General features: G+C 36.1%; 9 protein-coding genes across 14 annotated transcripts in view; 5 read left to right on the top strand and 4 right to left on the bottom strand.

Moving 5' to 3' along the window:
- Nucleotides 1–1,464, top strand: part of LOC113237478 (DNA primase small subunit) — a 7,870-nt gene extending 6,406 nt beyond the window's left edge. The window contains exons 4-7 of the mRNA XM_026473972.1: nucleotides 71–269; nucleotides 610–820; nucleotides 961–1,300; nucleotides 1,420–1,464. Of these exons, the coding sequence (XP_026329757.1) occupies nucleotides 71–269; nucleotides 610–820; nucleotides 961–1,300; nucleotides 1,420–1,439 (770 nt within the window). The 3' untranslated portion in view covers nucleotides 1,440–1,464. The remainder of the gene's footprint in view (nucleotides 1–70; nucleotides 270–609; nucleotides 821–960; nucleotides 1,301–1,419) is intronic.
- A 100-nt stretch (nucleotides 1,465–1,564) lies between these two features.
- On the bottom strand, nucleotides 1,565–25,263 carry LOC113237191 (peflin). Its single transcript, XM_026473523.1, has 4 exons — nucleotides 25,238–25,263; nucleotides 13,239–13,497; nucleotides 2,786–2,929; nucleotides 1,565–2,046 (listed from the first exon to the last, which is right to left on the bottom strand). The coding sequence occupies exons 1-4, from the start codon at nucleotides 25,247–25,249 to the stop codon at nucleotides 1,829–1,831; spliced, it is 633 nt and encodes a 210-aa protein (XP_026329308.1). The 5' UTR covers nucleotides 25,250–25,263; the 3' UTR covers nucleotides 1,565–1,828.
- LOC113237190 (leucine-rich repeats and immunoglobulin-like domains protein 3) lies at nucleotides 17,911–20,875 on the bottom strand. The gene has a single exon (XM_026473522.1). It carries the CDS (start codon nucleotides 20,740–20,742, stop codon nucleotides 18,034–18,036), a length of 2,709 nt encoding a protein of 902 aa, XP_026329307.1. The 5' UTR covers nucleotides 20,743–20,875; the 3' UTR covers nucleotides 17,911–18,033.
- A 1,735-nt stretch (nucleotides 25,264–26,998) lies between the features above and the next one.
- LOC113237456 (NECAP-like protein CG9132) lies at nucleotides 26,999–30,665 on the top strand. The gene is made up of 5 exons (XM_026473940.1): nucleotides 26,999–27,181; nucleotides 27,260–27,465; nucleotides 27,893–28,074; nucleotides 28,351–28,541; nucleotides 30,154–30,665. Exons 1-5 carry the CDS (start codon nucleotides 27,096–27,098, stop codon nucleotides 30,209–30,211), a joined length of 723 nt encoding a protein of 240 aa, XP_026329725.1. The 5' UTR covers nucleotides 26,999–27,095; the 3' UTR covers nucleotides 30,212–30,665.
- Nucleotides 30,666–43,859: 13,194 nt separating this feature from the next.
- On the top strand, nucleotides 43,860–52,477 carry LOC113237047. The gene is made up of 3 exons (XM_026473292.1): nucleotides 43,860–44,442; nucleotides 44,620–44,800; nucleotides 52,366–52,477. The coding sequence occupies exons 1-3, from the start codon at nucleotides 43,860–43,862 to the stop codon at nucleotides 52,475–52,477; spliced, it is 876 nt and encodes a 291-aa protein (XP_026329077.1).
- A 24,341-nt stretch (nucleotides 52,478–76,818) lies between these two features.
- LOC113237312 (potassium voltage-gated channel subfamily H member 8-like) lies at nucleotides 76,819–183,478 on the bottom strand. Of its 4 annotated transcripts, none has more exons than XM_026473711.1 (16): nucleotides 183,411–183,478; nucleotides 120,816–120,929; nucleotides 90,636–90,866; nucleotides 89,773–89,910; nucleotides 86,623–86,879; nucleotides 85,878–86,106; nucleotides 85,040–85,203; nucleotides 82,020–82,230; nucleotides 81,724–81,903; nucleotides 81,209–81,408; nucleotides 80,134–80,383; nucleotides 79,753–79,862; nucleotides 78,489–78,778; nucleotides 78,207–78,408; nucleotides 77,658–77,810; nucleotides 76,819–77,573 (listed from the first exon to the last, which is right to left on the bottom strand). In XM_026473711.1, exons 2-16 carry the CDS (start codon nucleotides 120,889–120,891, stop codon nucleotides 77,106–77,108), a joined length of 3,159 nt encoding a protein of 1,052 aa, XP_026329496.1. In that variant the 5' UTR covers nucleotides 120,892–120,929; nucleotides 183,411–183,478; the 3' UTR covers nucleotides 76,819–77,105. The 4 variants fall into 4 exon arrangements, with proteins under 4 accessions (XP_026329496.1, XP_026329497.1, XP_026329498.1 ...); XM_026473712.1 differs by having other exon boundaries at nucleotides 86,632–86,879; XM_026473713.1 differs by having other exon boundaries at nucleotides 86,623–86,765.
- An 18,408-nt stretch (nucleotides 183,479–201,886) lies between these two features.
- On the bottom strand, nucleotides 201,887–206,190 carry LOC113237393 (protein kintoun). 2 transcript variants are annotated; one of them, XM_026473830.1, is made up of 4 exons: nucleotides 205,909–206,190; nucleotides 204,005–205,791; nucleotides 203,649–203,769; nucleotides 201,887–203,391 (listed from the first exon to the last, which is right to left on the bottom strand). In XM_026473830.1, the coding sequence occupies exons 1-4, from the start codon at nucleotides 206,092–206,094 to the stop codon at nucleotides 202,822–202,824; spliced, it is 2,664 nt and encodes an 887-aa protein (XP_026329615.1). In that variant the 5' UTR covers nucleotides 206,095–206,190; the 3' UTR covers nucleotides 201,887–202,821. The 2 variants fall into 2 exon arrangements, with proteins under 2 accessions (XP_026329615.1, XP_026329614.1); XM_026473829.1 differs by having other exon boundaries at nucleotides 204,005–206,190.
- An 8,028-nt stretch (nucleotides 206,191–214,218) lies between these two features.
- On the top strand, nucleotides 214,219–218,188 carry LOC113237395 (rRNA methyltransferase 3, mitochondrial). Of its 2 annotated transcripts, none has more exons than XM_026473831.1 (5): nucleotides 214,219–214,620; nucleotides 214,701–214,948; nucleotides 215,397–215,552; nucleotides 216,103–216,397; nucleotides 217,981–218,188. In XM_026473831.1, the coding sequence occupies exons 1-5, from the start codon at nucleotides 214,229–214,231 to the stop codon at nucleotides 218,153–218,155; spliced, it is 1,266 nt and encodes a 421-aa protein (XP_026329616.1). In that variant the 5' UTR covers nucleotides 214,219–214,228; the 3' UTR covers nucleotides 218,156–218,188. The 2 variants fall into 2 exon arrangements, with proteins under 2 accessions (XP_026329616.1, XP_026329617.1); XM_026473832.1 differs by lacking the exon at nucleotides 217,981–218,188 and adding an exon at nucleotides 217,362–217,533.
- Nucleotides 218,189–221,310: 3,122 nt separating this feature from the next.
- LOC113237675 (transmembrane protein 132B) overlaps nucleotides 221,311–232,393 on the top strand; it is a 96,495-nt gene continuing 85,412 nt past the window's right edge. Inside the window, exon 1 of the mRNA XM_026474284.1 lies at nucleotides 221,311–221,775. Within this exon, the coding sequence (XP_026330069.1) occupies nucleotides 221,745–221,775 (31 nt within the window). The 5' untranslated portion in view covers nucleotides 221,311–221,744. The remainder of the gene's footprint in view (nucleotides 221,776–232,393) is intronic.

Here is a 232,393-nt window from a genome sequence, read left to right as displayed (position 1 = left end):
TACTCTTAAACGTACTTGATCCCTAGACACTTTTGATGTGTGTATTAAAATAACACATTTATACTTACAGAAGACTTTGGATTTCAAAGCATACTATGGGTATTCTCCGGCAGGAGAGGTATACATTGCTGGGTGTCAGACTATGAAGCAAGAACCCTGGACAGTCCTGGTCGAGCTGCTGTTGCTGACTACCTCTGCTTGATCATGGGTGGTGATAATCAGAACAAGAAGGTCAACTTGGGAAGTGAGAACTTACATTCAAGTATCAAGTAAGATTTTTAGCATAGTAGTTACTTAGCTCAGAAAATAAACCTCTGCATAATATTCAACAAACACTTTCTAATAAACATACCCACTCAGCCACAAAGACACGCTGCTAAGTACAGGCTTTGTTAACAACACAACAATGCTTAAACAATGACATTTAAAACCATTTCAACTTGACTTCTTTTTAAAGTACGATATATTTATTTAATATAAATATATTTATTAAAGTACTGTATAAGATAGACAGCGCCGTTCGGCTAAACTATGAAATTTAAGTTAGTCAAATATTAGATGATTCAAACAATATTGTCAAGGTAGTAGAATGTGTTTTCTATTTTACAGGAGAGCCTTAAAAGTAATTGACAAATATTTCAAAGAACTACTACAAGATCAAGAGTTTATTTCAACTCCAGAAAGACTCAAGAACTTTTTAAAGTTAATACCTGATGAACAATTAAGGTCTCAAGTGGAGAAAGCCTTACAAAAAATGCCTGAAGCTTCTACAGAGAGATGGGTGACATTTGTCAATCTTTATGAAACTTATTGTAGAGAAGTAAGCAAATAACCATTTAAACATTTGCATAGACTGCTTGTTATACATGTTACAAATGTGTTTGAGGTTGTGTGTTCTTTAGCTTTGGTATTTTACTTTTGTGTGTTATTTTACATATAGCTATTTTATAATTCTTACAGAATAGCAACACTACTCGCAAAATAAAATTCCTGGTTGAAGAAATTAAAATTCAGTACTCTTATCCCAGATTGGATGTAAATGTCACCAAAGGATTCAATCATTTGCTAAAATCACCCTTCAGTATTCACCCAAAAACTGGCAAAGTTTCAGTTGTATTTAAGCCAAATAATGCAAAGAATATAAAGCTTGATGAAATACCTAATCTTTATACATTACTTGATGACAGTTCTCCAGATAATATCCAGCATCAAAATAATATGAGAGCAGCTGTGAAAAGTTTCCAAGAAGTTGTGTTTTCTTTGGAAAAGGCTGAAGCTATTAGAAGAAAAAATGATGCAAGTAAGTTGTAAATAAATATGTATGGATTGGAATTTTCTCCTTTTTTTTTATGAAACTGAAACACAATATGAAAATATATAAAATACTTACACAAAAATATTTTTCCTTTTTTTTTTCAGATGTCTCATTGGAATTCTAATCAGTAATCAGAATCACTCATGGATAATTATGTGTAATCAATAGAAGTTATTGAATTCATAAAAATCTTTTTATTTTATTGTGTATTTACTATCCATACACATACGGCCCTAATCCTTTAACAATAGTAAAAAAATCAAAGAAATGCATTTCACTTCAGATAACATGGCAGGTAGTAAAAGATAAAGATAACACTTACGGAAGGCTAAGTCGAATCTTTTTTCCGTTATAAATAAGCATAGAAAAAATAGACATTATCACTCTCACAATATGGATTCACCACTTTACATACGGAACCTTAAAAATTATTATTGGTGCACTGTGTTAAAGCTTGACATTCGTCTTAAAAATAATACAGTAAACTCTAGCAACCCCGCTTTTTTCAAGTTATTAAATAGTACAACTTAGAGCAATGTTGAGGAAATCTTCGAATCCAATTGTCACAGTTCCATTCTGTTCTTTGTCACGAACTCTGAACGCTTCTGTGAATCGTTGGATTTGAACGCACAGGACGATGAAATTGTCAACTGAGATTTTTCCATTGTCACATCGTTTTGATAGAAAAGTGACAAACTCCGGTGAAAATCGGAAGCCCATCTGCGTTAGCGCTGTAAAATAAATCACAGTTAAATAAGTATAAGATTAACGAACTTTCCAGAATAAAACAATGTCCGAGTTACGTTAACTCTGAAGTTACTTTTGTCTTTTCAGGCAAGTTCGGCGGAGATTCAGTCTAGTATACATTTGTTGGTTGTCTGGGTTCAAGTTACTTAAGTAAACTCGGCCACAGGTTAAGTTTTGGTAACAAATCACTTTTTAAAACTGCATCCTTGACAGCAGTCATATTTTTGTTTTAGATGTGGCCCATTATATCTTAACATTTTCTCAGGTCAGTCTTTCTGACGTCTGGGTTTAAGTTACTTAAGTAAACTCAGGCATTAAGTTTTAGGAACAAATCACTTTTTAAAATGACATATTTGAAAGCTTTGTAAATTACGTAAGTTAAAATTTTCAACGAACAATCTTGACAGTCATGTTTTTGTTATAGATGTGGCCGATAATGTTGACTTTCTCAGGCTTTAGACTGTGACGTAGTATTTGAATTTAAATTAAAAGTGCAAAGAGAAATAATGTGCTTTAGAGGAAAAAATAAAATTGTGCTACTGTCCGTAAATGTTATTTGCTAATCCAGCATTTAGTTAGAAAGTCATCTAGGAGCAAAGAAACAGCACCTCCTTGTTTAAAAAAAACCCAGCTTTACAGATATTCCAACTCGCTTACCAAATATTTTTATAAGTACCTTTTTCTTGTCTCCTAACTCTACACAAAAAAAATAATGTAGCGTACCAGTTCCAAGTTCACTTTCGTCGATGCTTCCCGACTGGTCCGAATCGTATGTCTTGAACACGGCAAGCCACTGGTTAACGTAAGTGTACAACTTATCAAACTCTTCCAAGTTCATATGGCCTGAACGATCTTTGTCGAACATTCCTGTAATACATAATTACCATTTTTTACAGGTTTCTTATAGTTTATTATTTATCCCACATTTTAATATTTAGATAATATCTATAATTATTTTCCTAATAATAAAATCCAACATGTGTAAAAGCTTAATACACTCAGACTACAACAGTTTGCCGGTACTTTTTAACCGACTTCAAAAAAGAGGAGGTTCTCAATTAGATTGTATTTTTTTTTGTAACCGACTTCAAAAAAGGAGGATGTTCTCAATTCGACTGTATGTTCTTTTTTTTTGTATGTATGTTACGCGATAACTGCGGTATTTGTGAACCGATTTTCATGATTCTTTTTTTGTTGGAAAGGGGGTACTTCCATAGTGGTCCCATTTCATTTTCAAGAAAATCATGCACCTCGAAGGGTGGCTGTTCACGCATGAAGATTCACTTTTGTAAATAGCGCCTAACTTTAATTTAGGAGCAATTACTTTAATGGTTGATTTTGCTATTTCTTCAATTCAAAGCGTTTTTCTCTCAATATACTATGAGTAGTGTCGTAATGAGAACCTATTTTTATTATCTCCAGCGTCAAGTCTTACATAGTGGCGAACTAGGGAATATTTCAATAAAACTTAGCAAATAGACGTAATTCCGCGTACTTTTGAGGTCGGGTTTTTTTAGTACTCTGTACTGAGATTATTGTATGTATGTTACGCGATAACTCCGGTATTTGTGAACCGATTTTCATGATTCTTTTTTGTTGGAAAGGGGGTACTTCCATAGTGGTCCCATTTCGTTTTCAAGAAAATCATCCACCTCTAAGGGGGCTGTTGACGCATGAATATTCATTTTTATAAATAGCGCCTAAATTTTACTTAAGGAGCAATTATTTTAATAGTTGATTTTGCTATTTCTCCAATCCAAGGCGTTTTTCTCTCAATATGCTTTGAGTAGTGAGAACCGAATTTTATTATCTCCTGTGTCAAGTCCTGTATAGGGGCGAACTAATGAATATTTCAATAAAACTTGGCAAATAGATGTAATTCCACGCACTTTTGAGGTCGGTATTTTTTAGTACTCTGTACTGAGATTATTGAAATTTGATGTGAACATTAAATAAATTACTAAGCCACAATTTTCAATAAACAATTTCGACACGATTTATAGGTAGGTATATGACTCCCGTATGCACAATAAGGTAGTTTGCGCACTGCGTCGTACGTGCTCGATCCGAATCTGAGTCGTATTTCAGAACTCTACTCAATGCTCAAGTCAGGGTTTGAGCAGACTTGAGTATGATTTCGCGCACGCACTAATGGCAAGGATTTGAGTATGATTTCTAGTGCTTTGAATCATACTCAAGTAATAGATCCAGAAAAGTCGGACAGACTTCGGCAGTCGCTTGAGCATTGCGTACTATTCGAATCCCAGAAAATATAAATATCGCTTATGCACCTAGAGTTTAACAATTCTGGTCATTCCGGTGCTGTGTTGCATGCAGAGTTCAAGTTGTTCGACAACTATGTCTCCTTCAATCGCCATCAACTTTGGCATTATTATTGTACTACGAAGACGCAGCAGGAGAAATAATTCTGGGTACCCACACTTTTTCCTGATGAATATTACCGAATTACGTTTACTTTTGAGTTGACTCTTCGCTGCCGCCACCTGCTTAGGTCCTGTACTCTCGTTCTCAGTCCGACATCCGTCCGAAACAGTTAGTGCCAAATAAGTATCTAATACTCAATCGAATTTATACAAATTATATATTTGGGTCGCGTCCAGCCTTCATGGATGACCAGCGTCCAGCTTCCATGGATGATAACCAGATTGACAGGCCACAAAGACAGACTTACTAGACTGACAGGAATTCGAAATTAGGCCGACCTTCCTTCCTTTGACAAAGGACGACTCTCTGCCAGTGTGGGCGGCGTCAAAGTGGTATTGGAGGATCAGAAGTTGGGTGAACCTGTCCTTTCTGTGAAGCAGCATAGAGTGCTTCGCGTTGTGATTCACGTCAGCACGCTCGATTCTTCCTCCAATAAGGAGGATGTTGGCGTCGTCCAGGTACGGGGTCAGATGGCGTAATGGGGTATCTTTACTGACGTAGTTAAACCTTTGGATAGCAGCGATGTCGTCTCCGAAACTCCTCTCTTGGCTACGCCTCACCCAGGTCATCTACGCTGCCCTCCCCTTGTCTGCTGTCAGCTCACCTTGCAGCGGAAAGCCATTCTTACGGGTCATTATATGTATGGCTCTGAAGACCAATGCAGTGCTCCTTATAAGTCGCCAGTATTTGTAGAATCTGGTGTCGTCGGGAAGTTGCACCGTAGCCTCAACTGTGACGTGCACAGCTATGCTCTCTACGTCATCATCACCTGGATCTAGAGGTTCTTCGTCTGCTCGCGTCGGAGGTTTAGTCAGAACTGCTCTCGTCGTCTTCTGTCAAAGAAAGGCACCTGCCAAGGTCGTCGTCTTTAGTCCAAAAGAAAGTCGGTCTAATTTCGAATTCCTGTCAGTCTTTATGGCCTGTCAATCTGGTCATCCACGGAGGCTGGACGTTGGTCATCCATGGAGGCTGGACGCAACAATAATTGTTTCGGACGGAGAACGAGAGTAGACTCCCAGACTCGAATCGGACACAGTGTATAAAGGTTAATACAATAATATTGTAGTTACTTCGGTCCATGAAGGTAATAGGTAATCCGAATTGAAGGTAGGTATTCTCGACTTCGGAAGACGAAATTCGGATTTAGTGCGCATACCCATATAAATAAGTACTATGACTACTTCGAACCGCCATTTCTCGGATTTGGAGTACTACTACTACACTACTTCTTCCCAAAATTTTAAAATACTTAAAGAGTGTTTGCGCACTACGTCCTGTTCGTATCAGTTCCAAATCCGGGAAATGACGGTCCGAAGCGTCATTTTATCTCTATGTGTACAAGCGATGTTCATATTTTCTCGGCAACATCCGAAGTGGTGTCGAGTTTTCTAGATTTATATAGTCTCGGATTAGGAACGAATACGAATCGGATGCAAAGTCAAAGATTATTTATTCCATAGGTGAAATAAATTTACACTTGAAATCGTCACATTTAAGCTACTGCTCGTTCACTACGCTGACCTCCCTGAGAAGAACGAGCAAGAAACTCTAGGGATTGCTCTTTTCAAATAAACTTAAATGCTATGGAATACACTTTGAATCAAATTTGTGTGGATTCTGGAGCCATGTCGTCTTTCCATACATCTTTATCTAACACGTAGTCTTCAATTTTGTAATATGATTTTTCGATCAAAATATTTTTAATGTAGTTTTTAAACTTAGGAAATGATAAACTTAATATATGCTCCGGAATCTTATTGTAAAAACGTTAACAGTTCCCCGTAAAAGAGTTGTTTATCTATAGTTGGATATCTTCTTTCTTATTGAAATTATGTATATTTTTACGAGCATATAAAATATTTGAGTAAATGTGATGCCACAGTCATGATACCAGTCTCCTTAAACTTTTCTCTGAGAGAAACCCGAGACCCTAGACGGTACACAGAACGAATCGCTCGTTTTTGCAATACAAATATGGTTTGAATATCTGCCGCTTTACCCCACATGAGAATCCCGTAGGACATTATACTATGGAGGAAACTAAAGTAAACTAGTCTGACAGTACTAACATCGGTAAGCTCACGTATTCTGCGGACTGCGTATGCAGCGGAGCTTAACCTGCTGGCCAGGGAAGATATATGTGGAAACCATTGAAGTTTACTATCTAAGGTCACTCCCAAGAAGACTGCTTTATTAACAAAGTCTAACTTTTCTCCGTTTATTTCTATGCTTGGACAAGTCGATTTTACGTTAGGTAATTCAAATTTAACACATTTTGTCTTCTTGGCATTAAGCAATAAATTGTTAGCATTAAACCAGTAAACTATCTTAGAGAGGGTATCATTAATATGGTCATAGTTAATGTCATGTCAGTCTGTTTTAAAAATCAAGGATGTGTCATCAGCAAATAACACTATTTCGCAATGGTCCTTAACAAAGAATGGCAGATCATTAATATAAATCAGAAATAAGAAAGGCCCAAGTATTGAGCCCTGTGGAATGCCCATTTTTACCGGAGAACCCAAAGAAGTCACACCATTTATGTCTACTTTCTGAATTCTACCGTTGAGATATGACGAGACAAGTTTCGACGCCTTGCCATTTACACCGTAATGTTCCAGCTTCCTAATAAGAGTAATATGATCAACGCAATCAAATGCCTTTGAGAGGTCACAGAAAATACCAATAGCGTTCTGGGACCTTTCCCAGGCATCAAAGATGTGTTTTAGTAACGCTACCCCGCATCGCTAGTCGATCTACCACTAGTAAACCCGTATTGTTCACTATGAAAAATATGATTCCTACCGAAATAGGACAGTAATTGAGTCAGCATAACCTTTTCGAATATTTTACTTAAAGCTGGTAAAATTGAAATGGGCCTATAGTTGCTAGGATCAACTTTCCTACCGCTTTTGAATAAGGGAATAACCTTGCTGTATTTCATTAAATCGGGAAAAACACCTTCGTCAACGCACCTATTGAAAGCTACAGCTAAATGTGGGGAAATAAGATCAATACCTAACTGAGTCTATAACTTTAGTTGATATGCCCCAGAGATCTTCAGTTTTTTTAACATGTATTGATTTAAACTCTTTTATGATGTCTTGTGGATTAACATGACGGAAATTAAATAAACTGCCACAAACGTTAACATTTTCCTTTAGGAGATCAATAGAAAGTGAAGGGGATGAATTTAATGATTCTGTAGTGTTCACAGCAATTTCCGAAAAGAACGATTCAAAAGCTTGGGCTACTTTATCTTTAGATTTTATAAGTTTACTGTCTAATTCTAAAACTATATCTCTATCGTGTTGTTTAACCCTGCCTGACTCTTTGTTTATTATGCTCCAAGTAGTTTTAGATTTATTTATCGATTGTCTAATTTTGTCGCTGTGAAACTTAACCTTAGCAGCTACACATACTTTTTTAAATATTTTTGAATAAATTCTAACATATTCTATGAAATTGTAATTAGTATTATAAGGTTTCATAGCATACATATAGCTCATACAAACGAGACCTACTCTTTTGAATACCTACTGTTGCCCAGTCGTTGAATTTAGTCTCTCTATGGAAAGTTAATATTTTCGATTTAAATATATTATCAAATTCATTTTTAATTAAACCAAATATCGTGCTATATAAAGTATTTGGAACCTCCGGTATATAGGGTAGGGAATTTAAACTATTGCCGATATTATTTTGAAATCTAATGATTCGTTCTGTGGTAATCGGTCTGCAGAGAAATTGGTCTACCTTCTTGCTCATTTTACAATTAAAAGAAGCCTATTGGCCACTATGGTATGATCTTAAGCAATTTATTATTGATTTAGACACTGCGTCTGTGTTACAAAAGATGTTATCAATACAAGTAGAAGAGGAGGCAGTGATGCGAGTTGGTTCTAAGAAAAGATTAATCAAGTTAAAACTTTTAAATAAATTAATGAGTTTTTACAGAAGTAGAACAGTTTTCCAACAGGTTTACATTGAAATCTCCACATATTACTACGTTTTTTTTGGTTGGAAAAATCCGCTTTAAACTGTCTTATTCATAATTAATTCAAACTCGTTAAAATTAGCAGAGGGGGGCCTGTATACACACAAGACGACAAACTGATCCAATTCCACACATGAAATCTCAATAGTTCGTTCAGTAGAAAGATCTGTGATATCCTTACGCTCTTTAAATTTTAAGTTACGTTTAATAATAATCATGGATCAATAATCAAACTCTTTCTTATGAACGAACTGACTATTACATAATTTTCTATGTTGTTAATTGCTTCGTAGTCTTTCAGCCAGTGCTCTGTAACACCAAACACGTCAACGGAAATATCGTGCAAAAAAGACTTATTTCTAATGTTTTGGCAGAAAAGCCTTGAATATTTTGATGTACTACATAGGAACGATTAGACTTTTCTGTTGTCGTGTTTTTTAGTTTAAATTATGGTTAGTAAAAAGTATACTGTTGCTACTTAAAGTAGGAGCATTGTCGTGGGACTGTGTTATATTTTCTATAACAGCGTCCTTAATATTAAAAGATAGCAAAGTAGCTACATGTCTCAGATACCTTATGGGTAAAAGTAAATTATCCTCAAAAAGTTTGAAGTTCCTTACGAACTTATTAATGTCAAAACAAAATATAACGTCACTATGTCGGCAAGTCAAATTATGAATGTGCGAATTTATGTTATGTACCCATTGACTTACAATTATATATGTACCTATATACTTATTATTACGAGCGATGCCTAGGTTAGAGCAGTAAAAAAAAAAAAAAAAAAAAGGTTAGAGCAGTAAGGGAATGCACTTAGTATGAATTTACACCCACACTTCTCATGAATTCTCAAGAACACGTCAATGCTACTATTTACTTCTTTTTTACTAATGATATTACTATCACCTATTATAAGAATCACGATGCAGAGCGCAAACGCGCTGACGCCCACATAGGGCTATGATAGCAAACTTTTAAATTCTGAAACTGTTACATTAGCCTACACAACAAGTTAGTGAACGTAAAATAAACGTGGATGCTGATATCATTTGGTGCACCTGATTCCAGGGTCGCCATATCAAATACTTATTTAAAATTTAGCTAGTAAGTTAAAAAATTAGTCGGTTCCCAAAAATGCCCGTATTGAAATCATAAGGGTGTCCACGAACGGGTAAACCTAATTCCATATCGTCATTACCACAGACATATTATTTAAATAGACGCCGCAAGTGCACGTACCAAAAGTAAGTGAAATTCACTTACTAGCCGCTGCTACACTTCAGAACGCGCTCGACTGTTATCGTAGATAAACACCAGTCGAAAACGCGAAAAATGCGTAATTGTGCCATTATAAACTGCAAAAGCACCATAACTGTGGGTAAACGGGTAAACAGAGACGTTTCCTTCCACGGGCAAGTGATTTTGTAATCAGAAGATGCATAATTTATTTTAAAAACAATTATTTTGGTTTTGTATGAATTTCGAGGAAACAAATATGCAACCCAGTGATGTCTCATGATTTGTATTTTTGAGCATTGCAGCTTTTACTTGGTGCGATATACTTGTGATCCTTTGTATACGCCATGAATATCGAACGAACGCATTTTTGCATTCAGTATCTGTGGTACGCCCGTTTGTACATTTTTTTGGCCAAATTCAACATTTAGTGATATATACGTTAGGCAACACTGTTCTCGATTCTGATTAATTTTGAAAACAAAGGGACGAAAATTATTATGACCTTAGCAATATTATAAAAATATTCTATAACTCTTTTGTTATAACGTTTAGTAATGTTTCGGTTTTATTTTCAGTTTTGTAGTATCTATTAACAGTAGTATCTGTAATTTCGATAATTTTTGCAGCACGTTGCCTCGAATATCCGAATATAGTGAGTATATAATTACATATTAATTATTACGAATAATATAAAAAATATACAATGCAAAGAATTAACAGTGCGCTTTACAAAAACCTAAAGTTGGTCATATGTACGAAATCGTTGCTTTCGAGAACGAAAGTGGTCTAGTTTATCCCACCTAAGATTATATCCAAATATGCACAGTAGCAGTGTTAGAAATCGGAGAAATAATAAACAAATAACAAAAATTTCACACGAGGCGATCATTAAGTAAACCTCTTCTAATTAATAACATTTTACCATATTTTGTCATCAGTAACATTTTCATTTGTCTTGCCATTCATCAATTTGATCAATTACCAACAGAAAACCATCTAGTAAAATTAATTAAGACAGTCGCAAGTTTATATATTGAAGTGCGTTTTCATTATTTAAGTTAATCGATAAGATCTTGTATTACAAAATGATGTTATATAGTAAGCTCATTTTACTGGAAGGACAATCATTTTAATATTTGAAGTCGATTAAAAAGTAGTCTGAACTTTAAAAAAAGTAAAATAAAGGACTAAACTGTCTTATTCTAGTATTTTTCTACCATGTTAATATTACGACATTGTAATCAACAAATACTTGATAAAAAAATATTATATTTAGAACCGATTAATTGAATGGAATACGCGTGTTTACGCGTATTCCGTTCAATCAATCGATCTAAAAACACTTAATTGCCGTTTCTACGCTTCAGAACACGGACGAAGGTGGTCTAGTTTATCCCACCAAAGATCAGTGTTGGGCAAAATTTAATTGTTCTGGCAATTAAAGATTGACAATTAATTAATTGTCAATTGCGAAACAGCAATAAACGATTGATCAATTGTTAGTTGAACCTCCGGTTTCGTACGCGGCCGAAGGGGTTGCGAGAACCGCAATTAACAATTAATCAATTGTTAATTGCGGTTCTCGCAACTAACAATTGATCAATCGTTAATCGCAAATATCTACAATTAACAATTAATCAATTTTCAATCTTTTCAATGTTTTTGATTAACAATTAAAACTGACAATTATGATAAATTTATAGGGCATATTGGGGTGAGTTAGGGCGTTGGTTATGGGGGCCCGGTTGGGGGGCCGGTTGGAGGGCCGGTTGGAGGGCCGGTTGGGGGCCCGGTTGGGGGGCCGGTTGGGGAACCGGTTTGGGGCCCGGTTATGGGGCCGGTTGGGGGCCCGGTTGGAGTCCCCGGTTATGGGGGCGGTTGGGGGCCCCGGTTGGGAGCCCGTTAAGGGCCCCGGTTGGGGGCCCGGTTATAGGGGGCCAGTTGGGCTCCGGTTGGGGTCCCCGGTTGGGTTGCCCGGTTAGGGGCGTTAAGGGGCCTGTTGGCCCCCAACCGAGCAACCCAGCCGGGGACCCCAACTGGGCCCCCCGACTGTGGCCCCCAACCAGGCCCCCCATCACAAAAACCGTAACAGAACAAGATGTCAGCGTATTCTTCGTTCGTATAGTCAGACATTTTATCACCGACGTAAACAGGAAATGTTAGAACAGTAGAATGCAACGATACGCCCGCACTCGCGAATAGTTGCAGCTAACCGAAGTAAACTAACTAATTGGAGTCAATGAGTTCTACAAAATAAACTTTTAAATGCACAAAGGCCCCTATTGATGCCGAAGCTAAACAAAAAAAAATTTGATATAATAGCTCCCGGCAAGCCCGGTTAGCACCTACTCGTACTACCAGGTAGGTTCGTATTTCTAAGAAACGCTCCCCCGACCCACAATTTTATTATTGCAATAACTTGAAACTTATCTCTTATTTTTGTACAACATCTGCCCTTTTTGAATAGGTAATAGGTAATACAAGGAAGTATTTAAGCACTTGGTACACATCGTTCCATACATTTTTTTACAAGGCACTTCTTTTAGTGAGTAAAAAGTTTGTTCTTTTAAGTATTTTTTATTATTTTTTAACCACCATAGCAAATTTAACAGTTATTTCGTGCCCTCTTGGTATTAAAAAATAATTTTGATTCAATAAGTACCAGATAAAAAATCAAACAAGAAATAGAAACTTTTAAGAAAAAATAAAAATGAAGCTGAAAATAGGGATTTTTAACAAAAAACCTAAAATCTTCAATATCTCCGAAAGTACTCATTTTTGGACAGGGTATCACGTGACTAAATTTGTTTCAAATTAAGTCTACTTTAACCCCTTAGAAGGAATGTATCGAGTTTCAGGTCACCCTGTATTATCACATGAAAACTAAATAATTTGTTGTCACATTACGCCGTCATTGAGGTGAACTTGAGCACCTTTTATACACAATGATGGGCGCCTTACTCCAGTATAATTTTATTAAAATTTTGTTTCATAAAGGTAATTGACGCTTTGAGGAATATACACATCAACTACACCATAGTTTCCCAAAGCGGTTCCTACCCCCAGTGAGCGCTGAAGAGTTCTAGGGTCGTGGTAAGGGCCTTGGAAGCCATTGGGGGGTTAATGCTGTCCAAGGGGTGCTATCGTATTTGAAAAAAAATCTGTTATCTATCTATATAACGACACTACAAATATATATTTTTTTCCTTGCCTAAGTGGGCGGTGAGCCGAAAAGTTTGGTAAGCTATGAACTACACACTCGTATAATTCTTTGTTGGGGATAATAACATGCATAAATAAATGCGTAGTAGAACATAAATAAATGCGTAGTAGAACATAAGTAGTTGTTAGCCTAGATCATAGATCATACACTCTATATTTGAGATATTCAGAATAAGCCTCTTTAAGTTGTGACGCCGGATTCACAGAACCCTAATACGAAATAGATTTTGTAGAAGCGGACAAGGATTTCAAAATTGTATACAAAATTCTTACCAATCATTAAGTTGCAAGCATTTTCCGAGAATGTCTGCCCTTGAGCATTAACTAAAGCTGCTTTTAATTCAGAGGCTGTGATGAAACCTGATCTGTCTTTGTCAACTGCTTGGAACCATTGCTGGACTTGGGGCGAGATACCGCCGCCCGGTCCCACAGACGGATACGGTCCATGCCCCATTTCCAGGCCACCCGGTGGAGCGTAACCTGGTTGACCACCTGGAGCTCCGTAACCTTGCTGTGGTTGTCCATAACCGGGCTGAAATAGGATTATAAACCATTTATATTATACTACCTACCTATTAAGCACAACATAGTTTCACGTACGTACCTTATTCCAGCGTGGCTATGGCCGAATTTTTGAAATTTGACTAGCCAGATAAAATGTCGCTATTTTATCGGCTCTAGTCGCAAAAAACTAGATTTAGTCGGTCCACGGTTTAAAAGTTATAAGGGCGTTATACTGTCCACCCTGGAATAAGATAATTCCAGCGGCACCATTTCTCTATCTCGAGAACCACAACACCTACCTTAGAGCTGATTACACTAAAAAAGTCATGATTTAGTCGGTACAGTCGCGAAATTTTAGAATTAGCCGCTCCTTCGTTTAGAAGATATTGGACATTCAATTATTTTCATTGATAGACATTTACGTAGAAAAATCGTTTCTTACTGTCCGCGCTGGAATAAGCTTATTCCAGCGTGGACAGTAGGTAAAACACCCTTATAACTTATGGACGGCCGACAAGAACCGACTAAATAGCAACTTCTTATTTGGCTAGTCAAATTTCAAAAACTCGACCATAGTCACGTTGGAATAAGGCACGCCATACTTTCTAGACAGTTTCGTTAAGTTTTGAATTGAATAGAATGGCGTCATCGAGTATATAACCAGAAATAGAGACGAAATAAGGGCTCTTATAAATATCAATTCCCGATTGCACTGAAATATAGACAGGCCAACTACTGACCTGTGCATAAGTCTCCATGTATTCCAAAAAATATTCTGTATTTATTGTAACAAAGATAATATCTCTAACAATGCTGTGCTGTTCTATTCGGTGGTGTGGGAAAAACAGCAAAACATCTAATTACAAAACAAATGGAATCACATTTCATTGGGAATTAAATATGTAATTTTGCAATTTACGTCCATTATAGCAAAGTTCAAGTTAACTGGTCGATTTGAAGTGAAACAGTTGACGACGCCCATTGACGACACCCGTCAATTGTTTCGAACTCGGGCTAGCCAATCGGTGCGCAGTTGTCACAGTAATGATATGGCAGAATAGTTTCCAAACAAATTAAATGAAATTTCGTCTCTATTTCTGGTTATATACTTGATGAATGGCGTTGACTACACAGAATTCATGATTGTGTTGAATTGTGTGCTTATTTTACAGAATTGTTATTTGAAATGACTTAATTGAGTAGGTTATATTCCTTGTGAATAATAGAATATAATAGGAAGTTCTTTACAGGAAATATAACTCTTTTTCAGATCTAAATAGCATTTTTTTTTCAAACAAACCAGCGTTTACAGGTTCTCTTAGACCTAGGTTAGCGTTGGTTTGTTTGGAAAAAAAACTAATATACGCGATTTAGATCCGAATAATTTCATTTCCTATGTGTAACTATCGCGAAAAGCTAAGAACTCTATAGAAAGTTCTTTAATGATTTCAATATATGTGTTACAGATATGCCCGCAAATGGGAGTGTATTTAATGCATTAAACCTGTAAGTCAATGGTTAAACCTATCAATAAATAACGAAATTTGTCGTAAAGATTTATACATTTATTTTATATCGTGTAGCTTAGGGATAGCAATAAAAAAATTAGATATAGTTTTTATTTTATTCTAAACAGTAGGTATAAATAGTTACAGAACTAAATCTTACTACGAATGTAGGAGGTATTTACAATGTTCTGTATACAAACAATATAAAACTGCAAAACTACGTAATTTTTTTTTTTCTAAAAATGCTTCAGGCCTAATACATAGTATCTATGCAAAGGGCACATTTGTTCCTTAGTAACTACTATAGCTGCCATAAAAATTCATTAAATGAAAAATACTGGCTTAAACATAAGACACGACATACACGTATTTAATAATCGTTACAACAGTCTACTTTCTTAATTTAGGAGTGATGTTTATTTTGTATGCACGTGAACATAAATAAATATTTCAAAACTATTCACAAATACAAAAACAAATTTGTTACGTAAATACATTTTAAGACGTCATGAACCAAACCGAAATAATCATGTTTAAAAAATTTAATAATTTAAAATTACCGATTGTATAAATGACCTAAATCAATTTGTTCATGGCATTAACTTTGTCCTGTTTTTATTTTCACATTGCCCTATTTACAATTTTACGAAATGGGTATACATTGTCCAATTTGTATGACGGTATTCACGCATCGTAAGAAGTCTTAATGTTAATTTTGGGTTACATAAAGGTAAAAATGTTTTTGAACAGAAGTCACATATACAAAAACAAAACTTTTACTATTTGTGAAACTATAAATATACAAAAAATGGAATCGTTTAAATTAAAACTATTATTTTTGTACAACAGACACAAAGTTGTTTGTTCACGACCGCGATATTCTAAGATTGTTGTCAAAGGTTATCACGAGCAACAATGCAATTTTGTTTTTTAATGAGTCCATTTTCACTTTTACAATGATTTTGTTGTTACTTTACTGCATGAAGCTTCTTTATGACACTGTATGTATACCTATCAGGGATACCGCAGGTGTGAGTTATGACATCTGTAGATGCGGACGCGGATGCCAATTTTGCATCGTTGAAATCTGCAGATATCGCTGTGGTTTTTCCTTTTTCAAAATAAATGTGGATCATTGTGGATTTGATCATGATCATTGAATTATCATTAATTTCAGCAAAAGATAATAAACAAACATAATTTTAGTACAAACGGGATTAAAGATATTACGACATTTAATTAATAATTAAAGTTTTTGGAGATGTCGTAGGCAGTTCTTTATGTGGATACTACGAGCTGAGCTGCATGAATGAAAAAATGCTTATGTCAAAGTAAACTAAATAGTTTTTGTTTAGAAGACAAAGAGGTCCCGGTCAGGATTCCTGATTGTATAATTAGGACTATACACAACACGATATATGACACTCGCTTTGAGTAGGGCCCGCTCCTGCGAACCTTGTCGTAACCTGCAAAACATCCGTATAAGGTATCAAAAACTCCGTTTTAATTGATGCAGATGTACTATCCGTATTTCATTACGGTACGTAGGTATTGCATTTTTTGAAGAGGCGATGTTTAAAATCAGTTTTATGTAACAATGTGGTATGTAAGAATTCTATTAAACTTGGTTAGCAGTCCAACTGCTCTGTGAGAATACAAATTTTAGGATGTCTTAAGTTTTCGATACTACATGAAAATATCTTGCAAAACATTTCACATCAAATAGAAAGTGTATGATTGATATGATAACGTTGAAATAATAAATACTTCATGCAAGGTTTGCTAGTATAATCATAATAATTTATTTTTGAGAAACATGAATTGTTGCATTGTAAATATAAAAATCTATGTTTCATTCACACAATAGACCGTAACTTTTTTTTTAAAGCAAGTGAATTAATCAAAACAATTCTCATATTTTATATATATAGGGTTTCCCTAGTGCGGGGCTATGTTGAGTGTGAGCGTTATTATTATTATTATTATTATTTTTGCCTATAAACTAAACTTTGTTTGAACTCTGTCAAAATTCTGAAATTGGAAGCTCTTAATTCTTTCTAAAGACAATATTAACACAGATGCACCTGCATACATGTCTTTTGCAATATAACTTATAAAACGTACATTCCTAAACATCACCTCCCACCAATCAAGTGTAGATGCTTTGCTTTATTTCTTTCATGTGTGCCAATACTGTTTGAATCTCACTCTAACCATCCAATGTTATCTTATATAGCCATAATTTATGCTTAAAGTTAACTACATCTATCTATTATTTATTACATTACAATTAGGAAGTCTATTATTTATTGTTACTAGTTTTTACTCTTATATTTAATTTTATTTTGTTCAAAACTTAGCAGATTTTAAGTTGTTCAAGTTTAGGTATGTTAATAATAATTTTATATAAAAAATTATCTACAAATTTGTATTTTATTCTAATAAATCTCATTGCTTGTTACAGCAAAGGCAGTATCGGTATTGCCTTATTCATAATTTCCTTAAATGTATCAATTTACACATAAACTGAAATATAAAAAATGAATCGCTTGGTTGCAACATGAAATCGAGAAATAAATAGAATTACCGCACTACAGGCAACATTTATGTAGATTTTCAATAGATAATTATATAATAGTAGGCTGTCAATTCCTTTTCTTACACAAACTCAGCTAGAGGTTAAGATTCATAAAAAAGATCTTTGAATTTTGATTTCAATTATTATTGTGATGAATTTTATATATTACACTAAATGAAGTATGTATATTATAATTTTAATGTATCTATATTTTTGTTGCCTATATTAACAATACAAAATAACAATCATCATACACATAAATGACATTCAGTCTTTTATATCAAAACCAATACTGGCAAGGTCGTTGCATTACTTTGTACTAAACAAAAGCTTAATATTTTAATGTAAATGCTTTTCCACTAACTACAAATAGACGATTTGTCAATAATTTTTTTTAGAACATACCTATAGTTTATAGTAGTTAGTGAAAATACATTACCACTATAAAAAAGCAAAATATTAAGAATTTTTCTCAAGCTTAAACATTATCATTGTGACTAGAAAAACTGTAAGTAGCTGGTGTTACTGATGTATTTACACACACTTGAATTGATGGTTTAAAAGAAGAAGGAAGAAGTTTGTGTGCTTCTGGCACTGGGGAATAACTACGACATACAGCAGATTCAAAATGCACTTGGTCATTTCTATCTGTAGGCACTCCATCAAAGCTCGTTTGTTTAGCCGAATCACCTGTTCCACTATCTTTACACGATGAATGCTCCGATATATTGTCTGGAAACATTTGTGGTGAATCACTGTGACTACGCACTACTTGCGTCATATTAATATTTTCTGCGGGAAAACTATGTACGGTTCCGGCCATGCGTCTACGCGTGTGGTAAATAATTACCACCCATATTATTGAGGTTCCTACAGCACAACACACAACAGTTATTATTATTATACCAGTCATATCCTCCTCTTTTACTAAAATTGCAACTGGAGGAAGCACTCTCAATTCAGTCATGTCCTTTTTTGTTCCAAGATCATTAGTAATCTCACACTCATATCGCCCAGCATCGCTTGACTCTACCTCAATGATGACTAACAACTGATCATCAGCAGCAAAGTAGTGACGTCCAGTAGGAACTATTGGTATGCCATCTTTTAACCACTTAAGGGCTGGCTTGGGAGATCCAGAACTCATACACTGTAACACTACGGACTCTCCTTTAGTGACTTCTTTATTTTCCATGACTCTGACAAATGAAGGTTCTTGTAATACTGTTAAAGTAGCATTTGCTATAATAGTGCCTGCAGGATTTTTAGCTGCACAACTATATATCCCCATATCTGTTGTTTTTGCATTTACAATAAAGAAAAGATGATCTGTGGGCATGACATTCATTCTTCTTTCTCTGGCTGCAGGAAAATCATTCCCACCATCTTTCTTCCAGGATATTTCTGGAGTTGGATCTCCTGTAGCAGCACAATTTAAAGTTACAGTCTCCCCAGTCTGGACAGTCACATTGACTGGCGATTTTATGAATCTAGGAAATGTGACAATATTTACTCTAGCTTTTGTTGAATATGTTGTACCAAAACTGTTACTGACTACACATTGGTATTTGCCAGCGTCTGCATGGGTAACATTGGGTATTATTAAAACAGATGTAGCGCGAGGTTGCCCACTATGTGTTATTGTAGTATTTTCAAATACTGAGGGATTGCTAATGTTTCCATTATTTTTTCTCCATAAAAATGTCATATTGCTGAAAGGGTTTGATGTTGCTGAACAGACCAAATTTGCAGATCTTCCTTTAATAGCAAGGTGCGATTTTTTAGGATGTTCCACTACTTTAGGCTTTGGTGAATCACCACAGTTCTCTTCTTTCAATTTAGAGATTGGCATACCTCGCACCTCTGAAGGATAAGCACAAGTGGCTGTTACATATTTTTGTTCACTTTTTTCTTTAATCCATTTGACTATCCACAATGTGTTACAATCACAAAGGAGAGAAGAAGAATTCAAGTGCAGTCTTTTTAGCTTCATCATTGATTCAAAAGCATGTTGTTGAATAGAAGTTATATTGTTCCCTCTCAAATCTAAATCAGTTAAGCTAGACAATCCTTCAAAGGCTCTAGAATTTATTGACTTTATATGATTAGATGCCAGGTTGAAATTGATCAGGCTTTGTAGTTTAGAGAATGGGCCTGACATATCCTCGACTGTCCATGATATCTTATTATTGTTCAATAATAACGCCTCCAAATGCGACATTTGGCTAAATGCTTCTTGAGATATGGAGGAAATGTTGTTGTTACTAAGATTAAGAATTTGGAGATTGAGCAAGTGCTGAAATGACCATCCATCTATTTCAATTAAATGATTGTGAGATAAATCCAATACTCTTAAATTAGTACAGCGTTCCCAACTATCAATATCTATTTTAGATATTAAATTATTTGACAAGGACAGGGTGGTTAGTGATTCAAGGCCGTACATCCAACCTTTGGATATATTACGTAACTTATTATGATCTAATTGAAGAACATTCACTGATTGGAACCCAAAGAAAGCTCCATCTTCCATATTGCCAATATTGTTAAATTTCATTCTGAGGGTAGTTAAGTTAGATAGACCTTGAAAAAGCAGTCCATTTATAACATTGAATTTGTTGTAATTCAGTTCCAAGGTTCGTAATCTCGACTGATACTGAAACAAGTGGTTAGGCAGAGATTGAAGTTCATTTCTGTTCAGTTTCAACACTTCTAAATTTGTCAAGTTGTTTAGTGCTCCCTCTTCAATGACTTGAATATGATTGTGATTTAAGTTCAATACGGTGATGGAACTCTTCGCTTGGAATCGGCCCTTGTTTATTGACGTTATGTTGTTTTTGTTCAGGCTTATTTCTTGTATTTGATTAATGTTTAAGAAGCTTGGAATGTAATGCAAAGAATTCTTATCAAGCTTCAAAACTTTCAGGTTCAATAATTTGTCCAAAACCTCCAAATCCTTTCCGGTCAATCTATTATGACTGAGATCTAAATGTTCCACCCACTTGGGAATTTTTGGCACAGATACGAAATTCTTCTTTGAACAATCCACATATTGTTCGAGACAATCGCAGTTTTGTGGACATTCGATTTCAGCTTGTAAAGTCGATCGTACCAATATTATTGCCGTTAACAATAACAATAGCCGCCGCGAGTCTCCCATTTTTATGCATTTGGGTAGCTGCCCCATTCATTGAGTAGGAAGAAAACGTCTTTTCTTACATAATTGCAGTTTCGTGTAAAGCGCACTTAATGTTTGTGTAAAGCATCACTTCACTTATTTTCCCACTGAACTTATGGCGCATTTTGATAGCACAAAAAGGTTGAAAACTTGAAAAACACACAATTTATTTACAAGAATAGATGCAGCCGCCATCTTCTTTCTTCTTGAGACGAAATTTTAGTGTGACCATTTAATAAATTCAGTTCCCACCAGAATATTACACTACCACACATCGCATGCAAATGGGTGAATTGCACTTTCCGAATTTCAATGGTACTTTTTGAGTGATTTTTGTAAAACCCTTTTTTTCTGTTGGTTTTAAGATCTTAAACGTACAAATAAGTTCAAGCAATGTCAATAATTATAATAAGTTAAATACAACAAGAACCATATTTTAGGTCACACGAATGAGATTGCAGTAACACGAATGCTTTTCTCATAAACATAAATGAGAAAGACGAGACAGTAATGAAAAAATATTATTACAACACACATTTTATCGTTCACAAAAGAATATTTAACAACATTTAATATGTAAGAAATATTTTAATGTAACTTCCTGTATCAAAATCCTTCTCATCCGTGTAAGACCATCTATATATTTCATCTATATTTCCACACGCAAAATAGGCGCTTTGTCGTCGAGTTGCGGAAACCAGCCCGTTGCACCAAGTACCAAAGACCATCTATCTATCTATATGTAATTAATAAATAAATCTAAATAAGTATTTTGTTAATGTCATATAAACTTTGTTGTACATCAATATATCATTATCACCACCATGAACATTATCATCATGATCACCATTATGATCAGCATCACTACCATTCACATCATCATCACAATCATCGTCATCATCACTACAATCAACATCGTCATCATCACCACCATCATCATCGTCATCCCCATCTTCACCACCACTATCACCATCTAATTGTTACATTTCAAGTAATGTTTGGCTTAAAGTAACTATTTGACTTAAAAGTGGACAAGAATGAGAGCGACAATAATGATATTTGGATACATTTTGAGTTGTCAAGTGTATAAAATATGCTGGACCGTTATAAAAGCGCATGGATATTAAAGTTCCCTTTGTCTAATTGATGAACAATAAAGTTTATAAAACTATTACTTAATACTCATTTAGATAGACTGCTTTACATGAATGGGAACGATTTAGTCACTAGCGTTGAAATTGGTATTTAACACTCTCAGCGCCATAGAACAAACAATTTTTCTGAAGCAGCAGGTCACGTGGGCGGCGCGCAGGAGACGTATTTTTTTTTCACTGCACGCCATGCCTGACCTTAAGAAACTTTTGTAGCAGGCCATGTGGGCTACCGGCGGGACACGAGATCGATACTTGATTATGGTCTGGATCAGTTGTTAGCAGAAGAGCTAAACAATTGGCTGTATTCGCCGAACGCACAACTTATATTGTCGGCCTGCTGATGCAACTTTTGGCTGGTCTGTGGACAGGACTAGAAAAATCAAAAATAAATTTAATTTCCTAATTGTGGTACGTGGTGGCCCACATGGCCTGCCAGATAAAATTCGAAAATACGTTGTGGCCTGCTGCATTTGGGATTTTGTGGGCGGCCGGCGGCCCACATGGCTTGCTGGTTAACATTCGAAGACACAAAGTGGCCTGCTGCAGTCGAATTTTTGAGGGCGGCCGGCGGCCCACATGGCGCTAAGTGTGTTAAGTCGATTTTTTGCTAAAACGGAGGTGCACAGGTTACTTAACTGTGTACACTCCAATCCGACAGGAGCCCCTTCACACGTGTGCGAAAGGTGAAGGTGATGCGGTATGAACTTTTATTATTAGGAGGCTTTTAGTTGAACTGACACTAATGCTAAGAAAAATTCAAACACATTTTGTATCCCCAAGAAAACATGTTTGTTTATAATAAATTGGAAAGTTACGGTATGTATTCGACTTGTAAATTATTAGAGTTTATCCTCGATGAGAAATATTGCGATTTCCACGAGTGTTTAATTTTTTTTCTTCTTTTCTTAAAATTAGGGCGGCGTGGAACCGGCTCCCATGAATGAGAAATTGCCCACTTTTTCTATTTTTATTTATTACTGTGACGTAGTAAAGTAGTCTTTTTATGTGTAACACAGACTACGCAAGCAAGCAATCATATTAAATAAATAATGTTTAGTATTCATGTAATAACATAAAAGTTGTTGAAAGGGGCACATTTTTGGAGGTTATCTGAAAACGACCCACATCGACTCTGTGACATCGACAAAATAAAATTTAATTTAATACCTTTATGTTGTGTATGATGGAATTTGATATAGCCATGCTTATGGCAACTGTTCGAACGTTTTCAAATAATATTTATCCACAACATTATGTTCTATGTAATCGATAAATTGAATCAACGTTATCATCGTGACAAAAAACCTAAACATACTTTTTTTCACTATTATATGAAGCCACTATAAAAAGTCGTTTTAAAAATATAATAATACGTCTTTGCAAGTTTTTTTTTTAACTAGGCACTTTATCTTCTCCGGTAATTGCTAATAATACTTATTCAGGCGCTTAGAATATGGCAACAATGGTTTCTGGATCATCTTTGCAAGCAATATTTTATAACAAGTATTAGGTATATTAATTACAAGTTGAATTCACTATTACAAATGTAAATTAAGAATTGCAATCAGTTAATTAATAATCGTTTAATTGTTTAGATGTATATTCTAAGAGCCTGAATAAGTATTATGAGCAATTACATGGAGAAGATAAACTGTCTTTTTAAAAGATAATTGTTGCAAAGGCGTTTAATTATTTAAAAAAAAAGAACTTTTCATAGAATCTTCTTAAAATAGTGAAAAAATGTATGTTTAGGTAGAAATTAGGTAATAAATAGTTATATTTAAAAAAAGTAAATTATATACTACTAGAATCATGAAAAACGTAAAGTGGTCAGCCAACCTGACATTAGAATGGCTGGCCACTTAATTTCTTTAATATTTCCGTTAGTGCTAAGGTAGAAAATATGTCAATAAAGGACTAAATACTCTAAAATAGGTAGTCACAGTTTGATTTGTATATTTAGTTTGGTCCAGCCATCCTGACGGACAGGATTTCTATGAATGCAACATATCTTTTGAATTTAACATTAATTTTTTGGTCCAGATATCCTGACGGACACGTAGAGATCGACGTTTGAAATCTGTTCCACAACATAAACAAACTTTTTTTTAAAAATTGTGTTTCATTTGAACTTGAAAATGACAGGCTATAGATACCTACAATTTTGATGAACAGAATGAACATACTGAATGCCCCGATAGATTCATATATATTCACACACCTGAATATATTCATAGCCCGTGTGGCTTAGCAGGCCAAACCCGTGTACTATATTTTGTTTACTTCAATTTTATGATTTTCTAAAGTTTTGGAGAAATGTGTAGTGAGTAGCTACCTACATAAATAAAAATAAAATAAAATTTGCTTTATTTGACATGCAAAATACATACATTTCAAACATTAAAGAAGAAAAATAAAAAACCATGTTACAAGGTTCATGACTCAGCATTTACGAAACTACGCTAGTTACATAGCCCTCACTATTATTCTGCCATAACACGATGTAAAGACCTGATAGAGCATGAAATACTCATCAAATATTCAAACTGCAATTAAAATATAACATAAAAGCGTAAACAATTACGTTATTAGCTGTAGTTTTTTTTTTTTTTTTTTTTTGGTAAAGCCACCCATTGTAAAGATAAAACATGATTGATTTGTATTTTATGATGATCATATAATTTGCTCATTGAAATATGACTAAAATATAATTTAAAAAATGGAATGACAATATGAATAATGAAAAACAGTTTCAACATGCGGTAATTGTCATTACAATCAATAGTACAGTCTAAGACCATATTAAGCTTGAATTTTTATATGTTAAGCCGCCCTTATCTCAAACAGCATAGAGATTAATTTCAATCTTAAGTGTCAAGCTTGACATGCTCTTTATTAGAGCTGCTGGGCTGATGTGCAGTCCCTAAAGTAAGCAATCTAATCAAATTTAATCAGTAAACTGCACTACTTTGGTCTTTCAGTTCCCTTAAAGGGGACATTCACTTTCCTGCATTGCTTTGATTGAAGTAAACAAAATAAAATGATCGGTACATTTATGGCTTCTCAAAGCAGACAGTTCTTACTGAACTTTGCTAGAAGGTAGGTGAATGATTGAGATCATGCAAAAGGTTTCATCATCAGTTTCCTTTAGTGTCGGGAATTTGTTCCACTTCCTAACACGTAAATTACTCCTTCCTACTCTTGACCTTGTACAAGATTCATGATGAATTAAATGCTATGAGTAGATAACCCACCAATCCATGAATGTTGTGATGAATGTCTATCCCAATATGTTTTTAATATCCTGGGTATTAAAATAGATAAAACATATTTATTAAAGGTATACATACATTGTACGACATCGTGTAAGCAGCGCCTGGAAAAATAAAAGTTATATACCAAATTAAGTTTCAACTATTTAGTGCTAAATTACACTCATATGCACTATAGTGCTTACCTGTAGAAAAAAAATATATACCAGAAGAGTTCTACTTCTCTTTTTGTTGTTAAGCAGTACCAATATAGTTTATTTACTTTGAAATGTTTACTTCTTTGCTAAAATAAATGGTTTTCGTGTAGCAATCTTTCTAATTTGTGGAAGTAATTAACGCAAATGCGTTTATTTCATATTCTTGTAATAGTATTGCTACATTGTTATCCTACAGAGAAACAGAATCATTCATATTTATTGAGGTATATCGCTCTATGTAGTGTAAAATTTATAGGAAAAAAAAGTGCGATGACATTTATTTTTTCGCAAGAGCCAAGAGCCAAGAGAAATAAGAAAAAAAAAGTTTTTTTTTCTAATTTCTCTTGGCTCTTCGGGGTAAGCGTTTTAACTACTTTCAAGGTGTTTTGACTAATTTGCTTTTAAAACGGGGAAACTCTTGTAATATCATGGAATGTAATTTGGAAACGGAATTCGAAAGTTGGAGAAAAAGTGAAAAAGGAATCAGGCGAGAAATTATGAGATGTAAATAAACATGGTATGAATAAAGAATAAATAAGCAGTTAAATTTTTATATTATTTTCTAAAATAAATTTAGATAAATAAGTATGTATATAGAAGAGTTACTGGACAACAACATCTACCGTATAAACGTCTACGGTATAAACTTAGATTATAGTACTAAGGGTATAAACGATCATTTTTTTTAATGTTCATATGACTTTTTAGGTAGGCAAAGGTTTCTCAATACAGCCTCTTAGAAATTGTATCTTTCCTTGTTCCAGGGTCAATCCGCGTTTTTGAAATGTACTTCTGTTCACATTTTTGAAAACTGAGTTTAATGCGTGCTAACTAACGCAAATGAAAAGATAAATTAATTATCATTGTAAACATATAAGAGGCACTTTAATTTACCAAGTAGATCCAAAGTTATTAAATTTTAAATTTATGTCATGAAATGGTAATGACCATAGTGATACGGTAATGATTTTTTTCTGCACGGTAATGATGCTACATTACCGGCTATGACGAATGGGATTTTGAATAAAAAATTTTAAGCTTGAAATCTTAAAAAAATATAATAACACATCATAGAATATAGGCATTTATCTTTTTAGGAGTTAAGAAGGACGTTTTCAAGAAACAAATTTGTTTTCAAGAAATAAAAAGTAAGTCTGTTTCAAACCACTCTTTAATCACCATATTTAAAATTTTTTAGAAGAAAATTAAGTCACACTTTGGTTTTGTATGCGTAAATAACAAATAAACTGCTTCACCATTTAAACAATAAAAAAAGGACATATAATTTAAGTTTCATTTCTTATGACTCGGGAACCACAAATTGCTGCGTTTCGCAAATTGACCCTCCAACGTTTCATTTTTGACAGTTCGTTATCACTCGTAGAGATTTCAGTAAACATTCCAGTATTAGTTGATTTGATGTGAATCGATTAACTTTGTAACAAGGAAAAGCGTTTTGATCAACTTCCATGAGGCTAACTTTTTTTCTTTGTTGAATGTAAAATAATTTAGTAGACATAGCAAACATGTACGTATATTATATATAATAACAGAAAGATATATCGTTGAGCGAGCGACAATAGATAATAAAATCGATTTATTTTTGGAGGCTCTATTGAGCGAAACACGTCAATCGTTTACTAATTTTCTCATAGTCTCCTCGAACAAAAATTTATGAAAATCTGCTAAATATTAGCCACGACTCGGTACACCGTTGGAAGTGAAAATATTAATGAGAAATGGAGACATATGAAAGTGTTTTGTTGGTGAAAAATGAGGTGTTTGTGTTTAAAATACCACCTAAAACCTCAAACAGAGGGTACAGGTAAGTGTTAACAATTTCAGAATTCTTTTTTTTTATGTTAAGATGAGCAAGGCGATTAAAAGATTAATTTTTATTCAGGGCAGCTGATTGGAATTTACAAGAACCTCAATGGACTGGGCGAATGAGACTTGTGTCGAAAGGTGAAGAGCTGGTGATGAAACTCGAAGACAAGACTTCTGGGGAGCTATTTGCGAAGTGTCCCATTGACAAATATCCAGGAGTAGCTCTAGAATCCGTCACTGATAGTTCACGGTACTTTGTTGTAAAGATCCAAGATGATAATGGTAAATTGCACTGATTATGAAAACTACTATTGTTATCACTCTTTATAAATATAGTTATTAATTACACGCAGAATACGCCCCCTTATTTGCCATCTATTTGTCAGCAATTACTCATGTTCAGACCAAATTATATAAATCTGTATTGATTAAAAAAAAATTTGATACTATAGAAACTCTGATGTTCATACTTGGTTCTAATGTAATTATTTCCACAAAAGTAAATAAATAATAAAGCAAATAGTTTAAGGCATAATCTTGTGTAAACTGATTATGTCTATGCAAATCCCAGTTACATTTGTTTTTATGTTTCTAATATTATTAGTTAGAATTTAATTTTCAACCTCATAGTAACTAAAGTATCAATAGTAATTATCTATTGCTACCTTTAAAAATACAAACTCTGAAATAAAAACATAACTTATTGCAGGTCGAAGTGCATATATCGGTCTAGGCTTTGGCGACAGATCAGATTCATTTGATCTCAATGTGGCTTTACAAGATCACTTTAAATGGCTGCGAAAAGAACAAGAGGATCAATCAGCACCCCAGCAGCAGCTGGATCTTGGATTTAAGGAAGGAGAGACAATTAAGATTAATATGAAAATTACTGTAAGTTTTGTCATAAATAATAACAAACAGAAACTTCTAACTTTATTTGTCTCATTACTATTATATATATAATTATTGTTGTAATAAAAAGGGTGTAACTAACTGACTATGCTCCAAATTAGGAATTGGAGTATTTGCCTTAGGGGATCTGAAAAATAATTTCAACCTGTATTTGTTATGCATTTATTTATTATCTTTGAAACTCCCATATTTGAGAAGTATTCACACAATTATTTAATGTATTTTTTGATAAAACAATGCGTATAATGTTTCCAGAAAAAAGATGGCAGTGAAGGTAGCCGACCGCGACGAGGTGTAGGTGGCGCCGGTGGTGGAGGTCTGTTGCCGCCTCCTCCAGGCGGCTCCCGGTTACCACCTCCACCCTCACCTCAACACACCCCTTCGCCCTCAGCCCCTGCTGCACCACCTGGTGCTAACTCAGAGTGGGGTGAATTTAACTCTGCAAGGTTATTACCACTTTGACATAATATTCAGAAAGCAATTCTCTAGAGCAGACTACTGTAGACTCTTTCCTACATTTCCGTTTTCCGTTAAGACCAGAACCCTCTTCTTAAATTCCCCCTAAGATTATCAGCATCCTGCAAACACAAAACATACTAATTTTATTTACTACAACACATTACATAAATGTGGGTGGTTTTAGTAGCAGTAGAACTCCTTGCAAAAGCATTCATCCAGGGAAGTACTGCCATCATACCTATTTCTGGCGCCAAGCAGTAATGTCAGCATTACCGCGTTCCAGTTTGAAAGGGTATAAGGGTGCTGGTGGAATTACAGGCACATGGGACTTGTCAACTGTTATCAATAGGCGTGTAGCTTACCATCAGGTGCACAATTTGTTCATCCCGTCACTTGATATTATAAAATAAAAAATAAAATAGTCTAACAACTAATAATCAGCCACATTATGTTCTGCATTTAATTTGCCAATTTCAACGCCATCGCCATAAGGATGTTTATAATACCTGTGTAATTTTTAGTACTTTGATTATCATTTATAAAATGTATTGAAAATTTTGTATGCCCTTCAATAATCATATAAAAGTGTCAGAAAACACAGTACCGTATAACTACACGACCTTGACACAATGTTAGTTAAACACTGTGTTTTATGAATAGTGTACAGGCAATCAGCATACAATGCTAATTATGTCATTATATTGGAAGTCACATAGTACACACGCCAGCACACCAAGCTACACATTGACGTATCTTGTTCCGTCGCACTCGTGGCGATTTTCGAACAAAAATGTGTAGTCTGATGTGTCGTTGTCTGTACATTGGTGTAAATAATCTTTTTTTGTGGTAAATTATACTCTTCATTCCAATTTATGAAAATAGGTTTTAAGTTTTTCATTTACTTATTATAAGAGTGTTTTATAAAATCTCTTTTAATAGGTGGCTAGTTTGCTTATTTTGGACTAGTTAGATAAGTACAGTAGGCTATGTGATACACAAGACTGAATTATTATGTTAAACAGTTATAGTAGTAAAATATTTCGTCCTACAGGACAGGCTAAAGCTTTTAAACCATAATGCAACATGTTAGTTTTTTTTAAATTTTTACCTCATTGAAAAAAGTCAAATAAAATTTTGGACAAATGAGAGCAATCGGCTACCATGATTACTAACAACACTTCTTAGATGCTAGAGCTTGCGGGCTTAGTAGATGAATGGCCAATTCGCAATATGGCCAATAGCTCAACATATGGGCCAAATCTCTCAGTGACTAGTTATGAAAATAGCGAACTAAATAACTAATTATATTAAGTGACTTTCCGCCAAGCAAACCACATTAAACATTATTATTAAGTTGGTTGTTCTATGTATAATAATTATGTACACATTATCCGCTGTTCATGAATGGATGTCGAATAATAAATATATCTTTTCGCACCCCTCATGGCAGAATGGCATAGGTGGAGTTAAGTAAAAAACGTTTATTGCTGAATTAGATACCCACATCTTCTCCAATTTTTGTAAACGTTTTTGACGTAACTTCACTTATGCCATTCTTCCATAAGTGGTGCGATTTTATTTGTTCGTTTGTTGTTACAGTGAGCCAAGCCAGCCTCCGATCACACCCGCCAGCCAACAAAACTGGGTGCAATTCTGAAGTAACACCCGAAGTATCTTATTGTGATTTGGTGTCCGCATTTTGGGTGGCAGTACATTAATGCACAATACTTAAAGAAATACTTAATAACTTAGCGCTAGATCATATCACATGCTTTTCACAAGTATGAAATTTTAATGTGTTCGTGAGATCGTAGATACTATCTATATTATAATTAATATACGTATACTATTATAACGTAGTGTATTAGAACAGCAAGAGATGCCAGATCACAATATTCATAAGAAAAAAAGTATGCAATAATATGTGTTTATAAAATTAATCATGGAATTATCGTTTATTTTGTCTGTATATGTTGTAATACTTATGTATATTTAGATAGATATAGTTACAGTAGGTGTTTTCGGCTCTACATATTGTTGTTATCGTATGTTCTATATTGTTACAAATTGCATGGTCATAGACAATTTCTATGTAAATAGATGAAGTTACCAAGTCTCGCTTGGTAAAATAGATCTGTATTTTGGAACTATTATATGAGAGATGTACAAAAACATATAATAAATGGAAACTTAACTACTATTCACAAAATGGTTTTAGTTCGGGAAAACCAATGCAAGCAGATTTAACAGTTTAATTTTATAACAGGTAAGTTTGAGTCGTTATGTATTTACAAGTCTTACGCCTTACGTCCAGCCAGGTGAGTGCCCATTTGGGAAAGGCCGTGTTGGAGGCCGTCGTGAGCGGCGTATGTGAGACCCTCATCCAATAAGCGACATGCCTACCTATAGTAGTATTGCCCTCCTTGTTATAACTAACGCATTTGCGTTTCGGTAACTTTTTTTTTATAATATCAAGTGACGGACCGAACAAGTGTTATTGTCACCTAAAATGCCAATAACGCTGTTTGTGCTTAACAATAAAACTGACACTAAATAAGATATTTAAAAACCGATTAGAGTGGGTCGTAGATCTCGTTTCGCTTATTCCAGATATGTCAACAACTGAATTTCGCTACAAATGCCGATTACGTTAGTTATGACGGAGGACGGAGGATTTGTTCCAGTGCAACTCAGAACTTTAAGAGCTTGTTCACATAACGAGCGGTCAACGGGCGTTTAGCTAACGTGCGCTTACAACTTACCGAATGTTGTACGTAAATCGCTCTAGGTGTGCACATGCGAACGACCAACGCCGCGCTAACGCCGGGCACTTTAAGGCCTTATTCGCACGAGACTTTAAAAAGCGTTGCGTTAAAACTCGGCGTTGGCGCTTTTATAACGTTCTCGATGTGATTGTTCATACGAACGCTTTAAAATCACTCTTGTTTCGTTTCTCGCTTCAGTAAGACGTGGAAATGGTTTCTGCTAAATTACTAGCTATAGCGATTTGTGTTGCTAGAAGACGTAAAAGAAAACAAAAGGCATTCTGGGTTCATCCTCTGAATGAACTGAGATACTTAAAAGCGCAGTTTGTGACACTGTACGAAGAATTGAGGCAATACCCCCATTGACTTACAATTATATGGACGTCGGGTCCGCGCTAAAAAGTATCCGCACTTGTAAGGCGCTAAAATCGTATACAGAGCGCGACACTCCGCTTTAGTCTTCATTTGTTCTACTGACAGCGGGATACTGCGATGACATTACAATTTAAATTTCGAATAGGTTGACTTGGGACATTTTTTTCGTGGTTTTTGTATTAGACCCGTCGTCCATTTATTTGTAAGTCAATGAATACCCCGATAATTTTTTTAGTTATTTTCGAATGTCTACAACATTTGACGAACTTTTGACAATAGTGGGTCCTCGAATAACACTTCAAGATACCAACATGCGTTTGGCGATACCACCTGTACAACGACCAGCTGTTACACTTAGTAAGTAAAACAATAATTACAAAACAATTTTTATTTATTAAAAACATAGGTATTAAATTTAACAATCATCTGGAGACAAGTAGAACTCTTCTGGTGAACTTATATTCGTCAAGAGGCTCTGAACAGTTGTTGAACTTAATTGGTCAGTGTTGGACGGAGATGGGCAAATATTTGGGTTGAAAGTGGTAAAAAAGCTTTGTGCGGAGTGTGGCCTAGAACTTGGTGCAGTTGAATAAGCGGGGCGGTATTGACGATTCTTTAAAATCCTAATTACTTTCGATGGATGTACAGGATTAACGGATGAGGGTTGATGCAAGGACAGTGTCGAGTGTGACTTTGAGTGCTGCTGAAACATATTATGTGCTTGAGTGAATGTTGGCTTTGAGAGCTGTTGTGGAGTCTGAGTATAGCTGAAGCTGGTCTCCGATTGTGGCTGCTGCTGATACACGTAACGACTTTGAGTGGATGTTGGTTGTGAATGCTGCTCTTGTGTGATCTGATTACAGATAGGTGTTGATTCAAGCGAAGGGATTGAATTTGGGTGACTGAAATATGGTTCAATGTTTGGTGCTTGGTTGGGCTGACTAAAATATGGTTCAATGTTTGGTGCTTGGTTGGGCTGACTGATGTTTGTATTAAGCGACCTATTTGAGAAAGTGCGAATTACTCTTAATATTTCGATTTTGGCTAACATTTTATTGTCATCGTACATCTTTTTAAGTGATTGAACCTAAAACATTGAAAGTGATAAACATAATGTTTTATCCTCGTCCGCTTCTGACATTTCATTTTTGATGGCCTTCAGAACGTCATCCTCAAAGGATGATTTTGTGTTCTTTTTCTTCTTTGGAGTCTCTGGAACATTATGAGTGGCAGTCGAAGGTCCAGCTGGAGAATTTTCGTCGTTCGGCTGTGACGGGCTTTCAATATTTTGCTCTGTTACATTTGTTGGAGTGCTGTAGTTTCCACAAGTTTTGGCATCTTTAACGTGTGGAATAATAATTCATCGTAATATCTGTATTTCTTTCTCTTTTTTGCACCTTGGCTTGATGTGACATCTTTTTGGGCTTGATATTCACGTCGAAAGTTGTCCCTTAAATGTTTCCATTTTGCTTGTACGTCTTTGTCTAAAAAAAATATATGTAATTAATCTCCAGCCATTCATTTATTACAGATTTTTAGCAAACAGGCAACAATTTTCATGATTTACATTACCAGTTTTTACTTGGAGTATCTACTATACATTACATTATTAAACAAGTCTGTGACGAAATATGGGATTGTTTAAAGCCTGTTTATGCCAGAAAAAACAAAGGATGACTTTAAGAAAATATCCGAAGAATTTTACCGCTGCACTAATTTCCCCAATGTAATCGGGGCTGTAGATGGCAAACACATTGAAATAACAAAGCCCAATCAAAACTGTACTATAATTATAAAAATTATTTTTCTATAATTTTAATGACAATTTGTGATGCAAATTATTTTTTTACTTGCATTGAAGTAGGTGCTTACGGCGGTTCTACTGACTCAAAATACATCATTTAACAAGCAATTAGAATCAGGCCAAATCGATTTACCAGAACCGAAAACTTTACCGAATAGTCCGAATGGGAAAAACATGCCATTTGTATTAATTGGTGATGAAGCATTTGCTCTATCTGGACATGTTTTACGACCATATCCGAACCGCAACTTGACTGTGCAACAACGTATTTATAATTATCGACTAACACGAGCACGAGTAACGATTGAATGCAGTTTTGGTATTCTATCAAACAAGTGGAGGATTTTAACGAGAGCTATAGAACTTCAACCCGATCGCACGATACCGGTAGTTAAAGCATGTTGTATTCTACATAATTTTGTAAGAAGCAAAGATGGATTCCAATTTGATGATACTTTGTTTGACAGTCCAATACAAGGTCTCCAACCGACAGGTCTAAGAAGTAACCATACTGGTCTGGAAATACGTGATTATTTCGCTAGATGTTTTACATCGCCAGAAGGTTCTATCCCGTGGCAATATCAAGTTATCAATAGACAAAATGGTGAATAAGTAAAAAAAACTATGTACCTACATATTTGATTAAAATAAATAAAATGCATTATTTACTTACATCGATTATTTTTTTCCTCATTGGTGAGGGTTTCCCAGTCCTCTGAGAGATTTTTGGTTACGTCCTACCAGGCATTATTTTTCATAATCTTATTTGAGTAACCTGGCAATGCTTTTGCATATAAAAGTGGACGAGACTAGGACTTCGGGATCCACAGCCCACGACATCGTATCGCCGGTCTGCTAACATAAACACAAAACCAACACGTCTGACTGCCGAGATGCTGCCGAGCGAGCGCGCGGCGAACTGAGTGAGGCGCCGCACAGTGTACGATTTGACTAATCTAGGCGGACAAAAGGTATTTAAATGAAATGTTTACAACTGCGTTTTTCTAATCTTTTTATACTCCTACATACATACTTTCAATGATAACACAAAGCAAATAACCCTCTGATGCCTGCAACTTGTTTTAAACAATGGGCAAAGTTCCCGGAACCAAGCCAGGTAGGCGGCCGACCTCTCAGTGTGACCGTTAACGCTAACGTGTGTACATGTTTTTCGGAGTTTTGAGTAATTTCACGTGGTATTTTGTTATGGAGTCATCAAGTAAAGGTAATTATCCATTTAATTTAGTAATAAAATAAATCGAATTGTATGTTGATGAATATGTAATACTCATTTAAAAAGATCCATAATTTAAAAGATTTGTTTACTCCGAATTAATTTTCGTTCAGAGATCTACCATGTAGTCAAATGTAGTCAAGCTATAATAGTAGTTTTAAAAGATTGCTTGTTTGATATACTTTGATCGTATAATAATAGTTTTTTGCGATTTTTTGCGATTATAAATTTATTTGTATTTTTCTTTACAGGTGCCCAAATGAAGCGAAAATTAATATTTGATTTTTGGCGTTCCACTTCGCCCAAAGGCCGAATAAATCGAGTAATCAACTTCGTGAAGACGAGTTTCGGTGATTTGAGTGTTACCGAAGAACAGGACACGCAGTTAAAAGTGTTCTTAAAAAAGGAGTGCGAGAAAATTCGTGTAAAATGGGATCGCAAGCAAAGACGATTGGACCTATTTATTTAAATAATTTCACAGTCCAGAATTATAAAAATGTTCAACAAGAAGCAAAAGAAAGGGGGTTCAATTTATACCCATGCTATGACCATTTAGTATAAGTGAAGAAGCAGTGCTATCCTGCTGTTGAAAATATAACAGTTACAGATGTATCAGCGGAAGTAAATTTGAATGCTATATTGAACCATACTGCATTGAGAATATGCAAATATATTCTTGGAGAGAGGTTAGATACAAGTGTGTTGGATTATAATTTAATATATAAGTGGGGATGTGATGGATCTTCGGGTCACAGCTTGTACAAGCAACCATTTGAAAATCCCGATAGCACTGACGAATATATGTTCGTCATATCTTTAGTACCAATAAGACTTGAAGACAATGCACAGAAGGTGATTTGGGAAAATCCTCGACCATCATCACCAAGATTTTGCAGAGTTATTAAATTCATGTATAAGAAAGAGTGCGAAGCATTAATCAAAGAAGAATGCACAGGCATTGAAAACCAAATACGCGAGTTGGAGCCATTTTATCGTTGAAATCAGAGGCGTAACCGTCACTATAACGCACCACATGATCCTGTCAATGATCGACGGTAAAGTTTGTAATGTCTTGGCTGAAAATAAGTCAACTCAAAGATGTTTTATCTGCAAGGCGACATCAAAGGAGATGAATACGACATTAATGGCTAGAGAACCTGACGATGACGAGAGTATGTACCAATTTGGTATTTCCAGCTTGTATGCGTACATACGTACAATGGAGTGTCTTTTAAACATAAGTTATCGCAGTGGCATTTGTGAGTGGCAAGTCAGAGGAGATGAGAATAAAAAAAACCTTCAAAAAAAATAAAGAACATATCAAAAAAAGGTTTAAAGAAGTTGGTCTCATCATAGACAAAGTTAAGCCAGGCTTCGGTACAAGCAATGACGGAAATACTGCACGAGCATTTTTTTATAATTATGCCACAACGGCGCAGATTACTGGTATCAATGAAAAACTGATACAACGTTTTGGGACAATTTTAGCTGCCATAGCTTCAGGTTACGAAATTGATGTTAGAAAATTTCATGATTACTGTTGCGAGACAAGAGAAATTTACATAAGTTTATACGCTTGGTATAACATGCCAGTCACCGTACATAAAATTTTAGTACATGTACATGTACATGTATAATAAAAAACTCTGTAATACCAATAGGACAAATGTCTGAGGAAGCTTCAGAGGCTAAAAATAAAGAAATCCGAAAAGCTAGATTGGGACATACGTTAAAAATATCAAGACACAGAACAAATTATGATCTAATAAAACATTTGTTGACAAGTTCAGATCCGTATATAACATTATTAAGAAAACTCCCTCGGAAGCAAATATATAAACGTGACATAGATATACGCATATTGTTAAAAGATTAAAAGTATGTTGTTATTACACTTAATTTTATGTTTTATTTATTAAAATATTCTTATTTATTATATAAAGGTAAGTTATAATCTAATATTTAGATATCCGAATTTTGTCTCCCTAGTTTAACCAAATCGTACACTGTGCGCCGGCGATGTGTTACCGCTCGTGTGAATAATAATACGAAGTTTTATATGATCTACTCCCTTTAACGCCCAACGCCCAACGCTCAGAATGCAACACTGCTGATAAAAAAGCGTCGCATTTTAAAAGCGCTGACGTATGAACATATACATGCAAATGCATTTGTTCTATTTGAACGCTTTTTTAACGGACGTTAAAAAAGCTCCCGTGCGAATGAGGCGTTACACGCGGTGAAGCGCGCTTTGAGAGCATAGGTTTGCCGTACTGCCGTTCACATAAGAGCGCGTTTTCGACGCGTTGAGATGTTTCGCAATGGAAACGAAATTTTTTTCTAGAAATGGGCACAGAAGATTTTAATACGAATTTATGAGTTCATCAATTATGAGAGCTAGTAAAGCATCAAAAGACTTGATTGACATCCTCAAGTAATTAAAAAATTTTGGGTTAATATAGTTTAGTTTAGGATACGAACTTATGAAGTGATTTTCACTGAGCCTGAATGATAAAATAGGATGGATCCAATATTTCCGTCTCCTCTTGCCTTGCTGTCTCCGTCTTCGATATAAAACCCACAAACACATAGCTGATTCCACGTCCACCTTCGACTAATGCTGAACTTGCACTGAAACAGTGGCAACGCGCGCTCAACGCCCGAAAAGCGCCCGCTATGTGTATAGGTACACTATTCAAAAACCTAACGCGCGTTGAACGCTTGTCATGTGATCATACCCTAAATCGCAAAGATCACAAAGAAATAGCAAAGAGCACTGCCATTGCACTCGTCTCACTGAGACACATAGTTGACAAGTTTCACGTGTCTATTTCAAGTTTCACAAGCACTCTTCCCGTTCAAAACAAGAACGCAGTAATTGATCACATTACTGCTTGGCGCAGAAACATAGGTATGATACCTATATGGTAAAGGGATAGTTTAGAGGAATTTGGAATCTCGAAGAAATAGAAGCTGAATCGATCTTCACAAGTATTTTTTAACATTCAAATATTTTATGGAAATAAACGCTTCCGTTATTAATGAGTATCAGCGTTTTGGCAGCCATAAAACGTCTCGAGTTGCCCATCTTAAGTAGACAGCGTTTTTCATTGATCTACGAAATGCGTAATACACCAACCGTGAAATTGAAGTTGTCGCTCGGTACAATATCGATCAGGAAATACACCGTATTTTCCGTCGTTTTGCACACAAACCATTGACTTACAATTATAATAAGTCAATGACACAAACCTATTATTTCGATTCCAATTCCATTAGAAAGTTAGACAAAACAGTAATTTAGCATTATTCAATGGTGTTAAAGGCAATAATATTTTCCTACGGCATAGGTAGAACTAAACCTACATACTTACCATTTTAAATCGCTTTACTCTTTTTGCTATCCTTCATAATGTAGGTAGGTACTTTTGTGTTTATTTTTTTTATGAGGTGTTAACTTTTACCATAATTTAGGTACCTGGAAATGAAAATGTGGATATCTGTTGTTGTTCCGAATAAAAATAAAATTTAACGAGAAATACTTTCGAGTTCTTAGGTTTTCACGATTGTAAATGAAACATTTGGTGAGGGTTTGTTATACGTGTCGCGTCTTCATTACTCCACCAAGTCTGCAGATATTGTGGAGTACATGCGAGTGAAGGCCAATGCAAACCTGAGGGTCGAGCGGTTGGAGTCGCGCCACAACGTGAATTTTAATTCATTTGTGGTGCGAGTACCAACTCAACACCAGTCGACCTTCATGAGAGAAGACTTTTGGCCGAAGGGTGTCATATACCGGCGTTTCCGAGGACGGCTACCGGACACTCACGTTGCGTCACACGTCGAAGTACATACGTGTAAATAAATAGTGTTATATGTATATTATCATGTTATATTGTATTTATGATTAGTCCGTAAGGTATTTATTTAATATTTCTGTTATTGTTTTATTATATTATTGTTATATTATATGTATGTTAGTCTGTAAGGTATGTATCTATGGGTCCTAGTTGCCTGAAATAAATAAATAAATTAAAAAAAATTAAAAATTAAAATTTCTTTGGAAGAAGAAGGGAATTATAACCTTGACTGCGAGTGCGGCCTCTTACATTGGACAGAGCGAGCGAAACATTTCTACTCGCGTTAAAGAATAGCTGATGTCAAGCGCTGTCGCTTGAAACAGTCTGCAGTCTGTGAACATGTCTTTGATAAACCAAGACAAAAGAAGTCCGTTTTCTACAGGACACTGCTAGAGGCCATTGACATGAAAAAACATCCGAATTTGAACAGGAAAGATGAGAAATATTTAATTGACATTGTTGAGATTTTTTTTGTTTTGTGGTAGAAATAGGGCTTCTTGTGAAAGAGTTCGCCCATGGAACTACTGCCACCTTACTGATTTCTAACGACAAGCAGTAATATGAGCATTTCCGCGTTCTGGTTTTGAACGGTAAGGGTGCTGGTGAAATTACAGGCACACGGGACTTGTCAACTTGTCTCAGGATGATAGACGCAGTGTTGGCAGTGCCCCTCAAATCTTTGCGATTTAAAGCTCTGTGTGGCACTGCCACTGTCATCGATAGGCGTGTCGCTTACCACTAGGCGCACGACTTGTTCGTCCCTTCGTTTGATGTTATAAAAAAATTGATGTTGACTGCGTCTTAAAATTTCTTAATTAATTACAACCGCGTCTTGGACTTTTTAAATTCAATAAGCATTAGTCACATCGTTTCTAATATTGATTGATAAACGTTAACCCGACCTAGAAAATTGAGATGGGCGACACGGAATTTCCATTAAGTAAGATTAACGCGCGGAAAGGCGACACAAGTACGCGGCGCATTTTAATAAGTAGCGGATTTCGTTGTGGCACGTACTACATAGTCATAGTCTGTAGGTGCGAAGGGATTATAGCGAATAGACCCCCACCCGTTACCATGCCATATTGGCAAAAAATATTAAAGTACGACCTTATCGGCAGCTCACAGATATTATGCATGAATATGTGACAAATTAGAATATTACCTACTGCTATGATGAAACTTATACATAGGGCATAGGGCACACTATTAGTTTCCGGAATTGACCACTTACATAAACAATATTTAAAAAGTAATTACAACATTTGAAAATGGAACGCTTTGGCTGTAGAATACAGTTTGTTTCATCTGACTGTCGCTTGTTTTTACATTGTGGCATCGGTTCAGAAATTGGTTGTCTACATAACCATGGATTTAACTCGTGAAAATTTTCGTAGTATGATTTTCTACGACTGTAAGTGTAATCTAACAGCTCAGCGGAGCTTCGCTCAGCTTCAAACTGCTTTTGGCGATGAAGCACCATGCAAGACGACTATTTATAGTTGGTTTGCAGAATTCAAACGCGGTCGTGTGAATCTCAGTGACGAATTTCGTGATGATCGCCCGTCCACTGCTGTGAATAACAAAAACATCGATGCTGTGAGCCGTATGAATTAACAGACAGGCATGTGACATACCATGAGATTCAGGCATCTTTAGGCATAGGCATGTGTCAAATACAATCAATACTACACAAACATTTGGGTGTGAAAAAGTTGTGCTCTCGGTGGATCCCACACAATTTGACTGATGCTCAGAAAACGTATCGCGTCACTTGGTGCAATGCCATGCTTACCAGATTCAACGAAGAGGCGTCAAATTTGGTGTGGGACATAGTAACAGGTGACGAAACATGGATTTATAGTTACGATCCCAAAACAAAGCAGCAATCGAGCGTATGGGATTTTCGAGATGACCCGAAACCAACCAAAGTGGCGCGCGTGCACAGTGCCTCTAAGCGGATGATTGCTTCTTTTTTTAATAAAACTGGACACGTGGCTACTGTTGCTTTGGAGAATCGTGGTACCATGAATAGTGATTGGTACACGACCATTTGTTTGCCGAAAGTTATTGATAAACTCCGTAAAAATAACCGTAAACGCCGTATTACTTGCACCATGATAATGCCAGTTCTCACACGGTCAGACAGACAAATGAATTTTTGAAGGTGAACAACGTTGACCTTATGAGCCATCCCGCGTACAGTCCCGACCTGGCACCTTGTGACTTTTATTTATTTCCAAAAATTAACAGCCAGTTACGCGGGCAACGATTTTCATCACCTGAAGAGCCTGTCGAAGAGTATGAAAAATATGTTTCAGAGATTGTCAAGGAGGAGTGGCATAAATGTTTTCAAAATTGGTTCATTTCGTATGAAAAAGTGCATTAACGCTAACGGAGAATATTTTGAGAAACAATAAATTCATTTTTGACCATTTATAGTATTTTTTTCATATTCATTCCGGAAACTTATAGTGCGCCTCACGTATAGGTAACTATTTTTGCTTTGATACACATCAAAAATATCGAACAAAATACAATACAATGATTCTAGAATTTCAGAGGCTCTCCTTGAAATGCTTGAATTATTTTCCACTCTTACAGTGTATTATTTCCTTGAAGTACTTATATATTATTCTGCCTATATCTCCGATCTCTGAATAAAGGCCAGCTGAATCCGGTGGACAGAAAGACAGAGGACATTAAATTTGTCAATGTATAATTTTATGCTAATTCAATATAAGTAAGGTATAAATTTCAATGATCTGAGATAGAGTTGCCCCATTGCAAGACCAAGACGAGACTAACCCAGTCTTGATCTTAGTCTTGGGTCAGGTATCCAGGTCTTGATCTTGCGGTAGTACACTTGGTTTTGGTAGGTGCAGATTCAGTTTAGGTCGGGGTCTTGATCTTGTTGCAAGTCTCGCAATTCTTGCCATTACCTGTTGCTACTTAATAGATATGCAAAAATACCTTTCCCGACTATTGTAAACCGCAGGTTATCATTCTGTTTGACAATGACCGGTATTCGTAAAAAGTATTACGATCAATAACGATTCTTTTAAACTTTATTTTAAAAATGTATTTGCATGAAGCGGAGAACAAGACAGCGTCAAAATGTGCACGGCAACACTAACGACAGCCATCTTGCATTTTTTCCCTACTCATCGAGTACTCATAGAGTTTAATATCAACTGAATGAATTAGACAATTTTCGACAGACCAGCCGATGAGTGTACATACATATAAAAAAAACAACAAAAATTTCAAAAAAACTGCCAGACGCAAGACTCTTGCAGACTCAGTCTTGTTCTTGCCCAAATCTTGTAGATCGGCTTGGTCTTGTTACAATTAGGTACTTTTATTTTTAAGACCAAGACTGATTTCGGGTAACACTACTCTGAGATCGACCTCGGAGTTGTTGCAAACTAGCGGACTCTGCTGTACGCCGGCAGACGCTCGCGGTACCGTAAGGGATTACACCTCAACAGTGTGCGCTTGCGGGCACTAAATTCTCTTCGATGCTCTCCCCGTCGTCCGCCGCCTGGTTTGCGCTGGCCCTAAGGGACTATCTAATAGAATAAAGAGACTACGTGTTTTCGTAGTTTCTCAATATGTACGTGACGTCTAATTAGCTGTGTGCTAAGGAGATATGAATGGATTTGGGTCATCTGCTTATTGTTTTACTCACAAAATTTATCGACATATACTTATTTCAAAAGGTGATGTATCGTTAATGCTCTAAAGGTGCCTACAGATACGATCGCCATTTGTCAGTTGTCAAGAATTTTCAAAAATTTATTTTTGGTAATCCTTATGGAAATGGCATTATTACGCACATTTATATCTGAAAACATTACGACCGTCGTGTCCGCCATAATGTTTTCAGATATAAATGTGCGCCTTGTGTTGGATACAAGCAACCGGCGTCAACCAAACAATTGTGGTTGCAGTAACCGGCGACTTCATATTAACCCGTCACCCGTCCTCGAAATACGCGGTACCCTTAACGATTAAAAAAAAATATGATAAAGTTATAAATACAAAAAATGTCATTTTGGTTAATTGTATGTATGAAAATGGAATATTCGCTGCTATAGTCGTCACAAAATAATAGATCATATTTGACAGCTAAACCAGTCGATAGTATGTAACTTTGAATGCAATCAACGAAACAGTAAATAAGCAATTAATAACTTATTGGGTTTTAAAAAAATACATAAATTTTATTGAAGGTCTATACGTTATGAAAGAAACATATTTCAAGTATTATTTTCGCAGGAATTCCAAAATAAAATCCAATTTTGAGTTACTCCGAAACGTCTTATAAACAGTTACATCTTCAGTCTACTTAGTTATAATTCTTTTTAATAATAATGTTGTAACCAATACGCGCCGACTATCATCGAGTCAAATCGGTTTCACTTAAAAAAATGACTTATTTAATTACAAAAACAAAAATTTTAAAGTGCTTACAAAATTAGACTGAGTATACTAGTATTTATAGTAGACAGAACCGTAAAGTCAGATTTGTATTTCCTTTTCTTTATCGCAAATTCTGAAACGGCAACACTGATGTCGATTTAGCGTCACTCTGCATCGGCGCCCGCGCAGTCTTTCGCCGTCTTGGAAGTTGACTGTACGCTTGGTTATTCGTGGTGTTTTTTCTTGTGACTCGGCTGTGCTTTTGGACTACTTCTATTTTCAATCTCGTTGACCTTGGCTTGGATATTTTGGACTTGATTCTGTGTGAACTCTTTTTCAACATGTCGAAAAGAGGACGTGCTTTAAATAGCCAGACTCGCGAACTGGTTGTGAAATTACACGACTATTTCGAAAGGGAGTCACTTAATGGTGGACCTCTATTACCAGTGACACAAGTGCAAAATCGCGTCGCAAGTGCACTTGGAATCGGCAAAAGAACGGTACACACCATCATACAAGAAAAATATGGGCCTTCCGGCTCTCAAGAAAACGTATTACATACGCCTAGAAAGAGGAAGAAAAGCAAGCCTGTAACAGGTATCGACACGTTCGATGCAGACGCTATTCGTAACCATGTTTATACATATTATACTAGACACGAGTACCCTACTGTGAGTAAATTGTTGGTATCACTTCGAGAGCTTGGCTTATTTACTGGGAGTGCTACCTCACTGATTACAATTTTGAAAAAAATTGGTTTTAAATACAAGAAGTCTGACAAAAGAAATATTATGATGGAAAGACATGATTTAATATTACAAAGAGTTTCATTTTTGAGAGAAATGAATAAAATTACAAATTGGGATAATGTTGTGTTTATCGATGAGACTTGGTTGAACTCAAACCACACAGTACCACAATCATGGACCGACGACACTAAAGCATCCAGCTCGAAAGTGCCAATGGGAAAAGGTGGTCGCCTCATAATTTGCCATGCTGGATCAGCCGGGGGAGGTTTCGTTAATAATGCTTTACTAGCATTTGAATCAAAAAGTACAAAAGAATATCACGAAGAAATGGACGCAAACAAATTTAAAGAGTGGTTTAAAACTTTACTTCAGAACCTCCCCGAACAATGTACAATAATTATGGACAATGCATCGTATCATTCGGTTCAAATAGATCGAGCGCCGACTCAGGCAAATAAAAAGGCTGATTTGGTGGCATGGCTACAGAGGAATGGTGTCGAAGCTGACATGGAGCTATTGAAAGTGGAATTGTTAAGATTAGTGCGAGAGCATAGACCTACAAAACTTAGGTATGAAATTGATGAATTGGCACTTGAGCATGGACATAAAATTATAAGGACACCGCCGTACCACTGTCAATACAATGCTATTGAGTTGATTTGGGCTCAAATTAAAGGTTAATATTTTTGCATTTAATACTGTTATTTTAAATTCGTATATATTAAGACTTATTTTGTATTAGTAGCATATTTTAATAAAGTACAAATGTAAAGAGGTAACATATAAACTTTCGAATTTGTAATATCACTGTGAAGGAACATTACTATTTTACAACAGTGTTTTTTTTTTACAGGCTACGCAGGACGTAATAATACTAAGCCACCGTTCTCCACAAAAAAAATGATGACTTTATTAAAGGAAGCATGTACTAAAGTAACAAAGGAAGACTGGAGAAAGGTGGTGGAAAAAACTAGAAAACTAATAAAAGAAGATTTTGACAGAGATGTTAATATTGATAATTTAATTGAAAACGAGTTAATTATATGGACTGGTGAAACTAGCTCAACAGATGGTTTTGGTTCATCTTCCGATGACGTTGATAAATAAAAAATTCCAATAAGGAGGTCTTTTGTTTTACTTCAGAATTTTGTTATTTACGTACAGGTTATCCTCGTGAACTATGCTAATGTATAACTACAATACAACAACAAGTACAGGTTGCCGTTGTGCTCACTTAAAATACTTACTTATTATTTCTATTAAACTGTATAACGTTTAAATAAATGTTGATTGATATATCTAGAACTGAAAAGCAATGAACAGAAAAATAACCTAAACGATTACAAACTCCTAAAATTTTTAATCGATTTCTCGTGAGAATCGTTTAAACTGGTTACCGATATTGCAGTTCACATCACTATTTACGTTGCGATGACATGTGTCAAATATGATCTATTATTTTGTGACGACTATAGTTGCTTGTATCCGGACACGCGTCTGCGCGGCGCCTTAGTGGCAATTTCAAAATACATATTTATGAAATAAAGAAATAGGTAGGGAATCATATGAAGAAGCTGTATTTATTGTATTCGTTTTTATTTTTATTTTACATTTAGAACTGTGCCCATAAATGTGATGGATTGTTATAGAAGTCAATTATAAAGTTCAGTTCCGAAAATAGAGACAATATTTTTTACGCAGAAAATATATAGTAGGTATTGCAGTTGCTGTCGCGGCAACTGCACCCAAACTGCTTGCCGATTATATTCCGATTACTATTCTTCTGTTGTGTTGCTAGTACATCTTGCTTTAGTTATTCGATATCTACTTTTCATCGAGACTACCTCCATGATCTAAACGGGTTACTACCACGGGTTTTTGTCACCCAAGTACGCAGAACTTGTATAATAACCTTTAGTATAAAGTTTTTGTTTTACTATAGTTTTAAACCTCGTGAAAGGCAAATTTTGTATATCAACCGGAATCTTGTTATAGAAGCGTATACATTGCCCCTTAAATGATTTTTTGACTTTGTGAAGACGACTATGAAGAAAAGCTAGTTTATTTCCATTCCTCGTATTAATGTTATGTCTGTCACTATTTTTCATAAATAAATTACTATTCCTTTTAACATAAATTATATTTTCATAAATGTACTGTGAGGCTAGTGTAAGAATGTTAATTTCCTTAAACTTATCTCTCAAAGATACTTTGGGGCCCAGATTGTAAATTGCCCTAACTGCACGTTTCTGCAGGACAAAGATTCTATTGATATCGGCGGCATTACCCCAAAGCAAAATGCCGTATGTCATTAGACTGTGAAGTAGCTGAAGTAAACCAATCTATCGGTTTGGACGTCTGAAAGTTTCCTTATTTTGTTGATCGCGTACACTGCAGAGCCGAGCCGTTTTGATAACTTACTTATATGGGGACCCCATTGCAATTTAGCATCTAACGTTATACCTAGAAATACAACTGTATCCACAAGATTCAATTTTTCGTTTCTAACTACAAAGTTTGTAACCGTCTCTCTAACATTGGGTAATATAAATTTCACACAATTTGTTTTTTTCTTATTAAGAAGTAGGTTATTAACAGCAAACCAATCAACTACTTTAGATACAGCATTGTTCACATCGTTGTAGGAACATTGGTGCCTTTTAACTTTAAATAATAAGGAAGTATCATCAGCAAACAATACTATCTCATGTTTTATACCCTCCATAAGGCTAGGTAAGTCATTAATATCATATAATATCACCAAAAACAAAAATGGGCCTAGAATTGAACCTTGAGGGACACCCATGCCAATTGCAGACCCTGATGATCTCGTACCGTTAACATCGACCCTCTGTGCCCTACCACGCAAATACGATTTAAGAAGGTCGAGATCACGTCCCGCCACACCATAATGGCGAAGTTTCCTGACCAGTGTATCATGGTGCACATATCAAAAGCCTTGGAAAAGTCACAGAATACACCAATAGCATCATGTGAGACTTCCCATGCATCAAATATATGATTAATCAACTCGACACCAGGGTCGGTTGTAGAGCGACCCCGAGTGAAACCAAATTGTTTAGGAGACATTAAGTTATTACTATAAAAATGTGCACACATCTGATTTAGAATAATTTTTTCAAATATTTTACTGAGAGTTGGTAGTATTGATATAGGTCTGAAATTGGTGGGGTCAGAAATACTACCAGATTTGAAAAGTGGAATAACTTTACTTTGCTTCATGAGGTCAGGAAAGACACCATCATCAACACATGTATTAAAGACACATTTATTACAGGCTAAATAAGGCGCAATACAATCAACTATAGAACTAATTACTCTGACTGAAAGACCATCAAGATCAGAAGTATTTTTTATGTTTATAGACTTAAAGGCTTTAACAATATCGTTTGGAAATACATGACGGAACCTTAAATTAGTGATACTAACAGCATTATTTTCTTTTAGTAAGGATTCAGCGGCGGACGGAGATGAATTTAACGATTTAGTAGTCAAAATTGGAATGTCAGTAAAAAAAAAATTCAAATATTTTAGCAACTTCTGCGTCTGTGTTTACAATTTTGTCATTAAATCTTAGTTAAAAATCTAAGTTACGAGGTTTGACCCTTCCAGTTTCGCTGTTTATAATATTCCAAGTCATTTTTACTACATTCGCGCTGCTTTTTATTTTATTATTTATAAACATTGCTTTGGCTGCAACACAAACACGTTTAAACATTTTCGAATATTTCCTAACAAAATCATTGAAACTGTTACTAGTGTTATAAGTCCTTTCATCGTAAAGATCATATAGTCTTTGTCTACTTTTGTGAATTCCCACAGTCGCCCAATCACTAAATTTATATTATAGTTTAACTTAAATTTAAATTATAATTTAACTGCATTCGAGATAACACTATAATTATGTTTAAACATACTAAATTAATATTTGGTATTCAGGAATAATATTTGATCTTCTGTTTTTATTATTGGTCTTTTCTTTTAACCATTGATTTATGTTCTCACACGGCCAGACAGACAAATGAATTTTTGAAGGTGAACTACGTTGACCTTATGAGCCATCCCCCGTACAGTCCCGACCTGCTTTGTATTATATTTGTTACTGCAATATAATGAAATTCGCTTAATAAGCTCCTGGCCCTTCTTAGTCCCCTGCCAATCAATGCCTATTGTTTTTGTTTGGTTTATTGGAAACCATTGAGGGGGAAAATAGATTTTTTATCATTCCTCGTATTTTTGACAAGTCTAGGTACTTATTCCCGCAAATTTATGTTAGAAACGATGAAATGTTTCACACCCGGCTGAAGCTTTTTATTGGATAGTTAATTAAAGATAGGGAATTAAGAGTAAATTGTTATAGAAAAAATTTAAACTTTATCACTATTGGACATCGTTGTATTTTGAAACCTATAATATTTTGTTTTATATCAATTTATTATAGTTTTCATTAGGTACATTATAAATAATGATCATTTTAAATTTGCAAAAGAAGCAGACAAAAAAATCTAACTGGTCCTCTTTTTTAATGATTGATCCTCTTTCTCTGAGACATAAATTAAATCAATGAATATTTTAATATGTTCTGAGCTACGCAAAAAAAACCGTTTGATTTGTATAAAATAATGAACTTTTTGTTGTGCCTCAAAACTAATACAAATTAACGAGCGACTAATACGAATAAACGAGCATTTAGGTACTTATTTTTAAAACTGAATAAATATTTACTATATTTGTATACTAATATTATATTAATTGCAATATAATTTGACCTGTTAACATGTTCGGAAACTAAGTAGTTCGGAAAATAAGTAAATTGGCTTCCGGCACTCGCCGCCGCTGTCGCGACACGCTCGTTTCGCTCTCTCCGGTCGCGCTGCTTTTCCAAATATTACCCAGTGCGCGCTGAAGAGTCCTAGGTAGGTAGTCCTCGGAAGCAATTGGGGGCGTCGATACTTTCCAGGGGGTGCTACCGCATTTGCCAAAAAAACCCCTGAATTAATTATGTAGACTACACAACGCTACTACGTGAGGCGCACTATAAGTTTCCGGAATGAATAAGAAAAAATACTATAATCAGAAATGAATTTATTGTTTCTCAAAATATTCTTCGTTAGCGTTAATGCACTTTTTCATACGAATGAACCAATTTTGAAAACATTTATGCCGCTCCTCCGTGACAATCTCTGAAACATATTTTTCGTACTCTTCGACAGCCTCTTCAGGTGATGAAAATCGTTGACTCGTTGAATCGTTTCTCAAAATATTCTTCGAATGCACTTTTTCATACGAATGAACCAATTTTGAAAACATTTATGCTCTTCAGGTGATGAAAATCGTTGACCGCGTAACTTCTTTTTTCTTAATTCTTCTTTCTTCTTCTTACTTTTCTTTCTTCTTAATTTTTGGAAATAAATAAAAGTCACAAGGTGCCATGTCGGGACTGTACGGGGGATGGCTCATAAGGTCAACGTTGTTCACCTTCAAAAATTCATTTGTTTGTCTGGCCTTGTGAGAACATAAATCAATCGTTAAAAGAAAAGACCAATAATAAAAACAGAAGATCAAATACTATTTTTGAATACCAAATATTAATTTAGTATGTTTAAACATAATTATAGTGTTATCTTGAATGCAGTTAAATTATAAATTTATCCGTAGAGCAACTAACATAGACGCAACTTATATCTTTAAAATGTATATATAAAAACGTTTATTTAAAAAGTGCGCATTTCAATTTCATTCAATAATCAATTATTACTATTACTTTGAGGATCAATAATATTATCCCATGTCAATTGTAACATTGTGTCATCGATGCAATAATCTTATTGCATCGATGCGATGATATGAAATAAATGATTCTTTTGTATTCTATTGATAAAAAGTAGATATCGAATAACTAAAGTAATATATACTAGCAATACAACAGAAGAATAGTAATTGGAATACAATCGGCAAGCAGTTTGGGTGCAGTTGCCGCGACACAGCAACTGCAATACCTACTATATATTTTCTGCCTAAAAATATTGTCTCTATTTTCGGAATTGAACTTTATAATCGACGTCTGTAGCAATCCATTACATTTATGGGCACAGTTCTAAATGTAACATAAAAATAAAAACTAATATAATAGATACAGCTTCTTCATATGATTCCCTACCTATTTCTTAATTTCATAAATATGTATTTTGAAATTGCCACTAAGGCGCCACGCAGACGCGTGTCCGGATACAAGCAACTAGCAACGAATATTCCATTTTCATACAATTAACCAATATGACATTTTTTTGTATTTATAACTTTTTCATATTTTTTAAAATGGTGGATAACAACAGCTACGCAGCTACCGTGTGCCTATAGAACACCACGATACCAAAATCGTTAAAGGTACCGCGTATTTCTAGGACGGGTGACGGGTTAATATGAAGTCGCCGGTTGCGGTAACCGGACACGGTTATCGGTTACGGTCGCCGGTTACTGCAACCACAATTGTATGAAGTTGTTTGATTGCCGCCCGTTGCTTGTATCCAACACAAGACGCACGTTTGCGCGGCGCCTTGGCTCTGCCTGCCGCGTTTCTTCGAGTAGTAGGTAAGTTAAACAAATTGAATTGATTTATGTTCTGGTACTTGGTCCTTAAAGTTCTTGTAAGTACTTACTTTGATTATTAAATTTTTCAAGATTTTTTATTTTGGGGAGAAATCTTGACAGCTTTCAAGTAGGTAATAAATTTTGCCTTATTCTGCAGAGGTAATGGATATTTATGAGAAAAAGAGTCGGGAGAAATTCAATCCAATTAGAAGTGAAAATGTCTTGAGAAAAAAGGCTGCGTAGGTGAATATTTTTCGGTGTTCACGTAATACCTCAGTGACTCATAATCTTCTTGAATCCTATTAAAAAGGTGGAAAATTGGGAGTCTATATCATTCAATCGAATCGCGAAATGCTTAGAAAATTTATTGATATTTATTTCAGTTGCAAAGCAAATGGTATCTTTAAAATGTGTAAGATTGTTACGTTGAAAAGAATATAATAGAAAAGAATAGAATAGATAGAGTGAAATGGAAAAGAACGTAACGGTGAACGGAATAGCGTAGGACCCAGAATTGAGTAATCATTTATTTTATAATTGTCACAATATTTTAATTAAAAATTACTTGACTACATAAAGGATATTGTGATCGTCAATAATATAATACGCACAGAACAGTAACGCAATAAGGGCTTCGTGGGCGTGGTACGTGTGCCAACAGTAAGCAGACTTCTGCAAACTTGAGCTCGGTCCGTTATTTGGACGAGACGTGGATAAGTGCACTATTTTGCTACTTTAGAGTGGAAAAATGATAGTCACACTATTGTTATGCATGGCGAGGTTTCAGTGATATGACGATGATTCATCAAGATTTATTTTATTTAATTTTAATAAATTTTCCATTTTCAGTTTATATACCTAAGAATCGAAAGTCAACCTTTTACTGCAGTAATATGGGCGACTTTTTTTTGGAGAACGTTAATAGTCATTAAATCGTTTGTCATCTTTCAGCTATTTCCGCTAGATGGCAGCACATTGGATGAAATTTCAATATATAATCTCAGTACAGACTACTAAAAAACCAACCTCAAAGTACGTGGAATTACATATAATTACTAAGTTTTATTGAAATCGGTTACCGGAAAACGCGCAAACCCGGATTCATCCCCTAGTTCGCCACTATACGGAACTTGACACAGGAGATAATAAAAATTATTGAGAAAGAAAAACGCCTTGAATTGGAGAATAGAAAACCAACCATTAAAATAATTGCTCTTTATAATAAAATTTGGGCGCTATTTATAAAAATGTGTCTTGATGCGTGAACAGCCACCCTTAGAGGTGGATTATTTTCTTCAAAATTAAATGGAACCACTATGGAGGTAAGAGGGTACCTCCATAGTGGTCATCAAAAAAAGAATCATGAAAATCGGTTCACAAATACCGAAGTCATCGCGTAACATACATACAAAAAAACATACGGTCGACTTGAGAACCTCCTCCTTTTTTGAAGTCGGTTAAAAATAGCAAACGTCGTAACTTCTAATAATATTTATTGAATTTTTAATGGTATGTCAACAGGTTAAAGTTTAAATTATATTAACAGTCCAGAATTTGTTACATCTTTTTAAATTAGAAAGTACGACCAATCACTATTAAGATTTCACATTATGATAGTGTGAGTTTTGGCGACAGCAGTTTTTGTGAAAAATATATGAAATTTGTAAGAAATAAAATTACAAACTGCCTATAAAACTACTTCCGTGGCCGAACGCTTACCATGCCGGACTGCCACGCAGAGGTACCAGGTTCGATTCCCGGGCCGGGAGAAATATTTACATGGCGTACATTTATTTATCTCGTGAGTTTGGGTGTAATTTGTAGTTGTCTATGTGTGTCCATGGCACCCGCGACACAGGGTTTCCCTAGTGCGGGGCCATGTTGAGTGTGTGCGTTATTTATTAATCTCTTCGAAAGAAATTCCTCTACGAAAGAAGTTCCATAACGGTTTTTTAAAAACAAACACCGTTATACAAATTCGTTTCAGGTTCACGCTCGCGCCGCCGAAACGCCGCCGCCGCCACCGACACTTCTTCGTCGGCGCGCCGCCGCCAGTTGGTCTATTCTCGGCGCTCATATATAAGATGGGCGTACGATAGGCAACGAGTTTAAATATTCCCGCATTTCGCATTACTCGTACTCAACTTGTTCATCGCCCGTAAGTGTTCAAGTTTTGCCCAAGTAACCAAATAATGTTTACGCTACTTTGTACAGGGATAGCTCAATGAAACAACATGTGTTTATTTCACGTACACGTGCGATACGTCCGCTCACACCACTATCTAGTGTCGTAAAGGCAGAGAACAAAAAAGTAACGAGAATGGACACTCTCCGCCCCTCCCTAAATTTAGATACCGCACCACGCCCCGCACATTGACTGAACGACAACAAAGCTGTCGACGAGCCGTTTTCGCGCTAAGACGGCTTTGACATTTGAATATTTTTCATTTATTCATTACGAATCTTGTATGTTAATATGTATATAACATCATTGTTCGTTACTATTTATAATGGTGCATAACATAACTTTGTGAGCTAGTAGACAAAGGTTCTCGAGTTTTTAATTTGTATTGCCAATTAATATTACGTAGTGAACATACCTAATTATTAACTAGGTAATGATAAACTTGGACACGCAATTTCAATACCTTGGTTACCTTATTAAAAGTACTTGTCCGAAATATAACATTTTAAGTGCTTTTAACATATTTTTAAAATAAATCTTCAATATTATTCTAGTTAGTGGATTAATGAAAAATATAATATTATATCGATATAAATACCTAATGAAAAAGTGGTATTATTATTATTAGGATTCTATTAAGAGAATTAAAGATAACAGGTTCGCTTAAGAATTTTCGCTATGTTGCCGCTCTGACCACGAAACGTAATAAAAAGTGATGGGTAACCCTTTTTTTTTTAAAAAAAAAAAAAAAAGAAAAGGCTTACCCATCACTCACTGCCACTTTACAGAATAAAACAAACAAACAGTGCAAACAGAGCCTTGCTGTATGTAGTAGTAGTAAGTAAATAACTTTTGACCGTTGTACGGAGTGTCCGGGGTGTGGTAATGGTGGGAAACTGCGGGCCGCAGTATAACTTACATTGTCTAATGTCTATGGTATACACGCCAGTACATCAAGCGACACATTGACGTATCTTGTTCCATTAGAATGGCGATTTTCGAACAAAAATGTGTAGTTTGATGTGCCGTTGTCCGTACATTTTGTGCATACACTACAGTCCGTACACGACTCACGGAGAGCGCGCACACATACAAGCCGGGCTGCGACGTTTAATATGGAGTTACGTTATCTGTTCTTATTCTACTATAACCACTCCTGATTTTATCGCACAGAAACTGCTTTCTAACTTAGGAATTTGCGTGTGTGTATTGTGGAATGATAGTTACCTATATTGTAAAATTTTTTCATGAGTAGAACATGAACGTTGTCTATTGCAATTGTTATAAGGTATAATTTGCAATGCTCTGAGACCGCACTCGGAGTGTCGCGGCGCATTTCTCTATGCGCCTCTGAGACGCGTATAGAGAAATTAAAAATGATGAAATTAAAAGCATTGATAATATTATATTTTATTTATTCAATTGTAATAGCATAAAAATATGCATTGATAAATTTAATGTTCTCCGGCTGCCTTGCCGTCTGCCGATTTCCGCTGGTCCTAAGTTTCATGTTTTATGGATAAGCCCATTCGCAAAGAACCACTTCTGTAGCTGCTGATACGTAATACTACGTTACTTTTGCGTCCAACTCTTTATAGTTTTTTACACCACAACAGTTAGTTCTCTGATGATGTGATGAAGTGCCAAATCATTGATGAACGCTAGGAATAGCGTATTCCCTAAATCTTATCCTTGAGAGGTCCCATGATGATATCACAATTCGGTGTCTTAATTCTTTTGCCGTCTGTACCGATCTCCACCGTTTGCTTTCGGTTCGTCAAGAAAGACTAATAAATTATGGGCGACTCCTCTGGTGACGGCATACGTAGCTAATTTATGTATCGATATACGTCTAACGCCTTTACGAATTTTGTACCTATCAGGTTTGTACCTCTTCGTAGCATCGTCGATATTTGTAATAAAAAAAAGGATCCTCTATATTTTTAGCAGCATGTGTGTTGGACTTAACCTTTCTATAAGCATATTAATTGTGTGTCAAATAACAAGTCGTTCGTTTCAAAGTGTTTCACTTCAGTGTTTTCTACAACACTTCTTGATAATAATAGGTTCTACTAATATTTGACATACCTCGATGGCCCAATGCTTTGCACTGTGGACACTGGACGAGGAGGTCCCGAGTTCGATTCCCGGTAGGATCAATTTGGAAACTAACTTTTCTGAATTGGTTTTAGGCAGTGCCCCGTACCGAATTCCGTTGCTCTGGTACTTATAGTACAGAGAATTCCCTAGTTTGTGTGGTGTGGTTATCTGGCACATTATTATTATTATAACATATTCGAAATTAGCCCTCGGTAAACTTTTTATTTGTTAGAGTAACAAGTCGGTATACCTACTCCTGGCCTGGCATATACAATAAGCTTAAAGTGATATCGTATATCAACATCCGATAAAAGTGTATCGAGGTCAATTCTGTACATACATTCATGTATATGGGGAAAAATTATTTTCGGTGGACTAATACAACTAAACCCAAAAATATGTAGGTAGTTTACTGATTGGCAGGATGTTTCACCACCATATTTTTTTTTTCCACTAGTTTGTTATAATTATTAATACAAAGATCGCACACTTAGAAAAAATTCCTTCGATCCGGCTGGATTCGAACTAACATATTTTTTGTATAATACCGATCTCGTCTTTGTCTAATTCTTCTAATAACTTACTGAAACTTGCCTGGATTGAATAGTTTATGCCCCTTCACAACATATTTGGTACAATTGTTTTCCTATGGTAATAATGATTTTCGGAAAATTCTTATACCTATACTAGCGTTACCCTGTATAGAGCTTCTTGGGTAGGCAGGTAATTTTGGTTAACCCGGAAAGTCGAATATAAAAAAACACAAATGCGCCATCGTCTGTCATGTTGTCATTTAATAAGGTTTGCTTGTATTCAGTATTCATAAAAAAATAGTTATGTTAATGATTTCTAAAAGTTTGTTCCATAAACGACATCCGCAAGAAATCAAAAAATAAGGAAGAAGAAAATTCGTCATCTACACAAGTAAAATAGGATGATGATGTTCTTAAATAGGATGATGATGCCGCCTGAGATAAAAAAATGTACAAAGTGCTAAGTGTCAAGCTTGATGTAGGTGCTCTTGACTATCGGGGATCTTTCGCTGTCGACCATCGTGGGCGCAATGCTCGACAGTCAAAGGTGCTGGGATGCTATGGTCTCCTTCTGTGAAAGCGTAGTTTCGCACAGGAGGCCTCGGAGCAGCTTAGAGAGGATGGAGGCTCCCCCTGACTGACCTGCTCCGAAGACGGCAGCCGGGGAGACGAAGGAGGCAATACGCCCACTTACTTCCCCCTCTGTAGTGAGCCTTGAGGACAGGGGTCGATGGATCCTATCTCCAAGTCTGCGCTCACAGGTATGAGGTTGCCCTTAAGTTAACCCGGGGCACCCTCTGAAGGCCGGGGTCCGCCCACGCGAACCATCCGCCGAGGCGTTCCTGTAGTAAGCGGGTCCAGGGGCGCCTCCTTATGGCGGTGGGGTTTTAATGTGATACCGTGCTATGGCCAGGGAGTTACACATAACGCCCGTAGCTCCCCGCGAGCTTAGCGTTATGCGTCACGCATTTCCCAGTGATAAAAAAAGATACTCTTGACTATACGTGATACAAACTGTTTTAAAAATAACAGCAAAGAAGGAAAAAGTCTACCTTTTTATTTGTCCAATTATAAGGCTATAGAAATACATGTAATAGTGCTTGTGAGCTAGAATGTACTTAGTAATGTAGTTAATAAATTGGCAAGAATGACTTGGGAATCTAGTTACTGTAAATACTACCCTAAAACGCTTCGTTAGTCGAACCGAGATAACCAAACACTTTATAACGAATCCTTCCATTGGTTAAACTTTGTAATTAGTGTTAACGTTAGTACTTAACTTTAAACTTGTGAGCAGATGGAGAACGTAATTCTAACTTCCGTCAAGGGTGGACGTTTTACATGAAATAACTTTGGAAATGAAAATTAGTTATTTTCAGAATACCTACATAAACGCCTTGATAGTTTAACCGACCACCGTGGTTGCCTAACGGTTTGACCTAAAGCCTCCCAAGCAGAGGGTTGAGGGTTTGAATTCGAGCTTGCACCTCTGAGTTTCGGAATTATATGCGCAATTTAATTTGACATTTACCATGCATTTTCCAGTAAAGGAAAATGTCTTGACACATTTGCCAATTTAATGATGTGTGTGAAATTGCAAACCGCATTGGGCCCGCGTTGAAACTAAACTCCATTATCTCAAATCACAGATCCAAATTCAAAATTTGGGCTCCGTCACGACCTGTACGATTTTGTTTTTATATTCGTTAAAATATTCGTAGCATTTTCGTTCGTAGGTTGTGTGCTTTGAGTAAATGCCAAGAAAGCTTCGCTCGTTTCGGACTCTGCACTGCCAGCACTTTCATTGATTATTGAGTATTGTAATGAATTAAACTCCTGTCTAATGAGTTCTTAAAGTTGTCCAAGTACTACCAACGTGTGTGGTGAATGTATTCTTTATTTATATAATGTATTCGTTATTCTTACATTTTAGTCGCATTCAAGCTTTTTTTCGTGCTATGTAAGCAGCAAACAAACATTACGACCCGCCTGATGGAAAGCGGTCACCGTCGCCTATGAACGCCTGCAACATCAGGGGCGTTACGAGCGTGTTGCCAACCCTTTAGGACCCTTTTCAAACCCCTTTTGTCCCCTGTGGGAAAACCCCGACAGGGAGTTCATTCCACAACCTAATTTTACGTAGAAGGAAGCTCCTCTAAAATCGTACAATACGAAATTGACTCGATTCAGTCAGTGGCGAGCGGTGCGATGATAAAATGTTGCTGTTGGCATCATGTCAAACAGTTCTTCTGAACATTGGCCATTGTACAGGCGATAGAACAGGCATAGGGAGGCAAAGTCTCTCCCCGGAGATAGTGGTTCAATATTGTTTGTAAGTACAGGATCGTTAACAATTTTCATAGGACGTCGTTGAACCGCGTCACAGAGCCGAAGTTGGCATCCGAGAGCTCCCGCCCAAAGATGGTAGCAGTTTTCTATCTGGGGACGGACATATAACTTGTAAAGTAGGAGTCTTGTACCTATTTCTGCCGCCAATCAGTAATGCTCTTAAGGTATTAGTGAAATTACAGGCACATGGGACTTCTCAACTTATGTCTCACGGGGCCAGGCGCAGTGGTAGTGCCCCTCAGATTGTTATTGTTTGAAGATCCCAACGAAGGGCTGAACCCCAGAGAGGTCCGCGTCTTCACTGATGGATCAAAAACAAACACAGGAACAGGTACTGGGGTATTCTCTTAAGACCTCAATATCAGGATATCAACACCATTTGGTGACCAAAACACAGTATTCCAGGCTGAATGCATGGTCATAGCTGTTCAGTGTAGTACTTCAAGCACTGAACAGCTATGACATAAACTCAGGGCTCATTTATGAATACCATCAAGCACTCATGGAGGTATGTATACACAACCACGTAACTCTATTAACTAACGTGGACTAAAGGACACAGCGGCTCACGTGGCAATGACGCCGCAGATGAACTAGCCAGAAAAGGGTCGGAGACGGATGCTGTAGGACCAGAACCCATAGTGTCCCTCCCCTACCTATCGTCCAGAACAACTATACCCAAAGGTACAAAATTTTCACATAATAACACATGGACAACCCTTACAGTTAGTAGACAGGCGAGGGAAGCACTCTCAACACTCTACGCCAGTCTATCTCGAATATTAATCAAACTCAAAAGGCAAGAGCTTCGCACTCTAACTGCCGCCCTAACGGGTCATGGTCCATACAATAAACATCTTTTCAATTTAGGTATCACAGAATTCACAGACAGCCCTCTATGCAGAGCGTGCATGGAGGGGGAGGAAACGGCTGCGCACATCCTACTACAGTGCTCCGGTGTGGCCAACAACTAGGAGTGCCGAGGTCGCTCTCCGAAATCTTCAGCAAACCGAGAAAGCTACTGACTTTTCTCGAGGAGCTTGGGTGGCACAAGTAGGACCCTGCACTCACCACACGCAAAATAGGCGCCTTGACGTCGAGTTGCGGACACCAGCCCGTTATACCAAGTAAGTGTCCCTCACATATTTGAGATTCAAAGCTCTGAGTGGCATTGAAACTTCTATGGATAGGCATGTCGCTTACCATCTGTTATCATAAAAAAACAACTTATTTTGATTGCCTACAAGAAATCGATTGAAGTAGTTGGCGCATTAAATGTCAACTAAACTGTGCATACCGATTTCACTATATATTAGGGGTTAAAGTATGAAATTGCCGTTTTATTGCAATAGGTTCTTTGAATTTTCATAGAATCTTCATGGTTTGAGGTTTTCGAATGAAACTTTTTTCAAATGGTTTCTGTGATTTTTTTTTTTAATTTGAAACATTTGAATATCGACTTTCAATTGTTTTTGTTATTCAATTTAGACAAGAAAGATGGATACTGCGAAAATTCGAGTGATTTTTGAATACGAGTTCCGACGCGGAACTAACGCGGCAGAAACAGCCCGCAATATCAATGCTGCGTTTGGAGAGGGGTCTACTAATGAACGCACCGTGCGATTTTGGTTTAAACGCTTTCGTGATGGAAATTTCGACTTAAAGAACGAGGCACGAGGAAGACCGCCCACACAGGTGAATAACGATGAATTAAGAGAGATAGTGGAAGCCGATCCTAGTCAAACTACCCAGGAATTAGCGGCATGGTTTAACGTTACCTTACCCACAATATTGACTCACTTGCGTCAAATCAATAAAATAAAAAAATACGAAAAATGGGTGCCTCATGATTTGACTGATCTGCAGAAAGAAACGCGTGTTGAAACTTGTGTTGCCTTGTTGAACCGGTACAGAAATGAAGGAATATTGGATCGAATTGTAACATGTGATGAAAAGTGGATTCTTTATGATAACCGGAAAAGAAAAATGCAATGGCTGACCCCAGGTCAAATGCCACAACAGTGTCCTAAAGCAAAACTTACCAATAAAAAGGTAATGGTAACTGTTTGGTGGTCTCAGCATGGTGTTATTCACTATAGTTTTCTCCGATCTGGTCAAGCAATAACGGCAGATGTCTATTGTGCCGAACTCCGAACCATGTTGACAAAACTAGCAGTAAAACAGCCCCGACTCATGAATCGATCTTCACCATTATTGCTCCACGACAACGCGAGACCTCACACAGCACGAGAAACCATTTTGACCCTTCAGGAACTGCAGTTAGAAACCATTCGTCATCCTCCGTATTCACCAGACCTTGCTCCAACGGACTACCATTTTTTTCGTGATTTGGACAATTATCTACGTGACAAGAAGTTTTCTTCCCAGGAGGCAGTACAAAATGCTTTCACACAGTTTGTGCAGTCTAGATCGTCGGAGTTCTATCGCAAAGGCATTAATAACCTTCCCATTAGATGGCAGCAATGTATAGATAATAATGGCAACTATTTTGATTAAATAAATTTGTTAAAAATTTAAAAAATAAACAATTTAGATTTTCAGTACAAATCGGCAATTTCATACTTTAACCCCTATTACCTAGTCAGGTCATAAATTGTGTCACATGTTTAATATAAAATAATTGAAACAAGTTTATTCATTATGTAACCATTTATATACCAAAATGAACTTAACAAAACATAGATTCTTATGACACTAAAGTTTATTCAAATGACCTCCGTGATTTTGAATACAGGCTTTCAATCTGCGCGGCCAGTTGTCTATCGCAGCACGAACGAGGTCCATGTCAATATCGGCGGCTGCCTTAATCAAGGATGTCTTGAGTGACTCCAAATTGAGATGAGGCTTTGAGCACGCCTTTTCCTCCAAGTGTTGCCATATCTTGTAATCTAACGGATTCAAATCTGGACTGGAGGAGGGCCAGTCTTCGTGCCGGATGAAGTCGATTTCACGCGCCGCCAGCCAGTCTTGTGTGCTCTTCGCTCTATGAGCTGGCGCCGAATATTGTTGAAATACCCAGTGCCTGTTATTGAACATGGTATGAGAAACAGGTTCCACAAGGTTCGTCAGGACTGTATTTTGATACACAACTGCATTCGTTTTTACACCTTTCTCACAAAAATGTACCTTTGTTAAGCCCCAATAAGAAACTCCCAACCATACCATGAGCGAGGATGGAAAATGACCTCGTTGGACACGCGGAATACGGTTGCTCGCTTCTTCACTATTGTGTGCGTACACCTTATCATTTTGTTTGTTGTAGCTCTCTTCTACGGTAAAAATTTTTTCATCTGAAAAAAGAATTTCCCGATATTTTTTTCCCGCGTACCGCTTCAACAAAGCGCGGCATCTCTTCAGTCTCAGGTCCATTAGACGAGCATTCAAACGATGTCCTGTTTTTCTTCGATGTGCCCGAAGCCCTAAGTCTTCATTTAACACCCTTTTCACCGTGGTTCTGCTTAACCCCATCTGAAGGGCCAACAGTTTCTGCTTACGTTTGGGATTTCTTTGAATTCGCGCCTTCACAGCTTTTATCACTGCTGGAGTCCTAACAGACCGAGGGCGACCACTTCTTGACCTGTCATCTACACTAGAGTCTTCATTGTATCGTTTGATGGTACGATAAATGAATCTTTTGGTTATATTCAAATTTTTCAGTATGTCAAAAATTTGAATTGGCGCGTAACCGCAACGATGCAACGCAATAACTGCAACACGGTCTTCTTTAAGCGTCCACTCCATATTTAAAAATGAGTAAAATTCTAAAAAGTTTACATTTTTATTTTCATGAACAATTCGAAATTCGAATTCAATAAACTTTTTTTGTGGCCAGCATTCTAAAAGAAAAGTTTTTACTGTGTGACAATACTTATGACCTGACTGTGTACATAAGATCTGTTTCATTCTCCCAATATGTTAACAAGTTTCGTTCATAGTAGCCTCGAGTATGCGGTTTCATGGAAACCCATAAAAAATAAATTAGCAATAAAGTGAGGAAATGTTGATATATGCAAGTCGGCGCAAAGCGGGTGTAGGCGTTAATAGCGTTTTCCACTGTCGGGTAGATTAATGGGCAAATATAATTTCATGTCCGGCTGTCTACTGGAATAAACGCTGTGCCCGCTGCAGTCCTTTGTGTTCAACAGCATTTTAAAACTTATATTAAGGTCGGGTGTGTGTTGGCAAATGCAAAGTCAAAACACGACCTTCTCACACGAAACTCTCTCCCCTCTGTAACCTCGTTTTACTTACTTTGGTATAAAATAAATACTTTCTTATTTCACAAAGCTATTAAATATTATTCGTATTCATCTTTCTTTGACAACTTTTGAACTTCTTACGCGAACGTTTGAAGAAGCTTATTAGCCTGCAATCAACGTTCACGAGCTCACCGAATCCTTGACTGGTTATCCGCTTTTTTTAAAGGTGCGTTACTCGTATAACACTAAATGATTTACAACTATAAGTATGAAAAGTATATACAAATATTGAGGGAGATCGTAGACAGTGAGTAATGGTGGGAGGGAGGAAGTATCGTCTAGACGGGATTTGATGGTGCAACGACGACGCTAGATCTACACTTAACAAAGTTTGAAAATAAAATGCTCATGTTATTCGTTTCGATTCACTCTCATTCGCATCGACCACCCTCATTCAAGAGTCTGGATAACTTCTTCAGTGACTTGAACTATCTACATTTCACTGTACAGCTTTGTCAAAACATTTTAGTAATTGGTGATTTGAACATTGATATATCTTCATCCAGAAATGATATTAACAAGGATAAGTACCTAAACTTGCCTATGAGTCATGACTTACTTACCAACATAATATATGATCCCAACTAGAATTATCATACGTCTAGACCACTCCGTAATGCAACAACAAAGGCATTATTTAATAACTAGAATGTCATTTAACTGTCCTTGAGTTGTGATGTTAAGCAATTATCAGAATCGATATATTCCGTAACAATTTATTCTGCAGGTGTATTTCATACAATTTCATTATCGAAGCAAGTAAACACGGTTCGTTTCATCAATTCGCTGGATTCACGTCACAATACCGTTGTTAATGTTATTATCAATCGGGAACGTGAAGCGATTATACTTACAGATTCTTTTAATAAGTAAACGGGTACAGCGTCATTATGTAATTATCAATCAATCATTAAGTACAATGTCGATACTTTCCAAAAAGAGTGGTACAAACCAAAATGGCTCATATTTCTCTTTATAACACAGCTGCATTCAGCATGTGTTTTATAGCTAAATTTTATTGAAAAATAAAACCGAGCTTTTTATTGACTGAAAGGAATAAATGACAATATCGACGGGTGTATAATTCGTTGGCTGTGCACGTTAGTGCTCCATTTTCCTGCTAAATTAATTGGTTTTGAGACAGGCCACTATTCTAGAAAACCATTGGTATAGTCCTACGAGCTACGCAAGATATTGTTGAAGCAGTACCAAGTTGCCTCTGATCCAATTAAAATGTAAATATGTACTCGGCGCGCCCGCCATTGAACTGATTGAAAAGCACTTGGTAACTTCAATTAAGAACTAAATATATTTTCAGAACACAGTAATTTGTTTTCAAAGTCAAAAAGCTTATATTGTTATCTTATTTTGTTTGTTTTATCGTTTTAGTCTTGATTATCCTTTGGAAATGGACGAATGTAATTTATTACACTGTAGTTAGAGGGCGCATTTCACAAACATTCGTCACTCAATCAATGTTTAGACATTCGGAAAGTAGAAACGGACGTTCCATATATATAACATAAGGATCACTTGTCTTGTTTTTCCATTTTAGTCGTAAATAATTTTCTACAGCGCTGATTAACAATATGAGCTGACAATAATATTTTAAATAGGCATACTTACACATCAAATACGTTCTTTTATAAGCATCAGTACAGAGTAATAAAAAACCGACCTCAAAAGTACATGGAATTACATCTATTTGCCAAGTTTTATTGAAATATCCCCTAGTTCGCCACTACACAGGACTTGACACAGGATAAAACAAAAATCAGTTCTCACTACTCAAAGTATATTGAGAGAGAAAAACGCCTTGAATTGGAGAATAGTAAAACCAACCATATAATAATTGCTCCTTAAGTAAAATTTAGGAGCGATTTATAAAAATGAATGTTCATGCGTGATCAGCCGGGTGGCTGATTTGGAGTGAGCGGGTGGTTTAGAGGTGGATGAGTTTCTTCAAAATGAAATAGGACTACTATGGAGGTACCCTCTTTCCAACAAAAAAAGAATTATGAAAATCGGTTCACAAATACCGGAGTTATCGCGTAACATACATACAAAAAAAATACAGCCGAATTGAAAACCTACTCCTTTTTTTGAAGTCGGTTAAAAAATACTAAACTGAGCTTGGACAGTATTATGACGACGATGACGCATTTGTACAAATGTCAGACAAACCTGAAACGAAATTTATTAAACAAGATTATTACTTCCCTGCCTCAAAGCGTAATACTTAAGGATAAAAAAGAAAAACAATTCGTGCAAACAACTCGACTCTATTATGTTCAATTCTCAAAACTTTTCCTAAAACCACAGACCTTAAGACGAGACGAGTGTGAACTGAGTTGCAAACAGGATTATTTTTAAGGAAAATTAAATATATCACGAGAGTAGCTTCGTTCGCTGTAGGAAAATTGCATTTCACGCCTGGCGTAGCGCGTTGCGCACGCTACGGCTGAACTCGGCTTGGCGTAACGCTTGCATCTACTGATGCAGATCTAGCTTGACTTGTACTTATATTTCAAGTACCAATTTATTATTAATATGTAATGAATAACTTTTTGTTTTTAACAATAGTAAATAATATTGTAACTATTAATTATTTTTAACACTGGTATAAAATAAAATAGTTTACTTTTAACGCGCACACACTCATAGCCCCGGACTAGGGAAATCCATGGGAAATCTTGTATCGCGAGTGCCAGGAACCCACACATTCACAAATTACACCGAAACTCACGAGAGAAATAAATGTACGCCATACAAATATTTTTCTCGGCCCGGAAATCGAACCCGGGAACTCTGCGTGGCAATCCAGTATGGTAACCGTTCGGCCACAGAGGCAGTTAAATTAAAAACAAATTAAATTTAAAGTTTTACAAATCTGCTAAATCTTTCAAACGTGTCGTCCATAATCCCAACAAACAAAGGTATCTCATATACGCTAAAGGCGCGTGTGTTGGGTTTCTACGCAATACAAAGTATATCTGTTACGAATACGAAATATCGGTTACTCCTTTTATTAACAGATGCTACTTATCAGACTGTACTTATCAGTGGTGAAGAGCGGATTCTTGAAAAAAGCAATCCGTCACTGCAAATGCTGCAGATGCTGCACATTTTCCGTTAAATAATTTTACTACTAGTAGAAGAATAAATAAAGACGAAAATGCATAAAGAATATATGTCTGTGATTTCGAGTAATGAAAGCGCAGTATTTGTATTAATAATTATAACAAACTAGTGGAATAATTTCACAAAAAATAATTGAGTATCAATTCAATAAAAAATTAGAAAACGAAGTAGTTAAGAACTTACGCCACTAAATTCTATTTGTTGGCGTTTAAGTTAAAATAAGTGTACTTGTTTATGGTGGAAATGACGTGGTGGTTATTCGTTGGATGAATAGAATAATACAAAATTTTTTGGTGATAAATATATTAAATGATACTAGTCCTTTTATACCGTGATTAACCGATTTGTTAGGCAAGACTATGGGACGCGTTTTTGGACCGATCGCCTATAAAGACTAAAAAGGATGAAACATCAACAAAAGCCATGAGTAGTGCTCTCTGGGTATTCTATCTGCGTCACACTAAAAAGAAAACACAGTGACGGTCAGTCGGCAGTTCTATTGTTCACTCGAAAAAATATTCTATCCAATATTCAGGCTTCTGTCCACATTTTTGGTTTCTTTTTTAATATGTATGGATAAAAAAGAAAAATATTATAACCAAAATTGAAATAAAAATATTTTAAAAGATCATCGCTAACGATATACGGTTTACGTCATATATCTAAATCGTACGTGATTTCGTGAAATCACGAAAATGATAAATATGTTCATGTATTCGACAAAAATGAAATATCTGATAATGTAGATGTGTATTAACGTTATCTGAGTTTATGAAAAATAGCTCATTTGGTGCTATACTGAAGCATTTGTACTTTTTGTAATGTTATAGGAGTTGAATTTGAATTGATTTTTTAATATTATTTGAAATTTATGACGTGTTGATAAAACTATGTGTATTTTTACAATACGTATAAATTTAACATTTCCGCCGATTTTTCTCCAAATTTTATTAAACACTTGTTACAGATATTTTGAAATACTTAAATCTATTCTGCTACAATTTATAATTACGTTACTGTATGTATGTTCTTTACAGGTTTATATTGCGAAAGGTCGTGAAGTGAGAAATTGGAAACAAATCCTCGTAAAATAAAATAAATAACTGAAGCGTTACACATAAATTACGTCTGTAGTCACAGGTGCGTGGATGACTTTACATACCAACGTAGGATATTACGTGAGTCGTTATTGATATTATTTTTGGCAAAATCCCCGTCAATATAAATCACCTTGATATCGTAAAAACGCGATTATTCTTAATCCATTATAGAGGTAGATAAGTCTATTCCAAATGACACAGGACAAAGAAATTCGCTCACAATCAGAAAATACTGCCCTGAGGTCAATTTAGCGAACGTTTATCGGAATAAAAAGTATTTGTTCTTCATCTCTTTGAACCGTATGAGGAGGGATAATTAATTAACCGAAAAGGAAGTTCAACCTATCAGTCACGGGTTTCCATTCATTATTCGTAAACATATCTGAACAGATAAGTAATATTGTAGCAAATTATCAATTAACACGAAGTATCGGTAGGTAACTGGTTTTATAAGTACTTCATTTGAAATAAAATCATATACGGTTTGTTTTTTGACTTGGACTGTATGCAAAAATCACATATACGGAAATTGTCATAAAAACTATTAGAGATCACAGAAATTATTTTTACGCGCGGATGTCGCGCCGCAGAGGATCTATATGAACGTAATCTAAAGTTTACTGGCTGCGACTGAATTTAATTGGTTATTGTCCAGGCAAACCTTGGAGGTAGGCATAGTAGTGTAGTTGTGTGTGAATACTGCTCTGTGTGTAATAGTAACGGAAAAATCTGTATAATGATTCATGTGTGTGGTAGGTAAGTTAATAATCGGCTTGAAATCTTAGACCTAGAATGATAATGTGTGTTAATTCTTTTTCTTTTTATGAACATGGCAGGCTGTACAAGGTGGCGAGGAGGGAACCGTCCCCGTCGTGCCACGAGTGCGGCGCTGCGGATGACACCGCACAGCACACCCTAGACCTCTAGTGTAGCCGGTGGGATGAGCAGCGCCGCACTCTGACGGGGACTGTAGGGCAGGACCTCTCGCTGCCGAGGGTGGTTGCCGTCATGCTCGATAGCGAGGAGTCCTGGGAGGCGGTGGCCTCCTTTTGCGCAGAGGTTATGTCGCAAAAGGAGGCCGCGGAGCGGGTGCGCGAGGACGCGGCGGACGCGCACCCGCTCCGGCGCAGACGTACGGGGAGAAGGTGAAGGCAGTTCGCTGCTTGCCTGATCCCCTAGTGAGACCAGCGGGCTCTGGACAGGGACTCCGGAGCCTGCATTGCACGGCCTCACTCGTCTGGGGGGCGGGTCGGAGGACAATCGACTCGCCCCTCCGTTGGCGCGGGAGCCCTGGCGTAAGCTAGGGCGGCCGGGCGGCGTCGTGGTGAATGTTCACTGATCCCACGGCGCCGACTCAACCGGCGAGAGGGAAACCCGGGGGGGTTTTAGTGGGGTAGGCCCTCCAGTCTGGAGGGAGAGTCCCCACATAACCCCTGAGTCTCCCTGGGCTCAGGGGTATCCATAAAGATTTCCCCCGTAAAAAAAAAAAAAAAGGCTGTAGCAAAATATCAGCGGCATTGTAAAACACTCCGCCATTGTGCTGAGCTATAGACCTTTTTATCTCACACAACTATTGTTGTTACTAAACACTGTGTAGAGTTTATATTTAATCTGGCTCAAAGTAAAGCTAAATAAAATTATAATTTACAGAAAAAAAAAGATAAAACAGAGAAACAGAAACGAACGCACCATAGGCAAAAATGTATATAAACAATGAGTAATGGAAAGGCATGAGTAAAAGAAGTGAGTAATCTCTCGCCAGGACTGGTAGCTGTAAAGATACTAATTGGGTGATAAATCTTTCATAGATTTCTCATAGATGGCGCTACGACTAAAAAAGTCGTTGAAAAACCAAATACAAAGACACGACGCAAGCACATAGAAAAATTCGTGAGGTCCGCTGGTTCGTACCGTGGCTTAATTAGTATAGCGTCTGGCACGGTAAGCTAGGAGACATCGGTCCGAATCCGGCAGGACCGAAGGAATTTTTTCTGAGTGTTCGATCTTTGTATTAATAATTATAACAAACTAGTGGAGTAATTTCACAAAAAACAATTGAATATTAATTCACTAAAAATTTAAAATACAGCGAATAGCGACATCTCTCGCCAGGACTGTTACTCGTAACTGTAAAGGTACTAACTGGGTGATAAATCTTTCATAGATTTCTCATAGATGGCGCTACGACTAAAAGTCGTTGAAAAAACCAAATACAAAGACACGACGCAAGCACATAGAAAAATTCGTGAGGACCGCTGGTTCGTTCCGTGGCTTAGTTCGTATAGCGTCTGACACGGTAAGCTAGAAGACGTCGGTTCGAATCCGGCTGGATCGAAGGAATTTTTTCTGAGTGTTCGATCTTTGTATTAATAATTATAACAAACTAGTGGAGTAATTTCACAAACAATAATTAAATATCAATTCAATAAAAAATTAAAATAGAGAATAACTAAAAATATTTATGTCTGTCCCGTCCAGTAGCGGGTCTGCAACAAAAATGTTGAGATAAATAAACGATTTTATTATTATTAATTTCGTACGAATCACGTTAACACGCGTCATCCATGCATGTGTCTGCGCGTAAAAAATGCGCCGTGTGTGTAGGCTCTTAGGGCTTTTTTTGTGATGGCATAGTCAATTTATTAATCAAGCGTGTCTGGTCCATAAAAATTAATAATATTGACTAATTTTTTTAATGCTTATAGACCCAGTTTCGTGTATGGATCACTTTATTGTATCGGATGATAAAAATCAGGATAGCAAAAGTTGGCCTTTGATAAAATGTTTTTTCTTACAATAGGAGAATGATTGCATTCTCCTAGTGTACTAAATTATAGTCGAAACACTTATTCCTGAAAAAATCATTAAAAAAATGTTCAATAATTGAATTTCATGTCGATACGACACGAAACTGAAATATGGAACGCTTTTATGGCACTCTAAAAGTTTTTGCACAGCCATCCTCCATGCTATTAGGAACTGTTTGAATAAAATTTGAAAACATAAAGTTTCATATTTAGGACCAACGTTGTTGTAACAGTGACTCTCATTTGATATTATCAGTTTATGGTTAGCCTATAAAATTGTTACCATATTCACCCGGTATAATCCCAATGGATTTTTTCATATGGCATAATCTGTGTATTAGTGTTTGTGTCCCGACACTATATACACAGGAGTTAAAAAAGACGCCGTTAATTATCATTTAAACAACATTTTTATTTAACATCAAGTGACGGGACGAACAAGTCGAGCGCCTGATGGTAAGCCACACGCTTGTCCATAACAGTTACAGTGCCACTCAGAGCTTTAAATTGCAAAGATCTGAGGGGCATTACCACTGCACTCGTCACCCTAAGACATAAGTTGACAAGTCCCATGTGCCTGTAATTTCACCAAATAAAAACATTCACCACATGTCTTTGTCTAAGCCACTAGAAGTGTTTAAAAGCACCCGTACATGCATACGGCAGGCGGGATCATATTGAACATTTATTGAAGTATTGTTTCTATTAGAGTCGATACAACTTCAAAGGCTTTGGTTGATTCCGCATAACAGTGAGATTGTTGAATCAATCACTTCGGAAAAAATATATAGTAAATTGAGGATATACGGTGTGAAAACGCGTTCCTAAACATTTTAGAACGATAGAAAAAAAAGCACGAGCTACTCTGAAATTTTACTAGAAAACCTCTGTATTCAATAGGTACTTTACATATACCAATAATTTTTTTTTATATCAACTGAACTAAATAGGACACGTATAGTATATGACATACAAATGGCTTTTATTTCGTTTGTATAAAATAAATTCTGAAATGAAGCCAATGTCCCTGCCGCTCGGCCCAAGCAAAATGAACCGTGTTAGTACGGGAAAAATTTGAATTCGACCTAAGGTATTATCGATTGTTAAGGTAAAAAATTGTATGACATAATAGTAGTTTATGTGAGTGTTACATAATCAAAGGCATTAATATACGAGTGTGGGTTCTCACGAGTGTTTTAATGCCTAATTATGTACAGTTACATACCCTGCTTTATCTACACACATATTATCAGCTCTCTGTGATGTGTTCAGGAACCGCATGTTGGCGAAATGGCGGCAAATAAAAACTTTTCTCATGCATGTCACACAACCGTAGTTATTATTTTTAATTCATAGACAAACTAGAATCGGCCCCAACTATTATATCGTTCGATATGAAGTAAATTGTGAAATTGTCAAAATTGTTTGCTATTAACATTTCATTTTGAATAACACTTCATCTCGACCATCGAGTATATAACCAGAAATAGAGACGAAATAAGGGCCATATATTCCTGGTAACACATTAGCGATACAGCTCTTATAAATATCAACTCTCGTTTGCACTGAAATATAGACAGGTCAACTACTGAGCTGTGTATATTCAAAAAAATATTCTGTATTTATTGTAATAAAGATAATATCTCTAACAATGCCATGTTATTATATTCGGTGGTGTGGGAAAAACAGCTAAACATCTAGTTACAAAACAAACGGAATCATATTTCATTGGTAATTAAATATTAAATATGTAATTTTGCAATTTTCGTCCATTATAGCAAAGCTCAAGTTAACTGGTCGATTTGAAGTGGAACAATTGACGACACCCGTCAATTGTTTCGAACTCGGGCTAGCCAATCGGAGCGCAGTTGTCACAGTAATGATATGGCAGAATAGTTTTCAAACAAATTAAATGACATTTCGTCTCTATTTCTGGTTATATACTCGATGATCTCGACTGATATTACAATTGAGGTCAAATCAAATTGTTTTGTTTTTCAGAGATGTTCGAAATTTGAGTTATTATTGCTTCATAATAAAATCGAATTCGATTTTATTATGAAGCAATAATAACATTTTCACAGGTAACAAATTTGTTCTAACAAAACAGTTTACCTTTATGCTGGTCGTAATTTGCGGTTTTTGAATACATTACAGAAAGTTGATGATATGTGTGTAGATAAACATTTTATTAAACTTCACCGACCTCTGCAGTCCTGAATTATTTTCCCTTTACAATTAAATGATCCTTACAGGAAACTAAGACGATTGGCATTAAAAAAAATATTATTAATGTTCTGGACTGAAATTGTTTTCACCAAAAATGACCTAATCATTCGTAAAACTTTTCCTTGTATCTCCTATGGTTTCGAATTTCCCATACTGTCCAAATTAAAAAAACATACTGTATAATATATTATAATCGAATTGAATGTTGCATTAATTTATTCATTCATTCATCCATCTATCCATCCATCCACCATGAAATCGTTGAAATCTAGCAATTAAAGGTTAATGACAAGTTTTCGCGTTAATGACATATTAATGAAAATTGTTTAAATTGGATAATTGTATCCAATCCAAAACGAGTCTTGACCCGAATTTAGGTCTTCGTATTCCTGTAGTTAGTCTATATAGCAATACGTCACTTAGTTTAAGTCTCAATCTGCGGTAATCGACCGTTCGTGGAATTTGCCGAGGTCAGTTTAATTTCCTTGACAACTGCATTTCTGAGGGTACGACATATAAAATATAATTATAGAAACTTGTCTTACTACAAACTGCAATTACCTATGAATTTATTGAACGTCTTTCTTACCGGGTATAGGTCTAAAATCTTTTCACATACGAAACATGATTCAACTCTATGTTAGCTAAAACTTGAGAAATTAAACTTAATTCATAATTGTTTCCACCTTGCAGTTAATATTAAGTAATTTACTGAATAAAAAAGCCATCTACAAGAATAGTATAAAACTAAATGTACATCAGCACATCGTTTATCTAGTTAACTCAATTACGTAAGGGAGAGCAGCAGCGTTTCCCGGGTGACCTCTCTTCTGTAAATTCAGGAGTTGCGGGCTCGGTCGCATGACCTACATTTCTCAGTTCGTTACTTACCAAACATTAGAATCACCTCCCATGTTTACCGAGTTTTGCTTACTTCCACTTACAATCTTATTAAAACTTCGGTTAAACAAGCACAGCAAAGAGTTCAAGAAAATTCTGATCGATGATTATTAACTGCCCTTTCTCCGTGGCTTTAAGTTGTTATTATTGAGGTTTAATCAATTGGTTTTGGATCAATAAAAGTAACCTTCTAACATCCATTCGTCTTTATTAAATTTTTATGTAACTAATACTTTGTACTACAAGAAAAAAGATATAATTAACATTATCTATGTACAAAATATTGTTCCGTATGCACATTCATAGTGCCTACAATAGTAATAAAACACTAAGATTTCAATAGTTACAGAAGTAAGTAATAAATAAATTAGAATTTAGGCACTGCACGTGTTTCTTCGTCATATCACATTCATGGGCTCTATACAACACTTCGAATATTCAGTAATTCTAATAAGCGTTTACGTTCTTAGATATAACAATTTATTATCAGATACTGGCACCTCCCAGCTTCCGAAGGAAAATAATTTAAATAAATATTTAGACCAACATGAATTTCACAATAGCGGTATCTATGTTCGGACGATTAATAGATGTGGGATAGCCACACAAAGTACCGCTAAATAGATGTTACAGTCCTCCTGGGGCCTTTTCTCGAGACCAGTGACGATCGCATTGAAAAGGATACCATTTAATGGACGTTCCTGTTCCCGGGCGTACATGATGACATTTTTTTTTATTCCATCAAGTTAGAGAAAAATGTATTATTCATGAAAAGGTATCTAAAGGAGATCCGTTTGTCGAAAGATGTGCTTACTCATTTGCAAAATGCAGAAATATATCGAGTGGTTTCAAGAAGAGGCTCCTCTCCTTACGTGAATTAATTGCAATTCTTGAGATGTAACTTCTCGATAGATGGATGCAGCTCCAATCACTTTATCATTCTTAAGAATTCCTACTGTGTAGAATAAAAATTGTGAGCAATAATTGAAAAAGTAAAAATTAACACTAAGAGTACTTGACAAAATAAAAATAAGACGGAGTCTAATTTTGACGTAATTCTTTTCCTAATTACAAATACTGGGTATTTTTAAAAGGACAGTAACATTGAATCAGTTTGTAAAGTTATTGCTTGCAAAGTTATGAGAAATCTATTTACATATTCATTAGAATAAATCTTTGAAAAACAAAACACTTATTTTCTAAGTATGTACTTTCCGTCAATTTTCAATGCAATGACGATATTTTTATTAAAATGAATTGACTTCTAATATTTATAGCATAGTCACAAATGCAACTATTTGCTTTTATTTTGCTAATGTCGGCACAATCATTTGCATTAACAGGTATACAAGTAACGAAATAAAAATTCGTAAAATCTCCAGATACGAGTACGTTTGTTGAAATTTTAAAATTATTTAGCATTTTAACATGTGTCAATGTTATCAATCAATACTTTTGCGAAATATTGTATGGTTTCAAAGAACGCTGCCAACAAAAAATTTATTTTAATTTTGAATAAGTGTATTGATATTAAGGCATTTGACTATACTATTTATTACTTCGTGTTACTTAAAAGTACCTAACACTGAAGGTTTTTTACACAGTAGGTAGATTTCTCGTAGATATCTGATATGTTATAAATGAACTTCATATACAACGCTGTTAACGCACGTTGACTGATGATGATGACGATGGTGAATTATTGCCTTATTACAGTTTATAATATTTAAACTTACAGTTATGTGATAGTATTCATACTAGACACACGAGATGAATTCAAGCTTCGTACAACTGTAAGTACTGTCAACGTGTTATGGTACTCCGTGTAGGTAAAATGGGCACAGCCCCATGCCTTAATTTATTTGCACGGAGAAATATTACAATCAATTAATCTCTGTAACCGCCGGTTGAATTGTTCTATAATATTTAATCCTTTAAATTTAGTTCTGGTTGCTATACGATGGTTACGGTGTGCGCTGTACACTTCATGTATATACTTTATTTTTGAACAATGAGGCCCAAACAAAAATAATGATTTTTCGACTTTGACTTGTATTCAGAATATCGCACTGTTATTACAATAGTGTTGTAACTCAAAAAGAGGACGTTGTCAGAATCGATAAAAAACGAATTACTTACTTCCTGCAAAAAAATCATTACAATTTATATGTTATAGTTTATTATAGACACTTAAACCATTTATCAAATATAAAAATATAAAATGGAAAAAATAATTTCATGTTTTTCAATAAGGATTATTTTGGCCAGACTAGCTCACATAAAGTATGTCTCATTTTGAGTTAAGTAGATGTTTTTTGATTGTTTCTTACAATATTCTAACGACGTTTGTTTTGAAGTGTAGAGAATCAAGTTTTACATTCAGTAATGATATAATATTAAATTTCACATATTTTGAGTTACAACACTATTGTATTGGCAGTGCGATATGTTAACATTTTATTGAGAATGAGATACTGGTCAAATTATCACCAGGCCTCGGTATTTAAAGCCATCTTCCTGATGAAGTAGGTGTTTTTGCAATAAGCTGATATTCTAGAAAATCATCGAATTAATGAACAATTCATAATTTTTTTATTAGTTTAGTAGCAGTATAGCTTCTTGTAAAAGAGTTCGTTACCTATTTCTGCCGTCAATGGTAAGGGTGCTGGTGAAATTACAGGCACATAGGATTTGTCAACTTATGTCTCAGGGTGACGAGCGCAGTGGCAGTGCCCCTCAGATCTATGCAATAAAGCTCTGAGTGGCACTGAAACAGATGCTTACCACCAGTCGTAAGACTTGTTCGTCTCGTCACTTGGTAACAAAAAAACATAGAAAACTGTTAAGTGATGGAAAGTTATAGATTTTTAAAAATCTTGTATACTAATGAGAAATTTAAAAATATACATACATTCACTAATTTCTTAATGTACGTGCTGCCGGCTGACCGCATAAGTCATTGATTGATGTTTTGTTTTTACGGTTCAGTGTTGAGTATTTCCAAATATATTTTTTTAAACTGTTATTAAAACGCCAATACTGTGAAATATTTGTCAGAATTGGTATAAACGGTAATTTAAATGGCAACACTGAGCCGGAAGGGTGCTTAACTTAATTCACCACACGTGGTTAGCCTGCAGATATTTTGTCTCTACATCTTTCGAACTATTTTACGACATAGTATGTCTTTGCTCTTATTGTAATCACAAATCTTTTTGGCACACATTTTTTAACATGTGTAGTCTATTAGTCTATTGTTATGTACAATTACAAAAAATGGCAACACTGAGCCGGAAAGACTGCTTAACTTAATTCACCCCACATGGTTAGCCTGCAGATATTTTGTCTCTACATCTTTCGAACTATTTTCTGACATAGTATGTCTTTGCTCTTATTGTAATCACAAATTTTTTTGGCACACATTTTTTAACATGTGTAGTCTATTAGTCTATTGTTACGTACAATTATAAAAAGTACTATTTTGTGAACGTTATGTTTATATCTATAAAGTACAATAGGAATACTAATTATTTATATTGAAAGGAAGACAATTAAATTGATATCTTATGCTATAGAGTCTAATGTCCTTGAGATCAGATTACGTTTTGCTTGATGTAAATTCTTTTGTTGTAAACAATTTTTACCGACCACATTCAACATGCATCCGAAAAAATAGCTCTGGTAAGTTATATATATACGTAACCGCACCCACCCAACATTGACCTAGTAAGTACCTACGTGACACGTAAATAGTAGGTACTAAATAATGATGCCTACTTTCGATACCAGAGCATGTTACCACAAGTGAAGCGACTTTCAATAATATATTTGATCATTGTGTGTCCTCCATTAATATTGAATTTCTAAATTCTAAACACACAAAAGACTACACATTTTTAAACATCGAGTACATGGATAACTTTAAAATATATGATTTTTTTCATATGACTACTAAATTAGCAATACCTAAGTGTTGAACACTGTTAGTATTGGTATATTTTGAAAGTAACAGGATCCTTCGATTGTGAAGGACGTGAATTTATGAATTATGGAAATAGATAACATTTAACTTCTCTTCACATGTTGCGTTGAAACAGCACAGACGACGCGACGGTACCTACGCGTGCGCGTCGGACAAGGGATCAGCATTCTGATGATTTAGATTCAAATCAAAATCGAACCGATCGGGTAGTCTCGAAATCAGAAGAGTTTCCGAGCGAGAAGATGAACCTAATCCCTACAATATCTTTCTAATTTGTGACTTAAATCAACTATTGTTCGACTCGGAAAAGACGCAGTTTCCGATCGGGAGAGGCAATCAAAATCGAGTTGCTGGACTCGAAGCGGGAAGGGGTGCTGCGTTGCGAAAGTAAGCGATGTTAATTTGCGGTACCGCATTGCTCGTGTGGCGCTCGGTGCATTGAAATCATATTGCGACGATGCAACGCACCGGCAGCGCCCTTGTGGCATCGCTCATAATAACGTCGTTATTAACGGCAGGAGTTCTAAAAGTATTGCAATTAATATAACTGCTTGCTAAATTATAAATATATAGCTAATCTATGTAATCAATTGTTGTCTCTGAAATGGTATAGTGCCCCACTTTGTGTTTTAGAAATTAATAATGTAAACATTAATATAAAATATAATGCTAAAGTACATTTAAGATGCCTCTGCGATTACGAGCATTATCTGTATTGATTTATTTATTCATGTATTTATGACTAAGCAATATTATTCATCCATCTCTTTGAACAACTTAGTAACTATAGATATTCACTGAATAACTAATATTCTAATCTAAAAATACTTCTCCATTGCAATTGATATGTACATCTTCTAAAATAGTATACCTCCGAAAAAGATAGCACAAATAAATGCCCAAATAACTTTTTGTTTCATTTAAACTCTCTTTGACACAATAGCAATACTTTTAAGTTCGTTAACGAAAAGTAATACGAGAACCAACTTATTTTTGGATTACCTAATTTAAAGATCTTTATTTAATATAGGTACAGAGACTGATTTTTTATAAATGTATACTTTTAAAGTCTAACTACTAATGAGCAGAACGTAGTAAAATGGTAACAAGGTGTATTATTCTTAACTGTTAATATTGAATTTTAGACTGCGCGTGCTTGGATGCAGTGCTCTGGCAGATAGAAGTCGCTCTGACTCTTCACATATATCACTTGCAGAGTATCTGTTCCGCCTTAAATTAGTGGGTCTATAGTCTTTTTCTAATAGTCTTTTCACTTCTGGTTGTAAATCGAGTTCTTTGGCACTTCCACTGAGGCTTCTGTGATCAACTTTCTCACTACCTGAGCTAGATGGACTTTGGCTCCCGTTTTCTGATTCAACAATTTGTTCGAGCATGCTGGGCCGGCAACCTCGCGTGTCATAATACTCAACGCCCGGTGGCATCACTGGAGTCACTATAGGGTCTAAACCCAAAAGTAGCATGACTGTCGCTGGGTGTTCCATTATGTATTGTGTGACTAAATGAAGGAATGGTTCTGTCTGCGTGTACCTATGCACCTTTGGTCGCTCAGGCGTAAGTGGCCTCTCTTGCTGTAAATCATCCACAATATTTAGGAAATTGCATATGTATAGATAAATAATTTCACCACATTGAGTATTAGTATAAATAATTACCTGATCCCAACAAAAAACGTCGGGTGGGTGACTACAACTCCTAGCGAGTTGATTAGGTGGCTGATTCCACTGTAGATTCGGATTGGAATGCGCGGCATGCCAGCCCGCAGGACCCGTCGTCATCTCTTGCAGAGCTTGGATTGCATTTCGAACCTGCGAGTAAACAATGTGACATTAGCGCCCATGTACCGGTAACAGGGGTACACTAAAATGTACTCAGTTTTTCCTGTGATAACAATGATAACGTATCTTAATACAAATTCCTTGTCGCATTGATGACAAATGGGTCAATAGATGACGTCAAATGAACAGTCGAATGACACTCTTCTGCCTTGTATACTTATATAGGGCACAAGGGTGCCATTACTTAATTATTAGAATTAGAAGCCTATATTGATATTTAACAAAATACATTGTCTGTGAGAATTCTAATAATGTAATGAGATAATAATAGCATGTCTCCAAAGTTTGTTTAATGTCATGTGAACTTTTTATGTGGACTCTGATTTTGTGTATACATACATTATGTTGACCGGTGGACATATTTACCTCCATGCTCAAAGCCGCGACGTCGTGGTGTAAACTTGACACCTGCGTATCCAGCCTTTCCACTGATGACCTAGTGTTGTGCATTTCTAAATTTAGCCCTTCTAAAGAATCCGCTCTACTGATTTTGGGTGTAGCGACGGACCTTTGTCTTTCTATTCTTTCTCTTAACTCTCTGTGTGTAAGCCGCTGTTGCCCGTCCGACCTGAAAATATTCGCAATACTTCCGCACCTTTATTGTATTACGCATTTTGCTGTAAATAAAGAAAAAAAAAATTATCTAACCTGAATTTTGCATGTCGGGGACTATTTGTATTGGATATAGGAATAGACTTTTTCGGTGATAGTGCTGTATCTTCAACTGCATTTTCATCATCTTCGGATATTGAGGGCAATGTTAATGAAGGATGTCCGTTTCCATCTGATTCTTGTTCTGCCTCGTATCCTTCACGGAGGTTATAAGTTAGATCATGTTGTATATCATGGATGAATTCTTGCTGATACTCAGTGTAAAGCCGCAGAACTTCGGCTAAACCACCCATATGTATGCATTTCAGGTCACAGTATGTTAACGCCTGTGTGGTTGGAAAATCAATGGATTAAACGACATATAAATAGATGCAATGCTCTGTATGGCTAAATGAAACAGTGACTAAGCGGAAATAGATGGTAAGAAAATTTACTAAACGCATACTGTTTAATGGGGCCAAAGTATTTGTCTAACCCAACTCTGCATTGCTTAAGCCTGCAATACACTTGAATGAAAAAGCTCGAGATATCTCATTACAGGGAGGCATTGGGTCAACGAAATTTAGCTTAATCTCAAGTTTACACATCAAAGAAGCATTTCCACTTAACGCGTAACACAAACATGATATTGTATTTAATATAAACCCAATTGATGATTTTGAATGCAAAATGTTGTGTGTATATGGAACAGCCACTATAATCTATGATGGTTTATTATGCTTTGTTTTTATGTATGCATGAATTAAATCCACTTCAAAGATCTAAATACAACTTACAAAAAGAATAAATGCATATTTTTGTGTATATTTGTTTTATTTACAATCATTTTCAAACTATAAGCAAATGCGTGGAATGGTGAGTTTCACACGTCGAGCATGTACTCCAGTGAGTGAGGGCATCTACTATTTAATCGGTGTCGTCTCTACAGGGACAGAGTATCTTTCCGCTTAAGGCGCTTTTCATAGTTTCGCGTTGTCAGCTTGGCTGCTAGTTCGTTAGGGTGTTTTCATGCCTTTTTGAATATTTACAACACAGTACAGAACAGTATTTGTTTTGTCAACAGTCATTGTGGATTTCATCTTTAACTGTGTTCATCTCCAGTAGCAGTAGCTATCATTGTTGGTGAGGAGCCAAAGAAAGTTAGAAAGTGATCTTAATGTAACATTCAGTATCCTCTGTGTGATCATGACATGGGAATTGATTGGAAGGTTTCAGAATGGTTTTATAAATGAGAAGTATGTTATTTACTGAGAGCCTGATGTTTGCTAACTTATTACGATCTACGGTGGAAAAGAAGTACCTTAACATCGCAGCTCGACTTGACCACCACGTCAGTGTTAGGAGCACCTCCGGCTCCGTTGTGCGCTTGTAAATGGGCATTCATATCACAGCCCACTAAATCTCCTTTACCTGTTCGACGAAAGCAACTATTCATTAGTATTTGTACATTCACATATATGAAAACTGTTTATTTACGTCACACATCCATTATAGGTCAGTATTTATTTGTCTTTGCTTGTTAATATTCCGTCGTTTACTCGTTTGCAACGAAAGACGGTTCAAAAATTGATCGTTTACAATTTGTAAATTGGCAATATACTCGTATATTATTGATAAGGCGTCGACGATTTAATTATCGAATCGTTTCGTAATAAATAGAGTTTAGCCTGAGAATACCTACCTAAAATAGCAACTACCATATCGTTCTGAACAACTTCCATAGATCCATTGCAGATATAATAGATGTAGGTTAGCGCATCCCCTTTATGCACAAGGTATTCGCCAGGGGCACAGAAATTATTCCGAATATGCAGCGATAACAACTTCAGGCAGCCCTGAGAGGCTGCCTCGAATATCGGAAGCGATAGAATCTCCCGATGTAAATGGAGCGACACGTCCCCCCGTAACTCTTCAGGGAACTCCTTCAAAGTCTGCAAACAATTAATTAGACGTTGTTACAGTAACGTTTCGATTTGGCTTTTGGTTTTGGTTTATCCAGCCAACTTCAATTCGTATCGGATTAACTTCGTATATCTACTGAATTTGCCTTCAATAAAGGCCAATACCTTAAGAGTAATATAGTTTAGCGTGTATCTAAACAAATATATTCACCTTTAAAAATACGTATAGCAGTAAATGGAAGAAAAACTCAACAGTTTTACTAATTAATGTAGTTCTTTCGTTCGTTCACTAATGTAGAATGTTAAATCAAAGTTAGCTGTGTCAATGTCGGTGTGACGGTCAACAATTTCCAAACGCTTGACTTATATTTGGCCGTCCCATTATAAACAAGCAAGTGTTTAAAAATTAAGAACATTTACCTCGTTCACTTCGACTTCAAAGTGATCGGACCGTATATTAAATTTACGCTTTAAACTTCGCGATTACCAACATAAAAGAGACTAAGGAATAAAAGCCTAATATAATAATAACAGATTATCTTTTCATCTTCACAAACTGTGTGGCCAGAACGGAGAGAGTTGCGGAGATAAATATTTTTTTATTTCTTTTTCAACGCATTTCGTTTAATTCAAGGTTTATAATTCTTTGTTTACATTTGCTCCATAGAACTGATATCTACGAAGTTCCAGCCGCCTGTTTCTGGTTAATGTCTATGTACATGTCGTGCCGTCTCTCGCCGTATGTGAAATTCTAGGCCAATCTCAAAGGTCAATTTTTGACATGACACAGAATCAGTCTTCTCGTGAAATTAAAGATGCGAATTAACGAAATGAATAGAATAGTGTCATATTTACCTCATGTATATCGATACCATGATTGAGCGACCACATGGTTTGGAAATAATCTTGCATGCGCTGCTTTAGTTCTTTCGGAACCTGGTTTATAGTAAGGAAGTCCTTCAAATCTCTCCATTTACTTTGATATAAAGACCGGCGTGAGTACATCCTTTGGATAATAGCAGTTACGTTCCCGAACACCACGGCGTGCATTAGGGCTGTAAATATGTAACCCCGTTTTAAATGATTCCATTTCCATTATAAATCTTAAATTACCAACTAATATTAATGTATTCATCATCCTCATTATCTAGTTTAAATTAACAATTCAATACGTCTACGTTAATGCTAAGCTTGGCAAGTTGATTACTCTCTTTGAGTAAAAATTAACAATTCCGACTTGGTTCTGTTGTATAGGATTGGGGGTTTTGTAAAGACTCCTCGGCTTTATGGCAGATAAAGACAGAATTAGGAAGTATTAACGGTAAAATGAATCTGACGTTACGGACAAAAGATGATCTTTCGTTTTTTACCTCCAATCAACATTACAAGAATACTGAAAATTTTCTCGGGAACTGTGTTGGCGGCCACATTCCCGAAGCCCACACTGGTTAGTGATGAACATGTGAAATATAATGCTGTGATATAACTTTCGCCATGTGATACATTGTGAACTGGCATTTTTAATCTCTCTGCTAAATTATGCATCCAACCTGAAAAGATTTATTAAAAATACCATTTTTATTATTATCAGAAACCAAACTTTTTCTGATGCTAAGCAGACAAAGACACAGCTAGAATTATGGTACTCAAAAGCCTTATAACCAACCTAGATCCCACTGTTCTTCATTATTATGAACATCAATTTCTTTTTCAGCTATAATAAACCAGATGCAAGCCAGCCAGTGGGCCACTAGCGTAAACGATAGCATAAGGAGCGTCAGTATCAACGCTGAGTACTGTGAGTAGCGATCCATTTTCTGCAGCAACCGCGCCAATCGCAATAACCTTACTAACTTCACTAAATGTATCGATGATTCCTGAAAACATTTTATAAAGTTTATGTTCATGTTTTATTAGAATATATGCATTGTTGAACCACAATCATTATGAACCCATATACGCACGCCACTGTCTGTCCCAATATGGGTTGGGAACGTCACATGGAGTTGTAGCTGCTTGTACGTCACACTTTTGGAACATATTTTGGAATATTTCGTGAGCCTTCTCTGACATGCAGAACATAAAACGTTATAAAACTGAAGTTATGTGAAGAAAAACATTCGTTCGTTGGAGCTATAAATTGCATATTTCAGTATATTTATTACTAGTCGAGTTTTTAGGTTTCCGCGATTGTTACACATATGGTAATGATGGTAATACTGTCAAAAGAAAAGATCGCTTAGAAACATCGCGTTTTGTAGACAATCATAAAAGTTACATAGGAATACGCTGTAGGTGCAGCGTAGGTACTTGGAATGGACCCGTCGTCCAATCTGAACTTCGGCAGATACATTGAATCCATGGCCAAAAATGCAGCCAGGAAGCTTAGCATCCTTTCCAAGGTGAGGTGTTACTTCACACCAGGACAGTTGCTTCAGCTGTATCAAGCACAAGTCCGGTCGTGTATGGAGTACTGCTGGCACCTTTGGGATGGCTCTGCTACACACCAGTTGACCACCTTGGATTCAATTGACAAGTGTGTCAAGAGGCTTATAGGTGACTCGGAATTAGTAGAAGCGAAGCTGCAGAGCCTTGAACACCGCCAATAAGTTGCCTGCTTATCGGTATTTTACAGGATATATCACGGAGAGTGTGCGATGGAATTACACGATTTAATTCCGTCTTCCCCTTTCCATCATCGGGGGACTAGGCGTAGGCTTAGCTACCACCCCTACCACCCCTATGTTGTGGATATTCCAAAGATTCGCTCGAAGCGTTACGCTTCCACATTCATATGGCGAACGGCTATGGAGTGGAATTTCCTGCCTGCAGACTTGTTCCCTGAACGTTATAACTTAAGCCTTTTTAAGGCGAGAGTGAATAGGCATTATTTAGGTGTGCATGCTCCATCGTTGACCTCATCATCACTTTCAATCAGGTGAAATGGAGCCCAAATGCACACTTACATTTGAATTTAAAAAAGTTATGATAAATAATTTTGTACAATAAAACAAAAAGGTAACTTAATTGTCAAGTTTATAATTTAAATTTACGGTACTTTATATAAGAAAGTCATTGTTTAATTAATTTCAGTTTCACTAACCTTTTTTTTATAATATCAAGTGACGGGACAAACGAGTCCCGTTAATATCAAGTGATGATAAGCTACACGCCTGTCCACAACAGTTACAGTGCCACTCAGAGCTTTAAATCTCATAGATCTGAGGTGCACTGTCACTGCGCCCGTCACCCTGAGACATAAGTTGACAAGTCCCATGTGCTTGTAATTTCACTAGCACCCTCACCCTTCAAAACCGAAACACAGTAATGCTGACATTACTGCTTGGCGGCAGAAATAGGTGGCAGTACTTCCCTGGACACACTCTTTCACAAGAATCGCTACTGCTACTAAACTTGAAAAAAATATAATAAATAAATATATAATAAATCACATAAATCATTTTATTTTGGTTTGCAAATAATACTTGATTGAGTGTTTATTTAGTCACGAGTAAACTACATAAAAGAAGATAATTTTCATTCGTCTTATTTCCTTTATCGATTTCTTAGAAAAATAACTTAGTTACGTTACCTTTGATCTTTTAAATAAATAAGCGAAAAATTGTACTTTCTCGAACTTATGGATATTCAGCATTAATATTAGTTACATGATAATTTACCGTTTTCTTTTATTTCTTCTTCCTGTTTTTCAGCAGAATAGTGATTCAATATTCTTTTATCGGCCGAATAGCAAAAAATAGGCCTAATAAAACGAATACCGAAAAATAACCGAATATTCGTTGCAACTCTAATAAATACTGTTCACTAAAAACTAACCTTGTATTACATTATCAAAAAGTAGTGCTTTAAAGATGGCCGACCTTAAATCATGATTAGATAACGTTCCAAGTTAACAAACATTGTTGATATCTTCTCAACCATCCCAAGGTTAGGTATTAGAACTAGCTTAATGGAGTGAGAAATTAACACCCATGTCTGTCTTAATAGGCACACGAGAATAGATACGCGTAAATAAGCAAATACATAACACGCTATCTACATGATTCTTATCTAGAAGATTCCAACGTGTTAATTTACTAACAATAGACCAAAGTAATCCTACAAAATAATAATACGTAAGAAATTAAAATATTTTTTTCGGATCTAAATCGCGTTTATCTGATCAGTAACACGTGACGATGAGTCCTGCAAAGGACTCGAAACTATGGTTTGTTTGAAAAAACAAATATATAAATATATAAATTAATAAAATAAAAAGACATTCTTGAACAGAAAACATACAGTAATATTTAAGATAAAACAATGCTTAAATCTATGTCGATGAAAAGGTAAAAGTCTCAGAAATTTGTTGTTTTTCAGGCTTCACCTGACAAGTATTCGCCACTGGAGATACATATAGAGACGGGTACCTTTTCTATTATATATTATGTAAATAGGAGGGTACCTCACTCATTATATACGTATACTACAGAAATAACAAACTTTAAAATTTAAAATGACGCTTAATTAATATACGCGGTTTAGAACCGAAAAAATTGTTTCATTTCCTATGTTAACTCGATAATCATAGTACCTACAATTAATGGAATTTTCGTTCAACGAAGTCTGCGTCATGTTTTGCTATAATATTTTCAGAGTGACTAACTTATAGTATTATTTACTTACTGATATGCTGTACACGTCGGACCAATAAAGTATATCGAATGGCAGAGCAGCTAGAAGATCGACCACGCACCAAGTCCGGATGTAATTAAGGGCTATCGCTTTCCAGTCCGACACGACTTCACCTTTCTTACTCACGAACGTCGTCCGGAAATTAAGTACTATATCTGTAAAGAAAATTCCAATAAAACTTTTTCGACTCGCAAATTAAGAAATCGCCGATGGAAATAAAAAGAAATATTAAGTGCTTAGGTACTTCTAAAATGAACTTGATATTAGTTAATTTTACAAGGATTGGGCACCGTTAGTAAGAAAAACATGTATTTAGAGCGGTTATCCACGGCGCGCCCGCGACTTTCAGCAGCGATACAAACGACAGCGCGACACTATAGCGGGAGTTACATCGATGCAAACGCGCTCCTGTAGATGTAGTCCCTTATAATTTTAGAAGCAGTGCCTAGACCTTACCTATTTCTGCCGCCAAGCAGAGTAATGCGAGTATTACTGCGTTTCGGTGTTGAAGATTACGGATACTTGTGAAATTACAGGCACAAGGGACTTATCAAGTTATGTCTCAGGCTAACGGGCGCAGTGGTATTGCCACTCAGTTCTTTACGATTTAAAGCTCTAAGCGGCACTGCAATTATTATGGATAGGTGTGTCGTTTACCATCAGGCGCACGACTTGTTCGTTCCGTCACTTAGTATTATAAAAAAAAAAACAAAAACGAACATCGCGATTGTATCGCCGCGGTGTGTAAAGGTAGACGAGTAGCGACTGCATCGCTGCAAACGCGCTGCTAAAAGTCGCCATGGGTAACTTGCTCTCAAGTGTAACTTACCGAATATGAAAAATACTTCAACCACAACGTCCATGACAGGGCTAATTCTTTCTTTAGCGTTGAAGCTGGCATTGTATGGCACCACCACAGCCACATAAAAAGTTGCTATTAAGATTAACCAGTCCCAAAAAGTTTTAAACAGGCCGTAGTGTGATATAATGAACTTAGATTTTTTTATTGCCGATGTTTTGTACTCGGGCAATGGTGGGTCCGATGAGTGAAGCAAATTCTAAAAAATAATACATTTTATTATTACTAATAAATAAACAAATCTTACCCTTGGTATAATTAAGCCACATGTGATCATACGTCAAAACATGAAAGTCATAAAAATAATACAAACTACATGAAACAAGTTATGTATATAGAATTCATAATTACCCTATTTAAACACAAAAAGTTATCGACAAATCGCTCATTTAGTGCAACATTGACTTAATTGCAATTTTGGCATAATTGAATTAAGACTTAATTAATTACGTATTAACATCCTTTATCCAAATTTGCCAAAATTACAATTACATCAATGTAGCACCAAATAAGCGAAATTTCGTTCGCAGCCTCTAAAACTGTCTTCTAAGAAATTGTAATTTTGCAGATGTGGCCTTATTACACCTAGGGCGCGAAATCATGACGTACTTAATTAAATTATGAATTGTATAACCTCAGGAAGATAAGGTTAACTGAAAACATGTCTGGTTTAGCTACAAAAAATATACAATTGATATTGTGTTAATAATGTTACCTTACTAACATTGTTGAGTTTTAATTTTGTCTTCGTTTTATCTGGTTTATAATGTCCTGAAAGCTGGTATAGTACCGCCCTAGATCGCCGTCTGCCCATGTTGGCGGGCGACGGCGCTTCGGGGTCAAGATTGCCATTCGGGTCTGGAAGTAGGCAACTAGATTCAGCGCGGAACCGGGCGCCCAAAAGTGCCGCTGCGGGTACAAATGGGGATAACGCTAGAGTGACCACACCAGCCGAAGGCCGCACCGCGGCTCCTGCGTGCACAAACCACCCGGTTATTATCTCCGATCGCCAGCTATAACCACTACCTCATGGTACATACATGGAAACAAGATGATATTCGTGGCTTCTGCAAACAGGGCCGGTTTGTAGGATACGGGGCGCACATAAAAAAGTATCCAAAATGTCAAAGAAAAATATGAAATATTTTGTGACCCCATCATTGAAATGGCGACTGAGAAATGTTGCTTGATGCTACCGTGATGTCCGACCATGATTGCAAAAGCAGTGTTGTAGCAAACTAATTAGCAGGGACTCACATCGATTTATTATTAAAATATTGTTGATTTGTACCATGCACTAGTAATAATGAATTAAAACAACCTTAAAAGGAGATAAAACATTTTTTTTGCTCTAGAATTAGGAGAGATTTCCCAACGTAATTTACTCCTCCGATAGGATTGAAAGATAATTGTGATTAAGTCCGCTCGCTAAGAATACATGAATGAAATTCTAAGTAAGTCCTCTCAAGAAACGGGGATTATTTATTTTAACGGAAATGTACCTACGCGAGAAATCTCTGCCTAGAGGTCATTATGCTATAAAACTACAAAATGGGTTTCAAAGTTAGAGAAAATTCTACGAATTCACTGAGTGCTTAGAAACAACAAACAAGATCGTTATCGGAGAAAAATGTAGGTAAGTCTTGGGAAGGCTAAATAACGGGCATCATTATTAGTTGGAATAAACTGCGGTTAGAACTGAGGTACAGATTAATTGCTTCTCAGCGCTTTTCGTTTTTGCTATAACCATAAAATACATCATAAAATATATCAATCTCGACAAGATCATTACGAAGAGATAGGAGTTATATGATATATGTTATATAGGATAATGAATATATATGGCACTTATATTTCAAAGTTATATTGTTTAAATTGTGAAACCGTGACAGTAATTGTATGAATTTTCTTTGACTTGGTAACCTCGGCACTTGATAACGCCAGCTAAGCGGATATAAGTCAGTCACATAGAAACAGCTTCACACTGTCAATAACATTAACGTTATAATACGTAATAAAATACAAATGACTCCTGTCTACTAACTTAAACATACGTACAACAAAATGAGAAAATACGAAAACATTAACACGAACAAAAAAGTATCAATTGAAAACCTTGCAAAAATTATGTACACATTAAAATTTTTAAAGCATGCATTAGACTGAGCGAAGCCAGTGGATGTCTAACTTCTTTGTATTGTATAAGAACAGAACAAGACTTTGTTCAAATTACTTTCATATTTCAAAATGTATATTTGCATATTTATAGATTCTGATAAAACTTCCATACGAACTTAAATTTTGTTGGTTGATTTAAATTTTACCTACTGTTTTCATTTGGAGTTTGCCAGTATTTATACGCACTGATTATAAAATATTTCCTCTTCGAGAATGTACATGTTAGCACTTTTTACAAAAGCAAGGCATCTGTCTAACAGAAGATCTATCTCTAGTTGGCACTGCCCTTGACAATAATTTGCAAACGCAAAATAGTGATTTATACATATTCAAAGCTACCACACGCAGCTGAACAAACATAGAGGTTTCGTCTCGTTAAAACAAAATAGTGTTTATTTTAGTTAGCGTAACCAACCCAATTCAATTATTACTCGTAATATACCAGTGATTGTATTGAAAAATTAACAGATGTAAAAAAATTGGTTATGCTTCAATTAAAAAGGTCAATTAAGGTACCGTTTTGTTCACAAAAGTTTGCGGTGGAGTAGAAAATTGATTGAAAAATTAACTAACTGGTTATTACCAACTTGAAAATGTCGGGTTTTCATAACCGACCGTGAATAATTTGAATTAAACAAATACTATTTTCAGAAACTATAGTCTATATGCTGATTATTCTACGATTTCATTAGTGATGGTAGTATTCAGTTGCAGTGTTTAGGCTAACCGCAACACCATAATTCTGCCTTTGTTCGCAAATTTGAAAATTAATAACTCTATCTTATAATAATGTTATTTATAGTTGAGTTATATACATGGCATTAATGAACAGGCTTAATGGAAACATACCCATTATTACACTAGTTCGTAACATATAAGATTTATATTGGTATTAAACAGCTACGGCACTACGACATTTATTAAAAACGTGAAATTTGTGAAAATTACCGTGTAATTAATTTAAAATGTGAGTAAAATACAATGGTAAAATTAATGGAAAGATATACATATTAGCTGCAAGAACCAGTTTGATTAGTTCGATTAGAAAAGTATAGTAAGTACGTAAATGCTGAATCAAAAATTAATGTTTTTGTTAATGAATGTTCATTTAATATGTACCAATAACAGGGAATTTCTTTGAAATACCTTTTCAGAAGTAGAGCGAGTTACACACAAGAAGATAGATATTTAGATATACGATTTTTGTCATGAAATAAAGATTAGCATTATTATTATTAGTATTTGTAGAAAAGTGGAGAGTTGTCTTGTGAGATCGGCTAGTGTAATATGACGTGTTGGCATACGACCGATAGTAGACATTGTCTGTATGTCTAACTATGGTAATCAAAATTTAAAATAATTCAAAACTCTACATAATGTAGTACAACTACAAACACTCGGAAGGAACTTTACCGTGCTGTGATGTCTCGCTACGGCCAGCTACGGTCAACGGGGAGCTACCGGGCTGAATCTAACGCTAGTATTATCGAGTTACCTATAGCACTAAAACAACGTGCTCATATAAATGTTGGTATATTCATGTTAGGTAGATATAACAAATGCACAAATCGGAAACATCTTTATTAAACCGCCTCAAAGCAAGGCCACAAAATGATACAGATACTTGGAAGTCTATAGCTTGTGTTGCTTTAAAAAACTCGAGTGCCATCTTTATAAAGATACTTACCGCTATCAAAGTCCTCGTTAGTATTCATGGCTGCCATCTTAGTATTGGTGATGTCCTTGAAAGAGGCAAGGAATAAAACCACTTCTCGCTTTTCATTCTTAATTGGGACGATGTCAAGTAAGCACCAGAACGGGGTTCCTGTAAATTTAAATGAATGTGAATTGCCTTTGTATTGAAATTCAAAAGCTCAAGCGCGCCATCGCATTGACTATGGTTTAAGGTCCGAAGGTATTTATCCGATATGCTCAGCTAAAAGAAAATAATCAATTTGAAGGTTACGTCACATGCCCACCGCGCTTTACTATTTTCGCGTAGTTTCGTGTACGCAACGGTGTCGTCGTCGTAAGCAGTAAACCTCGGTGAAGACCAACAGCTGGGTACTTGAAAAAGTTTAATTTTACCGAATGGAATCGTAAACCCCCTTATTGGTTTTTGTTTACGATTGCAGAGTGGACGACGTCTTTAAAACCATTAATGGCAAACCCGAGTTGAGTGAGAAACTCATTTCCGTCAAAAGTTTGGTTCTCCGTCCGTCAAGCTTGTTACTGGGGAGTACAAAAAATGTCCCTACAAATGTAATGATGTCGAAGTCAAAGAGAAGAGGATCGTAATTTTACAAATTGATTTCCGGAACCCATATCAAATGGCAGCATTCTTTTTGAAGAGGAATTAATAGCACCCTTGATTTCAGGGCAGATTGTGATTTTCATGAGAATTAAAAATCCGTATTTCAATGTTTAATATTATAAATATTATTTGTCAACAATAGGTATCTACCTTTTATTAATTCCTTTCATAATGAGCAATGATCGTAGAATTTTCATTTTGATGGACGGTATATTAATAAAATGAGTCTAACTTACCACTTTTCTTATAGAAAATAACTTCCAGCTTGAGTTCATGTTTGGAATCAAGTGCTGCATCGATTTCATGGCGATGCTCCTCTCTGGTGTCAGGCCCGTGGAGAAATTTGCACGCGCAACCTTTCTGCATGATGTGTGCGCGCGCCCACCCCGTCAGCTCGCAGAACCCGTCCGAGCAGTACACGATCGGGTATGCCGGCACTTGAGCATTGCCCAACACGAAGTTGCTGTCTGTCAAAAAATACAGAAATAACTGATATTACTAATCTGCTGTCAAGTTCCCCAAAGAACAATGCCATTTAGCCTTAATAAGTGAAATAGGTATCCACCAATTGGGTTCATAAGTAACTCTTAGTAATCGAATCTAATAATAATAATTGACATTGCCGGGAAATACTCCCTCTTCCATTTATACACTAAAATTAATCTTGAATGAATGAATGAAATATTCTTTATTGCTCATAAAATTACAATTAAAATACAATACAATAGCTTAAGTATAATAGTAGCATTAAGTTTATGTGTAACAGGCGGCCTTATTGCTATATAGCAATTTCTTTTATGCCACGGGAGAGGCGAGAGTCTCAGAATAACTTTATTGCAAATTATTTTAAACCGTACAGACGGTTGACCTACCGCCTCTCCAATCAGAGGCCGTGGGTTCCAATGCGAGCTCGCACCTCTGAGTTTCTCGAAATTTATGTGTTAAATTTAATTTGGAATTTGCCATCAGTTTTTCGGTGAAGGAAGACATCGTGACAAAACCTGCGCATCGAAGAAGATTCTCAACCATCGAAAACGTGTGAAATGTCCAACTCACATTGGACTCGCCTTTTTTTTTTTGACGGGGGAAAATCTTTATGGATGCCCCTGAGCCCAGGGAGACTCAGGGGTTATATGGGGACTCTCCCTCCAGACTGGAGGACCTACCCCACTAAAACCCCCCCGGGTTTCCCTCTCGCCGGTTGAGTCGGCGCCGTGGGATCAGTGAACATTCACCACGACGCCGCCCGGACATTGGACTCGCCTGATAGACGGTCGTGAGACGTATAAATAGGTTGACGCTGATGATGATGAATTGTTTTGCTTATTCATCATTCATGTCTAAAGATGTAGCTGTAATCGTGTTAGATATGTCAAAAAACACTGATGTATTTTGACGTATTTTACAGTAGTAAAATGTACACTGATCTAGAAAAAAATATTGATCAGGCTTCCACACGCGTATATTGTTAGGGAATTACATTTGTGTCAATGTAATACGCGAACCGTTTGAGGGATTGGCGTGTAATAAGATTTATTTATCATTTTAGGCAAGTATCACACTGCACCGCGCCCCGCGACAGGGCGCGGAGCTGCGTTTTTTAACGTTGTACCTCAGTTTGTATGGAAAACACGCGCCGTCGAACACACTGACAACGCTTCACCATTATTGAAAATCGACCAAATTTGCCTTTCTCTTCTTATCATATTTTCTTAAATCTTTGTAATGAAGTTGAAATTATCCATTTATTGATCGTAAAAGGGGATGTATCCAATATCTTAGGTGTGTTTTTATTTGAGTAAACAAAAACCAAATCGACAGTATAACTGCAGCGTCCTGAATGAGTTCTGTATTATTAACCATTCTTGTCAAAGAAGAATCTCGTCGACGTATACAATCACTACGGCGATCAACTGCGAAGCGATTAACTTTAAAATTAAGGCGGAGGCAGCGGTCTACCGGCCCCGCCCCGCGTCACTTAAAGACTCGCTTCGCAGTTGATCGCCGTAGTGATTGTATATGTAGCCGAGATTCTTCTTTGACAAGAATGGTTAATACTACAGAACTCATTCAGGACGCTGCAGTTATGCTGTCTACTTGGGTTTTGTTAACTCAAATAAAAAGACACCGAAGATATTGGATATATCCCTGTTTTCGAACCAGATCGATAAATGGATAACTTCAAGTTCATTACAAACATTTAAGAAAATATGAAGATAAATTTGGTCGATTTTCAATAGCAAATATAAATATATCGACGTCGAGATCTATTGTAGAAAACTGAATATGTCCTTAAGCTTAAAAATCTGCGCGGCAGTGCAGAGCGCAGTGTGCCATACCCTGCGGTACGCCGCGCCCCTCCGCACGGGGCCACGGTAACACGGCGCGCGCCGGAGAAGCGTTGTCAGTGTGTTCGATGGCGCGTGTTTTCCATACACACTGAGGTACTTCAGAACAACGTTAAAAAACGCAGCTTCACGCTCCGTCGCGGGGTGCGGTGCAGTGTGATAATCGCCTAAGTGACGCGGGGCCGCTAGATCGCTGTCCCTGCGCTGATTAAACCGCGCGTTGACACAGATCTGCGTCTCCGCCACCGCCGCGCATGATTACGCGTCTCGCGCTCCGTAGCGGGGCGCGGTGCAGTGTGATAATCGCCTTAGCTGGTAGAGCTGAACAAGCAACTGTCATGTTAGATTGGTTATTAAAAAATATTTCATGTGATTTAAGTAGTATATAGTAGTAAGTAGTAGTAATTGTCAGACAGATAGGCACAACATCACAGTAAGAATCGAAAAGTAGTAGTACAGCTCCTTGTGAAAGAGTTCGTCCAGGGAAGTACTGCCACCTTACCTATTTCTGCCGCCAAACAGTAACGTTAGCATTATTGTGTTCCGGTGCTGGTGAAATTACAGGCACATGGGACTTGTTAACTTATATCTCAGGGTGTCGGGCGTAGTGGCAGTGCCCCTCAGATATTTGCCATTTAAAGCTCTGAGTGCGCCGTAACTGTTATGGACAGGCGTGTAGCTTACAATCAGGCACACGACTTGTTCGCCCCGTCACTTGATATCATAAAAAATAATCTTGTAGATAGAGTAATATCTTTAGCTACAACTTTAGATGCAATATTTGTTTTTATTGAATATCATGATATATATTCATTGAATATATTTTTGTGAAAATACTCCACTAGTTCGTTATTATTATTCATACAAAGATCGAACAAACACAAAGATAAATTCTGGACTTGACTGGATCATTTGATCTAGAAAAATTCGTTCGATCCGGCTGGATCAGTTGGTCCAGTCAGGTCCACTTGGATCGGACCGGCGATGGAATCGTGGGCGCCGCATCGGCTTTGGGTCGGCTCCTGCCCAATCTCGGGAGGCCGGGAGCCCCTTGCAGAAGGCTATACGCCGGGGTGACCCGAAGTATGGCCTTATACGGGGCTCCCATTTGGAGTGGGGCCTTATCAGCGGCGACGAAACCGCTGCTGAGGAGGCCTCAGCTTTGGCTGTGCAGGGCGTACATGACGGTGGCCTGCGATGCCGCATGCGTCCTCGCCAGTACTCCGCTGTGGGGCCTTGAAGCCAAGGTCCTGGCGGAGGTCCACGCCTACCGGCAGGGAATGGCGGACCGAGGCGAGCGACCTGCTCCCCAAGAGGTCAAGTGGGAGCGCCGACTCGCAGCGCAGCGCATGCGGGACCGATGGAAAGAGGGCTTGGCGGATCCCCCTATAGAGCTCGCACCATAGGAGCGATCCGTCCTGTCCTCGTAGAGTGGGTGAGCCGATCCCACGGGCCACTGTCGTACCACCTTGTGCAGGTGCTGACCGGGCATGGCTGCTTCGGTCACTACCTACACAAGGTGGCGAGGAGGGTACCGTCCCCGTCGTGCCACGAATGCGGCGCTGCATATGACACCAGCAGCAGCGCAGCACACCCTAGAGCTGTGCAGCCGGTGGGATGAGCAGCGCCGTACCCTGACGGGGACAATAGGGCAGGACCTCTCGCTGCCGAGCGTGGTTGCCGCCACGCTCGGTAGCGAGGAGTCCTGGGAGGCGGTGGTCTCCTTTTGCGGAGAGATTATGTCGCAAAAGGAGGCTGCAGAGCGGGTGCGCGAGGACGCGGCGGACGCACACCCGCTTCGGCGCAGACGTACGGGGAGAAGGCGAAGGCAGTTCGCTGCTCGCCTGATCCCCTAGTGAGGCCAGCGGGCTCTGGACAGAGACTCCGGAGCCTGCATTGCACAGCATTGCAGCCTCCCTGGGCTTAGGGGTATCTATAAAGATTTCCCCCCGTAAAAAAAAGTCCACTTGGATCGAAAAAAATTTTCGTTACATTTGTCCGATATTTGTATCAATAATTGAGGCTACCAGTGCAAAAGTGTTAATGTATACAATTTTTCCTAAAATTTAATAATTAAATATTTTTTAGACATGAAAATAGCATCCAAATATAAAATATTTATACTTCAGTAAAAGTAATTGTAGAAAAAATGTAGAATGTAGGTTACGCCACTTGTGCGCTGATATGCCTCAATGTATAACTTTGGATGTTAAATTGCAATTGGATAGGCGGTAACTAAATTGACGGCTCCGCTCTGGATACTCTCATAAGTAAAACCACTGGATTGAGAAGCACTTTAGCTATTTTCACGGTAAAAATGTGCGATTAGGTAATTCCCTATGTTGTCTCACATCTCTCTCTGTCTGTCTCTTGAGATATGTCTAAAGAAATTAAATACCACAGCATATCCTTAAATTAAAAAGGAATATTTTTTATAATATCAAGTGATGGGACCATTGACTTACAATTATATGGACGTCGGGTACGCGCTAAAAAGTGTCCGAACTTATAGGGCGTTAAAATCGTATAGAGAGCGTCATTCACGCTTTAGTCTTCGTTTGTTTGACTGACAGCGAAGCAAGCAAAATTAGACAGTACTGCGATGACATTACAATTTAAATTCAACGTTTTAGCTTTTTCATATTCCTTTACATGTCACTACGTTTAAATAGGTCGACTTGGGATATTTTTTTCGTGCTTTTTGTATTAGACCCGTCGTCCATTTATTTGTAAGTCAATGGATGGGACGAACAAGTCGTGCGCCTAGTGGTAAGCGACACGTCTATCCATAATACGCTTAGAGCTTTAAATCGCAAAGATCTGAGTGGCACTACCACTGCGCCCGTTAGCCTGAGGCATAAGTTGATAAGTCCCATGTGCCTGTAATTTCACCAGCATCCGTACTCTTCAAAACCGAAACGCAGTAATACTCGCATTGCTCTGCTTGATGGCAGAAATAGGTGCGGTAAGGTGGCAGTATTTCCCTGGACAAGTTGAATAACAAATTGGAATAAAATTTTTACTTTAGCGTTGCAGTGCATTTATGAAAATATAAATAGTTTTTTTTTTTCAAAAAAGTAGTGATAGACGTAACATGAATACAAGAAATAAAAATAAAATGCTTGGTCTTGACAGTCGTCTTCACAAAATTACAAATTCATTTCACGGGGAACGCTTATATAATAAGATTCCAGTTGAAATTCAAATGCTTGCGTTTACGTGATTTAAAACTATAGAGAAACAAAAACTTTATAAGTACTAAAAGTTATTTATTATTTATACTGTGTTTGCGCATTTGGATGTTAAAAAACTATAGTAGTGTACTCGTAGAACCCGTTTAGCATTTTTGGGTTTTTTGAAATAAATATTGTAAATGATGTGTACAAATGTATCCACATTTATAAAGATCAACCCTCAGTTTCTTACTCAATTTTTTCAGGGGAATCTGCCTTACCTATATGAAAGAGTAGTAGTATGAATGTGACGATTTCCAGTGCAATTTGCTCCTGTGAAATGAAAATTTGGACTTGATTGATTTGGTTTAGACCGCAACTTTTTGTTTTTTGAATATAAATCCCAGTAAATACAAAGTCAATATTAAATGCATTATGTAAATTAGTTAAATCTAGTTATACTACTATTACTTAAGTCCGTTGTTTACCCAAACTAATTATAAGTAGTTGCTGTCATAGACAGTTTGTTTAGACACTGAAATGGATCAATGCAAAGTGAAGGCTCATAGTTATATAACAATAACAGCCCTCAACCTAGCTTTCTAAAAAAGTTCAAGGTTTATTTCTGTAGTCCGCTTCTGATGAAATGCTCTTTCTTTGTATTCATGTTTGCTCAATGTCTGTAATGTTTGACGACAACTTACAATATTGAATAATATTTGAGACGTACGTGCCAAAAGTCTTGAACATAATGTTGTATTATCTCATTCACACATACATAATGAAAATAAAATATATTTTATGTTTGGTAACATTTCAAGAAACAAATAATATTATTTGTTTATTGAGATATAAGCAATTAATATTATAATACAGTAGTAGCTGAGCTCCTTGTGAAAGAGCCTTACCGTGCCTATTTGGGCCACCAAGCAGAGTACTGCGTTTCAGTTTTCAAGAGTACGGATGCTGGTGAAATTACAGGCACATGGGACTTATAAACTTATGTCTCTGGCTATCGGGCGCAGTGGTAGTGCCACTCAGATCTTTACGATTTAAACCTGCAAGTGTCACTGCAATTATTATGAATAGGCGTGTCGCTTACCACCAGTCGCACGACTTGTTCGTCCCATCACTTGGTAGGGTAAAAAGATATTCCTTTATAATTTAAGAATATACTGTGGTAGAAATATACAGACAATGTGTTAGTAGGTAAACAGGTATTGATAATTGTTTGGATATTAAAAAACGAAGCGGAAAATTGAATTTTATAGTTCGCGTAAGTTGGTTTTGTTTGTAAACGAATTTCATTGTGGAAGCTGAATAACAAATTTATAATGGTTCCTCGCTTAGTAGTAACGATGTTTACCATTAGCTAACAAGCAAGTTTAACCAACATCGTTTTGTCGATGTTGGGAGTCACCACACTTTTCGGAATCGCATTAAGCCAGTCAGAAAAAGCTTTATGTCCATACCATAAGAGCGAAAAAGACGTGTTTTTTTGTGTGTATGTTACGCGATAACTCCGGATTTTTTGAAAAATTTGTGAACCGATTTTGATGATTCTTTATTTTTTGTTGAAAAGAGGGTATGTCAGAAGTGGTACCGTTCAAATTTGAAGAAAATATTCCATCTCTAATTGTGGCAAACTAGGAGATGAATGACTTTTGAGGTCAGTTTTTTTACTACGCAGTGTGTGTTTTTTTTAATGTGGACAGTATGGGAAATACGAAACTATACATAAATATTGTCTTAGGCGTAGGCCACATCGCGAACGTTTGTATGCAACTACGTGCGCTAAGTTAGCTTAGCTAGCTTCGTTCGCGGTGTAGCTCGCGCTTTAGGAACCATTAAGTGTTTTTTTTAAACAATTTTGACATAGTAAATTTTTTGGTCAAACGTGAGTTGTTCATAAAAGTGAATAAAATTGACTACTTTTGTTTTGTGCTGATCGACCCATTTCATGTAAGGATCACATCATTGTATTTGAAGAAAAAATCGGGAGAGCAGAAGTTGGTCAAATTGAATAAAAAAAATTTTCATATTTTTAAAGTTTTAAAGTTTTTTTGGTATCGAATTTTCCCATACTGTCCCAGTTAAAAAAACACTGTATAGTAGACTCCCAATCGCTAAGTTCGTCAAAGAACGTTCGATGAACGTGGTGTGGATATACATATTTAATTAAGTATATTTATATTAATCACACAGCACCAAAACTTTCGCTCAAATTTATCATATCATAATGTACAATGTTTATTGCACGCTGTCCTATGACACGAGGTGACTACGACCAATGGAATAATTGGAATAAATAAAATATGAAATAAATATAAAAAACATTCCAGATCTAATCCTTGTGTTTCCTGTGTTTTTAGATAAATTAAACATTTCTTTAGCCTAATAAAACAAGCCTCCTATTTTTTGATGCGTTGTGTGAGGATGTTGTTGTTTTAAAAAATTATCTCATTGAAAATAAAGTAGAATTCCGCATTATTATATATGGATAGTATATAATTTCATGAATTTGATACAATACTTCTTGAAATATAACACTTCTTTTTGAGTGCGTATCTGCTGTGATTTGTATATTTTGTTTCCAAACACTGCGGCATTGCCTAGCATTGTACTGAGCACCCTCGTGCTTCATCCTCATGAAACAGGACTTAAACCAAAAAGCTTATCCACGCGTCGTCGTGTGGACAATCATTTGTCTCGGACACTATTTTAAACTGTGTATCGTGACCCTCCCTACCCACCCTTGGGGTATACGAAAAGCCTTACAAGGAACCTTACAAGTTCAGGTTCTGACCCCAGATCAGCCAGTGTACAGGGTTGTCACTAGATTTATTTATTTATTTATTCACAATAAATTACATACTGCTAACAAATCAATATCCAAACGCAATTGTAATCTTACGGCCAAGTGGATAGTATTTAAGTATGTACAAATCAATGTCATTAAAAAATACAATTGATACAATGAATCAAACAAAATTGAAAAATTACATGAAATTAAATACATTGTAAGAACATTATTGTTATACTATTACTGCAATATTATTATTGCTATAAAGACTGGAATATTTTTTTTAAGTCACGTAATACTGCTGTCTCTAGTCAAAGTTTCAAGGTAGCGTCCTGCGGAAACTACGAATTTAAGTTCCGAGCATGTAAATATGTCCAACGAGGAGTCAAAGAGAAGCATTTGGTTAAGACATTTAAGCGCTCTTGGCAGAGAGGCCAACTTACTTACCTTAGATCGTGTAGCACGTATTGCAAACCTTTTTCTGTAAGTTCGTACCAAATTGAACCTAGGCACCAAAAAACCGATCATCGATAATATATTTGGGTTGTACATGATTCCACGCACCAGACGAAATATATGCGTCACCAGAGCTAAATTGCGTTTCACTTGCAGTGTTCTGTAATTGACCATACCCAAGATGAAGGTAGTGGGATAAAGCAGTGGGTAATAACCATACATTCTTTTATAGAGATTACGAACAAGTAATTTTTGAATTTTTTCTAACGCTAATATTTGCTTGTAAATGCTATTATTCTCTAGCTTACTACAAACGAAAGTGTTAAATAAAAGACAGGATGCAAAGCTACCCCTGAAAGACTTTGATTGTCTTAAGATGAAATTGAGACATTTACGCGACGATTTACTTAATTTTGAGATGTGTTCTCCAAAGGTCAGCTTAACATCGAACCAAGTACCCAAATCTTTGACAGATTTGGCCCGGCTGATATGAGTGTCTTTTATTTTGTAAATATGGCCCATTTGTTTGCGAGAGCCACTAAATGACATGTTGGTACATTTGTCAGCGTTTAAGGTTAAACTGTTGTCATTACCCCAACTAAGCACGTTATCAATATCCCTCTACAGAAGCTCACAGTCAGCCTCAGACCTAATAGTCATGGCCAACTTAATGGCATCCGCAAACATGAGACACTTGCTGTACTGTATAGTAAGCGACAAGTCATTAACCACAATCAAAAACATGAGTGGTCCCAGACAACTAGCCTTTTTTTTTTTTTTTGACGGGGGGAAATCTTTATGGATACCCCTGAGCCCAGGGAGACTCAGGGGTTATGTGGGGACTCTCCCTCCAGACTTGAGGGCCTACCTCACTAAAACCCCCCCGGGTTTCCCTCTCGCCGGTTGAGTCGGCGCCGTGGGATCAGTGAACATTCACCACGACGCCGCCCGGCCGCCCTAGCTTACGCCAGGGCTCCCGCGCCAACGGAGGGGCGAGTCGGTTGTCCTCCGACCCGCCCCAGATGAGTGAGGCCGTGCAGTGCAGGCTCCGGAGTCCCTGTCCAGAGCCCGCTGGTCTCACTAGGGGATCAGGCGAGCAGCGAACTGCCTTCGCCTTCTCCCCGTACGTCTGCGCCAGAGCGGGTGCGCGTCCGCCGCGTCCTCGCGCACCCGCTCCGCGGCCTCCTTTTGCGACATAACCTCTGCGCAAAAGGAGGCCACCGCCTCCCAGGACTCCTCGCTTTCGAGCATGGCGGCAACCACGCTCGGCAGCGAGAGGTCCTGCCCTACAGTCCCCGTCAGAGTGCGGCGCTGCTCATCCCACCGGCTACACACCTCTAGGGTGTGCTGCGCGGTGTCATCCGCAGCGCCGCACTCGTGGCACGACGGGGACGGTTCCCTCCTCGCCACCTTGTGCAGGTAGTGACCGAAGCAGCCGTGCCCGGTCAGCACCTGCACAAGGTGGAACGACAGTGGCCCGTGGGACCGGTTTACCCACTCTACGAGGACAGGGCGGATCGCCTCTATGGTACGAGCGCCATAGGGGGGATCCGCCAAGCCCTCTTTCCACCGGTAAGCAGACAACTACCCTGACCCAAACCCGAGTTTATTGAGTAGGGTGTGGATTGATATTGGTTGAAATATACGTATTGCTGGCGATTGGCGAAATAGCCGAAGCAGAACGTCACAGTCAATCCGATCAAAAGCTTTCTGAAAATCTAGGTAAGCTACGTCGACTTGACTTCTAGAGTCCAACTCATCAGCAATAGTCGTAGTAATATTGATGAAATTGGAAGCGGTAGAGCGGCCTGGCAAAAATCCATGCTGTTGGTCACAGAACCACCCTCTAAGCTGTCCATAAATCGACCTGTACAAAACGGTATCCATGACTTTTGCGAAGACATATAAAACAGCTACTGCACGATAATTCTTTATTTCCGATTTTGAACCTGATTTATGTATGGGTAGAACTTTTGACGTTTTCCAGAGACTAGGATATATATTTTGTTTTAATGACAAGTTAATAATATGAACTAGAGGACTTAAAAATACTCCCCTGCAATCCTTGACTAATACCTATGGGATACCATCTAGGCCTTGGGTTAGTTTAGGTTTTAATTGTTTCATTGCGGTGTAAACATCGGGTTCTGTTACGTGGCTCATAGTGATATGTAGATCTGTTAACAGCTGTGATGTCGTGGGGGATGCAGAAACTGGTATACGCTTCTGAAGAAGGTCGCAAATTCGTCTGCGACTTCCTGCGAGCCAGACCCACCAAACACAGACGGGTCGTTTGATTGTTTGTTTGCCTTTATATGATACTAAAATGTTCTCGGGTCTTACTATTATTCTACTAATTTTTAACTTAATATTACATATTTTCTATTTTATTCATGTGTGCGCGGTCACATACGGCAGTCAACAGTTTGCATTATTTCCGGTAATAACCGTATTTACTAATTTTATAAAGTGTGTGATACTATTTTTTTAATTTTATCAGGTTAATCAGCTCTGATGAGCTGTACCATGCGGGATAATTACATAATTTACGTTGATGCTTACAGTTGGTCTTATACGATACGGTAGAGTTAAGTATATTGTAGATTAAATTGTAAAAAACCTTAACGGCTTCATTTGTATCAGACGACAGATAGACTGGTGTCCAGTCAATATTCGTTAATTGCATATAGAGTTCCATTAAGTTTGCATTACTAAAATTTCGAAATGGTCTATGAACATTGAAAGCGACGTTGTCGTTATTGTTGATATGTTTGCCTGAAGCGTCGACTATATCGAATTTGTTTATAGTAGTCGCTATATTCAACGGTACGTGATGAATTTCTGGCGCAACCAGGCTTATTTCAGACTCCGTGATGTTGAACAAAAATTGATCCGGTTTTGAGAGCACTAAATCTAGAGCGCGACCTAGACTATTGACAACAGCGTTATGTTGCATTAGATCGCATAAAGATATGAATTCATCATAGGCATTGCGCACATTTTGAGAAGCAGAATATAAATTGAAATCTCCAATAGTTATAACGGGCGTTCTTTTTGATAATATTGACTCTAAACATTTAAACATGCAAAAATAGCGATTATTAGATATATTACACGGTAAATAGACTACACAACAAATAAAGCGCAAGTTTCCTCTATGCACTAATCCGGCAACTATTTCGTCTTCTAGCGAACAGTCATAGACAATACGTTGGACACTATAGGGTTGCCGTACGGCAAGCAGTACACCGCCGCCCTATCTGTCTGGTCTGTCCCGCTGTAAGACAGCGTACTTAGGCGGAAATATTTCGGCATCATATATAGTGTCGTCGAGATTTGTCTCTATTATTGTTATTGCCAAAATAGGAAACTATGAAACTGAATCAGGGCGTTCTTTATACTAACGGCTTAGGATTTTATGCCTCGTACATTCTGATAAAAAATCGTCACTTTGTATTTTTTTACTTAGTGTCGTCGCCGTCGTTTGGGATTTCTAACAAATCTTGACGAAAAAATGTGCCTTCCGTGCAAACTGGATAGCTACATAGAAGTGATACGTGGTATTTCACGACATGTGAATCAGGCGCTTTAGATCTTTAGAGATGATCTCTAATGCATTCGTTTTAATGAGACCTGTATAATCTCGATACATGTGATGACTATAATGTAAGTTTAAATTGATGTCAAGTAGGTACGCTACTCATGTATCTCCGGAACCCAGTACAACATGTTGCTTTCCACTCGCCCATTAAGATATGTTTATTAAGTTTATAAGTTGGTAAGCATAATATGACATTGGTGTGCTGAGTTTTCCGTAGGGCTTCCTTAATATAGTTGATCAACTAAAAGTGATCTTTGGAGCTTGTAAAATCCTCATCGCCGAATGAACAAAATGCAAAAGTCCTTTTAGGTATAATTATCGACCTTGGTTTCAATGCCGCGTAGGAGTTCTTTTATTCCACAGTTTGGTTTAAGGTAATGAATGATGTGAAAGTGTTCGGTCAGCATATCTTCCAATATAGAGAGGGATTTGTTGTATCCATTGGAGCTGAGAACACAAATATTGGCCTTATTCGTAATTAGTGCATTGGTTTTGTTTTTTTCAGGATTGCTATTAATACCCAACGGTGAGTTAGTCAAAATCGGGAAGCTTGTCAGAAATCCACTGTTGTCTTTGTTTGTATTTTTCTCTTTGCTATATGGCTTAAAAGTAGTGTCCTCTCGGCCCTTTCGTTGACATAGGCTTCGTTGTGATAAGTCAGGTCTGGTTTCGTTGTAGGTTTTTGTTTTGGTTTTAGTGCTATTACAGCTTGACTTGTGCGTTGATTGACAAATGTGAGATAGTTTTGCGACTTTTCGCTCATATTTTAATTTATTTTTTCCTAAAACATGATTTTCCGATAATTGATTGTCCAGTTCATTTTCTGTTATTTCTAGTTTTGTCTCCAACGACCTAATTTTTTCTTTCAAATCCTCTATTATATCACTATTCACGAGTAGAGCAGGACAGCTTGTATTTTGGCGTCGTGTAGATACATTGGGTAATGACGAATAAGAGTATGTGGTGTACTGCTTTGATGCAATCTCTTGGTCTTCCTCATCATTGTCTGACAATAATTCAAATTAATTGCTGGTGGGTAAATTACGTTGCACATTTGGTTTCTTACGCTGCGTAACATTGTCTGCATGGTGGTAGCTAACTGGAGTGCTATGATAGTTAGATAAATTTATACACAGTTGACACTTAAAAGTTTTCGATTTCATTATCTTGAAGAGCTGGAACGAAACATCGGTTCAGTCTAAATGATAGTATTGCTCACATACTACACAGTATGTAAAATCTCTTTTGGATATTTCATTATTACTTTTAGTGCAATTCGGCGGCGCAATATTCCTGTCTCGATTCATCAAATTTTTCCAGTATACTCTATCGTAGGGATCACTCTGTCATCGCCATATCGGACCTCTATCACTTGACTTCATCCGCTTCTCGAAAGGCTAGTGCCTCAGGTGAGCCACCCCGGGTGCACGTACAGTACTCTCCCTATTTTCCATATAGGTACCGGAGCTGTAGGCACGCTCACTTCCGTTACGCATTGCACAACTAGCGGTTGCCACCGTAAGCTGTCGACTCTAAAGTCCACTACGCGTACGTATACATCTCCTCATTGGTGGCGGACCTGTAAGGCACGCTCACTTTTCGCGCGTCGAGAAGTCGAAAAACAATGTCTCTCCAGTTTCCAATAACCTAAGCGGCTGGAGGGACCGCAGGATATCTAGCTTATCCTCTACTAGCTCTCTGGGCTAGTGCCGAAGAAGCCAGTCGCAGTACCCTGCGGCAATGTCCGGATATAGCTTCCAACTTAATGGGCAACTCACGTGCCCCACGCGTCTCCTCCGGGACAGTATAGGTTAGGACTACATTCATCCAAATTAAACTAACACATTTACTTGATCTACGCATATTACGTAAGTATGAATTTACCTTCGCTTCTTATCTCTATTATAGTTTTATATAGGTACCTATAGATTTTAAAGTTCCACGCAATCTCTAGGCGTTTTTAATAGGCTGGATATTATAGCAAGACATTGAGGAGATGAATTTTACAAGCCATATGTCTTTAACGCGATTGTAACTCTACTGTATAGTAAATCAATAATCTAAGTAATCAATAGACGTAAAACCTTTTACGATCGGCTCATGTCGGCTCCGCGTTGATAAATGCGGTGACTCCCTAAACGGTAAGTAACGTAGCTCTACGTAGTTTTACATATATGTATGTACTACTACTTACTACATTACTATTACAATTAATGACAAAATATAGTAGAATTAGATTAGAAGATAGAGAGATAGATAGAAGAATTAGTGTCATAGTGTCAAATTATATATATATATATATATATATATAATCTTGGAAAGGAATTTAAAAGTTTATGAGAAACGTAAGTAGCTAAAGCGCGTTTTGAAAGTTTTTGTATAATTTACTCGCTGTGTGAGAGTTGGGTGAAGTGATTTAAGTTTGAACGTAGATGAGTGGCATGTGGAACGTCTCTGGAGAGAATTAATAAATTGCATATGGTACGTAGTAGGTACCTACACGTAAATTTTAAATAAATATATCATAAACAAATCTTATTAATAAGAATCCAGCAAGCATCGTAGTTACTTGTACAAAAGCAATTAAACATGAATTTCCCAGAATTAAATTTCTGTCGTTACTACTTCTATTAATTTCATAAATGCGTAAATAACACTTCTTGACAAAGTTTGTTGTATGAATAAAACTTGAGACCAATATTCGTTTAGGTTGATTGAACAAAGTCGATATGGCTAGAAGGTCGTTCATCATGTCAGTTCAAAGGGCAATAGTAGGCAAAAGGAAGTTAAAGTTTGGGTTGCTGTTACATGCCTGTAATGTTTGACAGTTGGCTCTCATTTATTATACAGCATCTGCGTACTTGGATGTTAAAAACCTATAGTAGTGACCAGTGGCGGTTTGTTACCACTATTTCACTTGTCACTGCTTTTTCTTATCTAATAATAACCCGCCTATTATAACACCTACAATTTTTAAAAAAATAAATACCTAAAAAATATCTACGTAATGTATTTGACTTTTTCAACCTACAGTAGAATTTGGCTTATTTTGATTAGTAGACAATAGTAGGCAAAGGGTACTTAAAATTTGGGTTGCTCTTACGTGCTTGTGAAGTTGGAGAGTTTGCTCGCAGGTTTCATTTAAAGCAGTCTGCACGAAGTTTATCGAACAAACGCAAACGTCGTCTCATATTAGGGATGCACTACATTTAGGGTCATATTCCAGAACTCTACTCAATGCTCAAGTCAGAATTTGAGCAGACTTGAGTATGATTTCAAGCACTGGAAATACGACCCTAATGGCAAGGACTTGAGTATGATTTCTAGTGCTTTGAATCATACTCAAGTCCTGAATTGAGCATTGAGTAGAGTTCTAGAATACGACTCTTAGAGCCTTTGCGCACTACATCCGATTCGTATCAATTCCGAATCCGAAAATGACGGTTCGAAATATCACAGGGATAATTTTATCTCTAGGTATCCAAGCGATATTCGTATTTGTATGTCAAAAGAAATCTAAACGTATGCGAACAAAAACAGTACTTTTATTTTATCCAGGTTTCCAAATCGCTGGACTGGCGCTTCTAGTAAAACTACATGTTTAATGAGAAATAGTAATGAGACGTGCATAAAATTGTTTAATTTAATACCTGACTATGTAAACAAAATGCCTCAAAAGGAATTTAAAAATTATATGTATAAAATACTATTAGATAATTGTTTTTACTGTTTACTTTTAATTGTTTTTACTATTTTCAAAATTATTGAAATTATTATGATCAGAATACAATAAATATTGTAAATTAAATTTTATATCATAATTGACATAAATTAATAGATAGGGATGATAAAATAATATTATTATAACGACTGCTATGATATAATATAGTAAAATTTTGCATGTCAAAAATGGCGCAACACGTTTGTACTGATGAGACCAAGTATTAATGCACTTTTACATCAGCAATACCGTGTTTGCTTGCAAATAAATTATTTTCAAATCATTTCATTTCCTTCATCGAATCGGACATAGTGCACAAGCGACATCTGAAGTGGGTCCGTGTTTTCTAGATTTGTATAGTCTCGAATCCGGAACGTATTCGAATCGAATGCAGTGCGTAAAATAAGCGTGCTTATTACGCGGAGCCAGTCAGAAAAAGCTTCATGCAATAGGAGCGAAAAAAAACATTAGGGCATTTCGGTTCCGCTCGGACCACAGACGCGAAACGCACGTTTTTTTCTCTTTTGTTACGTGAACATAAAACTATATCTGACATGTTTAAAGTGATTCCGTGGCAATAAGTCTGGTGAACTCCCAATAAAACAACTGCAACGTGACTTCTAATTTGTAATATAACTCGTGCAAACAACATGAACAAAAAAAATCTCACAAACATCGTTGATAATTTAATAGTATTTATAATAATACTGTAGAAACAATAAATAATAATCCGCCTACAACGTAAGTCAGATGTATTGTAAACGAACTATAATACATGGAATATCGTTGGCTCGAGAACTGATAACAAGTTCCCTAATTATTTTCGTCAAAACCCTGTTCAAATTGAACTCAAGAGTTTAATATGAAACTTTGTTCAGCAGACACATTGTTCCTAAAGGTATAGAACAAATTACAGATAAATTTTTCCTGCATTTTTTGTCCGTTTCGTCCGTGCTGACAAATTTTTAAGCGACCTCTGAAAAATGTAAATTAAAGGTTATAGATAATTTGTATAATATTCAGCTGAGTATCATAGTATTTTTGACTTCATGTAAAGAGTATAAAATAATTTGTGAATAGTCTTCAATGTAACCTAATCCAAGTTTTTTGTTCCCGAGATATTGATTTATCTTTCTCAGAGTCAATCAGGACTTCAACGGGTTAAGTGCGACAAATGTGCATGAATTTATCGCGGAGTGAAATTATGTTTTGTGAATCGTTTGTGATGCTTGTGATATTTTGCGAAAATGGCTTTGAGTAACATTACAATATGATTCTCTATCGGAGCAGTGAATAGTTTGAGTACCTGAGAATCCAAATCACTGAATTCGAGGAAGGCACCTTGGACCATTTCGAGGAGAAACCCTGGTCTAGCACGTTGTCGGCCACCACTCTTATCACTTTCGTTGTACCTGGGAGCTGATGTCGAATTGCAAGAAGTATGCAGCCATCAGTGAGCCAGAGCCGTTTCGCTTAATTCCGAATAATAAGACTTGTCAAACCACGTCTAATATAATGTAATAATGTGATGACTTTAATGCTAAGGAATACAGCTTTTAATACTAAGGATAGAGCTTCAACGTGTTGTAATAATAATATTTTAGTCAGTTTCGACTGCTTGCAGTTGTAAATATTGACTATATAGTAGCAGTAGAGCTCCTTGTAAAAGAGTTCGTCCAGGGAAGTATTGCCACCTTACCTATTTTTGCCGCCAAGCAGTAATGTTAGCATTACTGCGTTTCGGTTTTGAAGGCTAAGGGTACTGGTGAAATTACAGGCACATGGGACTTCAACTTATGTCTCAGGGTGACGGACGCAGTGGCCCTCATATCTTTTCGATTAATTTTTAATTTATTGTAATAATAATTAATAATTAATTTCGATTTCGTATAATAATTAATTTCGATTTCGAGCCCTGAGTGACACTGCAACTGTTGTGGACAGGCGTGTAGCTTACTATCAGGCGCACGACTTATTCGTCCCGTCTCTTAATATTATAAGAAAAAGACTTGCCCATGCAGTCCATCTGTAGCAGCCTTACAAACTTACAAACATTTCACGCACTTTGCCCATTGGGGTAAGCAACAATCACAGCCTTCCACTTGTTAAGACCCTGATAAATACACATCTTTCGTTCATCAACATTGATCAATGCTTTCATGCACGCTCGTTGGTAAATGGTACAGTTGACCTGGCCTGTATTTAGGGTCTCAATTTGGTCGTGGTAAGTACACCTTAGTCGGCCCTTACCAAATTGCACGCTCACCCTCTACATTCGAAACTAACCTCTATAAACCAAATCTGTATCGTCAATGTTCTTTTATTCATGCTCCCTAAACGTCCGAATTACCTGATCATCCCTTTCTCTGTCTTTGTTACTACGTCTTCTTTCACGTCGCAAGGCTTTCTTATCACACTGTTCCGCATTTGAATGTCAGTCATTCCAGCCATACTTCTCATAGCTCTAATTTCTACTGCATTAATTTTACTTTTTTGTTCAAATTCAATGTCTCAATTAGAGGTAACAATAAATGGTTTTGAAAGGTCTAAATATAACTCATAATGAACTTACGTTGTTAATCCTATTTATCATTATAATGATACATGAAATTTAATTGCGTCTATTGAAACACAAAGGTGTCATAAAACAAAAAGTGAGATAAGCTTTTATGAAGGTATAAGCTATCAAAGAATAAAACGGACGAGTGCACAAAGAAAGATTGATGACCGAAACCAAAGTTATCCGCGAAATGCTTCAGCTCGCTGGTATCATATAAAAAAGTGTCTTTACATATGATGTTATAAATCAGTTTGCAGTAGGCATACTTGGTCTGCTATCACAAAAAACCAAGATTGATGAGAAGATGAGTGTGGCATAGCGGGACGAACGGGCCGTTGCTTACATTTTGCCCTTCCACGTTGGGTACTACGCTTATTTGTTTGTACTTTTTGATTAAGTTGTAACGAACGTCACTATGGCTTTGTCTACCATGCTACGCTAACGTGTTCACTATTCCTCTCCAATGATATCTCAATATACTTAGGTGATCCGTGCGTGTCTAATCCACTGCGCCCTCTTAATATAGATCGCACATTCAAAAAACGAAGTGAAATGAACGACATCAGTAAAATCGATCGTTTACACATAATTATTATTAGATACATTACCGCAAACGCCAATATTCCTATGTTTGTTAGTACCTATACACGACATCGAATAAATATCGAACTAGGAAAGTGTAACTTTAAACGAAAATGTTATTTAGTTTTAAAACTTGTTATGAACAGTCATATATATACACAAGATACTTGACCCCCCCCAAGCCGATTTTGTCGACCTTTTGGGTCTGAGCACAAAAATGTGGAGAAAATTGTTAAACAAACTCAATCTTTAACCTGTGAGCCGTAAAATTTATTTTGATATGACTCCCTGGTTGTGTCATTAGTGAATAACATTTTAAGAAAGTTTTTAAGCGAATTTGATCTTTAACGTATGGTTCTCACTTAAATACAGAACACAAATTTCAACCAGCTTTAGTAACGCCGTCTTGGCCAAACGGTATAGGTAAGGATTGCTTTGCAAATTGAAGCAAGCATGGTTCGAGTCAAGCATGGTTCGAGTGACTTTAAAAATAAAATATTGTTTAGCTATGACTATATAATATAGTTTTTTGTTTTTAACGTCTGGATAAGTGTAAGGAATGTCTAAGTCTAGTTCATACAGAACAATAATTTCTAATTTTAGTAATTCCGTCAACAAAACTTTGAAAGTCACTAAAACCTTGAAAGCAATTAAAACTGAATAGACAAATAGGAACGAAACGGGGAACAATGCGTAATCACAGAAGTCACGATTGTAAGCAAACTGCAGAGCGATTTCGTAATTTGTTAATCTATACATATCCACCTTACGCTTTATTAATAATATCTACGCACCCACCTTAGGCAATTTCTAGTGAACAAATATTGTAATTTATCAACGTTAACATTAAAAAGTGAAACAATGCTAAAAATATTAAAAATATAATGTTAAAACAAAACAGTGCTCGTGGAATCGAACCACGGGTACTGTAACTGGCAGTCGATACAACAAGTCGCTCGTCCAATTTACTTGGAAGTTAAATGACGAAATTTAGTATTGGTATTAAAGATATGTTGATTATCTTCAAGCAACACTCCACTGTATTCTTTACACAATAAAGTTGAAATTGCTTTATTTTTTCATTGTTCAATACATAAGATGGCTCTCAGAACCAAAAGATCGGTTTGGGCATGTTAGGTGGTCAGGTATCTCATATATAAGACTGTACGAATCCAATGAAAAAAGTTTCTGCTAGTGAGCTTTTACAACCAGAGAAAAAAAATCATAATTAAGAAAATTTAATTAACTCATAACATGCTTTTTTATAAACAAGTCGAAAAAAGGGCGTTAAAGTCGTCAAACCCTGTTTCAAGTTCCCCACCCAAAAATCTTTCGGAGTTAATTAACTATATACATAAGAACAAAAGAATATAAATATGCATGCGGTAATACATTACCACGGACATAATTTGTACGTACAAAAGCTCGTATATTGAATTTTATAGACTCCCCAAAGGATTACGTTTTTGTTTCCGACGCTTTAAGATCCAGGTTATAAATGAAAAATGTTTAAAAAAATAATTTCGTTCCATAGAAGCCTTTGAGTTTAGTTCATTTATTGAAATTAGTCAAGTTCCAATGTGGTTAGGACAAGTTTCTGTAGCGTGAGTGACTTGTTTATCAGCGTGTTAAGGGCACACCTTTAACACAGTAAAGGCTATTGTTGCGTAATCATTCGGGCAATGTAGAGGTTTTACTAGTGACTGGCTCTCTTGACATTGTCGTTCTATTACGCAACTACGTGTTACAAAAGTAATCTGGTTTCGTTATATCCAAGATAAAATAGAAAATACGGTTTATTTGCTATATAGATATAGATAGATACTTCTTTCTTGTGTAGCACTTGCCTAGATGACGTTTTAGTAAGTCACGAACTCAGTTAGGTAGCCACCACACATATATGTATATGCGGAATCGCATAAGGTCGACTCGAAAAGATATTATGTTCATGTAATAAGTGCGAAAACGATGTCATGTGTTTTGCTTCGACTCGGGGGACGCAAATCGACACCTGACGACAACGAATATATTTCCTGCGAATTTCCGATCGTGTCCGTATGACGCCGACGACGACGGCTGAACAGCGGGCCGATCGGCTTAACGCGACAAGTGGAATAAAACATGATCGGCTCGAGCCGATTCTGGTCGACAGGTGTGGTGATTCCCCTATAGAATACTGTGGAATTTCCAGAATCATGGCTATGGCACTGAACCTGGAGTAGTACTTGTAAATCCGTAAGCTCTTCTCGAGCGAAAGCTGTAGTATATAGGGGTTTTATGAAATTCTTCGTATCCCTAGTATGATGTTACCGAGGATGAACTCCTCGGTAACATCTTGACACGAAATTAAAAGTTTGTGGCGCACTCTCGAGACGACCGGAGACGTTTCTTTGATATTTCTATAACATAATATATGTAAATGTACCTATGTTTGTAGAGGTAGATACACTAAAGGCCGTATACCCGTAATATGATATTTTCAGGTGGGTCGGAAGTTTTTGGGCCATACATTCAAAGCAATCTTAAAAAAGTCCTTTCCTTGTTAACTTGTTCGTTAATATACAGAAGAATATAACACAGCAACTTTATTTTATACTTAACGGAAATATCTTAGTTTTATCTATAATTCGTTTTATATTGCACAGCGGTCTTTAGAAACTTTGTATTTTTCATTCTTTGTAGAATTTAATATTATAAAGTTAACCTCGCACTTTTATCTTTATACATATTTACTCAAGAGCTTATAAACATTCAGTACACCTCACATATACACAACACAATAACATTTGATTAAAAAATGGACGACTTATGGTTTCCTGTGATTCGCTTGCAGGCAATCTCGCTCTCTTAATTTGCGGTGCTTGTATCAAAACATTGTATCATATTCAATTAGCAATTTAAATTCTACTCGTATTTTAATAAATAGAAGCTTTATAGTGCGGAGTCGCTTATTAAACCTTTATAGTTACGGTAACTCGTCGGTAACTATAATAAATAATCTTTGTTTTTGACAATGAAAATGTTTTAAACAATTTATATATTAGTTAGATGCTAATATTAATTAGGTACTTAGATACAGTGTCTTTCAACTTGCAATACACAATGCATGGTGGTGTCTGCACCACATGAGTTTAACGAAATTATAATTTGCCTCTAGCGCTTCAGTAAGTCCGTGTTACCGGAATTTGTGTATATCAATTAGCACAATAACAATTGTCGCATATTGTCACCACCTATTTCTTATTATCCTAAGCCATCATTTCATACACCCGTGATTCGACGCATTTCTTATTGACAAGTAAAAATGAAGTAAACATACAGTTATGCAATACTGCGAAATGTTATCGCTCTAACAATAATAATTTTGATATTTTTTAGAATACCAAGTGTCGGGACGAACAAGTCATGCCCCCGGTGGTAAGGGACATGCCTGTCCATAGTACCTAGTTGAGTAGATAGAATAGAATTAGCTTTTATTATTTCCTTCGGATGACGTTTCAAGTTAAGGGTGAATATCTCATGCGTAAATTTTGCGAGTCCAGGCTGAGAAACCAGGTGTAAAGTGAAGAAATATTAATGATTTATTTTTTATAGTTTAATTAGACGTAAAATGAGTTTAGGGCAAGAATTTCAGAAAATTCATTGTACAATAATAATTAATTAAAAATGTTAATGTCCCGATTTTCAGTTTTGTTGGTGTGTCCACTTTCTGTTTTATTGTATAAAATAGTCGTTCTGGTAAAATGTGTACGCTTTTAAGAAAAACAATTCCATGTATGTTATTCACTATGAGAAGCGCTAACTAAAATCATTGAAAGTATTGCAATTACCAGTATGTGGGAGACTGGGTATTTGATCAAACTTTGTTCACGCGAAAATTGTAGTTTTGGTGGCAAATATTCAACTGGTTGCAACTGGTAAGTAGTTTAACTAAAAACCATTACGTTCTTGCCCCGCGCAAGCCTCAGTCGTGTATTAGGACCTGGCAGCGAAAAGCATAGGCACTGGGTTCCATTTCCCGCCAAAAAAGTAATTATATGCCCTTTGGTGGCACGTGTGACAAAAAATATTCAGCTTCCTTTTGGGCTCAATTTTTGTTTTATCCGAAGGTCGTATTCTGAAACCAAATTAAGAGACTAATTTTGTCATTATTTTATCACAATTTAATCGTCTCGGTTTTATTTTTAAGCTTTTACTTTTTTTACCCGTAATTATTTTTTGAGATTTAATCTTACGTGGCTCCAATTTGGTGGTTTTGGTGGCGTTTGTGTTACCACCTTAACTTAAAAACGCCACCAAATTTTAAATTGTTATGATATTTTTGAATATAACGTTCACTTTCGAAAATTGTTTTAAAGTATTATAGTTTATTTGTCCCAATAAACTTAAGAAAAATAAACTTAAGAAAGGTAGTGTTATTCATAATTTTTCAGATAACCAAAAATTACTTAATTGCTTTTTAATCTATTTGTACCTTAGCGATCTTTTAAATTTGTATTTTACTTAAATTAACGGTGATATCATTGATTAAATGATTTTTCATTGGCAATTGAATAACTACGATAGACTACGCTATCTCCAGGAATGTTTTCTGAAGATAAATTGTAGAAACTCAAATGTTTACCATGAGGACATGCGGTGGGTTTATCGAGACATTGAGACTTGATGCAAAATAAGGCACAGAATGCTAATTTAGAGTTGTTACTTTTTTCCAAATAACCTGAAGAAATAACACTTGGTACAATTATAACTAACTAGTGGAGTAATTTCACAAAAAATAATTGAATATCATAGTGGTGAAACATCTTGACATTCAATAAAATTTATTTACAACCTGAAGAAAATTCATGTTACCAGGAAAAGGCCAGTCTTTTCTACAATTTCGTAATTTTCTACAGGTTTAATTTTAATTTTATCAATGGCAGGTTTTAATGCCAGATAAACGAATCAATATCAGTAATATTGTTCCCAAATGACACTTTGATCTGCAGTTCTATTTAATAATCCTTAAACTCCTGGGCACCCTTGCCATGGCCACATTCGCAATAATCGCGGGTGCCCCGGATGTAGTTGGAGGATTTTTAAAGACAACTACAGATCAATCAGTGTCGTTTGGGAATGACATTACTGACATTGATGCGATCATCTGGCGTTAAAAGCTACCGGTAATAATATTCAAATTAAACGTGTACATTACGAAATTGTTCAAAAAGACTGGCTCATTCTTCAGGTTATTTGAAGAAAAAGTAATAACTCTAAATTAGTACTCAGTGCCTTATCAACACCATCATCTGATGATGATTAGATGATGGTGTTTCAGTCCAACTACTCAAAGCAGGAGGATATCCTGTGGTAAAAGTGCTTGTGAAACTTTTCAACAAAGTTCTTCATGAAGCTCGAACATCAGAGCAATGGAAGAATGCCATCGTCACCACCATCCACAAAAAAGGCGACATTGCAAAACTTAGCAATTATCGACCGATTAGCTTGCTCTCTCAGATTTATAACTATTTACAAAGATTTTGGCCATCTGGCTTACCAGTGAACTTGACGAAGCGCAGCCTATTGAGCAGGCTGGCTTTCGGAGCGGCTTCTCAACCATCGACCATATCCACACGGTTAATTAGCTGATGGGGAAATGTCTCGAATATAACCGGCCCCTTGTCATGGCCTTCGTCGATTATGAGAAGGCTTTTGACAGTATCAAACATGGGGCCGTGTTCCACGCTCTTCATCGCTGCCACATCGATTCCCGCTACGTGGATGTGCCCCGGGAGCTCTACCGTTCAGCCACTCTGCAGGTACGAGTTCACGATTTAACCAATCCCGTTCCAATCCGGCGAGGACTTGAAGATGTCGTAAAAACCCTTAAATGGGATAACCGCGGCATTAACATCAATGGTGTAACACCATTTGTCTCATCTAAGATTCGCGGACGATCTCGTGCTATTTGCAAGTTTCGACTATCTCCAAAGGATGCTGGAACAACTTTATGATGCTTCTTTAAGTGTTGGCCTAAGGATGAATATGTCCAAGACGAAAATTATGGCGAATCTCTCCAGTCCGTCAAATACCACTGTCACGGTGGGAAATGAGAGGCTGGAGAGAGTCGATCAGTACGTCTGTCTCGGACATGTTCTGTCCTTTGGCAAAGAGCATCAGCCTAAAGAGATCTCAAAAAGAATCCAGCTGGGATGGGCTGCGTTTAGCAAGTTAGGAGACATCCTTAAATCAGGTAAGGTTCCACAGTGTCTGAAGACCCGCTTGTTTAATCAATGTGCTCTGCCCGCCATGACGTATGGTGACGAGATGTGGACGCTCACGCAGGAGACTGTATACAGGTTGAGAGTTGCACAGAGGGCCATGAAGCGCGCTATGCTCGGCATCAGCCTTGTAGACCGATTTCCGAACGTTGAGATCCGACGATGGACGAAAGTCTAGGATGCTGGAACTCGGATCATGGAACTCAAATGGGAATGGGCGGGACACCTAGCTAGGCAAGGTGATGATCAGTCACCTTGTTGTTGGTGGAACAAGACATCGGCTGATTGGTGGCCGAGGATGGGCAAAAGATGCGTCGGGCGCCCTGTTGCAAGGTGGGTCGACGACATGGTGCGCGTCGCGGGGTGTGAATGAATGCGGCTAGCACGGGACCGTGATGGACGGCACAAACTTCGGGAGGCCTATACCCAGCAGTGGGTGAAATCAGTCTGTGAATGATGATGATGCCTCATCAAGCCTTAATGTCCGGAGAAACCTACCGTATGTCCTCATGGTAAACATTTGGGTTTCTACAACTTATCTTTAGGAAACATTCGTAGAGATGGCGTTGTGTATCATAGTTCTTCAACTGCCAATTAAAACAACAATGAATTCATTCACTAAAATCCAGGGAAGTACTGCCATCTTACCTATTTCTGCCACCAAGCAGTAATGTTAGCATAGTTAGGTTTGGAAGGGTAAGGGTGCTGGTGAAGTTACAGGCACGTGGGACTTGCCAACTTACGTCTCAGGGTGACGGGCACAGCGCCAGTGCTCCTCAGATCTTTGCTTGTTTAAACCTCTGAGTGGCACTGCCACTGTTATAGACAAGCGTGTAGCTTACCAGCAGGCGCATGACTCGTTCGTCCCGTCACATGGTATTAAAAAGAAAAAGCAGAAGAAAATTCCAACTGTGCGTCGTTTTAAAGGGGCAAACAAATTTTTATCACAATTAAATTTACTTAATAGTCTTTGTTTATTATATATTCCAACTTTGGTGGCAATATTCAATTCTGGTGCAACCGATAAGCGTTTTGGTGGCATTTCTAAGTATTGGTGGCGAGAAAAATTTTTGATTGCTTATAGCTCTGAAATTAATGGAAATAGTTATGTCCCGGTCACGTATATATATAAATGAAATGTTTCATTTTATTGCAAACGAATCTCGGATACTGGAAAATCTAAAAAAAAAATAGCGCCACCAAAATTTACAATAAAATGCATTTGTTGATATTCACCCTTAAATGCATTTAAACCACGCTACTCAAATTCCTTTCTAGGAAAGGTACCTCTAACGAACAATTTTTTCAAATCTATTTTTCTCAAAACACGGTTTGCGTTTTTCACTAAATGGTATTGTATCAGCAGTCATTATTATTAAAAGTAATTGTAAATGCTGTCTAAGTGTTCTATAAACCAGATAATTGTTCGTTGCTAACAAAGCCCTTTCAATAATAATATAATTATGTATAAAGTGGGTACTTACTTCAAATGTCTTAGTCATCATAACCTTGATGTCTGGTCTATTTTGTGTTTTCTGTACAGGTTATTTCAGAAAAAAAATAGAACTTAATCCCCTCATTACTCCAAACAAAATTATTTGTTTTACAAGATTTTCAAGATAAAAACATATTTGTATTTGCTTTTTCAATGATTTCTATGTGAAGTCGGTAATGTTTTAAGCGAATTTCCCAAAGCTAAGCATAACCCCTAAATTTATATTATAAATAATTGTGTATAAACCAAATAACATTAGTTTTATGCAGTATAACAATTTGTGTAAGCAAATATCGTTGATTGTTTCACCTTCACATTAGCAGAATGTACTTTCAACTACCATTTCTTAAGTGGTTACGTTCTTAGTCGTACTTTCTTAGTTTTCTCATGTGAAGCAGCCACGCGATTTGCACACAAGTGAGTTAAAAATAGAGCTTCAGCAGAGCAGGATAAAAGAATGTCTATGTGAGACCTTCTCACGAAATATTAAAGCATCCGCCCGTTTGCTTCATTGTCGTCATCTTCGCTGTGAGTTAACCGTTTTATATGTTTCGAAATATGCTTTATAAGGACTTTATTGTTACTGTTACTGACAGTGTAATTTACGATAGGCATATTCTTTTAAACGAGTTATTTACATGTAGACAATTTCAGGTTTTTTAATGTTGGCGTCAAAATTAAATTTTCTTAAGACCTTTCTCGAGACGTAGTTTGTTGAATTTGTCTCTAACTTAGTTAAAGGCTGAGAGTGTTAAGCGCCGTTTACCACTTTATACACTTAATTGTCTGTCGCCGTAGGGCTAGCTAGGTTTAATCAGTTTGAGCTAGAAATAACTTTACAGCGGTCATGAGTGCAGTGGAGCGTGCATTGCGAATCCGCGGCTAATTTTACTGCTGTGCTGGTGGGGTCAACGCGCCGCGATTTGATGCTGCATAACACTGAAATACCACTCGGTTAATTGGAACTGGCGCCAATGGAAATCTACATCACGTCGATGGATGCACGTCACGTTTAATGTTCATTATGCAAGATCAAAATTACGGTCAAAATGAGCACGCCATATTAACAGAGCTCATCAGATGCGAATTGCAGTGTGGCGTATCTATGTAAATCACGAATATGCGTGTAAGTAAGTAAATGTATAAAAGTTTGTTAGGTTTACAATTATACAAAGGTTCTTTTCAAGAGTTTTAAATGAAGTCATATCGCAATATGCCTATGCCTCCTACTTTGTATCAAAACATTTTTGCTTAAAACGTATTTCTCATTTTTCTAGACAAAACAAGTCCGCTTTCGTTGTGGAACGATAATCCGCCGCTTTCAGAAGATTTAGACCTCGGAAAGAGAAAAAATATTGCCATTTGAATAGCTACCGTGGTGGCCGAGATTCGACGTCGGCTTTTCATGGAGTTTTCTGACTCCTCCACTGAGCACACGTTAATATTTCAACGCTCAATAGCTTATTAAGAGCACGTGGAATTATTATATAAGGCTTTTGTAAAAGTTCCATTCCCTAAATTCTGAAAAGTTAATTTAACGAATCCGCTCTGCCTCATTTTGTCTACTTCCACTGTCTCATTTAGGTACATTACGGAAAACACTTTTAAAAAAGGTTGTTTTATTTATTGAACATCTGAATATTTTATGAGGCTTAGAGTTACCTACTAGGTAGGTAGCTTTTAGCTCACTAATAGACACATATTAAAGAGTTTGACTGGTTAAGTATTGGAGCTACTCTAAAGTAAAAAAACACTGTAACATGTATTTTATTATTGGATGAAAAAAGTAGAATCAAATCATACTCTTTACAACGACAACAGAGTACTTTTATGAAATAGAAAAACCACTAAAATAAATGAAATGCTTACAACAATAATATTTTTTTTTCATTGGAGAAAGGATCTTTAGCAATGAATGAACGAGAAAAATAAATAAGAGAAAAATTGCCAAGGTTATAAAACTTGCGCACCAACGGTTCCGTACCTTGTGTGACAATACAAAGACTTCAATTTAAAATTTGAAATTCGTATCGCGAAAATTTATACGTCCTATTACATTTGTCTAGAACTATTCATGTCATGTTTCGTCATTTATAACCAAACAAACAAAAACCAAACTAGTATTCAAACACCGTTTTATTTATTGTTTAAAATTTTCAAAACGGTTTCTGTCAGTTTCAATTATTTCATATTTTATGACTTATAAACTTTGGAGAAAAGAATCTAGAAGTCAAAAACTATGTGGTAAAAAGTGAAAAGGAAAAATGTGGAAAAGCTGTCGTGAGAGAGATACGAACACAGAAGTATTACCGTTTCTTATTTCCCGTTTAGATCCGCAACCCTAAACAGTTAAAGCACGTTTCCATTTAGATGTCAATAAGTATAAAGAAATGTCATTTGTTAGTCGGAAATATCTGTTTTATGATGATGGTCCCTGTACCGTCAATGTAACGCAATGTAAAAACACATTAATGAAAGCAATTCAGTATTCTGACCTATGCATGTACCAATACATACATATAGTACTCTCTATGGAAGGTATGACATGGAGCCTGAATTGGTGCCTGACTTTTGATGTCACCAAAGACCCTGTCAAGCTCGTGTTTAGCGACCTTTCGCGCCCAATACCACGACGCGAGAGCTTTCGCGCGGCGCGGTGACCGCCCACTTACCACGCTTTCACGTACATTATTGGCGAATCTGAATTCTATTTACTAGGCAACAACATTTAAATTCCTCGGAATAATACAACCGCGCAGTCGCCGCGCGGTCGCTGCGACTGTAACCAAAGACAAGCCAGAGTCGCTAGGTAAAACGTAAAAGCTAAATAGCGTATTTGCCATGACAGTTAAAACATGCCCTTACTTCTAAGTAATATCTTAAGTAGTCATGGAAATTATTTTGAAATATCTGATGATAACATCGCAAGGCCACGTTTATGTACATATTTTAAGCTTAAATATGAGTTAGGTATAAAATGTATACATAATTTGTTTCATGTAGTTCATATTATTTTTATGATTTTCATGTGATAAAAGTACTTTTAACGTGTCATCACATGTGGCATTTTTATACCACGAGTACGACATATAGAAGGCAAAAGTTCACCTAATATTAGTGAGTACCGGAATGAATTAAAATTAAATAGCTGTATTTGATATGAAAAGTAAATGAAGAACACAAAAATTAGCTCTCATTTTCGTCTTTAAATAATATTACCAAACTAACTTACTTTAAGAAAAAAGAACGACAATGGGATGAAGTCTATCGTGTGAACCATGTAGATCTACAATGATCTATGAAAATACTACAATGATCTATCGCTTGCAAAAATATATGGCTTAGGCGGTATTACAGCTCTAAACAGTAATTTATAATAGATGATATCGATGTGAATATCTTTTTAATACTTACGTGTGCCATCGAAGCGTGTGGCGATAGTATCGAGGAAGGTATTCTGGGGCGCGAGTAGCCCCTTGCGCACCGGCATCCCCTCGCACCGCGCACCCCGCGCACACTACCCTCCACCTGAGAATAAATATAAATAATTTTAATTAATCCCACGTAATAATTACTCTGCTATCTAATCATTGTTGAAATAACTCCTGGTAATGGATTGTCGTGCTTTTATTGGTTGGGCTCTATAATAGATTGAAACACTGGCCTGCTTGTCATAACTTAACGTACTTTTGGAGTAACTTTCGAGACATTGGTACTTAAAGTTTTTTTCTTTGAAAAATGTCAATTACGCTAATTTCGCTTAACAATAAAATTGAAACTAAATAATACATTTTAAAAATCCGGTTGTAGGAGTATTAGGTCTCGTTTCGATGATTCCGGATTTGTTAATAACTCAATTTCGCTAAAAATGTTGATTACGTTAGTTATGATAAGGATATATATAATTATGTAAGGATATATATAAAGCATAACTGCATAATTAATTGACTATAAATTACTGCTAACTTAATTATGTTTTGGAAATGAAACTATTTTTCCGGATTTAAATCGCGTATAATCGCGATTTAAATCCGGAAAAATAGTTTCATTTCCTATGTGTAATAATCGCGAAAACCTAAGAACTTAATTATGTTTTGTTATTAGTGTTTTAAAATCGGTAATTATGTTAAAGCACCTATACTTAAGTATTCATGAAGTAGGCACATAATCCAATCAAGCGCGGAGTTTCTAGAAATCATAAAGAGGCACAAATTTTCAGAGATCGATAGCTGCTCATTTATCTAAGTAGATGTAAACAATATCTTAAATTAAGTATCTTAAACTTTATAAATTATCACCTTAGAAATTCTTGTTAGGTATATTATCAAATTTAATACAATTTAAGTAGAACTTGGAATATTATTTTAGAGTTTTAAGAATTTCATATAGGTACGTAAAAATGAAACAAAAGCCCTTGTTACCGGATTTCGAAGTGCATATTAATTAGTTAACAATAACTGACGACAAAAAATAGCGACAACGCCATATATTTCTTATTATGCCTACGCCATCATATTCAGTTCATCTACTTTCATATATCCAAACAAAAACTATATAACAATATTTGAATTTGGATTGGTTGATAGCAATAAGAAATTTAATACTTTGTAATAATATTAAATATTTTTTTCTACTCCTATACTTTATTCTATCAATTATAATTTCATAAACCATATCACTAAGGCGCTGTTTTTAGTTCAGAATCAAAATTATATTGTTAAATTCTTACTATAGTACCATGTACCATAGTATAGTTCGCTAACGAATTGAAAAATTTATTACTGTATAATGAGTATCATACAGACAACTATCATTTATTTCTAGTTCTGTACACAGAACCATAATGAGTTTTAAAAAAATAATTCGTATTTTTGCTAATTAAAATATTACTATGACGCTACGCAACGCTCTACTGCCTCCTGATTAGTTAAATTGGCCTAGAGATCTTGCAACCAACAAACCTTTATTAAAAAAAAATGATTGGTTAAAATTTAAGTGATACTGGGCCACTTCTATTCTATCCCTTTGTTTTTTGTTTTGTTGCGTTTGTTTGGCTTTCGGTTGAGTTTATAACAAAACATACATTAAATATTGGTTGTGTTTCATTATTTTATTGACTCGTAGAAAAAGTATTGTATGCAATCATTACATAATTTTAGGTCTTAAAATCTCGTAACCATTACTTAGGCGGTACTCAACTTTTAATCGTTGCATAATGAGGGTTCTTAAGAACCTAAAAGATTTCATAAAATACTATTTTTGTTGTTTACAAAAATAGTATTTGCATGTGTTCGGCTGTAGTTGACTTGCACACTTGTCTTGTGTTGTTATAGTATTATGTAAATGTTAAATGTGTTAAGTTGGTGCTGAACGAATAAATAAATCTAATTGAATAATTATGTTATAAAGGGGAAGTAAACTGTTTTTTGTTTGTGAAAATAAAATTATTTATTTGCTGAATTCGATTATTCACATCAGTTCAGTCAACAATATTTATGTTATACCCAGTATAAAAACGATGAATTACATTACACGGCATCTCTCACACTGTATCCTTTCTTATGGCTCTATATTATGATTTGTGTCAACTTAAAAGTACTTACTAAGTCTTTTCTAGAAAGAGACTAAAAAGTACACACTGATAATCTACACTGCTCAAATGCTGGTTAAGTATTTCTCATAACCTCGTTCTTAGTAGGTACTCGCATTAAGGCCAAGGTTAAAAGTTCAAAGTGCTTATTTTCACACAATGTTAACCATACATGTATATTTTTGTATTGTATTTATGAACTAACAACAATTTTAACAATAAAAGTAAAACAAAGAGAAAGGGATACCAATATTTTTCAGTTGTGAGTAATAGACATGACAAAGCTGTAATGTAACGTTACGTTTTGTATCAAAGGTTTTTTTAAATACCAAGGGACGATGACGGGTCGCGCGCCTGGTGATAAGTGACACACCTGTTCATAACTGTTGCAGTGCAGCTCAGAGCTTTAAACCGCAAACATCTGAGGGCACTACCACTGTGCCCGTCACTCTGAGACATAAGTTGAAAAGTCCCACGTGCCTTTAATTTCACCAGCATAGCACCTTTACTGCTTGGCGGCAGAAATAGGTAAGATGGCAGTACTTCCCTGGACGAACTCTTTCACAAGGAACTCTACTGATACTAAAGGATGTCGAAAACACTGACTTTGAGCGAAGAGCTCTTAAAGATATAACTATTTATGTAACGTCTATTGTAATTAAAAACCATTGATGATATTTTAAAATGTTTAAAGTAATATTTTCGAATACACGAAGTAGATATGTAATTCAGTTTTTAATTAAATTCTCAATCTATTGAAATAAAATAATGTCCCAGATGTGCATACATCTATAGGTAGAAGGAGACCTTTCACGCCTTACTTGTCTTTTATAATTAAACGCTCTATTTAAGGTGACCCATAAACTGCTACGTTAGAATATGCCTGCAGCTTTCCACCTTCTCGTAAACTTTTTATGTTTCATAAATGCGAAAGCAGTAAATATGAATTAATGGCTATTCGAGGTTACGTCCTTTGCCTCATATTCTTTCTAGACTATAAACAATTGCTGATCCAGCGTGTGGCGAGCAATAATTTCTCGCATAAATCTATTATATTATGTTTACCTGGTAATTATAATCAACCGACCGCTGTTAAACTGCTGCTTTTATCTTTTCTAAAACTGTGAGAATGTTCGTGTGAAAAACATTATTTACCGCTTCTATAATGTTCTGAATTTTATTTTATTTGTACCCATAGAGAAAAACCTGAAGACGATCATACAAGTCCGTTTGATACCTGTTTATTCTGTACGGTTCGTTTGAGAAATACAGAATCCGGCAGGGTTCCGCTCTTGGCTGTTGTGATCGTGGAATAATAACAAGTAGCAATAACCTTTATGACTGAGCAAAATGTGTCATACGGGGTGGCAAATTTACAGTGAATTTTTTTACAATGAAGACGCCGTAACTACCCATTAAAAGTAAACAGTTCAGCGAAAATTAAGAACGTGACTTTAGTCACCAAAACCCTTTTTAAGTACCTATATAAGATCTTTGTCAAAACCACAAATTTTATATAGTAGTAGTGTGAATATTTTAGTGTTTATTCTTAGAGTTCGCCTAAATCCCGTTATCTAAATGTTTTCGTAAAAATCACGAAAATATTTAGACGGCGAAATTTACGTAAGAAAATGTTAAATGAAACTATTTTTATATTAATTATGTTAATAACATAAAAATGGTTTCAATTTTAAATGAAACTATGTTTATATTAATTATACTAAAAATAGTTTAATTTTTAATGTGTAGCAATCGCGAACGTAAACTCCAAATTTTAAATTTTCTAAAAATAGCAATAATTTATTTTAATTGAATAGCATGGTAGCGAATAGTGGACATATCATGCTTTATAATAATAATAATAATAATAACAAACTAGTGGAATATTAACACAAAAAAATGTATGAATATCGTGGTAATAAACATTATGATATTCAATAAAAATAAACATTGCAACTATGATGAAATATAATAATGGCTTTTCTAAGAAAACTTCCAAGAACAAAAAGCTAATTTAAACTAACCAACGGCCACAAGGTTGTCCAGTGCCAGTACAAGTGAATCTTGTGGGCTGAGACTATAAGTACAAGACATACAAGACATGGAGACCATAAATGCGATCTCTGTGAGTATCTAACAATTCCGTCCTTCGTAATAAAATAAGAAATAATATTTATTTCTATGATCTCTTTTGTAAAAACAAACACACATCTACTGACGGTTATAATTTATGATGTCGAATATATGTTGCGCATGTTCTATATCGTAATTTTTATTTTAGTTTTTTCTTTAATTTACGGCTGCATATTGATTGGCTAGATCTTTAATAGTCTATGTTTCTCTATGTTTTTTTTTATAATATCAAATGACGGGGCGAACAACTTGTGCGCCTGATGGTAAGCTCCACACCTCTTCATAACAGTTGCAGTGCCACTCAGAATTTTAAATCGCAAAGATCTGAGGGGCACTGCCACTGTGCCCGTCACCCTGAGACATAAGTTGACAAGTCCCATGTGCCTGTAATTTCACCAGCACCCTTACGCTTCAAAAGCGGAACACAGTAATGCTGACATTACCACCTGGCGGCAAATGTGATACGGCGAGTGGCTGCATGATGGAAAAAATATTTTTTATTTGTGTTTGGATGCGCAAAAATACGCACTTGAGCCACATTGGCATGTCATTGTTCATTTTTAGACACTGCTATTAATGTAACACAGCGATTTTATTGCCAACAAGTCGCAAAAAACGTCGCCGTTGGTACAATGTACATTCGAAACAAAGTCAACATCGAAACATCTAGTTGGTTTGTAACTTATCAACATATCAATCGGCGGTTTCAATACCCGCTGGCTACGACATCGGACGTAAGGTCGTAATAAGGTTAGGAGAAGTAAACGAGAACCAAATAGGAGTGTGTGTCGTGATGGGCTTAGAATGACCTCTCCTTGATAAATAGACCGCTGAAGTTTGTTGAGTTGTTTTAATTGTAGAATCAAAGTGTGAAATTCCTCGTGAAATAATTTCGTTACCCCAATTTCTCTCATCGTGTTCATCGGAAACACTTATTTCGAGATTCCTGACGATTAAGAATAAACCGAATTTGTATTTGTTAGGATGGGAGAGTGAATAGGGAATTGCATAAATAGTAATTAATTAAATCTGTAACTTTCGCGAATGCAGCTCCTCGGAAATGAAACTATTTTCTCGCATCTAATTCGCGTAAACAAACCAACGGTTCGGGTTTTTTACAGATCCCATGCCATGTCACGGCTGACTGAGATGGTAAATAACGTTTAATATGAATGCAAACCGCCCCAATTCGGCCTATAGTTACAAAAGTAATTAATTTAGTATATCTTTAATATACCAACGAATATTTAAATTTCCGATAAATAAGTTTTATGAAGCCTGAAGTGTGAAATATTTTATTTTAACAATATGAAAAATTAATATTAACAGGAAATAATATTATAAAATAATACGTACACATAAGTAGTACTGCAATCTTATATATGCTTGGAATTTTACATCAGAGGAAAAACATACTAGAATCCAAATTGGTGGTACAGAGCATGGTTGTTGTTGATGCAGGTTTTTTACACTTCAGCGGATGCTGATGTGGATGCTGATTTTATATATGAATCTGTCTATGATTTTTATTTTCTTTGGTGTTATAATACATTTATTAACAAAATAATCAATTAATCGTTCTAGAATTCTATCAAAGCTATATTTTGAAAATAATAGCTGAACTGCTTCTTCAGCTTACAGTCAATTTCTGGAAAGTTTCTAAATCACTCAAGCGTGCCTTTTAGGTCATGTCACGACTCGAACATTTGATGCGGAAGCAAATAATTTAATTTGTGCAGATTATCCGCGGATGCGGCTGCTGATTTTCACAACAACCTTGGTACAGAGTAACAATCTTCCCTATTGAAATTAGAATGTTTTCTTAATTTCAATGGTTGCTCGCAACACCCTGGATAGAAAACGGATTGTTTATGCAAGAATCTGGGATTGTCAATTGAAAGTGTAGATTTATCCATGACATATATTCGCAGAATGCACTTTTTGCGCAACGGTGCTTGACATCGGCTATTGTGTTCTTTGCCGCGAGTAGAAAATGAAATGCTTTGCTCAGTTTGTCCAATGTAAGAGAGGCCGCACTTACAAAGCTCATAAACTCAGTTATCTATTAATCAAAAGCATTGCATATACGCTATCTGTGAAGAACGAATGCAATTAATTATATGCAGTTCACAGCTATTAGAATTAGCTGTTACAACGCTATGTAGTTGCGCGCAGCATCTTATCAGGGTCGGCTTTAAACGTAGCAAGAAAAGAAATATCTTACATCAGTTCCACGGAGAACAAAGGGGAGAAGAAAGTCTCCTTGGCTGAAAGCTTTTTTTACGTAATATAGTTATAAATGAGTATTTGCTTCGGGGAGAAAACCGAACTTTTGATGTTGATCAAAAATGGATGCGGTATTACCCCGACTATCTTAGCTAATGACAGCTTCCAACTCCGTAACTTATACTGATAGGATTTTCAGCATTAAATATATGTACATATATACCAATACAAGGAATTTCGCAATAAGAGTATAAGGTTAATGCTAGGAAAATGTTTATATAAAATAGAGTGAATGAAATTTCGATGGAAATATCGTACGTAGCCTTTTTTTTTTCAATGTAGAATATACGATTTTTTGACCACAACATCACCAGGTTTGAAGCGACGACGTGGCAGACATGATACGCGTCTATCTAGTAAATGCCTATTCAATCTAGCCTTGAATAGCTTTGAAAAACACATTCCGGCATTACATTATTTTATTCCTTATTGGTTAGTATCAGGAAGGCTTATACAAAGTGTTTCGTGCAAATGGGCTCGTAAGTCAATGACTTTGAATGAAAATGACTCAAGAAGGTCACATATCGGTACGGACACATCTCGTAATGTCAGCGTAAGGTAGAGTGCTCTCCGTTTTGTGGAAATAAGGCACGCCTGTCTTTTAGTCTCATTATACCTGGCCCTTTTCGCGTCTTTTCAATCGGAAGCCGCTTTCAGGCTCCGGTTCAATTCTGTGACCATCGCCTCTCAATTATGCTGGATTTTTGTGCTTTGGCGCTATTGGTTTGGGCATCGGACAAAAACAACTCTCTACCACTGTGCTGTCGTCCGTATACCCAAAGATACCGGGCATACCAGTAGCAGTAACGGAGAAGACAGATCCCTGAGGTACACCGTCATTAGTATCTCGAAAAACAGATGAGTAGCAATTACAACTACGCGGATTGGCCAGTCCCTCATGAAATAGTTTATCCACGTGCAAATGTCAACAGGAATTCCGTACGCCGGAAGCTTGGTTACTATCATGCCAGACCCTGTCAAGAAATTGCGATTTCGACACGTAAAGTGATTCTCGCATTTCTCAACGACCTCGCCCCATATGTGTGCCGTACACAATACTTAGAAATTTTTGTACATTAATATTTTATCACAAATATAAGATAATATCGATTAAATAGTTATACTTGTTATATGGTGATACTGCTATAACACATGGTGTTCTACAGGGAAGTGTGTTAGGCCCGATTCTGTTTTTACTGTATATAAATGATATTTATTATAGATAAAACAAAACATCAATGTGCGTAATAGTACAGATCGAAACGGAGCTTTTATAGCACAAAAGAAATGCATTAGAGCGATGAAACATGCAGACCCATGTTTCAGAGCCTTGATCTGTTGCCACTACCATCACTATAATACATGTACGAAATTTGTATCGTTATTGGCAAAGGGGCTATGAGTGTGTACGTTATAAAAAAAGGAAAGGAAAGGATATTACGGAAATATATATTTGTTTAAGAAACCCGATGATGTGATCAGTCGAGTCTGCAGAAACCCGAATAGACTTGTACGGAACAATATTCTTATGAAATGAAACTATTTTTCCGGATTTCAATCGCGTATATTTGTTTTTCAAACAAACCAACGTTTCGAGCCCTTTGCAGGTCTCATGATCACGGGTGACTTAAATCTGGAAAAATAATGTCATTTCCTATGCGTAACAATAGCGAAAACATAAGAACTCAATATTCTTATGATTTCTAAATACAGCAATAAATGAAGAAAAAGTTGTGTGGATATAATAATATTTTATTCCACTCGAAATTAAATTATTAAGCTTATGTTTATTTAAAATGAACTAGTAATTAATGATGAATGAAATATTCAACGGAAAAAGATGGAAATTTTATTTTGATTTTTATCATTCTTGACAAGTTTCATTTGTAACTTCTGACCTCGATGCTTCTGACATTCTTAATTGTTGAGGTAGGTAATTGACATTGTAAAACGAGACTGTTTAGTATATGCGAAACATGTTTATACTTATTACTTGTAACTTGTGGATAATGCTGTTGATTGTACGTGTACCTATGTAAGAAATATTTAACTCTGATTGTAAACATTTCATGTACAATTGTTTGTTATCCCTGAAAAATAAATAAATAAATTACACCGTCTGTTATATCATGCTTTAAGCAAATAAACGAAATGTTATTATTATTTCTAAACGATTATATATATGTATATACTTATGTAAAAATTTTACTGAGCGTTGATATGTAAAACGGGAGGGTCAAGAGAGGTCTATCTACTCAACAAAAATGAGCGAGTTAGCTTTACGAAATCTTCTCAGATTGCAAAATAAGATATTCTGTTTTATGCGAAATCATTAACGGGCAATTGACCGTTATTGATATTTCTACTCATCAATAATAAGGAAAAGGTCTCAGCTATCTCCATCACACATTAATAATTTTGGCAAGACGCAGGATATCCTGGCTTAAATGATTGCGCTAATGGTTCGGGAAAATCGCCTTGTGTGTTGTGTGTGTGTTCAGGCTATGAAACGCCATAAAGATCGTTGAACTTTGTTAAAAAGGTGCTTAGTGCCCCACAAACCCCATTCCTTTTTTTTTTAACGCACACACTCAACATAGCCCCGCACTAGGGAAACTCTGTGTCGCGAGAGCCTTGGACACACACTTAGACAACCACAAATTACACCCAAACTCACGAGAGAAATAAATGTAAGCAGTACAAATATTTCTTCCGGCCCGGGAATCGAACCTGGAACCTCTGCGTGGCAACCAAGCATGGTAACCGTTCGGCCACTGTTGCAGTTTTAATTCCTTGCCTTATATTTAAGAAATTAAAGTTACTTGGTTATTGTGTAACGAAAATATCTTACACATTTTGTTACGTTACTACAATGATCGAGCACTAAGAGAAATTCCTTCGATCCGGCTGAATTCGAACCAGCGCCTTCAGCGTACCGTGTCTGACGCTCTTTCTGTGCTCGTGCTGACCTTTGTTTTTGGTTTTACTTTTAACGGCCTTTTTACGCAATTTGTTTAAATACAAATCTAGAAAAAGCAACCCTAAAGGGTTTCTACGGTTGGGTATACATCCATACACAGTAGTAGGACATAATAAAGAAAATGAAAATAAGTATATTGCGTATTCCATTAAGTACTTCATACATGGTATTTCAACATGCTGCTGTACTTTATACCGCCCGTTGTTTGGAATCGACTCGTCTATAGAAAGGCACTTCACTAGGTATGTATACTACAAAACATTGCGCAACATCACATATTTTTACAGTAATGGTAAGCGTACTAGGGGTGCACGAAAAAAAGCCTCCCCGCCCAACGTACCAGTCCTTTGTTGTTTCTTTCGGCGAGTACCTTACGCCGATTACAAATTCTTTTACTACCATGGCAAGCATTATAGTGTTTTCCAAAGATACGATAATAAGAAGTAAGTGTACTCGACGATATTGTTTTCGCCATGAAAGTATGAACTAATATATATATTCAAATAGTATTTGATTACATTAAGCAATAATAACTAAATTATAAAACAGAATAAAGGCTTAGTTCACGGCTGGAGAGAGTTTGCATTTCATTTAAAAGTTCCGCTCGAGCGCCCGTTAACTTTCAAAATGCCAGTGTTCGCCCCGAAAACTATTTAGATTAATTTGTGAATCATCACTTTATCATCCTATACGGTTATTATTGGAAAACAATATAATTGTTAAAATTATTTCATCAAGGACAAATAAACAGAGCATGTTAGTACCTACACGACCATTAATAATTTTGAACAATTATTTTCTTCGACAAATATAGTTACATAATATTGAAGATAATTATTTGACTCATGATGCTATTATTTTATTGGTAATATGTGGGTTGTACTCATTTGCAGCAAAGATAGTTGTAAACTATCGAGTGTTCAACTTATTTGCTATAATTACGCAGAATTCTAGAAAACCTGCAGTCAATTCAGTTCATCCAATCGAGAGCAATGATACCCAGCAACTACATACACACGTACATATATACACAGAGTAATGACACTATAACGATATATTTTCTTCATCTATTAAAATAAATACAAACTGCACAAATTAGTTACACCCACCAATATGAATTAATACATTTTTTGTGGTGTTTTCGTAACACTGTTAAAATTGTGTGGCCTTGTATTTCTTTATCTTTGTTTAAAGTATTTTCTAAAGTAAAACGCTCGATACTTTAAAAAAATTCTATATTTTGATGAAGAACATTGAGTTTCGTCGTTCTACAAGTCAATAGTTTCGTTCGGATAACTTTTTCTGTTCTTGTTGTGAAGAATTCCAATTAGTGATGTCCAAAAAAAAAATAGGATAGATCCTTTGTTATTCATTGAAATGCCAATTTTGGATGTACTACTCGTTGGTTTTAATTAGCATGTATTTAAATGATAATTTTAAATGTGCAAAAGCAGCGAGCAAAACATGTAAATGGTAATCTTTTTCAATGATGGATCCTTTTTCTTTGAATCATAAAATAAATTAAACCAATGGATATTTTAATCTGTTCTGAGCTACGCAAAAAAATGTTTGATTTTTATAAATTAACTTGCAGCTTTATATTAGCTTTAATTAGCAGTTGCTGTTGCAGTTTTATATTATATATTATTTTATATTATAAGTTTAAGGAAATTAACATTCTTACACTAGCCTCACAGTACATTTATGAAAATGTAATTTATGTTAAAAGGAATAGTAATTTATTTATGAAAAATAGTGACAGACATAACATTAATACGAGGAATAGAAATAAACTAGCTTTTCTTGATAGTCGTCTTCACAAAGTCAAAAAATCATTTAAGGGGCAATGTATACGCTTCTATAACAAGATTCCGGTTGATATACAAAATTTGCCTTTCACGAGGTTTAAAACTATAGTGAAACAAAAACTTTATACTAAATTATACAACTTCTGCGTACTTGGATGACAAAAATCCGTGGTAGTAACCCGTTTAGCTCATGGAGGTAGTCTCGATCTCTGATGTTTCAAATAAAAAAAATATTGTAAATGTTATTTACAAAGAGCAACCCCTAGAGTTTCTTGCTCATTCAATTCAGGGGAATCTGCCTTACGAGTGAGCGGTAGAGTTTAATCATTGTGACGATTTCAAGTGTAATAATACTTACCTATGAAATAAAGATTATTTTGAATTTGAATTTGAATATTAGGCCTCAAAGCTAAGACAAATGAGCATTAAAAAAATTTAGGTACTCTTTTTTACAACTAAGTAAATTTTGATAATATTTGTATCATCATCATCATCAGCTATTTATATACTAATATTATATTAATTATAATATAATTTAACCTGTAAACATGTTCGGAATCACAAGCAATTTGGCTTCTGGTACTCGCCGGCCGCTGCCGCGGTACGCTCGCTTCTCGCGTGCTACTTTTTCAGTTCAATTACAATTTATCCGTAGATCAACTAATAATAGACGGAGCAATTAATATATATACATCAAAAATAAAAAAATATCGTATCGAAAAGTGCATATTTACAATAGATCAATTATATCTTTGAGGATCAAATAATATTATCCCATTTTAATTATATAGAATCAGCTTAGATTTTGTTATTTTATAGTATTTCTTAGTAGCGAGCCATATATGTATATATAGAGCCAGATATAGCCAAGGGGAAAGCCTGCAGAAAGTAGTAGTTAGAACTATACACGCCGTAAACAAGATCACAGATGGGTTAGATTTCAGCTCGAGTGGAGATCCAGAGAAAGATACATAAGCGTAGGCTGGTAATCGATGCTCTGGAATGACGACAGGGGAAGGCACACAACCGGAAGGAATGGAAAGCATTAGGAGAAACCTACACTCAGTATTGGATGGATATTAGCTAAAAAGAAAAAAAAAAGACTTAGGTATATATATTACTTCCATTTATAATAATGAATATCGCTCCAGTGTATTATCTTCTAATTCATTGTTGATGTGGGTGGTTTTGGTATTTTAGAACAAAATAACCTTTCTTCGTAGATCCTTTTTGTTCTAACTATTTCAACTCAAGGCTTGCGGCTGTATGGAATAGCTGTGAGTTATGAGGAATTCGTAGTAATATCGTAACTTTTGATGGTATTTTCTCTGAGTCAGTAAGTGTTCATTTGGTGCGTACGTTATCATTATTCATGGAAATGATTTAAAAAATTATTCAGTTCATGAAAAAATTTCGTCGTCGCTGTGAACAATTTCGAGCAGTTATTTTTACCCTATATCCGTTGATACACTAAACGAAAAGGAAATATTCCTTTTAGAAAAGGCTTTGCAATTTTTTTCGATCAGGAAAGTGAACAAAGGAACTCGGCCATTTTCGGCGTTCACGAAATACTGGCATAGAGATGACCCTTACTAGTAACCTACAGCTCTTCATATAGCATCATACTTAACGTTTATAAAATATTACTTTAATATTACTTACATGTTCCCAGACTGTACGTGTATACGACGTCGAGGCATATTATGAAATGCGTGATAAATGATGCGTTACTACAGCACAGGATCTTGTTAAATATGACGCTACTCCACAGACATAATGTCTGTCCACTGCTCAGACACCTTACTGCCTCCTGATTGGTTAAAATATAAGAAGTACTTGGCCAATCATAGACACTTCTATTCTCTTGGTTTTTTGTTTTGTAGCATTTGTTTGGCTTTCGGTTGAGTTTGTAACAAAAATACATTAAATATTGGTTGTGTTTCATTATTTTAATTTACTCGTAGAAAAGGTATTGTGTGCAATCATTACATAATTAGGTCTTCAAATACCAGATTTGACCTATTACTTGGGCCACGGGGCAAAACCTGGTCACTTAAACACGGTATTCGCTTTTAAGAACCGTCATTATGCAACGATTGCATAAAATACCATTATTAAATGCAGTACTTACGTACTAATATTTTATACCCGCATCGTGAATTAGGTAATTCGATCATGTGAGTATGATTATGAAATAGAAAATGAAATGCTGAAAATAAACACAACAATAGACACGGCTAACATTATGATGTAAGTTTTTAAACACGTTTGCTCGAAAATGCTTCAATTCTATAATGAATGGCGCATGCGATGACGAAATTATACGAATGTGAGCATCCGTACAAGACGCGCGGCGAATGTGCACACATACAACCCGCGCTGCTACGTTTGTATGGAGTTACCTAGTACTATGCTATCGCCTAGCAATGTACATGCAATCAGCGTGTTAATTGCTTACGAGTAAATCGCTAGGATTACCAAGTAGAAGAGATTATAAGCGAACCTAATGATTGTTATTAGAGCAGGGTTTATTAGTATATTTATTGAGTGGAATAATTACGAAATGATTACTAATAATGGCTGAAAAAATGGAAGGACCTTTTAATAAGGCACCTCGTTAATAATGATTGGCCTAACTTGCTAGTGCTGTATTAACGTAGTCATCCTACGATTTCTGTTGTGTAAAATAATTGCTTATTTATTATTTTTATGAACTGTGATGTAACAGAGTTTACGAATATAAAGAATTCAATATTGTACTTACATCTGATTATTGTAGTCTTATATATTTTGTATTATGTAGTAAACTACTCATACTTAAAACCAGGTTTATAGTGCAGCGTCTGTCATACCTGATTTTTGTAGTGTTTAAGTGCGTCCGTGGCCGAATGGTTATCATGCTGGACTGTCACGCAGAGGTCCCGGGTTCGATTCCTGGGCCGGGCGAAATATTTGTATGGCCTATATTTACTTCTCTCGTGAATTTGGATGTAATTTGTGGTTGTGTGTGAGTGTGTGTATTCATGGCACCCGCGATACAGGGTTTCCCTAATGCGTGTGTCTTAAGAGTGTGTGCATTGTTATTATTATTATGGGAAATTCTTTGGTGCACCTTAATAGAGGTAGTGTGGGCTGAACTGGCGACACACTACTTGCATCAGAGATGACGACGTACGATTGATGCCGTCTTGATTGTCACGACTTTTTGAATGTTGTGCCCAAGGCTTACCGGGAGATCCGACTTCGCACTCCGACCGAGCGTTGTACCGAGGTCCCGGCACAAAGCTGGTAGTGGAGAAAATGAGGGGCACTACATACACTTCTCGCTGCTGCCAGAACTACCTAATCTCTGCGGCAAGCTGTTCATATTTATTCAGCTTATCTTCAGTGTGTCCCTTCAGGTTGTGTCTGTTAGGTATACCGATATCCAGCAGCCACGTAAGGCCCCTCATTATCTCCACACTTATAACATCAGACCTGTTATGTGGAACAGGCCTATCTGTCAAGACTGATCCCAATACAGCTGATGGGTGCCATTGTCTCATACTGACTTGGGTTGATAGAGCCAGTAAGGTACGTTGTTGTATCAAGCAGACCGAATTTTAGTGCTAGATATATATATATATATATACATAGATAAGAAGACAATCTTAGCTACGACGTTGTGACGCTCTGTGTAATCTCGCTGGTGAGAGCTTTTGTGTTGCGCACGTGTAATATGGTGTATGGTCTCGATGGTTTAATGGCACTGTCGACATCGATCATCTTTAAAGGTGGATTCTCCTTTTATGAAATGGCTTACATCTAGCAATAGGTCATAATTTGCTAATTTTAAGATGTAGTGGCAATTTAGTTAAGATTGTACATTATCTAAAGAATTTTCTTCAGTATTCAGAATTAATCTTTGGTGAAAAACATCACATAAAAATATCGTTATCTGTTTAAGAATACCTCAACTTTAAGAGAAATTTTAGCTTGTATAGTTGTTATTGACACAAAGTTTGTACAATATATTCAATAAAATAAATGTAAATATTGTAGGTTGTGTACTTTTAACTTAATTCTCAGTGTTAATGCACGCAATGAACAGAATGTATAATAATGAAGTATTAAAAAAGTGAGTAAGACCTCTGTTTTGATGAAAGTTTGGTTAAAATAAAGTTTAATAAATTCGCGAAGAAAATGCCAAATACAACTACTACTACTACTAAAAAGAATTCTGAACGCAAGTGGACTTTAAAACAAAATACATAGTATATAAAAATAATGCACCGTTGGAAGAAACTCTAGAAACCATAGTATTTCTAGTATTTTGACGATCTCGCTGGCCCAATGATTTGTTCCGGTCCCAGGTTGGATTCCCGGTAGGACTAATTTGGGAAAAGAATCTTTCCTAAATTGGTTTGGTTGGTGGGATAGTGCCCCTGAGTGAATTCCGTTGCTATAGTACTCATAGTACAGAGTATTCCCTAGTTTGAGATTAGGTAAAGTTAGTGTTAGTGTGATTGTCTACAACATTTGGGATCGTGGGATCAACTATATTGTAAAGTTTCGGCTGTAATGTCTAAGTTTCAAGTTCTGAACTACAGATACATGTGGGATGTGTATATATTGATTGGACATTAATTATTTTTAAGGCACACTCATAGCCCGCGCTAGGGAAACCCTGTGTTGCGAGTGCCATGGACTCACACTTAAACAACCACAAATTACACCTAAACTCACGGAAGAAATAAATGTAGGCCATACAAATATTTCTCCCTGCCCGAGAATCGAAACAGGGACCTCTGCGTGGAAGACCAGCATGGTAACCATTCGGCCACGGACGCAGTTAATCATTACATTAATCAGATATGAGAGACGTTGCACTGCACTATACACCTGGTTTTAACTATGAGTATTTTACTACAAAATACAAAATATATAAAACTACAATGTCACGGAGGCAGTTAAAAATATGTTCGTTCAAACTGAGTTTTAAGTGACACGGTAGGTTAGAATTCCTAAATGCTGCAGTCAAATGAAAGCATTCGATGGTTCATTGCAAAACTACCACTATAGAGCAGAAACGGTCCTATTTTTGATAGCTTTAATAGCTTGGTAAACTACATACATGTACGCGTACCTATATTTTTACCGATTGATCTCGAATGACAAATTGGTCGTCCGACATGAGCTTCGTTTTCACGTAAATTAAAATGGAACTCTACACACTCTACACTCTACAACGTACGTATTTACAAAGCTGTTAAAAATGTAGTTTGTGATTGAGTATTATTATTAACGTCGACGTTCCTCAGAGAGCGCTTTTCGTTTTGACAATGTTTTGGTCGTGTGAAAAATAGATCTGTATAGTTCGTAAAACAGAATATCCTACAGTTAATATAAATGAGAAAATATGTTTCTTCTTATTTAAGAGCTAGGCTCTTGTCGGTGGAATAACTACCAATAATCTCTATTCAGCGCTCTAACTGTGATTTCCTGATAGGACATGATATTTTTTATCATCTGATCTAAATAATTTCTCGGTCTCCCTTTGTCTCTTTTTCATTCGATTTCATAGGTAAGCATTATTATTATTATTGTATTTATTTATTTATTGTATTTATTTTATTTATTATTGCTCGATCGACCGTCCTTTCCAGCCCAAACACGTTTCTCCTTCGGTCCTCTGTTGTCTCTAACAAGCTTTTCTTTTCCTACACCGTTCTTAACACATCCTTGTTTTTATTACCGTCCAACTGTTTCCCTCAATAAAATACCAGTCAAAGCACATACAATTTTAAAAACTTGAGGAATTAGTAAATATCTACCTCCTAAATGTGGTCAATACTGATGTATTAATGTATTATAAGTCGTCATGGTAATTATAATTAATTACCATGACGACTTATTCGAAAGTATTAACACGCCGTAGCGTAGCACCAAAGGCTACATAACCTCGTAGCTCTTGAACATCACGTAGCTCTTTGAAGAGATAGCGTGTACCTCAGTGGTAACTTTGAAATATCTCTTTCTCGGCAACACAAAATAAAATAGTAATACCTAGAAAATATGTACAGTACACACTACCTACCAGATTAATCAATAGATGCACATATGAAAATTGGCGATAGAGTAGGTTAAAAGCACGAACTTCTTGGTATTTTTGAAGATTTGAAATCAACTTCAAACACTATTAGGTTAGGTTGCAAATATGCAGCAGTAAAATGTGTGCACTCGAAAGATATTTCTCATGTACTTAAATTAGACTTCTCGTCACAATTATGTCGACGCAGCCTTATTCATGAGCAGACGTACCCATTTACATGTTAACAAGTGTGTAATAACAAACTCATGTGACAAAGGGAAATAGACAAAGGTTTTGTGATATTGAAACATCGTTAAATATTAATCTGAAATTATTGTTTGATGTATCATATTATGTATATATTACCTTACTACGATAGTAGTAAATTTTATTTCAGTTTCATGTCTTTAGTACATAAATAAGGTTTTAGTCAATGGAACCGTTACTCGTAAAACAAGGCTATAATTATGTAACATTGCACGATTTATAATAGAGTGCACATCTTGTAAAATTGGATCTCTCCATGTGGCATAGCCGTGGTACGCTCTGTATTTACACTATGTTTGCACATACTTTGTAGGTATTTTAATGCTATTTGTGTCCTTGAGTAAAAAAATGCACTAAAGTTATCCTCAGCTTTTTGTATTTTAAAAGCAAACGGGGGTGTAGGACTACGTTAAGTTTAAGAGCTACGAAGTTAGGTAGTGATACGCTACGAGCCTTAGATGCTACGCTACGGCTGGCGAGCGAATACTCTCGTATAAGTGCTCGTAGCAAAGATCGAATCATATGTTTATTGATCACTTTCACTAGATTGTTGTAAGATAGATTGTTGATAGACTCTACAATAAAGCTGATAGAGTTAACTGAAGTTATTGATTGCTTATTTTTCAAGTAAATAATTTTTTTATAAACATATAATCATTTTCAGACTGCTGGGCTGGACTTCTCTCAGGTGAGGGTTTAGGCCATAGTCCGCCACACTGGCCCAATGCGGGTTGGGTATTTTGCGCGTTTTCCGAGGGTTGAGAACCTTCTCGACCTTCAAGTTTCATCGCAATATTTTCCTTGACCGAAATTCCGAAAAACTCAGAGGTCGAGCCCGAATTCGAACCACGGCCTCTGTTTGAGAGGCGGTAGGTTAAACCATTAGGCCGCAAATTCGGAATGGTGCGGTGGTGCATTCATCGCGGCATTTAATTTACGCACATTGGATGTATTTAACACAAAACACAAGGTACGCGCACACCTTGACCGTTACGGCTTTTTATTTTTGTACTTATACCACTACCACCACTTTATTTATAGAAGTTACATATTTACAACAGAAAATCTATTCTTCACACGGTTCAAACTTTGTAAATACCTATAATAAAAGTTCTTTAAGAATAGTAACGGTGGTATATATAAATATTAGGTATTTTAGTTGCAGTAGAGCTCCTTGTGAAAGAGTTCGTCCAGGGAAGTATTGCCACCTTACCTATTTTAGCCGCCAAGCAGTATTGTAAACATTTCTGCGTTTCGGTTTTGGAGGGTGAGGGTGTTGGCGAAATTACAGGCACATGGGACTTGTCAGCTTATGTTTCAGGGTGATCAGTGGCCTTCAGGTCTTTGTTATTTAAAGCTATGCATGGCACTGCAACTGTTCTGGACAGGCGTGTCGCTTACCACCAGGCGTACGACGTGCTCGTTCCCGTCACTTGGTATTAAAAAATATATGTATTTTGACGTCTTTTCCTATCCTGTATTTTTTTAATAGGAGTTCCGACCTGACACTAATGTAGCATAAATGATTTGAAATATTAACGACGTGTATGGAGCGAATACTTACGGAGCGTTTTTGGTTTGCGCGAATCCGCATTGGCATTTTTAAACTGGCAAATCGATCCAGCAAAAACTACGGAGGAATTAACAGCATGCTTTATATGTAACTATAGCCACAATATTAGATCAATTGGACCAAATCTAAAAAAAAAATAATGCATTTAAAATGCTGATGGCACTGTCACCCTGGTGTAGTGCATCGGGTATGTTTCCGGTGGCTCACACGGACAGTTCCCAGGCCATTATGCGCAAAAAGATTGTCTCGCTGTTGATTCATGTGAGGCAAAGTCCTAAAAGCATTCTAAAAGCTATAGCAGCAAGGTATGATTATCCTATCCTGAAACATTGGACAGAGCAAGTTAAGGGCGTAGCCCAATTTGTTATTTAATTAGGAAAATAATTTTGTTTGTGTTGTTTTTCAACTAACCTTGTCCTAAGTTCTTTTCTAATATACTATGGATATATCTTGTAGACTTTCTTTTTTGCGAGATCGGAGTCATATTTATGAGTTACCTGTATATACTTTGGTCTTTGGGTTGTTTTAAACACCGCTTACAACGTGTGGAATGATCTTTCCCCACCTGTGCGAGACCGTCATTTTTTGTCATTGCGTACTTTCCGTAAGAAATGTTTTAATTGGTTATTGTCCAGGCAAGCCTTGGAGGTAGGCATTGTAGTGTAGCTGCGTGTGGACAGTGCTCTGTGTGTAATAGTGTACTATATAACGTTTCATGTGTGTGGTAAATATTTATTAATCGGCTTGAAATCTTAGAACTAGAATGATAATTATTATATTAGGGGTTAAAGTATGAAATTGCCGTTTTATTGCAATAGGTTCTTTGAATTTTCATAGAATCTTCATGGTTTGAGGTTTTCGAATGAAACTTTTTTCAAATGGTTTCTGTGATTTTTTTTTTTAAATTTGAAACATTTGAATATCGACTTTCAATTGTTTTTGTTATTCAATTTAGACAAGAAAGATGGATACTGCGAAAATTCGAGTGATTTTTGAATACGAGTTCCGACGCGGAACTAACGCGGCAGAAACAGCTCGCAATATCAATGCTGCGTTTGGAGAGGGGTCTACTAATGAACGCACCGTGCGATTTTGGTTTAAACGCTTTCGTGATGGAAATTTCGACTTAAAGAACGAGCCACGAGGAAGACCGCCCACACAGGTGAATAACGATGAATTAAGAGAGATAGTGGAAGCCGATCCTAGTCAAACTACCCAGGAATTAGCGGCATGGTTTAACGTTACCTTACCCACAATATTGACTCACTTGCGTCAAATCAATAAAATAAAAAAATACGAAAAATGGGTGCCTTATGATTTGACTGATCTGCAGAAAGAAACGCGTGTTGAAACTTGTGTTGCCTTGTTGAACCGGTACAGAAATGAAGGAATATTGGATCGAATTGTAACATGTGATGAAAAGTGGATTCTTTATGATAACCGGAAAAGAAAAATGCAATGGCTGACCCCAGGTCAAATGCCACAACAGTGTCCTAAAGCAAAACTTACCAATAAAAAGGTAATGGTAACTGTTTGGTGGTCTCAGCATGGTGTTATTCACTATAGTTTTCTCCAATCTGGTCAAGCAATAACGGCAGATGTCTATTGTGCCGAACTCCGAAACCATGTTGACAAAACTAGCAGTAAAACAGCCCCGACTCATGAACCGATCTTCACCATTATTGCTCCACGACAACGCGAGACCTCACACAGCACGAGAAACCATTTTGACCCTTCAGGAACTGCAGTTAGAAACCATTCGTCATCCTCCGTATTCACCAGACCTTGCTCCAATGGACTACCATTTTTTTCGTGATTTGGACAATTATCTACGTGACAAGAAGTTTTCTTCCCAGGAGGCAGTACAAAATGCTTTCACACAGTTTGTGCAGTCTAGATCGTCGGAGTTCTATCGCAAAGGCATTAATAACCTTCCCATTAGATGGCAGCAATGTATAGATAATAATGGCAACTACTTTGATTAAATAAATTTGTTAAAAATTTAAAAAATAAACAATTTAGATTTTCAGTACAAATCGGCAATTTCATACTTTAACCCCTATTATTTTTGACATCTTCATGTTATGACAATAACTTACTATTATAATATAATTCATCTTAATACTTAATATAAATTGCTTTAGAATTATTTAGCTACCAAAATGTAATATCCATAGATTTGCCATCTTTTGTGAATCACATTTTAAGTAAATAAATATCAATCATTCATTTATTTCAAGTACAATGAGCGTCACGCTTTGAAGTTTGCACTGTCTTAATGGATCGACACAGAAATGTAAACGTTTTAGATCATTACTTGTGATAAAAAATGTTTTTTTTTATCACAAATAATTCAGTGTGTCTAAAATAATGATAAATTTTATTGAAATCGGTTTACGAAAAGTGGGTGAAATCCAATAAACCGTATTCATCCCCTAATTTGCCACCTTTAGAGATGGAGTATTTTCTTCAAATTTGTACGGCATCACTACTGAGGTATCTAGAGAAAAATGTTAATAATTGTTTACTATTCCCGCCGCGGTGAAATCTACCATAGCTTCCTGGAATTGGGTACATCCATAACAGTGGCAGAGGAACGACCACGACTTAGTCAACCGATTCATGGCTGCTTCTACTCAATAACGTCAGAACACATAGTGCCGAACAAACTATCTCCACCTTACAGAATTTGTAGATGAAAAATTTTCAATCATCTGATTCGACCTCATTACCGACTACCATTTTTCCAGCAATTTAAACAATACAATACATTATAAATACTCATTATTGCATACAAGAACAAAGTTAATACAAAAGTAGATAACATTTACATAATTATTTGCACGGAAACCAATTTTGATCCCGTAAAGCAGTCGAAAATTTATTCTAGAACTTCGTAGATGTCCGTATGCAACTACTCTACCGTGGAGAAGAAATGAGCTTTCAGCAAGATGGAGGAAGTGTGTTGTTTTTAGTGCATATTTTTATTACTAGTGCATATTTTGGTTAAATAAATGTTATTGCTATCTGCCTCTGTGGCCGGACGGTTATCATTCTAGACTACCACGGAGAGGTCCCGGGTTCGATTTCCAAGCCGGGTGAAATATTTGTATGATCTACTATTTTAGTAGCAGTAGAACTCCTTGTGAAAGATCTCGTCCAGGGTAGCTATATTGGTACTATATATAAGGTACTGCCACCTTACCTATTTCTACCGCCAAGCAGTAATATCAGCATTACTGTGTTCCGGTTTTGAAGGGTAAGGGTTCTGGTGAAATTACAGGCACATGGGACTTGTCAATTTATGTCTCAGAGTGACGGGCGCAATGGTAGTGCCCCTCAGATCTTTGCAATTTAAAGCACCGAGTGGCACTGAAACTGTTATGGACAGGCGTGTAGCTTACTATCAGGCGCACGACTTATTCGTCCAGTCACTTGATCCTATAAAAGAATCTTCATTTATTTCTCTCGTGAGTTTGGGTGTAATTTATGGTGGTCTATGTGTGTATCCATGGCACCCACGATAAGGTTTTCCCTAGGGCTATGAGTATGTGCGTTAAAAAAATAAAAAAGAAATAAAATTACATTGTTTGAATTCTCCTTTAAAGATACATAGTATATCTTCTTCATATCGTATTGTTGGCATACCCTATAACGCTCTCCAACGTAGTGAAATTATTTTCCAATTATCTTTATTTACTTTGACTCCAATTAAGAATTTCTCTACTCTTGATTTCACTCTTAATATAAAGTGAAGGTCATAACAGTGGTCGCTGGCTAGGGTAGCCTCCCTGTTATGAAGGTAAAGTGAATGGATTACGTTTCTTAATTCAGGGATTCACCTTAATGGAGGTGAGGATTTACTTATCGTTTACCACATGATTGAGTCCAGCACAAATATGCCTACGCAAATACCAGGCAGATTATATTGACTCAGGAAAAGACAAACAAGATGTGCGGCAATCATGTATAGAAATGTTTTCTAATATCGCAAGTATAGCAATAAATAGAGATTGTTTCATAGAAAATAAAAGGGTACATTTTATGTAATCTAAAGGAATGTGTAATTTTGTATCTCAAAATTGTTTAAACTTAATACTTAATTTCTAAATATACGAATACTTGTAATAAAATCGTAAAGAACCTGAGTCTGTATTTTAATATTTTAAAGTAAAAAATTCAATGAGTACTGTGAAAGTACAATTTGAGAAAGTACAAGCTTTCGTATATAAATTAGAATTTTGATATTGCAGAATAGTTATCTGGAAGATGACTTTAGGTGACGTATACAATAATGAAATGAAATTGTTTATTTGGCATATTTTTCGGAATCAAACAATTTCGTGTACAGTACATTGACTTACAAATAAAAAGTCAATGGTACAGTATTAAATATTTGTGGTATTACAATAGTCTACCAATAATGACGGACTATTCTCATAAAAATTCACTATATATTATGGTTTTCATTCGGATTATTACATTTAAAATCTATTATTATGCCAAAGTATTTAAATTATACAGGTACAGGAGGCATTTAACTCCCTCTTTTATTTAAAATAAAATATTTTTATTAAACGAAGCTATTGAGAAAAACTAGTGGAATAGAAGCTCGTTTATTTAGGTATCTTCACAACTAGAAATCTACATAAATTTTAAAAAATATGACGAAAATATTTAAATATTGGGTTTATTTGTAAAACTACCGTTTTGGGCCTTGTTAAACAATAGTGAGATATTAAGGCCCGGAAAAAAAACTGTATGAGATAAATAACGGGTTTTTGAAGTTTTCAACTCTGCACATATACATACCACGACAAATAAATAAATTCGTTCATCTTTATTGCTGCAAACAAATTATTCTCGGACCAAATAAAGGTCCCACACGCAAAATAGGCGCCTTGACGCCCAGTTGCGGAAACCAGATCGTTACATCAAGTACCTACCAAGTAAATAAAGGTTCCGCTTTTTCTTGTCAGGTGAAGACTACAAAAAGAAAATAATGAACTCTTTGATAGTATGAATTTCTAAATAGCATTAGAAGTTATTGTTTTATTTTAAACTAGGCCATTAAATCTCAAAGTTTAAATTATGGTATATATAAATCGAAGGTTTCTCAATGATATTCTTTTTGATTTTTTAGTTTGCAATCATCAAGACGGCACTTTTTTAAATTTATTTTGGAAACTAAGTAACATTTTAGCACTAACTTTTTATTTAATATCTCCCTTCCTCTCCTTTCCATCAGCGGACCACCCGTGCCGGACTGCGTTGCCACAGTTGGACGGTCAGTTCAATACCGTCCCGCACTAAAAAGTTTGGCAATTCGTTCTTATGCCGAACCATCAAATTGTGGAACCAACTCCCGGCGCATGTATCCCTCCCCTCTATAACATCGGGTCCTTCAAACGTAGTGTGAAGAAGCATTTGGCCGGCAAAATGATAGTGACGGAGTGAAGATATTTGTGTTTTCCATCCGTTACTCTCATCTCTGGACTGTATTCGCACTTTCCATCAGGCGCGGTGCAGTCATTTTGCCGAGTCACAATAAAAAAAAAAAAAAAAAAAATATATTAAAAGTAACTGATTCTGCTTCTTAACGATTTTATTATATATTATTGTATATATAATGGCCGCATGAACAAGAGCAATAACGTTGACAATAACGTAATAGCTGCCATCTGTTGACCTTTTTGAATATTATTACAATCGCATCACGGGTTTACTTGGTACCATCTATTGATTAGCGTTAAGAATCAAAATAAGGGGAGGGTGAAGTTACGAGTGCGATATTTCTTTATATGAGATTGGGTATCTGTACTAGTATAATACTATATTATCTGTGATGTAACGAATAATATTAAAGTACTGATCAGATATAATATTAGCTAAGAGCTTTATAATTTGTATATATTTTACGTTCCTTGTAGTCGTTTCCTTTTCACGCATGTGTTAAGAAGCAGCATAGAGTGTGTCCACGGCTACGGTAATTAGATCTAATTGTCGTTTCCATAAAATATTTGTTTCTTAATAACTCGAAAACTTATTTGTCTATTCTAATGCCATTTATACTTCAATGTTATTCATATTTCTATGTTATTGGGTATATTAACCGAGAAAAAACAATGACTATGGTAACTAAGCTGAGGACACCGAATGTGAGAATGGTCGTGGTCTATTAAAAAAATAAACTTTAAATAAGTATATACACTTCGATTAAAAGGAAACTTTACCATAATCCCTACATCGAAATGAAAGCCGTTAGCAATCTTAAACTGGATAAAGATATAATGTTGTAATGCGTAACTCCGAAACCCGTAAGATCCATCTTCTTGTCCCTAATCCGATGACGCACATTGTTATTTTCTTGTCTCTCATAATATTTTAAGGCTCGACATATCCTTCATTACAGAGTAAAATAAAAGTAACTTTCCAGACGTTGTTTACTTTTGTTACGGAAGATATTTTCATAAATAATTCATCAAATGAAATAAAAATATTGCTATGTGTCAAGACATTTTCGCGTAGTAGATTTTACTCACAAAAGTCAAAAATGATAAACTACTTTTTTAGATATACATGTATGAATTATCCAGACGTTTTGATAAACAACTTCATTAATCTTTTCTCAGCTCCCTGCGCAGATTGCGGAAGGATATTTAATCCAAGGGAAAGATAAATGAAAACAACATGAACAGTGAAATGGTGCTAGATTTTTTACAGTGATGTCAGGAAAATAGAATCATCTCCAGAGATTGCTTAATCGCCTGAAAAATTTTCATCATCTGTCAACTTGATAGCTCAAAGAATGACCAACCTGAAACCCTTGTCGATCAGCGACTATTACGTCAAAAAAAGGTTTCCCGATAACTTCGAATTGTGAGTGCCGCTCAACAAAGCGTGCAAAATTGTTGAAAGTTGTTGCTTTTGTTAAATATGAGATGGCCCTCAAATAAAGATAAGAACGCTGTACAAAAAAATACACGCAAGCATTTCTTCACGAAGTGACATTTTTCGCCCAGCGAAGTCATTCTCTTTAATTAAAAATGCACATTAAACGCGACCTTGTCGCGGAGATTATTTTCTATTCCCTCAAGTAGAAGGTTTTTAGAATAGTGGAAGTAGTGTAGTGAATATGATAGGGGAAGATACAAAGGGTGATATTCTGACATAGCACAATGGGGTAATACGTGAGAGTGGCTCCAAGTCACAGCAGCTTTGTGCGCCCACCCGGTGCCTTGTTGCTGCGCTTTGATCTTAGAGCGTGAGTTACTCACCTCAGCTACATTGTATGTTACGTGTGTATCTACCAATATCGTTAAATTAGATATTTAGAGTTACTAAGTCACATTTTGTAATCGGCAATATATCTAACAAGCAACACAACTAGACTAAGGCCTAGATATTAGTTGGCCCAACGAATCCAAGAGAATACGAATATCCCTTGTACACCTAGAGATAAATGTAATGATCTCTGTGACATTTCGGACCGACATTTCTTGGATTCGAAAGTAATCGGACGTAGTTCGCTAACGCTCTTAGGCTTAATTCTTAATTCTATTGAAATATTTCTACAATCACTTTTTACCTAGAAAAATATATCTCCTTCTTCTAAAAACTGAGTAGGCAAGTAAAAAATACAAAACCTTGTGCGAATAATATGAAGTAATAAGGCGTTCTTATAAAAATGCTATCTGTCTTTTTTAAATTTAATCTAAGATTTGAATAGCAGTAATCATGACAAAACCAGCCTTTCTTATAATAAAAATCATATCTTGCTTCGGAAATAAAGTGCTCGGTAGCTTAAGGGAGATGCCACACGGCTGTTGCGTCAACGCAACTGCGTTGATTTCAACGGACTAAGTGCCACCGTCGACACGCGCTGTTTCAAAGCCCCGTGTGGCATATCGTTCTGATTTATATGTAGTACAACGCAGTTGCAACGTCGCAACGCCGACGCAACGCTCGTGTGGCATCTCCCTTAGTGGAATTTCTGTTTGCGTGTAATTTCACCAGCACCCTTGCCCTTCGAATCCGGAACGCAGTAATGTTGACATTACTGCTTGGCCGCAGAAATAGGTAAGGTGGCAATACTTCCCTGGATGAACTCTTTCACAAGGAGCTCTACTGCTACTAAAATACCTAATATTTATATATACCACCGTTATTATTCTTAAAGAATAGATTTCCCGATGAGCTCTACTGCTACAAAAAATGAAAAGATCTTTGTTATTTAAAGCTCTGAGTGGCACTGCAACTGTAGCTGTAGCTACAGGCGTCTAGCTTACCACCAGCCGCATGACTAGTTCATCCCTTAACTGGATATTACAAAAAAAAACTATTTTGAACGAATCGCTTCTTTATTAAACACTGGCTTCACTATATATATTAAAATATTTAGTACTGGAAAGTTAAAAATTTTGCAGCAATCCAGAGAAATTTACTGATTTGCTGATGCAGATAGCATCCCTATGTACAAAAAAATGTCAGGTATGATTTTCCAATTCATTTTTCTTCGATTCCGTTGAATTTAGACTATTTGTTTGAGATTTAGATATATTATTTGGAAAGATAAAATACGTTGGAAGAGATTTGTACTACAAATTTTGTAGGCTTTCCGTTGAGACCCTGAGGTATGTTAGGAAGTGTATGTTACGGTTAAAGGGTACAAAGGTTACTTTCAACTTGATTACTATTTGTCAGTGGTTTGAAAATTAAGTATCCAGTATGGGGGTTTTAGGCAGGGAACACATGCTCGAAATGTGAAAATGAGAAACTGTGAAAGTTATATAAACGAAAAACACTATAAATCTTGATTTTTTTCAATTTGATTTTTAATTCGGGACTTAATCACGTTTAAAACATATTTTAGTTAGAAAAACTCGCACGGCTAGAAGATGGTGACACCCGCCTCTTCAATCCCTTGGAGACCATGGACGTTGCAATATATTCGAAACGAAGAGGTAATTAAAATATGTTTTATACGTGTTTATGTCCCGAATAAAAAATCAAACACTGAATCGTTCGTGGAAACAATGAAAACGCGTTCTTATTTTCTAATTATTCAACCTCATTATCGTGGCAATACACGAATCTATTGAATAATAGAATACTTTTTTCAAGTAGTAATAGTAACGCTACCCTCTAAAATAATCTCGAGTTATGAGTTAAACATTGTTACCATAGTTGCAAAGTTAACATAAATAAATTTAACGCTCGAATTCGGTGCTTTCAACGAAGCCATGTTAAAATAGAGTTATGAATTAATATGATTTTAATTAAATGGCAGATGTTCAAGTTGACGTTTTCAGTGAAATGTAAATGGTGCTCAATTTCAAATTGGTTAGGTAACATGTACTACGTGTTAGATAATTAATATATGTATATATTTTTACATATTAATACACACGTTTGATCACAATATCAATACCATGCAAAAATTTTCTAGAAGCGTCTGCGTCTTCCTGCATTTTCTACTTTTGCAAGCCTATATTTAGAAATCCTTTGTGGATTTATTTATGGTTTTGTTTATTATCCGATACTATTAATAGCGAAAACATCTTCAGAAGTATCGTATTGTAAAAGTTTACAGCATATTAAAATATTTAATATGATTTCTACAAGTAGTACCTAGTCCAATTGAACACTATAAATCTGTAGAAATCCCTGTTATGACTAAGAAAGTTTTTTTTATAATACTAAGTGACAGGACGAACAAACGTGCGCCTGATGGAAAGCAACACGCCTGCCCATAGCAGTTGCAGTGCCACTTTGAGCTTTAAATCGCAAGATATGAAGGGCACTTAAGGGTGGTGGCGCAGCTAACTGCGCCACCACCCTGAGACATAAGTTGACAAGTTCCATGTACGTGTAATTTCACCAGCCCTCTTACCCTTCAAAACCGGAACGCGGTATTGCTCACATTACTGCTTGGCGGCAGAAATAGGTAAGGTGGCAGTATTTCTATGGACGAACTCTTTCACGAGGAGCTCTAGTGCTACTAAGGGAGATGCTACACGAGTGTTGCGTCGGCGTTGCGACGTCGCAACTGCGTTGTACTACACATATACAAAGCTATATGTAGTACAACGCACCAAATGCTACTAAAGTTGCTGAATGTGGAAATAGAACTATTGCTATGGCAATTTGTAAGATATACGTAAAGAGTTAAGTACGTACCTAAGGCTAATGATGTGAACTATTGTACCTAATTTGTATCACGATAATCGAAAAGTTCAACAGAACTTCTACAGGCTAACTAATATAGCGTATGACATTTAGATATCTCAAATAATAAACGAGAGCTTAATTTAACCTACCCGTTCATATTCAAATAAAATTGATTTTATACTCATTATGTGGTTGACGCGCGTGACATAATTACACTTAATTGTTCAGCAAATTGGAGAGAATCGTAGCTCTTAATGAGTAATAATAATAATAATAACGCACACACTCAACATAGTAACGTAACGTAGTAAGTACTACCTATGTATATTTGGTTTTTGTGTTTATATATGTAGCTCTCAATTTACAACAGACGTTGCTTTGCTGGAAGCTTTGTTATATATTATCCCAACCAACTCTCGAAGGTTTCTTATAGGCGGGACCACTGACCCTACATACAAAAAAGATTAGGTATCATCAACAAGTGGCAGCCGCTTATGTGGAGACTGATGGGTCGGCATTAATCGATTCTTGGAAACAAGGATTAGGACAATAGCATTTATTTTGAATCCATCACATTTACTGTCAATATTGTACTATTGAAAATCAATTCTGCGTAAAAGGCTGATTTACATTAAGTGAAATCGAGTGGAGGCCGTTATCGCTGGATTCTGGTAAACATTTTAAATTTTGAGAGATAAAATCCGCTTCATCCGGATCGAGTGTTTTGCTGTAAATTGAGACTATACTTAGTATATTGGAGACTTGGAATGCAGAGTAAACACCAACATTGAAAAACAACAACAACTCACTGCATGAAACTTTTTAAAAAGGTTTCGTACAGTAAGTTGCTTCTATTTTGCATTTTCGCTCTATTTTGCAGCGAAATATGCTAGCTTGGTTTGAGACTTTAAGTGAATACCGATCCAATAACGTTGGTTCGTTTTGCAATCTCCTTCCATTTTAGTTACTTGTAAATAAAAATGAGAAACTTGTAGAAATCGTAAAAAGTGAGTCGTTACGTTTTTATACGATCGCTCAAATAGAACTGCATTGTGAACATTCACTGATGTAGCAGAACCTTTTAACGTTTACGTATTCACGGCGGGCTGGGAACATGTGGAACGTAAGTCGCAATCGTGCTTTACGCTAATTACCCGCAGTATTTTCTTCGGCCCGATAAACACTGTGTTGCGAAACCACGTACCTTATACGAATCCTGTCGTATTTTTTTCTAGAAAATGCGCTTACTTTTCATCAGACCTGAAAGAGTTGTAACTCGTGTTTGCTATGGCATAAATATCTAAAACACCTTACTTTCCCGTTATATGCAAATTTCCTCTTACGTTGACAGATTACTCAATTGTCACGTTTGATTTAGAAGCCTATGCACATCCTTCCGCTTTAGAGTTCCTCTGAACTGTGCCATCCAATTGACGTAAGTGAAAATTCGTTTTTTCCGTTGCTGAGCAGTAAAATTATTCTTCTTTATTTTTCCTTATTCTTCCTTTGGTATGCAATCATTGGCAAAAACGTGCTTTCGCTTCTGTTCGGTAAGTTTCTGGTTTCTTTATTTGTAATTTAATAGCTTTGGCATATACTGGAACAAAGTACTGAAAAAGGTCATTTCTGGCTTTAGATCTAGAAACACAAAATTACAAAAGCCAGAATTTAAGCTTTTATAATTTTGTGTTTCTACTAGACTAGAGTCTCACTGCCCTCGGGCCATTTTTTTAGTTTTAGAGGTTCGGCATTCTTTGGTGCTATCGGCTTTCATCCATATAAAAGATAAAGCTATATTAAAAATTAAATAAACTTACGTATTCACAAAGCCCCTAAAAGTCACCGTGTCGTCACCCACGTCTGAATCTAGCTAAGTATTCGTGTGTTCTGCATCTACCTTTAAGTCGCCGTGTCACTTCAAGTTTTCGCCTACTTTGCATCTGCCTGCGATCTTTAATTTGGTAGTTTAGCCCTCCTTCTTTAGTAGTACTAGTTAGCCCCTTTTCTTTTTATTTTTATCGTTGTTTCACTACAGCTGCCCCTGCGCAAATAATGAATCGAAACAGCTCATTACTGGAATTCACGATATTTGTTGACTTTTCATAATTAATACAAACATTGAACGTCTATAATTAACAGCGGAAACACTCACGTTAAGCAAGCATTGTTTTGTAGATTAATTTAACGATCTAAGCGTTTAAATGAGAACTTTACATTGTTTTTCCAAATAACTCTTTACGGTAATGGTAGCCAGCACGTATCAACAAACCTCTTTGTTAAATATTTTTGGCAATGCGACGTATTTGTGTATTTTTGTAATTTATGATTTACATGTGTAGATTGTAGAATTTTTATCAGTATTCCGTTTTTACAATAATAAAATAAATAAAAGAAGAATCGGTTATTTCTTTTTTTATGATATCAAGTGATGGTATGAACAAGTCGTCCGTCTGGTGGTAAGTGACACACCTGTGCATAACAAGGCAGTACCGCTCAACTGCAACCCTTCACCTGTTGTACAGTCCCATGTGCCCATAATTTCACCAGAGTATTCGGTATTACATAGCGGAGATTGTAATTACAACGTATATAATATATATATATATATGTACAAAGCTACAACGTATAATAAGGTAAATGTAGAAAATTGGTTAATTTCATTCACACGCGCTTATTTGTGGAAACAAAATGCAGCTGTATATCCCATGTATACTGACGTGAATAGATTAAAAACATTGATAAACTGTTGTTTACTCTTGTATTTAAATAACCAGTGCTTTTATCATTAGGCTGGAGCAGAATTAATTTCACCCGGGGCTACACGGATTTAGGGACCCCAAATCGTGGAATAAATTGCGATTGAAAACTCGTTCTATCGCAGTCCATTTTCGTGCTACCTATTTATCATGATAAACACTCAAGAATCGATTAACGTTATATCTCTTATATTTTATCGCTACATGCCTATTATTATGATTAATTTATCTAATTAGAATCCTCTTCATACGAAACTGAAATGAACTGAATTTTCGAAATGCGAGTTAACACAATTTTACAAATACAAATAATAAATCAACAAATAATTAATCTCAAACAAGAACGCTCTGGATGAGCTTCAGCTATAGGCCGTTTCAAACAATATTAATTACAAAGATTTGAAAGTAAATTTACTTGATCTTTTTGCATAATTTGTTACATAATTGGACAATATCGATAGTATGTCATGTTTACTCACGTTGAAAATAATAAAACAGTAACCGCCCTGAACTCGCATTCAACTTTTCCTTTTTGCTACATGTCCAGAATGCATAAAAATAACGACTCAAGTTTTGGAGAAACAAAAGTTCGACTGAAACATATCGTGAATTTTTGACATCTGCGATCGGACCATTCCCTGTTCGACGAGTTTAAATAAATAATGCTGGATTTCCTACGTTGCCATTCGGATTAGAAGGTCATTTTGCCTTTTTTTTATAAAAGTGGCGTGCATAAAAAACTCTGACACGCGTTTATACTTAACAACAAATAGAACATTTTATTTGTAACCTTATGCAGGTTGATCATAGAAACAAAAGGATGTAACCAAACATATTGAAATAACATTGCTTCTTCTGCAGTTTATTCCATTCACATTTTATATGTGAGTAGGAATAAATACCTACTACTTTATTTATTGTTATTTGTCCGTGTAGGTTTGTACAGTACCTTACATTTATTTTAAATATTTATTTATTAGAAAACTGTTATTAACATACGGTGGAATCGTTTAACTTTCTCTGCGCGATTTATGACGCTCTTGCGTTTGAATTTCCAATTGCAACCCATTACTGGACCGTAAACAATTCGAATTAAATCAGAGTCAAGTAAAGGCAAATTATTTCAAAACGCTTTCAAATACAAGCTGTTAATTGAATTAAACTCGAAAGGTGTGATAACACTAATTAATCAGAACAACTTTTAGTATGGAGCCTCTTTGAGGTCGCGAAAAAAGATGGCTGTTCCATATTAAATATTCAAATAGACCGGACCTAAATATATGGAACATCTAATTTCTCTTTCGCGATTTCCGAGGGGTCCCCATGGTACTAATTCGTATTAATGCACAGAATCATCGCTTTTCGAGCATAACGTTATTAATTTGACGCAAAAATTAAGAAGAATTTGCCTGTTAAAATCAGCACATTGCTTGTTTTCTAAAATCCTGTTCAACAGTTATGTAATCTGTATTGGTAAGTATCACTGAAATTTATAAGGGCCTACTGTATGCAGTAGGCCCTTATAAATTTATACGAGTAATTTGCAGTCTTATTATATGTAATAAGACTGCAAATTACTCGTGCTGACCGTCCGTACGTTAGACAATTTTGTTTTTCTTGTGAGATCTGTAGGGCTAGCACGATAGAGCGCGAATTGCGCAAGAGCGACATAGAAGAGCGAGATATGGCTAATATCTATGGGAATATAGCAATATAGCGCCCTATCGTCCTAGCTCTACTGTACAGAGAAAATGAACGCTTAAGTTTTGAACATAGATTTTAAAGAAGTTTTAAACACGGCACATTGCATACTGGAGAATTTACTAATTTCGGTTTTTCCTTCAAAATAATTAGTGTTGTACGAACAGTATTTCGCCTTCAGGCCGAATACCGAATATTTTTCAAATATTGACAAAATTTCATAATAAGTAGGTTGTGTTAATTTGAGTTGTTACCTTTTTTTGATCTCATAGAAGTTACCATTTGTGATAATTTGCTGTATTTTCTTATTTCTCCCTCCTTTTTTTAGGTATTCGGCCGATAGTGATTTAATATTCGGTATTCGGCCGAATATAAAAAAATAGGTCGAATAAGCCGAATACCAAATAGTAACCGAATATTTGTTGCAACTCTAAAAATAATAGATTTTTATGGAGATTTACAAATAAGATTAATTCCCTGTAGCAAAAGGGCGAGTTAATTCACAGTTAAAGGGTTTCAATTCCATTTTCAATTGCTTTTTTATAAGAAATAGGCTGAGATTTTCTGAAAAACGATAATGTGCAGTGAGAGTCGGTTTTAATCTGAAACAGACTTATGTTGGCCAGACATGTTTATTGAGGCCGACGAACTATAAGTGTGGCCGTGTCAGGGCGAAACGCCCGGGCCTCAGCGCCCCGCCCCAGGCGTCCGCCACCTTCCTTTGTAGCAACGTTCAATTATGCTCTCTGCTCTCTACGTTAAGTAAAACGTGTGAACAAAAGTATGACCAAAAATTCATACGCATATTACTGTTCTGTTGTAATGAAAACAATGAATTCATTCTTTCATAATTAATGACTTTCGTATAAAAGCTTTGTTTTGCAAAATCTAAGGACTAATGAAAATACATTGATTAATTTTTGGGAACGAGCTAAAGATCAACAGTTGTTTTTAGGTCATCCACGTGCAGATTATATTGTATTGGAAATATGACATATATACATATAGTATATAATTTAACATAAACTTAATATTAATAATCTCACTAGAGAGTACCAAAAAAAACCGATCTTAAAAGTTCGTGACATCTATTTACCAAGTTTTATTGAAATTGGTTACCGGATTCATCCCCTAGTTTGCCACCTTTATAGGTGGAATATTATGTCTTTTAAATGGGACCAATACTGAGGTACCCTCTTTCCGACAATAAAAGAATCATCAAAATCGGTTTTCAAGTCGAGTTATCGCATAACATACGTACAAAAAACAGTCGAATTGAGAATCTCCTCCTTTTTTGAAGTGGGTTAAAAAAACATTTGAATCTTATTATTGTTATTTATAGCGGTATGCATTCTTGTAAATACTTGAAGAGGGTACCTATTTAGGTAAACCCGACTTCCTATCGGATGCAAATTGGAGCGTGCGAAAATCCGACAGCATAATAACTTTGGTAGTAAATATATACCTATACAGTCCAACTGATCCGATAAAACAGCGCCTATTTTTGGGAGTTTTATTTACCTTATTTATGTCAGCATTATCAAAAGACCGAAGACCGAAGAACATACAGCTATTAAAACAGATATCAACAAACTAGTAGAGTAATTTCACAAAAAATAAATTAATGTTGTGATAAAAAACATCATAATATTCAATAAAAATCAATATTACATGAACATACACTTTCTTTAGTGCTAATCAATAAAAAATATTTACATTTTGAATCTATATTCAATTTATTTGCAATAAAACTATCCAGATGCATGGTGGTCTGCTCCGCAGGTGTCGCTCAATCGACCCTGTCCGCGTTGTCAAACCTTCCATTAATTTTGTTAATGGGTAAAAGTGTCCAGACCCGCCCGCCGGTCTGATTTGATTTGCCGGCACGATCGTGTATTATTAGCTCAGAAATAGAATACACAGCTCATATATTTCGTAATATTGTTACGTTTTTGTAGTTCTGATTATTCAGTGACCAATACATATGTGGCAGGCGGCCCCTTACTATGTAATGACCTTCGTTAAAAAAACAACATGACCTGCTAAGACCTGCTGCGAAGTTCCTTACAATATTCAGTTCTTTAAAAGTTTATACTCATAGCTAATTTTTATTTATTTACTAGAGCTATGAGAGAGCGTTGTGAATGAGTTCGTCCAAGAAAGTGCTGCCACCTAATCTATTTCTGCCGCCAATAATATGGGTCTAAAATTCAGGCCACACAGATGCGATACAGCAAGAAAAGCAGTCCGGGGGCGGACCTGCAGGAATACTTAAATAGTTCGCGGCGAGACTGCACAGCAGCGCGAAAGCGGCCGGTGTGACACTCAAAAGCAACGACATTTCATTTTCTACATAGATTTTAATGAAAGCACCATATCGCTGTCGGATAGTGTTCAAAAAAATATTCGGCTTTTATTCGCGTTACACAAGCAACGCAAATGAAATTTCAGTCGAATTCGTACTGAAACTTAATACAAACACACTCAAGAGTTGTAAAAAAATACAACGTGCAATCATGCAAAGCCCCGCTCCCGGACCGCGCCCCGCCATTACCGCTCGGACGGTTGCCTAGAACTCTTAGCTTTGCGCCTGCACCCGCACCGAGGTCGCCCTGGGCCGGGCCAGTACTTTCAAAATTTAATATTCGAAATAATCTTTATTTCATAGGTAAGCATTATTACACTTTAAATCGTCACAATGGTTAAACTCTACCGCTCATTCGTAAGGCAGATTCCCCTGAGAAGAATCAGCAAGAAACTCTAGGGGTTGCTCTTTGTAAATACCATTTACAATTTTTTTTTTTTTTTGAAAATCAGAGATCGAGACTACATCCGTGAGCTAAACGGGTTACTACCACGGATTTTTGACATCCAAGTACGCAGAAGTTGTATAATAACCTTTAGTATAAAGTTTTTGTTTCACTACAGTTTTAAGCCGCGTGAAAGGCAAATTTTGTATATCAACCGGAATCTTGTTATACAAGCGTAAACATTGCCCCTTAAATTATTTTTTGACTTTGTGAAGACGACTATCAAGAAAAGCTATATTATTTTTATTCCTCGTATTAATTTTATGTCTGTCACTATTTTTCATAAATAAATTACTATTCCTTTTAACATAAATTACATTTTCATAAATGTACTGTGAGGCTAGTGTAAGAATGTTAATTTCCTTAAATTTATCTCTCAAAGATACTTTGGGGCCCAGATTGTAAATTGCCCTAACTGCACGTTTCTGCAGGACAAAGATTCTATTGATATCGGCGGCATTACCCCAAAGCAAAATGCCGTATCTCATTAGACTGTGAAAGTAGCTGAAGTAAACCAATCTAGCGGTTTGGACGTCTGAAAGTTTCCTTATTTTTTTAATCGCGTACACTGCAGAGCCGAGCCGTTTTGATAACTTACTTATATGGGGACCCCATTTCAATTTAGCATCTAACGTTATACCTAGAAATACAACTGTATCCACAAGATTCAATTTTTCGTTTCTAACTACAATGTTTATAACCGTCTCTCTAACATTAGGTAATGTAAATTTCACACAATTTGTTTTTTCTCATTAAGAAGGTTATTAAGGTAGGTTATTAACAGCAAACCAATCAACTACTTTAGATATAGCATTGTTCACATCGTCGTAGGAACATTGGTGCCTTTTAACTTTAAATAATAAGAAAGTATCATCAGCAAACAATACTATCTCATATTTTATACCCTCCATAAGGCTAGGTAAGTCATTAATATCATATAATATCACTAAAAACAAAAATGGGCCTAGAATTGAACCTTGAGGGACACACATGCCAATTGCAGACCCTGATCATCTCGTACCGTTAACATCGACCCTGTGTGCCCTACCACGCAAATACGATTTAAGAAGGTTGAGATCACTTCCCGCCACACCATAATGGCGAAGTTTCCTGACCAGTGTATCATGGTCTACACAATCAAAAGCCTTGGAAAGGTTACAGAATACACCAATAGCATCATGTGAGACTTCCCATGCATCAAATATATGATTAATCAACTCGACACCAGGGTCGGTTGTAGAGCGACCCCGAGTGAAACCAAATTGTTTAGGAGACATTAAGTTATTACTATAAAAATGTGCACACATCTGATATAGAATAATTTTTTCAAATATTTTACTGAGAGTTGGTAGTATTTATATAGGTCTGAGATTGGTGGGGTCAGAAATACTACCAGATTTGAAAAGTGGAATAACTTTACTTTGCTTCATGAGGTCAGGAAAGACACCATCATCAACACATTTATTAAAGACAGGCTAAGTAAAGTGCAATACAATCAACTATAGAACTAATTACTCTGACTGAAAGACCATCAAGATCAACAGTATTTTTTATGTTTATAGACTTAAAGGCTTTAACAATGTCGTTTGGAAATACATGACGGAACCTTAAGTTAGTGATACTAAATGCATTATTTTCTTTTAGTAAGGATTCAGCGGCGGAGGGAGATGAATTTAACGACTTAGCAGTCAAAATTGGAATGTCAGTAAAAAAATTTTCAAATATTTTAGCAACTTCTGCGTCTTTGTTTACAATTTTGTCATTAAATGTTAGTTGAAAATCTAAGTTACGAGTTCCAGTTTCGCTGTTTATAATATTCCAAGTCGTTTTTACTACATTTGCGCTGCTTTTTATTTATTATTTATAAACATTGCTTTGGCTGCAACACAAACACGTTTAAACATTTTCGAATATTTCCTAACAAAATCATTAAAACTGTTACTAGTGTTATAAGTCCTTTCATCGTACAGATCATATAGCCTTTGTCTACTTTTGTGAATTCCCACAGTCGCCCAATCACTAAATTTAGATTTAGAGAAATGTAGATTATAAACACTTGTTTATCATAGCCACGTCATAGCGTTCGGCTCCGGCCCGCGTCGCCCCGCCACCTTTTTCAATGTGGCTGGCAGGGTGCATAAGAACACGAACATTACAAAAATTCCCGAACACTCAATCAACTTCCATTTGAAAATATAATGTAATGTTCGTAAAAATGTAACATTATTTCCGAAATAGTGAGGCATAATATTAAACTTAGAAACATAAATAAATAAACAAAACATAACCCAACAATTATAACATAAATAAAGTTGCGACCCCTATAGACTTAATAAAATTCCAGAAAATGTACTAAATTTATCAGAAAAAAGTTCAAAAGTCATGTTAAAAATGTATACTAATAAGAAAGGCTTATTACAAAATCAATAATTACACAGATTATACGAACGCATGTGGGTTTCAGCTATTTGATAGTTTGTGATGATACAAAAAAAAATCATTATACGTAACTTGATTTGACCTACGAAGGAGTTTTTATTGATGTCACGATTTCAAGTGTAATGTGATTTGTTTTGAATTTAGGGCTCTTTAATTTACTAGACTGACTAATGTTCATATAATCGCTTAATATCAGGCGACGATGTGGCCAACCTTTTGTCTACTTAACGTAAAATAATAAATGTTCAATTCCATAATACGCTTGAAAAATATATAACGTTACAGGAATATCACGTCATTTCTTCAGGGTTTGCCGTCTGCGTTTTATCTCTATTCCATCTGTCGTTGTAAATAAATGTCAAGAACTGTCCTAGAATGCGTTGAAGAATATTGTATACCTCAGGTAACTACTGGGTAGTTATTGTCACATTGGTATGCAGACTACGTGTGAAAATAAATAACGTTAGAAGAATAGTATGTTATTCCATTAGACTCGGCGTATGCGTTTTGCCTCTATTTTACCTGTCGTTGTAATAAATGTCAAGGATTTATCTCTGCGTTTGCAGCCCATAAAATGCGCGAGTGATAAACACGTTATCTCTTAAAAATACAACCTGACTGTATGGTTTACTTTGTACACGTTATTCAGACTGAAATGTACATGACATTGTGCAACAGTTGAAATACAACATCAATTATTTCGTACATAAATCATAATAAAATTAAATTAAGGTCTCGGCAGGCATAGGTACAAGTTTAAATTCGTTTCATGCAGCACATTATGACTTTTCGAAAACAGGATATCAACTTCAAAATACCAACAATAATATAAAGTAGCCACAGCTATACCCTGAAATATCTAAACAGCATACAAGGAGGAGGCACAAAAACAGCACCGTCATATAGTCGACGATAGGCAATTATCCGGCACTTAAAAATGAATAACTTTTCTATTACTTAGTACTATGTTGAGAATGCTGCTTTATGAACACTTTAGGACAAAAGGAATCCCGAATAAGGGAAAACGTAACTTACTAGTCAAAGCTGCAATAACCATACGACAGCAAATTACGTTTTGCCCTATATAATATCGTTGCCTACACATTTCCATGAAAGTTATTTCATAATTACCATTTGTGATTTACATGAAAAAGATATATTATTGGAATTGTCGTGACGTACTGTGTAAGTGTGTGATGTAATATGTCTGTTGAACTTCGAAAATAATAGCGGGAGTCGAAGAGATGCATGAATGAAATATTTATTTCTAATATTCCGAAAATTAATAAGGCGAAGGTTGACTGTCGTCAACGCGATTAACCACTATCCCACGAATTTCATCGTTATCATTTCCGTTATAAGTTTCATTTTCGCAAATTGCCTTTATCAGAGATAAGGACCTCGTGGATGTTCTAGTTGTTTACATTATTTTAATGTGTGATATGATTAATTTTTATATACTCAATAAACAAATCAACTCTGTTCAGTATCACAGTTGTAGACATATGTAGGTACGTTACCTAATACGTAGTAGTAATAGTAACTAATTTTATATGCATGAATATTATGAAAAATTTAAAGTTTTTAATTTGTTCTGTGACAAACAGAAATGTTGATAAAAATGTAAAAGACTTGTAAATGAAGTTTCAAACTTTAAACGTCTCACGTCGACAAAAGCAAACGCCAACAAAAGTTTTTGTACCCCAGATTAAATATGTAGTAGATTTATTATTCGCACAGAATTTTCATTCGTAAAACTTTTTTCATATCGTTCTGTAGACACACCTACTTGTTCCAAAGTTCCTGAGAGGACTTGCGAAGTCCACATGTGTGTCGGTAGGAGATTTTTTTTTAAGTCGAATACGTAAAGTATTCTAAATACGTTATAATCTTTTGTCGAGGACACGGACAGCGTTGTGTGACATTGCCATTCACAAAGATTGAGAAAAATGCTGACTTTTAATAAAGTATATTTAAGGGAAATACCAAGGGATTTCATTCATTGAAAGGCTGTAATAATTCGCCGACGACAGCTCGTCAACTCGAAGCGATTTAAATAAGGCCTTTTCCTCTACTCCCTCAAGCCACTGCTCCTCGAAAACCTCGATTCAATTTACTCCTGCAATATTTACATCCATTTAGCCTACGCCACTTCCAGCCCTCCCTAAGCAGCTCCATATAAATCATTTACTGAAATGACAAATTTGACGTCAAAATAAACTAATTACATTTCTATCATAAATGCATGAATGTGTTTGTACTTCATAAAAATACGTATATTGATAAAACTCCTATTGTGCGGGAAAGAGATTTTTAGAAAACCATTTCCAATTTTGAAGGGATATGAAACAATAGGTCAAAAATTTAACACTTTTGTGTTTAACGTCTATGAAATTCAGTTTTAGCTACAGCTGGCAGCCGTGGTATCAGTTCCAGACCTGGTTTATTTACAGTAGTCAGCGTCTACGCGCACCTACTGTGTTTGTATAATGTGTCGGCCCATGTGGACATTCATCACTTGCTATTTCCGTGAAGTGCAAGGTCGTTCGATTGGAAATAATCATATGATAATGCATTGGCAAGTTCACAAAGCCATAACACTGATCAAAGATTCAATGGGTATTATTGTTGGCGTGCAGGAAGCTTATTGTACAGGTGACTTGTATGGTATAATATTAAATTCTATATTTGGAACAGATGAGTTGTAGTGCGTGTGCATTATACCTATGTATGTACACAGAAGTGTAATACCTAGGTACTTTTAGGATTTTGGATTTACCGAAGCCGTATGTTAAATATAGACACGTGCCGCATAAAAAAGCAGATGAGTAACAGTACGAAACTTTGAAGTAATTGCAAATTATATGGCAGCTGATTTCGCCATCTAACCTGTGTAATTAAATATTCTGGTGCACTTAGGTATGTACAAATCGATTTAATTGAAATGTATTGTTAGTTCATTATAAATAGAATCTTTAAGTTACTTTCTTAATTTGACTAGCGAAATAGCCGAAAGCAACTGAGAACTCGTCAGATATTCTTTCCAAGAATATTCAACGTCAACAGTCACATATTGAAAAATGACCTTTCCTGTTTAAAACAAAAGCTTAAAAATATACCTTTGAAACTTCTTGATTTGTGTATACTGAATCGTATAAAGGATTAATTCAAAATATTTGCCCTTATATGCGACTGAAGGAGAGTAACTTCTCCAGTAAATATGTAAATGTTTTGACTTACACTGTAGCGTAAACGGCTTGATGGATTTTGGTATATAAAGTACCATTAGAATAAGTATTGTGATCCCTGGAGTGTCATAGAGTCAATAATCAATATGGCGGCCGCTGTATGGCTTTTAATCCAACATTAAGTCAACAATTTTTCCTAAGTCTCAAAAAAGGAATGCTATCTAATTAAATAACCTAGTAAGATGATTTTAAAATAGGCAATGAATAACCGATCAAAAAACAATGTTGATACAATAAATAACGATAACACAACACACTCATAGCCCCGCACTACGGGAAACCTGTGTCGCGTGTGCCATGAACCACAAATAGACAACCACAAATTACACCCAAACTCACGTGAGAAATAAATGTAGGCCATACACATATTTCTCCCGGCCTGGGTATCGAACCCAAGGCAGTCCGGCATGGTAACCGTTCGGCCGCGGAGGCAGTTCAATACGTTTAAATAGTTAGATACGTTGACGCACTGACAACCTTCGTGGTGTAAGTTGAGACCGCGTCTAGGAGCACGTCTGTAAATCCAAGATCTTGAGCTTGAATGTATCTGTTCACCTGCTTATTCTTTCTTTATCCTTTTGTTATAAAAAGTTTCTTAAATCGGTTATTAATAAAACCTATGGTAAAACAAAACGTTTTTAGTGTAGGTACGTGATTTTTAGTGTACAATTGAAGAGTCTAAAAGAAAAAATGTCGCTTTTTTATTTTATTACTAGGAATTGTTATAAAGAATTCAGTTCCAAATAAAGTTCCAAAGTTTCAGTTAATAATCTCAGTACAGAGTAGGTACTAAAAAAACCGACCTCAAAAGTTCGTGGAATTACATGTATTTGCCAAGTTTTATGAAATTGGTTACCGGAAAGTGCGCGAAAACTTTTTTTATGATATCAAATGACGGGACGACCAAGTCATGAGAGAGTGTCACTCAGAGCTTCAAATCGCAATGATCAGAGAGGCACTGCCACTGCGCCCATCACCCAAAGACATAAGTTAAAAAGTTCCATTCAAACTGGATTCAACCCCTAGTTTGCCTCCCTTAGATGTGGAATATTTCTTCAAGCCACCACTATAGATTACCCTCTTTCCAATAAAAAAAATCATCAAAATCGTAACATATATAAAAAAAAAAACATGCAGTCGAATTGAGAACCGCCTCCTTTTTTAAGTCGTTTAAAAATGTGACATTACATCGAGTATCTGGCGGCACTGGCATAAAAATTTGTATGGTTATTCAAAGAATAAAGTTATGTAAGTAAACATTTTAAAAGAAGAATATTTATTAATATTTTAATGGTGCGTGCTATGTGCCCATCCCTGTCTTTACTAATAAGAAAACTGATGCAGCACTAGCGCGAGCGTCACTGTTGGCTTCAAAACCGTCGGTTTCAATTTAATCTTCAAGCTGACACTTTAGTTTATTCAGCCTATATTTAACGTATTTTTATCGTTAAGGTTTTGGAAATGTACTTTTAAAGAACTTTCATGAGTTTTCCCAAAGTTTGTAAAATAAATTAACTTTTTAAAAACGCGACCCTGTGCCCCTAGAGTTGTAATGTGGTTGCCGGTTACAAAGATAAACCTGTAGCGTAAATTGCAACGAAAATATTCTTTTGTATAAAAAAATTTAATTTGTATATTTAATTGAAGAATATTTTTTTATATGTATTATACCAAGTGACGGGACGAACAACGTCGTGAGCCTGGTGGTAAGCGACACGCCTGTCCATAACATTTGCAGTGCCACATAGAGCTTTAAAAAGCAAAGATCGTTGCGGCACTACCACTGCGCTTGTCACCCTGAGACATAATTTAACAAATCCCATGTGCCTGTAATTTCACATAACATAGTTAATATAAGACATAATTAAATGTAATATTTTGTCTACTACAAAGAATGCCTCTCGTTTCTACAGATGAGACATTTGGTCCTAGATATAGATATATAGCGTGATATTACCAGTTCCAAGATTTACACAATTACATATTTGAATGGTTTAGTATATGTATTGCGTTATTGGCTTTACAGCTATTCGATCGTTTGCCAGGATAGAGATCATTCTTGACAACTAATTTGATTGTCGAATAAGTGATTACCATACTAATTTGTCCTAATGTTATGTATTTAGTGTATATATTTACCTTATAAAATAATTATATTTAGTATACAGGGTAATCCCTGCGATCGCACTCTAAAATGAAATAAAACCCATTAGGGTTTTATTCAGTTTTTAAGTTTTGTGTATTAGACTGTATTTAATATTGTTTTCCACTTAATACACGGTGAAATCGTAAGCAAAGCCGTATCAAGCATTATAAGTTAAGAAAAAAGAAAAGTAAAGGTTTGAGAAACGAGAATTAGAACGGAAAGAATTAAAAGAGAAAAGGTATCAAAGTAAAAAATATTCGCACACACACACGGTAGGGCCCATACAAGTTCCTTTACCTGCAGCCAATATAGACTTCTTTTCCCTGAGGTTCATTTTCTACCTCTTCCGGTTTATATTACGTACCTTTTCATTTTAACGTTTTATTACGCCTTTTTTATATTAACTCCTTACAGGCTCGTCTGTGAATGGTGCAGAACAACTAATTACATTCGAAACTTTTCCTTTAGTAGATACTTACCTCACAATTTTCTATTTCTATTGCTAATATGAAAATATAATCAGTAATAGACATTCTTGAGTGCTTTGTAAAAGCAGTTCTCAGTATTTTTATTTTTGTTATTTTATTTTACTGCAAATTGTTATATGACAATTGGACAAAGACTTGAAAAAAGTAGCATAACATTTTATTAATATGCATCAGTGAAAAAAACAATTGATTACAATTTGTTGTATCGGCCAGGTTCCCAAGAAGTCAACTTTTAACTCAAAGGTCAGCCGAACAAAGGGACGGGTTGAATTTCTTATCTCAACGCAAAAGGCGTGGCGGTTAGCGGTCTTCGGCTTACAACTTTACTTAAGTTCAAACAGCTTTGAATAATTCACAAAGTTATGTGAATATGTCCAAATAATTATATCAACGTCTAACTTAAGGCGAGAACCATTTTGCTCAAAATTGGATAACTTGATACAGAGTCAAATTATGGTTTTAAAACGTTGTTGTATTCTGATTGTGTTTCGTAATATTTCAAGGGTTGAATGAGTAATTGATTGAAATGAAAATAACAACAAGAGAGAAACATATTTTATAGCTCATATACCTTTAGAATTTTCCACGAATAGCGTACACACACTCATCTGCTTGATTAAGAGGCATGGTCCTTGACTCTTCGAAACCGCATACTCGATTAAAGCTTTCCATATTCCCTTTATTCAATTATATGTAAAATCCACGATCGATGAAATGCTAATAGGAGAAAAGAATGAGGGACGGTGCGTAATAATCTTTTATCACTGTTACGGGCACATGAGTGGCGGACTGAGATAACGGTGGCACCTCATCCCATTGTCCCGCCATCCACATATTTATTATTATAATACTCGCCACTTAGGTATATTTTGACGACTATTTTTTTAGAACACGTGCTTGGTTTTTAAAGTTCTGTATTGTTTTCAGGGTTTTTTTTAATGGAACGGAACGGACAACACAACTGCGCGCCTGATGGTAAGCTACACACCTGTTCATAACAGTTGCAGTGCCACTCAGTTTTAAATCGCAAAGATCTGAGTGGCACTGCGACCACTACGCCCGTCACGCTGAGACATAAATTGACAGGTCCCATACGCCTGTAATTTCACCAGTACGTTTACCCCTCAATATCGGAACACAGTAATGCTGACATTACTGCTTGGCGGCAGAAATAGGTAAAGTGGCAGTACTTTCCTGGATGAACTCTTTCACGAGGAGCTCTACTGCTACCATATTTGTAAAATACTTATACTAACAACTTCGCAGGACTATATATTACTAACATCATAGACAACAACTTTTGTTCCATGACTTTTAATAATTCAACAGATTTTACTTTTGTACAAAAATAAAAACGTTTAAGTATATCACTGTAAACGGTGATAAACGAACCCGTTTACAGTTATCGGTGATAACTCTAACGGGTTTAGGAGAATGTTTGCACGATTGAATTTACTACCAAATACAGATCTAAAAAGTGTCGGATAGTACATAGATAAAAAAGTTTAAAGTTTATTTTTAATCAATTATGTTTTGTGAAAAGTCGGGGAACAAAAATTATTGTTTATGATGTTAGTAATATAGTCTTGCACGGTTGTTACTATTTTACATATAACCCAGTGCAGTTGGTTATTTTAATTTGTACATAATAATAATAAAGAGGTTTATTATCATCATTATTAACTGCCTCTGTGGCCGAACAGTTACCATGTATTGGGAGAAGTATTTGTATGGCCTACATTTATTTCTCTCGTGAGTTTAAGGTTACTTTGTGGTTGCCTATGTGTGTGTTCATGGTACCTACGATACAGGGTTTCCCGAGTGCGGGGCTATGAGTATACGCGCGTTATTTACTTATTTATTAATAAAGCAATTTAATAACATTGCCTGAAGTTACACTATTATGTTATGTAGATAAAAAGGTAAGGGTCGTATTCTAGAACTCTACTCAACGCTCAAGTCAGGATTGCACTGGAAACACAAGCACTGGAAATACGACCCTAATAGCAGGGATAGCAGGGACTTGAGTATGATTTCGAGTGCTTTAAACCATACACAAATCCTGACTTGAGCATTGAGTAGAGTTCTAGAATACGACGCCTAGAGTCTCAGCTTGAGCTGTTTTTTAAACTTTGGTTATTTTGTGAAACTTGCTATATTTATGACAGCAGTAGGGTTTTGACTAGCTCCAATAGAATTATTACTAAACAGTAAATAAATATAAACAACTTAAACTTAATGTTGTTTAATATATTATTAACGCTACGATGATATTGTCATGGTCATGACGGTACCCAAGTTACATAAAATATTCCTTTTCATAATACTTGAATTATAAGTGAGATAGCGATGAAGATTGTACGCATTAAAATAAAATAGTAAAAAATAATAAATAAAAGACTGAATAAATTCGTTGGACCGATGAACCTTTTTTTTATAATATCAACAAACGGCACGAACAAGTCGTAAGCCTGAAAGTAAGCTACACGCCGGTCCAGAATAATGACAGTGCCATTCAGAGATTTAAATCGCAAAAATCTGTGGGGCACTGCCCGACACCCTGAGACATAAGTTGACAAGTCCCATGTGTCTGTAATTTCACCAGCACCCTTACCCTTCAAAACCGGAACACAGTAATGCTAATATTACTGCTTGGCGGCAGAAATAGGTAATGTGGCAAGTACTTCCCTGGTCAAACTCTTTCAGAATGAGCTCCACTGCTACAAGAAGTACATCCAATTACTTGCCGACACACGTTTGTTTCGAAAGTAGCCAAAGCTTGCATTTCCTTTTGAAAGTGGAAGACGGCATTAGTTTGTTGTGTTTTATTTTATTACGTACAGTTGTATGTACATTTTATAGTTATATTTTGCAGATTAAAAACAAAATGTTTTTAAACTGTACTTATATAATAAATATCATTGTGATAAATACTATTATGGTCGTCATCATCCATCACTAGTCGCCAAGATATTCCAAAAGTATCCACCAAAATGATAAGTCATTTTTATCAGTGCACGTAAGCCAATCACATAATCACTACTAATATAATTTCAGCTGTAAAAGCAGTCCATGAATTGTAATTCGACCTTATTTTAATACTTAGTAACAGTAGAGCTCGTTGCGAAAGAGTTCATCCAGGCTAGTAAGGTGGTTCATCCAGCCACCTTACCTATTTCTGCCGCCAAGCAATAATGTCAGTATTACTGTGTTCCGGTTCTGAAGGGTAAGGGTACTGGTGAAATTACTGGCACGTGGGACTTGTCAACTTATGTCTCAGGGTGACGGGCGCAGTGGCAGTACCCCTTCAGATCTTTGCGATTTAAAGCTCTGAGTGGCACTGCAACTGTTATGGACAGGCGTGTAGCTTACCATCAGGCACACGACTTGTCCGTCCGGTCACTTGATATCTTAAAAAAAGTAAAGATTGTACGGAAAACTTATACCTATTCGATGTTTATGTTACGAGTACCACGTTAGGTTGTAAATTATGTTGCATGAAACCGGGATGGGTTTATTTTCAGTAATGTATTTAATTTTAATGGACCACAATCCCCATTAGTCCTCCCAGGAATGAGGGTGGCGGGAAAACCGTTATAGGTAGGTGGTAATTAAGCTAAATTTACCGTGTGGCCTATATCAGCCGCACGCCGACACAGTACAACGGAAGAGCGAAAAATTTCACGCTCTCAGAAGTGTGATAGAAATGATTTACGATATGATTACGTTACATAATATGAGGATCACTGAAGCGTTTGCTTTGTAGTCAAATCGACGATTTACAAAAATCATGTATTACACGCGGCTTTGTTAAAGTTGCTCTATTTTTAAAAATGTAGGACGTCTAACATCTGTTAAAAAGCAACGTAAAATTATACATTTCATTCATTTAGTTAGAATAATTTAATTGTATTGTGTAAATAAATAATTACCAATGGGTATTCAGATTCAGACAATTGAATCATTTTCGTAGAAAAAGTAGCACCAAATATTAAATGACTCAAAATGATATACATATATGTATGTAGTTTTGCGAAACCTTTTGGATGTTTTGTATACGTATTATAAAACAAGTTTTGCGTTAAACTTGTGCAGCATTTGTCTTAGGATATTGCTCAGGATATTTCCGTTCCAGTCCCAGGTGAATAAACTTATAAAAAATTAAAACGAATCGATGACAGACGCACCATAAACTCCTTTGTTTAATTACAAAAAGTGTCGTTTAAGCTTGGCACGAATCCAAAACCACTTTCCGCGTGTGGATGCAGAAAGGTAACAAAATATTGATGTATTGTGTCAAAGAAGGGAGGAATGACGTAGTTGAACGCAGTTTGACGATGGTTGAGACGAAAATAGTCTAAAGTTTGTTACAAAGTTGCATTATTTCGCTGTTGTTAAGCCAGCGTAGACGGCGTTTAGACAAAGACGGCCTAAACCCTAATTACGAGTACCATGCTAATTTGATTACTCGCATGTTTACGGTCGGCCAGTTCCGATAGCAATGTTCAGAATGAGATAATCTGTGTCATCAGTGACGTCATGGGATGCGTGCGCCAGCGCAACCATTTAACATCCGGACTCTAACCTTGACTGTCAGTGAAGTTAATATTAGTAATAAAATATCCGAGTGATGTATATAGTTTATAAATACCGAAACGTGAAAATCTATACGATAAGTTCGTGACTTTGAGAAAAACAACAAGCTTATTTTTTATTTACTTTTTGGTAGGTCAATGGCAATAACTAACAAAATATTGTTGTACTCGCTTTACGGTTTTTGAGATTACCTATCATGAGTTAGAAAATACATTTGCCCGAAATAACGTTAGCTCGAATTTTTATAATGTCAAATGTTTTTTTTTTTGGAATATTACAAAATAAAACCTAATTTTGACTTTGTGCGAGCATCAAAATTACTTGAAAGCGTAATGGTCATAAATCGGTTTTCGGAATTACGGATATTTGAGTTTACGTTTAGTTGGAATATCGGTACATTTCTTATAGTATACTCAATACTCAATATTTTATAAAACCATTATATAAGAAAATACAACAAAGACCAATATTATGAAGCCCTTCGGGCACGCAATATAATGGAAAGGAGAGAGGAGCAAACCAGTAGATAGAAATTTACATGTTTTAATATGAAATTGAAATGCAAAGAAAACATAAAATATATGTGTATGTAATAATAATTGTTATTTAATTTATTATATATTATTTCATTTTACTTTTAATTATACATATATATATATATATTGTATTTATATATTAATGTGTGTTTGTTTGCTTAGCTTTTGTTCCCGTGTGTCAGTAATATATCATTTAAGTATTCATTAACACTATAATAACATTTTTGTAAGAGTAACTCTTTCAACTTTTTTGTAAATTGTATATCATTGCTTTCATTTATTAAGACATTAGGTAAGTTATTATACAGTTTTATAGAAAAATTATATGTACTTGTATAGTACACGCTTATTTTCACATTTATAATATTTGTATGTATGTATCTGCCCAACTCTTTATTATTTCTTGAAGGGAATTTGTACAAAATTCGTCCTAATAATATACATAAAAAGTAATTGATATTTACAATAAAGGCTGCTCCATTACCCTTGACTTGAAGTAATTTTCAGTCGAAGCTAAATATGGTGCATTTTGTTAAGCTTCCAGTAGAAGCTGAATATGGTGTATTTGGGCCCTGTAAATTGTTGCAAGCTAGATTAGGCAGAACTGCAATGACGTTACAATATAAATTAAATGTTTTAGTTTTTTTATATTTCGTTACATGTCACTACGTGTGTATAGGTTAATTTCGGACATTTTTTTTTCGTGGTTTTTGTATTAGACCCGACGTCCATTTGTTAGTAGGTCAATGACTTTTAGCTACGTTTCTACGTAAGGTTTATTTTTCTACGTAATCTCCTTTTAACTCTATACATCTTGACCTTCGATATTCCAAGTTCAAACCATCAAAAATATTTTATGTCAAACTCTAAAAAATAGACCTCTGTTTCAGCTTTTACTTCCTCATTTGATGCAAATCGTTTTTTAATTATTATTATTATTATTTATTGCACAGGAAAAAGCACAAATTACATTTAATAAAAAGAAAACCCAAAAAACGGTACTGCTTATTTCTATAAGAAATTTCTTCCTGCAGACCTAAATACACGACAAAATAACTACAATAAGTGGTTAACGTGCACAAAAAACAAAATTATGTCATCCAATATTAATAACATTTAACTATTACAAACTAGATAAATACATATTTCATAATAGAATACCTACAAATTGGAAGGAACAGTATCCAATGTTCTTTAGTAATGCTCCTTAATCCTTAAGTCTCAATTTAAAAGAAGTATACAATGTACTTTCGTGGACAGTAATACGAAGTGCGTACCAAAGTCTGACCGCATGAATAGTGAAGGAGTGAGAATAAAAACCGGAATTGAAGGAAGGAAATGATAACTGGGACCTAGCGAAAGATACTCGGGACACAAAAGCTTATGAAGAATATTGTAGAGAACAGAGACAATATGCAAATTCCTACGGAGACGAATGGAAAGCCACTAGAGTAGACTGCGATAGTGTGAGTTTTGGTGAAATTTACGAAGTCAAAGATAAATTTGATACATAGAATATGCAACGGTTCAAGCTTATTTAGCAGCTATTCTGTAGCATACGAATAGCAGGAATCAGCATAGTCTAAGAAAGCTAAAATAAGAAATTGGGCTAAATAGATCTTAGATTTCAAAGGCAAAAAGTTTTGGAGACGCTTAAGCGAGTGCAAGGAGGAATGTACTTTTCGACTGACTTCATTAATTTGAGATGACCAAGTCAAATTGCAATCTAAAAGCAGGCCAAGTTTAGTTGTAATAGAAGCATAAGCTATAGGCGTGGAGATATACTTTATAAATGGAACAACCACTTCCAACAATCATAGCCTGCGATTTTTTGGGGTTCACCACCAAACCAAAGAACTCAGCCCTATGGGCGATACTTCGTCAGTCAGCGTTAAACGCTTCAACGACTGTAACAATATCACACGCTTAAAAACTGTGATAGAGCTGCAAATCGTCAGCATATAGATGAAAGTTTAAGGACAAAACAGAAGCGACGGTGTTAATAAAAATACATAATAAGAGAAGAGAAAGAACGCCACCCTGAGTGACGCCAGCAACTAAGTTACACCAATCAGACGAATCCTCATCAAAGCGAACACACTGCAAGCGGTCTCTGGGATAATTAATAATCAAACCAAGTTGTAACTGAAGGAGAAACATTGAAAGAAGAAGAGTAGCAAGCAAAACGTAGTTGAATACACAGCTGAAGTCCAGAAGAACAAACAAAGTGAGAAGACGATTGTCCCTTGCGAGGTGAATATCATCCGTTACCTTCAACTCTTTAATCTTTGTGCTTTGAGAACATTGACTAACAATTATATGGACGTCGGGTCCGCGCTAAAAAGTGTCCAAACTTACAGGGCGTTAAAATCGTATACAGAGCGTCATTCACGCTTTAGTCTTCGTTTGTTCGACTGACAGCGAAGCAAGCAAAATTAGACAGTACTGCGATGACATTACAATTTAAATTCAACGTTTTAGCTTTTTCATATTCCTTTACATGTCACTACGTTTAAATAGGTTGACTTGGGACATTTTTTTCGTGGTTTTTGTATTAGACCCGTCGTTCATTTATTTGTAAGTCAATGTTTGAGAATGATCATTTTTTGATGAAAAAAGGTACGTCAGTTACTTACAAAGGAGTTATAAATTAAGAAATAAAAATAAATTTCGAAAATAGTTTTTATTTAACCTCTTAATAAGTGACATATTTATCAAACCACCCTCTTGTCAGATCAAACTTAAATAGTATAGTAGGTATACATCTGACTTTATTTATTTTCTATTCAAAAAATACACCAGACTTTGCTAATGTAAGATAATTTTCTTAGAAGTCACGGCTGACCCTTAGACCTGCAAAGAACCGGAGAAGGTGGTTTGTTTAAAAAAAACAAATAAAAAAGTCCTTTTTATATACGAGTATTATCCTTTCATCGCCGACTATTTTTTTATATGATACCAAGTAACGCGACAAACAAGTCGTGCACCTGATGGTAAGCGACACGCCTATCCTAACAGTTCCAGTGGCACTTAGAAATTCAAAACACAGATCTGAGGGGCACAGCCACTGCGCACGTCACCTTGAGACATAGATTGATAAGTCTCATGAGATCCCCTCACGTTAATAAATACACATGTACCTATACTCTGAGATGAAATCTAAGTCCAAAAATGTAACCAGACAAATGTCACTGTCAAAGTGACATCTCATAGATCATAAACCTTTTTCCGGTTCCCCATATATAATAGTAATATATCCTTTTGGGATAAACTACTTACAGACTGAAATGAAACTATTTTTCCGGATTTAAATGACATATATTTGTTTTTTGAAACAAACCGACGTTTCTGGCCCTTTACAGGTCTCATGTTGACCATGTCCCCGGTTGACCATGGGACCTGTAAAGGGCCCGAAACGTCGGTTTGTTTGAAAAAACAAATACACGCGATTTAAATCCGGAAAAATAGTTTCATTTCCTATGTGTAACAATCGCGAAAACCTAAGAACTCGATAACTTACAGACTTTTAAAATAATTTTTTGTTTTAAAAAATTTTCAATTGAGAAATTATGACGAAATGAGAAGGGTCACGGCCCATAGAAAATTACAATACACGGCGCAAAAGAAACATGTCACAGAATTTTTTAGATCAGGAACGTAAATCCTTCCTGGCCTGAAATTCTTCCTACCTTCGTGAGCCGAACGGTTACCATGCTGGTCCCGGGTCCCGGGTACGATTCCCGGGGTTTTCATTGTGCAGGACTATGAGTGTGTGCGTTATTTATTTATTTATATACCTAGTTTTGTTCGATAACATGTCATTGACTAGGTTTTACTCAAGCTAAATAGGGTGAAATAATGTATTTATATGAATAAACCAAAAGGCGATCAGTTTTTTTATTCAAAGTCAAATAATCATTTACTCCATAGATACAATTTATACACTTGAAAACGTCATTTTTTAAGCTACCTACTGCTCGTTCACTGTGCCGACTTCACTGAGAAGAACATGCAAGAAACTCTTGGGATTGCCTTTTCAAATAAACTTAAATGCTATAGAATTTATTACTTATGAATTACATTTTGAATCATATTTCCGTGGAATCTAGACTCATGTTGTCATATATCTTTATCTAATACGTAATGTACAATTTTGTAATACAATTTTTCAATTAAAATACTTTTAAGGTAATATAAATACTTTTAAACTTAGGAAATTTTAATCTTAATATATGCTCCGGAATCTTATTGCGTAACGTATACAGTTCCCCATAAAATAATACAACAGTAAAAGTGGTACCATGAATTTGGACTTAGTTCTAAGGTTAATAGTATGGAAATCTTCTTTCTTAACGAAATTATGTGTATTTTTACGACCATACAAAATATTTGAGTAAATGTACTGTGATGCCGTAGTCATGACACTAGTCTCCCATAATCTTTTCTCTGAGAGAAACCCGAGAACCTAAACGGTACACAGAACGAATCACTCGTTTTCGCAATACAAATATGGTTTGTACATCTGCCGCTTTACCCCACGTGAGAATCTCATAGGATATTATAATATGGAAGTAACTAAGGTAAACTAGTCTAGCAGTAGTAACATCGGTAAGCTCACGTATTCTACGGACTGCGTATGCAGCAGAGCTTAGTCTGTTGGCCAAGGAAGATATATGTGGAAACCATTGTTACTAGCTAACCAAGATTACTATCTAAGGTCACTCCCAAAAAGACAGCTTTATTAACAAAGTCTAACTTTTCTCCATTTATTTCTATGATTGGACTAGTCGATTTTACATTAGGTAATTTAAATTTAACACACTTTCTCTTCTTGGCATTGAGCAATAAATTGTTAACATTAAACCAATAAACTACCTTTGAAAGGGTATCGTTAATATTGTTATAGTTAAATTTTAGCTATCGTTCAAAAACTACTTATTATAAAGAAGTATAAAGCATACAACAACACGACGTACATACAGCAAGGAGCACATTCGATTACAACAAGCGCCAGAAATCAAATAATACAAAATTACGACTATGCAGCTCAGAGCATGCAAACCGGCGACCTGACGTTATCTGTCCCTATTGATCAAAAATATTAATTTTATTATTAATTACAATTAACACTATTAAGTGTTAATTGTAATTAATACAATGTAAAAGTCTGCCTGTAGTAATAAATCATTTATTGTTATAAACACTTCTGCTTAAAAATATTTGTGTTTGTATACGGAATAAATAAAAAGGGCAGCCAAAGGTTGTGTACCCCCGAAACATTGCCAATAAGATAAAAAATCTTTCCAATGAAATGAGTTTTTTGAGCATACATATTTGAGCGTATCTAATAGTGTATTTTAAATAAAAATTATGAGTGGACTATGTTTTGTTTGTACATGAACACAATTTGAGGACAAAATAAAACATCTGGCATTATTTTTAGACATTTTCACGTTTCCACTAATCTTCTTTTTTTTATGATGGTGTCACCTTTGTTTACATTTGGACTTCATATCAGAGTTATTGAATTATTGAGTTATTGAGCTATTCAGCTATTCAGCTATTCAGCTATTGAGCTATTGAGCTATTGAGCTATTGAGCTATTGAGTTATTATGTTATTATTATCTCAGAGTTATTGAATTGGGACTTATTTATAAAAATAACATTTATTTTATAAGTGATTAGTATTGCTTATATATCTACGTATCATAATAGGCCTCGGTGGCCTAGTAGTTGGAATGTTTTCTTTGTAAAATTAAAAATAAGGTATTTATAGTGAAAATATAGGGTAGTTTGCATCAATATTAGACATAACTAGTTGAAAACTTTACCGCCTCTGTCAACCGTGACCATGGGACCTGTAAAGAGCCCGAAACGTCGGTTTGTTTGAAAAAACAAATATACGCGATTTAAATCCAGAAAAATAGTTTCATTACCAGTACAACTGCCTCCGTGGCCGAACGGTTATAATAATAATAATAATAATAATCTTTATTTATCTTAAAACATGGTTTCTTAAACAATAGGGGCTGGAGCCTCCTTTTAAGCATAGCCTGTGTCAGGAGACTCCGCTCTTTCTTACCTACACGTTTCAAAACAACCAGTATATGTATACATAATTAACTAACTTAACAAAGTAAAAGAATAGTACTTATTAATATATTAATATTACTAACTAGGTATATAAATTTCCTTACAATACATATATATATATATATATATATATATATATATATTCTATTAGTGTGTGTTTGTGTGTGTGTATGTGTGTATGTGTGTGTGAGTGTGTGTGAGAGAAAGACAGAGTGCGTATTTGTTTATTTAATATCAGTGATCCAGCAGTGCTTCAACTTCTGTGTATGTTTTTTCTGCAAGCCAATTTTGTACAATTTTCTTGCACTCATAATACAGCTTACTGTAAATTTTCAGTTCACTATTTAAAACATTGTAAAGATTTGCAGCACGTTTGTCATATTGCCTATCTGCAAATACAGTGTTGGTACTAGGAATTCGAATTAAAAGATCCATGCAGGTTGCCATGCCGGACTGCCACGCAGAGGTCCCAGGTTCGATTCCCGGGCCGGGAGAAATGTTTGTATGGCTTACATTTATTTCTCTCGTAAGTTTGGGTGTAATTTGTGACTGTCTATGTGTGTGTCCATGGCACCCGCGACACAGGGTTTCCCTAGTGCGGGGCTATGTTGAGTGTGTGCGTTAATTATTTATTTATTTACATATTCAACAAATGGACAAAATAAATAAGCCAGTCATTACGTATGTCAATTACAATATTCAATGCTGAGAATAAGCATCAGTGCAAGAGAGCTAATATTTCCGCTTAAATTCCTTCAATAATGTAGCCATTTGTCGAGGGTTCGCGGGCGGGCGTAATGCCAATATCTGGAAACAATTCCGGCTGCCTCGACTCATTCGCCATTAATTAACGTACTTTCAGAAGCAATAAAAATTCGGCTAAAAGTGTACAAGGTGTGTTTACAAATCAATCACTGACGTTGACTCCCTGGAATAGGGTAGAATCTATAAAATTTTGGTCGTGCTTGAGGTTTACCGTACAAAAAGTATGATGCTGCTGATTCACAGATACAGTGCAGTCAATTATAGACATTTCAACTTCCTAATAATTTTAATTAATGTTAATTATTAATAAAGAGCCAGTCAACTACACCCAATCATAATCATCAACATCAATCATTATTTAAACGTTCCACTCCTGGGCACGGGTTTCCTCTCAGGCGAAGTTTTAGGCCGGAGTCTGCCACCCTGGCCCAATGCGGGTTGGGGACTTCACACGCTATCCGAGGGTTGTCAACCTTCTTCGACTCGCAGGTTCATTACGATGTTTTCCTTCACCGGAAAGCTCATGGTAAACTTTAAATTAAATTTCGCACATAAATTCCAAGAAACTTGGAAGTGCGAGCCCAATACACCAAGTATTGGGCTCGCACTTCTCAAAGTAGTTTCGTTATACCAATAACCTCAGAGTAATTTTGGGGCACTACACAGAACATCCCGGCCAGGACAAATGTACTCGTAGAATAGTTCTTTTTCCAAATTGCTTCTACCAAGAATCAAACGCGTGACCTCTTCGTCTAGTGCCTACTATGCTTAACTGCTGGGCCACTGAGTCGTCCCCTTTTTAAGTATTAATTTGAGTAATAACAATATAGAAAAGGTCATGTCACTTCAAATATAATTGCAGCAAAAAGCCCCATCATTTTTGGGTACACTTACCGGGAATTAACGAGGAAAATGAGAGAGTTTTCATCTCACAGATTGCTGGAGGTAAGTGGAATGACCTAAATTATGGTGAATGGGATTTAAATAGAGACGTATAGACAATAAAATATTGGATAACAGACAGAAGCTTCCAATGGCTACATGAAGGTTTCGCTTAATGTTCATGCGAGTTTACATTGCACAATAAATTATTGTTGCTACTTAGCCGAAAAACGACAGCAATTAGTGTGGTGACGCAGGTGTAGGATAAAATAATATTAGGTAGGGAATAACCAATTTTTATCTTACCTATTTCTAGTAATGTGAGCATTGCTGCGTTCCGGTTTTAAAGGGTAAGGATGTTAGTGAAATATATAGCCACATTCACGGAAGAAGAAAAAAACAAATTGTTCTATGGACACTTTGACAGTGCTCTTCAGATCTTTGCGATTAAAAGCTGTGAGTGGCACTGCAACTGCTATGGACAGGAGTATCGCTTATCACTAGGCGTACGACTTGTACGTCTTGTCACTTGGTACCATAAAAAACTAAGAGAAAAAGGGAATTTAGGAAAACGATTTACGGAGACATAGGTTCGGCACCCATTGACGGTAAGGAACGGCAAGCGGTTTTAGGTGAAGACTAGTAATATATCTTAAGATTATGACATTATAGTTGCAATGTCAATGATAATGATCCCAGCAGCAAAATTAAGTTGCGGTAAGTATGCCCGCATATCAGGCGCACGCCTTGTTCGTCACGTTACAAGTTATCATAAAAAAGTCTAAAAAATGTTATTCATTCGTAATGGCATGTTATAATTCTTATCAAATGGTGGATTTGATAAGCATTGCGCATATCGAAAATTTCACTCATCGTACAACGGCGAAGTAAAATCATAACGAAATATCGCAATATCATCAGCGGTCTGTACAATATTGGAGCAACAGACGTGGGGGTTCGTTTTTATGTTGAACACTGCAAATCGGTCACTGCAAAATGAGTTTCAATTTTGTAGGTTACGGACTACAAACCACCAGCATAAGTTTTAGTTATTCGTATGTTGAACTTAAGTGGTTTCCAAATGGATGTGTCTCCATTACTCATTACACACTTTCCGTGCATTTTCGCTAATCTGTATTGGAAGAACTTCTACCTACAACAGCAACGACAATGACACCTACGTCCTTTATACTTTATTATCAGTATTTATCATGCTTACAAGTCGGTAACCTACGCCAATTATCTTGTATTGATAAGTTATGGTCGAACTGAATACTTCATATGTGAAAGTTCGATAAGCATCGTGGCATTAACGATAAAAACAAATCCTGAACTTGATCAAACCCATTTATCAAAAACCGGAAGAATCTTTTTATCTCTATCTTCATATAAATCAAATATTTCATCGATCGTAGTTCTAAAATATGCTATCTTTTTTCGTGATTAGAACGAGGTACGGAAATTTTATGAAGATTTCGCGATAAAATGTGCAAGGAAGGCCCGGTGCTCTACGAACATACAAAACAAATTAAACCATTCTTGCTTGAAAAAGTTCCATCGCTATACACAAAAGAAGTTATAACTTAATTTCCTTTTGTCCGTTCCATTTAGTCATCCTTTTAAATGGCAAGAAATTTAGGAACTGGCGAAATGCGAATTGGCAATTGTGTTCTGTCGCTTTATAAGTAACTTCGAGAGTCTTAATAATTCATTCAGTCATTACGTGTTAAACCTTTAAACCTGAATTAAACTAATAATTGTAATTTGATTGTTTACAGTACTTAAGTAATAAATTACCACAAAATTGAATGGTAGACTTCGAAGTTCTCCTTTAACCTAAGCTTCTCTAAAAATATGCACACAAAATTATTTGTAGCATAGCGATTTACTTGTACGCTTAGTTTATTGAACTTTATCTATTTTGTATATAAGCTGTTTTGTAAATAGGCGTAATTGATCTCTACCAATCCGCACTATATCATATTTCGTTCGGTAAACTGTTGAAAAAATTGATATAGTAGTATACTACACGCGCAGTCCTTCCGTAAACATTTCCTCAGCGCATATACTAGTGTAAATAAATATTATCCACCGACCCTGTGCGTTTATGATTGCGGTATTTTGGTGAAAGTATTTCGGTCTAGTACGCTAAACGTTGTAAAGTACACACTGGTATGACGTTAATTTGCCGTTGTTCTCCGATGATTGAATAAAAATAAAATAATTATAATGCTTGGCGAGTTTCCACGGCCGCTTTTAGTTTAGTGAACAGCCGATTAAAAAAAATATTAATTCTGGAATCAATATTCTAATCAATAACGATTCATTAAATCATTACTGATATTAAATTTGAAAATACAAATATCTGTTGTTATTTACCAATCCTCATCATTATCTACATGTCTAAGTAAATCGTCTTATTATTGTTAATTGCGGATCGGAAATATATAATCGTTGCATTTTAAATTTACATGTAAAATGAGTGCGTATTACAAAAACTCTGCATCGCTATGCACCGTCTTTAATGCACCCGTTTTTTTAAAAAATCAATAACAGCTTAATTAAGATCGGTAGGAGATGGATAGGATGCAAGATGAACTTTAGCACCTCGGCCTAGTTTTAGAGGGCTTAGATATAAAATCAACCTTGCAAAGTGGGTCACATTCAACGACGAACTATCGTGATAGAGTCCTGTGCACGTAGAAAGGAATAAATATTTTTATGATAGTAGCTCTTTGAAGAGTACGTTAAGTCAGTATTTCCCTTAACACCACGAGAAGTATGAACCTTTTTTCAGCACTCAAACCTGTGTTTTTGCCTACAAAGAACGAGATTTCCGTGAATATCTCTCTCCACCCACACTCGGCAGCTGTTGTGAAGCACAGTGTCCCATTATTCGCAATATCGTTTGAGTGGTACTCCGCGTCTCGTCTCGGAGGAGGTAATGAAAAATTGTCGATGCATTGAGTTACGACAGAAAGTGAAAATAAATGCTACCAATGAAAATTACGTTCCGGTACTATGATACCTGTTGTAGAAATCTAATCATCACCAATGTAGTGTGCCTCGATGACGTATTTTGCTACTCCGTGAACCCAGTGAATGTTAAATCGTGCGTAGCTACCGCTTGTGTTGACATTTTTTTCATGCAGTTAATTTTATATTATATAATAATATAATGTAAAATGAACTGCAGGAATATATAACTACTACTACTAACATTCTAAGATTTATCCATAGCCAAAGTAAATATAATAAACATCAATTCAAAACTACCGAAAGCCTACGAATACAGATACAGTTATCCCGGTTTCTTCTTGTCACTCATGGCATAGATTACTTGATAGTTATGCCCTTGGCAACATAAAATGGCTGCTTTTATTTGTATACATAAGCTGTTAACAGTTCCACTTTATAAAGGACATTGTAATGTTCTTTAAAAAGTGAATTCAGGAATAAATATTGTTTATCATAATAGCATTTTCTAACGTTTACAGTTAACATTTATTAATAGCTTAATAGCTTAGTTTAAAATACATAGAATAATCAACAGCATGTTGTATACTACTCTAACTGGACAATCCATTAATAAATATAAAGCAAGCATTACTTATATTGCTTATATTATATATACTTATAACAATGTATAAATATAGGTCATAAAAACAGGGCGTAACTTCACAACTAGATGCCAAATGCACGTTTATTTTAGGCATAAGCACCCGAAGTGGTCCAAATTCGCTGAACATTTATTCGATATCAATCACCTTTTTAATAGATTTCCATTAAACGAATTTTTTGTGAAAACGGATTAGGTCTGGGTGTTTTAGAATAGGTGGAAATAATTTGATACAAGAATCATGTCATCACTTTTATTGCAGGTATATTCAAATAATAACGATGTTAATAGTGGGGGCAGTGAGGTATAAATGTAGCCAACTGTTCTATGCGATTGCGAGCTCATTGTTCGGCCGCAAGCGTAGGTACAACGAATAACTCCTAAGGATGCCTCGTAAAGAAGTAAAACACATGTCATGTATATTTTTGGTGGTGGTGTTTGTGATTGCATTTGTGTTTTGATGCCTTACTTTCTCAAACTCGTATCTTATAAAGATACAAGTTTATTATTCAGGAGATGGGAGAACTTTCTATTTATTTTAAATTTCTTATCAAGAATGTTAAATTGGATGCCTTACTTTAAGAATAGGCAGTAGGATATAAAAGAAATGTGACGTGAAATCAGCCTGTAAAATTTGTATATACAATCCATTTTTTCTATTTTTGTAACTTTGTGTTTTAAGATACGAATTTGAGAAAGTAAGCCAACGGTTTGTGTTATTTATTTTATTAATTTTATATTGGGTAAAATTATATATACATTTTTTTTTTCACAAGTGCAGCTATTTTGCACGATTTAGATTTCACTGGCTTCGCGGAGTAGCAAAGTAATTTACTTTCGTCTTTATTACATGGATTGCCACGCCTGAATCTATAAATTATTTAATGGCAATCGTTTTATGTCGAGACCTATTATTAAATCATAGGCTATATTTAATCAAGGCTCACACTATTCATACAGAACTATCTCGTTGCAGTCAAATACTCCTATTCCGTAAGTCAATGTATTCCGACAAGGAAATATGACAGTTGAGAGATTGCACATGCACTTACGGACTTAATCCGCGCCGGTGTGGCGGGATAGAATCGATACAGGGCGGACGGGCCCGCCGGCCATGGGCCCCGATGTAAGTAAATAAGTCACTGATGCACCACCGTTCACTCCACACGTGTATTTCACATTAAGTCCAAGAAGTCTATATCACTGTATATCACATATGTATGTAGCAAGAAACTTGTTAGCTTAAAATTATGCTTCACAATTTCAACCACACGGAAGTAACGTGACGAAGATATGAGTAATAACTAAAACAAGAAAATTTTATTTATAAGCTAACGATTATCGTCGTTTATCTTTTTTTTACCTTTTTTGCCTGTCAACATAGTGTGTGTATCGATTTGATAACTAAAGATAGTGGTATCTTTGTTTGATAAATTCAGCCCTGAAATGACCGGGAAGCGGGATTGTTTTACGACTCACGGCTATGATCGCCAATCAACTTGAGGCATAGCACTTAATTAAGTTAAGCTCGTCTCCATTTAAAGAATGACTCTAGTATTCAGTTACAATTTACCTCCTACAGTTTTTATAAGCGAAAGAAGTCCGCTACTGGCACTAAGCGATATTGTTTATTATAAAATTAAAGTTAATGAAATTAATGTAACCGTTATTTGTCATAATATGCAACGGAAGGCATATTTTCCAATGCTTAAATTTTGTTAATAAATGTAGTTAGCACTTAACAATCAATACAGAAAAAATATTGTCAAATGTTGCCGGAGACGATGACATTCGTATGTGAATGATGCTCGCATTATACCGTGTTGATCATAGTAATGTAACACAAATGTATAATATAGGCGACCACCTTGGAAATAGATAACTTATTGTTGTTATCTTTTGTAATCAAAATCAAAGTCCGTCAAAATGTCCAGCTTTGTTGGATTACACAATTTGAGAAATATAAAACTACATTTATTTATTCAGGATCGTTTATCTGGGATTGATTTTCAGCAAAGTAACATTAGGTAATAAGCAATTTTTTAGCAGTGTCAACATTAAATAACATTTAGCTTATTAAATACAGATTTTTTTATAAAAAATTAGACAATTAATCCATTACAAGGTATATATTACATAATTATATCACATAGTCATAGGCACTACGCACAAATTGCTTTTATAAATTTTAATTAAACTTTTGTTATGTACTTTAATAACCGTGAAGTTGTTTACTTTTGCAACAGTATAAGCGAAACCACATCACATTTTTAACTTGTTTTGGTTTTTGACACGTGCTTTTTTTTACTAAAAATTTCAGGAAAATAATGCTCACATGGCGGCGCCACAAAAACCTGAGTAAGTTTATCCGTGTACTGCAAAGAGTGGAATAGTGCATTTGGTTGTGAATTATTCAGCACCATGAATAAAAATAAAAATGTAAAAATTTGAAGGAATTGATATATTTATTCGATAATTAGAGCCCAGCGTAAGTTTGTTTAGAACAAAAACAATTTTATTTAAAAAGGCATTTAAATATTTTTTCAATCAGACTTCAATTCAGGTCTGAATTTTATAGTATTATGCATATTTCAGATTTTCTTAAATTATTTTTAGCAATTATAGCGTCATATATGCTATATAAATTTTCGGTAAAATGTCAGTACAGTAGTTGAGAAAATTTTCAGCAGTATTTTACTTGATACAACCAAGAGTACGTCAAGTTTGAAACTGCCGACCGTCCCTAGTCCCTAGTCCCCGTTGAATTTAAATTAATATACTCTTAACTCTACACTATAACGATTTCGTTCAAAAAGGTTTAAATAACGAAGTTAATACCCAACAGTCAGAACAAAACATTCAATCTGTGTTCAAATGCTACCAGGGGTGACACCCCTTGTCTGTGGTTAATACCCGCAAGACTTTGTTGAATGGATCTATTGTCCAAATGTAAATGGTTGCTGACAACTCCTCCCCATAGAACTATAACAACGACCTTTAAATAGATAGGGACCTATTGTAGATATCTACAATGATTAATTTCTGTGGCAAATTGTCCAGGCTTATTGGATTACACAAGCTCAGCTGTAAAAAGAGGTTAAATATATTTCCACATATCTCGATACATTTGTTAAGATACGTGGAAATATATTTAATTATTCAGGGGTTTTGTCCTGAACTGTTACATACGATCTACGTATTAACTCGACTTTACGCATAATTTAATTTCAAAAAGGGTAAAATGAATAATTAAATTTTGTTTTAGGGAGAAAAGACGTAATTAAATTGCCATCTTTTCTCTTGTACACAATTGTACAATATTTTATTATCAGTTCCTCTTTTTACATATTTAAGAACTGAGATTAAAATAAATCTTGAAAGACCAATAATAAAACCGTCCTTATTTTCCAGTAAAGTGACGATGTGGGTTTTATTGCTGTAGCATTAAATGACATTACATACAGAACTTGAGTACAATTTAAAAAAGCGTAGCAAATCCCAATAGAAAACCTAATTACACTTAAAATAATACAATCAATCCATTATATACAGATTACTTAATTACACTTCCGCACATAAAGTGCTTTTATAGATTCCAATTAAACTTCAATCAGAGTATGTAATTAAATTGTTTTTATACCTTTTAATAATAACTGTTAACTTATTTTTTTTCTTTTTGAAGACAGTATGAGTAAAATTAAATTTATTAGTGGTTAGACACGTGCTTTCGAGTGGCAGTGTGCGTTTGTTTTACGCGAGCGCGAGTGATGCTGAATAACCGCGTCTGAGGTGGCGTAGCGCGGCGTCGGCGCGGTGTCACGAACTGTGGGCCTTCGCCGGGCCGGGTCGCGCGGGCGGCGCAACAGATACGCCACAGGTTGGGTGGCCCGGGCTCGCACCCCCCACCCCGCTTTGCCGCACGCGCCAATTTACAGCCTCATTATCATCTTCTGATTCGCCTAACAGTACGGCAGACGTCTTAGTTTCTCACTTTTTCTCGAAGTTATTTAATAAATAATAAATCCAGAAACCACAAACAATAATGTTTTGCAAAAGTTGCATTTAATTAAACTGAATTTCTCTAAACCGACTAGCGCTCGTCTCTTCATTAAGAGGCGAGCGCTTGCCTACTCATCTTTTTGTTCTCAAAGTTAAATGAGTACATAAATTATTTAAGTATCCATATTCCAACTAACTTATATGTATGCACAATACAATAAACAAAATACACCTTAGAAGGACGTAAGTTTTTATTTCCGACCAATTGCAGCTACATCGCGCTTGTTACTCTCAGGGCATCATTTTAAAGGCCTTAACAAACACTCGCAAAATATGGAGATACCTACTTAGAATCCACTGGGAAAACAAAACGTGAATACAAATAGAAATCATGATAAAATGACAATTTCTTTGATCTCTACGGATTTCGAATACCTGAAACAAAATACAACCGAATAAGTACACTGTATAATGTGTTATTTTTTGCGAACCTTAAAATACTAATAGATTCATAGATATAGTACTTGGTAGTTACTTGGTGCAACGGGCTGGTATGGAACACGCCTATTTTGCGTGTGGTGGGTGCAGGGTCCTACTCGTGCCACCCAAGCTCCTCCAGGAATCTCATCAGCCTCCTTGGTTTGCTGAAGACTTCGGGCTTGTATGGACCATGACCCGTTAGGGCGGCAGTTAGAGTGCGAAGCTCTTGCCTTTTAAGTTTAATTAGTATTCGAGATAGACTGGCATTGAGCGTTGGGAGTGCTTCCCTCGCCTGTCTACAAACCGTAAGGGTGGTCCATGTATTATTATGTGAAGATTTTATACCTTTATGTATAGTTGTTCTGGACCATTGGCAGGGGAGGGACACTATCGGTTCTAGTCCTACAGCGTCCGTCTCCGACCCTTTCCTGGCTAGTTCATCTGCTGCATCATTGCCACGTGAGCCGCTGTGTCCTTTAATCCACTGAAGAGTTACGTGGTTTTGTATACATACCTCCATGAGTGCTTGATGGCATTCGTAAATGAACCCTGAGTTTATGTCATAGCTATTCAGTGCTTGAAGTACTGACATACTGTCGGAGAGTATTCGAATGGAGTAGTTCTTTACTCTTCTCGCTATGATTGCTCCTGACGCAACTTGATGCCCATGCATTCAGGCTGGAATACTGTGTTGTGGTCACCAAGCGGTGCTGATATCCTAATATTGAGGTCTTCTGAGAATCACCCAGTAACAGTAGATATAGTATAGCGAACATCAATTTCATAAATATCAAAAGTTAAGATACGCCATAATTTCACTATATGTAGTAGACTCTACTAGACAGAAATAAACTCTCTCTAACAAACAACAGATGCGTATTTTTAGATCTTATACAAATAAATAATAATATAAATAAAATATAATAAAATAAGGGCGTTTGCACACATCTTTCGATCCGTATCCGAGAATATACAGATGTAGAAAATTCAGACTTACTTGGGATGTCGTATGTGCACTGCATCCTTCATCCATCATATACATATCGAAGACTGCATCCGAGAAGAATACGGTTATCGCTTGTACTTACGCCTAGAGATTCAACTTTTGGCATTGTACGTACGAAGACGCAGGAGTACTAAAGGGTTGTGGGTACACCTTCTGCTGATGAATTTCTCAGAGTAACGGTTTATAATAATCACGTTGTACTAAGATAAGATAACAAGAAATTTTATATTTGTTTCTGAATAAGTACATCCACTTTTACTTAAATTTTTTTAATGCATCGATACTTTCTCCTTCCCTCCACCCCTCCGCGCTGCAGCCACCGCCACAGTTCGAACTCGAATTGGAATACAAATAATAGTGTAGTTATTTCGGTCCACGAATATAATGATTCGAATTGAAGGTATTCTCGACGGAAGACGGAATTCGAATATAGTGCGTAATCCCACAAATAAATAGTACCATAATACAACTCTACGAACTGCCTCCTTGGCTTAACGGTTACCATACTGATCTGCCACGCAGAGGTGCCGGATTCAATTCCTGGACCGGGAGAAATATTTGTATGGCTTACCTTTATTTCCCATGTAAATTTTAGAGAATTACACCCATTTGTGTTTATCTATATGTGTCCATGGTACCCGCGATACAGGGTTTCCCTAAAGGGGGCTATGAGTGTGTGCGCATTATTTATTTAATTATTAAAAAGCAGTTAAATAACATCATTTGAGGTTATACTATTAGGTACGTTATGTACATAAAAAGGTAAGAGTCTGAGCTTGAGCTGTTTTTCAGACTGCTTTTTTTCGAAACTTGCTATATTTTATCACTTGTTATGAGTGTGTGTTATTAAAAAAAATGATTCGGAACTAGGGGTCTACTCCCGTTCTGTGTCCGGCATTGGTCCGAAACAATTACTGTCAAAGAAAGTCTGACTCGACCAAATCAAAAAGCAATATCAAGTATGAAGCTTCATTCGCATCATGCGTTTTATAATTTGGTCGACTACTAGTTATTCCACAGTAATTGTTTCGGTGTTTTGAACTGAAAACACAGTTTGCAAAATTCAAGATGATGACCCTGGCTTTACTTGGTGGAATAAAAAGTTCCGACTATATTACTGTGGTGATTGTAGGTAGTTTTCTTTCTGAATGTAACATTTTATTACGACGATTATGTTATCACCAGAGGAGTTCAGCGTATGAAGTAGTTTTTTTTTTTCAAGAGATAACAAACAATTGTACATGGTATGATTACATTTGTTGTTAGGTTAAATGACATAAGTACACGTACAATCAACAACATTATCCACATATTAATTTTAAGTACGCCCTGTGATAGATATCTCTAGGTAGAGATATCTATCACATGTAAGCTTGCTATAACTAGGTAGTTATAGCAAGCTTCTGACCTGTAAGCTTTAATTCTTGGAAACAAAAGCTATCGTCATTGAAGAATGTAGGTACCCTTTACCAGGTTGCTTACGGTGTACATTATATAGCTATATAAAAGTGGATTTTCCCGGTAATGTAGTTTGCTATTGTGATTGCGGGACGACGTCCCAACAATGCGGCGATTAATGGAAAGCAGCGTTAGGCGCCTATCCGCCTGTAGCGAATTCCCTTACCTACTATATACCTCCGACAATAACGTAATGAATTACTTACTCGTAAACCTAAAATTAAAACAGATATGAAATTATGATGGAAACAAGTGTCATGAAGCATAGTAGGCAGTTATTTACTGTATTATAAATTGCTCTGTACAATTATTTGAATTGAAAAGTTCTCTGACAAGCTCTTAAACTGGGTACTGAAGAAAATGCGTAAAAATTTATGGCTTGACATAAACATAGATATATATTTCCTTAGAACTGAAAGTTCAAGTGGAGCTGATATTACTAAGATCGATAGAAACATAAAAACGGATCGTAAATGAGTGCCTAAGTGAACAAGATGTTGAGAAGGATTTATTTATTTACGTTCTGATGCTTTTGTGCTCTTGTATTCCTTTTATTTTCTTTGAGTTTCAAAACAAACGAGATTTGTCGGAACTAATACCTACTACTTTTGTTGATTAGAAAATTCTTTATTGATTAGAAAATCAACACATTTACTTTGCTGAGAACTGTTTTAATAGACGTGAAAATAAAGCAAATGTTCACTGTAGTTTAGGAAATGAAACTATTTTTCCGGATTTAAATCGCGTATATTTGTTTTTTCAAACAAACCGACGTTTCGGGCCCTTTACAGGTCCCATGGTCACGGTTGACTGAGGTGGTACAGTCTTCAACCAGTTATGTCTTAATTGGACAAACAAAGCGAAGTATTTGTACCCGCGTCAAAAAACATATAGCTGATGTCAAACACCGTCGCGTAAACAAGTCTGCAGTCTGCGAGCATGTCATGGATATACCTACACATTCAATGAAGTTTAACAAACCCCAGGTCCTTGCAAAAGAAGTCCGTTATCTACCCAGGATGCTGCGAGAGGCCATTGAAATTAAAAAACATCCTAATTTCAACAGGGAAGATGGTTTCTCCGTACCACCAGTTTGGGATCCAGTATTTCCTCTAATTGACAATCCCAAACAGACATACGACTGCAGTACTAATTAATATGTTTTGGTTTATTCTAATTTATATTATTAATTAATAATAAATTAAACTTAATAAAATTCATTCAATAAAATAATTTGTAAACATATTCACTCCACTATCGAAGGTTGTCCGCATACTAAGATGTGGAAATATTTGAAGTCACTGGGTATCGGTAAAGCTGATCATGTCTTTCCCTTCAATGTCGATCTTAATGCGCTGAACGACTACTTTGCATCTTCCCCAGTATGTTTAGATTCTGTCATAAAATCGCGAACTTTATCTGTCCTGGCCAATGCACCTTGTCTTGCTTCAGCCTCTTTTGATTTTGGAAAGGTTACGACAGCAGATGTGTTGAAAATACTTAAGTCTGTCACCACGAAGGCTGTTGGTAATGACGGTTTGAGTCTTGATATGATCACTCCAATACAGGACCTAGTAGCTCCTATCCTGGCTCATATCCTTAATTTTTCCCTTTCCAGTGGTGTGTTTCCCACTGTATGGAAACAAGCCCATGTAATTCCTCTCCCTAAAAAATCAAATCCTTCTTCTTTCTCCCATTACCGCCCTATCTCCATACTTCCTGTATGGTCCAAAATCCTTGAGCGCTATGTCCATAAGCGACTCACTAACCACCTCCTACGTTACGATATTTTCAACCATCTGCAGTCTGGTTTTCGAGCGGGCCATAGCACAGATTCTGCTCTGGTGAAAATCACTGACGACATTCGTCTTAATATAGAAAATAAAAAAGTTACTGTCCTCACTTTATTGGATTTCAGCAGTGCTTTCAGTACTGTTGATTTTAATTTGCTTCTTGCTGTGCTTAGAACTTTAAATCTACCTCTCTTAGCCGAATCCTGGTTTCGTTCGTATTTATTTGATCGTTCCCAGCTCGAAAAGACCGGTGACATGCACTCGGACTGGTGTGGCCTTACGGCTGGCGTTCCGCAGGGTGGGGTTTTATCACCTATACTTTTTTCGGTCTTTATCGGTGGAATTACATCATCACTCACGTCTTCTTTCCATCTCTATGCCGATGACCTTCAAATCTATACTGCAGCCCGTCTTGAAGATGTAGTTACTGCTATCGGCACATTGAATTCCGACCTACAAAAGGTTTCGGTATGGGCTAAGAACTACGGACTTCTTTTAAATGCACAAAAGTCCCAAGCCATAATTATTGGCAGTCGCCATTCCATCTCCAAGTTTGAGTCTATGGTGATGCCCAATTTAGTTTTGAATGAAACCATTATTCCTTTTTCCACTTCAGTTAAAAATTTGGGCATCATAATGGATCAGACACTTTCTTGGTCGAAGCATGTCGCCGATGTAAGTCGTAAAATCTTTGCATCACTTCATTCCCTCAAACGGATGAAGTACTTTCTTCCTCTGTCTACCAAATTTATGCTAATACGCACTCTTCTTTTTCCTATTCTGGACTATGGTGACGTCTCCTATCTTGATCTTTCGGAGGACCTTCTTAATAAATTGGAGCGGCTGCAAAATCAATGTATCAGATTTGTGTTTGGATTGAAAAAGTACGACCACATTTCCAAGTTTAGAGATGAGTTGAAGTTGTTGCCTATTCGTTTACGTAGAAATGCTCACATTTTATGCTTCCTCTATAAAATCCTGTTCCATCCCACTTCACCTAGCTATCTACGTGAGCGTTTTCAATACCGTCAGGCTATGGGTGACCGCCTGCGTTCTGGCACCAATTTGTCCCTCGTCCTTCCACAACACAGTTCCCAAAAATATTCGAACTCGTTCACAGTAAATGCTGCCCGTATGTGGAACCTTCTCCCGGTCGAGGTCAGACAGGCGTCTTCGGTTCGGGTTTTCAAGGGTTCTCTTTTGAAGTTTTGGGATTGTTCAGACTCCACATGTTAGAGCTTTTGAAATATTTATTTACATTTGATATATTTATTTATAGTTTTATTTTGTACATTCAATTTATTATAGACTTTGTATGTATTAATGTATCAACATTACTTAATATATATATATTCGTATGTACATTTGATTTATTAAATTTATCTGTGTATTTATTGAGTATAGCATATTTCATTTCTTTACTTATCTATTTTTAGTGCCACCCCAAAAACTAATTTTCCCCTCAGATTTTCAAAGGTTAGTTGGAAGAAATCTCTTTATGGGATAAGCTCGCCTTTGTACACAAATATTTCAATTGTTTCTGAAAATTTGTAAGTTACTTTGTGGTACAATAAAGTGTTTAAATAATAATAAATAAAAACTTAATGTAGCGTAAATTGGAATGTTTAAAATAAAAAATAAGGTATTTAATTAATAACTATTGTAACTATAGTGAAAAAATAGGGTGGTTTGAATATTAGACATAACTGGTTGAAGACTGTACCACCTCAGTCAACCGTGACCATGGGACCTGTAAAGGGCTCGAAACGTCGGTTTGTTTGAAAAAACAAATATACGCGATTTAAATCCGAAAAAATAGCTTCACTTCATATGTGTAACAATCGCGAAAACCTAAGAACTCGATATGTTCACTGTAGTTGTTAAGTTGAAAAACAATGTATATGATTTTGTACCAAGAAAACAATAACAATATCTTTTACAGATTACTTAAGTGAATGGAATAAATAAGCCTTAACGTGGGTCATGGACACATCTAGTTATTTATTCCTGACTACGGTACTCTTACGACACTCACAATGAATAAACATGGCTTGGCCAATATATCAGGCCTTTTTTCGTTTATATAACATTTACTGCCTGTGTCATATTTAAAAACTCAAACTTTGCTGCCTGTATAGCAATACCAATTCAAGACCGACCCTGGAAGATTTGAACAAGAAACAATATGTACTAAGCTTGCAAAACTCTTGCATCTCGCAGTAATGTTAAACTCGGACATGGGCGTTAGGGTTTGACGCATTTGTTTTCAAATCAATATCGATATTGATAGACGTGCCTATAATAACGGTATCAAGACCGTGGTTTCTTCTAACAACAAAGTTAATTCGCCCGTCAATGATTTTTTTTTAAGAAAATAGTTTTTTACTGACATGATATACCTAATATGTACCTGAGATAAAAGTGTAGCAAAAAACAAAAAGTGCTAGTGAATTGTCAACAACAATATACACCGAAAATCTAGAATGTGATTTTAATTCGTAATTAAATAAGCAAATTAACAGTTTGAAGACTATCTACCTAGATCCGAGGAAATAAAAGAAACTGCGAATGAACAAAAAATAACACTGGGCGCCATCGGACTTTGGGAGTCTGTTTCTTATCAAGCGGAAGTCACGTTTTGTTCAATTGTGCATAACTTAAATTATTACGAAGCTAAAACACACAGAAGCATTTTTTTTATTAGCGCAAAAAAATTTTGTACCCTTGAGCACCTGGTTCCTCTTGTTATTATAACATAATCGTGTACATAATGAGCCAGTTTCTATTTATATCTCATTAATAACTTTACTTGTAGCGCTCTTCTTTCGCAAATACTTAAATTTTATATCTGGGTAGATGAAAGCAGTGAACCAATACTACCGTCTTATATAAATTATTCGTTTAACCCAATTTCATGTCCAAATTGAAGCGAAATTTCCTACGCCACACGCAAAGGTATAGGAAACCTCCTAAATTTCAGCAGGTTAATAAGGGTCCAAGATTTGCCTTAGGGCAGATGTACAATATAAAACATATCAATTTACGTTTTCGTTACGGTCGATACAGCCGGTAGTGGCACTATAGAGACGTATGCAAACAGCAAGCGGCTTTGCAATTTTCCGCCGCTCTGATGTTTCACTAAGTAATTACTCTTACTTAATTGGTTTCAGCGGACAAAGTACTCAATATTCCGTGTTTACTAATTGGCTTCAAGTCCTTAACATTTGTCTTTAGGAATACCGATATTTTGATTTGTTTTTTATTATGGCTACAAATTAGAAGTAAAACAACAAATGATACGATTTTTGACGAATACGCGTTTCAATTCACATAAAAGAACTACTTATATACATACACATCAAATTATACGAACAGTCCGTTTTATATATTGCTGAACGCTATGTTAACGACGTAGGGTACAATTTTCAACAACAATTTTGATAGTTTATGTAGCTATAGGCCGCTATATACAACAAAACAATTTAGAGTTAGACAAATAATATGGAACTAAGGTAATGTTGTCATCTACATCATCTGTAAATATGGACTCTACATCAAGAATAGCAGCCTAATAACTTCGGTTAAACTGCTTTAACCGACCAATTTCAAGTTAAATAACTTGATGAATGAGAATTAGAAACATACAACTAATGTATAAACTGGGCACCTACATTGCTTCTTTGAAACGAATTTATGAGGAATCGTAAAATTAAGCTCGCCTGTTATAAACTTGGCCAACTTCGATTGATTTGTAGTTTTCTAACCGGTAACAGGTAATGGAGTCGAGGGAACGATAGAGGATAAGTACCAATAGATATTGTTGTATGTGGGATAGAAAAAAATAAAGATCTTATTTAGATGATAACTTCATTAGACGACAACATTAATGGTTGTTTTATCATCCTGCGATTATTCTCTCTATAAAGGCATGTACTATGTAAATACGACATGAATTACTTCATCATTATTAACAATGTATACATATGGCGTCATACATACTTCAAAACTGCACACATTATACTCGTTATCTAATGTAACGTATGTTTTAAATAAAATGAGAGCAAATATATATGAGCTTGGCAAACAACTAGTTATACGACTAGTTTTTCGATTATTCAGAAACCTGAACGAAATATTTAATTACTTGGATATAATTTCCGAATTATTTCCGTTCTGTCGAGTCCCTTTACGTCAGGCCCTGAGCCGCGACTCGCTTACTATTCATGTCGAGTGTTAACGTTTTTCCTCTTCTTTTTCTTTTTAGTCATGTAATTCAATTGATTAAAGATACTCGACTCAGTTTCTTTCACGGTCATAACGAATCTAATTAAGTATCTGAATCTTTTAGTAAGCTTATGATAACGGCGTCATCTTGTCGCTTTTTCGACAAAATTGTCTCATAATGTTAAATAACTAAAAACCAAATACTTTACACCGATTTTCTAATGTCTAAGCTTTGGACCTATTCGAGTTTTACTGAAGTTGAATATTGCATTTATGACAACAATAAATCAGACAGCATTATACTTGGAACAACTCCGCCGCAGTTGCTAAAGAGTCGCGCGGGCATCAGGTATCAGCCAAACCAGGCCACGGCGGGAGGAAATTAACAATACATGTGCAAAAACAATTATCGTAATGCAAATAGGACGTCAGAAGTCGATGACATAGCTGAGTTTGCGAACAAAATCTGTGAATTATTGCTATCGCTGATCAACTAAGCAATTTAGAAATTTATTATTATGTCAAAATTGTTTTCACAAGAAAAAAAGTTAATGATTAAAGAAAAAGAGTTAATGATTCCTAAGACAGTTTCCTTGTATCTTCTATGGTTTCAGATTTCCCCATACTGTCCTATTTAAAAAAAAACACTGTATACTATACATAAAACACTTTTGGAGGTAGTTAGACATTTATTTGAGTGTCAATCACACATTTAAGTAGTTTCACCTATGTGGGGATGGAGAGCTAGAAGGTCGGGGTGGCAAGAAACTGAGAGTGTTAGGACGTGGTAGAGTGAGCAATGTAAGTGTAGTGCGAAGGTGAAGATAGGAGAAGATGGAGACACGGAATTGGAGGCCTCTGCCATCGATTCTTGGTGACTGAGGACAGTGGTGCCAAACCGAAGAGTAGCGAGGTTGTAAGCTGGATAGCAGCTGTAGAGCGGAACCAGCGGGCAGGGAGGAATAACGACGCGACGGCGGTGGTAGCAGCAGCAGTGGATTATATCACTTTGTGCACTTTTTTGAGAATTAAGAAAATATTTTTTTTGCGGAAGGAATAAGAAAGTAAGAAAAGCGGTATTTAAAATCTATTGAGTTAAAACGGAGATTATGTAGAAAAATAAATATATTTTTGTTTAAATTTTGTCATATTTTTATAGCGATTCCAAGAAATTTTTGATTCACCCTTGTATATCAAGATGTAGTGGGCCAAGTCATTGTATTGTATAATATATGGATTAGAAGGCGGAATTAAACTATTAGTCACATCAAAACATATTTTTATTGCTATATTTTCAATCAAAGTTATGCTCCATAACAGCTTATATACTTTTAACCTACTAAAAGTATATAAGCTGTTATGGAGCATAAGGAAGCACACGAAGGCTTTTATACATAGTTAAACAAATTACAATGTGCTGAGTAATAACAACCTTTTGTATGTTTATAGTTAACTATTAACTCATAATTAATTTATTTGGGAAAACAAGGGTTATACTTAAAGAAGTTAACATGTACACCATACACTAAGCATTTAAACAATTATACAGCACATCATTTATGGTTTTACTTTAATCTATATGCTTTCACATCCTATAATAACTTTTTTTTATGCTGCACACAATAGCATTTATATTAAGAAATTATTAGCTATTAAGTATTAGCTAGATTTAAACACATTCGAAAATACAAGAAGCCGTTAGAATAACATTTAACTTAGTTCCAGCAGAACGACCGCTCAAGTTCGTTGCCAACCGTCAAAAAACCCCCACCTTTTTTTTTATGAATGATATTTTGCAGTTGGCCGCTGATGGCCTTTACTGCGCCACCGGAGAAAGAGGGCGAGCTGAAGGCTCATAACCCCGAAAATAAACTTAAAGCTAAGTAGCGGGCCTGAGGGCGCCCAAGTGGGCACGGACCTCGGCTCAGGGCGCTACTGGAGACTTCCGCCAGAAGGGCGTGCTGTAGGAGAGAATCTACCACTGTACGTGCTGAAGTGAGGGGCTCGACGACCTCGCCGGCGAAGACGGTTGGTGCGTGAGGGACGGGACTGACTAGCGATCTGGTTGACCTTCAAAGTGGCGAGAGTGATAAGGTCGTCAGGGTCGTTGAGGACTTTCCTTTGCCGACGGGTCCTACGTACGCGGTGGAGTTGTTCCCTGAGGGGGTTGGGGTGGTGAGGAGCAGAGTCGAAGTATTTCCTCGATGCCTGTTTCATGAATTTGGCTATTGTGGGGAGCCGTAAATCTATATGGAGGTTAGCGTTGCGCAGGTACCACGGGGCACTGTTATATCCGAATTTACATGGGTTAAAATATAAAATAAAATCGCTGAGTTTCCCATTGCATTTACGTCAATGCAATAGGAAACCGAAAACGCGTGCAACCGGGCATGCGCGGAGCAGGCAGTTCGTATAGGATTTGCATGAGGCACATACCTTTTCTTTGAGAATAAAGTTAAGTGTTTTAAAAATAGTTTTTTTTAAAAAGCTTTTCCTGACCCGCCCCGTAACAGCACCCGTCGCGTTGCGCATGAATCTATTTTGGTGAGCCTGCAGGCGGTGTATTAGCGCGGGATTTGCCTGAGCGAATGCGATGCTGGCGTACGTCATGATTGGGCGGATGCAGGTCGTGTACAGTCTCACCTTATTGCGAAGGGAGAGTTTGCTATGCTTGTTGAGAAGGGGATGGAGCCGGCTCATAACAAAGTGGGCGCGATCGCGGATGGTTTTCACGTGTGCTTTGAATGACAGCTTCCTATCGAGCTAAACTCCTAAGTATTTGACCGTGTTCACCCAAGGGTATAGGCGGTCAAAGAGCGAGATCGGGGTGAGGTCTTGTACCCTACGACTGGATAGGTTACTTCGCGTGAAGAATACCGCCGCGCTTTTGTCGGGATTGACTTCGATTCTCCATCTGCGAAACCACTCGCCTAGGCGTGTGGTGGCAGATTGGAGAGCCGCGGAAACTAGCTTGGAGCTGCGCGCCGAATAGTAGAGCGCAGTGTCGTCGGCAAATAGGGCGAGATTTACTGCCTGATACTTCGGGATATCGCAAGTGTACAGGGAAAATAGGAGAGGCGAGAGGACAGAGCCTTGCGGGACTCCAGCTCTTACGGGGTGAGGGGAGGAGAGTGCGCCCTCAACTCGGTAGCGGAAGGAGCGGTTCGACAAGAAGTCACGAATGATGTACACGAGATGATCAGGCACGCCGAGATTGTAAAGCTTGTAAAGTAAGCCGTTGTGCCAGACTTTGTCGAAAGCTTTTGCCACATCGAAGAAGAGGGCGCCGGTGGGCATGAAGCGGGGGCGATCGAAACCTTCGGAGATATGTTCCACTATCCGGTGCACTTGCTGGACGCATGAGTGCCTAGCTCTGAAACCGAACTGTTCGTCGGGGAGGAGATTGTGAGACATGACGTAGTCTCTGAGGCGGGCGTATAGGATGCGCTCATAGAGTTTGCCCATGGTGTTAAGCAGGGAGATGGGACGGTAACTGGAGGGTTCAGATGGAGGTTTCTCGGGCTTGTGAATACCGATGACCACCGCCTCTTTCCACTTTTGCGGAAAGATGCAGTTGGTCAGAGCGGCGTTAAAAATTGCAGTCAGGAGACAGATGAGGGGTGCGGAAAGCTGTTTAAGCACCTTGTTGGAGATACCGTCAGGGCCTGGGGTTTTGCGGGGCTTGAGGTCCTTTATGAGCGATTCTACTTCCTTTGGGGTGACCGGGGGGAGAGGAGGGTCGGAGGGCGGGAGGGTTGCTCTGAGTTCGACCTCAGAGTCCACCTGTGTATGTGCACCTAAGTAATACAAAGGAGCTATGAGAGCGGTAAAGTGCGCCTAAGTATCTAAAATAAGTTCTTATAGTGCGACTATAGCGCTCGCAATTATTTAGTTAGGCGCGACTGCAATGTATCTTTGAATTTTTGTTCACAACGCTGTAGTAGATATACAGCAGCGATATTTTGGGAAAATAAACAAAACATATTTTATTGTCCATAAAGACCGTGAACTCGCTAACTGGAAAGTGATGAAGGATACGATTACAAATTAAAAATTACAACAGTTTGATAAAATAAGTTTTGCTTTTAATACATGCATTTTAGTAGCAGTAGAGTTCCTTGTGAAAAAGTTCGTCCAAGGTAGCACTGCCACCTTACCTATTTCTGCCACCGAGCAGTAATATTAGTATTACTGTGTTCCGGTTTTGAAGGGTAAGGGTGCTGGTGAAATTACATGCACATGGGACTTGTCAACTTATCTCTCTGGGTGACGGACGCAGTGGCAGTGTCCATGATCTTTACTATTTAAAGCTCTGAGTCGCACTGTAACTGTTATGGACAGATGACGCAAGACTTGTACATCTCGTCACTTGATGTTATTTTAAAAAAAAGGAATACTGCCTATACCTTGATACTTACTTACTTAGAAAGAGACTTAAACTTTAACAGTAAATATACTTACTGCGATTGTGCTAAGTAGTCTAGAGCACATTTTATGACTTAGGTACTGTTCTAATGCTAATTTGAGTTTGAACGAAATTTAAGGATCTAGCTAAAATACAATTAAGAGGGATTTATTGTAATGTAAAGCTCATTACGCTGATTCTGAATCAGTATGTAACTTATTTTTTGTAAAATTGCGACTTATTGTACGCAGTATAGTTAATAACGCTACATTAAAATCAAAACTAGCTAGCAACTAATATCCCCAACGGTGTAAATAATATTTTATAAAAGGATATCAAAATAATAGTGGCAAATATTTTATTAAGTGTGGAAAAGCGAACATAGACTATTTGCTAGTACAATATTCCACATTCTAGTAGTAGTAGTACAACAAATTGTTCAATCTGTTCACACAAACGAAATTTGGTGGTAACGTCCAATCTTCAACTCTCTTCACTCACATCACACACATATAATTTTTGGTCCAAAGTGTTTGCCACTGGCCGGCCCTTTTACTTAATGTGTTGACACATTAAGTAAAAGGCCCGGTCAGGACTTCAATGGGTAAGTGCCACGAATAAAATTATTATAGGAACTCAGTGCGCGTTTCTTTATGGCTCTATCTGTCGTGCTTATTAGTTACGGATTGTTAACTTTCTTTCAGTTATTTTGTGAAAATGAATTTGAATATAAATGGAATAAATAATATAACGAAATTATTAATGAAGGGGGCGTCAAATTTGGTGTGGGACATAGTAACAGGTGACGAAACATGGTTTTATTGCTACGATCCCAAAACAAAGCAGCAATCGAGCGTTTGGGTCTTTCGAGATGTGCCGAAACAAAGTGGCACGCGTGCAAAGCGGATGAAATGAATTTTTAAAGGTGAACAACGTTGACCTTATGAGCCATCCCGCGTACAGTCCCGACCTGGCACCTTGTGACTTTTATTTATTTCCAAAAATTAAGAACCAGTTACGCGGTCAATGATTTCATCATCTGGTGTAGCTGCTGCTGTTGCTGTCGAAGTGTATGAAAAATATGTTTCAGTGATTGTTTATTTATTTATTTATTTAATAGTTTATTGTACAGGAAAAATACAACAAGTCACAAAGAATACAAGCGAAATTAAAAACAAAAGGTTCTGCTTATTTCTAATAGAAATTTCTTCCTGCAGACCTAAATACAGGACACTTTAACTAAAAGAACGGGCATATGTGCACAACAAAACAAGAAAAAAAATTATAAAAATAATATAAATATATTAAATATATTAAATTGTTATAAATTATATGTAAATTATATAAATATTTAGATAAATACATATTTTATAATACCTAAGATATGGATGGAATAGTAGATAAATAATGCTCTTTAACTCTCACTTTAAAAATAGCTAACGATTTACTTTCGTGAACAGTAATAGGAAGTGCATTCCAAAGTCTGACCGCATGAACAGTGAAGGAGTGAGAGTAGAAACCGGAATTGAAGCATGGAAAAGATAACTGGGACCTAACAAGAGAGTGACAGGGTTTATCCTGGGACCTAAGGAAGCTGAAACGCTCTTTCAGGTACCCGGGAGACACAGGGTTATGTAAAATATTGTAAAGAATGGAGACAATATGCAAATTCCTGCGGAGACGGATGGGAAGCCATTTGAGCTGACTGCGGAAATGTGAAATTCGGTCATATTTACGAAGCCCAAAGATGAACCTTATACATAGGTTTTGCAGTCGTTCAAGCTTATTTAGCAGTTCTTCAGTAGCATCCAAATAGCAGGAATCAGCATAGTCTAAGAAGGGCAAAATAAGTGTTTGGACTAAACATATCTTGGTTTTTAAAGGTAAATCGTTTTGGAGGCGCTTAAGTGAGTGCAAGGAGAAATGGACTTTACGACTGACTTCATTAATATGTGGAGTCCAAACCAAATTACAATCCAAAAGCAAGCCAAGATTAGTTGCAGTAGAAGCATAAGCAATAGGCGTGGAATTATACGCTATAGTTGGGACAGAATCTAGATGCAATATGCCACGCATATACCCACTTCCCACAACATAACATGAGAATAAAAGAATAATTTTAATTAGAATCATATATTTAAACCGTCTAAAATCACATTCGTGTTGACAATGATTAATTAAAATTTACGTAAAACATAACTTCTGTAGTACACAATATAACTTTTAATTACTCACACTAGTCACTAAAATGCCTGGTTTATGACAACAGCTGATAAATAACTGTGTTTATACCCAAAATGTTAAATCAATAAGAATTTAGGAATTTCATAAAGGCACTGATAAGTAAGCAGTGAACATTTTAAAACAGATAACAATATGATGGCTTATCTGTAGTTACTGAAATATACTTTACTAACACACCAAGTCATACTTTACTAACTCGTCCAGACGATGTAAATTCATATACTCCTTATATGCTTCAATCCCATTTCAGCGTGAAGAGTTTCAATGATCTACTATTTGTCACAATTAAAAGTTTATTACTTGCAAAACGTGCATGCTTAGTGATCTAAACACATATAAGTAAGAAATGTTTAATACAACATTATTATAACCTAATTTGTACCATACAAATGCATTGATGACAACTACGCATAATATTAATATTGTCAAAAATAAGTGAACACATTTAGTAAGTACCCGAAATATTTAGTGCCAATTGTTTTGGGTCATTGCTGATATTACGGACGCATGATATGGAAATTAAAATTAAGTAGGTGGAAATTAAAATTAAGTAGATAAAAGCTTAAACAACACTGGTACAGAATTATCAAACACTTCGCACAATGGTGTTCACGATCAACATTGCTACCATTGCCATAAACCAAAATATGCAGCACACTAAATACATTTTCACAATATAAAGGAACACAATTTAAATATAAGCCTTTTAAAGAAAAATATATAATACTTGTCAGTTCCAAGACAACAAAACCCACTGTGTAATAAAGTGATAGACAGTATATTAGAAGTTTTTATAGACAGTATACTAAAAGGTATGACTCCCTTTAAAAGAATTGCAACACAGGTTGCAAATCTCACATGTCCAAATCAAATATGAGATCATTTTTAAACTTAACTTCTAGATAGTGACCCTTGTTTAATTTTGAGGGGTCATACAGGTTGGTTTTATGTTTGATACTATCACAGGTGATTGATTCACAAGAGGTCTCTTTTTTTTCTTCATTTTTAGTGTCAGGGTTAGGAGGTATAGATGCTTCAGATTCCCAAATAGCAGGTTCTGCCTTTTCATTTGCAGCACTCTTATTGTTGATTATATTCAGCACAGACTTAGTGGTTTCTCTGACCCTATTGTCATTCTTGCCTTCAGTAGAGTATTGCTTGTTCTCATCATTTGTATTATCACTCAACATTTCAGATTTTACATCATACTCTTTTGCTTCTTCATCCGTGTTATCGACAATATTCAGCACAGATCTAAGATTTTCATTTGATTGCTCTTCAAACCCATGGGACATCTTAGACATATCGAGAGTAGTTTCATGATCTCTTGATTCGTTTTTGCAATCAACTTCAGCATCAGAAGTATCTGCAAGTCCGCTGTCGCGGCGTAACTTAATCGCCGATTTCAACTTAGGCCTGGTAGTCTGAAAAACATGAAAAAAAAACATGAGTAGGTTATGTTATCTTAAGAATCAGTTACAACTGTACTGGATAAAACAATGAGGATTGTTTGTTTTCACACAAGCATACCTGTATAACACATTCAGTAAACACAGTTGTTTGCATAATCATGGAAAATTTTAAAATATTGGTAAGAATGTTTTTTAAATTAAAAATTAAAAATTTAAATTAAAATTTTTCAATTACAACAATATCAATGATTTTAGTGAAAAGGTTGTACCTTTGACAAATTGAAAACCTCATCTTCAGCTTCACTTTCACTTTTTCGCTGCTCTTGATTACGTTTTTTACTTTTTTTACGTTGGTTTTTCTTTTTCTGTCCTTCAATGGAAGAATTGTACCTGAAATACAGTAAGTTGACCATGAATAACCAGTATTAGTCACCAAGACAGGATGTTCGAAAATTATCTTATTGTTTACTTTAATTGTTATCATATCAACACCTTGATCACTTTGCTTAAATTGTTAGTATTACCGTGTTGATATGATAAGTACAATTCTAAGATAGATGCCAATTTTCCCCATCATTCACCTGATAATAGATGCAGAAAAAATCATATTATACATGCAACCCACCTATAAAATTGTCGGGCAATGACATCGTTAAACCTAACAGTCTTTTTCAAACTAAATTCTTCTGGAATACAATCAGAGCTGATGTAATCCATGGATGATGCAAAATCTACACTAGACTCTGAAAAACTCCTCATTGTAGGTGGTTTACGCAATATGCCTTTAGCTCCATTTTCAGAATTTCCGGTGTCTGTCCACACAATCTCTTCTTTATAGTCTTCGTCTTTAAGAATAGGAGAGTTAACATCGTCATCATCTTCATCAAGTTCATCAGAGTTGTTGGAAGATACAACTATATTCGTTTCAGAACCTAAATTGGTCACTTCCACAACAGGAGATGGCTCTCCTTCTTGAGCAGCTATTGAATTAGTAGTTGCAAAAACCTTTGAAGTTTTCTTAATTTCAGACACATCAAATTCTTCAATCAACATTGAATCTTCGCATATACCAATTTTAAATTTCTGAGGGGCATATCCATTTAGTTCCATTTGTAATATTACATTATTGTCCCATGCTTCTCCACTCACATTTTCGAATGTAACACTCTCATCAAAGGCAAGTATGGCAGCATAATGTACTGGTACATATCCTGATCCAACAGATGTAAATTTTATCAAAATTTTGTTACCATCCTTTTTTACTATAACTGATTCAGGCTCAGTATTTTTAACATGAAAAGTGAATGCTATCACATCATCCAGCACATTATGTGTGTAAGGTGGCAGGGAGTAACCCAATGAAGGATTCAAAAATGTTTCAGTTTTAAATGTGGACTCAGGTAGCTGTACTTGTTGGGCAGTAGACTCTACAGGTGCTGAAGGCAACTCTACAATTAAATTTTCTCTAGAATTTTCTTCATCACTCTGAGAACCTGAGTTTTCTTCACTCTCTACACCACTATCAATTTTTGAAGAACATTCATTCATTGGGGTTACATGTTTTCGCATAACTGGGAGGGTAACAATTAACATATGTCTCTTTTTATCAAATTTTGCATTACCACATTCTTCGTTAACATAATAGGGAAGTGAGACATCTAGTTTATATTTAGCTGGGCTCTCAGATTTTATACTTAATGATTTCTCTTTTACATCCAGAGTGCAATCTTTAGTAGATGACAAGAGAGGAAGATTGATCTCCACTACTATACAATTGGGAATAGCAGAATATTGTTTACAGTCTTTATTGTAGGTGAAGTCTTGCAAATCTATGGCTTTTTGCTGTTTTATGACATATTTAGGTATAGTGTATCCATTTTCAGTTGCATGAGTAAATTCATTCTTATCTCTCATCAGAGTTCTTCTTGCCTGCGGCAATGCACTAGATGCTATCTTAGGTTTAGGTTGCTCGAGTTGAGAATTTTTCAAAGCTATTCTTGCATCTTTAGACTCAGGTGACATTCCAGCATAACTTTTTTGTGGATACAATTTCTCTAAAATTTCTGGTGTCAGTTCTCTAACATCTTCATCTGTAGGAGGTTTGTAGTTTGGATCTTCTGTCCTTATAACAGATGGAACGGCAAACCCCTTGTATTGTGACTTAGGAAAGCGGCAATTATTACTGTCTAAATGGATATTGTATGTCTTTGCTAAACCCTCGATTGCGGTTTTATTCACCAAGTTGCGGAACTCATTATTAGCATATGCCATCCGCAGTGTGTCTGGATGAAACACCACGTCATATATCACACATCTTTCTCTTTTGTCGTTGTAATCTTCTCGAGGTGGTACAAGAGAATAAGGCACCTGCCAGTTCATGCCTTTCTTTCCGTCGACGATCTGAACGTTGCCGGATGGTTTGCCGACATTTTCATTACTACAAATGTTTATAAAAGCTTTCCTGTCACCTGCAACACTTGTTTTGATGACATAACCTGCCTTAGGATTAATAAATGTTACGTCGTAGCCTCGTTCTTTCTCGAGTTGGGTCATTTCTTTCTGATAGATAGCTTGGTTCGCCGGGTCACGTACTTCCTCGCAGTACTCGGCCAACAAATCTCGAAATTTCTTTTGCTTCATCGCTTCTTGAATATTTTCTAAATCAATGCGAGAGAGTGATGGTTCATCATCTCGAGGTGGTACTCCTGTTGCCATTTTGATAGGCCTTCACTGGTCGATTTATAAATAAACACTATATACGCATTCACAAAAACCACAATTATTATATTATTAACAGTTGACTTGTCGAGCTGGGTATTCATTCATAGACGACGATATATTTTTTTTTTGTTCTGGTTTAAAGTCTATGTTTTGCACATCCGAACTGAGTTGCCAGTTTTAGATCAATTTAAAGTAAAAAGTGAAATAAATCCTCCTCAAATTAAATATAGGCACGTGTGGTGCGTGTGTAAATATCTTCCTTTTTATCTTTTATCTAACCCAACCTACCATATTCATTTTCATTCAAATTCCGTAGCTCTTCCATAGTCTGTTCCGTACAGTCAAGAGCACGTCAAGCTTGACACTTCGTATGTTACTTTCTTAGAGGATGGAAAAAACTTTGGATCGTTCCTAGTCTTAGAGGATGGAAAAAAAATAAAAGTTCCTGGTGTTATTAAAAAACAGTTTTTTTTCTGAGGTGAAAAAAAACAATGAAAAAAACATGAAAAGAAACCGTTTTTTTTCTGAAGTACGCCTTTTTCTAATAATATGAAAATAAAAATATGACTATATGACAATTGTATTTTTTTTACTACATTTCCTCTTTTGTTGTTAATATTCATCGAGTGTATAACCAGAAATAGAGACGAAATAAGGGCCATATATTCCTGTGATAACACATTAGCGATACAGCTCAAATATCAACTCCCGTTTACACTGAAATATAGACAAGCCAACTACTGACCTGTGTGTACGTCTCCGTATATTCCAAAAAATATTCTGTATTTATTTATTTATTGTAATAAAAATAATATTTCTATTCGGTGGTGTGGGAAAAACAGCAAAACATCTAATTACAAAACAAACGGAATCACATTTCATCGGTAATTGAATATTAAATATGTAATTTTGCAATTAACGTCCATTGTAGCAAAGCTCAAGTTAACTGGTCGATTTGAAGTGAAACAGTTGACGACACTTATTGATGACACCCGTCAATGTTTCGAACTCGGGCTAGTCAATCGGAGCACAGTTGTCACAGTAATGATATCTTAGACTATTTTTTTTTTCCATCCTCTAAGAATGATATGGCAGGATATTTCAAACACGTTAAATAACATTTCGTCTCTATTTCTGGTTATATACTCGATGTTAATATTATTCTTCGTAGATAAATTGCTCAAAATAAATGGGCAACATTTCACAGTGTTGTCAATTTGTGGCGAATTCCCCAAATTGCGGGGAATTTCATCTCGATTGGGCATTTTGTGGTATTGACGCTATGTGGGGAAAATGTGGGGATTCTAACATTTTACCTGTTTTTAAAATCTATCGATTGCTGTTGCATCGCTACTTTAATGATTACTGATAAAAACGCTATTTATTTATTTATCTAATATTAATATTTTTTTCCACATCGCACATATCCCTTAAATAGCAACATTTACAAAGAATTATTAGCAAGCTGCTTAAATAAAATTATTCGGCAGGATTTGAAGCACTTTGTCTGGAATTGTAAAACTACTACTATTATCAGTCGATGCGTCTTGAGCCCACGACCCTTCCTCTTCCTCCCGTTAAGGTTAGGTCGGTCTCCTGTATGAAAAATAAAAGTTAGTGTCTTATTTTATTTCAGTTATTCCAGTTTATTTTTACTGAAAAAAATTAAATGTAGAAAAAACCAGGGTGCTGTGTTTTTTTTTCATGTTTTTTTTTTTTCAAAAATGTGAAAAAAAAATTTGTTTTTTTTTTCAAGTTACAACACTAATCGTTCCTAATACAAAACTACTTGGTGGTTCTTAAAGTAAGCGGCAAAGAGTTAGATTTAAATCTTAAGTGTCTAGCTAGATGACCCTGTACCTTTCCCATCCCCATCATTGGCTAAATTTGAAGGCAAAGCCATTAACAATAATAAAGAAGTGTCTCTGGTCCACAAAATATGCTTAGAGGATGGAAAAAAATTAGTCTAAGGAAATATCTGAGTGTTCGCGTTTGTGCTGATGGCTTAGCCAAATCCTCAATAAATTAAGAAAGTATATGTCAGTGTCAAACCTATATAGTGTCAGTCCTATCTTTCTATAATAAAGTAGTTTGTGTATAATAATTTGTATGTCAGTAAACCAACAACATAAATCAAGATTCGCTCTGGACCTTTTGGAGGGAAAAGTGTCGTTTTTATTTTGACTTTCAATTATTTTGTGAAATCTAGTTTAAAGTGGAATAGGATAGTGCTATTGTGCCTTAATCGAAGATTAAAACGCGAAATTATACGAATCTCGAACTAAAATACCCGTATCAGCCCGTTCTAAGGAATCCCGAGTCAATCCAAGCACGCCGCCTCAAATTGCCTATCCTCTTTGTGGTGGCCATATTTACAGAAACATAATTCAACTTCATGTACCAAAAAAGAATAATGTACCAAGACTTGGCTGTATGGTGTAAAATCTTTGCCTTTTCCTTTATGGAAAGAAGAAAAAAAAACAACATAAATCAACGTCAACACCATACCATAATCAGGATTGCTGTTCTAGCACCTTTGTCGCTAGATCTAGAGGATTTTATGCATGTTTAGCGGGTAGAAACTACTTCTAGCGTCTTTTTGACCGCTAGGCTCTTTTCAGAAACAAACATTATACCCTGTCAATCAAATACGGTAAATTAGTAATATTCGGCCAATTTTCTAGTTCTAACGTTGATAACACTAACGTAGAATCGGATTGAACGGCAATTCCCTGTAATAAACAAACTTTCAATATCTATTCGTTCGTTTGATGCCTTTCTCGCTCGTTGCAATTAGGAATGAGGAAGAAAAAAACCTATTGATTGAATCTTTTTCACTCACAGAATGATGAGATGAATATAATTATTTTTTGTTTGTTGTGTTCAAAACTAAATTAAAATAAGTGCTTTTTGGTTCATAATGTCATAATTATTTGCAATTTTGTTTACTGTTTTTGAATCAAATTCGATTTTCAAATAAGCATGGAATTATAGAAACGAAAGGGTAAAGTACGAGGAGTTCAAACATTGGTTGAAACCAGTACCAGGTGACTCTACAAAAGCATTTTGTAGTTGCCACTGCGAAATGTACGCAAAAATTAATGACTTGAAAAAGCATTTAGAAACAAAAAAAAACACAAAAAAGATGCGAACTAATTCTCAGTACAGATAATTGTAATTTTCTCAAGGACCAATACTATAAATGTATGCAACTTTTGTGCAAGAGCGGAGTGTGTTAACGGCACGTTAACGGCAACGCACTGTATAACGCTGAATGTGAAGAGAATCATAGATACAGAATATTGATTCTGTATCTATGGAAGAGAATGCATATTCTATCACTCTTCATTGTCTATGCTGTAGGTTGCTATGGCTACAGTCTGACTTGTTATTTTTTCACTCTTGTCACTCATGTATATACTGTTACATTTAAACTTGCTCTACTTATTAAATATATAATAATATTCATTTATACTTGCATATCCTTTATTATTCACATAACAAAAACTTAAAATGGTAGCAGAGCGTAAAAGAATCCGATATTTTTGAAGTGAAGTGTAAAACTCGCGCAATATAAGACGATGCCGAAAACGACATATCACATCGAACCTTTGGATAAGGATAACTATGATACCTGGGCGATACAAGCTGAAGCCGTGCTAATAAAAAACAAACTTTGGAAGTATGTTACTAACACACTACCTCCAACTCCAAGCAACGATGAACTTGACAGCGACAGAGAGGCTAAGTCAGAACTTATTTTACTGATTGCACCTTCACAGTTAAAGGACATCAAGAAATGCACTTCTGCGAAAGCCCTATGGGACAAATTAAAGGAAATACATGCAAATAAAGGCCCTGCGAGAAAAGCTAGGTACTCTTCTAAAACGGTTAATACTAACTAAACTTGAAGACAGCATTGTTCGTGAGCACCTGAACAAGTTTATGGACACAGTAGACAAGTTAGCAGAAATGGATGTAGATATTAACGAGGAACTACTCACTATCCTGATGCTCTACAGTCTTTCCTCTGAATACGAAAACTTTCGTGTAGCCATGGAGTCACGCGACGTTCTACCGAAACCTGAGGAACTTAAAATAAAAATTATTGAAGAGAGTGACGCTCGACACCGTGACGTCGAAGTCAGCCCGCCACCACATGAAGAAGAAAACGCACTCTACGTATCTTGCAAAATCTGTAAGAAATCGGGACGAAAAATCTTTCAGAAGAAGACGCACAAGATTTGCTCTAACTGCTGGAAGAAAAATAAAGCGGCTAAAGGCTCAGAAAATAAGTTCCTATTATGCCGAAGATTGCTACCTCACTTCAAACAAAAACAACCAGAACGACTGGATACTTGACAGCGGCTGTACCTCTCATATGACGTTTCAACATGAGTACTTCAAAAACTTTAGTACAGTTTCAAGAAAACTTAATTTTGCTTCAGAACAGCACTCTACTGAAATTAAAGGTGAAGGCAGAGTAACACTGAAAACCAATTATCGAGTAATTAATCTCGAAAACACTCTGTACGTACCCTCACTTAGTAAAAATTTACTCTCAGTGCCAAAAATGACAGAACATGGAGCTTCTGTAACTTTTAAAAAAGATAAAGCGTTCGTACGCAATAAGACAGGAGATTTGGTTATGACTGCGGAAAAATGTCAAAACAGTGGTCTCTACTATGTCAAGTCGCAAACCATCGAACAAAATTACGCAGCTACATTTGAAACAATTTCAAACAGTGCGAATAAAAACTCCTTACTGGAATGGCACAGGAAGCTTGGACATATGAACGACAAAGATCTGCGTCTAGCTCTCAACAAGGAGACTTTGATTGGATTACACTTTGACAAAAAAGAGTCTCTGTCCGACTGTGACGCATGCATTCAAGCTAAAATGACTCGCGTACCAAGCCCTCCACAAAGATCAACTCCTAGAACAACTGAACGCTTGGAGATTGTCCACAGTGACGTGTGTGGTCCTATCACACCTTCTAATGGGAAGAACTGCTACTTCGTCACCTTTATAGACGATTTCAGTAGATATGGACGTGTCTACTTTATGAAAAACAAATCTGAAGTACTAAATCACTTCAAAACATACAAACGAGAAATGGAAACATTTACTGGAAATAAAGTCAAGCACCTGCAAACAGATAACGGCACAGAATATGTCAACGGCAAATTTCAAGCCTATCTTCAGGAAAATGGAATAGTAAGACCTTATCCGCACCTTATACCCCACACCAGAACGGAATTGCTGAGCGCAAAAATCGTACACTGCTGGAGAAAGCTAGAGCAATGCTAATAGACGCCAAAGCACCTATGTTTCTATGGGCGGAAGCCATAAATACGGCGAACTATTTATCCAATAGAAGCATAAACAGTGCTATAGAAAACAGAACGCCATTTGAAAAATGTACACGGTACTAAGAAAACCGTGCGTCAATCATCTCCAGACTTTTGGAACTAAAGCATTTGTGCTTATATATATAAAGGTCGTGCTAAAGGTCCTAAATTTTCACCTAAAGCGATTCCAGGAGTATTTGTTGGGTACTCTGACACAAGCAAAGCATACAGGGTATATGTTCCTACCAAACGCAAGATATTTATTTCCAAAGATGTAAGAATTGTCCAGACAAATTTTTACTCAAATACTACCAACAATTTTGACAATCTTACTCACTCTGTTTCGACCACTCCAACAATTGAATTGAACATTGAAGATACTCAAGATCAACGACAAGATACAAATTCAATTCGAATTGATCCAGATTCCACTCAAGAAATAGGTGTCATTGATCAAGAATATGACACGGAAGATGAACAGCAAGAATTCTACGAAGTTCCTGATCACGATTCTGAATCCGAATCGAACGAACATGAATCTGAACATGAAATTCCACCACATGAACTGGGGCAATATAATCTGAGAAACAGATCAGCAATACAGCGACCACAACGGTATGATGACTTTGTACTGGAAGCTGTCGCTGAAGTCGAAAACCTACCGAAGGATCCAGAAACTTATAAACAAGCTATGGAATCTCCTTATAAAGATAAATGGCTCAAAGCTATGTCAAGTGAGATAAATTCACTACACGAAAATCAGACATGGGTTTTAGTGAATTTGCCTAAAGGAAGAAAAGCTTTACCTTGCAAATGGATTTATAAATTGAAAACGAATCCAGACGGTTCAATAGATAAATTTAAAGCAAGGGTAGTTGTTAAAGGCTACTCCCAACAACAAGGCGTGGACTATGACAAGACATTTAGTCCTGTAGCCCGCCTTAGCACAATTCGAGCAATAATAGCAATTGCGGTTAAAGAAAATTTAAAGTTGCGAAAATTTGACGTAGCAACTGCCTTCCTTAATGGATCAGTCAAAGAAGAAATCTATGTGAAACAGCCTGAAGGGTTTCACGATGGAACCAAACGAGTCTGTAAACTCAAACGCAGCTTATACGGACTGAAACAGGCGCCGCGCTGCTGGAATTCGTGCATAGCCGAGTTTTTACAAGAGGTTGGCTTTCAACAAAGTGAAGCAGATCCCTGCCTATACGTTAGAATTAAAGGACGGTCCAAAGTCTTGATTGGATTATATGTCGATGACGGGCTGGTTGCGCATAATTCAACTGCAGCAGGATACGAGTTCATAGATGAACTGAAAGCCAGATTTAAAATTACTACCAAACCTTCCTCTTATTTTCTAGGAATGGAAATTAACGTGTGCGACGATCACACTATCACAATTTCTCAAAAAGCCTATACAAAGAAAGTGCTACAAAAATACGGCATGACTAATTGCAAGGCAGCACCAACTCCTATAACGAAAGACAATTATACGGGAGAGGAAGAGGAAGCAAATGGAAAATTTCCTTATAGACAAGCCGTTGGTGCACTGGCATACCTATCAGTGGGCACTAGACCAGATATCTCATACGCTATAGGTGTTGCGTCTAGGAACCTTGGAGCACCTGAAAGAAAGGATGTTGTACTGGTTAAACGTATATTCAGGTATCTAAAAGGGACACTAAACAATGGCCTTACGTTTACGGCGAAGTCACCTCCACATTTAGTTTGCTACAGTGATGCAGACCTGGCTGGCGATCAAACAACTGGACGATCGACGTCGGGATACGTTTGCATGTACTCCGGAGCCGCTTTAAGCTGGAGAAGCCAAAGACAAGGGACTGTCTCAATCTCGTCGGCAGAGGCAGAAATAATGGCTGCCAGTGAAACCGCACAAGAAATATTGTGGCTGAATGCCCTATTAAAGGATATAATGTCCTTAGAAAAACCAGTACTCTACTTGGACAATGAATCGGCTGTGAAACTATCTCATAATCCAAAATATGAGTATCACAAACGTACTAAACACATTAAACTCAAGCATCTCTTTGTACGTGAGTGTGTCACCAATGGGGAACTACTAGTGAAACAAGTTCCATCTACAACACAATTGGCAGATATGCTCACTAAGCCATTGTACGGTCCAAGATTGGAAGATTTGAGTGGAAAAATTGGACTTAAAAGAATTTCTAAATAGAATTACCAAATTCTTAAAAGTTCAGAGGGGGTGAAGAGAATGCATATTCTATCACTCTTCATTGTCTATGCTGTAGGTTGCTATGGCTACAGTCTGACTTGTTATTTTTTCACTCTTGTCACTCATGTATATACTGTTACATTTAAACTTGCTCTACTTATTAAATATATAATAATATTCATTTATACTTGCATCCTTTATTATTCACATAACAAAAACTTAAAACTGAACATAGCTCAATTCGTCAGATTGACCACTTGACTGATGTGTGCAAAAAATGTTTTAAAGACTTGAGTCTTTAAAACAGATTTAGATTTTGAAATCTACGCAACTGTAGTTTAGAGATATCTAGCGGATTTTAGGAAATTATTTTTACCCAAATGTAGCGGAAAATTCTGACCATCTAGGGACTTTCAATTGTGTACAACGGGAACACTGACCATAATCCGTCATCCGTGATCATCATCATCCAAAATCCAAAACAACCAACACTTTTTGAAATTTTATCATAATAGAATAGTATTGTGTAGAACACTAATTTTGTCATAAAATAATCTTGAGCGTTAATATAAAAAAATGTTGATTAGGCGGTTGTTGATACAGACGATCGCACAGCAGCAATCACAAGTAAACAGTGTGAGGTTATATGGGCGATGGCTGCACAGGAACCCAGTCAAGGTATTGCTGCCATTTGAACCTACAACAAAACTGCATCTTAAGAAAGAAAATGTTATAAACATGAATTCTAAAATTTTAAACGAAACAGAAGAAAAGCACCCAACTGAAATCGGAAACGACGAAAATAAACATTTTCAAGTATCACTTCCGCCTGCAAAATCCAAAGAAGTAAAAAGTAAAAAGAAAGAAAAATTAAGAAAGAGAAAATTTTATCTCAGTCAACAAAAGATTTTTGATGATAATTGTGAGATAATATATGAAAAATTTAAGGACAATGATGGAAGAATAAGGTAAGTTCTATATATTTTCTAATAATCATTAGAAAATATGCATTTGACAATGAAGAATAATAATTTAATTCGATTTACAGCACTTTACTTACAAACTTAAAATCAAAGAAAGAAAGGCTACGTTCACGACAAGTGTTGGTTGAAGGTTGGAGGTTAATAGTAGACGGTTTAGAAGCAAAGTGCAAACTGAACTATGTCATATTCAGTCGAGTCGAGGATTTGAATAAATTGAGGCCTTTCCTACCCAAAACAGGAATAAAATTTTTCAAAATACCATATAAGGAAATAGAACTTTGGTCAAATGTGGAAACTTCACCTGGAGTTTTTGGTAAGCATGATATTGGTGCAGATTAAAAACATATTACATATTGTAATTCTAGATTTTACTACAGGCAGTACAGGTATTGCCTAAAGTCAACACGATTACCTTCATTTATATCAAAGACTAGCTTTGATTCTGTAATCAATATTATTACTTTATTTCAAAGAAGTGTGTATACATGTCATATATTGTAACATAAATTATTTAGGATTAATTTTTGTTTATTCATATCACAGAAACTTCTATTTACAGAATGGGCCTAATTGATCACAATTTTTTTAAGGATTCTGTTTTTTATTCATACTTAGATACTTCCTTTGTGTTACCTTCCTTTATGAAATTGTCAATAAATAACTATGTAAGCTTGACTTCCTAGTGGAGATGGTTGGCTCGCTGTTGAGGTTACATTAATACAGTACAGAACAAATACCATTGTACATTTTCATGATACCAGGTATATTTGAAATGCCAACATCAGAAAATATTAGAAGATTGTCTAAACCATTGCCATTGGACCTAATATGTGACAACATTCGGGTGCCTGGAAACTTGGGAGCAATCCTCAGAATTGCTGTTGGAGCTGGCTGTGAAAAGGTTCTCTTGACCAAAGGTGATTTTAAAACTGTTTAGTGCAAAGATTTTATTTTTATTTTTATAAAGCCACTCAGAGCTTTAAATCGTAAAGATCTGACACTGCCACTGCGTCTGTCATCCTGAAACATAAATTAACACGTCTCATGTGCCTGTAATTGAACCAAAGTATGTTTGTCTCCTATGATTTCCTCTACAAGCTGGTGTCTTAGTGTGACATATTATGAACCATTTTTTTTAACATTCTACCATAATGTATTGCATTGACAAAGTCTAGTGATGATGTTTAGGTTGTAAAATTGACAATGCCTAGTGCTGATCTAGGCTGTAAATTTATGATAATTTTTTTAAATATCTATTCAACCACACAAATGACAGTACAATATTTGTAGTCATTATATTTAGTTTTTTTTGTTTGTTTTGTGTGTTTTGTCCTATTTGATTTTATTCTATATTCTATTTTTATTGAATAAAGGTTAGTCTAGATTTGCACTGGATTTTGCATTTGTTTACACTTGCTAAGCATTTTGATTACTGTATCTTATCTGTACACATGTTATATTTTTCAGGTTGTGTTGATGTATGGGAACCAAAAGTTGTGAGAAGTGCTGCTGGAGCCCATTTTCGACTTCCGATTCACAATGGAATTGATTGGGAAGACATGCCAAAATTTTTAGAAGAACACACAAGTGTATTTATTGCCGACAGTGATGTCAAAATTACAGAATATGAAGGAGTTGATGACAAGTTTGATGCCTTGCGGATACCCGTGTTGCCTTACTATGGAGTGCAATATTCTACATTGCATCATATAACATTGGTTATTGGTGGTGAGACAGAAGGCATCAGTGAAGATAGCTATAGGTAATATTTTTTAGTAGCATTAGTGTTCCTTGTTGAATTCGTTCAGGGAAGTACTACCATCTTTTCTACCACCAAGCAAATTGCGTTTTAGTTTTGAAGGGTAAGGTGCTGGTGAATTTAAAGGCACATGGGACTTGTTAACTTATATCTCAGGGCGGCGGGCGTAGAGGCAGCGCCCTTTAGGTCATTGTGATTTAAAGCTGTGAGTGACACTGCAACCAGAGGCGGCTCGTGGGTGATTTCAGTAGGAGTTCACTTACCTACACATACTTTAAATAAAAAATGAAAGTCACATTGTTTTGTTACTAAACAACACTACGCTTCTTAACAACGATTGAATAATAATAATTTTTACAACACAACAAAATGCGCGCGAAAAAATACGGTTTGTTTATTTGACAAATGAAACTGGCAACAGTGCGCAGAGGCGGAGTGCAGAATCACCTAGTCGTCGCGTCAGGGATGCACGGCACAGCAACGTTGCGCGGAACGCCGCTTATATCTTGTTAATTTTTAACAGACTTTTTAAGACTTCAAAAAAAGGAGGAGGTTCTCAATTCGATTATATATTGTTTTTTCCTTGTATGTATGTTACGCGATTACTCCGGTATTTGTGAACCGATTTTCATGATTCTTTTTTTGTTGGAAAGAGGGGTACCTCCATAGTGGTCCCATTTAATTTTAAAGAAAATCATCCTCGTCTAAGTGTGGCTGTACACGCATGAAGATTCATTTTTATAAATAGCGCCTACATTTTATTATAAGGACCAATTATTTTAATTGTCGATTTTACTATTCTCCAATTTAAGGCGTTTTTCTCTCTCAGTATACTTTGAGTTTTTATTATGTCCTGTGTCAAGTCCCGTATAGTGGCGAACTAGGTGATGAATCCGGGTTTACGCATTTTCCGGTAACCGATTTGAATAAAACTTGGTAATTATATGTAATTCCACCTACTTTTCAGGTTGGTTTTTTTAGTACTTGGTACTGAGATTATCGCATTGTAATCTTTTGTTTCACGTGTCGCGCCGTAAAGAAATTTCCCTTTTGCACTCATTACTGAACTTTGTAAAAAATCGCGAAGCATTCCACTCAAGGGTTAGTATGCTATACTATATTAAAGAGAAAGATAAAAATCTAATTGTATGTTTGTCCTTCATTAATAAAAAAAATTCTTGGGCTACTAATATAATATGAAAGCATAATTAATAATTTTATTTTGGTGGGTTGGATAGGTCCGACACCGTTCACTGCCCCAGCGCTCTTTGGGACGAGCCGCTTCTGCCTGAAACTATTATGGACAGACCTTTCGCTTACCACCAGGTGCACAAGTTGTTTGTCCCGTCATTTAATATTACAAAAAAAAGACATTTATTGTTATTCCTTAAGGTACAATTTACAACGTTCAAAATTTGTTTCATAATAATTAAAACTGACTTTAAGATTATGAGTTAACAACAGTATTAAACATGTAATTTAATAAAAAGTGAAGAATATTATATTTATTTCGTGGCTGTTGCCAGAGGTGCTTGGCTATCTTGTTTATGGTAACTTAATTTATATTTTTGTTATTAAATTTACAGATTAGCGGCAAGCAGAAATGGTCTGCGTTTGAACATACCTCTTTCAAGAGGTATAGACAGTCTTAACACTGGAATGGCTGCGGCAGTCATAGCATTTGAAATTCGAAAACAACTCATACAAGCATGGACTAAAATCAAGCAGGACCGCATAACAGCTGAAAACCAGGGAACTTAGGTTATATAATTATATTAGACAATAGTATTTTCTTAACACATAGAATGTAATATCTGTAAGATTCATTAAATATTTGATACTTTAGTAAGTTAATTATTTCTTAATTATCTTTCTGTTTTTAATGACTACAGGTTGAGTTCCGGATTGTATGACGTACATAATAATCTCAGTACAGAGTACTAAAAAAACCGACCTCGAAAGTTCGTGGCTCAAAATTACAGCTATTTGCATTGACCTACCAATAAATGGACGTCGGGTTCGCGTTAAAAAGTGTCCGCACCTGTAGGGCTTTAAAATCGCATACAGAGCGTCAATCGCGCAATAGTCTTCGTTTGTTCGAGCGACACCGCGGTTGTCAATCATGCAGTACTAATAATAATAACTTGTAAAAACTACTGGAGTAAAATGTGAAAACAGGACTTTGTATCATAAATTCATTAAACAAATATATTGTGTTATCATAGTTGTCATTTAAAAGTGTTATTTTGTACAGTTTTATAGTATTTAATTTATATATAACTGAATCGTAAATATAAATTACAAAAGCACACGAAATAATGAAATAGCTAACTGTCCTTTTTCTACTCATTGCATGCGCAAAAGATGGAAAGAGAACCATTACGTCAGTTTCAAGAAGCTTATATATACTTCTGGTCATTTTCAATTGTTCGAACCTGTTGTGATATTTAGACGATTGAAATATTTAGAACAAGGAAACTGTAGAGTTGCTTTGATTATAATCCTATTTTTAAAATGATTTTTTTATTAAACGTTAGCAATAACTAACAAAATATTGTTGTACTCGTTTTACGGCATGGGATTACCTATCAAAAGTGAAAAGTCAGAAAATACATTTGCCCGAAATAAAATTAGCTCGAATTTTAATTTAATGTGTTTTTACGAAGATTACAAAACAAAAGCTAATTTTGTCTATGTAAAAAGCATCAAAATTACCCGAAAGCGTAACGGTTTTGTTATAAATCGGAATTACGGATAATTGAGTTTACGTTTAGTTAGAATATCGGTACGTTTCTTAAAGTACACGCTTATTTTCACATTTGTAGTAATATTTGTATGTATGTATCTGCCCAACCCTTTATTATACATTTAAGTGAATTTGTACAAAATTCGACATAATAATATATATAATAATTAATTAATATTTACGAGAAAGGCTATTCTATTATAGAAAGGATTCTATTACTCTTGTGTTCAAGTAATTTTCAGTCGAAGCTAAATATGGTGCATTTTGTTAAGATTCCAGTAGAAGCTAAATATGGTGTTTTTGGGCCCTTAAATTGTTGTAAGCAAATTTAGATAGTACTGCAATGACGTTACAATTTAAATTAAAAGTTTTAGTTTTTTATATTTCGTTACATGTCACTACATTTGTATAGGTTACCTCGGACATTTTTTTCGTGGTTTTTGTATTAGACCCGATGTCCATTTGTTGGTAGGTCAATGGCTATTTGTCAAATTTATTGCAATCGGTTACCGGAAAGAGTGAGAAACTGGGTTTATCCCCTAGTTTGCCATCCTTAGAGGTGGAATATTTTCTTCAAATTTAAATGGGACCACTGCTAAGGTACCCTTATTCCAACAAAAAATTATCATCAAAATCGGTTCACAAGTTATCGCGTAACATACATACAAATAAACATACAGTTGAATTGAAAACCTCCTTTTTTGAAGTCGGCTAAAAATAGGTGAGATTATTACCAGTACTAAAAAATATTAAATTTCATTTTGACTTGTAATTACGTACATTTATCAAAAAAAATCTGTTTCTTTACAAGTCCCGTGGTCACGGTTGGTATTAGTCATCAACCCTTATGTCTAATATTATTTATTGTTATTTGTATTCGAAAAAACAAATATACGCGATTTAGATCCGATAAAATAGTAATCTAGAGAACCCAAGAACTCGACGAGTAGTAAAATATACATATAATAATAAAGACACTGGCTGAGAGGCTGAGTGGGCACTGGGTGAGAAGGACCAGGATTTGATTTGAATTTGGGAAATTACCTTTTCTAAATTGGTTCAGGGTTATTGGTGGCTGTCTGGTACTTTATTATAATAACAGTGTAAATTATGATGCGATATCATGTCTTGAAATGTAAAAATCTTATTATCTATGTCTGTTGCTTTTCTATATCAATTATAGGTACATAATCTACTATTGATATTTCGTAAACTAATGTTATCTACATTGTAGAATTCTACCATGCTATCAATGAGTTGATTAATTATTTTCTCTGTGTTTGGAAACAAACCGCAATGTTGGTGAAAACTTAAGTAAGTAATAACTGAAAATTCACCTAGATGGAGCTGGGGCTGTCATTCTCCCCGCGTGCCGGGATTTTTTACAGCTACCTTGGTTGTATAGATATTACAAAAATCGAATGTGTAAATGATAATTCGCGACCAACATTTTTTGAATAGGTACCAATTAAAATGTAGTAATTATTTTTATTCACTTTTTTTGATAGCTGTAAATATCGGTTTATGGTTTAATTTTGCGAACTTTTCTCTTGGATCTATCCATAAAATTATTATTATTCTTGTCACAGACTAGTAAAGCAAATAAATAAAGTCATGCGTTCACTATTTCACTTTGCGACCTTACACAGGTTTGTGAACTTTGTTGACGTCATCGACTGCATATAGCCGTACATATATCTTAAGGCTCTACGGTAAGGGATGATTGTATTGTATTTTATTAAGTTTGGATTGTGGTCGAAACAAATTTGCAAATGAAGAAACGACTACGACGACATAATAATATGTGTACGTTGTAGGAGATAGGTACATAATATATTTTATGAGTTTGTGACTCAAGAAATAAAATTGGCGAAGAATCCTACCATACGCTAGGTTTGTCTGGTATGAATAGTAAAATGGGAGAAATTATTGCTTGCATATCTACCCTATCTTCGCGTGCCCATAGACGTGGCCTATCTCAATCGGAAAGCAGAAATTAGGGGATTTTTCGAAAGAGGTGTTCGTAGTGCCTAGTTAAAGATGTGTAATGTAGGAAGGAGGCGTCGTCGGTCAATACTGGAGATGGTGGCGCGCGGACGCGGTGCGCAGGCGTGCGGCCGCCCCCCGCTGCTACGTCCCCCGCGGCCCGCCCCGCGCCCGGCCGGCCCACTCACGCAACTCGCGAGTGAACCGTCGTGTACTGCGATCGCGCGCGAGGAGCTTTCGTCGCCGCTCGAGCCATGTGTCATGTTTTCATCACAGAAGGGAATTGCTAACTTTTGTACTTCACATTTCTCGCCATGAATGAGTAATTGTTGTGTACTGGACAAGGTCTGTGGGGTAATACCACGTGACCCCGAGAAGGACAGCTTTCGCCGAGTGTCTAGTTTTTCTCGTAAGCTCGTGGCCGTTGACACTGCAGCGTGCGGATCCCGCAGTGCGCGAGTGTGTGGTTAATTGGCAGACTTTAGGACGTCAGCTGAGTCGCGTAAACAGTGCTCTAGCATAAGTGCACTGACGGGACTGGTCCTAGGAAAAAGCGATGGCTCAGGCACAAACATCTCCGGACTAAACGTTGCTTACCGGTCGCGAAAGTAGTTCAACATGCGGAGTTTGATTTTGCTTATGCTAACAGGTAAGAATGGTATTATGACAATCGTTTGTTATTTTATCAATAACATCTATTTTGATTAAGTGCTGACTATCTCTGCGACCGTAGGTTGCTATTGTAAAGACAATTAACTTTTACCACCTGTATCTGTATGTGAGTAGTCTTCTAATCACAATAATGAATAATGCTTTCTTTACTTAAAGGCATAACAATTTTTTTTTACAATTTTAGAAGTTTATTTACTTTTTGGGTACTTTTTAAAATTTATGAATGCTACCAACACTTTTGGAAATAGACTCTAAATTGCACGAACCTTTTTTGTAATAAAATATGGCCGTCGTAAAGTAATGGAATATCGTCGTACCACTCTATTCATCATAACCGGTGAAAAATAAGTCATAAGACCCACGCCGTGGGCCCGAGGAACAAATGGGACGGTTCGTGGGAAAAGATCAATTTTTTGCGTGCGCCAATCTCGTTTGTGTGGACATTCACGGTTATTGCGCATGCTGCTCTGGTAATAGCCTAAAAAAATCATCGAAACAAATATTACGCCTGCTTACCAATCATTACGTCCTACAGTAAAGTAATAACATAATGCTCTTAATTAAAATAATCAATTATTTGAAATAACGTTGATTTTTGTCATAGGGCAAATTGTGTATCAAAACACTAAATAACGGGCACTTTAGAGAAAACAGTTGTAGAAAGACCATCCATTGTTATAAGGACATCTGCCGATATCGCCTACAGCTATCGGTTCCGCCTTTTAAATAATCATAATTATCTGGAATAATGCGGCGTGCAAACAACGGTTCTCGGAAATCTCATATTACTTGAGAATTTATTATAAGAACGATCCTTGATTTTTAATCGATAAATTAGATAACGTAACCTAATATTTATGCTGTCTGGTCGTAGCAAACTTTGATGTATTAGTCCTCAACTAAGTTATGCGTGTTTCATTTAAGTATACTTATATATTGGTTGGTAGAGTCACAGAGCTCACGTTGTTTTCATTTTGTATCTGACGACAGGTGTGTTCGGATCAGGTAGAAACATAAAATGTTGATTTCGACCGATAGACAAACAGCTTTTGTTGAGATAGAGACCTCAGCCACAATGTGCATTGCACCAAAATATCACTTCTTTAACACAAGAAACAAAGCTAAGTATCTATGTATTTAACAATTTAAAATTTACGTAGTGTAACGAAGTGTAAGATATTTTAAACAGCTCCATAACATTGAAATCTATAGTACTTCTTAACAAGCCTGCGATTCAAATAGTGCTATTCAAATTTTTTAAATGAAAACTTTTGTCCTGCAGCGATCTGACGCGAACTGAATTTAATAAGTATTTGTCCAAAAAGTGCAAAAACTTGAAAATATTCCCGACCTCTTGTACCCTCATCAATCTATTGGTATATTGAATTCCCGAAGTCACATCGAACGGCACTGTCAACCTTTACAACGCCTCAAGAAACTTTTTTTTATATATTTCCTTTCAATTGTTCTTCGTGAAAGTTCGAAGTTTTCCATGTAAAATATAATATCTAATATTTAGATTGCCTTGGTAGGTTTTTTTTTATAATATCAAGTGACGTTACGAACAACTTGTGCACCTGATTGTAAGCTACACGCATGTCCATAACAATTTAGGGGTTAAATCGCAAAGATCTAAGGGGCACAGCCACTGCGCCCGTCACCCTGAGTCATAAGTTGACAAGTCCCATGTGCCTGTAATTTTACCAGCACCCTTATCCTTCAAAACCGGAACACAGTAATGCTGACATTAATGCTTGGCCGCAGAAATAGTTAAGCTGGCAGTACTTTCCTGGACGAACTCTTTCACAAGGAGCTCTACTGCTATAAAACGAAGTAAAGATTTACTTTCCAATTTCAATCCTAATACCTATAGTAGGTACGCACTTACACATCTCAGCATATATCTCTGTCAATGGGAGTTTTAGGTGCATTATAGTTAAATATTGCAGGATACGCGTTTTTACTCAAGCCCTAACATTTTTTTGCTTCATGTTGAAACGGATGTAGAACGCACCTGGCGTCCGCACAAATTTCTTATTTGAATACCTTTTATCCCTGTGAGTGCAGTAATTTGTTGGTATTGATATCTTTATCTCCAAAGAAACTGCGGATTATAGGTCCTCTCTATATCTATATGTGAATACCACGCTAGGGTTAATAAAGCTTACCTTGAGGAAGATAGATCGTAACCAGCGGTAGATTGATGGCGGCACAATGAAGGAGATGGATCTTAACCCAATGTTTCTAGACGAGGGCTCGTTAAAGTCCCATCGGCCGTTTGTGGTTTGTTGCCGCTACGCAAAACTGATGAATTGACCTAGTCTGCGAACAGTATTACTTTGCTACTTGTGTAGTTATGTAGGTATTACTTGAATTAGTTCTCTTACAGTAGGTAATTAAGTAATGTTGGTTCTATATATATCTAATTAGTTACTTAGAAGCGAACAAAAAATATACGTAGGTAATAATGTGATTAGAAATAAATTTATGTTTAAAGTCGCTACGGAATTAACGAGAGTCTCGAGTCGAACACACGTCTTGCAACATTTATTTAAAGAATCATCCTCGTTCGGTAGCTTGTTTACATCTATTTCGGGGTGCTGACAGTGCGCGCATAATCAAACGGGTGCATGGAGCCGATAAGTGGGCAGGCGCCGACTTTCATCTCATAGCGATGCATATGTGTATTTACTTAACGTTGGCGTCTGCAGTCTGCGCCCGCGCACCTCGCCCCTGCGCCAGTGCAAGGGTCGCGGCCGCTGCTCACACGCAAGAATTTATGATTTGTGTAACTGCGGCGCGCCGCCTTTCTCGCGTTCATTCATGGTTTTACTATCTGGTTAACACACGACAAACTGAAGTTCTATTAAGACTATAGGCATAACATTTCAGTTTATTTATTAACTGCCAATTGACTATCTTTTCATAGCAAAATGTAGAGCCTTAATACACCGGTATTTGTTATCGAGCTTTTGTCTCCCTTAAGTGTATTCCTGTCCCACAAAACCGAAGTTCTACCTGGAATACGGATTCGTATCTAAATTCTTTGAGACAACGGTTACGTAGAGCTAGATTTCCCATGTGTAAATTTAGCCGCTTTTGAATTTCCCTGAAGAGTACTATAACCGAAATTCTCTTCTTGTGCAAATAAATGTCATAAAAGTTTTTTCATTGACGATATAAGGTCTACGAAAATCTAATAGTTTTTTTGGTAAAGTTTCTTGCTTTGTCATGAAGATTTCTATGATGAAGCAGATCCTGTGTGAATAGCTCGCGTATTCTTAATAAGAAAATCAATAGCGCTATAAGTATCCTCCATCAATATCTGTTAAATGGGTAAGTTATTTCCCCAAGGGCTCGGGAGTGGGACGACAAGCTGACGCAGCTATAGCAACTGTTCGGAGTTGAATTTCTAATTAAACCACTAGGACCCGCAGCCGTTCGTATGCTTGCATTGGGAATAATTTCTTTATGTACCTGCATAATGGCACAGTCCTGTTTTCATATAGGAGTATTTGCCTAAAAATATGATAATAAAAAAATATTAATATGTTGAAGTAATATTTCATATGCACTAATATGACTTGCAAAATATATTTTGAGCATAAAACATTACCTGTTTTTTCAATTATTAATTTAACATATTCATTGAGCACAATGGTATAAGTTTTTCACACTATTAATTACTTATTACAAAACAATAACGTGCAGTTTGAGGCGCAAATAATAATAATACCTACTTGTTAAATTGTGTTGAATTGTACTTAATATGTACGAAAATTACAAAGTGCTTTATACAAGATTAGATACATAGTAAGATGTTTAAATTACAAATCACACAGTACATAGACGTATAGGTAAATGAATAATAAAACAACATTAAAGTGTTATTTATCACATAAGTACTATTTTTAAGTTATGTTATACATTATTCTGACTTAAGTAGGTACTCAATATAGTAATAAAAGACAGTCTATAATTATCGGCCTTGAGGAGCATGAGGGTTGCCTTGTGGCGGGCACAAGTCGACACGTGCGTTCAGTAAATGGTAATAATGATACAATGGCCAGAGGGGAGTTATAATCAACTGAATAACTAACAAGTTTCTGCGATTAGTCTGTACATCTTTAGAGCTACCCTTCCCATTGGAATCGTAATATTGTAAGGGGTCACTTCAAGGATGTTTTTTTAAAGTGTATTTTTAAAGTTGTTTTTGATTTCCCCAAGTTAAAACTTAATTGGGAACTCGTAAATTGCTATAGTAAAAGGTCGATAAAATGTCGTACGAAATAAGTGCGGCGAATCGGTGACATAAGATCAACAATATACTTCTTGTAAAGGTTAATTTATCATCTAAAAGGCCAAAGTGTTACCTTGCTCTAGTTTTTGAAACGATAAATTATAATGCGTCTAGTTTGACCACCCACTGAGCAATCAATCGTGTACCTATATTATCATAATTTCAAACGGGTCAACAGTCGTTCGACATGGATAATATTAGATAGTATTAACATTGTCATAACAATATGTATGTGGAGGGTAACATGTGATCATAACGTAAGTTACTTTTACTATCGCCACAAAGAACAGTTATACTGTGTAGATAAAAATTTATTCATTATAATGAATTAATTTTTATATAATAATTAAACAATTTTATTTATGAGTATAATAGTATATTATTTCCATATAATGTTAAAGAATATAATAGACTCTGCGTAATTGGGTCAAAGAGGTGAAGGACGTGGGTTCATGGTGGAATGAGAGGTGCAGGGTGTCGGGGTGAATGTTACTCCACGGTTCGTACGAATGACTATATTATTGCCCGCGATATTACAACACCACATTCCGCACTGGAAACTTTACGGGAATGTGACTCACGCCCCTTTGGCTGAAGAAACTTGGCTTCGTTTCGTTTATCCGACTAGTAGGCCGCTAGTGGACTTGTATATTTTTGATACATATATCTACCGAGTTGCACCATTTTCGACCTAAAAGCTTTAAGCGATTAATGCTAGAGAATGCTCAACGTTTTATTTCTTTAATGTCCACATATTTTTCGACCCAAAAGCAGAGCAGCCTGTAGCAGCTGTATAAGCACTTTGGAAAATGAATTGTTAATTTTAATTTTGCATTCCAGTCGTCCTTTTAGCCAGAGGTTGAACTACAAAGTGGACTAGTAGCTCAAGGGACCGCAACTGTAATACATTTTTATTAGATTTGATCATAAATCGTTTTTTTTCATTATCTCTAACGTCGGCTGGCGGTTGCTTCGTCTCCAGCGGTAGACAGCGCCCAAATCCCCTATGTTTTGACACACATACCGGCCATATTTATGACACACAACTGTACCATTTTGACATGAGATTTATGAAGTCCGCATGTGTGCTTAAGAGATGAAATTGCTCTCGAGGTATGGGAATACAAGTTTTGCGCTTTGAAAAACATCGTTCATATTTTGTAACCCGATTAGATACAAGGACATGGATGTCTTCGAGTGACAACACTGACAACCCGATTTCATCGCATTTGAGGCGATAATCCTTACACTTCCATAATATTAAAATAATCTGTGTTATTTCTCGTAAAGTAGGACATTGATCTCTAGTTGCTTATACTATGTTAATAACAAGTTCTGTTAATTAACTTAAAAAAAAAACTTGTTAATAAAGTTAATTATCAAGTTTATTTTTTCATTGTTTTCGTTTTACAAAACAGGCACCTAATTAAATATCAGTTAACACTTTTTTCTGTTGTTTTCATTTATGTGGTTAGACCTATCAGTCAATTGTAACTTCTTAACTAGACAACCTACGGATAATGTGTTTTTTTTTTGCGTCGTCCAATAGGTAACATGTCATTGATATTATTTTGTAAATTTAATATTTCTTGATTTGTACAAATGTTTCTATAAAAGTTTCTGTTAAATTTTGTTTGACTTTGCATATTGGAAAGACTTCATAAATTCAATTAAAAAATATGTTCTTCGACGATAATCGAAATAAGACCGTTTTGAATAGGATTAAGATTTGACAAACTTTAAGTTCCTTGCAAAATGGCGTCCTATTTTGATGAATTAACAAATTTTTATTACATTTTTATTTTATCACGTTCTTTTCTAAATATATATTTAACGGTACATCATTTCATTGGTAACTCGATAAATTTTTATTATATATAAGATTGTTTTTTTGGGATTGTTACGAAAATATCGATCCCCACGTTGCTTCTACTTCGCAGACCCTGCAGCTTACCTAACGCGACATATGGGCCCGTGAGTCGTGAATCATCTGCAGGGAGATCCATTACAGTTTCATTTTATACAATTGCCGATTCACGCTCACTTTTAAGTGCGTCTCGCTCGACAGTGACTGAATAACATTTTACGCCAAACATTTTTTGCGAGGATGTTTACTTCCAACCAACAAATGCGTAACCTATAATCCTCCTTAGAACGTTCCGTTAGGGCTAATAAATGTCATATAAAGATGTTTATAAATGAACCACGTTCGTAGAGTTTGGCGTATGGCTTATGCCGCTAAAACATTATATGTATTATACTCGATAAGCAACTCATCGGTCCCGTAAATATGAAGTGTGTAACGTGTGAAGTAACAATGTGAAGTACTAGTAACAGTCATAGCTGTGGTTTATGTATAACACAATTAAACTGCATAAAGAACTCTACAATATCACTATATTAATATACGTGATGATCATGCATTCTTTAGCCTTATTGAAATGTGTAAACACGCGTTTCATTCTTTAAATAAGTTCAAATCGTAAGGAATTCCTGGTATGAAAACCATTTTTAGCATGTAGAGCTGCTAGAAACTGATATATATGTGATTACATACATTGACAGACACTTGCGGCTACTTTTCATCGTTAAACCAGTATGATATTTTGAATAAAATGTTGATGCCCCATGGATCTCAGATTTGTCAGTAAAATAAATTTATTTTAAGGATTTGAATTTACTTTTTTTACTACGGTCCTAACCTGTAAGTTCGTTGCCTTAGAATCTGTATAGCGATGTAAAAATGTAGGGTTAATTTAAAAATAATGAAGGATTTTAGATTCACACTCACAAACACGAGTGTCAGCGCCATTATTTTCATTTTTTGATAATTTTGCCTTGTAATTTTTGCATCAGCTCAGCGTCGGTTTTCCAAAGCACTGACAAACATGTCTTTAACTTATTTGCCTTGCCATGATTGATTGCTCATAGTGCAATCAGCTAGCCGTGTACTTCTAATATTTTCTATCGTTTCACGTTATTATAGTATTTTTTTAAATCCATTGCAAATTCAATAAACACCGTCTTCTGCGGCTGTGCAAGAAGAACAAAAATTGCGTGTAACGAGAATGATCTATATCAAAGAGGTAAATAATTTGATATAGGTTATTTATGCATCATACAAAATATTAAATTATGAAATAAACAATGTGCTTTCGTCATTATCTGAAATTTTTGAAGTAATATCTTTAACATTATGCATGTTTGATCATATTTGCTGCTAGTTACAATAAATTATCCAAATTCTGCCCCGATTCTTGCATTTAATATTACCTAGGTACGGAACCACCTACCTGATCTGTTTTATTCATTTTTCTTGGAATAAAGTTGATAAGCAAAATGTCGAGCTTTTGTTGTAAAACCTGTTTTGAGTTACGTTTATAGAACATTTAGGCCAACAAGTAGTAGTGTGGTAATAATTGAACAAATCACACAGAGTGCAGTAATAGAAAATAAGCTAAAGAGAGTACCTGCTTTTAACAGCCCTATTGTAGTGTCAACACTGTAGTATTTATTGTAAAAACGATATATAAGTGTCATTTGAAACTGAGCTAAATCACAATAATCCTCTATATTTATGTAAATGTCTAAAATAGTGCAAAAGTCATCATAATAATAATTCAAAACCATAAATTTGATACATAATGGTGTTGTTATAAATCATTAATAGTATATGATAGCTATAATTGCCGTAGCACAATCCGTTAGATTATACAACGCTTATTATTGTAACCACAATACTGTACAATATTATGCAGTGAAAATGTTTTGTAAGTCGCTACTATGGGATAAACGGCCCCAATGACTACTTTAAAAAAGCTTTATTATCGTTTATTATATTGTCTAGATTCTTATGAAAGGACTAAATTACTGACTGGGTTGTGCATCCCTGACTTAAAGTTTTAGTAACACAATTATTACCACACACATGTTCTACGTATTACGTTAAGTATTGTGTTTTATGTCTTTTACAGCTATTGTGTTGCTAGGAAATTGTGTCAGTGACTTAGTTTTGTTAGCTAACCCAAGTTTAGATACGCAAGTACGCCCTTTATTTCTGTACTACTATTACCTCGCTAAACTAAGGCGCTTTCTAGTGCTTTGGCTACAAATCCTTCTCTCGAAGCAAATTTGAACCTTCATAACTGTTATCATTACATAATCTCGCCTCCCCAATGACCAACATCCTGAGTACAAATGAAATTAATGATTGTTTGACATGCCTTTTATTTATTTTCAAGCCAGCCAAAATGTTTGGACATTGATAAGCTAAGTGAAGTGATTAAAGTTCCATGTCTTACTTCCGGCTGGCTGCACTGGCCGCCGGATGCGCCGAAACATGGAAAGCATTTTAAGAGTTAGTCCTAATAATATGGCCGAGTCGGCTATTTCATTTTATTTTGAGCACGACCAATCGATTCATGATTCTGTATCACAGTCAGGTTTGGTATCGAGATTTCATCCTGTTGAGTCATTCGGTACCTTCGTTATATTCCAATGTAAGGGACTCTATCAATTTTATTATCTAGAAATATACGTCTATCGGCATCAGCAGTTCTCTGTTGCTTTTCTGTAATATTTCTTTCTCAAATGTTTGTAAGAAGATTTATGGAAACCATATACTTTCCTCTGTTTTCTCGAAAGAATTATTCTAATAAATCAACTTAGAGTTTTGCGCTTGGTATTCTTGACACAGTGCATAATGCGGATACATAAATACCATTGCGCTATTCGTAAGCTTACACAGAGCCGTAATTAAATCCTCTCTACGCCTAGGGAGACTACACCACTCATGGTGGTCACGAAGCCACATAATGCGGTAGGTAGTGTTATGTGATACCCAGAACTGAAAATGAATAAACAGCTCAACATTAAACCTCAGAGTTATATTACACGTCCACCTTAAGTGAGTATGTACGTATTATCTTCTGCTACCTTATTACCTACAGTCTAATGTTAGCTTTAATAAATAATTGTAATAAATAAACAACATATCACAGCGACTAATGTTACATCTTCTCTAAACTTGAAACTTCATATAATTAGGTTTAAAGTAGCATTACGTGAATAAATCTATCTGAGCATGGTATTTCTGATTGAGAACGTAAACCGTTTAACGCTTTTAGCTCCTATGTAGGGCGAGCCAATAAACGAAGCATTTATTGTAGTGATTCGTATTTATTGAACTCATTCTAAGAGTCGTATTCTAGAACTCTACTCAATGTTCAAATCAGGATTTGAGTATGGTTTAAGCACTCGAAATCATACTCAAGTCCCTGCCATTAGGGTCGTATTTCCAGTGCTTGTGTTTCCAGTGCAATCCTGACTTGAGCATTGAGTAGAGTTCTAGAATACGACCCTAAAACGTTCACGTATAGAAATGAAGTAGAGAACGCCGGTTTTAGAGTACCGCCAATACCTACTACGACTAAGCAAATCGAGCTGGGGTGATGGCGCTTGCCCCACATTGTCGCATCTCCGAGACGATGGCGCCGCAAGGGGATTATCCCCTTACAAACCCTCAGCATAGAGTATGCACATTTTTGTAACTTTTTTCGAAAAAAACACGCGACTGCGAGAACTTGGGCAACATGTATAACATAAAATTCATGTAACGATTTCCAATTGGCGATATCTATCTTTAAACTATTCGACTTAACGACTTACAAACTAGATTGTCGTATCGTAATAGCATAAACAGTATTAACAAATGGTAAGTAATGTTCAGCAAATCAGGGTTCAATGGATTATGGAAGGATTTACGAGTAACTGTTTGTATTTTGCGTGGTTACTAACATTTCCTCGAGAACAGTGCAAAAAGGTACTAACTAACACCTATACAATTTAATAACTTATGTGACTTTTGATTTCGTTATTCGTGTCTGACACAGAAATACGGTGCATTGATTCTATTTTAGAAATTAAAGTATATATTTCTTTATCTATCAGGCGGGTAAATGTTTACAGAGATAAACGTAAGTAACAGTTGTCTATGTAGTGAAAAAATTATAGCCACCCTATCATTCGTCGCTGGGATTAAAATCGACTAACTATCGTAATGTATCGCGTGTATCTATGGGCATCTGCGTCCTCAAGGGCGAGCACCGAGGGGACAAACCACCCCACTTATTTATATAGCCATCGATCCAGTAAAGTCATTCCAAATTTGTTTAATTTGGACGCCACGATAATCTACTCAATAAACACGCAAGTTGCCATAGCGCTGCTTTTTCTAAGACAATATAACTATTGCTGGTGACTTGTCAAGTTATGTCTCAGAGTGACGGGCGCAATG

Source organism: Hyposmocoma kahamanoa, unplaced genomic scaffold (assembly GCF_003589595.1).
Source record: "Hyposmocoma kahamanoa isolate Upper Pololo Valley unplaced genomic scaffold, ASM358959v1 93, whole genome shotgun sequence".
Taxonomy (NCBI): Eukaryota; Metazoa; Arthropoda; class Insecta; order Lepidoptera; family Cosmopterigidae; genus Hyposmocoma; species Hyposmocoma kahamanoa.
The sequence above is the reverse complement of the archived record's forward strand: the minus strand, read 5'-3'. Positions and strand labels throughout refer to the sequence as shown.

Bases quoted from the DNA above. Each gene is read 5' to 3' on its own strand.
- LOC113237312 (XM_026473711.1), bottom strand. From the start codon at position 120,891: ATGCCGGTGCGCAAGGGGCTACTCGCGCCCCAGAATACCTTCCTCGAT. The intron at 85,204-85,877 runs GTAAGTTACACT...TTTTCTTTACAG, and splicing joins TGAAGTATTTTTCATATTCG to ATATAGTACTTAATTTCCGG. The intron at 78,779-79,752 runs GTACTTCTTTTC...CCAACCACACAG, and splicing joins AGTCGAGCTGCGATGTTAAG to GCGTTAACATACTGTGACCT.
- LOC113237047 (XM_026473292.1), top strand. From the start codon at position 43,860: ATGAATAAAATTACAAATTGGGATAATGTTGTGTTTATCGATGAGACT. The intron at 44,443-44,619 runs GTTAATATTTTT...TTTTTTTTACAG, and splicing joins GATTTGGGCTCAAATTAAAG to GCTACGCAGGACGTAATAAT. The intron at 44,801-52,365 runs GTTAATTATATG...AATTCGTTTCAG, and splicing joins GATAATTTAATTGAAAACGA to GTTCACGCTCGCGCCGCCGA.
- LOC113237395 (XM_026473831.1), top strand. From the start codon at position 214,229: ATGTTGATTAGGCGGTTGTTGATACAGACGATCGCACAGCAGCAATCA. The intron at 214,621-214,700 runs GTAAGTTCTATA...TTCGATTTACAG, and splicing joins GACAATGATGGAAGAATAAG to CACTTTACTTACAAACTTAA. The intron at 215,553-216,102 runs GTGATTTTAAAA...TATATTTTTCAG, and splicing joins AAAGGTTCTCTTGACCAAAG to GTTGTGTTGATGTATGGGAA.
- LOC113237393 (XM_026473829.1), bottom strand. From the start codon at position 206,094: ATGGCAACAGGAGTACCACCTCGAGATGATGAACCATCACTCTCTCGC. The intron at 203,770-204,004 runs GTGGGTTGCATG...ACTGTATTTCAG, and splicing joins ATTGCCCGACAATTTTATAG to GTACAATTCTTCCATTGAAG. The intron at 203,392-203,648 runs GTACAACCTTTT...CATGTTTTTCAG, and splicing joins AGGTTTTCAATTTGTCAAAG to ACTACCAGGCCTAAGTTGAA.
- LOC113237190 (XM_026473522.1), bottom strand. From the start codon at position 20,742: ATGGGGCAGCTACCCAAATGCATAAAAATGGGAGACTCGCGGCGGCTA.
- LOC113237456 (XM_026473940.1), top strand. From the start codon at position 27,096: ATGGAGACATATGAAAGTGTTTTGTTGGTGAAAAATGAGGTGTTTGTG. The intron at 27,182-27,259 runs GTAAGTGTTAAC...ATTTTTATTCAG, and splicing joins ACCTCAAACAGAGGGTACAG to GGCAGCTGATTGGAATTTAC. The intron at 28,075-28,350 runs GTAAGTTTTGTC...TAATGTTTCCAG, and splicing joins AGATTAATATGAAAATTACT to AAAAAAGATGGCAGTGAAGG.
- LOC113237191 (XM_026473523.1), bottom strand. The intron at 2,930-13,238 runs GTAAGAATTTTG...TATGTATTACAG, and splicing joins TGCTTGCAACTTAATGATTG to GAATGTTCGACAAAGATCGT. The intron at 2,047-2,785 runs GTACGCTACATT...TTTATTTTACAG, and splicing joins CGAAAGTGAACTTGGAACTG to CGCTAACGCAGATGGGCTTC.